The sequence below is a fragment of the Mytilus galloprovincialis genome, chromosome 1 (assembly GCF_965363235.1).
Source record: "Mytilus galloprovincialis chromosome 1, xbMytGall1.hap1.1, whole genome shotgun sequence".
NCBI lineage: Eukaryota > Metazoa > Mollusca > Bivalvia > Mytilida > Mytilidae > Mytilus > Mytilus galloprovincialis.
In genome coordinates, this window is record NC_134838.1 from 115,910,514 (window position 1) to 116,198,871 (window position 288,358).

The 288,358-nt window shown below is 32.5% G+C and overlaps 11 protein-coding genes and 2 long non-coding RNA genes across 26 annotated transcripts; 6 read left to right on the plus strand and 7 right to left on the minus strand.

Annotated features, from left to right (window-relative positions):
- The first annotated feature begins 671 nt into the window (after positions 1-671).
- On the plus strand, positions 672-70,467 carry LOC143052932 (choline transporter-like protein 1). Of its 7 annotated transcripts, XM_076226111.1 has the most exons (19): positions 707-767; positions 10,941-10,984; positions 24,053-24,101; positions 29,773-29,874; positions 30,546-30,694; positions 35,684-35,896; positions 38,649-38,812; positions 40,581-40,670; positions 44,725-44,870; positions 46,034-46,220; positions 47,244-47,412; positions 47,936-48,076; positions 48,696-48,817; positions 49,139-49,176; positions 51,443-51,571; positions 62,829-62,921; positions 63,339-63,434; positions 65,198-65,221; positions 67,335-70,467. In XM_076226111.1, the coding sequence occupies exons 3-19, from the start codon at positions 24,069-24,071 to the stop codon at positions 67,416-67,418; spliced, it is 1,980 nt and encodes a 659-aa protein (XP_076082226.1). In that variant the 5' UTR covers positions 707-767; positions 10,941-10,984; positions 24,053-24,068; the 3' UTR covers positions 67,419-70,467. The 7 variants fall into 7 exon arrangements, with proteins under 7 accessions (XP_076082252.1, XP_076082217.1, XP_076082260.1 ...); XM_076226137.1 differs by lacking the exons at positions 10,941-10,984; positions 38,649-38,812 and adding an exon at positions 37,249-37,412 and having other exon boundaries at positions 672-767; XM_076226102.1 differs by lacking the exon at positions 10,941-10,984 and having other exon boundaries at positions 672-767.
- LOC143053012 (uncharacterized) lies at positions 38,521-80,103 on the minus strand. Its single transcript, XR_012971321.1, has 3 exons — positions 79,912-80,103; positions 45,700-45,785; positions 38,521-38,953 (listed from the first exon to the last, which is right to left on the minus strand). It is a non-coding gene; the product is annotated as an uncharacterized LOC143053012 (long non-coding RNA).
- Positions 78,164-121,180, plus strand: LOC143052913 (uncharacterized). 3 transcript variants are annotated; one of them, XM_076226087.1, is made up of 13 exons: positions 78,164-78,338; positions 93,398-95,158; positions 95,568-95,699; positions 95,912-96,114; positions 96,884-96,996; positions 97,361-97,401; positions 100,594-100,701; positions 101,459-101,634; positions 103,498-103,620; positions 113,628-113,701; positions 114,446-114,565; positions 114,944-115,058; positions 117,350-121,180. In XM_076226087.1, the coding sequence occupies exons 1-13, from the start codon at positions 78,272-78,274 to the stop codon at positions 117,413-117,415; spliced, it is 3,099 nt and encodes a 1,032-aa protein (XP_076082202.1). In that variant the 5' UTR covers positions 78,164-78,271; the 3' UTR covers positions 117,416-121,180. The 3 variants fall into 3 exon arrangements, with proteins under 3 accessions (XP_076082202.1, XP_076082194.1, XP_076082208.1); XM_076226079.1 differs by lacking the exon at positions 97,361-97,401 and having other exon boundaries at positions 96,884-97,037; XM_076226093.1 differs by lacking the exons at positions 78,164-78,338; positions 97,361-97,401 and adding an exon at positions 78,468-78,596 and having other exon boundaries at positions 96,884-97,037.
- Positions 121,181-126,495: 5,315 nt separating this feature from the next.
- Positions 126,496-149,241, plus strand: LOC143052975 (L-threonine 3-dehydrogenase, mitochondrial-like). 2 transcript variants are annotated; one of them, XM_076226154.1, is made up of 9 exons: positions 126,496-126,640; positions 142,325-142,493; positions 143,273-143,315; positions 143,569-143,639; positions 146,057-146,272; positions 146,652-146,758; positions 147,396-147,486; positions 148,111-148,377; positions 148,924-149,241. In XM_076226154.1, the coding sequence occupies exons 2-9, from the start codon at positions 142,346-142,348 to the stop codon at positions 149,103-149,105; spliced, it is 1,125 nt and encodes a 374-aa protein (XP_076082269.1). In that variant the 5' UTR covers positions 126,496-126,640; positions 142,325-142,345; the 3' UTR covers positions 149,106-149,241. The 2 variants fall into 2 exon arrangements, with proteins under 2 accessions (XP_076082269.1, XP_076082268.1); XM_076226153.1 differs by having other exon boundaries at positions 126,590-126,735.
- A 7,749-nt stretch (positions 149,242-156,990) lies between these two features.
- On the minus strand, positions 156,991-161,679 carry LOC143052900 (XK-related protein 6-like). Its single transcript, XM_076226060.1, has 4 exons — positions 161,402-161,679; positions 159,190-159,921; positions 158,723-158,931; positions 156,991-157,644 (listed from the first exon to the last, which is right to left on the minus strand). Exons 2-4 carry the CDS (start codon positions 159,750-159,752, stop codon positions 157,067-157,069), a joined length of 1,350 nt encoding a protein of 449 aa, XP_076082175.1. The 5' UTR covers positions 159,753-159,921; positions 161,402-161,679; the 3' UTR covers positions 156,991-157,066.
- A 764-nt stretch (positions 161,680-162,443) lies between these two features.
- Positions 162,444-180,922, minus strand: LOC143052882 (XK-related protein 6-like). Of its 3 annotated transcripts, none has more exons than XM_076226051.1 (3): positions 179,720-180,698; positions 178,948-179,156; positions 162,444-163,257 (listed from the first exon to the last, which is right to left on the minus strand). In XM_076226051.1, exons 1-3 carry the CDS (start codon positions 180,439-180,441, stop codon positions 162,683-162,685), a joined length of 1,506 nt encoding a protein of 501 aa, XP_076082166.1. In that variant the 5' UTR covers positions 180,442-180,698; the 3' UTR covers positions 162,444-162,682. The 3 variants fall into 3 exon arrangements, with proteins under 3 accessions (XP_076082166.1, XP_076082157.1, XP_076082146.1); XM_076226042.1 differs by lacking the exons at positions 178,948-179,156; positions 179,720-180,698 and adding exons at positions 164,249-164,457; positions 164,979-165,943; XM_076226031.1 differs by lacking the exon at positions 162,444-163,257 and adding an exon at positions 177,860-178,486 and having other exon boundaries at positions 179,720-180,922.
- An 8,842-nt stretch (positions 180,923-189,764) lies between these two features.
- On the minus strand, positions 189,765-192,809 carry LOC143052906 (uncharacterized). The gene is made up of 3 exons (XR_012971290.1): positions 192,000-192,809; positions 190,275-190,439; positions 189,765-189,847 (listed from the first exon to the last, which is right to left on the minus strand). It is a non-coding gene; the product is annotated as an uncharacterized LOC143052906 (long non-coding RNA).
- A 14,702-nt stretch (positions 192,810-207,511) lies between these two features.
- On the minus strand, positions 207,512-220,839 carry LOC143053023 (XK-related protein 6-like). Of its 2 annotated transcripts, none has more exons than XM_076226155.1 (4): positions 220,722-220,839; positions 215,453-216,085; positions 214,814-215,022; positions 207,512-213,917 (listed from the first exon to the last, which is right to left on the minus strand). In XM_076226155.1, exons 2-4 carry the CDS (start codon positions 216,004-216,006, stop codon positions 213,229-213,231), a joined length of 1,452 nt encoding a protein of 483 aa, XP_076082270.1. In that variant the 5' UTR covers positions 216,007-216,085; positions 220,722-220,839; the 3' UTR covers positions 207,512-213,228. The 2 variants fall into 2 exon arrangements, with proteins under 2 accessions (XP_076082270.1, XP_076082271.1); XM_076226156.1 differs by lacking the exon at positions 220,722-220,839 and adding an exon at positions 218,888-218,959.
- Positions 220,840-227,044: 6,205 nt separating this feature from the next.
- Positions 227,045-229,779, minus strand: LOC143053156 (tubulin alpha-1B chain-like). Its single transcript, XM_076226165.1, has 3 exons — positions 229,635-229,779; positions 229,025-229,247; positions 227,045-228,262 (listed from the first exon to the last, which is right to left on the minus strand). Exons 1-3 carry the CDS (start codon positions 229,635-229,637, stop codon positions 227,133-227,135), a joined length of 1,356 nt encoding a protein of 451 aa, XP_076082280.1. The 5' UTR covers positions 229,638-229,779; the 3' UTR covers positions 227,045-227,132.
- A 4,806-nt stretch (positions 229,780-234,585) lies between these two features.
- LOC143053049 (glucosaminyl-phosphatidylinositol-acyltransferase PIGW-like) lies at positions 234,586-252,111 on the plus strand. 2 transcript variants are annotated; one of them, XM_076226157.1, is made up of 9 exons: positions 234,586-234,688; positions 239,400-239,587; positions 243,212-243,631; positions 244,170-244,323; positions 245,247-245,369; positions 247,185-247,315; positions 247,948-248,086; positions 248,521-248,611; positions 251,191-252,111. In XM_076226157.1, the coding sequence occupies exons 2-9, from the start codon at positions 239,406-239,408 to the stop codon at positions 251,415-251,417; spliced, it is 1,467 nt and encodes a 488-aa protein (XP_076082272.1). In that variant the 5' UTR covers positions 234,586-234,688; positions 239,400-239,405; the 3' UTR covers positions 251,418-252,111. The 2 variants fall into 2 exon arrangements, with proteins under 2 accessions (XP_076082272.1, XP_076082273.1); XM_076226158.1 differs by lacking the exon at positions 234,586-234,688 and adding an exon at positions 238,670-239,117.
- A 5,812-nt stretch (positions 252,112-257,923) lies between these two features.
- Positions 257,924-259,653, plus strand: LOC143056062 (cyclic GMP-AMP synthase-like receptor 1). Its single transcript, XM_076229172.1, has 2 exons — positions 257,924-258,008; positions 258,364-259,653. Exon 2 carries the CDS (start codon positions 258,365-258,367, stop codon positions 259,460-259,462), a length of 1,098 nt encoding a protein of 365 aa, XP_076085287.1. The 5' UTR covers positions 257,924-258,008; position 258,364; the 3' UTR covers positions 259,463-259,653.
- Positions 259,654-268,118: 8,465 nt separating this feature from the next.
- On the minus strand, positions 268,119-271,994 carry LOC143053172 (tubulin alpha-1A chain-like). Its single transcript, XM_076226166.1, has 3 exons — positions 271,859-271,994; positions 271,451-271,673; positions 268,119-269,297 (listed from the first exon to the last, which is right to left on the minus strand). The coding sequence occupies exons 1-3, from the start codon at positions 271,859-271,861 to the stop codon at positions 268,168-268,170; spliced, it is 1,356 nt and encodes a 451-aa protein (XP_076082281.1). The 5' UTR covers positions 271,862-271,994; the 3' UTR covers positions 268,119-268,167.
- An 11,478-nt stretch (positions 271,995-283,472) lies between these two features.
- On the plus strand, positions 283,473-286,606 carry LOC143053076 (tubulin alpha-1A chain-like). The gene is made up of 3 exons (XM_076226159.1): positions 283,473-283,612; positions 283,993-284,215; positions 285,337-286,606. The coding sequence occupies exons 1-3, from the start codon at positions 283,610-283,612 to the stop codon at positions 286,464-286,466; spliced, it is 1,356 nt and encodes a 451-aa protein (XP_076082274.1). The 5' UTR covers positions 283,473-283,609; the 3' UTR covers positions 286,467-286,606.
- Positions 286,607-288,358: the final 1,752 nt, after the last annotated feature.

Below are 288,358 nucleotides of genomic sequence, written 5' to 3' on the forward strand. Positions count from 1 at the left end.
TACATTTTTTAGCTATGATCATGAAAACACGAATTTTATATATTTTATTATTTAATTCACCTGTGCACTTTATTGTTGGAGCACGTGTTATCATGAGTGAAAAGTTGTATTGAGCAATGCAACTGCTTACGGAATAACACGTGATGTGCAGTTAGCCAATCAGAATAAAATAATATAATGAAACATACATCTAATGTTATTATATGGAATTGTATTGTATTTTATGGGCGTAATTTTGCAGTAATTTGAGATTGATACATATTTTCATTTTTTACATTTTTTTTACTTTACACCTCATATAATTTGGAAAAAAAATAAACGAACTACTTGATATGAACGGGAAATATAATTGAAAAATGCGAATGACAGTGTTTACTAGTCTCAAAGTCACATTCCATGAGTTTTGATCGGGGTGTAAAATTTACATCTCTAAAATAAGTCAACTATTGTTATATGGTAGTCTCTAAGTCAGACATGAGTTAATTTGAAGTGACACAAATCAATTTACTTGAGACAGAAACTGAGTATTATCTAAGTAATAAACAATCTTGTGATAATTATTTTCAACAATGATTTTTAATAATTATAATATTACAGTAAGACCTAAAATCCCTGTTTAATTTCAGACTTCGATTCCATTTTAACAATATTTTTTTACATTCAAAGGGAGACAACACAGCAGAAAAAGTAGAAATCAAAGGGGAGACTATCATAAACAAACTCAGTTACCAGCAGCAGCACTGAACTGAAAAGGAACTGAATCAGAGGTAAGTTTATGATACTGCATCAAACATCATCCATTTTTACAGTGCTTCGGAATAATAGTGTAATATACAGCAACTGAAAACTGAGTGACATTTATACATCTCAAACAGAAAGTGAAAGTATGGGTTGTGATTCATCAGTTCATTGACTGAAATTTTAATATATGTATTCAAACAACACAGTATTCATGTCTGATCCTAACCACGGATAACACATGCTAATTGGTAAACACTGCACTAGTCCAGATTTGTAACAACCAAAAAATAAATTTTTCTCTAAAATAAACATGATAGACAATGATATTTTTATAAAAGTCATTGACCCCCTAACCTGTTTGCAACCTGGAACTACCAGGCATATTGAACTTTCTTTTTAATCTCTTTCTGTCTGCAAGGAGTTAACCTCATATTTGATAATCTCATTCTCATATTTGAGTGTTTTCAAAAATCATGCAACAAAAGCGGGAAATTGAGAAAATAAAAGGGACAAAACAAAAAAATAAAGATTCAGTGATGGTGTAGATTCTGCCTTTAATATCTAGCTGAAGTTTTAGAACTGTCTCTCTTACCGGACATGGTAGTGAATTTTGTAGCTGAAAGTAAGTTGCTGGTACATTGCCCTAACTTAATGGGGGTTATAGAAATATAGGGAGTCTGTCCATGCATGACCCTTCGTCTGCGATGGCTTGTAAGGGCTCAATTCCAACAATTCTTGCCAGATTTATTTAGATGTACTATTTCAATGTCTTTTTTTATAAGTCAACCAACTTGTCAGGGATGAGTTAAAAAGTAGTGAGAATCAAGTTGTGCTCTTTAGAAAGCTTTATAAACCCTGTATTTTTATCATAATATAAAATATGAAATATATCAAAGGTAATATCATATTGGAAATACAATTGATATGGAAAATTACATTGTAAGCTATCAATTTCTACACTCTGTATTTTTTTTAAACTAAAGGTATTTCAAAGATTAAAAGTACAAATCAAAAATATTTGAGTTATTGCCCTTGAACAATTAAAAGTTTGCAAACCAGAGGAGAAGACCATGAAGACTAGAACTCTGTTCTTTTATCAATATCAAGTTTATTTAACAACCCTTGCAACAACTCTTTGAGTCTTTTCCGAACGTGCGAGGGATGTATATCCAGTCAAGGTCGTTAAACACTTCCATCATCTTTGAGCCTGGACAGTAGGTGACCTCTTGAAAAGCCAAATTTCTGTCCTTATTCTAAATTTTTCCACTATTATCCCAGTGGACTCCTACCTTGCAGAACTTATATATTGTTCTTGTCTGAAATATGCATTAAATGATTGACAATTAATGTAAAGCAAACAATGATAAATCAACTTATCTTTTGTGACAACAAATTTAAAATTACTAATCTATACAAAAGTCATGGTAGAGACGAAATAGTCTTCTTCATACATTGTAGTTTATTTTTTATAGATGATAAAGAGGGTAAACTGAAAACTAGGACCTTGAGAAAACATTATATTAGTTATTTTGTTGCTTGAGAAGTAAATATCCTATTTTTGCCTCTGTCTATGAAAATGATTATATATATATGTATCTTAGTTGATTTGACATGTATGTAGGTGCATTAATTGCAATAACCCTAAAAAATATAAATATACTCCTACAAAATTACCCTGTCATATTGCAAAGGAGTACAGGGCCTTAGTGTCTGAGTAGGTTTAATTGTTGTATCTTTATGACTAGCCCGTCATTACTGAGGTGAATTTGAATCCAGCATGTGGCTGGTTTGCTTGACTCCAGTCTTACTTGACAAGGACTATCAGTTTTCCTACTGAATGTCAGTGGCTCTCTCTAGCATTCCAGCTTCATCCACCAATAAAAACTGACTGCATGAAATAGCACAACTGTGTTGAAAGCTGTGTCAAACACCATTCAAAAAATCATGGTGGATAAAGTAATGACATGGAATTCAACCTCACCATAATGACTATTATATTGTAGTGATATGTAGTTACATTTATATATAATTTTCATGCATTTGTATATCATTCTATTCTACTATATTTATAAAAGTGCAGTGCAAGTGCATGGTGGACACTCTTCTGTAATAATTCGATTTTTCTAATAAAATGGATTTGAGAAGCTTAGGCATTCATATTTTCCTGCAAAAAATGTTTAATCATTTATGAAGAGTTATTGTTCCTTGAAATTGCAAACGTTTTTGAGATATTCTTCCGCATGCGTGTTCATAGATATTAATGATTTTTTAGTGGAAGAAGACGTCAAGTCTTCTGAAGACTTAAGGGGCCGACCATTTGCATTGAGTCTCCGTATGCCGCATTCATTTCGTGTATTACAATTTCAAAACAACTTAGATTCCTGACACCGATTTTTACACATGATTAGGCATCTGAATCATTTAATTTGTAAATTATGATTGTAAAACAATCACTATCGTAAATATGACCCTTTTATTTATGTAAATTATTAGATTTCATCTCATCCACATGAACGTTATTTGTTTACTTGTAACAGGATGTTTTAACTGTAGATATTTGTATTACGCATGCGTGAATTTAAACTGGACCCCTGTTGTGTTCACTTATCGCTACACTGACAACAGGTATGGCCTAAATCCCGTGGTCAGAATTCTGACCACGGGATTTAATAATTCGACGAGACTAGTACATCATGGGCTATGTTTAATTATGTGTAATACTGATAGCAAATCAAAGAAAAATTAGCACATTTATTACCCTACTGAGTTCTTAAGGGAATAAAAGATACCGGCTCAGTTTGTCAAGAACATGTTAACACGCTCGTTGGTCATTTATCTACGCTACTACCATGGGGTGAATTAACAGATACTTGTTTATTTTCCGGCATCGCAGTATTAACATTTGAGGTCAATTTCCTATCACTTTAATTGGCCAATTTTATTAGCGAATCGTTGAATTTGTAAGATTCATCCAATTAATGCCAATGTGACAATAGCTCCAACCCGTTCCTTCGGTGCGAAGCTATAGATAGAACGGCGGACCAGTTTAGCGTGAATTGGGTATCGGGACAACTCGCCCTGTTTAGAAGTTCGCCCTTGAAGTTACGAATTTGCAATCCTGCATACAAGAAGATTTTGTTTTTATATAAATAAAAGGATATATAAAGTGTTGTCTTTATTCATGGTTTTCCTTTGTCATGTGAATTAGATGCCCTTCGTAACATACATGTGAACCTTCCGTTAAGGAGAAAAAACTCCCGTGTATGAAATTTTTCAGACGCCATATTTGATCATTTCTTACTACTGTACGAGTGTAATTGACACCTGTGTTAAATTTTACCTGAACATCAAAGAAGATGTATAATTATATGGCTTCACTTGACAGCTTGGGTGTCAAACATACTGGTAATCAACGATGTTTACCTCCGGCTAACTGCCGTTGTGTTATCAAAACGATGTGTATTGGGAATATTGAAATACTTTTTTGTTACTTCCCTTTGTTTTATCCTGTTTTCAGTTATTTTGCTTTTAAAAATGTAAATTGTAAAAAGACTATAAATGATTAATATTTTAATCAAATAATCATAAAAGGATGTTGATTAAATGAATTTAAATGATTTTGGACAAATAAAAAAATTAAAATTTATAAATTATTTTAGCAATCTAGACCTCCTTTCAAGGATTAAATTGAAGTTTATATCATAAATTTGTTGACAACTGATTAGAAGTTAACATACAATATGTGCAACTAGACTTCCTAGTAAAATATTGAAATTTAAATTTGTAAATGTTAGTACATATTAGATTTTATTGTGTAAGCTAAGAAATAGCAAGACATTTTACACTGTTTTTAAGTCTTTTTTAATAAGCTTTCTACAAATATGACTTTCATAATGCTTAAAATCCATGCAGTACTAGTGTTAGTGTATGCTATTTTTTTAATTAATTTACGATGTTGCAAATATACATGTGGAGCTTATTTCTTTCTTATTTGTCTATACATTTACAAATGATAAGGAGATGGAGACATGAAAAAAAATATATACAGATAAGATATATAAATATAATGATTCATTTGCAAGCAGTGAACAATCATTTGTCAAAAACAAAACAAAACAAAACAAGAAACAGATTCTTCTTATTATTTTATAGAGAGGCAATAAGGGAACTATAAACATTACAATTTGATGGAAATTTGAAGAAAAAACACAATTTCTACATCATTTGGTTACATTTACGACAAAATTTATGTCAATAAAAAAACATGATGTTTTGACCATTCAGTACTTAATAGATGCATAGTTCTTGGGGAAAAGTTTCATCAAATAATATGAATATAAATGACTTTTTTTGTGCTCATTTTTTACAGTGGGTTCACTGGTTGTGATGATCTTCCAGTTAGGTTACCCTCATTTGGAGTGTTGTTCCCAACCTGTTAAAGGTCCATCTGCATAATTCAAAATTGGAAATTTCCACAAGCATCTAATATTCTTAATTTGGAAAATAAACCCTTGTCTGCTAGCTTCATGTATATTTTTTCTACCGATTTAATATATAACTAGAATCATGCAACCAGACTTAAGGAAAAGGCATGTAAGTTCATCATACAAATATGACACTTTTTCTAGACAATCCAGATCTTGCAAAATACGTCGCTAAAAATTGTAACCTTTAAAATTGTTGTTGTGCAGTAAAAATCCATATGGGAACTTTCAAAAGTTGGCAGGTATGTAACAAGTCTTGCTATTTTAATGCTCCATTTATGGGCATTATGTTTTCTAGTCTGTCCGTCCGTCCTGCTTCTGGTTATAAAGTTTATGGTCGAGGTAGTTTTTGATGAAGTTGAAATCCAATCAACTTGAAACTTAGTACACATGTGTTCCTCTTGATATGATCTTCTTAATTACTGCCAAATTAAAGATTTTACCTAATTTTCATAGTCAACTGAACATAATAGAAAATGATTGTACGGATGGGAAATCCATGTACTTATGACCTTTTCTTGTTTGAAGAAAAAAAAATACATTTTAAAGATAATGGAACAAAGCAGCCTGGGTAAGTGGGGCTGCTTTTATGGTAATTCAAGTTACCTTTTATTCACCTTCTTCCACTTCAGAGCTATCAGCTCTTTGATTACTTATATGTATATAATTTATCTTCTTTAAAATGTATTTGATAAGTATTCATTGAGGAAATGAATATATAACAAGCGATAAGGAATGTTAGTTTGCACTTGATGATGTCTTAGTATTCATCATGTTTATAGATCGGTTAAAAGACCAAAACAAATATTCCGTAATAGAAATCTAGGCGATAGCAATATACCAGAATGCCCTGTCGGTCTTCCGCTGTAAAAATCTGCTATTCTTTAAATGTGATATGTTACAAGCCACTTAACCTCACATTTGTGCAATCTATTATTAAGATACAGACCCTGAGTCCAAGCTTTTGCTGAAAACACTCCATTTATCTTTCTGTTTCAAGAGCCTTCTGTATTCTCTGGTTTTGTAAGCTGAAAATTCATTGGCTGATGTAAATATAACCAGAACAGAGAGTAAAACAGCAAAACTTTGACACAGATCTTGATTTTGGGGTAAAAAATGATTCGCTGATTTCTTTCATTTGTGCTTAACCCTTTAACCCCCAATCCCGCCTGTAGGCGTGATGGCGACAACCATTCTTTGATGGCCCGTATGACTCTCCATACCTTTTTTGAACTGCCCAACCTAAACTGTCATTAGAGCAGGGACTTCAACCAAGCAGTTCATGGTCCATACACTCTTCTCAGACGTCTGATTGTGAAATTATGGCACTTTGAAAGCCGTTTAAGAGTTCAAAATCGGAAAAACGTGAAAAGTAGCCAAAATCAGGTGGGGGTGGGCATCTTTTGATGGCCACAACGTAACTGGTAGTCATTGTAGGTATAAACTATTATCGTAAATTCATGCATAGGTGGTATAGGAACACAAAGAGGTATCATATGGCCAATAGGAAACTAGTTTGTAAAATCTAGGTCACCGTTTTGTCAAAAATCCGTAAAAACAGACATTTAGGCAGACCTGACTTAACAATAATAATTCGCCAGCAAGACACTTAAGTCCCATAAACTCCCAGTTAGCATGATTTGACTGCTGTATCTATAGGATCAGATTTGAATGACAAAGAAACACAGTCTGGTCAATGTTCACCTCTCAAGGTCGTTTTAAAATCGGAAAATAGACGGAAAATGACCATTTTTCAGTGGGGGTGGGTTCAAACCCACGAGAAAATCTTCCACCTCGCACCCCACCCCCCACCCATGCCATCCGCCCCCAAATCTCAATATATAGTTGAATAGATGAGCATCAGTTACAGCATCAAGAGTCTGCTAAGGCAGCAACCATTTGATTTTCTGGGGGGGGCTATGGTTTTTTTTTCTGTGCAAACTTTTTTTTTCGCCTTCGGCGAAGAACAAACAATTTTTTTAGCGACAAACCGAAAACAATTTTTTTCTTTCAATTTTAGCATTACATATAGTGGGAGCTGAGGGTGAAACAAACAATTTTTTTTTCTCAGGGTCCAAAACAAATTATTTTTTTCACCAAAACCTGGAAACAAACTTTTTTTTCCAAAAAAAACCATAGCCCCCCCCAGAAAATCAAATGGTTGCTGCCTAATTTGCATATAATTTGCATATGATTGCAAATTTTCGAAAATGCCTGATTTTCCAAAAACCTCTTGGGGGCGAATGAGTTAAATTATTTTTGTATAATGGATTTGACCTGAAGCTCCTAAAATAGTGGGCCTGTATATATGAATTATTTATAAGTCATTTTGATGTTTCCATTTGAGTTTTAAGTAAAGCTATCAATCTTACAGAAACTTAGAAATTTTCAAGAAATAGGCTTTTTATATACAAAGTGGTCACATTATAATAATTTAGGTTTCTATAATTGTTGTCACATTTATTTTTATGCCCCACCTACGATAGTAGAGGGGCATTATGTTTTCTGGTCTGTGCCTCCGTTCGTTCGTCCGTCTGTGCGTCCGTCTGTGCGTCCGTCTGTGCGTCCGTTCGCTTCAGGTTAAAGTTTTTGGTCGAGGTAGTTTTTGATGAAGCTGAAGTCCAATCAACTTGAAACTTGATACACATGTTCCCCATGATATGATCTTTCTAATTTTAATGCCAAATTATAGTTTTGACCCCAATTTCATGGTTCACTGAACATAGAAAATGATAGTGCAAAGTTCAGGTTAAAGTTTTTGGTCAAGGTAGTTTTTGATGAAGTTAAAGTTACATCAACTTGAAACTTAGTACACATGTTCCCTATGATATGATCTTTCTAATTTTAATTCCAAATTAAAGTTTTGACCCCAATTTCATGGTCCACTGAACATAGAAAATGATAGTGCGAGTGGGGCATCCGTGTACTATGGACACATTCTTGTTATCTTTTATTTTATTTAAAATAATGCCTCACTGAAAGGTCCATATGAAATATTTTGATTTCTTTTGTCTTATTACATTATTAATTGCACATTAAAATGAATTAAAATAATAATCGTGGTATAATTTTATGAATTTAATGACAGTTTTATTTCTTATAATTGTCACAAAATGGTCTGTTGAATTACAATGGCTTGTCAGTAGACAGTTATTAAGTGTGAGTGGTAGGATAACATTACATATAGTTATGACTTAAAAGCTAAAATGTTGGCCACGTTTGACAAATAAAATGGCTGAAATAGCAGGAAGCTAGCAATAGAGCTGTTAAAAGGAAACAGGAAACGCCAGACTCCATTAGTATTCATTACAAGGAACATAGAGAACCTCTGTGATTGATGATCTTGAGTTATTTGAAAGGCTTCTATTTAGCTTTAACTTTGTTTGACAGATTCTACAAAAATCTCTTTTCCCAGAGAAATTGATTTTTGTATCTCAATTAGGATAAAGGGAAGCAACTAAATTGGAATGTTGAATTGATGAAATTGATTCTAAAGCTGTAATTAATTCTTTTCTGAAACTTGTCCATTTTCATTAGTTGTTGTATAATAATCTAATTAACTAAAATTTTATTGCTTTCCATTTGGGTTTCATAATCATCTTTAAAGAAAAAAAATGAACAAAAATAGTAATTTGTTTGAGAAGCAATATGTTGGCTTTTATCATTGGAGAGTTCTCTTGAACAGCACTTCCAGTCTATCATGTTGTGCTACAGGGATTTAGTGGGAAACATAATGATCTGATTACATAGAAAACACCTGCTAACAGAAGTGTTAGTAATAACACAATCACTGGGAAAATAGTTCTGCTCATAGTATCAATTAGATTTGTGCAGAAAAGCTTTTTTTTAAAAGATAGAACAGAATATTTGTGATATATGTATGCTTGTGCTGTAAATATTCAAAAGCAGTCCAAGGAAGTGATGCACTTTTGCTTGTGGGAAATTGATTTTTTTTCAAATACTTCATTTTATTTGTTTCAACCAATTTTGTATAGGAGTCAATAGAAAACTGTAACTAATTAATATGCAATTAATTTCTCCTTAAGATACTAACAAAATGCATTGTTTTGACTTATTTGTGAGGGAAAATATTCAGCCCATGCAATTACCAAGAAGTAATTTGTAAGAGAGGTATTTATTGTGTATGCGCCATTGGCAGATCCAGAAATTTTCATAAGTGGGGGCCCACTGACTACCTAAGAGGGGGCCCGCTCCAGTCCCGCTAAGGTTACTCCCTTTATAAGCAACCAATTTTTTCCCAAAAAAAGGGGGGCACGTCCCCCCTGACCCCCCTAAATACCCCTCTGTTCACAATTACTTTCATGTCTAAATGTATAAAATTGTTTCAGATTGTGATATTACATTAAAAGTAATTTTACCATATTAGAACTGCCACTTCCAAGTGTTTTTTCATAAAAATACATCTAATTATTGTCAGTTTTCATATGGGTTTTTGAACTTGCAAATATGGAATAGAATTACCAATAAATGATTAAAGTAATTGAGTGAATACAACGTCTCATGCAAACATCTACTTGGACCTTGCATGAGCTCAATACATCAATATATATATATAGACATCTTTTATTATAGACAGTTCTCATATTATTCCACATTTGACTCTGGAGTGTATAATAAAAGACAAAGAATTAATCTTGCAACTGGTGAAAATTTTTGGGGAATTAACTATTATTGATGAATATTTTTTGTATAGAAAACATATGACAGTTCTTGTTTTCCCAAAGCATGCAAAATAGCACTGATTGTAAGCTTGAATTTATTCTTTTAGTTGCTTTTAACTAACCATGAACCAGCATGTTCGTGACACCAGTATTGTGTTCAGTTCTATAATTATTATTTCACATATGAATTTTTGTCATGTTCTTTCATTTAAAGTTATGCCACTAAATTACTGTTCAATCATAAGTGTTTCATTTTATTATTTCTTGGAGATTTTTTTTTTCACATACTGCCATTAAGGTTAATGACTGTCTGTGACAAAATATGTACCTGTCACATGGTTATTACCTGAAAAAAGTAAAATGTTTAGATTATTTATTATATATAAAAATGTACTAAGAAGTTATTTATTTTTGTGGATTTAGAACCATTTAAATTTTAATAAAACTTGATATCTGGGTTCTGACAAATAATGAAATATGCAGAATTTCGCCTTTAGGATATATCTATTTTGATGAACCAAAATAAACATGATAAAACTTACATCTCAAGAAATCTGCACAAATTAGTTCTTTATAACAATAAATACACAGTAGTTCTTTCGTGCTCATCTGTACAGACTTAAATTGATGAAACTTTTTAATGTCCTCACTCTATGTATTAAATTTAGGGAATCTTTTTACTACATTTATGTATTTAATGGGATTGAAAGCATTATGAAAAAGAGAACAAAATCATGCTATACACATCAAATTAAACAAATTAAATTTCTAGGCAATTTTTTAGTCCTCTGTTTTAGTTATTTGTAAATAGAAAAAAATACAATAATACAAAGCATAACTTCACTGATTGGGTTTTCCCTATAGAAATGTATTGAGCTATATTATTAAAATAAATCAGTGAAGACATCAGTCAGAAAGTCTTCTTCTATATGAGACAATAATTACAATGTTATTATGCATATTGTTGTAACTGTAGTAAGATTCCTGGTGACATTCCTTCATGCATAATTTGTCTTACATTTTCTCCTGACAGAAGAAATTGAATGATATGGATGGATTTTCTTGGTTGACATAAAGGTAAAGTTATAAGTGTGAAGTTATAGCTGTATTGACTACGCCTGTGTACCAGTTCAACCATAACAATATAACAACATCTAGGAGAGAAATTGTAAATATTCATAGTTAATATGTAATGATTCATGCATCATTCACTTTGAAGTTTGTAGTGTAAATTAGGACAAAGATTTGATGATCTGTCATAATATATGTAGGTGTAGATAAGTTTTTTTGGAGAGACCTTGATATTGTTAACAGGTAAGTCTGTGCATTTTTGCTAATTACAATCAAATTGAACATATTTTTTTATTAATTAGTGCATATTGCTGTGTATGCAAAGCACGTTTACATTAAGTTGCATTATTGCACAGTTTTATGGACTTGGTTTTATACTATAAATCAGTACACAAAGTTTTTATAAGAAAACTTCATAACTTTAACTCATCAATCAGGTACTAAAGAATATTCAGCAAAGCAAATAAAGTAAAATTTAGTGATGAATATAAACTTTTACGAAACTAGCTATTAAGTAAAAAATAGCAGCTCTTAGTGAAAACAACAAAAGGTATGCTTTCAATTAAAGTAAACAAGTTTTATGTTGTGCTTTGGGCAGTGTCAAGGTACTAAAACACCTCTGACATGCCAGGTTAGATTTATCAATAAATAAAATACATGTATTTGGCTATGGAAAGTGATTTGAGATATAATCCTTTTAAAAAAACACTTGTATCATGTTGTTGCAAAATATACTACATTTTCTATGCAAAGGATTACAAAAGAGAGAAATTGTTATTGTCTCTTTAAAAATTGAGATTTTTAGTTTTACAAAATAATGATATATATATATATACATATATATAAACGAGTCTAAATTGAAAACTACGTTCAAACCTATGATTGCGTTGGATAAAAACCGCAATTTTTATACGTGTGCATGTAAAACAAATTTTGTTGTAGAAGGGTCTAAAAACAGCACAAAAAACATTTTCCAAAAGACCATAAAAAGTGAAAAAGTATATTTAAACAAAACGCATTTGACTAACAGGTCGAACAACTGATGTTCTTTAACCCTGCTGACTGCCATTGGCGATTGCCAAATAAAATTGATCACAAGATGTAACAAAATGGATCTTAATATAAATTTAATACTAAACAGAAAAAAATTGAACTTGTGGCCACGATGTTATGCCACAAACATACGGTGTCAATATTTTTTTAGTACACCAGATCTGGATTTCGACAATAAATGTCTCTTCAGTGATGTTAGGGATCGAAACGGTATATATATATACATATATATATATAAAATAATTTGTTGGAAAAAAGAAGATACTAGACGTCTTTTGGAAACTTACTTTGATATATTCTTTTGTGCTTTCTTTACATGTGTGTTTAGTATTAATTCACTTTGCACCATTTTTATCATTCTAATTTGAAAACATGGGCCAAAAATTATAAATATAATTTGTCTTTGGAAATTTATGTGGCTCAGTCCTTGTTTCATTTAACAAAAATCTCAGGTGAATTGAAATGTAAGCAGTTCCTGCTTCCCTAGTGGCAGTTTAGGAAGTAAAAATCTGGTAATAAGTTCAATTGATATGTCATAATCAAGGACTGCATAGTTGCATTCTGTACCAGTTTATTGTTTACTCCAACTTCATAAAGTTGTGTAAATGTGGGTGTTTACATTTCAGTAAAAATAATAAAAAAAAAACAAAACAAAAGTTGTATGTTAGTAATTTTTTTCTTTTAAGGATAAATAAGAGATCCTGGTAAATGTAATTCAATGAATTTAGCTAATAATGTACAAAGGGTAACACAATTATATCTAAACTTATCACATACTTATAGTATATGACTTATAATTTTTACAGTATGATATCATAGCATTAAATTTACGTGCATTCCATATTTTCTGAAATGGTATTTAGCATTTCATTTTTCATAGATGTATTTTGAGCCCTCAAGCCTTCAGCTATTGGACTGATAAAACATCTGAAATGAAAAATGTAGTGTAATAATCTGATATTGTACAAAGGGTAACAAAATGATATCTACACTTATAACAATTAATGATGCCTTTAGGGAATTAAACAATATCATGTTTTTTGGTGATATTTGAATGTCACAAAGGTACTAAAGCCCTGTTATAAATGTCAGAATTGTCCAAACTAGTAGTTCTTGTCATATTAAAATATAAAGATAAGGTATCAGTTTTGTTGCATATATATGACATGTTTCTAGAGTTCATTTCATATTAAAAAAAAATGTCTTCCTTACATTGATAGCAAACTGAAAATTAAGATAAATATGGTTCTTATTTTTTCAAATTGTCAAATACATGTACAACTGCATCCAATTTAAAGTGAAATGGCATTTTACAATTATACCATCTCATATACAGATCAATTGCTGTGTTTTAACTTTCATCCTAAATTAATCACCATGCCACACACTTTATTACTTGTTTTCTAAGTTTGCAATTATGAGAGCCCCCACATTTGTAATCAGTAATTTTGATATGACATTCATTACTTCCTTATAGTTTTTACATACTTTGACATGTTTGATAAATATTTTTTAAAGTTCAAAGTCAGGAAGGAAAATATTTTGAAGTATTTCCAACATGTGACATTGACCTGCTAGTACAAGACCTGCTTTGATCCTTTTTATTGTATTTTATCATAGATGTATGGTTTTATACAATGTCATCTATGATTCTACCTATTCCAAAGCTTTCCTCTCAGTATCTGCCGTTGTAACTAAATATAGTATTATGCAGTCATTTTAATGCTTTTATAGACACAGCTTCAGTTATATTCATGCCTCAAGACCTGGGACATTATATCATTTATGGTTTTCCAGTTTTCAACAGTTTCATAACATCAATAATCCCTTTCAAGATAACTGGTAAAATCAACACAGCAAATAAAAGTTTTATAATGGTGTTAAATGATATAAATGATGTCTAGTCAAGTATGATGATGTTGTACAATCAATCTGGCTTCAGTGACAAGGTTAATTAGAAGGAAGAAACATTTCTGATTACAACTAGCATCTGATAGCTTTTCTTTGATGTGGAATTGATCATTTGTTCTGCAGTATAAAATGTATTAATGAAGAAGTTGTGATGTAAACCTCAACTTGTTGAACTCTTTTGTTTGTTCAGAAATAAAGAAAAGTAATGAATTATGCATGTGTAAAGAAATTTTATTTTGCTTGAATCTTTTTGTTTTAAGTGAAATGAGTTGACCTTTATTAATAGGCCACTCTGACGTTTGTTTTATGCTTAATTTTTAAAAAATTTTGGGATCGTATAATGGTATGATGTCGTAGTCTGCGTTGTCGTCGTCCGAAGACACATTGGTTTCCGAATAATAACTTTAGTTTAAGTGAATAGATCTTTATGAAATTTTTTCAGAAGGTTCAATACCACAAAATGAAGGTTGGGATTAATTTTGGGGATGATGGTCCCAACCGTTTAGGAATTAGGGGCCCAAAAGGGGCCCAAAACAAACATTTTTCTAGTTTCAGGATAATAACTTGTGTACAAGTATTTCAATTGCTCTGAAATTATATCACAATGTTTAAAACCCCAAGTAGAAGGTTTGGATTCATTTTCAGGGTTATGGGGCCAAAGTTTAGGAATAAAGGGCCAAAAAGGGGCCAAAACAAGCATTTTTCTAGTTTCCAGACAATACCTTGTGTGTAATTGTATGGATCTTTCTGAAATTGTACCACAACGTACCATATAACAAAGGGGAGGCTGGGATTAAGTTTTGGGTTAATTGCCCAAAATATGTAGGAATTAGGGGCCTAAAAAGGGCCAAAAAGAAGCATGTTTCTAGTTTCCAAACAATCATGACGATAACTTGTGTTTAAGTGTATGGATCTCTCTGAAATTGTACTACAAGGTTCAATACTGCAAAAGAAAGCATGGGATTGAGTTTAAGGGTTATTGCTCCAATGGGGGTTTCAAAAAGTGGGGGGGGGGGGATTTTTTGTTTACCAATTTTAAAGGGATTCCTTTTTTTTCAAAATTTTTCAAATTTCAAATTTTGAAAAGTTTCAAGAAGAAATATTCAGTTGCACAGTATTGTGCAATAGATTAGTTAGATCTTTGACCACATTAATTTTGTGACAGAAACCCATATTATGTAAAAAATTTGATCACAATCCAAATTCAGACAGTATCAAGCTTGAATATTGTGACCAAATTTGCCCCCACTGTTCAGGGTTCGACCACTGGGGTCGTATATAGCTGCGCCCTGAGGAGCACCTGGTTTAAGCATGTTTTATTTAGCACTAATGATTATTAGCAATCATGAAAGACCAGATAATTGTGAATTTCTAATTATATTTTTTTCACCATTTGTCATTTTTTGCAAAAATCCTTTCCATGGCCTCTGTTACTTAAAATAGATATAGAAATAAAAAGCACAGGTTGTAGGTTTTCTTCCATCTAAGTGTATAAATATTCAGAAGACTTTATGTACAGAATGATGTTTTATGATCTTTAGCAGATTAAGCTTAGTTTTGGGACTGTATACCTTAAGTATGGTAAATTTTTTGGCATTTGATTTTTTGGCTGAAAATTTAATTATCTACTTTATAAAGATCACTTTAGAGTTGAAACAACAAAAACATGTGAGTGCCCATTACCGGGGTTCAAATCCAGCCATTTTAAAAAAAGTGGGGTTCCCAACCTAGGATAAAGGGGGGTTTTCCAACTGTATAAATTCCCCATTCAAATACATTGATTGTCCCAAAAAAGGGTGTGTGTTCAAACCCTGAAACCCTCCACCTGAAAATAAGCCATATTTACTGTACATCGAGTAGATATAAGTAAGTTTTAACTTTCATGTACAAGTAGAAAATGCAACGAAAATGAATGTTTCCACTTCCAGTGTCCTTCAGCTGTTCTTGCAGCTATGGAACTTGTATTGCTATATAATTGTCTGATAGGTAGTTTCTGATTCATTTAACTTTTTGCTGAGGTTGATCAACTTTTGATCTTTTAACTATGTTATTTGTGAATTTTATACTAGATTTATAATAATAAATAGATGTTGTATGATCGCTGATGAAACAACTACCCACCAGAGACCGAATGACATAGATGTAAGCAGAACAATAATGAAATGTAAATGAAGACAGCTCTCACACAAGAAAAACACCCTTAATAACTGTAAAGTATAAAGGCATGCATCGTAGGAACAGAGCACATCATAATGTCATTTGAACAAAACTGATGAACAAAATAGATGTGTACTCCTATTCATATAAAGAAAAATGAGAAGACTTAATTTCTTTGATGAGTTTGGTTCTGCCTCTGTATTTATCTATTTGGATTTCTGTATAGAATTACCAGGCAGAACTTCATTAAGTCAGTATAAAGCATTTACTAAGTAGAACTATGTGTAGACATTGATTTTTTTAGAACCTGGAGCCCACTACATGCACAGTATTGGATAATAAAACGTGTAATTTATTTTCTGTTTGCTGGTATCTCTCTTGATGCATATATATAGATAATTGCCTCCTTTGACATACTGTTAAGTGCTTAGTTCATTCTCATTGGTCTTTGAAGTTACCTGACTGACTTACGTTTGTTGTTCTATCACATCTTGCACTGTAATTTGTTTTTCAGTTTTGTACTGACTGGTTTCTGAGCCAAATATACAACACATATTTTGCTAAAGATAAGAAAAGTACAGGAAGTAACTAGGGCTCTGCATCATGGATGAAGTATAAGTAGGAGGCCAATATAATTATGCACAGTTTTTGTACATAATATGTAGTTGTGCATATTTTTATATAGTGTCAGATATTCAGATCATTAATGTTGGTAAAACCTGGTGGTCACATTCTACTCAGCATATTGAGTACTTTTTGATTTTTGGTTAGTTGCACTGAGCAATTTATGTTGGCACATCATCTATGGTAATTTCTGCCACTCTTTTGTCTTACATGCCAGATATATTTGCATCAGAGAAAAACTTCTTGAATTTAGTTCAAAACTTCAAAATAGCCTCATTTAGAATACTTACATATGAGCATAGAATTTACCCAGACAAGACATTTGCTACAATATGTATTTCACAAACATTATTGTAGCAAAATAAGATATGTGCATAAAATATCTTTTAAAGTAAGCTGCTGCCATACTTTCTATATGTTGATTTCAACAATTTTATGACAGCATTGTGACAGCACAAGTATCCTTACCTTTAAGTACCATAGTGTCCATATGATATTAACCTGTTTACATATCAATAAAATTACAAGATTTTTTTGAAAAATTTGAATCATTTGCTTATTTTTGCAATTTCAGGAAAGGGGGTGAATCGGCTCTAGTCATGTCTCCTTCTTTGGTGAAATTTGAAATGGTGAAACTTTAAAAACATTTTTTCAGCTTCTTTACACTACATGCATAAGATAAGTTAGAGTCTGATGAAAAGGATTTATTCTCATTGCTTTTGTTGGTCGTAGTTACTATATAAATAGAAAAGAAAACATAATATTTGATACATGAGAGTGTTTCACCTTCTGGCCATTACCATTTATTCTGGAATCTGGATGAACTTTATGTCAGTAATCATGAATTATGAATGATTCAAAGTAAAATAAGATATATTATATGTTCATACTGCAACTATTCTGTTGAATATTGTGTGCTTTGAAGTTTTCCTCAGCAATAGAAATTAAAGGAAACAAGATAGTCCATTTATAAGTGTTTCCAGTAAACAGATTTTTAAAATAACATCTTTTCAAGTTGTTATTTTGATAATTATGTCATGGTTTGTTATGAAATAGGAAAAAAATATTATAAATTAAAAAAAAGCTGAGGATACTTTTCTGTTTTATTAAAATAATATTGGAATATATTTGATTTTTTCTGTGACTGGTATGGGAATTTAATGACTGTATTGAAGTGACAATAGTGGAATTGTCTTTGCTATTGATTATCAGTATTGATTGGCAAGATTATCATTCACTATGTATATGTACCCAGGTTTATTTTACAGTTATTTTATGATTCATTACAGCCAATTGTAACAAGCAGTGTGCTTACCATGATATTACATAGTGTTATAAATATTTGGTAAAAGCATTAAATCGTGTAACTATTTATATTTCTGCATAGCAATACAAAATGTCTTCCACTCACGGAAAACACAAATTGTTCCCAGAGGAGTTCATTTAGCATTGGAATCATATGCTTGTTAATTTGTCCTCTGCCGACTTGAGTAGAAAAGTAAATTGCAGTTTCTGGTTTGAAGAGCACTTCAGTATTTGATTGCCTTTAGAATGTGAAAAGAAATATTGAGCTAGAGTTGTGCTTTGCAGTATAATGTGCCATTCTTTGAAGATTTTTAAAGCTTGATAATTCTAATGAAATATCAATAATTCAATGAGATTTGTATATCTATGTAGAAAGAAACCAAACTTTTAAAGGTGAGTTAGCTTTTTTATGTTCTTAATGAATTCCAAATAGTTCATCGGAATTGAAGAAAATAATTACATTTTAAAAATAGAATTCTTTCAAAAGCCTTAAGTTCAACTGTCTAGATATGATAGTGCGAATGGGGCATCCGTGTACTGGGGACACATTCTTGTTTTGTCAATTTTAAGGATTTAACAGCCTTGTCCAGAAAATTTAGATTTAATGAATCTAAGCTCATGACTAAGGGAATAAATCTCTTTATTTTCAATCATATTTAATGAAACTCTTGATAGGAATTGCATTTGGTACTTGCCAGCAGTGTAATAATGTGTTCAGTCTTTCAGGTACTTTCCAGTAGTGTAATAACTGATGTGTTCAGTTTTCGGTACTTGTCTGTAGTGTAATACTTGATGTGTTCAGTCTTGGTACTAGCCAGCAGTGTATGAGTTTGTGTGTTCTGTCTTGGTACTTCCTGGTAGTGTATTGATGATACATTCTCTCTTGGTGCTTGTCAGCAGTTTAATAATTTAGGTTTTCATTCTTGGTACTTGTAAAAAAATTATGTATTCAGTCTTTGTACTAGCCAGCAGTGTCATAGTTTGTGTGTTCCATCTTGGTACTTCCCAGTATTGTGATAGATGATGTGGTCTTTTTTTGGTAGTTGCCAGTAGTGTAATTATTGATGTGTTCAAACTTGGTACTTGCCAGCAGTGTATAAGTTGGTGTGTTCTGTTTTTGTACTTCCTCATAGTGTAATAGTTGATACATTCTGACTTGGTACTTGACAGAAGTGTAATAGTTGATGATTTCAGTCTTGTTAGTTGCTAGCAATGTAAAACATTTTGTGTTCAGTCTTGGTACTAGTCAGCAGTGTATGATTTGATTCGTACAGTTTTGGTAGTTGCCAGCAGTGTAGTAGTTGATGTGGTCAGTCTTGGCAGGTTCCAACAGTATAAAATTGATGTGTTCAGTCTTTGTTCTTTCCAGTTGTATATTGTGTGTTCAGTCTTGGTACCTGAGAGTTGATGATTTCAGCCTTTGTATTTGCCAGTAGTGTACTAGTTGATGTGTTCAGTCTTGGTACTTGCCAGTGCTGAACTAATTGATGAGACCAGCGTTGATACTTACAAGTAATTTAATAGTTTAATCCTTTGTACTTGCCAGCATTGTACTGGTTGATGTGTTTAGTCTTGTTACTTATCAGCCGTGTCCTAGTTGATATCCTCAGTATAGGTACTTGTCTTTAGTCTAATAGTTGATGTGTGTAGTCTTGGTACTTACCAGTGGTGAAATATTTGATGTGTTCAGTTTTGATATTACAAGAAATGTAATAGTTGAAGAGTTCATCCTTTTAATTGTTAGCAGTGTAATAATTGATGTGCTCAATCTTGGTAATTTTCAGCAGTGTAATAATTGATGTGTTCAACCTTGGTACTTTCCTATAGTTTAATGTTGATGTGTTCAGTCTTTGTTCTTGCCAGTTGTGTTAAACTTGATGTGATCAGTCTTGGTACCTGAGATCAGTATACTAGTTGATGTGTACAGTTTTGGTACTTGTAAGCAGTGTACCAGTTGATGTGTTGATTCTGGATACCTTGAGCAATTTGAATTAGTTAATGTATTTTTTTTTGTTACATGTCAGTAGTGTAGTCGTTGATGTATTTGGTCTTGGTACTTACAGTCAATGAATTTATTTTACTTTTTACTTTATGCAGGTAAAATAATTGATATGTTCAGTTTTGGTACTTGCCATCAGTAAAAAGATTGATGTGTTTAGTTATGATTCATGCTAGTAGGTTATTAATAAATGTGTTTAGTCTTCGTTAAACTAAACAAATCAAAATTATAACTTGGGTAGTAGCAATATAGCTATTTCATAAAAGTGATCAAAAGGATAAATGGAATAATTTTATATGCCACTGGAGAAATTTGTATTGAATAGTGAATAAAACAAAAATTTTAAAACTATGGTTCAACAAGCTATGTATAAAACCTTCCTAAGAGTTGTGGCAAGATGGACATTTAAATTCGAATAACAGTCTTGGATTGTACAAGTAGATAATATTGCTATGGTTAAATATGAAGAAATCGTAGTTTTCCAGTGCTTCTAACCATGAGCAGTTGTCAGAATGTTGCATTTATGTGCAGTTTTGTTCTTTTAAAATTGAAAATGAGATTAAAATACCGTACATTGAGTAAATTTTAACTGACTATAATTGTTAAATGCAAAGAATTTGAAATAGAGGAAGTGGAAAAGTAAAGTAGCACCTTTTGTTTAATTAAGTAAAAGTTGTGAAGATATCCCCAATGATTAGAATTTTATATTCTGTAGAAGAATTCACTGCCAGAATCAATTACCTAATTGATATTCAAAATGAGAAATACTGAGCAATTTTGGTGACAAATTCAGAATGTTTATAACCTTTCTGGACAAAAATATGGAGAAATTACAGAAGCTAATTGCTTAGTTTCAGGAAATTTATTTGATCTTTGTAGTTTAAATCATAGTTGTAACTTTTTATTGCTTGACTATTTTGATTAGTATTGAACAGTAGGATTATGTACTTACAATATTTTATTTTATCTTCATTATAAGCTAATGGTAGAAAAAAGTTGTATAATGCAGTTGTTTTGGTTTTCTGTTGCACAACTAAAATATTAGAAAACAATACAGAAAAGATAATAAATCTTAGCTTTTTTGTGTTGTTTTGCTGTGCATGTACAGATTTTGTGTCAAAGATGGAGACTTCATATTCTTAATTTTCTTTAAAACTTGGAAGAAGATTAATAGATTGCTTTGGCTTTTACCTATATACAGACACCATTTATGAATGAAATACAAGCATTCAAAATCATACAATTTAAGGATAATGAGGTCATGTTGGACTATGTCCTTAAACAGAATGTATGGTCAGTCTACACATCCATCACTGAGAGCATCAGTACTGGTATGATACTCTGTTTGGCTTATCATCAATACAGAATCTGTCAGACTTTGACATTCTAGATCTGCCATTTGTCTCTGAGTAAGAATGATTTAATATATCATACTGAACACAATAATTGATGCAATTTGCCCTCAGCATTAGATTTCATGAGAAATTATAGTTGAAAATCAATACTGAAATCTTGTGTAAAATGATATAATTTCTTCTATGTTCCTCTTCAAGACAATAATTTATGTTTTATATTTTCTTGCTATTCAGATTTGATTTGTTTGACTTGATCAGTGTAAAAAATTCTGACAATTCCTAATTACTTCATTTGGTGAGAAAAATTATGGTTTTTACAATGGATTACATGCCCCTAAGAATACTGAATCAGTAATGGAATTATGCTGCAATGCAATCAGACAATCAGTATAGCTATCATCAAGAGAAAATTCAATTCTTACTTTGCAGTAGAGATTGAATTTGGAAAGGAGTTCTACGATTTATGAATTGATGGATAGAATAAGTCATGTATCTCAATCAAAGCAATAAATAGGAAATGGTTTTGGCTTTGTGGATGTACAATAGCGACTTGACATGATGTCTATAGTGACTGATTAGAAGTCTAGATCAGCACCAAATATACTTGTCGACAACAATTCCTCATTCCCTTAAAACGGCAAAAGGCTTCAGAACAAAACATTGTTGTTGAGAGTGAATTTCTTTATGCCATTACGGTTGAATGCTTTCAATGGATTCGTAACATTACATTATTGTCCAAAGAAATTCTTTTTGCCATTACAGTTGAATGGCGTTGTAAGATTCTATTGTCGTCCAAAGAAATTCTTCTTTCATTTACAAATTTGAAGGCTTGTTAATTAACTGATGTTTTCAAAGTTCACAAAATTTACATAAATCTTGAAGGTTGTGAAAGATTAAATTTACCAAGTTTTAAGCAGTAAACCCAGTAATTTACATGACAGATTAGTTTTAGAAGCTTCTGTCAAGGGTAGAAAATCATTAAAGCTGTATATATGAATAATTCGAATCTGCTTTAACAAAATAAAGATGAATTATTATGGTATGCAAACAGTTATCCAAGAAATGAGGAAAATTCTAAAGAATAGAAACATTCCTTCATTTTGTTTTAGTACTGCCTGATCATCCAGAGGAATTCTTTTTCTCAACTTTCAAAGATTTATACTTGCTTTAATTTAAACTCACCTGAATCTCTTTTTTCAAATTACTTTTGAACTAATGTTTTTTTTGCTGTAAAGTTTTTTAAAAGGACTTTGGTTTTATATAATGAACTCCCATTAAATCTTGACTATATTATTACTTATAATGAACTTACAGTCTTATTGGACCCGCTTTCATACATTTACACCAAATTATTGTATTGACAGAAACAAACTTAGTTGATTTTCTTGCTCATATAAAGCCATTTACAAATCATCTAGGGCCTTTAATTATCATGTTTACCAAGCTTTATGTAAATTTCAGTCACAATTCATTTGGGATCTGCTGTTATACCAATACCGTACATTGCTTATTTAGAAACCGGTCTGGAGCCTCTTTTTATACTGTTCATTGCTTATTAAACAACCTGTCTGGAGCATCATTTTATACTGTTCATTGAACTTTTGATGTTTGCTTCATTGGCAGCCAAGAACCATTGTACAATAGTAATCTGATGGATAAGACTTTTGCATGAAACCATTCTTCTTTTTATGGCAGTAATACATCCAACTTCCTTCAGATGGAATCCAGTTCTGATGTTGATTGCTTGCTTCACTGACAGTCCAGAACTATTTTGCATGTTTATCAGATGTTTAAGTCTTTGAGACAAGTTAAAAATCAATTGAAAGCAAGCTGAGGATAGGTGATGTAAATCACTTACTCTCAGACAATGAATCGATGGAAATTTATTTTTGTATCTGTTGTTAGACCAGAGCATTATTTTGTATATTCTTTCCTTTAGAGTACAGCTTTTATTGAATTGTTGTACGATTACATCAGTGACTTTCCAGACTGACATATATGGTTTCACACTGTTATTTAGTTACTAATATAAATATATAGGCTTGTCTGTTTCTACTGCTATTTGTTGGGTACAGCTTTTTATTGAAATGTTGTAAGAAGGAAGTACATGTATATTATGTATATTATGAACACTTATATACCCTCAACTACAAGTTATTGCTGCCAAGTATGGGTGGCACTGTAAAATGTTGCCACTATATAGTTGTGTTTCACTTTGTATAAGGGAGAGCATATTAACATATTAAAGAAAATAAACTGAAATAATTAGAAAAGTATTGAAAACTACTGTAATACAGAAAATAATAAATAATGTCTATACCCTCAGCAGCTGTTATTTCACTTACTTGAAAAGGGGGATATTGACAAAGTCATCCAGATATGTTAACTAGTAAATTCTAGACAATCTCATAAAAGTAGGACGCCTTTGAAATACACAGCTTCCCACACTCAAAGTTAAAGAGCACACACTACCACAAGATGATGAGGTTTATGAAAAGACTTGATAAGTCAGACATTGTTTCCCATTAGCAAAAGTAAAAAGATTACCTGAGTTTGAGGGGAAGTATTTCATTAACCTGTGTGCTCAAAGGTAAATAATTTGTTAGCAAATAGGTGATTTGACTGGATTGAAATATATATCAATAGATATTTTTTTTATTTTATTTTCAGATTGTAAGAATTAATCATGTGTGCTGGTGACTGCTGTTGTTGTGATCAGGTAAATATTAAAATCCATGGATAGCATTACATAAATTTGTTAAATCAAAATTGCTTTTCTGTCTGTTTCCCTAAAATTTCACTTGGCAAATTACTATTAAAACAGTCATTTATTAATTGCTTTAGGCTTACCATAGTCTTTAACTGGTGCCAATGAATTTGATAAAACCTTTTTAATCAGAATTTATTAAAATTATCTAGAAATCAAATGTATGATACATTTTTAAAATTTCCTTTGCAAAATTTTAGTGATTCAAAGAATTCTAAAATTAAAAATGATAATAAAATAAGATTGCATGCATGTGACTTCTCACAAGATATCAATAAGAGAGGTCACAAATATATTGTCACATTATTGCTCATATAAGACTACATTTAAGATATAAAAATCAATAACAGTTGTGTTTGTTTTAAAATGTGCACAGCTATCATATAATATGTATTTTCACCAAGATTAGGAAGATACCAGTTATGATATATACCATTCTAACATGATGCTTTGAGTACCCATCCGTGGTAAAATATGAATATATTGCCTGGGCTGTTCCAATCGTACTCCCACATCATATGCTTTTTTATGAATGTGGTACCCAACTTCATAGAACGATGATGTAAGAATATAAGCATTTTATGGGAAAATACAGGCTTGTGAAACCAAAAATCATCAAAACAAGGAAACGTAAACGAACGATGCTAAAATGTGGAATGAGCCATTTTATTTTTTTACATATAAGACATATAAGTAAATTATCATTTAAATTCATCCTAAACTATCTAAATACGTTATCGTTTATGGTTTTAATATGTGTTTGCCCTGTTCTTTTACACCAATTTAATAGTGCTTTACTATATGGGAATGGCAAATATTTGACTCCTCCTAGAGCGCTTTGATCCAAAAGAATTGCTGTATTTGTCCTATTAGAATCGAAATAATTCATGGGGGATTTCCTCACTGTGTTGAAGACCCATTGATGGTCTTCATCTGTTTTCTTGCCCTTTGGTTGTTTCTTTGACACATTCCCCATTTCAATTCGCAATTTTATTTTATATGCTATACTTAAGTTCTAAATTTAAGTTTTGTCTCCAGTAAATTATGTCTTAATGTTATCTATCCCCTATTGATTTGGAAGAAACAAATTACTGAGATTGTATCAGAAGAAAACACATTGAAGATCAAAAAGCTATTTTCTGTGAGCATGAGCATAAGCTAGATAAATGATTCAATTTAACAAGGTTTAAATGTTTCAGATTTCATCATAAATTGCTGTCAGCATGAAATCCCATAATGCAATGTTCTAGATGTCTTACTTCGATTTCTTTATTAAACGAGTTTAGATAACTAAATAATTATGATTGATATTAAGTCAGTGGTAAAATCAATTGGATCTTAGAAGAAACATGCTTTATGCAATTATTTCAAAGAATGAATTTTCCTGATTGAAGATTTTGATTGGTTACATATTGACATTGTGATTTCAGTACAACTTTTTTCTTTAATATTTGCTTGGGTAAATTGTAGGCGATTAAAGCAAGAAGAAACAATTGAATAATTACAGGAAAACAAGCATTTAAATTCTGGAATTAACTGAAATATTAATGCATTATATTGATTATAGAATTACTGTCAATAATAGCATGCCAGGAATAAAAAGTTTTCATTATGTCTCTGTTTGAGGTTGTCATTCTCATAAAGAAGTACGGAAACAGTCCCAGTACAAGTTAAACATTTGTATTTCTCTAAACTTTTGTTTGTACAAGACAGGTACATTGTATATCCTGATTAAGATCGGTGGTTCTTAGGTTTCATGAAAATGATTTATTTGAAAAATATAACAGATATTCTTTTGATTTGAATAAGACTTAGTAAATTCATTACCTTGCTGTTTGATAAAAAGATTTTCAAGCATTTAATCAAATACTAAAAAGCATTGACATTTTTACCATGTATAAAGCAATGTTTGAAAATATCACAACTTTGATGCCATTTTATTCATGCATTTTCATTTGTCCTGCCTTGATTAGAATACTTTTCAACATCAGTAAATAATTACTTAATAAAATTGTTGACTGGATGTTTATTAACACATGCCCAGTGACAAATATTTCATACATAAACAGGACAAGAAAAAATAAGATTAAGTGATGATGAAATTAAAGTGCAAAGAAAAAAGAAAAAGTTTTGTACGCTAACCTCATAATATCCATAGAAAGTCATTGATCATTTTCTGCAACCTGTTTGCTAACATATATATAAGGGGATCAAATGAATAATTGTTTTTGTCTAATAAGGCTACCTGATACACCTATATAGTTTATTAGTATGTCTAATAAGGCTACCTGATACACCTATATAGTTTATTAGTATGTCTAATAAGGCTACCTGATACACCTATATAGTTTATTATTATGTCTAATAAGGCTACCTGATACACCTATATAGTTTATTATTATTGTTTTTGTCTAATAAGGCTACCTGATACACCTTTATAGTTTATTATTATTGTTTTTATGCCCCACCTACGATAGTAGAGGGGCATTATGTTTTCTGGTCTGTGCGTCTGTTCGTCCGTCTGTCTGTCTGTTCGTTCGTTTGTCCGTCTGTCCCGCTTCAGGCTAAAGTTTTTGGTCAAGGTAGTTTTTGATGAAGTTGAAGTCCAATCAACTTGAAATTTAGTATACATGTGCCCTATGATATGATCTTTCTAATTTAAATGCCAAATTATAGTTTTGACCCCAATTTTACGGTTCACTGAACATAGAAAATGATAGTGCAAATTTCAGGTTAAAGTTTTTGGTCAAGGTAGTTTTTGATGAAGTTGAAGTCCAATCAACTTGAAACTTAGTATACATGTGCCCTATGATATGATCTTTCTAATTTAAATGCCAAATTATAGTTTTGACCCCAATTTTATGGTTCACTGAACATAGAAAATGATAGTGCAAATTTCAGGTTAAAGTTTTTGGTCAAGGTAGTTTTTGATAAAGTAGAAGTCCAATCAACTTGAAACTTAGTATACATGTTCCCTTTGATTAGATCATTCTAATTTTAATGCCAAATTAGAGAATTTATTCCAATTTCACGGTCCACTAAACATAGAAAATGATAGTGCGAGTGGGGCATCCGTGTACTGTGGACACATTCTTGTTGTCTAATAAGGCTACCTGATACACCTATATAGTTTATTATTATTGTTTTTGTCTAATAAGGCTACCTGATACACCTATATAGTTTATTATTATTGTTTTTGTCTAATAAGACTACCTGATACACCTATATAGTTTATTATTATTGTTTTTGTCTAATAAGGCTACCTGATACACCTATATAGTTTATTATTATTGTTTTTGTCTAATAAGACTACCTGATACACCTATATAGTTTATTATTATTGTTTTTGTCTAATAAGGCTACCTGATACACCTATATAGTTTATTATTATTGTTTTTGTCTAATAAGACTACCTGATACACCTATATAGTTTATTATTATTGTTTTTGTCTAATAAGACTACCTGATACACCTATATAGTTTATTATTATTGTTTTTGTCTAATAAGGCTACCTGATACACCTATATAGTTTATTATTATTGTTTTTGTCTAATAAGACTACCTGATACACCTATATAGTTTCTTATTATTGTTTTTGTCTAATAAGGCTACCTGATACACCTATATAGTTTATTATTATGTCTAATAAGGCTACCTGATACACCTATATAGTTTATTATTATTGTTTTTGTCTAATAAGGCTACCTGATACACCTATATAGTTTATTATTATTTGTACTTTACATCCTTACTTAAATGAATACTATAGGAGATTGTCATTTTTAGCTCACCTGGCCCAAAGGGCCAAGTGAGCTTTTCCCATCACTTGGCGTCCGTCGTCCGTCGTCTGTCGTCCGTCCGTCGTCTGTCGTCCGTCGTCGTCCGGCGTCGTTAACTTTTACAAAAATCTTCTCCTCTGAAACTACTGGGCCAAATTACACCAAACTTGGCCAAAATCATCATTGGGGTATCTAGTTTAAAAAATGTGTCCGGTGACCCGGCCAACTATCCAAAATGGCCGCCATGGCTAAAAATAGAACATAGGGGTAAAATGCAGTTTTTGGCTTATAACTCAAAAACCAAAGCATTTAGAGCAAATCTGACATGGGGGTAATATTGTTTATCAGGTCAAGATCTATCTGCCCTGAAATTTTCAGATAAATCGGATAACCTGTTGTTGGGTTGCTGCCCCTGAATTAGTAATTTTAAGGAAATTTTGCTGTTTTTGGTTATTATCTTGAATATTATTATAGATAGAGATAAACTGTAAACAGCAATAATGTTCAGCAAAGTAATATTTACAAATAAGTCAAAATGACCGAAATGGTCAGTTGACCCCTTTAGGAGTTATTGCCCTTTATAGTCAATTTTTAACCATTTTTCGTAAATCTTAGTGATCTTTTACAAAAATCTTCTCCTCTGAAACTACTTGGCGAAATCAATCCAAACTTGGCCACAACCATCTTTGGGGTATGTAGTTTGAAAAATGTGTCCAGCGACCCAGCCATCCAATCAAGATGGCCGCCATGGCTAAAAATAGAACCTTGGGTAAAATGCAGTTTTTGGCTTATAACTAAAAAACCAAAGCATTTAGAGTAAATCTGACAGAGGTAAATTTGTTTATCAGGTCAAGATCTACCTGCCCTGAAATTTTCAGATGAATTGGACAACCCGGTTTTGGGTTGCTGCCCCAGAATAAGTAATTTTAATGAAATTTTGCTGTTTTTGGTTATTATCTTGAATATTATTATAGATAGAGATAAACTGTAAACAGCAATAATGTTCAGCAAAAAAAGATTTACAAATAAGTCAAACATGACCGAAATGGTCAGTTGACCCCTTTAGGAGTTATTGCCCTTAATAGTCAATTTTTAACCATTTTTCGTAAATCTTAGTAATCTTTTACATCTTCTCCTCTGAAACTACTTGGCTAAATTACACCAAACTTGGCCAAAATCATCATTGGGGTATCTTGTTTAAAAATGTGTCCGGTGACCCGGCCAACCATCCAAGATGGCCGCCATGGCTAAAAATAGAACATAGGGGTAAAATGCAGTTTTGGGCTTATAACTCAAAAACCAAAGCATTTAGAGCAAATCTGACAAGGGGTAAAATTATGTAACAGGTCACGATCTATCTGCCCTGAAATTTTCAGATAAATCGGATAACCTGTTGTTGGGTTGCTGCCCCTGAATTAGTAATTTTAAGGAAATTTTGCTGTTTTTGGTTATTATCTTGAATATTGTTATAGATAGAGATAACTTGTAAACAGCAATAATGTTCAGCTAAGTAAGATCTAGAAATAAGTCAACATGACCAAAATCGTCAGTTGACCCCTTAAGGAGTTGTTGCCCATTTTATTCAATTTTTAACAATTTTCACTAATTTGGTAAATTTTTGTAAATTTTTACAAAATATTTTTCACTGTATCTAAAGGTCCAAGTTTATTATAGATAGAGAAAATTCTAAGTACCAAGAATGTTCAGTAAAGTAAGATCTACAAACACATCACTATCAGCAAAACACAATTTTGTCATGAATCCATCTGTGTCCTTTGTTTAATATGCACATAGACCAAGGTGAGCGACACAGGCTCTTTAGAGCCTCTAGTTTTGTTTACAGCCTGATTCATCAGAGAAAGCTCGGCTAACGAATTCCTCAGAGAACAGAGGATGTACAGACATACCTGTATTACTTATATTTATCCTGTTCTGGGCCGGAATGGTAAGTTCAAATAGATAAAAAGATGCACTTACTGCAATTGTGACTCCTATGCTTAAAAAGGTTTAAATTGCAGACAATATTTTAATTTCCTTTTTGACATCCATAAGAATAAATATTTTTTTTCAGGACTTTGTTGGTATGATAACTGGCTGTTTGCACTAATAAACTGAATAAATGCTCAAATCATTTTGAATGTTTTTGAGAAAAAATGAATTTTACTGTGCATATTGCTGTGTTTGTTAATTCCACATTGACTAGAGCTATTAGGGAAGGGTTGAGATATCACAAAACATATTTAACCCTGCCCATTTTTTCACTGGTCATATATTGTTGGAAACCTCTAGGCATAGTTAGTCTTGTATGTTTTTTAAACTTCAATAATAAGAAGAGTGGCTGTCAAAATGGTTGCTCCTTTACTAGATGTACCAACTTTTTCATTCATATGAGTTAATACTTGCTAATCTGTTGTCATCTTAAATGTGTTAGATATTTTCCTCTTAACATTAAGGAAAGAACAATCAATCAATTAGTTGAAGTTTAATTCCAGTGTATAATTTTAACACTGACACTACACATTGAAAATATCAATTGTACAACACTTAACAAAACATGAAAGATACTGTAAGAATCATTTCAATTTTTTTGCAATAAGTTAAAATATATGTTTTCAGATATACATAGCTGTATTTTCTGTGTCACATGGAGATGCCTTTAGATTGGTGTATGGTTACGATAGTTTTGGAAACACATGTGATGAAGATAATGCAGATAAGGCCATGGAAAATGTCTCATTGACAGGGCTCAACCATAAAGGAAAACCGTAAGTACCATCAAGTCCTAATGTCTCATTGACTGGGCTCAATCATAAAGGAAAACCGTAAGTACCATCAAATCCTAATGTCTCATTGACTGGACTCAATCATAAAGGAAAACCATAAGTACCATCAAATCCTAACGTCTCATTGACTGGACTCAATCATAAAGGAAAACCATAAGTACCATCAAATCCTAATGTCTCATTGACTGGGCTTAACCATAAAGGAAAACCGTAAGTACCATCTAATCCTAATGTCTCATTGACTGGACTCAATCATAAAGGAAAACCGTAAGTACCATCAAATCCTAATGTCTCATTGACTGGGCTCAATCATAAAGGAAAACTGTAAGTACCAATTAATCCTAATGTCTAATTGACTGGGCTCAACTATAAAGGAAAACCGTAAGTACCATCAAATCCTAATGTCTCATTGACTGGACTCAATCATAAAGGAAAACCGTAAGTATCATCAAATCCTAATGTCTCATTGACAGGACTCAATCATAAAGGAAAACCGTAAGTACCATCAAATCCTAATGTCTCATTGACTGTGCTCAATGATAAAGGAAAACTGTAAGTACCAATTAATCCTAATGTCTCATTGACTGGACTCAATCATAAAGGAAAACCGTAAGTACCATCAAATCCTAATGTCTCATTGACTGTGCTAAATCATAAAGGAAAACTGTAAGTACCAATTAATCCTAATGTCTCATTGACTGGACTCAATCATAAAGGAAAACCGTAAGTACCATCAAATTCTAATGTCTAATTGAATGGGCTCAACCATAAAGGAAAACCGTAAGTACCCTCAAATCCTAATGTCTAATTGACAGGACTCAATCATAAAGGAAAACTGTAAGTACCAATTAATCCTAATGTCTCATTGACACGACTCAATCATAAGGGAAAACCGTAAGTACCAATTAATCCTAACGTCTCATTGAATGGGCTCAATCATAAAGGAAAACTGTAAGTACCAATTAATTCTAATGTCTCATTGATTAAACTCAATCATAAAGGAAAACCATAAGTACCATCAAATCCTAATGTCTCATTGACTGGGCTCAACCCTAAAGGAAAACTGTAAGTACCATCAAATCCTAATGTCTCATTGACAGGACTCAATCATAAAGGAAAACCGTAAGTACCATCAAATCCTAATGTCTCATTGACTGGGCTCAACCCTAAAGGAAAACTGTAAGTACCATCAAATCCTATTGTCTCATTGACTGGACTCAATCATAAAGGAAAACTGTAAGTATCATCAAATCCTAATGTCTAATTGACAGGACTCAATCATAAAGGAAAACCGTAAGTACCAATCAATCCTAACGTCTCATTGACTGGGCTCCATCATAAAGGAAAACTGTAAGTACCAATTAATCCTAATGTCTCATTGACAGGACTCAATCATAAAGGAAAACCGTAAGTACCATCAAATCCTAATGTCTTATTGACAGGGATCAACCATAAAGGAAACTCGTAAATACCATCAAATCCTAATGTCTAATTGACAGGACTCAATCATAAAGGAAAACCGTAAGTACCATCAAATCCTAATGTCTCATTGACTGGACTCAATCATAAAGGAAAACCGTAAGTATCATCAAATCCTAATGTCTAATTGACAGGACTCAATCATAAAGGAAAACCCTAAGTACCAATCAATCCTAACGTCTCATTGACTGGGCTCAATCATATAGGAAAACCGTAAGTACCATCAAATCCTAATGTCTCATTGACTGGATTCAATAATAAAGGAAAACTGTAAGTACCATCAAGTCCTAATGTCTTATTGACTGGACTCAACCCTAAAAGAAAATTGTAAGTACCATCAAATCCTAATGTCTCATTGACAGGACTCAATCATATAGGAAAACCGTAAGTACCATCAAATCCTAATGTCTCATTGACTGGATTCAATAATAAAGGAAAACTGTAAGTACCATCAAGTCCTAATGTCTTATTGACTGGGCTCAACCCTAAAAGAAAATTGTAAGTACCATCAAATCCTAATGTCTCATTGACTGGGCTCAACCATAAAGGAAACCGTAAGTACCATCAAATCCTAATGTCTCATTGACAGGGATCAACCATAAAGGAAAACCGTAAGTACCATCAAATCCTAATATTTCATTGACTGGCCTCAACCATAAAGGAAAACTGTAAGTACCAATTAATCCTAATGTCTCATTGACTGGACTCAATCATAAAGGAAAACCGTAAGTACCATCAAATCCTAATGTCTCATAGACTGGACTCAATCATAAAGGAAAACCGTAAGTACCATCAAATCCTAATATCTCATTGACAGGGATCAACCATAAAGGAAAACCGTAAGTACCATCAAATCCTAATGTCTCATTGACAGGACTCAATCATAAAGGAAAACTGTAAGTACCATCAAGTCCTAATGTCTCATTGACTGGGCTCAACCCTAAAGGAAAACTGTAAGTACCATCAAATCCTAATGTCTCATTGACAGGACTCAATCATAAAGGAAAACCGTAAGTACCATCAAATCCTAATGTCTCATTGGCTGGACTCAATCGTAAAGGAAAACCGTAAGTATCATCAAATCCTAATGTCTAATTGACAGGACTCAATCATAAAGGAAAACCGTAAGTACCAATCAATCCTAACGTCTCATTGACTGGACTCAATCATAAAGAAAAACTGTAAGTACCAATTAATCCTAATGTCTCATTGACAGGACTCAATCATAAAGGAAAACCGTAAGTACCATCAAATCCTCATGTCTCGTTGACAGGGATCAACCATAAAGGAAAACCGTAAATACCATCAAATCCTAATGTCTAATTGACAGGACTCAATCATAAAGGAAAACCGTAAGTACCATCAAATCCTAATGTCTCATTGACTGGACTCAATCATAAAGGAAAACCGTAAGTATCATCAAATCCTAATGTCTAATTGACAGGACTCAATCATAAAGGAAAACCGTAAGTACCAATCAATCCTAACGTCTCATTGACTGGGCTCAATCATAAAGGAAAACTGTAAGTACCAATTAATCCTAATGTCTCATTGATAGGACTCAATCATAAAGGAAAACCATAAGTACCATCAAATCCTAATGTCTCATTGACAGGGATCAACCATAAAGGAAAACCATAAGTACCATCAAATCCTAATGTCTCATTGACTGGATTCAATAATAAAGGAAAACTGTAAGTACCATCAAGTCCTAATGTCTTATTGACTGGGCTCAACCCTAAAGGAAAATTGTAAGTACCATCAAATCCTAATGTCTCATTGACTGGGCTCAACCATAAAGGAAAACCGTAAGTACCATAAAATCCTAATGTCTCATTGACAGGGATCAACCATAAAGGAAAACCGTAAGTACCATCAAATCCTAATATCTCATTGACTGGCCTCAACCATAAAGGAAAACTGTAAGTACCAATTAATCCTAATGTCTCTATGACTGGACTCAATCATAAAGGAAAACTGTAAGTACCATCAAGTCCTAATGTCTCATTGACTGGACTCAATCATAAAGGAAAACCTTAAGTACCATCAAATCCTAATGTCTCATTGACTGGACTCAATCATAAAGGAAAACCGTAAGTACCATCAAATCCTAATATCTCATTGACAGGGATCAACCATAAAGGAAAACCGTAAGTACCATCAAATCCTAATGTCTCATTGACAGGACTCAATCATAAAGGAAAACTGTAAGTACCATCAAATCCAAATGTCTCATTGACTGGGATCAACCATAAAGGAAAACTGTAAGTACCATCAAATCCTAATGTCTCATTGACTAGACTCAATCATAAAGGAAAACCGTAAGTACCATCAAATCCTAATGTCTCATTGACAGGACTCAATCATAAAGGAAAACCGTAAGTACCAGCATTGCAAATGTCTTTTGTCTGATCTCAGCCAAAAAGAAAACTTGAGGTTTTACCATCTAAATAAATTATTGTCAAATAAAACTACAGTAAATTCAGAGATTATTGTGTTCATTTATTATTGCAATTTCAAGTTTTATCCTTGTCCTTCTGTATGTCAATCTGTCTACATCTGAATCTTGTTTCTGTTCTATTACTTGAGTTTGCCTCAACTAAATATTATACATCTTATGCACAATGCTAATGAAAACATAACACAGATCAAATTTGAATTTGGTGACATTATTTTCACCATTCTAGAGTTATGCCCCTTTACAGATGGAAAAATTACTGATTTTTCATTTCCGTACCCTAACTTAAGTTTGCTTCAACCAAATGTTATCAAACTTTAAACACAATCCTTTTTGCCACAAAACTCAGATCAAGTACTAATTTGGGTAGCGTCGCTTGTACAGTTTTGAGTTTATATCCCTTTATAACATTATTTGCAAGCGGGGGCATCATCTGTATCCCATGGACACATTCTGCATTTATTGAAGAATGGACATAAAATCAAGACGAATTATTGCGATTTTCAGGAAAATTGACATACAGATATCTGTATCAGAATGTGAGTTCTTATTATGCCCTTAATAACCAAGTCCCATTATTTAAAACCTCGCAATAATTTCTGAATCTACCAGTACAGTATTAGTTTCAACAAATCTAAATTTTTCATTATCACAACACAACCTTAACCCTTTCCCCCATTAAGACGCCTTGTGACGTCTGTGTGGTACCTCAGTTTAAATGCTTTGACTAGGAAATGTCAGTATCAAACTTAATAAAATTCATATCCAATGTGAAAAGGATATTCGTAAGAATACTTACTTATATTTATTTGATGAAATTTTCTTTTTCACAATGCTTTAATACTTTGAAGCATATTTTAGCATTTTATTGAAAAATCTTATGGAATCAAGTATGCAAATTTTTAAATCAGATTTCATTGATTAAAGGGTTAAAGGAAAACCATAAGTTTCAACAAATTCAAATGTCTCAGTGTCAATTTAGCTTCCTTCTAATAAAACTGTAATCATTCATGAATTCGTTTTTTGTTTTTCAGTTATGTTTTCTTTCTTGATATCAGAAAACCGCTTGAGACAACGATGTTATGTGTAACTAAATGTCCAGATATAGAGATTGATAATATTAATGGAGTACAGGAGTTTGCCATAAAAGAAGGTTCAAATTTATGTCGTTACGATGTACCAATAGACAAAATCACAGATGATGCAAATAAAGATAAATGTCCACAAGTGTTCCCTGTATGGAAAAGGTAATTACATCCACAGAGGAATAATCATTTTTTTACGCTATTTTAAAAATTGGGAAATAATGTGATGTCCATCTTCTAGAGATTGTTAGTTAAAGGGTGTAAGTTAAGGGGATTACTCATAGTTTTAGGAAATTAACTGTTGACTTTAGATCGTAGGCATTCAATATTCAGTTGTTACAAATTTTGTTTATGAAGCCATAGTGACAGAATTTAATAATTGCTGGGAGGAAAAATAGTATAAAACTACCATTTGCTTAATTACAGAAGAAATGTTTTGCCATAAAAAGATAAATATTTTATGTAGGTTTATGTCATTACTCTCTCATAATTTCAATCAAGTGATTTTATAACAAATTATGAATCATCAATTGGATAGCCACATTTTCAATGTTTTATGTGTTAAAATAAGGATCAATTGATGGATTGTGTGTTTCTGGTCTACACCTTATTAAGATAAGAAAGAATTCATATTTTTTTCATGTTTTAATTTTTGAAATGCAAACTGAAAACCATATCTAAGAAAAAATAAAAAAAATGAAAATACCAAAATCCATCAATATGAATCTTAAATTTTAACTTTTGAAATGTATTATGAAATTAAAATCCATTTCCAACAATACTTTTTGAGCCTATAAATATTATTTTACTACCACTCACAAATGTGTGGTATACTTCATACATACATTGTCTTCTCCATCCAATTAGAACTGCATATATGTATGGGGTTAAATTGATGAGTAATCAATTTGATCCTGGAATCCTTTTTATTATCAGAATAAATGACAACATAAAACTCACTTAATAATTAATACAGAAAAAGCACTAGTTCTAATAATGTCACTAACAGAGGGAATCAAAAGATTAAAAAAATGCATACATGTATGTAAGCTATAACTATAGGTCAACTAAAGGCCTACAACAAAGAACAAAAGCCATACCTTAGTAAAGTGAGGTAAATATCAATTAGTACACATCCAATAGATTAAGTGAACACAAATAATCAGTCTGAGAAAAGCATGACCTTGTACAATGCAAAACATAGGTATTGACAGGATGTAAGGCTGAAAATATGCAAAAAATGCTAAAGCAATACATTTTTAGTATTAATTTTTTCGTAGCAAAATATATATTAACTGATAGAACTTATCTAAGTTTACTGCCTCTATAAACAATACACCATAAAAATTCAGTTGACTTCAACCAATGATTATGAAATGGCCTGTCTATAACTAAAAAAAAATGGCTAGCCACAGGTATTTCACCTTGGGCCATATAAATAAAGTCAAACAATTAAGGATGCAGATGTACTATATCTTGGTAACTTTGTGACGTACCTCATTTGAATTTTTCAGCCAACCTTTGATGAGTTATTGTGTACCTGGAAGCCTTGCTAAATTAATTGATAAAGGAAACTCTATCATAGCATATTTTAACAGTTTTGATCTTTTCAACAAACTTACAAGTGACTTAGCTAGAGCATGGAGAGAAATTCTCCAGCTTTGTGTTCTAGCACTAGGTATAATTTGCTGTTATATTTATATATGTGTTATATTTTACAATGGGAGAAAAAGCTATTACAGATGACAAACTTTAAGTATTTAAGAAAATGATTTAAAAAGTTAAAAGGCTTTAAAAGAAAATAATTTTAAATTCTCATTTTATAACTCCCAATTGGATTTGTTTCAGTTTCATGTTGAATTTTATAATTTCAGTATTTCTTTACTGAAAATCAGTACAGAAAAAAGTATAATCAAATTTCTTTAATTCATATACATTTCTGGATAAAGAATGAGATTTTGAAATTAATTGAATGTGTTCCTGCTGTGGACTTTTCATTATTTTTGGAAAACCTTAATATTTCAAAGATAATTTTGGGCTACTGGTACCAACTTATTTTTAAGTTAAACGTTTTTATCAGTTAAGCATGCAAGGAAAAGTCACTTAATCTAACAAATGATCTTATCAAAACTTACTGGTGTTTTAATTTCATTTAATGCTTAGTTTAGTGATTTCCATTACTGGAGAAATTAAAGTAAAAATTATTATTCATTGAATAATATAAATCACTTGTGTTAATGTTCATTGAATTATTATTAATCTCTTGTGTTAATGTTCAAGTGTAATAGCTTTTCTGTATACTGGTGTTCTTTTTAAGCAAGTGGTATTAGGTCAAACCATATTATATTTTCAAGGACAGATGTAGTCCTTGATAATTTTACACACAATTAACAAAATTACTAACCAACTGAACCAAATTAAAAACTAGATTTGAATATTATTTTAAGTAATATTCGAATGCTATTTTCAGAGTATTTTTTTCCAATTTCATAATGTAGTTGCTGTTTATTCAATCAGATGCATTAAATGATAACTTTTGGATTTATTCTTACATATCTTTATGAATTGTGAATTATGGTGTGACCTACATCATGTTTTATATTTTAGCACTCAATGTTTATGTGCCTGAGTTTTGTTTCTTTCCTAGCATTTTTTTCTTTGGTTCAGTTTGGTTTTTAGATACATTTTGTATTATCAGCTGATTTTCTGTTACAGTACTAATACTGTGCTGAGTATTGAAATGTGTTTTTGAAATAACAAACTTTCATGAACAAAAACTAACTAAATACATAAATAAAAATTTATTTATTTAGTGATAAAACAAAATCAGATGATAATATAATTTATTGTATTACATAAAACTAAGTTGGAATGTAATTAATTTTGTAGCAAATTTCTTTTTTCCTATTTGCAGTGACGATTTGTTGTTTAGGTGTGTCCCCAGTAAACTTACTGTTTTGGGGGACAAACTGGCAGTTCTTTTTGAATTTCTGAATAAAAGTGATACGTTCCAGAAAGCTCTGAGTGATCTTTATGCTTCATGGAAAGAAATGATTCTTCTTTGTCTTCTGGCTTTAGGTAGGAATATATTTTTCATTGTGAGATCAATGTCATTCAAACATATTATTTTTGTCACATCCCCATTTCATGTGTGTCCATTAGATATAAACATCCATTCTTGCAGTCATTTGGCAGTTCTTCATGCTTTTTCACTTTTCTCTATAACAATAAATATTTTCATCAATTTCAAACTCAAGCTAAACATAAAATAAAAGCTATATTAAATTAAATAGGTATGCTTTATAACCTTGAAGCTATAAGTTATTAAATTAAATAGGTATGCTTTATAACCTTGAAGCTATAAGTTATATTAAATTAAATAGGTATGCTTTATAACCTTGAAGCTATAAGCTATATTAAATGAAATAGGTATGCTTTATAACCTTGAAGCTATAAGTTATTAAATTAAATAGGTATGTTTTATAACCTTGAAGTTATATTAAATTAAATAGGTATGCCTTATAACCTTGAAGCTATATTAAATTAAATAGGTATGCTTTATAACCTTGAAGCTATAAGCTATATTAAATGAAATAGGTATGCTTTATAACCTTGAAGCTATAAGTTATTAAATTAAATAGGTATGTTTTATAACCTTGAAGCTATAAGCTATATTAAATTAAATAGGTATGCTTTATAACCTTGAAGCTATAAGTTATATTAAATTAAATAGGTATGCTTTATAACCTTGAAGCTATAAGCTATATTAAATGAAATAGGTATGCTTTATAACCTTGAAGCTATAAGTTATTAAATTAAATAGGTATGTTTTATAACCTTGAAGTTATATTAAATTAAATAGGTATGCCTTATAACCTTGAAGCTATATTAAATTAAATAGGTATGCTTTATAACCTTGAAGCTATAAGCTATATTAAATTAAATAGGTATGTTTTATAACCTTGAAGCTATAAGCTATATTAAATTAAATAGGTATGTTTTATAACCTTGAAGCTATAAGCTATATTAAATTAAATAGGTATGTTTTATAACCTTGAAGCTATAAGTTATTAAGAGACTTGACAGGTTCTGTAAATTTTTCTGTTATCTGTACTTCTCTAATTTTTTCATTTCCCATTTCCTGATAGTTTGTATAAATTTGTTCTCCTCACTACGAAATAACTGTTCACAGCAAATCATGATTTTATGAAATAAAATTTTCTTGATTACTTCTGAATTTCCTATTGTGACGTCATGAAAAAAGGCAATCATGACTGATGACATCCCATGAAAAGAACACAACTTTCTACAAACCTTTGAAAGGTAAGGATAAAAGTCATTAGAGAAACAGATTCGACCACTATAACTCATGTATTAAAATATTTCTTCACTCTCAATAGTTTAATTTTGATTGTTTAAAAAACTTTGCAAGTAAATAAATGAAGGATTGCCATGACAATATGAAAGGATTATGTTTTTCTCTTGTTTATTATTAACATCTATGGCAACAATATCGTTACTAATCAAACATATCTTTTGTTTTGTCACCTTTGTTCATGTTTTTTGTTCATGTGGTTTTGTTTTCATTTTTCTATATTTATTGTTTTTTATAACATCAATAATACTTTTATATATTTCACTATTTTGATTTAATGGTATGTGAAATAACATTCTTTAATACAATTATTGATTTTAGACCATATTTCCAATTTTCATTTTTTTGTTGAAAATACATTGTATAAAGAGAATACATGTAGCAGTTACAAATTTCAAGCATATCAAGCCTTGTGATCACAGAATTGCAGTTTGTGACATTTATTGCAACAAATCTTATTTAATTTTACAGTTTTTGCTATAATAATGGTTTTACTGATCAGATTCATGGCTTCCATCATTGTATATGTCATCTTAGGTGTAGCTATAGTAGCCAGTTTAGGTAAGTATATGTCGTTAAGGCATGAATTGGGAGGAGGGGGTAGTATGCAGTTAGGGAAAGCAAATTTGGTTTTCGGACACAGTTATCGTCCTTTGATTGTCTTTGTCTACAAGTAGAGTCCCTAGTTTGGACAGTGTATAACCTGCAAATTTTTAGCTCACCTGTCCCGAAGGGACAAGTGAGCTTATGCCATCACTTGGCGTCCGTCGTCGTCTGTCGTCCGTCGTCTGTCGTCGTCTGTCGTCGTAAACTATTTCAAGAATCTTCTCCTCTGAAACTACTGGGCCAAATACTTTCAAACTTTAACTGAATGTTCCTTAGGGTATCTAATTTATAAATTGTATCCGAAGTTTTGATCTATCAACAAACATGGTCGCCATTGCTAAAAATAGAACATAGGGGTCAAATGCAGTTTTTGGCTTATAAACTCAAAAACCAAAGCATTTAGAGCAAATCTGACATGGGGTAATATTGTTTATCAGGTCAAGATCTATCTGCCCTGAAATTTTCAGATGAATCAGACAACCTGTTGTTGGGTTGCTGCCCCTGAATTGGTAATTTTAAGGAAATTTTGCTGTTTTTGGTTATTATCTTGAATATTATTATAGATAGAGATAAACTGTAAACAGGAATAATGTTCAGCAAAGTAAGATTTACAAATAAGTCAACATGACGGAAATGGTCAGTTGACCCCTTTAGGAGTTATTGCCCTTTATAGTCAATTTTTAACCATTTTTCGTAAATCTTAGTAATCTTTTACAAAAATCTTCTCCTCTGAAACTACTGGGCCAAATACTTCCAAACTTTAATTGAATGTTTCTTAGGGTATCTAGTTTGTAAATTGTATCCGAAGTTATGATCTATCAACAAACATGGTCGCCATTGCTAAAAATAGAACATAGGGGTCAAATGCAGTTTTTGGCTTATAACTCCAAAACCAAAGCATTTAGAGCAAATCTGACATGGGGTAATATTGTTTATCAGGTCAAGATCTATCTGCCCTAAAATTTTCAGATGAATCAGACAACCTGTTGTTGGGTTGCTGCCCCTGAATTGGTAATTTTAAGGAAATTTTGCTGTTTTTATGCCCCACCTACGATAGTAAAGGGGCATTATGTTTTCTGGTCTGTGCGTCCGTCCGTCCGTCCGTCTGTTCGTTCGTCCGTCCGTCTGTCCGTCCGTCTGTCCCGCTTCAGGTTAAAGTTTTTGGTCAAGGTAGTTTTTGATGAAGTTTAAGTCCAATCGACTTCAAACTTAGTACACATGTCCCCTATGATATGATCTTTCTAATTTTAATGCCAAATTAGAGTTTTTACCCCCATTTCACGGTCCACTGAACATGGAAAATGATAGTGCGAGTGGGGCATTCGTGTACTGAGGACACATTCTTGTTGGTTATTATCTTGAATATTATTATAGATAGAGATAAACTGTAAACAGGAATAATGTTCAGCAAAGTAAGATTTACAAATAAGTCAACATAACGGAAATGGTCAGTTGACCCCTTTAGGAGTTATTGCTCTTTATAGTCAATTTTTAACCATTTTTCGTAAATCTTAGTAATCTTTTACAAAAATCTTCTCCTCTGAAACTACTGGGCCAAATACTTCCAAACTTTAACTGAATGTTCCTTAGGGTATCTAGATTGTAAATTGTATCCGAAGTTGTGATCTATCAACAAACATGGTCGCCATTGCTAAAAATAGAACATAGGGGTCAAATGCAGTTTTTGGCTTATAACTCCAAAACCAAAGCATTTAGAGCAAATCTGACAGAGATAATATTGTTTATCAGGTCAAGATCTATCTGCCCTGAAATTTTCAGATGAATCAGACAACCTGTTGTTGGGTTATTGCCCCTGAATTGGTAATTTTAAAGAAATTTTGCTGTTTTTGGTTATTATCTTGAATATTATTATAGATAAAGATAAACTGTAAACAGGAATAATGTTCAGCAAAGTAAGATTTACAAATAAGTCAACATGACGGAAATGGTCAGTTGACCCCTTTAGGAGTTATTGCCCTTTATAGTCAATTTTTAACCATTTTTCGTAAATCTTAGTAATCTTTTACAAAAATCTTCTCCTCTGAAACTACTGGGCCAAATACTTCCAAACTTTAACTGAATGTTCCTTAGGGTATCTAGTTTGTAAATTGTATCCGAAGTTAAGATCTATCAACAAACATGGTCGCCATTGCTAAAACTAGAACATAGGGGTCAAATGCAGTTTTTGGCTTATAACTCAAAAACCAAAGCATTTAGAGCAAATCTGACATGGGGTAATATTGTTTATCAGGTCAAGATCTATCTGCCCTGAAATTTTCAGATGAATCAGACAACCTGTTGTTGGGTTGCTGCCCCTGAATTGATAATTTTAAGGAAATTTTGCTGTTTTTGTTTATTATCTTGAATATAATTATAGATAGAAATAAACTGTAAACAGCAATAATGTTCAGCAAAGTAAGATCTTCAATTAAGTCAAATTGACCAAAATTGTCAATTGACCACTTAAGGAGTTATTGCCCTTTAAAGACTTTTTTTACAATTTGTTCATCATGTTGACTTACTTTAAAAAATCTTCTCCTTTGAAACTGCTGTATCAATTTCAGCCAAACTTAGGCTAAATGAGTTTTAGAGTATCTAGTATAAATTTTATATTTTATTTCCTTGTATGTCAAGAAACATAGCTCCTATGGCTAAAATAGAACATAGGAGAAAATGATTATTTTTTTTGGCTTTTGAAGAAAATAGGACGATCCAAAAAACATTTAAATAAATTGAAAAGCCAAAATAATCATTGATGAGAGATTTAACCAAAAGAATTAAGGTGAGCGATTCAGGCTCTTGAGAGCCTCTTGTTTAATACACCTTCCAAATTGATTTTTTAAATTTGATTTTTTGATGTCTTAAATGTCTATGTGTATTTAAAAAAAACGTGCTCCTACGTTGTTGGATAGTAAGAGCATGTTTTTTTATGCCCCTGCTGTAGCGGAGGGAGCATTATTATTTATCTTGGTGTGATCAGGGGTGTACAGAATTGTACACCGTTGTTGAAAATTCATTCACCCTGAGGCACAGCCGAATGGGTGTATGAATTTTCAACAACGATGTAAATTCCGTACACCCCTGATTACACCGAGATAACAAATTTATTTCTTATGAACAATTCCTTTACTCATTTTGAAACCAGGATGTAAAATTGAAAAAATGGTAATGAAAAATATACACTGTAACATTTTTTCAATGTCCATGTTGCTGCGCATTATAAAATACTTTTTACCTTATTTTTGGAAAAATTGAGAATTTTTGTTCTTTTGAGTATTCTGGAGAGAAAAAAAATTTATTTAATTTTTTTTGAACTTTTTGGTTTTTTTAAAATTTTTTCCCACATTTCAATTTATTATTATTATTTTTTTGTTTTTGTTGTTTTTTTCACTTTATTTTGGCAAAAAAATTTTTTTTTTAAATTTTGGCAAAATTTTATTTATCCCGGGGTGAATGAGGGTGGGGTGTTATTTACACCGGGGTAATTAACCAATCAGATTGCAGTATTTTGGCTGCATAAGAAATAATAAGTTTTACCCTTGTCCGTCTGTAAGTACATATGTTTGTACGTCCTAAAATTGTTTCCGTTCTCTAACTTGAGTGGCTTCACTTTAACCATTCTCGAGTTATGCTCCTTTATAAATGGAAAAATTGCAAAATTTTTAGTTTCGGTTCTCTAACTATGTTGGACTCAATTAAATGTTATAAAACTTAATCACAATGCTTATTACCACTAAACAAAGATCATATTTGAATTTTTGTGTCGTCACTTTAACCATTATCGAATTATGCCCTCTATAAATCTAAAAATTGAAAAAATTTTAGTTTCCCTTCTGTATCTTAAGTTTGCTCCAACAAAACATTATGAAACCTATTCACTTTACTTATTGCCACAAAACTCTGATCAGTACAAATTTGGGTAGCATCACTTTTATTGTTCTTGAGTTATGGCCCTTTATAATGTTGTATGTTGAACAGAAAAATTTTATGAATATTTATTTTTTGACAGCTGGTACTGGGTTTTTATGGTGGACCTATGCAGATATAGTTAGTGACCTGAATGATGATATAATGCACAAGATTCCACTTCTGGACATTGAAGTCAGGGCTAAAACAGCATTTCTTGTTTACTCTATTATAGCCTCAGTCTTAACAGTATGTACTTATATAACACTTATAACTCAATTATAGCCTCAGTCTAAATAGTAATCAGTTGTTAGATATGAAGGTTAACGCTGTAACAACAGACCAACATTGCTACAGCTTCAATGGTCTGAACTGTGGATTAATGCTAACATTTTGTGTTCAAATCTAAACATGATTTTTGTTAGAGTACGACAATCACTGTTTAGTATCTATATCATTAATAAACCACACCTTCATATTGAAATTTGTCATCACTTTGATGTCGATAGTGAGTTTATCAGGGAAAATTTTAAATAATTTTGATAAGGGGTGTATGACTTTTGTGCAGATTTAAAAACATTTCGATCTTTCATTTGCACCCATTTGATTCTTTCAAATAAGCCGATTCTATATTTGGTCCTATTTGTGTTTCTATTTTATGACACAAGTGAGTAAATATATGTACATGTACTATAGAAAGTAAATTGGTAAAATCTGAACATAAACTGTGTTCACTTATGTTTAAGTCAATTTTGTTTCATATTATTTGGGAACTTCGTTGTGATACTAACCGTCTCAATGGTCACGTGGTAGCATGTTTAACTATAGTACAGGAGGTTGCAGGTAGGAACCCCAGCTGATGAAACCAAAGACTTTAAAATTGGTATTTGGTGCTTTTATGCTAAGCACGCATCATTAAGGAGGAAGAGCAAAGACTGGTCGGCTAGGAGTCATAATTGTGTGTTCGATGAAGGTAACATGTCTGCCTGTGGACTCTAACGTTGTGAAATAGCACATAAAAAATCCAGCTCAGTTTGTAGGTCTGGTAAAAAGCAGGGTTATTATTGATTTTACTTACACATGTTCTTGCCCTGAATATATGCATACCAGTTTGCCATTATCATCTTCAATGTTGTCGTTGTGACACGATGAACATATTGTACACTGAAACGAACAGAAGAGGTTTATAATGATAATAAAAAAACTACATTCACCTGTAAATTACCTGTACAAAATTGGCACAAATGAAAGACACAAAAAAAGGTGCAAGGATAGGCGCAAATGGAAAATGTCAATGATAAGCAAAGTCAACTCTGATATTTTATCAATTGATTTTATAACAAAAAGAACTTTATTGTTCCAATCATTTGCTCCCTGAGTTATAAAGTTATTTATATAATCTTATTTTTCAGGTAATCCTTCTCTTGATAATCTTAGTAATGAGGAAGAGAGTTGGCTTGGTTGTAGCATTGTTCTATGAAGCAGGAGATTGTTTGTCCGCTGTACCACTACTGCTAGTACAGCCACTTTGGACATTCTTACTTCTAATGGCATTCTTCTTCTACTGGGTTATTATACTGGCATATCTATCAACATCAGGTAAGTTGGATATTTTAAATAGTATTTATAATATGTTAATACTTTAATTTTTAAAATAGGTATCTTTGAGTGTGATCATATTAAAACATGTAATATAAAAAAGAAGATGTGGTATGATTGCCAATGAGACAACTATCCACAAAAGACCAAAATGACACAGACCTTAACAACTATAGGTCACCGTACGGCCTTCAACAATGAGCAAAGCCCATACCGCATAGTCAGCTATAAAAGGCCCCGATAAGACAATGTAAAACAATTCAAACGAGAAAACTAACGGCCTTATTTATGTAAAAAAATGAACGAAAAACAAATATGTAACACATAAACAAACGACAACCACTGAATATACAGGTTCCTGACTTGGGACAGGCACATACATAAATAATGTGGCGGGGTTAAACATGTTAGCGGAATCCCAACCCTCCCCTAACCTGGGACAGTGGTATAACAGTACAACATAAGAACGAACTATAAAAATCAGTTGAAAAAGGCTTAACTCAATAATGTAAATTATTAACTAAATTTAGAATATACTCATTGAGTTTTCAAGTTTAGCCATTATAGATCTAAGTCAACTTTTAATTCACACTATCATCTTCTCATCATCTGCCAGTTGCTATCATTTAGGAGTAATTTGTTAGTTTCCTAGAAATTATAAACCACTCATTGTCTTTGCAAATTTTTTAGAGAGAGTAAAATAACAACTGCCGTAATTTATTGCATGCCTTTATTATTGCTTTATTTGAAGAATGTGCAAAATGTGAGATCTAATATTTTACGAAAATCTGCTTGCAGATATATGTATAAGATATCATAAGGCAAGTTTTTATTATTGAGATACACACCTAGTGGCATTATTTGCATTATTTAAACCTCACAAGAATTTGTGAATTTACTATATACTGTCAGACATATTACTGATTAAATGCTGATTTGATTTTGAACATTTTATATTATATGTTGATTTATTTACAATTATGTGATTAGAGTGAGACAATATGTATAATTTTTTTATTTCAGAGATAAGAGAATACAATAATGTAACTGGACATATTGATTATACAGAACACGAGACTGTCTCCTATTTCTGGTGGTATCATCTGATTGGTCTGATATGGACCAGTGAATTTATCATTGCGTGTCAACAACTTGTAGTGTCTGGAACTGTGGCCACATGGTATTTTAGCAGGTAGGTGTAAACTGTTGTCACATGTGTATTTCTTATAGTTCTAAGGTCCATGTAGTTGGTCTACAGTGATTACAAGCCTGGTAACACCAAAATGTTGGGTAGTACCACATATGTTGCAAGGTGTGTTCGTTTTTGATCTTATTTGACTAGGATTGCTAATTTCCTGCTGACGGTCAGCTATCGCTCTGGCAAAAAGGATCACGAATATAATGCCTACCCATGTTAAAACTACAATAAAGTATAGCTTGCATCAATTATTATTATAAGTAATTTACCGAACGGATTGCAAGATTCTTGCTTTGTAAGAAATAAAATGATCTGTTGACTGCATAACAAGGGAAACAAACCTATCTAGCTGGATATTAGAAGCTTGGTGTCACTACAAAAAAAATATACTTTATGGTTGAATTTTACATTCTGTTGAAATAGGCTAAGGTTACAATAAGAAAAAAATATTAAGCATGAAATGATGAAAATTAAGCTGTGAAATGTTTGAATGCATTTATTTCGATTTATTTTGTAGAAATAGAAATGATTTAAGCTGCACCATATGTAAATCTATGAAGATGATGATATTTTATCATCTGGGATCAGTAGCTTTTGGAGCCTTTGTCATCACATTGGTCAAACTTCCTCGAATGATACTTATGTATATACACAAAAAGTGAGTATAGTTTAATAAAACAGTTTATTTTTTTTCAAGAACTATTTTTAGTTTCAAATTTGAGCACTTCAGTTTGACTTTCTATCAACAGAATAGAAATAGTGGAACAGTCTGAAGATCCACACTAAGTTGTTACTCACTCACAATACTGCAACTCCAGCACTGCTAAATGACTTGCCCCTTTTGTTGTCTGCTTTTTGTCCAGTGGCAAATCCTTCATCATGTTCAGGACTAAGTTTTTCTTGCTGTTCCAACTAAGTAGATTTTTTTTTTAAACACTTCACATTAAATTCTAAGGTTATTCTTAACAAAATGAATGTTCATTGTGGTATAGAAATGTTCCATTCCATGGATGATTCTACATTTACGGTACAGTCCAGTCTGTTGATATGTATCTGCTGTCTTTTTGACATGGGACTCCAGTATGTACCTCCTTAGGTCACAAGCTCACATTTTAAAAAGCCTCATGTCACCAGGTCACTTAAAAGCCAACTTTACTTTTAAACATTTTCTCAAGTCACATGTGTTTTTAAATGACACATTAGATTGCAATATTTTTGGCTCTTTTTATTTTTTGCCTAGATTGCGTTATTACAGTATTGCTATTTTTATATTCCAGATTAAAGTCGTCAGCGGGGAGTAACAAATGTGCTGAATATTGTCTGAAATGTTGTATTTGTTGTCTTTGTTGTTTGGAGAAGTGTCTTAAATTTCTAAATCAAAATGCCTACACAGTTGTCGGTAAGTATGACTGTAAACTGTTTCAGATTTATAAAGATTCAGTTCATTTCTTTCAAAAGAACTTTTGATTGACTTTTAAATAAAAATAATTATATAACTTTAGGTGTTTATTTTAATGAAATAAATGAAAGATTACAGGTCAAATTCTTGATTAATGCATATTATCTTAGATGGACATGGCATACTGATAACTACTTATTCATTTGTTTGGGGATATATCTGATCATTGGCAATGTTTCTGAATAATTATGAAATGCTGTACAATGTATTTGCCAAATGGTTGTTTTGATTAATTGATAAATTATTTGTATTTAATTTCAGCCATAAATGGAACAAGTTTCTGTACATCTGCAAGGAAGGTAATTTAAAAATGTTCGATTATTTGAGAGAAAAAACAACTGTGAACTGCAGTACATTATTTAAGCAGTTGATTCATAACCCCAATTTTAGTTTATGAAAATAAGGAAATGTGGTATGATTACTATTGAAATACCTATGCATCAAAGACCAAAGGATGGAGATTTTAACAACCTTTACTTGGAACAGTGGTGTTACTGCAGGAAATACCAAACTATAACAATCAGTTGGATAAGGCTTAACTCATCCATTCTGTGCTTATCACACAAAAACACTAACAAAGAGACGAAACCCACATGGAGTATTCAGTTACTTGAAGCTAGTTCAGTACCGTACACATCAAATGGATTTAGTAAAAACAAGCCTAGTTTATTAATCTTTTTTTTATCAAAATGAAGAGGAAAATTTTGATATCACTATTTTTAGCTCACCTGGCCTAAAAGGCCAAGTGAGCTTTTCTCATCACTTGGCGTCCGGCGTCGTCGTTAACTTTTACAAAAATCTTCTCCTCTGAAACTACTGGGCCAAATTAAACCAAACTTGGCCACAATCATCATTGGGGTATCTAGTTTAAAAAATGTGTCCGGTGACCCGGCCCACCATCCAAGATGGCCGCCATGGCTAAAAATAGAACATAGGGGTAAAATGCAGTTTTTGGCTTATAACTCAAAAACCAAAGCATTTAGAGCAAATCTGACATGGGGGTAGAATTGTTAAACAGGTGAAGATCTATCTGCCCTGAAATTTTCAGATGAATCGGATAACCCGTTGTTGGGTTCCTGCCCCTGAATTAGTAATTTTAAGGAAATTTTGCTGTTTTTGGTTATTATCTTGAAAATTATTATAGATAGAGATAAACAGTAAACAGCAATAATGTTCAGCAAAGTAAGATTTACAAATAAGTCAACATGACTGAAATGGTCAGTTGACCCCTTTAGGAGTTATTGCCCTTTATAGTCAATTTTTAACCATTTTTCGTAAATCTTAGTAATATTTTACAAAAATCTTCTCCTCTGAAACTACTGGGCCAAATTAATCCAAACTTGGCCACAATCAACTTTTGGGTTAGTAGTTTGAAAAATGTGTCCGGTGACCCGGCCGTCAAACCAAGATGGCCGCCATGGCTAAAAATAGAACATAGGGGTAAAATGCAGTTTTTGGCTTATAACTCAAAACCCAAAGCATTTAGAGCAAATCTGACATGGGGTAAAATTGTTTATCAGTTCAAGATCTATCTGCCCTGAAATTTTCAGATGAATCCGACAACCCGTTGTTGGGTTGCTGGCCCTGAATTAGTAATTTTAAGGAAATTTTGCTCTTTTTGGTTATTATCTTGAATATTATTATAGATAGAGATAAACTATAAACAGCAATAATGTTCAGCAAAGTAAGATTTACAAATAAGTCAACATGACTAAAATGGTCAGTTGACCCCTTTAGGAGTTATTGCCCTTCATAGTCAATTTTTAACCATTTTTCGTAAATCTTAGTAATCTTTTACAAAAATCTTCTCCTCTGAAACTACTTGGCCAAATTAATCCAAACTTGGCCACAATCATCTTTTGGGTTAGTAGTTTGAAAAATGTGTCCGGTGACCCGGCCATCCAACCAAGATGGCCGCCATGGCTAAAAATAGAACATGGGGTAAAATGCAGTTTTTGGCTTATAACTCAAAACCCAAAGCATTTAGAGCAAATCTGACATGGGGTAAAATTATTTATCAGGTCAACATTTATCTGCTCTGAAATTTTAAGTTGAATCGGACAACCCGTTGTTGGGTTGCTGACCCTGAATTGTTAGTTTTAAGGAAATTTTGCTGTTTTTGGTCATTATCTTGAATATTATTATTGATAGAGATAAACTGTAAACAACAATAATGTTCAGCAAAGTAAGATTTACAAATAAGTCAACATGACCGAAATGGTCAGTTGACCCCCTTAGGAGTTATTGTTCTTTATAGTCAATTTTTAACAATTTTCATAAAATTTGTAAATTTTTACTAACATTTTCCACTGAAACTAATGGGCCAAGTTCATTATAGATAGAGATAATTTTAAGCAGCAAGAATGTTCAGTAAAGTAAGATGTACAAACACATCACCATCACCAAAACACAATTTTGTCATGAATCCATCTGCTTCCTTTAATATTCACATAGACCAAGGTGAGCGACACAGGCTCTTTAGAGCCTCTAGTTACTATTCAAATGATTATAAAAAATGTCCAGAAAATTTTTATGAAAATGATCACTATCATTATTTTGTTTCAGGCATTTTTCACAATAATATCAAATGCTTTGAGAGTTGCAGCTATAAATAGTGTGGGGGATTTCATTTTATTTCTGGGGAAGATAGGTGTGACAGCAGCGACTGGTGCAGTTGGAATAGTCTGGTTTAAGGTTGGTAATTTTTTTAATTTTTTTTTTTTAATTATTTGAATTATTTGATGGTGATGCATTAAAATAAATAAGTTGAAGAATGTGAAATAAATCCTCTCAGAAATATTATAAAAAACTATTTGTACTTAGAAAGGTAGAATATTTGAGAAAAAACAATATTACCTGATATGAATATGAAGTAATTATCTGCCATCTAATTATCATTTGTTTCTTTGATGTTTTTCTTCTTGTCTGATTATCAAATGATTTTAACATTTAATTCTTCAATGTGTTCATATAATTATAGTTTATTTCAAACCAAAAGCAATACAGCTTATAGGTATATCATAAATATGTACATGTATATCATAACAGAACATTTTAAATACAATAGGAGGCAAGACTACATAGTATAAATCATTCAGAAGATTGTCATGAAAATTTTATATCTGTGGCGTATTTCAGATATTTTCCTAAATTAGATAATTCCGAAACATTCTTTGTTGACAATAATTGAACTAATTTAAAAACAGATGCATTTGTATAATAATACCTTTTTATATACATTTTTCTAATACTGTCATATTTTGGACATTTTGAAATAAAATGAAACTCATCCTCGATGTCACCCTGGTTACATAAGATACATAATCTTTCATTTTTAGCTCACCTGGCCCAAAGGGCCACGTGAGCTTTTCTCATCACTTGGCGTCCGGCGTCCGGCGTCCGGCGTCCGGCGTCCGGCGTCGTCGTCCGTCGTTAGCTTTTACAAAAATCTTCTCCTCTGAAACTACTGGGCCAAATTTAATTAAACTTGGCCACAATCATCATTGGAGTATCTTGTTTAAAAAATGTGTCCGGTGACCCGGTCAACCAACCAAGATGGCCACCAGGGCTAAAAATAGAACATAGGGGTAAAATGCGGTTTTTGGCTTTTAACAAATCTGACATGTGGTTAAATCGTTCATCAGGTCAAGATTTATCTGCCCTGAAATTTTCAGATGAATCGGACAACCTGTTGTTGGGTTGCTGCCCCTGAATTGGTAATTTTATGGAAATTTTGCTGTTTTTGGGTATTATCTTGAATATTATTATAGATAGAGATAAACTGTAAACAGCAAAAATGTTCAGCAAAGTAAGATTTACAAATAAGTTAACATGACTGAAATGGTCAGTTGACCCCTTTAGGAGTTATTGCCCTTTATAGTCAATTTTTAACCATTTTTCGTAAATCTTAGTAATCTTTTACAAAAATCTTCTCCTCTGAAACTACTGGGCCAAATTAATCCAAACTTGTCCACAATCATCATTGGGGTATCTAGTTTAAAAAATGTGTGGCGTGACCCTGCCAACCAACCAAGATGGCCGCCATGGCTAAAAATAGAACATAGGGGTAAAATGCAGTTTTTGGTTTATAACTCAAAAACCAAAGCATTTAGAGCAAATCTGACAGGGGTGAAATTGTTTATCAGGTCAAGATCTCTCTGCCCTCAAATTTTCAGATGAATCCGACAACCCGTTGTTGGGTTGCTGCCCCTGAATTGGTAATTTTAGGGATTTTTTCCTGTTTTTAGCTCACCTGACCTGAAAGGTCAAGTGAGCTTTTCTCATCACTTGGCGTCCGTCGTCCGTCGTCCGTCGTCTGTAAACTTTTACAAAAATCTTCTCCTCTGAAACTACTGGGCTAAATTTAACCAAACTTGGCCACAATCATCCTTGGGGTGTCTAGTTTAAAAAATGTGTCCGATGACCTGACCATTCAACCAAGATGGCCGCCATGGCTAAAAATAGAACACAGGGGTAAAATGTATATTTTGGCTTATATCTTTGAAACCAAAGCATTTAGAGCAAATCTGACATGGAGTAAAATTGTTGATCAGGTCAAGATCTATCTGCCCTGAAATTTTCAGACGAATCGGACAACCTGTTGTTGGGTTGCTGCCCCTGAATTGGTTATTTTAAGGAAATTTTGCAGTTTTTATACGACCGCAAAATTTGAAAAATTTTTCGTCGTATATTGCTATCACGTTGGCGTCGTCGTCGTCCGAATACTTTTAGTTTTCGCACTCTAACTTTAGTAAAAGTGAATGGAAATCTATGAAATTTTAACACAAGGTTTATGACCACAAAAGGAAGGTTGGTATTGATTTTGGGAGTTTTGGTCCCAACATTTTAGGAATTAGGGGCCAAAAAGGGCCCAAATAAGCATTTTCATGGTTTTCGCACTATAACTTTAGTTTAAGTTAATAGAAATCTATGAAATTTTGACACAAGGTTTATGACCACAAAAGAACGGTTGGGATTGATTTTGGGAGTTTTGGTTTCAACAGTTTAGGAATTAGGGGCCAAAAAAGGGCCCAAATAAGCATTATTCTTGGTTTTCGCACAATAACTTTAGTTTAAGTAAATAGAAATCAATGAAATTTAAACACAATGTTAATGACTAGAAAAGGAAGGTTGGTATTGATTTTGGGAGTTTATGTCCCAACAGTTTAGGAATTAGGGGCCAAAAAGGGACCCAAATAAGCATTTTTCTTGGTTTTCGCACCATAACGTTAGTATAAGTAAATAGAAATCTATGAAATTTAAACACAAGGTTTATGACCATAAAAGGAAGGTTGGTATTGATTTTGGGAGTTTTGGTCCCAACAGAATAAGGGGCCCAAAGGGTCCAAAATTAAACTTTGTTTGATTTCATCAAAATTGAATAATTGGGGTTCTTTGATATGCCGAATCTAACTGTCATGACTGTGTATGTAGATTCTTAACTTTTGGTCCCGTTTTCAAATTGGTCTACATTAAGGTCCAAAGGGTCCAAAATTAAACTTAGTTTGATTTTGACAAAAAATGAATCCAACCAAGATGGCCGCCACGGCTAAATATAGAACATAGGGGTAAAATGCAGTTTTTGGCTTATAACTCAAAAATCAAAGCATTTAGAGCAAATCTGACAGGGTAAAATTGTTTATCATGTCAAGATCTATCTGCCCTGGAATTTTCAGATGGATCCGACAACCGGTTGTTGGGTTGCTGCCCCTAAATTGGTAATTTTAAGGAAATTTTGCCGTTTTTTGTTATTATCTTGAATATTATTATAGATAGAGATAAACTGTAAACAGCAATAATGTACAGCAAAGTAAGACCTAAAAATAAGTCAACATGACCAAAATGGTCAATTGACCCCCTAAGGAGTTATTGTCCTTTATAGTCAATTTTTAACAATTTTCATAAAATTTGTAAATTTTTACAAACATTTTCCACTGAAACTACTGGGCCAAGATCATTATAGATAGATAATTGTAAGCAGCAAGAATGTTAAGTAAAGTAAGATCTACAAACGCATCACCATCACCAAAACACAATTTTGTCATGAATCCATCTGTGTGTCCTTCGTTTATGATATGCACATAGACCAAGGTGAGCGACACAGGCTCTTTAGAGCCTCTAGTTGGTTATTATCTTGAATATTATTATAGATAGAGATAAACTGTAAACAGCAATAATGTTCAGCAAAGTTAGATTTACAAATAAGTCAACAGGACCAAAATGGTCAGTTGACCCCTTTAGGAGTTATTGCCCTTTATAGTCAGTTTTTAACCATTTTTCATAAATCTTAGAAATCTTTTACAAAAATCTTCTCCTCTGAAACTACTGGGCCAAATTAATCCAACCTTGGCCACAATCATCTTTGGGGTATCTAGTTTAAAAAATGTGTGGCGTGACCCGGCCAACCAACCAAGATGGCCACCATGGCTAAAAATAGAATATAGGGGTAAAATGCAGTTTTTGGCTTATAACTCAAAAACCAAAGCATTTAGAGCAAATCTGACATGGTTAAAAGTGTTTATCAGGTCAAGATCTATCTGTCCTGAAATTTTCAGATGAATCGGACAAACTGTTGTTGGGTTGCTGCCCCTGAATTGGTATTTTTATGGAAATTTTGCTGTTTTTGGTTATTATCTTGAATATTATTATAGATAAAGATAAACTGTAAACAGCAATAATGTTCAGCAAAGTAAGATTTACAAATAAGTCAACACGAATGAAATGGTCAGTTGACCCCTTTAGGAGTTATTGCCCTTTATAGTCAAATTTTAACCATTTTTTAGCTCACCTGGCCCAAAGGACCAAGTGAGCTTTTCCCATCACTTGGCGTCCGTCGTCCGTCGTCGTCCGTCGTCGTTAACTTTTACAAAAATCTTCTCCTCTGAAACTACTGGGCCAAATTAAACCAAACTTGGCCACAATCATCATTGGGGTATCTAGTTTAAAAAATGTGTGGCGTGACCCGACCAACCAACCAAGATGGCCGCCATGGCTAAAAATAGAACATAGGGGTAAAATGCAGTTTTTGGCTTATAACTCAAAAACCAAAGCATTTAGAGCAAATCTGACATGGGGTAAAATTGTTTATCAGGTCAAGATCTATCTGCCCTCAAATTTTCAGATGAATCCGACAACCTGTTATTGGGTTGCTGCCCCTGAACTGGTAATTTTAGGTAATTTTTGCTGTTTTTGGCTATTATCTTGAATATTATTATAGATAGAGATAAACTGTAAACTGCAATAATGTTCAGCAAAGTAAGATTTACAAATAAGTCAACATGACCAAAATGGTCAGTTGACCCCTTTAGGAGTTATTGACCTTTATAGTCAATTTTTAACCATTTTTCCTAAATCTTAGTAATCTTTTACAAAAATCTTCTCCTCTGAAACTACTGGGCCAAATTAATCCAAACTTGGCCACAATCATATTTGGGATATCTAGTTTAAAAAATGTGTGGCGTGACCCGGTCAACCAACCAAGATGGCCGCCATGGCTAAAAATAGAACATAGGGGTAAAATGCAGTTTTTGGCTTATAACTCAAAATCCAAAGCATTTAGAGCAAATCTGACATGTGGTAAAAGTGTTTATCAGGTCAAGATCTATCTGTCCTGAAATTTTCAGATGAATCGGACAACCTGTTGTTGGGTCACTGCCCCTGAATTGGTAATTTTAAGGAAATTTTGCTGTTTTTGGTTATTATCTTGAATATTATTATAGATAGAGATAAACTGTAAACAGCAATAATGTTCAGCAAAGTAAGATTTACAAATAAGTCAGCATGACCAAAATGGTCAGTTGACCCCTGAAGGAGTTATTGCCCTTTACAGTCAATTTTTAACCATATTTTCGTAAATCTTAGTAATCTTTTACAAAAATCTTCTTCTCTGAAACTACTGGGCCAAATTAAACTAAACTTGACCACAGTCATCATTGGGGTAACTTGTTTAAAAAATGTGTGACGTGACCTGGCCAATCAACCAAAATGGCTGCCACGGCTAATAATAGAACATAGGGGTAAAATGCAGTTTTTGGCTTATAACTCAAAAACCGAAGCATTAAGAGAAAATCTGACAGGGTTTAATTGTTTATCAGGTCAAGATCTATCTGCCCTGATGTTTTCACATGGATCGGATAACCCGTTGTTAGGTTACTGTCCTGAATTGGTAATTTTAAGGAAATTTTGCTGTTTTTTGTTATTATCTTGAATATTATTATAGATAGAGATAAACTGTATACAGCAATAACGTTCAGCAAAATAAGATCTACAAATAAGTTTTCATGACCAAAATAGTCAATTGACCCCGTAAGGAGTTATTGCCCTTTATAGTTAATTTTTAACATTTTTCATAAATTTTTGTTAATTTTTAGAAAATATTTTCCACTGTAATTACTGGGCCAAGTTCATTATAGATAGAGATAATTGTAGCAACAAGAATGTTCAGTAAAGTAAGATCTACAAACACATCACTATCACCAAAACACAATTATGTCATGAATTTATCCGTGTCCATTGTTTAATATGCACAAGACCAAGGTGAGCGACACAGGCTCTTTAGAGCCTCTAGTTTCATAAATCTTAGTAATCTTTTACAAAAATCTTCTCCTCTGAAACTATTGGGCCAAATTAAACTAAACTTGGCCACAATCATCATTGGGATATCTAGTTTAAAAAATGTGTGGCGTGATCCGGCCAACCAACCAAGATGGCCGCAATGGCTAAAAATAGAACATAGGGGTAAAATGCAGTTTTTGGCTTATAACTTAAAAAACCAAAGCATTTAGAGCAAATCTGACGTGGGGTAAAATTGTTTATCAGGTTAAGATCTTTCTGCCCTCGATTTTTCAGATGAATCCGACAACCCGTTGTTGGGTTGCTGCCCCTGAATTGGTAATTTTTGCTGTTTTTGGTTATTATCTTGAATATTATTATAGATAGAGATAAACTGTAAACAGCAATAATGTTCAGCAAAGTTAGATTTACAAATAAGTCAACAGGACCAAAATGGTCAGTTGACCCCTTTAGGAGTTATTGACCTTTATAGTTAATTTTTAACCATTTTTCGTAAATCTTAGAAATCTTTTACAAAAATCTTCTCCCTTGAAACTACTGGGCCAAATTAATCCAAACTTGGCCACAATCATCTTTGGGGTACCGGTATCTAATTGAAAAAAAAATGTGTCTGGTGACCCGGCCATCCAACCAAAATGGCTGCCACGGCTAAAAATAGAACATAGGGGTAAAATGCAGTTTTTGGCTTATAACTCAAAAACCGAAGCATTTAGAGAAAATCTGACAGGGTTAAATTGTTTATCAGGTCAAGATCTATCTGCCCTGATATTTTCAGACAAAACAGACACCCTGTTGTTGGGTTGCTGCCCCAGAATTAGTAATTTTAAGGAAATTTTGCAGTTTTTGGTTATTATCTTGAATATTATAATAGATAGAGATAAACTGTAAACAGCAATAATGTTCAGCAAAGTAAGATCTACAAATAAGTCAAATGACCAAAATTGTCAATTGACCCCTTAAGGAGTTATTGCCCTTTATAGTTAATTTTTAGCAATTTTCATAAGTTTTTGTAAATTTTTAGAAAATATTTTCCACTGTAATTACTGGGCCAAGTTCATTATAGATAGAAATAATTTTAAGCAGCAAGAATGTTCAGTAAAGTAAGATCTACAAACACATCACCATCACCAAAACACAATTATGTCATGAATTTATCTGTGTCCATTGTTTAATATGCACATAGACCAAGGTGAGCGACACAGGCTCTTTAGAGCCTCTAGTTCGTAAATCTTAGTAATCTTTTACAAAAATCTTCTCCTCTGAAACTACTGAGTCAAATTAATCCAAACTTTGCCAAAATCATCATTGCAATAACTAGTTAAAAAAATGTGTCCGGTGACCCGGCCAACCAACCAAGATGGCCACCATGGCTAAAAATAGAATGTAGGGGTAAAATGTAGATTTTGGCTTATAACTCTAAAACCAAAGCATTTAAAGCAAATTTCACATGGGGGGTAAAATAATCTATTAGCTAGGTCAAGATCTATCTACCCTGAAATTTTCAGACAAATCTGACAACCGGTTGTTGGGTTGCTGCCCCTGAATTAGTAATTTTAAGGGAATTTTACAGTTTTTGCTTATTTTCTTGATTATTATTATAGATAGAGATAAACTGTAAACAGCAATAATGTTCAGCAAAGTAAGATCTACAAATAAGTCAACATGACCAAAATTGTCAGTTGACCCATTAAGGAGTTATTGCCCTTTATAGTCAATTTTTAACCATTTTTCTAAAATTTTAGTATTCTTTTAAAAAATCTTCTCCTCTGAAACTACTTGGCCAAATTTAACCAAACTTGGCCACAATCATCATTTGGGTATCTAGTTTTAAAAATGTGTGGGGTGATTCTGCCAACCAACCAAGATGGCCGCCATGGCTAAAAATAGTACATAGGGGCGAAATGTAGATTTTGGCTTATATCTCTGAAACCAAAGCATTTAGAGCAAATCTGTCAGGGATAAATTTTTTATCAGGTCAAGATCTATCTGCCCTGAAATTTTCAGATGAATCGGACAACCTGTTGTTGGGTTGCTGCCCCTGAATTGGTAATTTTATGGAAATTTTGCTGTTTTTGGGTATTATCTTGAATATTATAATAGATAGAGATAAACTGTAAAGAGCAATAATGTTCAGCAAAGTAAGATCTACAAATAAGTCAACCTGACCAAAATTGTCAGTTTACCATTTAAGGAGTTATTGTCCTTTATAGTCATTTTTTAACAATTTTCATAAATTTTTGTAAATTTTTGTAAATTTTTAGAATATATTTTCCACTGTGATTACTGGGCCAAGTTCATTATAAATAGAGATAATTGTAGCAACAAGAATATACAGTAAAGTAAGATCTTCAAACAAATCACGATCACCAAAACACAATTTCGTCATGAATTTATCCGTGTCCATTGTTTAATATGCACCAAGGTGAGCGACACAGGCTCTTGAGAGCCTCTAGTTTAATGAATCTACCATATTCAATATTTAATTTGTGTGAACACAGTCTATACTTAGTTAAAAATCTAATACATTGTGGACTTAAATTTTTTGTCAAATAAATCTGCAATTGAACATTATCCACAAGGTGTTTATAGATAGTACATTTTGATGATGAATCGAAAAACATATTTCTTTCTTGAAGAAAATGGTCAATAAGCCTTTGTTTGAATAAAATAATAAATACTTCTTCGCATACAACATTCTGTGCATACCACACATGTCCAAAACCTAGGCTAAGTAACATACATTTAACATTATTAACCCATGATGACTTATTTCCTGATTCACACTCATCATACATATCATTATATATAGCATTAAGAATACAATTTCTCGTCCGTAATAGACGAATCCAATATTTTTAATATTTTTACTTTCCGAACTATCAATAAAGGAAATCTTCCCAACTCAGAAAAAACCATTGCGGTAGCAGTGGATTTTTTAACAGTCAAAATATTCTTACAAAATTTTATATGAAGTTTTTCTATATCAGATGCATTATGAAAACCCAATATTTCACTTCCATATAATAAAACAGGTGATACATAGACATCAAATAAATACAATTTTGTTTGTACATTTAAACACATATGTTTTATTTTACCATACAACATTGATAAACATTTTCTGCCTTTGGCAGTAATATTTAACTGAGTTTGATTAAACTTTGCATTGTAATATAACATAACAACCAGATACAAATAATGATCAGTAACTTCAATAATTTCGCCATTATAAAACCATTTTTCATCGCTTCTTAATTTACCACAGTTTCTGAAAACAACCACCTTAGTTTTGCTTGTGTTTACAATGTTTCCACTTTTTACAATAATTATGTAGTGAATTCAACATATTTTGCAACCCATCAATAGTTTTGGAAAATATAACAGTGTCATCTGCATACATCAATAAAAACAATGAAAGTTCTTTTATGTCTACTGGTAGACATAAGCTATTAATAAACTCATTTTCAAAATCATTTAAAAACATTGAAAATAGTATAGGTGATAATGGTTCCCCTTGCAATACTCTTTTTTCTTCAGAAAATATGTCAGAAAATTCACCTTTAAATTTTACACAGCTCATAGAATTATCATATAAAGATTTAATAATTGAAAAAGTTTACCACTAATACCACATTTTGCAAGCTTATAATATAAAAAATTTCTATTCAAGTTGTCAAAAGCACTTTTATAATCTATAAAACAACAATAAAGTTTTTTCTTCAATCCCAAATATTTAGTAATAATTGATTGTAAGGCAAAAATAGCATCAGTTGTGCCATGACCGGGTCGAAACCCAAACTGAGCATCAGTTAAAATGTCATTTTCGTTAGCCCACAATGTAAGCCTTTCATTAATAATAGTAGTAAAAAGTTTGCAGAAACAACTGCTTAGTGTTATACCTCTATAATTATTAGTAACATTTACATTATTTTTTTTATGCACAGGTTTTATGCACAGGAATAAGTATTCCTTTACACCACGGTTTCGGCATATATCCAGTTTCAAAAATTACATTAAACAATTGCACAATTAAAGGTACGAGAATGTCTTTAAAATGTATAAAATACTCATTTAACAAATTGTCAGCACCTGGCAATTTGTTACATTTTAACTTCAACAAAATTTTACATACTTCTTCTTGAGTAATAGACGCATCAAGTTCGTTATACACACATTCTTGGTTATCAGCTTCAACATCATCAGTTATATTAGAACTGGTTTCAGCAGTTATGTTTTTGAAATGTTTATAAAAATCTGACAATTACAATTAATGTTCTTCTTTTCTTTTTTAAATACATCAAAAAACTGTTTCGGATTATGTTTTCGCCAAAAGTCAATTTGGTTTCCTTCATATCTTAAGTAGTTTCGTTTAACGCGATTTTCATACGCTTTGTAGTTCTTTTTTGACTCGATCAGAATTTGGCGATTCAAATTATTTCTGTTCTTATATATAATACAGTTCTTTGCATCTATTGTCAAACCATGGTTTATTTGGCAGTGAGTTTTTATTGCTTTTAATGTTCGTAGCATTCCTTTTAATACAATAACATTTTTCACAAAATGGTTTGAAGACAGTATTCAATGTTTCAGTAAGTTTTATAACAGTATTCTCAATACTTTGTTCTATACACACCATTTGCTCAACGTTACAGCTCATTGTGTCCATATGACTAATCAAACTAGTTTTCATTTCCGTAATTTTGTCCGGATCCCATCTGTATGTGCTGTGAAAAATATTATCATCACTTGAATTGAATGTTTTTATACCAGAATCGGCTATTTCAAGTGTTAAACGAACCGGTGCATGATCAGACCACATATTAAAGTCCATAACAACAAATTCATTTACAAGATTTAAATAGTTTTTATGTATCAATGCATAATCAATAACACTAGATAGATTTACTGAACTATAGGTTGCACTTTGTAAATACAGCTGTTTCTCAAAACACGCCTCTTTTGGGGAGTAATAGAATATTCATAGAAAATTAATTTTGTTTACATACTGGTTCCCAGTTATGCTCTCTGTGTTCCATATCGCAGAGACAGAACTTGGGAATGTTACCAGTAAATAAACACCTGCATATTGTTTACATTGAAATCTGTGGTAACCTTTCATTCGAGGTAGGGGTAGTTAAGAAAATTAGTGTAAGTTTAAACTCTGAGAAGTTCAGGGCATATAAACGTTGAAAATATGCCGCACAGCCCTATATTTTGACCTTTGAAAAAAATTGTGGTGCATATGAACTTTCAATTCTAGGATAAGGTTTTTTTCAAAACTTCATAGTAAAAGTGGTACAGTTTTAGCCGTAAAAGGAGTTCCTATGGGAAATTGCATTGTCAATATTTACAAAAATGCAACCTATATTTTTATTTTCAGACCAAATCAGAACTACATTTTTATGCTGTTCCAGTGCTGTTAGTGTGTGTATTTGCCTATTTTGTTGCACATTGCTTTTTATCTGTATATGAGGTAGGACATTTTTTTATTTCTATAAAATCTTGTTGAAAAACTGAAAAATGTATTTTTGAAAAAATTACTGATATTGTGATTGTGTCAAATGTTGATATATGTGCTTGCCCTATTGCACAAAATTCATGGGTTTAATACTGGAAGGAAAGATATACAGACAGAACTTGTGTGTAATAAAGAGCAAAGATGAATTAGCTAAGAATTTGGTTTTTTCTCTCAGAGATAATTGATATGTTTTTTTTAGACTTTCAAACTTTATACTTAAAATCAAAAGCATTGTTAGCATGCTACACAAGTAAATTTAGTTCTTATTGTTTGTTAAATTGGTCATGCTATTAGAAACACCTATTTTGAAATGAAACAAATTTTTAATTGTACCATCTTGTATGACATTATAATCCTCTGGTCACATTTCAGATGGTAATTGATGCCTTACTTCTCTGTTTTGTTGCTGATGTTGATGATAATGATGGCACAGATGGTCGTCCATATTATGCCAGCGACAAATTACGAGTAAGTCCAATACATAAAACTTTTACTGTTTCTTATTTATACACAAAAAGTACCGTATTTATTCTATTTAAAGCCCCCCTTCTAATTAACGCCCCCTACCGAAAATCGTGCGTTCAGAACTTTTGACTTCTAATAAACGCCCCCATTTTGTAGTTAAAAAAATAAAATTGAAACTTAACCATTACAATATTGCAAAGACATCGACCCGGACACTCAGAAACATGAAACGAAAAATCAATAATGCCCATGTTTTAATTCACTCCGATAATCCAACACAGTGTGTACAAGTTCCAAAAATAGATCTGTCAGTTACACAGTACACTGTTGAAATTATGTTCCATTGATGTGCACGCTTGTTCATTCGAAAATTTTAACAAATTATTTGATGAGGTCACATTACCGATAAACGCTATTTATAGATTATGGAGACAATAAGAAACACGTGTATGTTACTATAGTCTGTTTCAACAAAATTCAGGTAAAGGTCAATGAAGTGAGGTACGAAATTCGTTTCTCTAATTGACGCCCCCCTTTCGGAAATTGTCTTCGCCCATGGGGCGTTTATTAGAATAAATACGGTATATAAACGTTGTAAAACAATAGATTATAGAACTTACTAAAACACATCTATTAGAATGCTTTACATTTTCAAAATATATTTTCATTAGACATAAAAGGTATTCAAATTAACCATTTGAAAAATGTTAACAAGATGTTAAAATAGTTTATTTGACACTAATGGTGAGAAAATTGCACATTGTAATAAGATGTAGCATGGTACTAACATTAACCATAGAATAAGCAAATTACTAAATTTGAAAACTATTGTAGTGGATCCAGTTTAAGATGGCTCAGGGGTATGAGAACTTTATGTCAGAATATCAGATTTTAGACTTAGTAGTGATAGAGTTATGCCCTTTACAAATTGAAAAATTGCTGATTTTTTTGTTGCCTTTCTCTTTAGTAAATGTACCTCAACCAAATATTATGAAACTTTCAGGCTGGTGTGGGTCCCTCTAGAAGTTCAGGGCTGAAGAGAATAGAGCATCGGGACAACACTTTGAAAAGTCAGACTTTTTCATCGAAAAACTAGTACACTAGGAGCGAGGGCTTACGGCCCAAGGGTTAGGGTTAGGACATGCATCGTAAAGAGGCCGCTTATGAAGGTTTACGATGCCTGCTTTCATTTACGGTGCCATGGTCATTGAGAGACCTGCGGTAGCCCACCCAGGTCTTATGTTCGACTCCCCGATGAAAAAGGTTATTACCACAAAATTCCAATCAGGAACAAATTTGGGTAGAGTCACATTTACTGTTCTTGTTGATTTATGTTCCTTTAGATGTTTTATGCAAACAGGGCATCTTCAGACACATTCCCCATTTATTTCAATTTAGAAAAATATTAAAAAGAGGTATTGACAGATTTATATTAAGTAAATAGCATCAATTCTTAGTAAGGTTCAAATTTCTAAATAAACAAGATAACCTACAGCTTAGAAGAATAACCAAACATTTAGTTTACAAATGAGCTAATAAATATTTGACATTTTTATGACATTTTGGCAAGAAAACTGAGATAATTTGGTTCAATATGAAATTTATAAAAAAAAAGTTAGATAAATATCTGAAGCAACATATAGATATGCATGGCAACAATACTTGTGACACATCATATGCTAATTAGACATAAAAGTATTACTGTTTTAACTTGATATATTTTGTATCTTAACTAAGATGTATTTTTACACTATTTTAATATTCAGTCTTTCATCAATTCATACAATAAGGTAACATGGTCTAATTACAATAATTCTATCATAAAACAGCATGTAATTTAACTGAAAAATAGCAGCTAGCAATATGCAGATACCTTTTTTACAGCAGCATGCTAATGAAGTGAAAAAGCATTCAAATCTTGTTTGTATATGCTAAATCTGTCACTCAGTAGCACTCAATTGCTTGCCACAGTATAATTCTTGCTTATTTGTTTCACTCTGTTATACAGACTCTGTGAGACTGTTTAACTGGTGTCATATTCAGATTCGTATTTGAGTAATTAAATACATTTTGACTACAACTGTCTTGCTTAAAGTTGCTGCATTATCATCTATGTCTTTGATATATTTGAATGAGTGTCATCTTTTCTTCCTTGTACGGAAATTTTGAGCAGCCATAAACAAGTAATGCATGAACTGCAATTCTTTCTTAAAATATGTTTCTTGTATGTTAATTCAAACTATAGAAACATGTTAAATCCTTCTTGCTTCTTAATAGAATAACATAATAAATTTTAAAACTTTAATTGCTGAGATGGAACTTTTGATTCACCTAAGCAATTAGCATTTGGTAATTTTCAAAATTGAACAGACCATTAAAGAAAATTAGTGAATGCTTGTCTGTGTAAAGTGTAAACCTTCACCCAAACCTGTTTTCTATCAATTTTAGACTTTCTCTTTTATCTTAACAAAATGAATCATGTATAACAGATATTCAGTTCTATACAAGTTTCTAGTATTGAAGCAATATTTTATACACAAGCAGTTACAGAAGTTTAAACTTTAAAGAATGAATATATTCTTTTATGTTTTTCTTTTAAATTTTGTGCATGAAATAAATTTGTTTAAACTAAGAATTATATTAAGAATGATATTCATATTATAAGTTTAATGATGTGCTTTACATTTATTATACAAAAAAAGTGAAGGAGAGTATTCTGCAGAAACAAATATTTATAAGTTTTATCAAAACTATATAGTACATACCAAGAAGCATCTGTGTTGAAAATTATTGTAACATTTTATCATTAGAAAAAGGCAACCAATAAGTGCAAGACATATAAAAGAAACTGAGAAATTAAGTCCTTTCAAAAACAACCACTGAAATTCAAATTTTAGCATGATCAAACTTAATTTTGCGGCAAATTAATTTTTACTTGTACTTCAACATCTCTCCAAGGCAAACAACACTAACCAAAAGAAGCAACAGCTAGCTAACAGTTACATTTATATCAATGTCATGGGTTGCAAAAAGAAAAGTATTTTCAAATAACTGTTTGACCCTCTGACTTTTGAATATTATTTTTTATAAGAAATTCACTTGGCTATAGTTAACTTCTACTCCATTTAACATTTTAGAATATCAATATGCCTTTTTAAATTTTATAAACAAGTCTTCACTGGTATATTAACATAATTAATTTTGATTTCAGCTTCCATTTTGAAATACTTGTTGGTTCTTATTAAAAAACTTTGTTCTGGAAGAACGCTTGCTTTAGGACAACTTTACCTTAAATTTTGATTACCTGTGTTCCACCAGAATATATAAAAATAGAGAGAAATTGTATGATTGCCAATGAAATAGCTATCCAACAGGGATGTTAACAACTATATGCCACTCTAGGGCCAACAACATTGAGCAAAACCCATAGCCTATAGTTAGCTATAAAAGGCTCCATCTTTTCACAAAGGGAAAATTTAAAAGAGAACCAAACGCAAAGTTAACCTTATAGATTGGTTTCCTCATTTTAAATTTAAAAACAGCCTTTCTTAAAAAATAAAATACACTTGAAAGAAAATTTGTAAACTCTTGTATAAGTTATAGATGTAACTTGATGTTTTATATACTTACAGAAATACATAGAAGTAACTTTAAATTTTATATACTTACAGAAATACATAGAAGAGACTATAAGTTATAGATGTAACTTTATATTTTATATACTTACAGAAATACATAGAAGAGACTATAATTTATAGATGTAACTTTATATTTTATATACTTACAGAAATACATAGAAGAGACTATAATTTATAGATGTAACTTTATATTTTATATACTTACAGAAATACATAGAAGAGACTATAATTTATAGATGTAACTTTATATTTTATATACTTACAGAAATACATAGAAGAGACCAGTACAGAGTTGAATCTCTTGACAAGAAAAGATAAAACAGAAGAGACTGAACCTGCTCAAATTTAGATGACAATATTGTGGACGTTAATAACTCAGACATTGTAGAAGTTATAACTCAGACATTGTGGAAGTTATAACTCAGACATTGTAGAAGTTAACCTTTGAGACTTGGTTGAAATTATTATGAATGCTGTTTATTTGGTATATCATATTACTGTATAAGAAATGAAGGAAACAAGTATAGAAATTTAAGCTTAAGAAAGGTTTGCGAAAAAAAACTCAGGCACTTTATAACATTTGTAGATGTTGACAGCAAGATAGTTTGAAATGCTTCTGTATATATCCATGTACATGTAATTTTTATATAGGATATATTTCTAAAAGAAAATTTATTGCAATTAAACATGTTATGATGAACAAAACAGAGTCTAATACTAAAGAGCTCTAAAATGAAAATCAACCAAGACCAAGATTAATATTCTCCAACAATTTGTCAAAATCATAATTGGATACCATTTAGATCTGACTCTATCAACTCTTTTTAACATGTTAGTCTGGCATGACTCATCTGACCTTATTTTCATATTTCTTTGGTCCACAGTAACTTTTAGTGATCAGTAAAATTAAGAATGGAAATGGGGAATGTGTCAGAGAGACAACAACCAGACCATAGATCTGTTTCACAGATACAATGTCATACCATGATTGGCATATAGAATAAGTTGTTGGTCACATGCCTGTCTGGCAGGGTTTTTCTGACCTTGACATCATCATCATGAATCAATAATAATGTTAGGTAGATATACCTTCTTTAAGATCATGATCTGGAAGACTTTGACACTAACTTTATATTGATTAGGAAATACAGATATATTTTAAGAGTGTACACACTTGTTTAATAAATGTTTTAAAACTTTTTGAAGAGAACGGAAATAGTCATTATCAGCTGCAACTTTTGACAGAAATTAGACATGAGAAATGTTGGTTGCCTAGCAACATTTAAAAAAAATAAAATTTATTACATTATTAAAGTAGAGAGCACATAAAATATATTTGTATCTTAAGAACATATTACTTGACTTTTTGTACATACACAATGACAGGTTGAATCTATGTGACCCTAATGTATATGTAAATAAAGGTCATAATGACTGTAAGTATATGTATTTCTGATATTTTTCATTGGTCAAAACCAGTTAAAATTATTTAACATGGTTGTTTATTTTTTTTTTTTTTTTTTTTCTCCAAAAATGGATTCATGTCTTGGTTCAGTTGTATATGGTGTAAATGTACATATTATAAATATGTGGATTATAATGAAAATTTTGGTGCATTGTACTAAATTCTGCATAGAATTAGTTAATATTGCTTTGTTACTTTGTATTTTATCATGTTAAGGCTATTGATGCATGCACTTGTTTCTAACAATTATTTGTACTATATTCAATTTACAGGGTACTATATTAATGGCCGCCGTTAAGAACAAATTGAATAAATCTTCTCCTTGTAGAAGAATTCTGTGTAAGATAGATGCAATAAATGAAATATCAACATTTTTTTTTAAACTTCATAAGGTTGTTATGGTTTGTTTTATAGTGGGATTTAAGATCTCCTTCTTGGTATCCATAGGCTAAAGGTTGTTTGATTTGAAAAAATAAATAAATTAGAATATGCATTCAGGAAAGGCATTTAAAAATAGGGCAGTAAGATTTGATTTTTTCTCTATTATTTTAGAACAAGCACATACCATCTGATCCATTGAGAGGAAAACTGCAATGACCTTGCTTAATTGTTAATTATTTTAATGTCTATCAGCTTTTCTTAGCTAGATCTGCCCTTCCAAAATGATTCCAATAGATCTTTCCACCAATGTTGTCCATCAGTAGTGCCTTTTTTATACCAGCTTGAATATTTTTGGCTACTATTTATTGCTAAAAGATGTGCATAGAAAAACTCCCCTTTCTTAATGTATTAGAGGTGGGTCAGTTACTAAAGTAAAAGTTATGCTGGTTTATTTATTACATAACATTTAATTTGTAAAACGAGAAAATGATAAATTTTGAATATTTTTTTAATCATAAAGTATATGACAACCTAGTTTATTTATTTTTAGAATTTACTACCTTTAGTACATTGTCATTTGTGTATTTGCATCTCTGTACATACAAGTTGGGGGGGTTACTTCCTATATTTTTAGTGGTATGAGTGTGCCGCAAAACAGGGTCCATTTTTCATGCCCTGCTGGTTAGAACAGGGTCGCTTTTTTATGCCCGGCTGGTTAGAACAGGGTCGCTTTTTCATGCCCTGCTGATTAGAACAGGGTCTTTTTTTAAAACAAAGTTTTTGTCTAGTACAGGATCGCTTATTTAACTGTTTAAGATACATTCTAGAAAGGCATCTATTTTATACGGTCTTAATCAGGGTAAACATTTTCTAAGTGTGTCTAGAACAGGGTATGTTTTTCAATGTTTACAGGTTAGAACAGGGTATGATTTGGCAAGTACTGTCGGCACATTTATACCCTAAATGATAGTCAGTAACCCCCGGGATACAAGCTGGATCCAATCAGATACAAAGCTCCAATGGTCATGGCTAGGCATTATGTCATTAATAGGTTGAATTCAGAATTGATGCATAGAGAATCATAATAAATTATAACGTACATTCACGTCCTTAAGCATCAACAGCATTTTTTGTCATTTCGATTCTCAATTTTCACTTTGGTAGCAAAGTTTCAATCAACTTTTTAAGGAACTTTTTTCTACCTTATAAAGTTTTGGATTACATGTAATTTGATTATTTGGATAACATTATTTTACAATTTGTATTTGAATAAAGGTGTCTTTTCAATTATTTTAATAGCATCAGTTGCAATATTTTTCTGAAAAAGATTGTATTATTTCTTTTGTTACTGAATTTTTTTTTATTTTTTACTTTCAATATATGTATTACGTTGCATTTGTATGTAAACAAATATTTTTTATACATCATTGAAATAATTATAAATTATTATAACCATATATTGTTATTATTTTCAAAGTATATATATATATAGATAACATTGTAATATCATTATTTTCTTTTTTTTTCTAATAAAGTGAAAGCTTACTTCTAAGATTTGTTGTTAATACTATGCTAAAATGTGTAGTTCTATCAACCCAAACTACACTTTCTGTTTGAATATTTCTTAGAAAATAATAATTAGGTAGATATAAGAAGATGTGGTATTAGTGCCAATGAGACAACTGTCCATTCAAGTCACAATTTGTAAAAGTAAACAGTTATAGGTCAAAGTACGGTCTTCAACATGGAGCCTTGGCCCACAGAAGTCATGAGCTTGACATTGTATAACCATTTGATGACCATTGCCTGTTTTGACCTTTTGATGTCTTTTAGGTAACAGTATGCTGTTGAGAATTTGTTTTATTCACATAGGCCCCTTGTTGCCTTTTAGCTCATCAAAAGGTGCATGTGAGGTATTGCCATCACCTAGTGTGCATTGTTGCCAAAGTTGGCATAAACATTTTTTCAAAATTCTCTCTAAACACAAAATGGATTTTTTCCAAACTTTGTGTGGTGCATCATTATATGATGGATTCTGATTTGTCAATAAACAGGACCACAATTTCAAAAAGTTAGAGCTTAACATACAATCAACAAATCTAAAGTTATCTACCTTCAATTTTTGTTAAGCCTGGAACTACTGTTGCAGTAAGCTCGACATAGGGATAGAAATCCAATAGAAGAGCATCGAAGCCGTAAACAAATTCTTTAAAGTTTAATATTTCAGAAAGTTAAAGACCTGGATCCTTCATACTTTGTATAAAAATCAAGGATCTTCATATTTTTTCCTACAATTAAGGTCATTTTAAGATGATTTAAGAGTTGATGCTCTTTTTTCAAATTGTCGATATCAGTTATCACAGTATCTTCATAGCATCAACGAACTTGTAGTAACTGTTAATCACATTTACCTCTTGAATTTGTTTACCATTGATCTAAAAACATACAAGAACAGTTAGCCATTAAATTCCAGAGGCATTAATATGCTTTTTAGGAGGACCCTCATGATTATCAATCTATACTGGAATGGCAGTTTAATTACAGGAAAGGGATTTTAAAACAAAAACAATTACAAAATGACGATTAAGAACCCGGATCTCAATAAAATGATCGAAATTATTTCTTAAAAAAAAAAAAAAAAATGTCCTAAATCCCAATTTTATGTTTAGGACAAATAGCTGTCAGTTTTAGGTAAGGTCTGGCAAATATAATTGGGAAAGGAAATGGGGAATGTGTCAAAGCGACAACAACCCGACCATAGAGTTTTCTGGATACTTGATATAGATGCCTTATATTAAGAAGTTTCTGTCCTTCATATGTCTATTGTCCTTGACCTCATGTTATTTGTTCAGTGACTACTTTTAAAAAAGTAATAGTTTTTAGTATTCTAAATTTTTCTCTTATTATGAGTAATAGGATAATTATTTTTGGTATATGAGTACCTTGCTAGTTCCTCATGCCTGTCATGACAGTTTTCACATGACCAAGACCCCATTTCTATATCTGTGAACATCGTTTAGTTTCCCTGGTCAATTCCATATCTCAGATACTATAAGCGATAGGTCTACTGTATTTAGTGTATGGAATGATTGCAATGATTGCAAGGTGTACATGTCCAACTGGCATTTGTCATGTCACATATAGTGTTTTTGTGTTTTGGTCTGTTTTTTCTAATACTGTATGCAATAGGTCAGCTTAATTGGTGTATTTAAATATTTTTTTATGTACATGTCAGTCTGGCATGTTTTATTTGACCTTGACCTAATAGGCTTCATTGCTCAATGTTAAGATTTTGTGCTTTGGTCTGGTTTTCTAGTACTATGAGCAATAAGTCAACTATATTTGGTGTTTGGTATGATTGTAAGGTGTACAAGCCTGTCTGCCAGTTATCATTTTCTGACCATGACCTCATTTCCATGGTTCGTTAGTCAATCTTAAGTTTTCCTTGTTTAGTTTGTTTCTAAGATACTATTTGTAATAGGTCAACCATACTTAAAGCATATTTGGTGTATGGAATGATTGTAAGGTGTACATATATTTTCTGTTTGGTTTATCTGACCATGTTCTCATTTTTTGGCTCATGCGAAGTCTATGTGATAGTTGTAGTAAAGCTTTATATTTAGGAGTATTGACATAAAAGTTAATGGTCAGTAAAGATGGCAAGACATTCCAGCATGTGCACTCTTGTTAAAAAAAAATGGACAACCCATTTTGAATTTATTACATGTATCCCTGAAATGTTATTTTTTTAACATTGTCATTATTTTTAGGACTTTGCTTAGAAAACTGGAATGATGTAGAGATTCTTTCAATAGCAAAAAATTTCTGATGACCAGATCTACAAATTAATCAACATGGCTGGGATTTTTTTTTTAAGATGAAAAGATAAATTTAAAGTACCTAAATTAGAAGATTGCCTTTATAGGAGTTACTGACATTTTTTTTTTACCAATTTTAGATTTATTGCAGTTACAAGTATCTCGAAAAAATATAACAGATAGAGGAAAAACTGTCAGCAGAAAAAAAAAACTGTGAGCAAACCAAGATCTTTATATGAAAATAAGGCAATATAAATCAATTATTCCTCCTACTTGAGGCAATAGTCCTTAGATAAAGAAATAAAAATGCCATGTGGATCTGGATCAAAACATCACAATTTCACATTAGTGAATTTTTACAGTGATAATGATGACTGCCACTGTTTTTTTTGTAATTTATTTTTATTTCATCTGAAAATACACCAAGCATTGTGATACATGAATATATATAGATAATTCATAATACATGTATTGATATTAAACTTTTCAATAACAGTCTAAAATTAAAAAGTTAGATATGCTAATTGTTATAAATTTTCTACTCGATCATACACATCATTTATCACTCTGGATTAAAATACCTGAATATGCTGATAAGGTTAATGATGGCATCAGCTTTCTCCTCTAGCCACATGCATCGCACTGCCTATACAATGATGTTGAACATGAGAGGTACCAGGAGAGGCCACCAGAGATCATTAACAGATAAGGGTCAGACATGACATGTTGGACCGAATCACATAATAAATGTCAACCCAAGTCAAGGGGAGATAATTCAAATACAATCAAACAAAAACAAGTATATCAATATATATATATAATAATATAAATAAACATAGAAAGTACTTTTAAGGTGCACACAAATCACTGTCCAGTTGTGATGTGCATCAACAAACATATTATTAATTCTACATGAATTATTATAAAGCCTTAAGTAAGAACAAAATAGAAAGATCTCTCCTCACATGTGAACTAAGTTTTTAATTAATTCCCATTTACTATCAAATTTCTCTCTTGCTTTAGGGGATCTGTAAAAGGAGGTAGATAGTTTTTCTATTCGGTAGGAATTTTTAATCATAGCTATGACATCTGTAAGAGTCGGTAATGAAGTATAAAAGCGACATGTATAAATGTAATATTTAACCAGAATAGTGAATAAGTTAAGGGAAACATCCCAAAACTCTGACCCAAGAACAATATTTTCCATATAAAGTATTAAAGTTAAATTATTTTCAACTAGAAAAAGTGCTGCAATTTCTAACCACAAATTTCTAACTAGGGTACATTCCCAGAAAAGGTGACTTATAGTTTCTTTAGTTTCATTACAGAAACTACATAAGTTAGTTTCTTTTAACCCATATTTCTTCAATAATGCATTTGTAACGAGAGTTCTATGTAAAATCTTAAACTGGAATATACTAAATTTGTTGTTTTTAGTGCAACAAAAGGGTAAACTATAAATGAAATCCCAATTTTCTATATGAGTGCCTAGTTCCTTACACATTTTGTCTTCTTGTTTTGTAGGACGTTCTGTATACATTTACAAGAATTTTATAAAAGAACTGACATGACTTTTTATTGTTTTTAATAAATTCAAATTTATCGTTAGATATGTGCATAATTTTCTCTGAAGTAGTGATTAGATCTTTCCAGTCTTTTGGTATCATATGAAGTAAAGAATGGTATTCCAAGAAATTAATATTAAGATTATATTTTTCGCAGAATTCTTTTAAAATAAAAAAAATACTGTTTTCATCAAGTAAATCACCTACAAAGAAAACTCCTGATTCAACCCACCTCTGGTAAAAGACAGTTTTATTATTAATTTTCAAACTCTTGTTTAGCCATATGGATTGTTTTATGATCCCTCCAGCAGTGCCATTAGTGACAGTGTTTAGGATATTCCAGTTTAGTAAAATATCTTTCCAAAAATTATTAAAATATGAAGAAATCTTTTGTTACCATCTGACAGGGGTCATCAACCATATTCTATCTGCTCCTAATCTGTTATATTGATCTATTAACAATGTTTTCCATGGGGATATATTCAAGGGGTCTAAAAGTTTATTTATCCATGTCATCTTTAATGAACAACAAAAAGATCTTATATCTGGCATTTTCAACCCCCCATTTTCAAATAACCCTATCATAACTTTTCTTTTAATCTTGTCTGGTTTTCCTGACCACAAGAAACTAAAAAAATTATTTTGAATTTCTTTTATTTTATCATCAGGCAGGTTTGGCAAAACTGTCAATGTTTGAATTAGAATAGGTAGAGCTAGTGATTTAATGACAGTGATCTTTCCCATATATGTTAAATCTCTATAAACCTAGGAATTTAGTAAGCTCTGTATTTTTATTTTTTTTTCTACAAAATTTACAAGCGTTTTATTTTCACTGAACAGAATATTTTATTCCTAAAAGTTAAAATTTTCCTGAATAATTCAAGTTCAAATTTCTTGTAGTTGTTAGTTTATCCCTTGAGTGAATCTTTGACCCAATCCATATGGCTTCAGTTTTATCAAAATTAGCCCTAAGTCCCGCACACTCAGAAAAATTTTCTAAAGTATATAAACATTTTTCTAAAGATTGCTCATCCTCATCTAATAAGAGACATGAGTCATCTGCATACTGGCTTAGTAGATACTCAGAATCATTTATTTTCATACCATTTATATCTGGGTTATTTTTAAGTGCAGCGCTCATAATAAGTTCTAAAGATAATATAAAGAGATAAGGAGATAAAGGATCACCTTGTCTAACACCCTGACCAATATTAAAAAATTGAGAACAATGTCCATTATTTATAATTCAGCTCTGAGACTCTGAATATAAGGGGTTGACCCATCTACAAAAAATAGGACCAAATCCTAAAAAAAGACAAAGCCAAGTCTATAAATGACCACTGTTGCTAATGCATATCTTATATTGCATATCAAGGGGCATTAGAAACTGAAAAGCCCATGCATAAAAAAAACCCAAAAAAACAAAGACAGTTTCCATTTCTAAGAGTTTAGATATCTGTCAAAATGCATTGATTGTCCAAAAAAAGAAGGGGGGTTTCAACCCATGGAACCCTCCCCCTAAATCCGCCACTGATACACATAAAACTTACTAACCCCCTTAGACATGCATGCATATATGACCAATCCTTCATAGTCTGGTTAGTTTGAGAAGAAATTTATGACTGAATATTTCAGATTTCAAAACTATTTTATTTTCGAATATTTCCTTGTTGTGTGACTTTTTAGAGCAAAGCATCTCCAAACAGACATGTTAGTGTTGCTTTAACATCAATTCATTGATTTATTGGTGTTTAATGCCACTTCCAGCACTGTTGGGTTGTTCTTGGCAGTCAGTCTTTGAATTGGTGGAGTACACCTGCCACATGCTGGGTTTTAACTGACAACATCAGTGTTGACAGACTTATGATATAGCAGATGAACCACTGCATAAAGAACTCACAACATCAGTGTTGACAGACTAATGGTATAGCAGATGAACCACTGCATAAAGAACTGACAACATCAGTGTTGACAGACTAATGATATAGCAGATGAAACACTGCATAAAGAACTCACAACATCAGTGTTGACAGACTAATGATATAGCAGATGAACCACTGCATAAAGAACTGACAACATCAGTGTTGACAGACTAATGATATAGCAGATGAACCACTGCATAAAGAACTGACAACATCAGTGTTGACAGACTAATGATATAGCAGATGAACCACTGCATAAAGAACTCACAACATCAGTGTTGACAGACTAATGATATAGCAGATGAACCACTGCATAAAGAACTCACAACATCAGTGTTGACAGACTAATGATATAGCAGATGAACCACTGCATAAAGAACTCACAACATCAGTGTTGACAGACTAATGATATGGCAGATGAACCACTGCATAAAGAACTCACAACATCAGTGTTGACAGACTAATGATATGGCAGATGAACCACTGCATAAAGAACTCACAACATCAGTGTTGACAGACTAATGATATAGCAGATGAACCACTGCATAAAGAACTCACAACATCAGTGTTGACAGACTAATGATATAGCAGATGAACCACTGCATAAAGAACTGACAACATCAGTGTTGACAGACTAATGATATAGCAGATGAACCACTGCATAAAGAACTCACAACATCAGTGTTGACAGACTAATGATATAGCAGATGAACCACTGCATAAAGAACTCACAACATCAGTGTTGACAGACTAATGATATAGCAGATGAACCACTGTAGAAAGAACTCACAACATCAGTGTTGACAGACTAATGGTATAGCAGATGAACCACTGCACAAAGAATTCACAACATCAGTGTTGACAGACTAATGATATAGCAGATGAACCACTGCATAAAGAACTGACAACATCAGTGTTGACAGACTAATGATATAGCAGATGAACCACTGCATAAAGAACTCACAACATCAGTGTTGACAGACTAATGATATAGCAGATGAACCACTGCATAAAGAACTCACAACATCAGTGTTGACAGACTAATGATATAGCAGATGAACCACTGCATAAAGAACTCACAACATCAGTGTTGACAGACTAATGATATAGCAGATGAACCACTGCATAAAGAACTCACAACATCAGTGTTGACAGACTAATGGTATAGCAGATGAACCACTGCATAAAGATAACTCAGCCAAGGAGGCCAGCTTAAACATTGAAACAGCTTCTTCTTTTCAACACTGAAATTACACAACAATCCGGCTGGAAGAAATAAATGTAACATTTATTATTATAATTGTCCCTAGTACATATAGTATAAATTACACTTATCATACTCAACTTTCTTTTATTTTTTACCTTCTGTTGTACATCAGTTTGGGAAAGCTAGAATCTTTCTTCCACAAAAAAATCCCTGAACCTTTGTTAACGTCCAGAGACATGCATACACAAGTCTCTTGTTGCAGCTATTTTTTTCACTATCGATATACACAAAAAATGTAAAATATAAAGAGATCAAATATTAAATGAGGGGAGATAACTCAAATCTTTAAATGTGAAAATTCATTTTTGTTAATGAAAACTGAGAACTCATTCTCTTTTGTTATCAGTATGCTTTTGATCTAAGACTACTATTTCAAACATAAATTTGATATACACTTATATATATCAGATACATATATACACATGTATATAAATCTATTATTATATTTTCTCATTATATAATCTTCATTTTCATAGAAATAAAATTTTCCAGGATGATGGCAAGTTCTTATTTATAAATTGAAATTTTTAAAATAGTATTTTATAACCTACATCAAGCCTCGCATCAAGCATTTGATTCATGGCTCACATTTTGTGAAAACATAGATTTTTATAGTTGAATACAAAATCGGATACAAAATTTCCCAGCTCCGATCCGGATATTATACACATCATTTCCTGTATTTTTGACATTTTGCAACAAATGACACTTTGTTTACTAATTCTTCTCTTACGTAATTACTGCCGAAAGAATAGTGAGATGAATCACGAAGAGCAATGAAGAAATGGAGTTATTATTTTGTCGTGTATACTTGCAGATGCTAATTATAAGCATTTTGAAACAAGTTACAGGTAAGGTTCATTAGACATTACCTGTAATCAGGTAATTAGTCATTACTACATGCACAATGTACATGTATTTTGCAAACATACCTTTATACATCCGATTAGATCAAGAAGGTTCCACAATTGCAAACATTAGGAGTCGTTACTGTATTGAAGAAGAAGATAATGGATTGATTGATTGGTGTTAAAACCACCATCAGCACTCTAAGCTTGTGCTACAATGTATTTCCTGGAGGTGTACTGGAAGAGAATCACAGACATTTGGTAGGAAAACTGACAATCCTAGTAAAAACACCATTTTTAAGCTATGTCTTTCATCGGAAAGTTTTGCCAATTATGCCGACTTTTATGACATCATATACCAGATAGAGGGGATTTCCTGTATCGATCCCTAGGCCTGCACACAAAAAGTTCATCAAGCGTCTTCCTAATTGTGATAATGCAGGCTAATCTAGAAATAATTTTTGTTCGGTACAATTCCCTCATGTCAGCAGGGCTGATTATTAAATATATATATTTGTTTTGCTGAATTATTTGTGCAATATAGCATCATTTTTTTTCAACCACTCGCTCAACATGGAAAGGAAGTGACAATGCCACTAAAACGCAGGAATGATGATCACTAAAACTGAAATTTTTCTAACAATGCCCCTAAAATGCAGGAATTATGATGATCACTAAAACTGAAATTTTTCTCAGAAATGCAACATAAACGAAAGTGGTCTTTTAAGGTCAAGGATCAGTAAATGACCAGTTCATAGAATTTTTTAAAATTTAGAACTCAATTAGATATTGAAAATATACATCAGAAAATGTAAAAAAAAAAAGAATATGTCACAACTTCGTTTTCGAGAAAAAGCCATTTTTAAAAAGTTCTGATAGGGTACTAAATTACATTGAATATATAGGGAAAATCAATATTTTTCTTCAACAATTTTCGGTTTCCTGAATAAATCACGTGAACCACTCCATAGCATTTTTTTTTTATAATAACGCTGGGATCCGTTGTACTGATTTATCTATTCGAAAGGTAAGAAAAAAATTATAAGAAGGCTGCTATTTTTTAGAAACCATGTACAATCTTCAGAATTAATGTAAAATATGAGCTGTGTCGGATGGCAATCGTTAAGTAAGAGCACATCAGGGGCGGATCCAGCCATTTTAAAGAGAGGGTTCCTAACCCAGGACAAAAAAAAGGGGGGTTACAACTACATAACTTCATGTCCCCATTCAAATGCATTGATCGTACAAAAAAGGGGGTTCCTATAATAAAATATACCATGGATAAAGTAAAGTTTATATACAGTTTTTGCTGTAACCAGTTGTTGTTAACCATTAAATAAAAATGTAACCAACAGTAGAAATAAAGATATGCTTTTATAGTGTAGGATATTCTTGACGTAACATTCTTATCTTAAAAGAGTCAAATAAATTTGATATTTAATGTTACGACAATTATCAAATCTCTTTAAATGGTCATGTATGACTATAAATATAACATAAATGTTATATAATGTTATATAAGATAATAAAGTATACTTTTCTATATGTTTACATATGAATAAATCTTTAAAATTACCTTAGTAGACTCTAATCCATCCGTTATCCGTAGGGAAATAATTGTTCTGTTCATTTTGATATGGTATTGACAAGTTTACTTAAAATGTTATGTACAGGGTCATGTTCCACTTCGATTTTCTATTGTTATCCTCAAAAATCTATCCCCTGTAATTGGCGAAATAGTATAATTATAAACTCTTACTCTCGCTATGTTTGATTATGATAAGATTTGTTATCTTTCGATTATGAACTACATTTAAATCTATTCACATGGATTACACGATACTTATCCACTGGTTAATATAGACGAATTACATTCTTCATACTTGTATCAATTATTTTACATTAATTCGATTTTTCGTTTATTTACGTAAATGAAATAAGAGACATAAATATATCTACGATGAAATCATCCTCATGTCACCGGGTAAACTGGGTGACTTGTGAAGTTGTGTAATAAGAGCCTGACAGAATGGCCTCTTGTTACGGAAACTGTGTGATGTACCTGATCACAATATGAACGAATGCTCTGAATAGCAATGACTACTCTGAAACTGAAACTCTGATGAAAACTAACTACTGAGACTCTGGAACTAGCGAAGAATAAACCAATAAGTCAGCATGGAATACTAAAACTTTTATTACAGATGGGCTGTGTTCAGTGTAAAGTCATGAGCCCAAATCTTGCTTATCAAAATTATAAACAAGTATATCTACACAATTGAATTGACAAATATATACATAACAAATAACAATTAATTTGAGTAATATTGTTCACTGACAAAGATTAAACTTTTTTTAGAACTTGAAGAATAAAATTAATTTACTTATCTGATTATGATATTTCAAAAGATATAATAATGTCACTAAATAGCTAAAATGATATGTTCTTCCTAATTGTCTAACAAATAAGATGATGATAAAAAAAAAATATGGTCACCGACTTCCTTTTCCCTGTAGAACAAATGTAGAAGCGAAGCAAACTCAACATTTTGGCCAAAAAAATAAAAAATCTTGACGTCGTCATTTTTATTACATAACGTCAAGTTATCATGCTAATGGAATAATTTCCAACATTCTTCGCGTTGATTATGCACGATGGTTATATGTTTTGTATTGATAGATTCATCATTAATTTATATTTTGTATTACCAGTATTTTGTATTCTTTATATTTTAGCACCCCATTATTCTCTTTTCTTTTTTCTTTTTTTTTTGCCTTTTATTCTGCAATTTTTGACCGTTATTCTGTATTCCGTAAGCCCCAATCAGACCCTCTTTTATGGACATGTATTTTAAAGAAAATTAAACGTTGTAAAAAAATAATATGTTCATTATCAATATGTACATTTGTACATGACAAGACAAATTCTAATTTAGACAAAAATACTTTGTAAGTACATGAACGCAAAAATTGTAAAAACATTAAATAGGAATCATCCTATTATGTCTTAATTTAATAAAAGATAAAATTGAAGCAATATTTTGTTTTTAACTGAAAGTTAGGGTTCCCATTGTGTTACCCTGGTCCATCTGTCCGTCCGTCCTTCCGTCCAATTGTGGATATATAGTTTTCCGCATAACTCCTCATACAGTTTGAATCATCTAGAAAGTTTTCACTTTGCTGTCTGTTTGTACAAAAACTAAAGGTGTGCATGTGGTCAGGGTTTTGTTTTTTATTAATATTTGCTCTTATGGGAGATAGTTGTCATTTTTGGGTTACCAATTCGTAAATCTCTTCAACTATCTTGCATGTCATCTGTTTGCATTATTTCTCCGTTCCGATATTATGATTTAGAACATTTTTTGGAAAACCGGTAACTTTAGCAACGGGACATGAAATAGCTTGATTTCAGTACTATATCACGACAGAACGTGTTCTGTCCATATACTGCTGCTTTGGTTCTGGCTCCAAAAGTGTTCACATGTATGCTCGAAGTACATGTATATATAGAACCAGTAAATGATACACAACATGCGACAAAAAAGGGGGTGTAGTAATAACAGGAAACTAAATTAAACTAAGGCTTTGATTGATGTAAACGTCAATAAAAATGGAAGTTAGGGGAACAGGAAAATACGAATTTATTGCATCACTTACAACAACCTTTGAATTGACCAGTGATTTTTATACATCCGCAAAAATTGAAAATTTTTTGGTCGTATGTTGGTATCACGTTGGCGTCATCTTCCGAAGACATTTGGTTTTCGCACTCTAACTTTAGTGAAAGTAAATAGAAATCTATGAAATTTAAACACAAGGTTTATGACCATAAAAGGAAAGTTGGGATTGATTTTCGGAGTTTTAGTCCCAACAGTTTAGGAATTAGGGGCCAAAAACAGGTCCCAAATAAGCATTTTTCTTGGTTTTTGCACAATAACTTTAGACTAAGTATAAGTTAATAGAAATCTATGAAATTTTAACACAAGGTTTATGACCACAAAAGGAAGGTTTGGATTGATTTTGGGAGTTTTGGTCCCAACGAATTAGGGGCCAAAATTAAACTTTATTTGATTTCATCAAAAAATGAATTATTGGGGTTCTTTGATATGCCAAATCTAACCGTGTATTCAGATTCTTAAATTTTGGTCCCGTTTTCGAATTGGTCTACATTAAGGTCCAAAGGGTCCAAAATTAAACTTAGCTTGATTTTAACAAAAATTGAATTCTTGTGGTTCTTTGATATGCTGAATCTAAACATGTACTTAGATTTTTGATTATGGGCCCATTTTTCAAGTTGGTCCAAATCGGGGTCCAAAATTATTATATTAAGTATTGTGCAATAGTAAGAAATTTTCAATTGCACAGTAGTCCGCAATAGCAAGAAATCTTCAATTGCACAGTATTGTGCAATAGCAAGAAATTTTCAATTGCACAGTATTGCGCAATAGCAAGAAATCTTCAATTGCACAGTATTGTGCAATAGCAAGAAATCTTCAATTGCACAGTATTGCACAATAGCACGAAATATCTAATTGCACAATATTGCGCAATAGCAAGAAATTTTCAATTGCACAGTATTGTCCTGTTTTCAAATTGGTCTACATTAAGGTCCAAAGGGTCAAAAATTAAACTTTGTTTGATTTCAACAAAAATTGAATATATGGGGTTCTTCAATATGCTGAATCTAACCATGTATTTAGATTTTTGATATTTGGGCCCGGTTATCAAATTGGTCCACATTGAGGTCTAAAGGGTCTAAAATTGAACATTATTTGATTTCATCAAAAATTGAATTCTTGGGGTTCTATGATATGCTGAATCTAACCATGTATTTAGATTTTGGATATTGGACCATAATAGGTAAATGTCCAATTTAAAGTTTTTAAGTATAAGTTCTTAGACCACATTCATTCTGTGTCAGAAACCTATGTTGTGTCAACTATTTAATCACAATCCAAATTCAGAACTGTATCGAGCTGAAATGTTGTGTCCATACTTGCCCCAACTGTTCAGGGTTTCGACCTCTGCGGTCGTATAAAGCTGCACCCTGTAGAGCATCTGGTTTTTATTATTACAGAACACACTGAGATAATCCAACGATTGTATAAGGGTCTACATGAAGTGTGTAGCTAGCTAACTGTTCTTTCCCTAAATATAACGCTTTATCTGTGAAATCCTCAAAATAAAATATTGTAAAATTTTCTATCATTAAATTATTTCTTTAATCTGTACATTGTTCTTGTCTGTGATCAGTATTATATTTAATTATCATTTTATTTTCCATTGTTATTCTTTATAATTTAGCGAATTTTTATTTCTTTTGTTCAATTTTTACATTCGCCAGTATCCTTTATTCTGCAACTCTTTTTAAATCTTATTATATATGACAATAAATTAATGTGCTTCTGTTTCGAGACATTGTCTTTGTAGTACAGTGTATTTTCCAGGTGATACATCATATAAAACATTTACAAGAAAACTAAACATATGGAGGTTGAGACATGACATAAAAATAGATGTACATATTTATGTTTAATTTGCCTACCAGAATACCCCCTAAAACCAACAAAAACACAGGCTGAGATACGACTGGAAATTGTGTGTTTTGTTATAGTCCATCTGCACAAATGCATATCATCATCAATGTCTTTTCCTTTTGATTTCCTTTTTTATGCAGTTAAGCTGCATTATGCGAGCACCCTAGATTTGTGTTCTATCCAATAAATCCTGAAATACTTGCCATTGTTATTATCTAGCTTGTTACTATGTTATATATAACTAATTGAACACTTTTTTAATACTTTTTATTCTGGATTACAAAAAAAATGACCAGAAAAACCTTAAATGATCGTCGATTTATCCAAAAGTTTTAAAGTTACACATAGGAAGTAGTGCTTATTAAAAATCCTTGTGTAGTTCATTATGACTTGAGCTTTTAGCTAAGATGTCAAAGAACAATTGTATGAAATATTTAATCGCCGAAAATCTCTTAAGACAAGCAGTTTAGATTTCCCAAATGACCAAAGTCGTAGGAATATTGTTTGTCATCAATACGTAGTACAACTACGTCAGTAGTCTATTATATAATTCAACTGTTCATGCTGTTGGCGGCAATTTCAAATTAGAAAAAGAAATTTTCGTAGCTTTTCAATTTGGAGGCAGGTGTGCAAATTAGCGGTGGTCCGCGACCTTCCACTTTTGCAAGCGGAATTTCGACTAGGATAGTTGGTTTCTAGCTACGCCCGACGTAGTCGCCTTATCTTCTTCTTTATTCTTTCCTCCACTATCTGGAGTACCACTACTTTTGTAGTGTAGCACGGATTAGCAACTGATTTACTGTAAGCAACTGTGTGCATGTGCAGGAATATTATACAGTGTATATGATCGGTGCATATAATACCAGTATTATTTCGCCTAAATATATTGTTCTAGATACTGGTGTATTGGATGTCAACACAGCCTGGCGTACCCACCACCAATTTACAACGCAACGGCAGTTGGTCTTATCCAAATTGAGCTAAGGCTGCGATCCCAGCTAGGAGCTCAATTCAAACATAAACTTTAAAATAACTTAATGTCAAATCACTTTTGTAAACGTGCAGGAAACTGTTCCATCACCATACTATATACATTTGAACTCCATATAAATCACATACGTTATATCAATTATACACTAATCAATGTCTATTACTTTAAAAGTTCATGCACTGTGGCATATATATGCTAAAATCTAAAATTACTTCATGTACCACCAAATTATCAATGTTACTGTGGCAATTTGTTACTCAGCATATAACTCAGCTTTTTATTGTTCATTCTGAATTAAACCAATATGCCATCTTTGTTGGTCATTCACTCAAGTTTCCTACATTTGAAAGAAAATAAGAAATTACTTTGCAAACCTTTTCACCATGTTCACCAAAGTCTCCAATTAAACGAGCTAAAAACTTATTTTTATCATTATTCATGACGGTGATGTTCAATTTGTTATACCGCTAGCTTTATACAGAAAATCGCCGACAAATATTGTATAAATTCGAGTAAAATCCCGTAAAATCGTATCTGATTGACAAAAACAACATTGTAAACACATAACAATGGCGGCCGTGAAGACAAAATTTTACAAAATCGGATCCGATTCCGGAAGCGGATAAGGGTAATTCCGGGTTTGACGATCATTTACAAAATAAATCCAAGCTGGTGAAAAAATACATCTATGCATGGTATGAATATAAACACTAGTATTGTAAACCAAAAGATATATGTTAAAGAAAGAAAAAGCAGAAAAATATTTTATTCAGAAACTAAAAATTACTTTTTGATAACTTTTAATTTAAAAATCCAATACAACGTGACAGCTGGGAACAGTATATCTAACGATATACATGTTCATGGTCACAGTCTAAATTTTCTTTATAAATGATAAATGATGATAATGCATGTGAGATGCTTTTAAAGTGTAAACATATTACTGCAATTTCGAGGGGTTATTAGTTTTTTCTCAATTTTGAAGGGTCGATTAAAGTAGCTGAAAGTTTCATTCTTTATTTTCACAAATAATGCAACTATATTATATATACCTTAATGTAAGTAAATCATATGATATATAGGTGGCATTCTTTGGACCACTCTACCCCCTCCTGTTTGATAACTTGGAAACGGTCGAGCTCCCCACCCCTAAACCATATGAGGGGCAGATCCGGGATTTTAGGTTAGGAGGGGCGCAAACTTAAATTTTCGCCGAGCAGAGCGAGGCTAAAAAAAATTGAGGTAGAATTATCGGAATTTTCTTTATTAAGCTGAGAACAACCCATGCTTTTCAAATTTAAGGGGGGTGCAAGCCCGCAACTCTCCCCCGTCTGAATCCGCCCCTGCATATATTCAAGTATAGGACAATATAATAAATAAAAAATGAAATATAGGGGGAGTCACTGGAGTTACCCCACCCCCTCCTGTTTGAGAACTTGGAAACGGTCGAGATCCACACCCCTTAACCATATATATTCATGTTTGTGACAATATGAAAAATCAAATGAAATATAGGAAGAGTCGCTAGGGGTCACCCCACCCCTCCTGTTTTAGAATTTAAAAATGGTCGAGATCCCCATCCCTTAACCATATATATTCATGTATGGGACAATATAACAAATCAGATGAAAGATAGGGGGAGTCCCTGAGGTCACTGTTCACCCTCCTGTTTGAGAACTTGGAAATGGTCAAGATCCTTACCCCTAAACCATATATACTCATGTATGCGACAATATAACAAATCAAATGAAATATAAGGGAAGTCCCTGTGGTCATCCCAACCCTCCTGTTTGAGAACTTGGAAATGGTCGAGATCCCCACACCAAAACAATATATATTCATGTATGGATCAATATAACTAAGTAAATGAAATATAGGGGGAGTCCCTTGGGTCAGCCTACCCTTCCTGTTTGAGAACTTGGAAACCAATGAGATCCCCACCCCTAAACCATATATATTCATGTATGGGACAATATAATAAATAAAATGAAATGTAGGGGAAGTCCCTAGGGTCACCCTACCCCCAGTGGCGGATCCAGAAATTTTCATAAGTTGGGCCCACTGACTGACCTAAGAGGGGCCCGCTCCAGTAACGCTTCAGTGATTCCCTATATAAGCAACCAATTTTTTTCCCAAAAAGGGGGGGCCAGGCCCCCTGCCCCCTAAATCCTCTGCCTACCCCTACCTGTTTGAGAACTTGAAAACCGTTGAGATCCCCACCCCTAAATTATACAGGCGCGTAGCTCCCTATACGCTAACACGCAGTTGCGTGCACATCGATTCGGCATGCAAAAAAAAAAAATGGCAAAATAAAAATTTATAGATTGAATGTTAAAGGAAACACCTATGTTGTCACTTTTTTAATTGATAAAATATCATTAAATAACGACATTTGGTTTCAAAATAAAAGTTTTATTGGAGATTATGACAAAATCAGACAGTAACTTGTATCTTTTACAAGATTTGAATTTGTAATACTCAGTCTTAGACATGTATTTTTCCGGGAGCACATTTTACAGTGTACGGTTCATCAGTTTGGAATGAGATGTACCAATCGGTATTAGAATTATCAGAACCCTTCGATATCGTTGTAAATATGCCGACGCGATGTGGTCGACAGACTACTAGAGCCAATGACAGGTACAAACACGCCAAAACAGTATTGGAAAGTCTCATTATTTTTTGCGCCCATAGACCATATGATTAGGGAACTGGAGAGTGGAGTCGCGTCTAGTATTATCAGAAAATCGTTTCTTTGTGCTGTATCTGCTTCAACGTGTTGTAAGAAATATAACCAACGAACAAATCTCAACATTGTCTGAGCATAGATGTAAAACCCATTACATTACGAAACTGACCTGGCATGTAATTTTGACGAATTCAATTGGGAGGTCGCTTGATGGCGAACACGTACGCTGGTTTATAACATCTCGCAAGTGCTACCATGGAGATCTATCAGTGTACTACTAAGTATGTTGAAAACAAATGTATGATCAACAATGAACAACGACAGTTACAAGCATTACTGCATATTCATCGGGATTTCAGTGTGAATGTTGACAATTAAAGTATTAGAGAAGTGTGTTTTTGCCTAGACCCGAAGAGCAGATTTTGGACAATTTTGAGTAAATTCTGTATCACAAATATGTGTTGTTTATGTATTACTCTATTCAGAAGATTTATTAATAGTTTTACATTCATAATTTTTTTAGAAGTCCTATCTACATATAGCTCCTCTTTTAACCGTCCTTCGACCGAAAACCGAAGAAAAAAACATTTTTCTGCATAAAAGGGTCCCCCAAAAAATTTCGCCTCGATCCGCTCGGCGATAGTTGCTTGCACATCATTTCTTTCTAGCTACGCCCCTGTTATATATATTCATATGTATGGGACAAAATAACAAATCATTTTAATTTTACATTTACTATGGGCAAGTCAGTCAGACCTCATCTTTGATCCCTGTTGTAGTGAACATTTGTCTGATTCGTGTCTCATAACTTTTTTACTATAGAACACAAACTCAGTTTTCTTTCCAGGGAAACCAGTCCATTCATACTATTACATGTTCATACTACGTCAAATTAAACTTCTAGCAGTCAAATAAAAATCAAGGTTAACTACCAAGTAGAACAACTGCAATCATTGGGAACTTGTACCACTGCAGACTCACCATAAAAAATATACATTGATATATGCATTGCTTTTGAAACCTTGATAACATATAAATTATTTGCCTTAATAAATAAATCATTAGATAAACATGAATTTACTATATATGAATGTTTAATGTTGAGGCAACATTGCCACAGTTTTCATAATTACGGTTGCCTTGGTTTTTGGTTAACTGCCTTCAGCGCTTACAGCGCTTTGATTATTTGCCTGGTGTTGTTGTCTTAAGGGAAAGGGGTGGTCGGAGGGGTCTTGATCCCGATATCCCAGACTTAAAAACATGAAATTCCGAGGTCCCGAATTTAAAGAAACTTAAATCCCGACATCCCGAAATTAAAAAAAAGAAAAAAGAATTCCCGGATCCGAAAGAACCAATCCCAAAATTGCAAGCTTAAAAACACCCGGTCCTGACGTCCCGAAAAAGGTCCTGTCCCCCTTTTCTTATTGAAGTACTGACTACTTACGGGATTTTCATTTTACTTTAGGTACAGAAAGTGTGTGTATTTTTTTTTTAGTAGATTTTAGTAGATATATATAGTAGTAGTATGATGTAGACATGATTGATAGAATGTCGCTCTCGACCTTCAAGTTATGAGGGAAATAGAATTGAAAACAGTTCTATTCTATATTCAAGTTGAGATGCTACTTTTAGGGTACATGTCTATTTTTTATTCGGTTAATTTTTTACCCATATAGGCTGTATTACAATTTCATTTCAGGAGACACCCATACGAATCATTACTAAGAAAATTCTTTTAAAGATCCTCTGAATGCAGAGGCGGATTTAGGGGGGGGGCCCAGGGGGCCCGGGCCCCCCTTTTGGGAAAAAATTTGGTTGCTTATATAGGGAATCACTGAAGTGTGACTGGAGCGGGCCCCCTCTTACGTCAGTCAGTGGGCCCCCACTTATGAAAATTTCTGGATCCGCCACTGGAATGTTCCTTTATAAGGAGAATATTCCATGTCTAACTCCTCTAAAAATATACTATTTATACATGTTTCTATTTAAAGATTTGTGTTCTATTTTTAACTTCGAGACTTTCCACAAAATTGCAGAAGTGAAAGAAAACACCATTACAAAAAACAAAAACATGGAATGCAAAATGTAGCGATCGGTTAATAATCATGAAACATCACTTTTGTTAATAATTTATTTGTTAAAGTCTAAAAAGCTTATGAAGTATAAATATTAAATGATTGTTGCAACCGTGAAGAAGGTTAATTAATTTAAATGTAAAATTGTTTTGTGTCATTTGACTGATTGACGCAGCAGAGAATTTATGACCAGACGTATATTTATGTGGTTCATTTCCTTATCTCAAATTTGAAAAGGTTTTTGGGGAAAGACGGCTTTAAGCCGTCAATCCTCTATGTGGTTGACCAGAGTGACATCCCCTCACATCATTCATTTTGTTTTTATAGTGTGGAAAACCCCCAACAAATCTTACTGAGATTGATGAGAAGGAGACACACAAATGAATAGATTGACTTTAAACACTTTTTTACACATTTCCCTTCTGTTTCTCGTGAAATTATCGTATCTTGAGCTCTCTTTTACACTATTTGCGTTTCTTTTACAATCCGATAAAATCAGTATGACGAGATATTCTAGATATATCCAACATATATCATATTTTATAGTGACGTCATTGTTGGAATGCCACACTACGCAGAAGCAGGGAGTTCCTTCATTGGTTATTTAAATCATTCACAAAGATCGTGCACGAATTAAAAATTGGTATTTGTTAAATTTAAACATAATTATGTTTGCTGTAGATGATTCAAACATCAACATGCAATACTTTAATTTGTAGGTCAACAACTTTCAAATTAAACAAAGTCCATGGTGATACATGAGATTGGGGAGAGAAACATTTTTTTTCTTTTTTTTCTGTAAAATTCTGTTTTGAGAATCTTCCTCCAATTCAGGAACACCTCAATTGCTGAGTAATTATCCACTTAAATAAAAGTTAATGTATCTGAACACTTAAAATGTGACATTGAGTATATGAGTAGTAGTCTTCCATTAAAACTAAATTTTGTGTACCAACATAATCATTGTAATGGTAAAAGAATTTAAAAATGTTGCATTTTGTAGTTTTAACCTATTTATTCATGAAATTTACAAATATTTCAAAATGTAGGATTTGGAAACAAATTTCACACAGTTTACATCAATCATATTGTTTTGTATTAGCACCTGTATCCCTGTGATGAGAGTTGTAACTGTGAACTTTATCAATGGAAATTTAAAACTAAATAGATTTTTAAGTCCTAACTTTCTTAAGTAAAAAATTAACAAGAATGTGTATAAAGTACACAGATGCCCCACTTGCACTATCATTTTCCATGTTCAATGGACCTTAAATTGGGTAAAAAATCTAATTTGGCATTAAAATTAGAAAGATCATACTATAGGGAACATGTGTACTAAGTTTCAAGTTGATTGGACTTCAACTTCATCAAAAACTACCTTGACCAAAAACTTTAACCTGAAACTCGCACTTTCATTTTCTATGTTCAGTGGACCGTGAAATTGGAGTCAAAAGTCTAATTTGGCTGCAAAATTAGAAAGATCATATCATAAGGAACATGTGTACCAAGTTTCATGGGGGTCCCATTGGGGGGTTCTGATCCCGAATCCTGCTTACTGTTTTGACAGATTCCAGCATCCCGCTCACACTATGTACGTAAGCAATTCTCATTTTTTTTAATTTCCCGTGTCCCGTATTTCCTGTTTTCATGGCACAATAATTTGACTTTCACGTGTCACGCTTTAAAAAATCGGCAATCCCCCATCACGCTTAGACCCCAATGAGACCCACTTTCATGTTAATTGGACTTCAGCTTCATTAAAAACTATCTTGACCAAAAACTTTATCCTAGAGCAGGACGGACGAACAAACGGACAAACGAACGTACTAACGAACTGACACACAGACCAGAAAACATAATGCCCTCTACTATCGTAGGTGGGGCATAAAAATCTCAGAGTACTGTCACAAAAAATGGAATATGGCCCTAGCCTGCAGTTCAGTGGTACACAATTAAGATTCAAAAAATATTGTAGTTGTTGTTAAATGACAGAATTCAGTTGAATTTTAGATAATTAACTATCAACTTTAATGGAATGTTTAGATTTAGAAGATGCAGATCTCTTCCATTGTTCCAAATTAAATCCTAAACCCTTACTCCTAAGGAAACGAAATTACATTAAACAACAATTGATTTCAATATTGTCAACCTTTCTTTGTTTAGCTGTTCTTTTTTTCATTCTTTATATGAAGACTATCAAAAGATACCCCCCCCCTAAAAAAAAAAATTAAATAGAAACAAGGGCCGTCTTTCCCCTCAGAGCTATTCAGCTCTTTGATTACTTGTTCCGACTGGTGTGATAATTATCAAAATAGGGAATATCTAGTCTAAACGTACAATAATAAGTTTATGATTAATGTCCAAAACCAATGCACCCCCTTCTTCCATAAATTTTCTGCGGAGCGATGTCTTTTCCCAGTGAATATAGGGATTTTGTATGGACAGTTTTGACATACTACATATAAAATAATTCCGAAACCACACTGTTTTTCCCCATCACAAGTTAGTTAGGAAGAAATACACACTGTTTTAACTGCTTAGCGATTTTCATTTTAAAGAACTTCTTCATGACTTTTTTCATATTCATTTTTAAAATCCTGTAGTATTTCTTCATCTTCAATTTTAGCAAACAAGTTCATTCTCCTAGAAGTTGCATACTTTCCTTCATGATTTACCGTTGTCCCGTCAGAAAGTCGCCGGCTGCAACAATGCAAAATCTAGTCAATATTTCGCGGAATCCGGTAGACAGCGTTCATTTAGGCAGCAACCATTTGATTTTCTGGGGGGGGCTATGTTTTTTTTTTCTGGACAAATTTTTTTTTTCGCCTGCCGCGAAAAACAATTAATTTTTTTCGCGACAAGTCGAAAACAATTTTTTTCTTTCAATTTTAGCATTACATATAGTGGCAGCTGAGGGTGAAACAAACAATTTTTTTTTCTCAGAATCAAAAACAAATTTTTTTTTTCTCCAAAAACTGGAAACAAACTTTTTTTTCCAAAAAAAACCATAGCCCCCCCCCCAGAAAATCAAATGGTTGCTGCCTTACTGTTACTTGTTGATTGGATTCAAGCTAACATGCAACAGGCATGACAGGTACATGTAGGATTCAAACTCAACCTCAGTGTTGACAGGCTAGTGATACAGTTGAGTAGTTTTACTACTTTAACCACTCAGCAGAAGAAGCTCCACCCTTAGAATAATAAGAAGAAAGAACAATGATAACATCTTCAAGAGCAATGATGTTGACCCCAGCCTATATAAACAAAAAACTTACTAGTTATGTAACCAAGTCTGATACATGTACCTCAGATCATCATCCCTTCCATGCATAGACCTCTCTAAATCAAAAATATATTGGTAAAAAATGATGTTAGAAAGTATCAAAGTATCAAACAGATAATCAAAACAGAATATATAGCTGGAAGCTAAACAAAAAAATATTGGTGTTAAAGATTTCATAAACTTGCCAAACAAATCAAATCTTACAAACAGAAAATTTATGTAATTTTTAGCACACAAGATACATGTTGCACTTGCATTAAAAGACAACAAGAATTCAAGAAAGCCATATGTACAAAATGTAGGACAAAAGATCATGGCAAACTAAAATCTACAATTCATAGAGAAAACACCAGAACTGAACTATGGACATGAATTGCCAGACAGAGGGACACAAAGTATAGTGAAATTTTGTGAATACTGAGACAAGTGACACTAAAAACATTTTACAGAGTAATCAATTATATTATTATATTATTATTTTTTTCAGATTCCTGTAGTGAAAATTGCCTGATAGGAAAATCACACTGTGACTCGTCTACTGGTTCCTGTTGGTATGGATGCAAACCAGGCTGGAGTGGTGACAAGTGCCAAAATAGTTGTTCCATTCCGGACTGTTTAGACTGTTATCACAATGAAAACAATACAGAAATATGTGATCGTTGTAAGTTAGGATGGTATGGTGACCAATGTGAGAAGACGTGTAATGGTAATTGTTTGTTGGGTCGCTGTAATGCTGTAGGTGATTGTGTGTTTGGTTGTAAATCACACTGGACAGGGAAGAGATGTAACGAGCAATATTGTAACTTTGAGTTTTGTTTACAGTGTGGATTTTCATCTACTTATTACATGCCTATTTGTTCAAAGTGTATTGAGGGAAAGTTTTATAGTTATCAGGCTAATAAATGTGTTAATTGTAGTGACAAATGTATAGGAGGGGATTCTCAATGTAACCAGACCACTGGGATATGTTATAATGGTTGTGAAAAGGGATTTTATGGAACAAACTGTGACAGGGTTTGTAATATTGATCATTGTGATCAGTGTGTTTTAGCTAAAACACATGGGGATACAGCAAAATGTGGACGTTGCTCCCAAGGCTGGTACCCAACTAACTTGATCTGTACAGAGTGTAGCCAGCATTGTAATGGGGGAATCAGTAATTGTAACAGTAGTACAGGACATTGTCTAGATGGTTGTAAGCATGGTTGGTTTGGACCACTTTGTAGTAAGCAATGTCAGATTTCAAACTGTGACAAATGTGTTGATGACCAGTTTGGAAAAACTTATTGTGCAGTTTGTAGCACTGGGATGTACTTTGATTATTCCAGTAGGTCCTGTTTAAATTGTAGTGATCATTGTATAGGGGGTACGTTAGCCTGTGATAAAGACACAGGAAAATGTCCAAATGGATGTAATCCTGGTTATCATGGGGAGAAATGTCAGTATATTTGTGGAAACTGTACCGGACAGTCATGTTTTGTGAATGGGACCTGTCCATCTGGATGTAAAAGTGGTTGGTTTAATGAGTACTGCACCCAAAGGTTCCCTGAACACTGTAGTGATGGTAACCAGTTTCTAAAGAATGGCACATGTGGGGACTGCCAAGCATACTGGTATGGAACAACATGTGACAAGAAATGTAATGCTTACTGTAGACCTAATAACTATAATGGATATGTTTACTGTAACAAACATAATGGGAAATGTGATTCTGGTTGTTTACCAGGTTACTATAGCGATACTTGTAACAATTCATGTAATGAAAATTGTAACTATCGTAACTGTCATCAGACAACAGGTACTTGTTCAAATGGTTGTGAATTCAAATTTTATGGTGATTATTGTAATAAGAGTTGTCCAAAGAACTGTGATTATCCAGGCTGTCATCGTATCAGTGGACAATGTTCACGAGAATGTAATTCTGGTTTCTATGGTGATTATTGTCAAATGCCATGTAGTGATGGATGTAAGGGAAACAAATGTTACAAAGTTCATGGAGGATGTTCTGACCTTGATTGCAATGATGGCTACTATGGAAACAAATGCGATGTAAATTGTAGTGTAAACTGTCTGCAGGGAATTTGTGAACGATTTGATGGAAAATGTTCCAAAGGCTGTATCGAAGGATTCTATGGACAGTATTGTGGGTATCAATGTAAAGGTTGCCAGAATGCCACATGTACACAAGAAGATGGGACGTGTGTATATGGATGTCTAGAAGGAATGGATGGACAAAGTTGTAATCAAGGTGAGTTCTATCGAAATTGTGTATGGAAAAAATTATGTTTTATGAAACTAAAGTGTGAATGTTTAAAAGGGATGAACTGGGGCTATTAGCTGTATAGATTCAGAAATACGATGTATGTGCAATGTTTTCATATGACAATGTTGTGAATTTATTATTGTGAAAAATTAGCACGAAATATTTTGTAAAATAAAAAGTCACCTTTTAAATTTTATTACATGTAGCATATAACTTTAACATATGCAGTATTTCCTAAATTTGTAATAATTAATTTCACATTTTTTTCATTGTTGAACAATTACAATAATAAATGCTCGAAAATAATTCAAATATGCAATTTTCCATACACATATATATACTCTCTCACAGTGTACCCTCTACATTTAAACGTTATCTTTGTTTTATTCTCCAGTTTGTTCCTCTGGTACTTATGGAGTAGGATGTAAGTTGAGATGTACATCATGTCGAGACCAATCATGTGATGCCAAGACAGGAGCATGTCAGTTTGGTTGTGCTGTAGGTTTTACTGGACCTTTATGTCAAGGTTTGTCGTCTCTAAATCATTCACATAAATGTTCATTATATTTTCCTCCTATGGGAAAATTTAGGGGGAAATTTAATTAAACAAATTCTAATTCATTTTGACAATTAATAAACCCTGTATGAACACTGAGTTATATTTTCATAGTACATCTTTTTTTATCACATCTATTTATATGTACATGTTTAATTATTTGATTTATTTATTTTAAATAGATCAAGTTCCGTTATATACCGGTGGTATAATGGCAAACCAGAAAGATAATATAGCAGTTGCCACTAGTGCATCAGTTTCTGTAGTTCTTACTGTAGCTGTTATTGTCGTAGCATGTATCATTGTGCGTAAAAAGAAAAATCTTAGTTTGTGTTCAAAGATGAAAAAGAGAAAACATGATGATAGTCCTGTGGAAGAAATGCAGGTAATTTACAATGGTGTGGATTCCTTATTATTTTCGTTGGATACTAATTTTCATGGATTCATTGATATATGAAACCACAAATTCAAATGTTCAATGAATATCAAATTTTCTGTATGATTAACGTCAGACTTTTGGAAAACCTGAAATCCAATATCCACGAAAATGTCACTTTTTCCCAATCCACATAAATTGGTACCCATGAAAATGAACGAATCCACAGTTTACAAAAATACAAAAACATCACTCATAGATACTAAGATACTCAAGTTTTACATTTTAACATTCATCTGAGATCACCGTCAGTTTTTGGTAAGATTTGTGTTGCACAGACTTTAGTTTTCTAAACTGTGTCTTGTGTACTGTTGTTTGATTTTTGATCTTTTCCTTTTTTCGCCATGGTTTTAACGGTTTATTTTCTGTCATACCATGATTTTATCCACATTTATAATATAAAAAGAGATATGGATATAAACCACAAATAAACAAAAGATATCCATAGATCAGCCTACAGACTTAGATAGTTAGAGTTCCATATGTATTTTTATTTGATACTGCCATTTTAATTGTAAATTACCCTTATAATGAATATAAAGTATGGCATCATTTAAATTTGTTATAGATATCCTTAATTTACATTTACAAATATAATATATAAATAAGAAGACGTGGTGTGATTAACTATGTTTCCTTTGGTGTATATTATGTCATAAAAAATGTATTTTTAAATTGTTTGAACATTTGTGAGCTATTAATACTTACATTTTTTCAGACAATCCAGACACATAGTCAGGAAGAAACAATTGATCCAGCAGATTTACAGTTGTATCCAGTTATAGTGACAGGACAGAGATTTGAAATTAAATTTGGAAAATATTGTAGTAGGTTTAGATCATCACCAGTCATGGTCAGGATATTACCCAATGGTGAGTAGTAGGTTTAGATCATCACCAGTCATGGTCAGGATATTACACAATGGTGAGTAGTAGGTTTAGATCATCACCAGTCATGGTCAGGATATTACCCATTGGTAAGTAGTAGGTTTAGATCATCACCAGTCATGGTCAGGATATTACCCAATGGTGAGTAGTAGGTTTAGATCATCACCTGTCATGGTCAGGATATTACCCAATGGTAAGTAGTAGGTTTAGATCATCACCAGTCATGGTTAGGATATTGCCAATTGGTAAGTAGTAGGTTTAGATCATCACCTGTCATGGTCAGGATATTACCCAATGGTGAGTAGTAGGTTTAGATCATCACCTGTCATGGTCAGGATATTACCCAATGGTAAGTAGTAGGTTTAGATCATCACCAGTCATGGTTAGGATATTGCCAATTGGTAAGTAGTAGGTTTAGATCATCACCTGTCATGGTCAGGATATTACCCAACGGTAAGTAGTAGGTTTAAACCATCACCAGTCATGGTCAGGATATTACCCAACGGTAAGTAGTAGGTTTAGATCATCACCTGTCATGGTCAGGATATTACCCAATGGTAAGTAGTAGGTTTAGATCATCATCAGTGATGGTCAGGATATTACCCAACGGTAAGTAGAAGGTTTAGATCATCACCTGTCATGGTCAGGATTTTACCCAATGGTAAGAAGTAGGTTTAGATCATCACCAGTCATGGTCAGGATATTACCCAATGGTAAGTAGTAGGTTTAGATCATCACCAGTCATGGTCAGGATATTACCCATTGGTAAGTAGTAGGTTTAGATCATCACCAGTCATGGTCAGGATATTACCCATTGGTAAGTAGTAGGTTTAGATCATCACCAGTCATGGTCAGGATATTACCCATTGGTGAGTAGTAGGTTTGGATCATCACCAGTCATGGTCAGGATATTACCCAATGGTAAGTAGTAGGTTTAGATCATCACCAGTCATGGTCAGGATATTACCCAATGGTAAATAGTAGGTTTAGATCATCACCAGTCATGGTCAGGATATTGCCCAATGGTAAGTAGTAGGTTTAGATCATCACCAGTCATAATCAGGATATTACCCAATGGTAAGTAGTAGGTTTAGATCATCACCAGTCATGGTCAGGATATTACCCAATGGTAAGTAGTAGGTTTAGACTATCACCAGTCATGGTCAGGATATTACCCATTGGTGAGTAGTAGGTTTAGATCATCACCAGTCATGGTCAGGATATTACCCATTGGTGAGTAGTAGGTTTAGATCATCACCAGTCATGGTCAGGATATTGGCCAATGGTAAGTATTAAGTTTAGATCATCACCAGTCATGGTCAGGATATTACCCAATGGTGAGTAGTAGGTTTAGATCATCACCAGTCATGGTCAGGATATTACCTATTGGTGAGTAGTAGGTTTAAACCATCACCAGTCATGGTCAGGATATTGCCCAATGGTAAATAGTAGGTTTAGATCATCACCAGTCATGGTCAGGATATTACCCATTGGTGAGTAGTAGGTTTAGATCATCACCAGTCATGGTCAGGATATTACCCAATGGTAAGTAGTAGGTTTAGATCATCACCAGTCATGGTCAGGATATTACCCAATGGTAAGTAGTAGGTTTAGACTATCACCAGTCATGGTCAGGATATTACCCATTGGTGAGTAGTAGGTTTAGATCATTACCAGTCATGGTCAGGATATTACCCATTGGTGAGTAGTAGGTTTAGATCATCACCAGTCATGGTCAGGATATTGGCCAATGGTAAGTATTAAGTTTAGATCATCACCAGTCATGGTCAGGATATTACCCAATGGTGAGTAGTAGGTTTAGATCATCACCAGTCATGGTCAGGATATTACCTATTGGTGAGTAGTAGGTTTAAACCATCACCAGTCATGGTCAGGATATTGCCCAATGGTAAATAGTAGGTTTAGATCATCACCAGTCATGGTCAGGATATTACCCATTGGTGAGTAGTAGGTTTAGATCATCACCAGTCATGGTCAGGATATTGCCCAATGGTAAGTAGTAGGATTAGATCATCACCAGTCATGGTTAGGATATTGCCAATTGGTGAGTAGTAGGTTTGGATCATCACCAGTCATGGTCAGGAAATTGCCCAATGGTAAGTAGTAGGTTTAGATCATCACCAGTCATGGTCAGGATATTACCCATTGGTGAGTAGTAGGTTTAGATCATCACCAGTCATGGTCAGGATATTGCCCAATGGTAAGTAGTAGGTTTAGATCATCACCAGTCATGGTCAGGATATTACCCAATGGTAAGTAGTAGGTTTAGATCATCACCAGTCATGGTCAGGATATTACCCAATGGTAAGTATTAAGTTTAGATCATCACCTGTCATGGTCAGGATATTACCCAATGGTGAGTAGTAGGTTTAGATCATCACCTGTCATGGTTAGGATATTGCCAATTGGTGAGTAGTAGGTTTAGATCATCACCTGTCATGGTCAGGATATTGCCAATTGGTGAGTAGTAGGTTTGGATCATCACCAGTCATGGTCAGGAAATTGCCCAATGGTAAGTAGTAGGTTTAGATCATCACCAGTCATGGTCAGGATATTACCCATTGGTGAGTAGTAGGTTTAGATCATCACCAGTCATGGTCAGGATATTGCCCAATGGTAAGTAGTAGGTTTAGATCATCACCAGTCATGGTCAGGATATTACCCAATGGTAAGTAGTAGGTTTAGATCATCACCAGTCATGGTCAGGATATTACCCAATGGTAAGTAGTAGGTTTAGATCATCACCAGTCATGGTCAGGATATTACCCAATGGTAAGTATTAAGTTTAGATCATCACCTGTCATGGTCAGGATATTACCCAATGGTGAGTAGTAGGTTTAGATCATCACCTGTCATGGTTAGGATATTGCCAATTGGTGAGTAGTAGGTTTAGATCATCACCTGTCATGGTCAGGATATTGTCCAATGGTAAGTAGTAGGTTTAGATCATCACCAGTCATGGTCAGGATATTACCCATTGGTGAGTAGTAGGTTTAGATCATCACCAGTCATGGTCAGGATATTGCCCATTGGTGTCTAATTTGGTGAGTAGTAGGTTTAGATCATCACCAGTCATGGTCAGGATATTACCCATTGGTGAGTAGTAGGTTTAGACCATCACCAGTCATGGTCAGGATATTGCCCAATGGTGAGTAGACTGAGTACTTCAGAAATAATACTAAATTAATCAAAATAGGAGCTTTGTAATTTCATAACAATTTTTTATTTCTCAATGTTGATGCTGATTTACAATTTCTAGAAATTTAGCATTTGGATATTATGGTTTTGGAATTTAAATGTGAACTCTAATGTGATGTATAATTTCTTCTACTTCTGACACTTAGTAACCACCATTATTAAGTTGACTATCCTGTCACTTTTTGGTGTGCCCTTGCATACTTAACAAGTAAAAAAAAAAAAATTTACAGAAATGAAAAAACAATGCAATCCCACTTTACACAATTAAATTATGACTTACAGTTTATACTTTATAATGGTAGTTTATAATTGTTTTTTTCAGGGAGTAACAGCACAGACTGTGAAGATTTCTATAGAGATGCTGCAATGTTGAAAGAATTACCCAAACAAAAAAATGTTGTTTTCTTTTTTGGGATCGGAACTAATTTAGGTATGATAGATTATTTTTTATGATCTATGATATCAACAAAGATATTAACTTTGATATACAAATGATTTATTTTCATATTTAATCATTTCCATTATTTTTTCAGTGGATACTATTATAATTGAAATGTAATTAGTAAACTTTTTGTGCTTGTCAAATGCTGACATATTATTGTATACTGTTCTGTTCAATCATCCATTCCTCCTTGTAGGTCTCTGGTCTCACAATAACTTCATTGAATCCTTACTAAAATCTTACTCAATATGAAAAAAGAAAAGGTGGTATTATTTCGAATGAGGCCACTATTAACCAAAATGGTAAGACAAGGATGTAAATAATTACAGGTTGCCTTATGTCCTTCAATAAAGAGCAAAAGCCATACCCTATATTAGCCTATAGAAATCTATAATAGGCAATTGATCAAAAAGTGTTAACACAACAGTATAACAGAAAAACAATGATGATCAAAAAAATCATTTAGCAAAAAACATTAATAGAAAAACTACTTTAGTGTATGTCAAACACAAAACTGCTGGTTTCTGGTTTTAGACAGGCACATTAAGAATGTGGTGAAGTTAAACATATTTAATTTCAAGGTGCATCCAAATTTCATTTTTCTGACAAAAGCTCAGGTTTACTCTCAAAGAATCACATGAAAATTTGTGATATTGCTACAGCTTATGAAATTAACTCTGTAGTTAACGCAAGTTATTCATTGAGTTTATTACACCTATGTTTACTGAAAGTTTTATTTCTACAGGTTATTCATTCAGTGTATTTGAGCTGTGTAGTAGAGGTGTAATGTTGTCCTACCTAAGAAACCTGACAGAATCGTGTAGAGATCACACATCTACAATACTGAAGAGAAATCAATTAGATATATTGAAATGTTGTATAGGGGTAGTTAGTGGCATGGAGTATTTATTATATAAAAAGGTATGTGTAATTAGTTGTATATTAAGAGATTCTAATGCAATTTTTGTGTAGCACTTTTTTTTCATTGGCTAAAAGTTACCATCAAATCCACAGTTGACCAGTTGTAACTAATGAGGGACCCGCCATTTTGAATTGGTTGGATCAGGAAATGTTCAATTACTGCAATATCATCTGAAATTAACAACACGACCTCAAAACTGCTGTTTTGATGTGATTTTATACAAATTTAAATCGTAGAGGTAATGTTATAATCTTCAGTTTGTTAGTTTTCATTTGTATGACGTCACTATTAGCCATGAGGTCTTTGCGCCAAAATCATGTAGGAAGTTTCATGGAATTTTTATTTTATTTTAAATTTATCCATTTTTTTCAAGCCATTACATATTATTTCTTTGTGTAATGCATTAGAATCAGAATAATAGAACTGTAGTTCCTTAAACATTGTGATTCTTGTCTCCACCCAAATTTTAAAATAAGATTCAATCAAAAATATAGGGCAGAGACAAATCCTCAAAAAAAAGACAAAGACTAGTAGCCAATCAGAAAATCATGATCACATATAAACAACTGTTTGTCATGCCTATGATTACATTTTCCAGTCTATGCATCTTTCCATCCATTCATCCTTCTGTTCTGCATTTGGTTAAAGTTTTGGTTAAAGGTAGGTCATAGTTTAAGTTAAAGTTAAGTCATGAAAGTTTTAAAAAGTGATAAATTGAGGGATAAAGAAAAGTTTTTGTCGAGCCTGCAACTTTTGTTGCAGAAAGCTCGACATAGGGATAGTGATCCGGCGGCGGCTACGGCAGCGGCTGTGTTAGCTAACTTCTTAAAAGCTTTATATTTTAGAAGGTGGAAGACCTGGATGCTTCATACTTTGTATATAGATGCCTCATGTTACGAAGTTTCCGTCAGTCACATGTCCAATGTCCTTGACCTCATTTTCATGGTTCAGTGACCACTTGAAAAAAAAGTTCAAATTTTTTGTAATGTTGAATTCTCTCTTATTATAAGTAATAGGATAACTATATTTGATATGTGCGTACCTTGAAAGGTCCTCATGTCTGTCAGACAGTTTTCACTTGACCTCGACCTCATTTCATGGATCAGTGAACAAGGTTAAGTTTTGGTGGTCAAGTCCATATCTCAGATACTACAAGCAATAGGGCTAGTATATTCGGTGTATGGAAGGACTGTAAGGTGTACATGTCCAACTGGCAGGTGTCATCTGACCTTGACCTCATTTTCATGGTTCAGTGGTTATAGTTAAATTTTTGTGTTTTGGTCTGTTTTTCTCATACTATATGCAATAGGTCTACTATATTTGTTGTATGGAATGATTGTAAGGTGTACATGTCTAGCGGGCAGATGTCATGTGACCTTGACCTCATTTTCATGGTTCAGTGGTCAAAGTTAAGTTTTTGAGTTTTGGTCTTTTTATCTAATACTATATGCCATAGGTCATCTATATTTGGTGTATGGAAATATTTTATGATCTTTATGTCAGTCGCGCAGGTTTTATTTGACCATGACCTCATTTTCACGGTTCATTGCACAGTGTTAAGTTTTTGTGTTTTGGTCTATTTTTCTTAAACTATAAGTAATAGGTCAACTATATATGTTGTATAGAAGCATTGTTAGCTGTACATGTCTGCCTGGCATGGTTCATCTGACCTTGACCTCATTTTCAAGGTTCATTGGTTTTTGTTTAGTTATCTTGGTTAATGTTAAGTTTATGTGACAGTTGTATTAAAGCTTAGCTTTATACTTAGGACTATCAACATAATATCAATGATTAGTATAGAAGGCGAGACATTTCAGCGTGTGCACTCTTATTAATTCATATTAATGTTAATTTCCATTTAGATCCTACACAGATATATATCTGCAAACAACATATTTCTAGATGAGAATAAGAGAAGTAAAATAGGAAACTTGTTTTATGCTGTTAATATAGAATCAGAGACTGAGGAAATGCAGTCCACCAAGGTTTGTATAGAAATACTATACAGGTGTGGTGTGGTAGTGTGATATAACAGGAAACATGAAAAAAAATCACAGATTCCCTCACATCTGCTTTATAGAGGATTGCCTTGAATATAAAAAAGAAGATGTGGTATGATTGCCAATGAGACAACTCTCAATAAGAGACTAAATGACAAATAAATTAACAACTATAGGTCACCGTACGGCTTTCAACAATGAGCAAAGCCCATGAGGTCGTTTAAAAAAAATATACAATTTTCCTAGTCTCTTTAGACAGTTTAATGTACATTTTTCAAAATATTTACATTGACCCTTTGACAAAAATATCAAAATTTCAAAAAACTTGAACCACACACTTTATTGGATAATTTCATTAAAGGGAAACTTCGCAAAAAAATCAAAAATTGATATTATGTCCATTCTGTATAAAAATTCTCAAATTTATAGATATTAAAGTTTTATTCCGCTAGATAAGAGATCACCATCGATTTTAAATTTTGAGTATCAATTCTCTGCGTTCCGCCATTTTGTCATCTTCTACGATTAAAAATCACGATATGTCTATAAACCACAAAGGACCAAAACTACAGTAACCGATGTAGTCGTAATTGCGTGTCGATATCTTGTCAATCGTACGGTTGTTTTATCTGACTAACTAACTTGATACGGAAAATGTTCTTATTTTTTTTTTTAAATAACCATAGTCTGTTATTTTTAAACTGTTAATATTGGAATTAATTAAAAAGTCAAAGTTCAAATCATAAATAAGTGTTCCGTGAAAATTGTTTTTGAAAATGTAATTCGTTCATAATTCTTTAAAGTAATAAACTTTATTCAAATAAATTCGGATCTTCCCTCATCTGATCACCAGCATGGCTTAAGGTATTACTCCCAAAGGTATTGTGAGGGGTGTGAGGTGACACGTCCAGGTATTCAAGCGATTTCCTGTCGGGCTTGCAAGTTCATGCATCGTTTCACTTCTGTAGGTATTGATCGGTGTACACGGCCGATAACTTATAACTTTCCATTTTGAATTATCAGGTGTATAATATACATCTCTGTCTTGCGTGTCCGAAAGTGATATAATATACTAGTCATTACTTAACTCATACGCTTGTTTATAAATAACATTTCTGGTGTAAAGAATATTATTTATAAAAATATAAATAATACATAAAAAAAAGATTTGAAGAAATAAAAATCTATTTACATATTTTTTCCATGGGTTAATTTAGGAAAATGTAATATAAACTCGTTGTCAATAGTAAAGGACAGATTGGAACATACCAGAAATATTGATTTAAAAAAATGTACGCATTTGCCGACGATTCGTTTATACGCCTGGATAGAAAGTTACGGAACTATAGCGCAATTTAAATTATATACATGTATACATTGAACATAAGAAAGACACATACATTTTGTGTACATTGGGGTAAAAGTTTTGTAAATAGACTAGTCCACGTATGCCAACAGTATGTAACCAACGAATTCGATAGACTATTGTATACCAAAAGAAGAAGAAGAAGAAGAGAACCAATTTGATTTAAATACAGGTCGATATATAACTTGCTTTGGTTCATCGAAGTTATGAACATAGTAAAATCACAGATTTATATATCAATTAGATTGTTCTCGAATAAAGGAAGAAATTCGTCATCATCACAATTGTTCCGACATTCATGTAATATATATGCAACTGGACGTACACTAATAATCCCCAAGGGATGCGAATATTTTCTAGGAAAACTATTGAGTGTTAAAGTTTCAAATCAATTTCGGGATTTATTTTCTTTCTTGATATTCAATGACACCAATTTAAAGAATAAACTGCTTGTCCGCTTTAGGGGTATTCTTGCCAGTTGAACAGACTTTTCATTACATTAAAAAATAGGGAAAGATGACATTAAATTCGTTGTCTTTTGTTTTTAAACATCGTTGGTCAAATAGCTAAAGTATTATACGTTGTGAGACGAAGACTATTTTAATAAGGACGTTCCCGATTATGAATAAATTTGATTGACGTTTTTCACACTTGAAAAGAATATCTATTCGTAATTTTTCGATTCCATTCCAAGAAGATCCTTAAATTTCCTGTCAATTTTTTAAAATATCTTTTTTTTCAAATAGCTGAAGTATTCATGCGTTGTGAGATTTAAACTATTTTGAGGAGAACATTAATTCCTAAATAGTTAAATAAAGATCGCTTTGGACGGACTAAATTATATAATTGCACCGTACGACCATCCAATACAAGCAAAGCCCCTACCGCAAAGTCAGCTAATTGACAATGTAAAACAATTCAAACGAAAAAATTAAAAAAAACAGCCTAATTTATTTAAGAGAAAATGGACAAAAAACAAATAGGTAACACATTAACAAACGACAACCACTGAATTACAGACCACTGACTTGGAAAAGGCACATACATAGATAATGTAGCGTGTTAAACATGTTAGTGGGATCCCAACCCTCCCATAACCTTGGACAGTGGTGTCACAGTACAACATATGAACGAACTATACAAATCAGTTGAAAAAGGCTTAACTCATCAGATGGATAAAAATACAAATACTATAAATACAATTGGAAGTTTTCGTTTTTGCAATTTGAGAGTAAATGATGTATCAAACGTTCAAGAATACGCATGTAATATGTGTCACTGGATAAAAAAAAATCATCCTCAACACCTACTTCCGTATGGGACTCCCCCTTTCAGTGACCTGCAAATTTAACAGATGATACACTTTCTAAGATTTATATGTCCAACAACGACCCACTGCTCTACATGTGTTACTAACAGCCTAAGATAGCAATTCTTTTGTTAGGTCAATTCTCTTTCGTACAATACCAGAAAACATGGAAAATAAGTTCTTTAAATTTTGACTCTGGAATTAATACCATTTTTTCGTGCGACAAACTTTATTTCTGGCGATGAGCAGACATGGGCGGAAAACAATAAAAAGATAGGTTTAATATTTGTTAATTCATTTAACATGTATAATATGAATATCATTTAGTACACTTCGGTCTATACAAATGCAGAATATACCATGATGGTTTGATTTCATCAAAAGATATAAGAGATCTGACAAATAGATTATCACTTCGATATTGCAAGACACCCATTTATAACTTTGCACTTTTGCATACCAAACTTTCGCAAAAAGATAAGTCATTTGATTAAATAAGAAGTTGTGCTTTGTTTACTTGGGAGACACTTACCCAAATGAAGTGGACTTAAGCAGCTATATAAGTCACGGTATGGCCTTCAACAGTGAACAAAAGTAAAAGTATATTGTATAATTCAACTAAATGTGAACATGGCTGTGAGTTAGTACGTCTGGAGCTCTCCCTCTATGGCGCTTGTACCTCGGAAAACTTATACAGCTTGTTTCAAGAACAACCGGGTTCAGACAAACTGTTCTGAAATCGATATTGTCACTAATGCATTCACCCAATTCAATATTACCATCAAAGAGAGTAAATTCGTGGCAACAAAGACATTCCGTCAAAAACGGAATAACTATGCCTTTAGTACACGAACACCAATCTGTGTTAAACTGGCGAGGGTTGCTAAGGATATCTTGATTTCGGGAACTTTCTGCAGCTTCCATTTTATGGAGCTTGTCTTCGGTATACTCTGGCTCTAGTGCGTACCCAAATTGACCATACTCGTCAAAATCTGCCTCTCTTGACCGGACTGGAACCACTGTTAGTACTATCAACCTCTTTTTTTTTTTTTTTTTTTTTTACTATCAACCTCCGAACAAGACATTTTTAGTTATGATTTTATGATTAATTTTGGGACCATATATACACTGTCCTATAGAAACAAGCACGCACAAATCATGAGAGAAATATATGTGAGTAAAAGTTAATTGAATTAGCAAAGTTAATATCCTTTGGTCTCGAATGTATGTTACTGTGCTTATCCAATAACCTTTGTGGTAGTGAATTACCAATTGCCTGACCAGTTTAAAAAATTGTCAATACAATTTGTCCTTTTAAATTGTACAATGGGTATTGCGAGAGCTATCATCAACAGGTGGTCATTTAGCTACCTGTAGATTTACATGGTTGTTTTTGACAGAGCTAATTTAAATGACTGATAGTTAGCATGCTTTCCTCATGTCCAATGTCCTGAATGGACTATTCTATTTAGGTATGGGACATTTTACATTTAATACACTATTTGTTCTTTCTAATAAAGATATTTATTGTAAATTAATTTATTTTGCTAACAATCACAAATAAATCATTGCTGGTAAATCCCACTTTCATAATGAAGAATAAAGCACTGAAATTTCTATTCACTAAGCCATTTGTACTTTTTTTTTGATATATTGAAAATAAATTTTTAACAGTAATTCCATTTGAAGCAGATCCTAAATATTAAATGAAACTTAGCATCACTACTATTCCATTTCAGGAATCGTAATATAACATGAAACTATATCCCATTAGAAAACACCAAACCACACATGATTTATCTTGAAGAATTATTCACAATTGGATGGGCTATCCCAAAAAATCCATTTCACAAACACTTTAATTCTATATCAGGAATCAGAAACTTAAAATATATCTCACATAAAAAACACCATGAAGCAAACATATATCTACTTTTTTTATAAACTAAATCCACTGGTTGAAATTTCCATCTTGACTTTAGAGACACAAAAAGAAATGGCTTAAAATGTTCAATATCTAAATAGAATAGTCTATTTCATGATACACGAGGAAAGCAAGCTAACTATCAGTCATTTAAATTTTACCTTTAAGTGAATATTTTTTACTGGGTAGTTAAATGACCACCTGTTGATGAGCTCTCACAATACCTATTGTACAATTTAAATGGACAAATTGTGTTGACAATTTTTTACACTGGTCACGCAATAGGTATTTCAATACCACAAAGGTGATTGGATAATGACAATAACTAATTAATGTGTTTTTATAGGCTAGCTCAAATCCTCATCCAAATAATATAATCTATATGTAATAATCCCTTCCTACCACACCAAGATTTAATGCCGAGCGGTAGACATATTTTAGGTACTACTTAAGTAATTAAATGAACAATAGATAACAATAATTAATCATAAATGTGCAAAGATTTAAAAACAATTTTTTTTCTTTATTCATACAATTATATTCCGCTTCGGTAGAGTTATCTTCAGATAGTTTCAGATATTAATTAATACATGGGTTTCAAAAGTCTAAATGTAAGTGTTCTCGTACATTTTTTTGCCTAATAAAGACAATCAAAATGATTTGGTAAAGCTATTTCTAATTTCTAAGTTCCCCTTTTTTATGAGACTTAAATCAAGGACAAGAGGTGTATATCATTTTATTCTGACACATGAATTAAGTTTCCCGTCTTTAACCGAAAACTGTTTATTTCTTAGTAAATTAATTTATTTGAATTCAAATAAATAATAGCACCAAATATAATTAAATAATTCCACGGCGATCTATTTTTATTTGTCACCTGTATTTTTAATGTGTGTATTAAATGCTCCCTTGTTTTATAATCCACTGATCCGAATAGACAGTCACACCTGGCAAAGTGTGCCCTAGAGACGTGGTTAAATACCGAAGTGCAAATAACAATTTACCTTTAAACAAGCCATCTACGAGTATTGCCACAGAACCGTGAATACACACATCGTATAAACCTAGTCATAGCAGAGATAGTAAAAGGTCAATAAGAGTACACCAACATATTGTCTTTACAGATTATTGTACTTTAATTTGTTCACCTTATCAGTCCGAAAATGCATTAATTAAAAATAATTTTATAACTTTTTGTGTTGTCTAAAAAAATAATTCGAATATATACGTTTAACATAGAAAATTTATCTCATGAATGTGTACAATTGCACGTCTGTGCGTTTTATCTTCTTATTATCGGCTGGTTATTAGATAAAGCATAAGTCATCGGCGCGCTTACGATTACGTTAAAATATGATTAAAAACCAAGACTTTTAATGATTGTATTTTAAATCCCGGCATGCAAAAACCAGGAGAAAACGTCACGACCTACAGGAAGTAGTTAATATTTTTTCATTAATTATTGAATTTCTCCTTTATTACTGCACATTTAGCGATAAAACTTTGTGAATATATATATTATGTCATTATGAACATATTTAAACCATAAGAAAAAAATCGCGAATTTTCCCTTTAATAAACACTAAGTTTGATCATTGAGAAGCTTAAAATTGATCAATATTTCCTTAACAATTGAACATGATTAAAACATTCAACTGAGTTATCTCCCTGTAGTGTTAACCTTAACCATTTTAAAAGCAGTTAACAACCTGGTACAAGAACTATAAAAATTCAATAAACAGCACTTGTGAATACAAAACTTAATCTTGGTATCTATGATGAGTTTATTTACAACCACTGGGTCTATGTCACTGCTGATGGAGTTTTAATTCCCCAAGGATATCACCAGACCAGTAGTCTGCACTTGTGTGCTGACATGAATTATCATTGATATGGTCATATTTATAAATTAACTGTTTACAAAATTTAGAATTTTTGAAATACTAAGGCTTTTCTACCTCAGGAATAGATAACCTTAGCTGTATTTGGCAAAACTTTTAGGAATTTTGGTCCTCAATGCTCTGCAACTTCATACTTTATTTGGCCTTTTTGACTTTTTTGGATTTGAGCGTCACTGATGAGTCTTTTACAGACGAAAATACGTAGATACAAAACTTAATCCTGGTATCTATGATGAGTTTACTTTACCTTCAATTTACAGGAGTTCTTCAGAATTTTTATTTAATTGTTCAAGGGTCATTGCTTTGTAAGAATCTGAAATCCTGAAGGTCTCACATAAGTAACTGTAGACAGGGATGCTACTCAGCCATCAGTTCTTGTCTCGCCTTGACGAAGTCAAAAAGCGATACATAGGTATGCTGTTTCCGGCGTCAGCGTTGGCGACGGCGTCAACAGTGAATTAGTTTGTGATTAGGTCTTGTTTATGGTGAACGGCAAGTGGTAGGTCAATCATATTTGGAATGCAGTTGTATAAGCATTGGCACATCTCATTTCCATGGAGATTTTTTGGCTCTGCCCCCTCAGTCATGGTCTAGAAACTTTTGCTTATTTTTACATGTATTAGTTTGTGATTAGGTCAGTTTATGGGGAACCACAAGCGGTAGGTCAATGATATTTGGTATGCAGTTGTATAAGCATTGGCATGTCTCGTTTCCATGGAGATAATTTGGCTCCTCCCCTTAGTCAATGTCTATTGACTTTGAATTTTTTTTTAAGTTATCATGTATTAGTTTGTGATTAGGTCAGTTCAAGGGGAACCATTAGTGTTAGGCCTTTTTATTGGTATTCAGTTGTATAAGCTTTGGCACATCTCATTTCCATGGAGAATATTTGGCCTTGCCCCTCAGTTACAGTCTAATGACTTTGGAACTTATCTTAGTTTACATGTATTAGTTTGTGATTAGATCAGTTTAAAATGAACTGCTTATGTTAAGTCAATGATATTTGGTATGCAAATTTATTGGCATTTGCAAGTATTAATTCCATGGAGATTATATAGCCCCACCCCTTCATGGTTCATTGACTATGAAACTTTTACATAGTTTACAAGTTAATGTTTGTATTAAGGAACAACTTATAATAAGTCAATGGTATTTGGTATGCAGTTGTATTAGAATTGGCACATCTATACTATTAAACGAGAAGACCTCATTTTGTGTGTCGCTTCTCTTCCTTCCACAATAAAAGAATCATAATGCCTCTGTGTTCTTTAGGTAACATGCATAGTAGCATTTGTCATCCATTCTTATGATTATTCAGATTGAGTTATTTCGGGAGAAAAACGACAAAATAGATGTCCGGATATTGTTTCCATTATCAGACTAACTTTTAGTCATAGATAAGACTTCCGGTTTTAAACACGCACAAGCACAACCAATCGTATGATAGATTACAAAAATGAAAAATAAATAAGCCAATCAGAGTGTTCTCCATATCATGGTTTTTAGATTGCAAAAACCACAACTTTTATACCTCCTTAGAGACAATTATGTTTTCGCGTTTATCCACCTGTAAACTACGATTATACTACTATAATATACAGAGACTCTGTATTCTGTCTACTTTTTTCTGAAATATTTACTATATAAGGGGTCATACCAGTTGCATATATATTGAAGTAAGTAAAAGTTTTTAACATGTGGAAACAAGAATGTGTCCATAGTATACGGATGCCACATCGGCACTATCATTTACTATGTTTTATTAGTGGACCGTGAAATGGAGTAAAATCTCTAATTTGGCATTAAAATTAGAAAAATCATATCATAGGGAACATATTTACTAAGTTTCAAGTTGGTTGGACTACAACTTCATCAAAAACTACCTCGACAAAAACTTTAACCTGAAGCGGGACAGACGGACGGACGAACGAACGGACGAATAGACTTTAAAACATAATTCCCATAAATGGGGCATACAAATTTATTGTTGAAAGTGAAAACTTTAACCTGAAGCCGGACAGAAGGACGGACGAACGAACGAACGGACGGACAGACTAGAAAACATAATTCCCATAAATGGGGCATAAAAGTTTATTGTTGAAAGTGAAAGTAGTGATTTGGCCAAAATGAAAGTAGGGTAGAGATTAGAGGGAGGCAGGACTTATTCGGGACGTCGGGATCGGGTGTTTTTAAGCTTGAGATTTCGGGATTGATCTTTACAGGATGCAGGAATTTTTTTTTTTTAATTTCGGGATATCGATGTCAGGATATGAATTTCGTTAAAATACGCACCTCAGGATTTCATGTTTTTAAGCCCAGGATTTCGGGATCAGGGCCACTCAGACTACCCCTCAAATGAGCCTTAGTCATTTATACGAGATTCAAATCCTACCATTGGCATGTTAATCGGGCTCTCAAAAGGAAAAGCACTGATGGATTGTCCTAGAAGCTTATTTTATTAGAGTAATAATGGTCTATAAGCATTTTCATTTATTTCTTGTTTGAAGTGGTGCAAATTTTTGATTTAATTTGACTTTTACCAAAAAATGCATTGTCACAAAAGGGAAGAATAATTTAAACTGGATCCCTATTGTGTTCACTTATCGCTACACTGACCTTCGGTGCGAAGCTATAGATAGAACGGCGGACCAGTTTAAGAATAATTGTGGTATAAGGCCAGAGAGCCGTGGTGTAGTGGTTAGTGCATCGGACTACTAACACAAAGGTTCCTGGTTCGATTCCCATTTGGGATGAAAATTTCAGGAACACAATTTTCGGCTCTCCCTTGACACCATCTGCGAGTATGGTCTTGAGGAAACGATGATAGTCCGTCGGAAGGGGACGATAAATGGCTGACCCGTGTTAAGAGAGAGCCATATCTCTTGCACGTTAAAGACACCCTTGTAAATTTCGAAAAAGAGTAGGCTAATGCCGCTACAAGGCAGCACTCGCACCCGCAAAGTGGAAAGGGATTAATATAAGTTGCAAAACTTGTTTCCCAATCCACTATAAATAAATATGTTTAAACTAAGGCCAGAAACACGAAAAATAATTGAACCTAACAGAAAAGAAACACATAACGGACTTTGAAAAAAAAGGGAGAGGGTTTTGATACCTTATATGAAATTCTCCAGTCATAATATCTTTTACAAAAATTCATCCTACAACAGTTTACAAGCTGTATATGCCCGTGATTTCGGGGGTGTGTTCTAGTTTCATTTACATGGAGATTGTTTAGCCATATAACTCAGTCATGGTTCATTGACTTTGAATATTTGCATAACTTGTGTAAGATGTTAGAGTATTGCTATTTGGATTTCAACATTTGCATAATCAAAATTACAAAAAGGCGAGACATATATCTGTGATAACAGTTTATTATAGATATTTATGATAATGACAACCTTTTTTTATGTAAATAGGAAAATAAGCTAAGCATATATTACTTTCTGATTTAACTGAGTACTGTTACAACAAAATTTTCTATTCTAGTTACCAGATGAATGTTTACCATGGATGGCGGCAGAATCAATCCAGGATTGTATATTCTCGTCGAAATCAGAAATGTAGGTAACTCTAACAAAGGCTTACTGATACTGGTATAACTTCAGACAAACAAAATTTGATTGAAGAGCCTTTTATTACTACATGTTTGTTATAGTAATGAATTTTTAGATGTAAAATACAATCGTCACTTTGCAGTTATTGTATTCAAGTGCTCTTGGCTTCCTGTCTTAATATGCCAAAATTTTCAAATCATAAAAGTTGAGGATGCAGTTGAAACAGAATAACAAACAGGCCTATTTCATTTTTTACAGTAGGGTGTTTAACATGGTGCAACATATCAATTAAAAGTAATATATCAAAATGTTCATTTTAAGAAGGACCCTTGCTATATGTCTTAAAGTGTTTTGTTTGTTCACAGACATTAATACAAACTTAAAAAAGTACACTTGGTTATGCAATGCTTCATTTTAATACCTAACGGTAGTAAATATGTTTATGATGCAAACTCTAAGAGCATTATTATATTTAGCAGACTGTTTTATTATGTATGTAGTTTATTAAGTATGCTTACTAGTCATTTTATAGTCTTTAAAATAATGAGTTATCCCATCCATGTATACTAATGTAATGTTTTATATTGTCTAATTTTGAATCTAAACAACATTGAGGTAAACCTTTTTTGCATTGATGAATTAATGATTTATCAACCTAATTGAAAGGTGATCAATTGTCTCAGAATTTCTTAGCCATGAGCCATGTCTTATTTATTCAAAACCAAATGATGAATTTTTTTTGTGTTATAGTTATGCTTTTGGTGTGTTCCTGTGGGAAGTGATGAGTTTAGGAGAAGATGCAGGGATTGTTAAATCCAAGTTATCTGAAGGGGAGCTGTTACCAAAACCTGACTGCTGTGAAAGGTCCTTGTAAGTAAAGAAATTATCTGTTGACATTAATAATGGCTATTTTAGTGTAATTCCATTCACTAGGTAATATGAGATCTCATTGTTTTAAGCTCACTTGGTTCAAAGGGTCATGGCTTTTCCAATCACTTGGCACTTATTATTCATTATCTTCTGTTAATTTGACAATAAAACTATAATAGATAAGGTAAAACTTTGACAATAAAACTATAATAGATAAGGTAAAACTTTGACAATAAAACTATAATAGATAAAGTAAACATATAAAGAGCCAAAAAAACAATCATTTTTTAAGAAAAAAAACAATTACATCTGAATTGTATTGTTTTAATTTTAGAGTACCCAGCTTTCTTTAACAAGATCATATGTATTGTTTTACAGATATCGGTTGATGATGAGGTGTTGGAGTGAGGCCCCAACTAACAGACCAACTTTAGATTATATTTATCAACATATATCAGATGCAATAGACAATACAGAAGAATCTCCTGATCAGGTACACTCCATATTTTTAAGATTCAGGCAACAATCTAAGTTACAAGTAACGATGTCCTAATCAATTATTTATCAGAACTAGTACAAAAATTACACTTATTAATCAACTTGGTCGACATGTTCTGCCTGTAAGTTAAAGTAGTTTTAACTTGGTTGAAATAAGTTTGATAAAATTGCAAACTCTTTGAAGTGTTGTTGTCACATATAAGTATTTTAAGTTTTGAAATAGTTTATATAAATTGACAATCCTGCATACAGAGGTATCAATTGGGGAGTCTAAACAAACACAAGTGTGGGCTGGTTTTAATCTGACTGTCAATTCAAGAGACTCTTTTGAATTCTTCACGATTAAAATTGAAAATGGAAATGGTGAATGTGTTAAAGAGACAACAACCCGACCATAGAACAGACATTCATTGCATTATTTAACAGAATTGCATTAATTCACCACATGAGTTATATTTGTGTTTTCCGGTTTTCATGATTGATGATGTACTATGGATTCATTATTTTTCGTTGGATACCAATTTTCGTGGGTTTCGTAGAGTTCAGGTGAACCACAAAATCAAATGTTTAACAAAATGCATATTTTTAAAAGGCTTTGTATACAGAGAAGGTCAAAACCACGAAATCAAATATCCATGAATATGCAAGTTTTTAGCAATCCACGAAAATTGATACCCACGAAAATAAATGAGTCCACAGTAGATGAAAGTAGTTAGTTCACCACATGGAGTTATAATCATGTTAATAATATTCTGTTTTTGTCGAGCCTGCAACTTTTGTTGCAGAAAGCTCGACATAGGGATAGTGATCCGGCGGCGGCGGCGGTGTTAGCTAACTTCTTAAAAGCTTTATATTTTAGAAGGTGGAAGACCTGGATGCTTCATACTTTGTATATAGATGCCTCATGTTACGAAGTTTCTGTCAGTCACATGTCCAATGTCCTTGACCTCATTTTCATGGTTCAGTGACCACTTGAAAAAAAAGTTCAGAATTTTTGTAATGTTGAATCCTCTCTTATTATAAGTAATAGGATAACTATATTTGGTATGTGCGTACCTTGCATAGGTCCTCATGCCTGTCAGACAGTTTTCACTTGACCTCGACCTCATTTCATGGATCAGTGAACAAGGTTAAGTTTTGGTGGTCAAGTCCATATCTCAGATACTATAAGCAATAGGGCTAGTATATTCGGTGTATGGAAGGACTGTTAGGTGTACATGTCCAACTGGCAGGTGTCATCTGACCTTGACCTCATTTTCATGGTTCAGTGGTTATAGTTAAGTTTTTGTGTTTTGGTCTATTTTTCCCATACTTTGTGCAATAAGTCTACTATATTTGTTGTATGGAATGATTGTAAGGTGTACATGTCTAGCGGGCAGATGTCATCTGACCTTGACCTCATTTTCATGGTTCAGTGGTCAAAGTTAAGTTTTTGAGTTTTGGTCTTTTTATCTAATATTATATGCCAAAGGTCAACTATATTTGGTGTATGGAATTATTTTATGATCTATATGTAAGTCCCGCAGGTTTTATTTGACCATGACCTCAATTTCACGGTTCATTGCACAGTGTTAAGTTTTTGTGTTTTGGTCTGTTTTTCTTAAACTATAAGTAATAGGTCAACTATATTTATTGTATGGAAGCATTGTTAGCTGTACATGTCTGCCTGGCATGGTTCATCTGACCTTGACCTCATTTTCATGGTTCAGTGGTTATAGTTAAGTTTTTGTGTTTTGGTCTTTTTTTCCCATACTTTGTGCAGTAAGTTTACTATATTTGTTGTATGGAATGATTGTAAGGTGTACATGTCTAGCGGGCAGATGTCATCTGACCTTGACCTCATTTTCATGGTTCAGTGGTCAAAGTTAAGTTTTTGAGTTTTGGTCTTTTTATCTAATATTATATGCCAAAGGTCAACTATATTTGGTGTATGGAAATATTTTATGATCTATATGTAAGTCCCGCAGGTTTTATTTGACCATGACCTCAATTTCACAGTTCATTGCACAGTGTTAAGTTTTTGTGTTTTGGTCTGTTTTTCGTAAACTATAAGTAATAGGTCAACTATATTTATTGTATGGAAGCATTGTTAGCTGTACATGTCTGCCTGGCATGGTTCATCTGACCTTGACCTCATTTTCATGGTTCATTTGTCTTTGTTTAGCTATCTTGGTTTATGTAAAGTTTATGTGGCAGTTGTTAAAGCTTTATACTTAGGACTATCAACATAATATCAATGATTAGTAAAGAAGGCGAGACATTTCAGTGTGTGCACTCTTGTTATAGATTGATGTAGTGGATGTTGTAGATGTTGTGGATGAAGATTACGCCATGAGATCAACATCAGTATAGACATCATGATTAAATAATATGCTAAAATCAGCATGACAAGTATGGAATTCAAAAGATTAACAGTAATTAAGTTTAGTATGGCTGTTTGGCCAGAATTATAAACTTTCCCATATAGACAAGCTGTACTTCCTGTCATACAGGACTTGCCATATGGACCAGCTGTATATATTTCCTGTCATACGTACTGGCTGTGTGAATCAGCTGTAGCTAATTCTTGTCATAGGGACTGGCCATACAGACCAGTCATATGAACTGTTTTGATTATTTGATAAAAGTGATATAAATTTGCTGATCCTGTATTGTCCTGTTATTGATTCTCGGTCAGCTTTATTGGTCCTAGGCCCTACATCCCTAGGGATCAATACAGCATACCTTGTATCAATACATGGACCAATATAGAATGAACAAGCTATTAACACTATAGTATATTTCATCTTGAATAGTAATTTATCTTTATTTCCCAGCTTTAGATTGTAAATAGTTATTCATTCCTATTTCTCAACTTTTGATTGTAAATAATAATTCATCTGTATTTCTCTGCTTTTTATTGTAAACAGTTAATCATATTTTGTCCTATTCCAGAGTTAAGTATTATTTTGTTATTAAGTTTTCCCAATTTTGTATCATTTAAAAAATAAGTTTGTATTGTTATTGAGATTATAAAGTTGTTTTTGTATATATTTATATTGCCACAATTATTTTCACAGAATTTTATGTTTTTTTATGACAGGGTTTTGATAGTTATTTAACCAAACATTCCTTACTGTCATCATATTATTGTGATGGCTTTCTAACATTCCTTTAACTTGATCATGTGATCACGGTATATATAATATGTAAATTTCATATGATGCTGACATTCTGATTAGATAATTACTTTTAAGGCTGTTATCCTCTTTTTGTTATATCAACAAATAAGGGGAGATAATTAAGGGTATATACCCTTTAAATCTAATGACATTCAAAGAAAACTGTTTAAAATTACTAAACATATCAAACTAGAATGTTTATTTAAACCACATCTGTTTGTAACATCATATTGTGAGAATTGACTGATGATTCAGGTTCTGATTTTATATTCTATAAAAATATAATTTTGTCCAAAATGAGGACTTTTCAGCATTATTTTCTGTTTACTACTTTTCTGTGATTTTGTAAAAATGACATAATGCAATCATTCATGGTCCCTTGTAAAATATATTTTTTATCACTAGCAATAAATGCTTCTATTTTTTTAAATAATGAAAAGTTCTATTTTTAGATGTTAAGGTATAGACTTTTATATTTATTTCATTTCATTCACAATTTTTTAGTGCAGAAACATATTAAGATTATTTTTATAAATAATTTATCATGGCAATAATTGTATAATTTGACCATATATATATATACATATGTTTTGGCTTTCTTTGATTCAAGTATTGTTTTTCTTAAGTTGTATACATTGTAGTTCATAACATATTTATTCAAGACAGATATTTTTTAAGTTCATTTGTAAATTTGTGCAAAGATGTTGTCAATTTCTCAATAGTGATAGTATGTTTATTAGTTTGTATCTTCATAATTGTTAAATTGTACAGATGTTGCTCAATACTAGTAGCCCTTAAAAGTCTTCTTTACAGACTTTTTTAGGAAATGTATATGGCAAGTTCAAATTTTCTAACGTTTTTCTAACTTGAAAAAAAGTATGACATTTGTATGAAGATTAAGTGGTGTTGTATTATGCTTGAATCTTGACTGGTATTCAACAAGTTGTAAGAATTATCCAGAAAATCATATTGGTTGATTTGTTGACATGATGACACATTTGTTGTGTAGATAAAATTGTTTTGTGAAGAAAAAGTATCTTTGGATGGTGAAATAGTGAAAAATAATCTATAATTGTCACTGATATTCCATTTTTTTCCATATATGTTGTATATCCCCATCTATGGATTACTATTTAAAGAAGGTTTCACCTGCGACTGATAAGTCTAAAAACAAGGCTGACAATGAACCTTTTAAAAATGTTTACATTGAAGTACAATAAATTAAAATTAATTGGGAAAGTTGACTTGATGTAAAAAATATGACAGCTAGCAGGGTCCCAATGATGAAAACTTGCATTTTGTTGTTGTTGTTATCTTTCTTCACACAATGTTTACTATCCCAGTTTTATACCAATAATCAAGTGATTTGCAATAATAAATGTACACATTTATTTCTGAAATCACAATAAATAAAAAAATATTATTTTTTTTCTAAATTCATAATTTATCCTGTGAAAGAAGTCATTGATGTCTGTAAGGATAAATTAAAATAATATTTTTTTATTTCTAAACTATATTTAGTGCTTTTGGTAAACATTTTCTTTTAGTGGCCTATACCTTTTATGTCTTGTTTATATGTGATAGTGCTATTACCTCCCTTTAAACATTAACCTTTTAATACATTATTTGTTGTATACATATGCTTATTTCACTGTATGTAGAAGCATGTTATATCATTATTTTTGTACTTAGAAAATGGATCATATTATTTTGAATTAATGAAATGTATTATAAACATAAAATAAGATGAAGTTGATATTTACACAAGATAAATAAATGTATTATGAGTGGACACTTTTGAATTAAATTTTACATATCAATTCTGGTCTGCAAGGTGTTATTATCTGTCAAAGGAGTTGTGATAGATTATTTATTTTATGCAAAATTGTAGTCAATTTATGAATTATAACTTATTCATTTTAATATTAAGAAAATGTAAAAATTATTTAGTTTGTGAGCCAAGGGAAACTTAAGGCCCTTAATAGCTTGCTGTTCAGGGAACCAAGGCTCTGATTTAAAGACAGAACTTTGATCTATAATGGTTTACTTTTACAAATTGTGACTTGAATGGAGAGATGTCTCATTGTCACTCATACCACATCTTCTTATATCTGTATAGTATACACTTTTTCACTGTTGAAGTCTGTGATAAATGTTGTCAAACATGACTACATTACTATTTTTCTGGCAACAAAATTTTCAGCAGTATCATAAACACCTAATTCAAGTAATTTGATCAAGTTTATTTTAGAATGAATACTTACCTAGATTTCTTACTATTTAATGAATAGTTGCATTTGTTTCTAGGTATCTCAATAGTGTACAGAGCATAGGATTAAACCCTTGATCTTAGCTTACGTGACTTCAGATTTTCAAAATGAAGTGTTCTTACTACATATGTTTGGAAATATTTATGATATACCATTCATATATAGTATACTGTTGCTTTTATATCTTGCTATGGGAGTACATGAGGCTCTGCACCATTTGTTATGCTTCAGATACTTTATAATTTTCTTAATTTATCGAAGATTTTTCTAATTACTTGCATTTGTGAAAATAAATGTGAATATACCATTGATATCTTGCTTTCCATTGCATTTGTAGATCAACAGAATTCTAAGTCAACATTTGTACAATGTCAAAATCACAAAGCAGGACTTAGAACTAAATAAAAAATTAGCAGAATCCAACCTTTACCTCTGAAACAGCAGGTTATTTAATATAGGCAACTTTTATCCACACTAGTTTTCAGAAATGTTGTGTCTTTTCAAACCTTTGAATGTTTGTTGTAAGTAGTAAGGATAAAATGTTATAGTTAGTTTAGTGTATACATGTTAAAATAACAAAACAATTCAAAACCATTGAAAACTAAGATATGAACATTCTGTTTGGTTTACACAAATGATGCAGTGTACTTCTTGCTAGATAGAAAATAAATCATATTTTACTATCAGACTTGTCATTATTTTCAACCTTTTTGTTTTTTATTTGGTGAATGAAATAATCGTAAGGTGTACACGTTTAGCTGGCAGGTGTCATCTGATCTTGACCTCCTTTTCATGGTTCAGTGGTCAAAGTTAAGTTTTTGAGTTTTGGTATTTTTTTCTCTTATTTTATGCAAAAGGTCAACTAAATTTGGTGTATGAACATATTTTATGATGCTCATGTCAGTCTTGCAGGTTTTATTTTACCTTGACCAAGTTTTCAAGATTCTTTGCTCAGTGTTAATTTTTTTTTGTTTTGATCTGATTTACTTAAACTATAAGCAATAGGTCAACTATATTTGTTTTATGGAAGGATTGTAAGCTGTACATATCTGCCTGGCATGGTTCATTTGACCTTGACATCATTTATATTTAGTGTATTGAATGATTGTATGGTGCACATGTATTTCCAGTTGTTTATATGATCTTGACCTCATTTTCTTGGATCAGATTGATAGTTGTAGTAAAGTCTTACATTATGGATTATCAACATGAAATCAATGGTAAGTAACAAAGGCGACACATTTCAGCGTGTGCACATTTGTCTTCATTAGTGGAACTGTCTAAACAATTAAGGATTGGTTCATTATGGGACCCTGTTCCTTCTCAAACCACATTAGGATTTTTTTGGATTATGTTTAGGCTGATCTGTTCCAGTTTTTCTTCAGCAAGTCATGATCTATTGACCTAACTGGTCTTACTATCATTAGTGTTGTTAAAGTTTTTAACATTTTCATTCCCATTTTTGTGGGCCTCAGGGAAATTGCTGAGGCCAGACTTAGATGTGCCGGTTGAGGTGTATGCATCAACAATGTGTTGAAGTTTGTGATTAGGTCAATTTAAGAACCACCAATGGCAAATAAATGATATTTGGTTTGCAGTTGTATTGGCATTGGTGTTTTAAACCCCTCTTTTTATACGACTGCAAAAATTGATAATTTTTTGGTTGTATATTGGTATGACGTTGGCGTCATTGTCTTCATCGTCGTCCAAAGACAATTGGTTTTCGCATTCTAACTTTAGTATAAGTAAATAGAAATCTATGAAATTTAAACACAAGGTTTACGTCCATAAAAGGAAGGATTGATTTTGGGAGTTTTGGTCCCAACAGTTTAGGAATTAGGGGCCAAAAAGGGTCCAAATAAGCATTTTCTTGGTTTTCGCACAATAACTTTATTATAAATTAACAGAAATCTATGAAATTTTAAAATAAGGTTTATGACCACAAAAGGAAGGTTGGGATTGATTTTTGGGAGTTTTGGTCCCAACATCTTAGGAATTTGGGGCCAAAAGGGTCCAAAATTAAACTTTGTTTGATTTCATTAAAAAATTATTAATTGGGGTTCTTTGATATGCCAAATCTAACCATGTATTTAGATTCTTAATTTTTGGTCCTGTGTTCAAATTGGTCTACATGAAGGTCCAAAGGGTCCAAAATTAAACTTAGTTAGATTTTAACAAAAATTGAATTCTTTGGGTTCTTTGATATGCTGAATCTAACCATATATTTAGATTTTGGATATTGGAATACCACAGAGGGATGGTAAGAATTGTCTTTGGGAGTTATGGCTCAAACTGTTAAGGAATAAGGTGCAAAAAAGGGGGGGAGTGTTTCCAGGTTAATGGGCAATACTTAAATACAAAACATAATTTAAAAGCAGTGTAAGGTTAGTAATTGAAACTCATTTGAATATCTCACCTAAACTGCTTTTAAATTATGTATATTGGAAATTTGCCAAAAACTTTATTATTAATAAATTCCATTGGAAATTTGCCAATAACTTTAGTTTAATGAACTTCATTGGAAATTTGCCAATATAAAATGTTGCTGATGAAGCTACTTTGTTTATTTTTAGCCATGATTATTGTAGTTTCAAGACAATAAATTGGAGTTATCTTTCTTTATCCAGAATGGTTGTTGAATCACCTTAAATCAATGCTTTATGAAGTATTATTTGAAAATTGGAGTTATCTTTCTTTGTCCAGAATAGTAGTTGAATCAACTCAAATCAATGCTATATACAATATACAATGCAATATTTACTTTTACTACTAACTAATAAATTAAAATAATCTTTACCATTCGTTGATTACAAGCACTTTTTAAAATTTTGATATTTTATGATGTAATTAAATGAGTAGTTATTGTTGCAAACTCCATTAGAAATTTGAATTGAGATCAGTTTTTGCCCTGACCGTTCAGGGTTCAACCTCTGCAGTCGTATAAAGCTGAGCCCTGCGGAGCATCTGGGTTTTTTTTTTTTATGTTGGACAACATTCCTATAATACACCTACATGGCCAAATATTATGAAATTTCTGATTACTAGTAGTTGGAATACTCATCTGATGTCTTTTGGTATGAAAAATCTGCAAGTTTTTAAATAGAAGTATGAACATACTTTGTTATATACATAAAACGGACAACATGATTCACCAAAATATTCGACAGTATAACAAACAATCGCTATCCCACTCTTCCGAAATAAAAGACCAACAGCAACGAAGGACACATGGTCCAGATTGCTTCACTTGGTCACATATACAAACAACGACAAACATCAATGAACAACACATGGTCCAGATAGCTTGACTTGGTATAGGAACAAACAAAGAACAAACCGTGGTACAGTAACAAACACATACAAACATCAATGAACAACACATGGTCCAGATAGCTTGACTTGGTATAGGAACAAACCGTGGTACAGTAACAAACACATACAAACATCAATGAACAACACATGGTCCAGATAGCTTGACTTGGTATAGGAATAAACTTAGAACAAACCGTGGTTCAGGTACAAACACATACAAACATCAATGAACAACACATGGTCCAGATAGCTTGACTTGGTATAGAAACAAACAAAAAACAAACCGTGGTACAGTTACAAACAAATACAAACATCAATGAACAACACATGGTCCAGATAGCTTGACTTGGTATAGAAACAAACAAAGAACAAACCGTGGTACAGTTACAAACACATACAAACATCAATGAACAACACATGGTCCAGATAGCTTGACTTGGTATAGGAACAAACAAAGAACAAACCGTGGTACAGTAACAAACACATACAACATCAATGAACAACACATGGTCCAGATAGCTTGACTTGGTATAGGAACAAACAAAGAACAAACCGTGGTACAGTAACAAACAAATACAAACATCAATGAACAACACATGGTCCAGATAGCTTGACTTGGTATAGGAACAAACAAAGAACAAACCGTGGTTCAGTTACAAACAAATACAAACATCAATGAACAACACATGGTCCAGATAGCTTGACTTGGTATAGGAATAAACTTAGAACAAACCGTGGTTCAGGTACAAACAAATACAAACATCAATGAACAACACATGGTCCAGATAGTTTGACTTGGTATAGAAACAAACAAAGAACAAACCGTGGTACAGTTACAAACACATACAAACATCAATGAACAACACATGGTCCAGATAGCTTGACTTGGTATAGGAACAAACAAAGAACAAACCGTGGTACAGTAACAAACACATACAAACATCAATGAACAACACATGGTCCAGATAGCTTGACTTGGTATAGGAATAAACTTAGAACAAACCGTGGTACAGTTACAAACACATACAAACATCAATGAACAACACATGGTCCAGATAGCTTGACTTGGTACAGGAACAAACAAAGAACAAACCGTGGTACAGTTACAAACACTTAAAAACATCAATGAACAACACATGGTCCAGATAGCTTGACTTGGTATAGAAACAAACAACGAACAAACCGTGGTACAGTAACAAACACATACAAGCAGTAATGAACAACACATGGTCCAGATAGCTTGACTTGGTATAGGAACAAACCGTGGTACAGTAACAAACAAATACAAACATCAATGAACAACACATGGTCCAGATAGCTTGACTTGGTATAGGAATAAACTTAGAACAAACCGTGGTACAGTTACAAACAAATACAAACATCGATGAACAACACATGGTCCAGATAGCTTGACTTGGTATAGGAACAAACAAAGAACAAACCGTGGTTCGGTTACAAACAAATACAAACATCAATGAACAACACATGGTCCAGATAGCTTGACTTGGTATAGGAACAAACAAAGAACAAACCGTGGTACAGTAACAAACGCATACAAACATCAATGAACAACACATGGTCCAGATAGCTTGACTTGGTATAGAAACAAACAAAGAACAAACCGTGGTACAGTAACAAACACATACAAACATCAATGAACAACACATGGTCCAGATAGTTTGACTTGGTATAGGAACAAACAAAGAACAAACCGTGGTTCAGGTACAAACACATACAATCATCAATGAACAACATATGGTCCAATTAGCTTGACTTGGTGCAGGTGCACCCCTTCACCTTTTTGCATATCTATACCATATAAAAGAAACACGCATTCAAAACCTTCACATTACAGCTACATTTTTACCAACAGGAAAACAATTAACTTGAGAAAGTCGGCAAGTGATTTGGAAAGCAGCGTCGAAATGTGTTCCATACTACAGGAAACTAACTGGCGTACAGACGTGAAGATATCTTCATAGCTGTTTGTAAAATACTGAATATCAGATATAACACTCACAACAGATTTTCTGGATTCTCTACAAAAGGAAAGTGGTAGTGTTTATAAGGGGGCTTTAGATAGCAAGACCATCCGAACAAAGAACCATTCAAAACAGAATTAGTTTGTATGTCACGCCTGTAGCCCTTGCTGTTGGCTTTCAGAGGGTTTTTTTTAAGGATTTAGTTAAACATTTTTGTTTCAAATTAATCATTTTCATATATTCTGGTAGCTATTCATGTGTATACGACTATTGAAATAGAAATCAAATGCGTATATACAAAGAATTGTAATTTCAAACCTTGTATATTCAAATTCATTTCAGTACATTTCTCTTTCAAAAGGTTTTGAAATATCATTGAACATTTTCAATATTTAAATATTATAATTACATAAATCAAACTTGAAATGTAAAGAAATTTAAAACGAAGTTAATTTGGCCCTGCTTTTCCCTTTCTTATAAGTCGTTCAGCCGTGGTAAGTTTCACTAGGTCATATAGGTTTACGTGTGACATATGTTTTATTGCAAATGTATATATTTGTTTCAGTTGAACGACTTTCTCTACATTGGTTTATGTTCAACTTTAATAGGAACTCTATATGGAAATTATAATAACCAATTAAAACTTCTGAAAGTGACACACACCACTCTAGTACAACTTCTATTGGTCGACAGAGCCGAGCCCACAGAACACATGCTTCACTTAGGGGATTTTGCTTAATCTAGATTTAGCTTATTTAACATTGTTCAATATATACAAAGTACGGGGATTAATCATTCAATGGTTGATTGTTTTCGTATTATTGAAAAGTAATATTTTTATAACTTCTTACGGTAAGTTAATAAATTGTTTGTCCTCGTTATTTCAAATCTGACTGGACAAGTATGCTTTGGATACATGTATGGTAATTATAAAGTTGTAACATAAGGTAAGCTAATTCTCGACTTATTTCTCATTAATATAACAGAGAATACTACTTACAATTGAAATTTAATAATTTAGAATAGAACAGTTATTTATGAATAAAAGGAGTTGCTGGAATTAATAGGAACTATACAAATCATTGTTTAATTCAATAAGACAGCAAACCAACCACAGAAAAAAATCGACACATAGAGGTCAACATAGGTCTTCAACAATAGATAGTTCCCGATACATCATTTTTATAGATAATTTATTCCGCGCTGGTTTTAAGAATAATACTCTTTCATATTAGTTTTGAGATGTAGACCTACATCCTGTTTTGTCTCAGATCAGGGTCAAATAGTTCATTAATCGTTTTTCATTGTTTGTTTTTATTTACTCATTTTAGCGCATTTTTTTCTTGACTAGATAAGGGGACTTGACTTTTGCTTTCAGGTCCCGTTTTTTAAACTTATCATAATACCAGCGTAATGCTGGTTTTCTAGGAATTGAATTAATCTTTTACTAAATCTTAAATGCAGGTTTCATTTTAGGCCTGAAACGAACCATTTCTCTTCTGAAGTGTTCAACACGAATACATACATTATACCTATTCACTTGAACGGACCTATTAACTATACATAGCTGTAATTAAAGTCATTGTAGCGGAACATGTTCGTTAAAGAAGTTACTTTTTTGTACTTATCTACCATGAATCATTCAGAGCGGACATTATTTTGTGGTTTTCATTGACAAATGACTGATGCAATATCCCTGCTGATTCATATAACCCCTATTTAGGAAAATCAAGCATAATCACTATAGTACAGCTACAGGAAGTAAAGATAAAATAAATACACGACACTGAATCAAGTTTTCTTTTGTTTATGTTGTAAGTTCAAACGTGTTTCTCGTTTCTCGTTTTTATATAGATTAAACCGTTGGTTTTCCCGTCTGAATGGTTTTACATTACTAATTTTTGGGGCTCTTTAAAGCTTGCTGTTCGATGTGAGCCTAGGCTCCGTGTTGAAGGCCGTACCTTGACATATAATGGTTTACTTTAATAAATGTGTTATTTGGATGGAGAGTTGTCTCATTAGCACTCATACCACATCTTCCTGTGTCTATTCATAATGATTTCGGCTGAACCACCGCAGAGGCGGATTTAGTGGGGGCAGGCCCCCCCCCCCCCCCTTTTGGGAAAAAAATTGGTTGCTTATATAGGGAATCACTGAAGCGTGATTGAAGCGGGCCCCCTCTTAGGTCAGTCAGTGGGCCCCCACTTATGAAAATTTCTGGATCCGCCACTGCACCGAGAAACTAAATTATATATATATGACTTAACATTTTCATGCTAGAATACCAAAATAAAGGGATGTGATGTAATTTGCCATTGAGACAACTATCAATCTCAGTCCTCAGACCAAATGAAAAAGATGTAAACAACTGCCTGTATATGAACACTACGACCTTCACCAATGAACACAAACCATACCCTAGAAGTTCCCAAACGTTTTTGCTTTGAATAAAAGTCTTTGAAGTATCTGACACAATTTGATTGGCATTGATTATAGGTGTTTAACACCACTTTTAAGTTGACTCTTGTGAAAATCATAGCGGTAGTTTTATATGCTTAAGGAAGTAAGAGAATCCAGAGAGAATCGTCGACGTTCAAAAGTTTAACTGGCAATCCTAGTCAAATTAAATCTAAGTCGAACACTTTGCCGCGAGCGAGATTCCAAGTGACGATGGTGATCACTGTAGATGACCTAATTAGAACACTCGGCCACCATAGCCTCTTGAAATCTGATTGTAGTTTTAAAAAACTAAAATTTATTAAAACCTTTAGAATTACAAATGAAGGGACAATGTTCCAAAAGTAGGACGATGTGAAACAGCAGACATTCGCGTTTCTCTGCATAATAACTTCTAAGTTTTATAAGTGGTTGAATCAGACCAACGCCAACGCCAACGCCAAAGTAGTCACCTTTTTCTTAATTCATTTTAAGAATTGAATGCTTATTTTTGTAACTTCATTGGGGTGTAAAAGCATTGACCGAAGTGCATTAAACATGAAATTTATAATTGCTTTATTTAATTCACGTGTGCACTTTATTGTGGGATCGCGTGTTATCACGAATGAAACGTTGTATGAGTGATGCAATTCAGGTGCGGATCCAGCCATTTTAAAAAGGGGGGTCCCAACCCAGAGAAAAGTGGGGGTTAACTATATGCTCCCATTCAAATGCATTGATCGTCCAAAAAAGGAGGGGTTCAAAACCCCGGACCCCCATGGATCCGCCAATGCAATTGCTTAAGGAATAACACGTGATGTGCAGTTAGCCAATCAGAATAAAGTATTATAATACAAGTATGGACACAGACGCAAATTGTCAGTGGGGTTAAAGGTCGTTACAAATGTATTGAAAGCTAGACTGGAAATGTGTATTAACAAATTGAGTTGATGTGTACATGTCTTCATTCAAATGCATTGACTGATAAAAAAAGGAGGCTTCAACTTCCACCCTCTCTATGAATTAGTTGTTTGAGTGTTTGAATATGGAGTTTGTCAATAAATAGCTGCACTGTAAGCGCATGATATGTCTTGATTCCTTTTAAGCTTGCTTAAAGGTTGAACTATTTTGTTTTGTACAATTATTAGTCTATTTTTTTTCTCATTTCATTTGTTTTATATTTGTCACTTTAAGGTCTTTTTATAGCTGACTGTGCTGTATGAGCTTTTGTCATTGTTGAAGGCTATTTGGGGACCTGTAGTTGTTAATCTTGTTTAAAAATTTGGAATGCAGCTGAAGTCAACAAACAGACATAGACAATTCACCCAAGTTTTATAAAATGATGTGGAAGTGTTTATGTGAATAATTGAGATGGGAAATGAGGAAAGTGTCAAAGTGACAACAACCCAACCATAGAGTAGACAACAGCTGAAGGCCTCCAATGGGTTTTCAATGTAGCAAGAAACTCTTGCAATTATAGGTGTCCAAAAACTATAAAATCCCTTCTTTTTTTTAGCATATATAAAAATTCATAACACAGAAATGTATAATCTGAAATTTATTACAATCAAAAGGGACCTTAGGTCAATAGTGTAAACAATTCACCAAAGTTTAATTAAAGGTGATGGATGCATTTTTGTGTTATTGTTCAAAATTGGAAAATTCTCTCTTTTTTAAGGATAAAATCTCTCTTCATAATATGGAAATGAAAATTCTAAAATTTATAAAATGGATGTGGAGCTAATGTCAATAGATATAAACATTTCAACAAAGTTTCTTGAAAGTAGGGGGAAGTGTTTTCTAGTTATTGTCTGAAGTGTGGATGATGGACTGATAGACAACAGTATACTATAATATGTTGTGTGTGAGACATTGGTATAATAAAATGGTTTTGAATGAATAATGATTAGAAACTGTTTAATGCAGTTATTGAGGGAACGACAGTGAAGAAATTGCTGAGATCAATGCGTTTGAATCCTAAGAATTCAATTTTTGTTGAAATGAAACAAAGTTCAATTTTTGACCCTTTGGATCTTAATGTAGACCAATTTGAAAACGGGACAATCCTGTGCAATTGAATATTTCTGGCTATTGGCAATACTGTGCAATTGAAAATTTCTTGCTATTGCGCAATATTGTGCAATTAGATATTTCTTGCTATTGTGCAATACTGTGCAATTAAATATCTTGCTATTGCACAATACTGTGCAATTGGAGATTTCTTGCTAGTGTGCAATACTGTGCAATTGAACATTTCTTGCTATTGAACAATACTGTGCATTGCAGAATACTGCGCAATTGAAAATTTCTTGCTATTGCACAATACTTAGTATAATAATTTTTGACCCCCATTTGGACCAACTTGAAAACTGGGCCCATAATCAAAAATCTAAGTACATGTTAAGACTCACCATATCAAAGAACCCCAAGAATTCAATTTTTATTAAAATCAAGCTTATTTTAATTTTGGACCCTTTGGACTTTAATGTAGACCAATTAGAAAACAGGACCTAAAATTAAGAATTTGGACATGGTTAGATTTGGCACATCAAAGAAGCACAATACCGTAATTCATTTTTTTGATGAAATCAAACAAAGTTTAATTTTGGCCCCTTATTCCTTGGGACCAAAACTCCAAAATTAATCCAAACCTTCCTTTTGTGGTCATAAACCTTTATAGATTTCTATTAACTTATACTAAAGTTATTGTTCAAAAACCAAGAAAAATGCTTAATTGGGGCCTGTTTTTGACCCCTAAATCCTACACTGTTGGAACTAAAATTACTAAAATCTATCCCAACCCTCCCTATGTGGCCATAGACCTTATGTTAAAATATCATAGATTTCTGTTTACTAATACTTACGTTATCTTGTGTCTAAATTTCATATATTTCTATTTTACTTTTACTGAAGTTAGAGTGCGAAAACCGAATGTCTTTGGATGAAGACGATGATGACAACCTGATACCAATGTACAACCAAAAAGTTTTCAATTTTTGCGGTTGTATAAAAATGATCTCAAATCAAATTTTTAATGGAGTTTGCAACAGTAATTATTCAACTACTCATTTCAATACATCATAAAGTATTAAAGTGTAAATGTCATACAGTCATGGTGATGATGCCTCCGCTAGCATATAACATTATAAAGGTACATAAATCAAGAACTGTAAAAGTGAAGCTGCTAAAAATTGAACTTAAACCGAGTTTAGAGGTACCGGTAATACATGTAAGCATTGTATACGCATTTCACTAAATTTTGTTGAGACAAACTTGAGAAATTTTTCCATTTGTGAAAGGGGATAACCCTAGAATGATAATCAAAGTGCTTGTAATCACTGAATGGCTATTAAAGACGGCTTAAATTTATCAGTTGGTAGTAAAGTGAATTTTGCATTGTATATTGTATATATAGCATTATTTTAAGTCGATTCAACTACTATTCTGGACAGAGAAAGATAACTCCAATTTTCAAAGAAGATTTCATAAAGCAATGGTTTTAGGTAATATTAATTCAACAACCATTCTGGACAAAGAGAGATAACTCCAATTTATTGTCTTGAATCTACAAAAATGTTTGTTTTTGGCCCTAAATTCCTCGACTGTTTGCCCCATAACCCACAAAATTATATAAAAATTTCAAATATGTACAATGAAATATAGTTTTAGAAATTGATAAGCCTAGATAGGCCTTATATTTTTTCCCCCACATAGTTGAAGGACCATATACACTCAGGACAGAGTCATAAGTAGGCAGTAGTCTACAGATGTATTAAAACAACCTAGCATCATATTGCTAGTACAAATATAGTGGGAGTAGCATTCTTGGGTAAATTTGTTCTTTTTTTTAATAATATGTTTGGTTCAAATCAAAATGGAATGCTTTTATCTCCCTAATACTTACATTGTAAATAGAGGTGGTACTACTTTGACAAATCCTTGTACATGAGAGTTTTCTGTCAAATCTTTATTTCACAAAGAATGAATTGCATAACAATGAACTGAGCTCAAAGCAAAGTACTTTAATAATACACTTAGACAAAGAGCTAAATCCAGTGATATACTTTGTACTACATGTCCTTCATTAACATCCATTGACCAAAACCATATCTCAACAACATTCCATACTACATGGTTGGATTCGGAAGTCCTGAAAAAGACATGATTTTTTTTAACATATTTTAAGTATATATACACAGGTTAAAACTTTCTTGTTGTATAATCATTCCGTATCTAGCAACTATCAATTTGCTTAATGCACATATTGATATATGTTGAGTGTACCTCTGTTGGAAATAAGAACACACAAACATCCACCTAGTTTTAGTCAATGGACAAAACATTCAAAACTATAAAATATTATAGATCTAAGACTTGTCAGTGTCTATTTACCTTTGCCACTGAATCAGTGATATATGTATTGTACACATAATTATATACATGCAAGACTAAAATTATAAAGTACATACATGTTTGTATATAAGACTAAAACTGACATTCAGTCTTTACAACATCTTCATTCCCAGAGTCATTTTAAAATCTGACTTCATGGTAAAATAAGATTCCATATCTACAACCAATTAAAAGGAAAAATTCTTCTGATAGACTAGCATTTAAATCCAATTTCTAAAATGGAAGCTATGTCACCTTGGAACTTAGAACTAAAAAAAATCGAACAATATATCTGATATATTTCAAATGCATGTACATGAAATAATATAAATCTCTAAAATTCACCATATTGTTCCCTTTTTCATCTTCTGTTAGATACTGTAGTGTATATCCAGTGGTCGATCCAGAAATTTTCTCAAGTGGGGGCCCACTGACTGACCTAAGAGGGGGCTCGTCATGATTCAGTGATTCCCTATATAAGCAACTGAATTTTTTCTCAAAAAGCAGGACCCCCCCCCCCCCCTAAATCTGCCTCTGATATCAACCTCTAGATGTCTTTCAATAACATTCAGTTAAGTGTGGGTTGATCTTTGATTGTTGTACATGTTACAACCAGATTCCCGGCAGGGGGCAACTTTGTAAGACCGCAGAGGTTCAAGCTTAGATTTTAAAATAAGGGGGAAAATGTAACCTTTTCAATTTATAAAACAGGCTCAACATCATTTCTATACATATCTAAACATATTCTAAATTGTGGACACACCTTCATTAAATATTCTACTTCAATTAGTGGAGGAGATCAAATTAAAAAGTTGCAATGGTTAAATACTCCAATCACAGTCTTTCCTGCTAAAATCTTATGTGTAGAATGTGATAGACAGGTTTTGGGTCTATATATTGTCCTTGATATTGAGGTTATTTTGACACAGCAAAATATAAAGAAAATGTAAACTATGATCTGGAAATTGACTTCGTTTTCACAAAATAAGCCCACTTAAACTGAACTTTAAATGCAAAAGACCTCTAAATGGCTAACAGATATTGCTATATAAAAGAATAGTCCATGATTATACATGTACATGATATTAAAGAATTCATGAAATTTACACTGATTCTGTCAGTTGAATGGACTAGAATGAGATAAGTTATATACATGATAGACATAAAGGTTTTTTCCAACAGTTGTGGTGTAAATCAAATTAGTTGTATTTTATGGTTGATATATTTATGTACATGTATGTTAATCTGATGTACAGTAGTTGTCGTTTGTTTATGTAATATATACGTGTTTCTCGTTTCTCGTTTTGTTTATATAGATTAGACCGTTGGTTTTCCCGTTTGAATGGTTTTACACTAGTAATTTTGGGGCCCTTTATAGCTTGTTGTTCGGTGTGAGCCAAGGCTCCGTGTTGAAGGCCGTACTTTAACCTATAATGGTTTAATTTTTAAATTGTTATTTGGATGGAGAGTTGTCTCATTGGCACTCACACCACATCTTCCTATATCTATGTAAATCATTGGCTCTTCAACCAATGATATTTTACAATATCGATTATTTGTTTATTTTTCTATTGTTGGTATTTTTCAGCATACTAAAAATGTTTTAACACAACACGAGCGCAAGCTTGATAGGGTGTCCTCACACAGGGTTTCTGCTGGCGGTTGCCATTTTCCCAATTTGCAAAAAAATAATACTTGTGGCGGTAAAAATTCGTCATTTGCTAAAGAATTTGGCGAAAGAAATATATAGAAAGATGTATTTTCCTCCTTGTTTATTTACTTTTTTCGAGTTTCTCGGACTTAAACTTATCAGACAATACTCGGAATTCACCTTGATCTCATTAAGATTTTGACAGAAAATCAATTATCAGCTATCGAATGGGGGGGGGGGGGGGGGGGGGGGGGGGAATGCTTTCTGACGTCACAATTTCAAATGACATAGGATAACATATGATCTGTCCATATACATGTATGAGGGTAGAAATGGGGGTATCTTATTGAAGTATTCTTGCCAAATGAAGATTAAACAGTAATTCTTAGACATGACCATAAAAGAGGGGGGAATAGGACCTTTATCGGGACTCCGGGATCGGGTGTTTTTAAGCTCGGGATTATCCCCCCTCATAAAATGTACGCTTTTTTCCAGACGATTAAAAAATCAGCTGAATTTGACAAATCACACTATTTGTTTTCCAAAAATAACCATAATTGGATGGGGGTTCTGTGTATTCACATTATATATAATAGACTACTGACATATAGATACGTAGTTGACTACGTATTGACGACAAACAATATTCCTACGACTTTTGCAATTTGGGAAATCTCAACTACTTGTCTTTAGAGATTTTCGGCGATTAAATTTTTCATACATTTGTTCTTTGACATCTTAGCCAAAAGCTCAGGGGAGAATAAACTACTTAAGGATTTCTAATGTGCTCTACTTCCTATGTGCAACTTCAAAACTTTTGGGAAAATCGACGATCAGAGTTTCTCTGACTTTAACTTATCAGACAATACTCGGAATTCAACTTGATCTCATTAAGATTTTGACAGAAAATCAATTATCAGCTATAGAATGGGGTGGGGGGGGGGGGGGGGGGATGCTTTCTGACGTCACAATTTCAAATGACATAGGATAACATATGATCTGTCCATATACATGTATGAGGGTAGAAATGGGGGTATCTTATTGAAGTATTCTTGCCAAATGAAGATTAAACAGTAATTCTTAGACATGACCATAAAAGAGGGGGGATAGGACCTTTATCGGGACTCCGGGATCGGGTGTTTTTAAGCTCGGGATTATCCCCCCTCATAAAATGTACACTTTTTTCCAGACGATTAAAAAATCAGCTGAATTTGACAAATCACACTATTTGTTTTCCAAAAATAACCATAATTGGATGGGGGTTCTGTGTATTCACATTATATATAATAGACTACTGACATATAGATACGTAGTTGACTACGTATTGACGACAAACAATATTCCTACGACTTTTGCAATTTGGGAAATCTCAACTACTTGTCTTTAGAGATTTTCAGCGATTAAATTTTTCATACATTTGTTCTTTGACATCTTAGCCAAAAGCTCAGGGGAGAATAAACTACTTAAGGATTTCTAATGTGCTCTACTTCCTATGTGCAACTTCAAAACTTTTGGGAAAATCGACGATCAGAGTTTCTCTGACTTTAACTTATCAGACAATACTCGAAATTCACCTTGATCTCATTAAGATTTTGACAGAAAATCAATTATCAGCTATCGAATGGGGGGGGGGGGGGGAGGGGGGGGGAATGCTTTCTGACGTCACAATTTCAAATGACATAGGATAACATATGATCTGTCCATATACATGTATGAGGGTAGAAATGGGGGTATCTTATTGAAGTATTCTTGCCAAATGAAGATTAAACAGTAATTCTTAGACATGACCATAAAAGAGGGGGGATAGGACCTTTATCGGGACTCCGGGATCGGGTGTTTTTAAGCTCGGGATTATCCCCCCTCATAAAATGTACACTTTTTTCCAGACGATTAAAAAATCAGCTGAATTTGACAAATCACACTATTTGTTTTCCAAAAATAACCATAATTGGATGGGGGTTCTGTGTATTCACATTATATATAATAGACTACTGACATATAGATACGTAGTTGACTACGTATTGACGACAAACAATATTCCTACGACTTTTGCAATTTGGGAAATCTCAACTACTTGTCTTTAGAGATTTTCAGCGATTAAATTTTTCATACATTTGTTCTTTGACATCTTAGCCAAAAGCTCAGGGGAGAATAAACTACTTTAAAAGGATTTCTAATGTGCTCTACTTCCTATGTGCAACTTCAAAACTTTTGGGAAAATCGACGATCAGAGTTTCTCTGACTTTAACTTATCAGACAATACTCGGAATTCACCTTGATCTCATTAAGATTTTGACAGAAAATCAATTATCAGCTATCGAATGGGGGGGGGGGGGGGGAATGCTTTCTGGCGTCACAATTTCAAATGACATAGGATAACATATGATCTGTCCATATACATGCATGAGGGTAGAAATGGGGGTATCTTATTGAAGTATTCTTGCCAAATGAAGATTAAACAGTAATTCTTAGACATGACCATAAAAGAGGGGGGATAGGACCTTTATCGGGACTCCGGGATCGGGTGTTTTTAAGCTCGGGATTATCCCCCCTCATAAAATGTACACTTTTTTCCAGACGATTAAAAAATCAGCTGAATTTGACAAATCACACTATTTGTTTTCCAAAAATAACCATAATTGGATGGGGGTTCTGTGTATTCACATTATATATAATAGACTACTGACATATAGATACGTAGTTGACTACGTATTGACGACAAACAATATTCCTACGACTTTTACAATTTGGGAAATCTCAACTACTTGTCTTTAGAGATTTTCAGCGATTAAATATTTCATACATTTGTTCTTTGACATCTTAGCCAAAAGCTCAGGGGAGAATAAACTACATAAGGATTTCTAATGTGCTCTACTTCCTATGTGCAACTTCAAATTTTTGGGAAAATCGACGATCATTTAAGGTTTTTCTGGTCATATTTTTTGTAATCCAGAATGAAAAGTATGAAAAAACTGTCCAATAAGTTATAAATAATATAGTAGCCAGCTAGATGATAACAATGGCATATATTTCAGCATTTATTGGGTAGCACACAAATCCAGGGTGCTCGCATAAGGCAGCTTAACTGCCTAAAAAAATTATCAACCGACCCTGTTTTTGACACAGGCTTCTGATAAATGACATAATATTTTTTCTCTCTCGCTTCCTCTTGCATAGGAAGCCAGTAAAACATTTTATTAATGTCAAAGGGTATTCCAAATAGGTTAAAATCCAAGAAATTTGCACAGCAGGTGCTTCAAAAACATTGCAAATGGCCCAAGACCACAATTAATGACGAATGTAGTTCCTTTTAATTAGAGTGTATTTTTCCTTAATTTTTTTTCTTTCCCTTCCCCACTCATTTCTTAGATTTTGTTGGTTGGAAATGAAAGATGAGAGGTGAAATAATTTTTTGGATGTTGTATTTAAACTGATTTTGATATGGAATGAGTGATTAGGCCAAGTGCAAGAAGGTCATATTTACAGTTTTCGGAACATCTCTTGACTTGTCCATAGGGGTATGGATGTATATTGGCTAAATTTGTAAAAGTGATTGCTTCAATCTTTCTGAATTTTGGATATATTTTGGGACTAGTGCTATACATAAACACACAAAAAATTTGACAAAAGTGCATGGTGCCATTTTTTTTTATGATACAAAATGTTCTAAAGAAATGATAGAGAAATTAATTGTGGTCTGAGGCCAAATGGCACACTTCCGGTTTTTGAAACTAATTATGGATCCGGACTTGGAAAAAACATGATAAATACTCAATAACTCAAATATGAAATTTTGAATCATCACCAAAAAGTATACAGATATTAAGATTAATGTAACTAAGAAGTGTTTAAAGTTTTAAGCCATAATCAAGAATTGTTTTTGAGATACGGTGTGACATGTGAAAAAAACACACCCCTGTTTAAGTTACAATGTGCCGTAACTCAAAAAATTTAATCTTATTTTCACCAAAAGATCATGTGACCATCATAAGAAACAACTATATAAGTTTCATGAAATTTGGATAAGTCGTTCTCAAGTTACGGTGCCACATGTTTATGCTGGACAGACAGACGGACAACGGACATTTGTATACCATAATATGTCCCGTCTTTGACAGACGTATAAAAAGCAGTACTAAGAGTGCATGTTACGCTAGAAACATATTCAAAGAATAAAGTTTTATAACTTCTTAATGTCATATCCAATATTTATCATAACCTAAAGGGGAGTTACATGTATCTTTACTTCCTATATTTTTACGTCGATGTCAATACACCTAATCGCTATTTATTCCATACCGGATAAATTCTGAAATTACACAACTTTTTCATCCAGTTGAAGCTATCTGGAGGCCGTTGAAACAATTCACCATGCACAATACTTTTTAATGAGACCCGTTTTAACTTTATTAATTTTGGAAATACTTTAAACAAAATAATTTTTTACTTCAATTTTAATTTTGAAAAAAAGTGGGTCATACTCTATTGATCGCTTTCTTAAGTTTTTCCTCCCTCAGCTCTCTACTAAAAAACCTTTATTTTCGGCCGCATGACCCAAACAGGAAGTTGTACATACAGTGTATGACTGTTTTTCCCAGATTGGACTAAATAGTGATAATTAAATAAGGTGTAATTTCTGGGATTGTTCAATATGAAAATTTCAGTTAAGATGGTAAAATCACAAATCAGCCATTAATATGACTTTTGAGCAAATTTAAAGGGAAATGACGGGGAAGGGGCAAATTAGCGTTCAAGGGGAGCAAATGCTGTTTAAATTGGTAAGCGGGTTTTAAAATATAGAGGGAAAGTGGAGTCATCTTTTTAGACTTTAGTTACTAACTCGAATAATTCAAGCCCTTTCCGTGTCCGATTTTCTCCCACACGAGGGCTTGAACTCCTTATGATCATTGGCCGCGTCGCCTGCTCTCTGTGAGAGAGAGCCAATCGGCGGCGATTAGGATAATGAGTCTGCGCAACTGTCTTACCAAACACGTGTGTTCAATTAACACAAATCCGATAATAATTAATTAACATCAGTTAACATCAGTTAACATAAATTAACATCTGGAGCTCCTCCTTCCCTAGCTGCCTATTTAAATCAAAATTCCCACAGTGCATAGCGGTATGAATTTTCCTGTTGACGGTCTTGATCGAGGAAGACGTTCAGGCGTTAATGTAGCCTTCGTAGATCAGCGGAGTATAACGACTGAATTATTCGGGTTATTTAGTTACATGTAAATATAACTTATGTAGACTTACCTTCTTATTCTATAGGCTATCAAAAAAAAAACCACCACAACTCAGAACTATTTCTATAATTCACTTGGGCTACTGATATGCAAACCTAAAAACAAAAAGAAAAATATCATAAAATAGTGATTGAAAGATTCAAAACACTTTGAAAGGATAATTCAGACACGTGTTACACGGGGAGCATGTTTGTTTACAAATAATAATGTCACGTGATCGCGCACTGACCTCGCATGCTGCATCGCCCTTACAATTCACTAATACATGTACATAACCATTTTCATGCAAACATGCAACGTGAATGTGATTGGTTATCAAATAATACAAAAATAATGCATGAACCGTTGAAGAAGAAATTATTTCATCAAATAGATTGGATTTTTCATTTCGACACGAATAGGTCGAGTTGACATTCCTGTCATCGGAGATAGTATTGAGATAAATGGGATAAAACGGACCGTCAAAAAGGTCTAGAGAAGCACATCAGTAGAACCTTAACATAAATAAGTAATACTTACCAAAATTTCTCTAATTGATAACCTATCGAACTTAAATTTCTCAAAAATACCGTTAAATAATTTTGTTGATTGTGCATGCAGATGCTGGTTAAATTGGCTCTAAATAAATATTCTTACTCCTATTGCTTCATGTAAAAAAAATGTATAGAATTGAATTCGACTACAGTTCAGCATAAAAAAAACGTGAATATGTAAAAGCCAGGTAATATGTTAATTATAAAGTGTGTATAAATTTCCGTAAACGAAGTTACCCGTATACTTCACCAAGAATTACGTTTGAGCGCAAAGTTCTGTATATGTGTGATTTGGTTGGTTTATGTAACATTAATTTAGACTGGGATCCTGGCTAATCTTGACCTGACGACGCGCAGCTAGATTGGGCCGGATCCCAGGCTAATGTAACATCGTAGAACTCAGGGTAACAGTAACGGAATTTTTTGCGTTGCTAGATCATTGAGGCCATCTATTTTTATTGCGGGTTCCACATTTTTAAATCGGAATTATAGAAAAAATGGAATGTTGTGAGCAGAATCAAAACAAAAATGATGAAAACTGCAACATTTCCAGCAAAATATAAATAGGATGGAGGATCTGTGTATTCACATTATTTGTAAAACTCTCCTTATTCATGTGAAGCGTGTGCTTTACATCGAGGCTTATTCTTTACATCGAGGCTTATTATGCTAATCATCGACGCCACAGTACTTCAACCAATCAGACAATGTTTATTTGGGGCATTCGATCGATTTTAACTCAGATTTTGGAATATTTCAATCGAAATTATAGAAAAATGGAATGTTGTTAGTACATATAAAATAGAAAATGATGAATACTTTTAGCTAAAGATAATTTGGATGGGGGTTCTGTGTATTCTCATTATTTGCACAACTCTCCTTACTGATGCCATATTTTGGAATTTCCGTGACCTAAATGGTTCGCGAAAATTAATATTTTTATATATAGTATAGTAAAAACATATACATCTAATGTAATTATAAACTTAAACTATTCAGGATGTACTTTCATATATATAAATGATTATAATGCAGTTTTTCTAAGGGTAACACCTGTCTCGTAGGAATCAAGAAATCAATGAAACTTATCCGATTAGGTTTGTAATATTTTGTTAACAACGTGGTTTATTACAAGCTAAGCTGTTTTCAGACACTCGCCTTTCTTTGCCTTTAGTACACTGTGTGTACTAGGACTAGGCAGGTTGTTCTGTTATAAAAGGATTTATGACGTTTTTAGAAATAATTAGAAATTTAATTATGGTGACCCCACAGTTTAAATGTCTATCGTAGGTACGTCGTGAACAGTGGTCGTTACAGACAAACGTTCACGTAAATTGTCCCAGTCAATGGATGAATTTAATGTGTCAATCAATGGCCACAGCCACACTGTTTTGAATTTCATTCTATATAACTTCTAACCTTAGTGACTCAGTTTTGTATTAGAAATGAGTATGAACTCTTTCAATTATTAAGGGGGAATACTCATTGTAGAAACAAATCTTATTCGCGATAGAGCATTTACCTGTAAAATGGAGCAAATGCAGTTTTTTTTATTTTTTGGCGCAAATAAAATATAACCTTGTGGCGCAAATGAAAGATTGGATTTTTTAAAAATTGGCACAAATGCAATGCGCCCAGTGTACTAGGTTCCTATTAGGGACATCCTGCCTCATCATACCTTTCTTTGACTGTAGCTACTATGGTTTTCCACTTTTCACATCTTATTACTGCAAGAAATTCTATAGATGATATGACCGTCACGTTTTGTATTTACACGTAATAGAAAAGTTATAGAACTAAAATAAAAAAAATAAAAAGCTTTCCTTTAAATGTATACACATAAGGATATGTCGAGACATAATAACGACAATTATACCCTTATATAATTATTTTTAAATGTCTATTGACATAAGGAATGGAAAAATATTAGCGCACTGTTTGGTTTATTTCGTGTTTTAAAAACACTCTCAAAACTGGAATGCAAAGGTTATGTAATATTGTTTCTCTTTAATAAATGAGGAATAATAACATGTTAATCCTGAAAAGTTTGTTCAATATTATGATCTTTACGGGATACCAATTAAAATACAATACCCTCTGAACAACTTTTGTCTATAAAAAGAAAAAAAGCAACGAATATTGCTGGTTCCGTAAAAGAATTGTATTGGAGACATACAATTTTTGCTTTAATAGTTTTGTCTCCTAATTTGATCAATCACTATGATTCGGTCAAGCGTGAAGGATTTTTCATTTTTAGTTTTGTTTTTAAATACAGGTTTTTGTAATATATCGTATTATGAAGACAGTCATCCAGAAAACCGCCCAGAAATCATTGTCTTCATTGCTCGGGAGATGCCAAAGTTGTTCTGTCATCGTGTCTTCTAGACAGTACAATGATGATCACACCAAATACGAAGGCAACAAACCAAGAGTACTGATAACAGGTACCAATGTATGATTTATCAGGCTTATACATTTTCAAGTGAGACCTCCTGGTTATTAACCACTCGTCTTCACTACCGTTTATTTTTTTATTTTATTTTCATCCCATCTTGTCATATGTGTTTATGCTATGTTTACTTTTGATGAACTTTTTTGGACCATTGTTTCTATATGATGTTTAAGAAATTCTTGAATTTTGGTGTAATACTTGTAAAATCAAAACTCAACTATATGATATTGATGTGTCCTACACGGGGACGATCTGTCATGATATGATATTGATATGTCCTACACGGGGACGATCTGTCAGGATATGATATTGATGTGTCCTACACGGGGACGATCTGTCATGATATGATATTGATGTGTCCGACACGGGGAAGATCTGTCATGATATGATATTGATGTGTCCGACACGGGGACGATCTGTCATGATTTGATATATTTGGATTTTTATTGCATTGAATTGAGAATTGAGAATTGAGAATTGAGAATTGAAATAGGGAATGTGTCAAAGAAACAAAAACTTGACAAAAAGAGAATAAAACAAGCATTCTAAGCTACTTATAATATCAAATAAATAAATCATTACTACAAATTTATCATGACCAATAAACCACTATACTTTTGAGCTAGAAAGTTTATATACATCTTGTAAGAGAATAGAATAACATAATCCATACACTTAAACAATGATATATGTGTGTAAAAATTCCAAACTACATGCTAACATATAATTGAACATAAACATGTTTGTAATTCTTTAATTGTTTTATTTTAGGAAGTCTGGGTCAACTTGGAACAGGGTTAGCAAGTTTGATGAGGTATGTTATTATACAGGACAACAGCTGTCATTCGTACAAATTTAGAAACAATTTAACTTCATGTAAAATAAATGCTGAAAGAGCGCTTTCTTTAAAGCAGTTAGAATAATTGTGGTTTTCTATTTGATTGGGGCAACAGTTTTGAGTAAACATTCAGCGCTTGAAAGTTGCTACTTTATATCATACAAATAGAATGAAAAACTATGTTCATGTTTCAGTTGTAAGTCATTCGAATTTTTGGTTTCTTTTCCAGAAAGCGCTATGGAGTTCAGAATGTTTTTATGTCAGATATCATAAAAGCACCACCAAATGTTGCTGCAAGTGGTAAGTAGAATGAAATTCAAAACAGTGTGGCTGTGGCCATTGATTGACACATTAAATTCATCCATTGACTGGGACAATTTAGGTGAACGTTTGTATGTAACGACCACTGCTCACTATGTACTTTTTAAAGACACTTAAACTATGGGGTCACCAAAGGTTCTCAACACCTTAATAAAGTAATTCGAAAAATTAATCAGAAATAACACGATGTTTTGATTTATATCAATTATATAAATCAAAACATAAAGGTTATTCCTGATTAATTTTTCGAATTATTTTATAATTAAAGGCGTTAAGAAACCTTTGGTGACCCCATAGTTTAAATGTCTATCGTAGGTACGTCGTGAACAGTGGTCGTTACAGACAAACGTTCACGTAAATTGTCCCAGTCAATGGATGAATTTAATGTGTCAATCAATGGCCACAGCAACACTGTTTTGAATTTCATTCTAAATTAAAAAAAACCTCAAATATAACATAGTTACTATTCTTAATTTTTAAAACAGATTACTTCTGTTATTCGGTATTACAAGTTATTTTAAATGTATCAATGATTGCAGCATTACCTATTTGACTTATGCAAACATCAACAACATGTTATCTGTGCTTGCAAGCACCAAGAACATGCTATCTGTGCTTGCAAACATCAAGAACATGTTATCTGTGCTTGCAAACACCAAGAACATGTTATTGTGCTTGCAAACATCAAGAACATGTTATCTGTGCTTGCAAACATCAAGAACATGTTATCTGTGCTTGCAAACACCAAGAACATGTTATCTGTGCTTCTACTTTCATAACAGACTTTTAATCATATAACAAGAAACACTACAACTGTGTTAGTCAGTGAATTAAGAGTTCACCTTTGATAGTACTTACTAATATTACATAATACATTATTATCATTATATAATCTATCTGTACTCTAAGTGTAAGTGTAAGAGTCAATATATTAATATAAACGATGTAAAATGGACAAGAAACCAACAGATCTGGTATACAGAATTTTATATAAAAAAAAAATAATGTGGGACCTGTTTCTTGTAATAAAGTATTAATAAAATTGAGAATGGAAATGGGGAATGTGTCAAAGAATCAACAACCCGACCATGGAACAGACAACAGCAGAAGGTCACCAACAGGTCTTCAATGTAGCGAAAAATTCCCGCACCCGGAGGTTGTACACTTATCCTTAGCAATGTACGAATACACCAAGTTCCAACGCGTAGTCATAAAACTTTGGCAGTTGCTATTTGTCCGACTAGCCGGACGAATAGTACCAGGACTATTTGTCTGGCCAATACAATGCGCATGTCACTATTTGTGTGTGCGTGTAATATTATCTTCAGCAGCACCAGGGGGTAGCACATCGATGTTTGTAATCTTTATTGTTAGGGCCTAATCTTGTTACTAGTAATTGAAATTGTTTTCTTCATACTATAGTCCAATGTGGATGACGAATAATTATAAAAAAAAATCATGTATATTCCATATTTTTTAAATAAGTAGAGAGAATAAATTATTAGTATTGTTTGACTCAGTAGTGCATTTTAAGTTAACGTAAAGGATTTTGTGTAGCTGAAGTTACAAAATTATAATGTCTGTAGCTGTCAAATAGAATTATAGACCCCTTGACATAAAGTTATCCATATTTTGAGTGAGAGATGGGAGATTTTTTTTATAATCCCCCCCCCCCCCAAATAAAAAGTGAACAACACTGTTAAAATCTTGTTCAGAAATTCTAGGTTGGATTTTATTTTTTTACGTGAGGGGTCGGGGTGACACGGTGTGCTCCTTTTCCAAAATTACTCTTTTCTTTTTTTCTCCTAATCCCATCTTTGTTGTCACCTGTATTTCATTATCCCACTTTTTATAATCCTATATCCAACATCCCCACTTCAAGGTTGTAACCCATCCTTTCTTTAGTCCCTTTCATAAGATTATATCATTTTTTGAAGTTCATACTATCGTTTTTCATTGTCAAATTCCGAAAACTGCAAGATTTATCACAAATATTGATATCGCCGTTTTCAGCCATGATCTTAAAATTGAAAATAAGTGATCGGATTACACGCGCCCCCTCGGTACTACTGAAGATAATACTACACACACTTCCGAAAGTACATTTATATGACATGCGCATTGTAATGGCCGGACAAATAGCCCTGGCACTATTCGTCCGGCTAGCCGGACAAATAGCCACTCCCACAAACTTTTGATTACGATTATCGTACTCAGATTCAGAAGCCAACCAATCAGATCACTGGATTTGGTGGTTCAGCCAATCAGATCGCTGGATTTGGTGGTTCAGCTCAAATTACTTCTCGGTTTACTGAGAGAATAGCTGAAAAGCCTGATAATGAATGCGAGTTAGATGTACAAATATCTGAAGTGAATTTACATTTATTTTTTTCCAGGTCCATACGTGTTCGCTGACATCTTAGATTTTAAGCGGCTTCAAGAACTCATAGTTACTCACAATATAGATTGGATAGTACATTTCAGTGCTTTACTGAGTGCTGTAGGAGAAAACAATGTCCCTCTGGCAATGCGTGTTAATATTGAGGGTCTACACAATGTATTGGAATTATCAAAACAATACAAGTTAAAGTTGTTTGTTCCTAGTACGATCGGTAGGTATCTATCATTCCGTCACAAAAAGTAAACCACAAGTGTCACGTCGAGAAAAAAATTGTGTTGAATCTTCACTTCATAACATTTGGTAGATAACTTATGCTAGATATGATAAGGTTACATAGTGTAAGAAATATCAACTATAATTTGTTGAATACGAAAACGAAAATATCATTTACCTAAAAGAATTAAATTAAAAAAAAACGGTTGTAAACTAAAAGCTTATTTTTATAATAAATTTTCGATTGATTATGCGTTAAATGAATAGTTAATACAACCTACCAATTATTGTTGCTAAATAAATCACGTTTGTCCCTGTAATGCCAACAACTATCTTTCCAAAGGTACATACAAATTATTTAATTGTTATATTTAAAGGTGCATTTGGACCAGATTCTCCAAGGAACCCTACCCCCGATTTGACTATACAAAGACCAAGAACAATCTACGGTGTATCCAAGGTACACGCTGAACTGATGGGAGAGGTATGTCGTTTACACCCCTGTTCTTAGCGTATTGGTGGTTAGTTTACTGATGGGAGAGGTATGTCGTTTACACCCCTGTTCTTAGCGTATTGGTGGTTAGTTTACTGATGGGAGAGGTATGTCGTTTACACCCTGTTCTTAACTGATGGGAGAGGTATGTCGTTTACACCCCTGTTCTTAGCGTATTGGTGGTTAGTTTACTGATGGGAGAGGTATGTCGTTTACACCCCTGTTCTTAGCGTATTGGTGGTTAGTTTACTGATGGGAGAGGTATGTCGTTTACACCCCTGTTCTTAGCGTATTACTGGTTAGTTTACTGATGGGAGAGGTATGTCGTTTACACCCCTGTTCTTAGCGTATTGGTGGTTAGTTTACTCAACTTCATTTCCATATTTTCATTGTAGTTAAAAAAAAAATTTGTTTACCTGTTTTGTTGGCAAAACCTTCCGGCAAACAGTTCACCTTAAGTTACAAGAATTGAGCAGTTCATCAATTTTCATTTCAGAAACAACTTTTTTTAGCAGAATCTTTACAAAAAAGGAATGGTTTTCGTTTTGATTTAGACAATAAAGATTAAAATATTTATCAATACAGGTTGGCCATTTAAATATTACATCGAAATTGATTTAATTTATAGTACTATTACCACCGATTTGGTATGGACTTCAGAAGTCTTAGATTTCCCGGTGTTATATCTGCAGATACCAACCCAGGTGGCGGAACTACAGGTAAATATTCCTTCAAAGCTCTAAGTACTATGTAATTACTACATTTTATTGTATATGAGAATATTAATTTTTTCATACAAAAAGTAGAAAGTCGAATACAGACTCAAGAAAGATTTATGGATCGATGGAAGATTGAATTCTTGACATTTTATAAATTTATAAACAGTTTATATCAAAGATTTTCAAAATGAGAAAGACCAATAAAGAGGCATTAGCTGTCAAATTCCTCTACACCGATTTGACGCAAATTCTCGTATTTGAGTTATAACATACTAAAACTTATATTCAAATTACAAAAAAGTGTATTTAATAAATAAGTAACAATGTATTAACGACATGAACTCGGTAACATGTATGGATAAAGAGTTGTCTTATTGACACTCTTTCCGCTTATTTTAATCAACATGTCGTGTGTATTTTTGTCTAGATGTCATTTAATTAAACATCGAGATGACCTTCAAAGAATGCCGACGGTCATGTAACCTGATATAAACATGCATTTAATTATAAATAGATAGCGACCATGTGCAATTGAATTTTTCTAGGTCTGTTTGATTTCATATCATTCAATTTGGTTTATAATATATGTTCATCATTGTTTCACCTGTATAAGATTTCTTTCAGATTATGCAGTACATATATTCCATGATGCTTTACAAACTGGAAATTTCACCAGTTTCTTGAGACGTGACACCCGTCTTCCTATGATGTATATTGACGATTGCCTTCGTTCAGTCGTTCAGTTTATGGAATTACCTGGTAATCAACTCAAACAACGAACTTACAACGTAACAGCGATGAGCTTTACTCCAGAAGAATTGGTAGCCGAGGTTAGAAAACATGTTCCTCACCTCAAGGCTAAATATGAAGCAGATAGCAGACAAAAAATAGGTGAGTTATCCCCCTTCGATCTAATTTACTACAACGTCGTTAGTAAAATTGATCGATTGATTGATTTTAATTGATGCCTGTGGGTGGGTTCGACACAATAAGGTCGGGAAAATTTTGCTAGACTGGAAAGTAAGGGTGTGTTTGATAAGAGCAGCCATTTTGCAATACGACAGGCCACTTTTCGGTCAATTAAAAACAAGTTGCAAGGGTTTTCAAACGTGAAGATAGCATTCATTATACACAACATACATATTCGGAGTTGACGTGGCTGTGTATTTGTATATCACGCAGACCATTGAAACGAACTCTTCTCTTCGCCTGAATGAGTGTTTTGCTGCCAGAATAGGGAAATAAAAGAAATGAAAATTATAACTGTGTTTAAAATATTAATTCATTATCAATGTTTTTACGTTCTCATTATAACAGCACGAGAAAAATTGTACATATAGCAGCAATAGAATCGCAACAGTTAATGCAACTTACCTTTGAACAATTATCTCATCACTTTTCCCCAAAATGAAAATGGCTGAATATTTATATTTTCAGCCGATACATGGCCAGAAGTGTTTGACGACTCAAATGCACGTGCTGACTGGGGATGGAAGCATGACTATGATATCAAAGGTCTCTGTGATATAATGTTTGAAAAATTACGACCAGTCTACGACACGGACAGCCATCTGGACGCTTGTAGTAAAGACGGAAAACAAAAGCTTTCAGCAGCATAATATCGGAAAGATTTAGCTACATTTTAGACTGTGAAATGTGCAATTTACCGGTAAATAGACCCTAGAACTCATGAACATGAGAAATGGTCGTTCTACAATGAACATAAATTGTACTGCTAAATGGTCCGAGTACACAGTTAATTCGTAGTGCATTTCTTTTAGACAATAAATGAAAATTAAAAAAAACCCACCTGCGCTTTCTCAATAATATTTTTACAGTGTGTTGTACTACTTTTGGGACAAATTATATCAAAATTATAGAAAACTTCATCAGCTCTAACTCAAAATATGGACAATCTTATGTTAAGGGGGTCTTGAAATCTTTTGACAGCTTCCGAAGTGCTAATTTTTGACCTTTTTCAGCTGGACCTAATCACTACTTTACATTAATATTTATGACCCAACTTTTTTTACAGTGTCATTTCACCCCCCAACTTGCTATATGAGGCATAAAACATGGAGAAATAAATTTGGAAGGGGTATAACAAAAATTGGCAAGTAACACACTGTCCACACTAAGGATAACTGTGTACTCGGACCAAATTGCATTACATTTCTGTACATTATTGATTGTTATTTGTATATTTAAGGATTTGTTATTTATTATAAAATGTGAGACCAAACGTAAACGGTCCATATTTTGGTAATGATTTTAGTCCACAATCGTTTATAATGTATGTCATGTATGTTACAGGTCTGATAGTACGAGAACAAGTACTAGTAATAGAATGTATAATATATTCATGTGATATTGTAAACATATTGTAAACGAGAGAAAACTTGTTGGTAGTATCTGATACTTTTTAAATCAATGATTAACTAACTTATTATTAACCAAATATATCAATAATTTTTTTATGAATATCTAATTTTGATATAAATATTGGAAACATTTTGCAGTACATGTACAATTTGCAAGTGTTTAAATATTTTTCCTTCTAAAGGACTTTTGATGTTATATAAGTTGTTATTTATTTATGTGGTTTTATCTTCCGTATTTCATGTCATTACAAAAATATAAACATGTACAGTGTTACAGTTCTATATAGCTCTTAACATTAAAATTTAAAACAGAAAAAAAAAAACATTCATTGATAGTTTGCAACACAGTTTTAACCGTTATAGGTCAGTCAAAATTGAAACCTTTGATGAGGATATGAAAAATTGAAGACTAATTATTGAGACAATCGCAAATTATTTCCATTCCTTACAGACTATACTATAGGTGGAAATTATGGAAAAGACTGAATGCTTTCCCTTTTTGTTGGAGTAAGTATTGTCCAAAGTATATGGTTTAGTCTTGTCTATGATGTGGTTAATTGGATATTTATCTTTCAGTTGGTTATCATTTGTGTACTGAAAAAACTTGTTTTATGCCGCTACATTTTAACGCGTCTATCCAAAATCAGAGACCCCGTCAGTTTTTGTCTTCATATTTTAAGGAATAATTAGAACCTCTTATTTGTTATATTTACAAGAAATCTACCCGGAAATTTGTGTTTAATTATAGTCAACTGTGTAAAGATGTTAATATCAGTGAAAATACACCTACTTCATGTAATTGTAGTACCTCCGAATATATGTATGGACCCATTTCCCATGTTATAACAGGAGATCTTAACATCGTTCAAGACCGAGAGTTAAAATCATTCCTCAGTAAAGGACCTAAATATCGTCCCCCGTCAATTATTAATTGGAATGAGTGTCGTAATATCATCCACGACTCACTCCATACTTACAGTATGAAATGGATAAAACGGGAAAAAGCTGACAAAAAATCTTTGGACTCTTTTTTTAATTCAGTAATGAAGATAGTTGATATACGTATTCAACATTTTAAAGAACATTTTACTATTAACAACAAGTGTGGATAGTATGTTTGGATGTTTGACAGTGTTTTATGATAAATGTAGTTCTATGATTTTCCTATATGTGTTATTAACTGTGTTGCACGATGACAACCAACCTGACCATTAGGAGTGTTGTTTATTTTATATTTAGTTTAGTTTTTATGTTCAAGACGGGCATGGAAGAGACACTAATTGCATTAGTCACCAAATGATTATGATAGAATATGTTCCACATCTTTGATTTTGGATACATTTTATAGCTAGGAGAGCAACACATAATAGGTTCAATTTTTTCGTGATTTTTTTAAATTGAGAGATGATATCTGAGAACATGATATAAGTAGACTGTAATTCAGTGGTTGTCGTTTGTTTATGTGTTACATATTCGTTTTTTCTTCATTTTTTGTACATAAATAAGCGTTATTTTTCTCCTTTGAATTGTTTTACATTGTCATTTCGAGACCTTTTATAGTTGACTATGCTGTGTTAGCTTTGCTCATTGTTGAAGGTTGTGCGGTGACCTGTAATTGTTAATTTCTATGTCATTTTGGTCTGTTGTGGAGAATTGTCTCATTGGCAATCATATCACATCTTTTTTTATATGTATTTGCTAACTATTTGTATGGTTCTATTTATATATCTTTGTGGTGGCTTGTCAGTATCATTAGTAAAACACTTTAAAATGTTGAATTGATCCTCAGATTAGAAGACATTTATTGGTTTTTAGTAATGACAATGCCTAACATGATGCTTGGGCCTGATGAGCTAGAAAGTAAGCTTCTGTGTTGTTTTCTATCAATTCTTTGATAACATCTCCTTCAAAGCTGGTGAAAAGCGAAACAAAGTTTTGACCAATATGAAAATGATATCACCGAAAGAACCTTTGTGAGCATGCTTCAAAGACTCATAACTGCTCCAAAAGTTATCTGAAAGAATTTCAAGCATGTCAAGTGGATATTATAAACATTTACTTAATATGTCCAAATATCTAAAAAGTTATAGTATTCAATATGAAAATGGTATTGCAAAATTATTTACTATTAACAATAACCACAAAAAACCTATTTCTCGTATCAAACATAAACTAAAAGAACTAGCCATGAAATTTGTTTTTGTCCCGGCCGATAAAGCTGCTAATAACATTATCATTGTTTGACGTAAATTTTACATTGAGGTTCTGAAAAAAGAAATCACCAATTCACCAACATTCCAACTGACTCCATTTTCAGAAAACGACATCTGTAACAAACATAAACTTTTAGCTACCGCTTTACAAGCAGAGCCAAATACAATGAAAGTCCCAACTATGTACTGGCTTCCGAAGCTACACAAAACACCTTACAAATATAGATTTATTTCGTCTTCAAGCCATTGTTCCACTACTAAATTGTCTATTCTTCTTACCAGCACACTTGGTACAATTAAAAATCTGATAATAAATTGTTCAAATAAGGCCTTCGAAAATAGTGGAATTAATTACTTTTGGAGTGTCAAGAACTCGTTGGAAGTACTTGATAAATTGCATGCTTATATTGGTGATTTTGAATCTGTTCAAAGTTTTGATTTTTCTACCCTGTATACCACATTGCCTCACATTCTCATTAAGAACAAATTCACACACCTAATTAAATGGGCATTTAAAAAGTCAGAATGTGAATATATATGTTCAAACTCTTTTAGGTCATTTTTTAGTAGCAATAAACAAAAAAACTATGTTAATTGGACATGCTTTGATACTATATATGCCCTTGACTTTTTACTAGATAACATTTTTGTTCGCTTTGGGAATTACGTATATCGTCAGATTATCGGAATTCCAATGGGGACTAACTGTGCACCACTTATTGCGGACCTGTTTTTGTATTGCTATGAGTTACAATTTATGAAAAAAATAAGCAAAGACCCATCGAAACAACATCTGATAAACAAATTTAATAATACTTTTAGATATTTGGATGATATTTTGGCTCTCAATAATGACGACTTCAGTATGTATATTAAAGAAATTTATCCTGCTGAACTTACTTTAAATAAAGCTAATACTAACAATGACCATTGTCCTTTCCTCGATCTTGATATCTATATCACTAACGGAAAGCTGAATACTAAAATTTATGATAAAAGAGATGATTTTTCATTTCCTATCGTTAATTATCCATTTTTAGATGGTGACGTTACGATACTGTTGTCAGGTCATTAAAGATTGCATATTTTGGCGTTAATATTGATTCACTTATAGTGTGTTTGCATCGGAACTAAACACATTTATTCAAAAACCAGTTGTTGGCATGACACGGATTATGTTCTTCTCATATATGTTATGATGGTATGATACTAAACCCCTAACGGGAAGGATTGTGCCTGATGTTCATATGATGAAATCATAATCTTTCTGTCAGTTTAATTGAAGTCTGGAGCTGGCATGTCAGTTAACTGCTAGTAGTATGTTGTTATTTATGTATTATTGTCATTTTGTTTATTTTCTTTGGTTACATCTTCTGACATCAGACTCGGACTTCTCTTGGACTGAATTTTCATGTGCGTATTGTTATGCGTTTACTTTTCTACATTGGCTAGAGGTATAGGGGGAGGGTTGAGATCTCACAAACATGTTTAACCCCGCCGCATTTTTTGCGCCTGTCCCAAGTCAGGAGCCTCTGGCCTTTGTTAGTCTTGTATTATTTTAATTTTAGTTTCTTGTGTACAATTTGGAAATTAGTATGGCGTTCATTATCACTGAACTAGTATATATTTGTTTAGGGGCCAGCTGAAGGACGCCTCCGGGTGCGGGAATTTCTCGCTACATTGAAGACCTGTTGGTGACCTTCTGCTATTGTTTTTTTTTCAATGGTCGGGTTGTTGTCTCTTTGGCACATTCCCCATTTCCATTCTCAATTTTATTACATAATCCCAATTTCACGTTCCTCTCTCTCTCTCTCTCTCTCTCTCTCTCTCTCTCTCTCTCTCTCTATATATATATATATATGATGTCCTCTCACTAAATATTTTAAAGTTTTGTGACAATGTTGAACATAAAATAATAGATTCATCAGATACAGTCAAGTCTGCCTCATATCTTGACTTTCATCAAGAAATTGAAATTGAGGAACGGTTGAAAACAAAACTTAACGACAAAATTGATAATTTCAACTTGCCAATTGTTAACTTTTCATTTCTATGAACTAACATTCCAGCAGCAGTTGTACACGGAATATACATATCTCAGTTGATACGATATTCCAGGGCTTGTATTTCCGATGAATCGATGATTCTTTATAGAGGGTTGCAATGAAACCACGAATAACGAGTGGTTAAATTGATTCATCCTTTCGTTTACGACGTCATCATGAGTTGGTCGACCGTAATGGATTATTTTTTCCACAGATGATGACTTTTATTGTCCAATTGTCATACCTTAATCTTGTCTTCTATTCCCAGAATGTGACTTACCGAATTGTTATAACCGGGGTGTACAAACATGAGCAACAGGTCTGGTGCCACATATACAGCAGGATCTGCTTACCCGTACAGAGCACATGGAATCATCGCAGGATTTTGGCGGGGTTCGTGTTGCTCGTGTTTTGTATTCTGTTGTGTCTTTTGGTCTCCTACTTTTTTGCAATGGCTTTTTAGTTTATTTTTTACTGATCAGATGAGCTTGAATATCCCTTGTTATCTTTCGCCTCTCTTTCACTTCTACATTTCTGATGTAGAACCTGTAGACCCAAACAATCTCCATTCTTGATAAGTTAATTCAAAACCTTCAGTTTTGATATTACTAATATTTGTATGATTGTCGTTTTCTGCCTCAGTAAGCTACAATTGCCTCTAATATATACCTTGACGTTTTGGGATAACTTACTTAACACAATTACTTTACCTGTATATAAAAACCCAAATTACAAAGCATGCTTGAGAGCTTCTCTAAAGTTAAATGTGAAACTTATTTCCCAACTTTCATGAAATTGTTTCTAAACCTAATGGTACAGAAACACATGGCAGCTCTAAGACCTGATCAGCAAATATTCAAAGCATCATTGTTTGTTGTTACTCTCCAACTCCTAAAATATTGGAAACAACCTTTGATGATAGAAATAAAACTATAAATCCTCTGAAAAAATATTATTTCTAGGCAATTCTGTATGTATGTGCCTGTCCGAAGTCTGGAGCCTGCAATTCAGTGGTTGCCGTTTGTTGATGTGTTACATATTTGTTTTTCGTTCATTTTTGGTACATCAATTAGGCCGTTAGTTTTCTAGTTTGAATGTTTTACATTTTGTGGCCTTTTATAGCTGACTATGCGGTACGATCTTTGATTATTTTTGAAGGCCGTATGGTGACGTATAGCTGTTAATTTCTGTGTCATTTGGTCTCTTGTGGAAAGTTGTCTCTTTGGCAATCATATCACATCTTCTTTTTTTTAAGTTTTCAAAAGTTTCTTCAAACTCTACTCCTTATACATCGAAATAGACATAGGCAGTAACCTTTGTACCAGGATCTATGACAAACGAAACGATCTTAATTTTGAAATTATCAATTACCCACACCTTAGTAGCACTATACATATATCATATGGGATATACATTTCGCAGCTCATTTGGTATTCAAGAGCTTGCAGATGCTACTCAGACTTTATAAAATGTCACCAGTGTTCGAGTAAAAAGTTGATGAACCAGAGTTTTGTCAAAGAACGTCTCGTCCTTTTAAAAAAAATATCATTGGAAGATACCAAGACTTTGTTGATAAATGTTCTGTATCAACTTCACAAATACCCGTAATACACGATCGTCTTGCAGTATTTATTCTAGGTACTGACGTTGTTTATCATCTTAATTACGTGTTATGGTGTTCCTTTAATTGTTTTTGTAAATTATTACGTTTACTCTTTAATATATGCTTAGTTACATTCATGAGATATACTTATACATCCCATCAATGCGTTTTTGTGATATGGTACATTTTGGTATTTTGGTATTCTTGTCTTTCGTTTTTGCTAAGATTTTTTGTTTATATGCCTTTTTGCTTTTCTTTGTTGACATATTTGTAATTAAGATTATAACATAACGTTAAATGCTGTCCCCCAATTATTGACATTTTTACCTATTACGTCTGTTTGTTTTGTTGTCACATTGTGGTCAATATAATGGAATTTTATGCGACTGTCATACAAATGAGAGATTTCGCTAGCTTTAAAACCAGGTTCAAATCCATCATTTTCTACATCAGAAAATGCCTATATATGACAGTTGTCACCCATTCGTTTGATATTTTTGAGCTTTCAATATTGCCATGTGATAAGGGACCTGTTTTGAATTTTTCTCGGAAATCGGTATTTTTATGATTTCACTTTTCACTGCAATTTACAGGATCAGAGATTCATTTAAACTCATCATAGACATTTGCACTTAGCGATCCTGATGCAGGTAAGTCTAGAAAAGCGCCTTGGACACACGGATATTATAAAATCTTATTTCAGTTGGTAACACCGAGTCGATACTACTGCTGCTCGGCTGTTTTTCTAAAATATCTCTTAACAGATGTAGATATCCAGAAAAAAAAAAAAAAAAAAACTAGATTCTAGTTTCTTTATGTAAAGTTGACCTTAGCTGAGCTTGACTTTACGTTTGATGCCCTTTTGATTCTTAATATTTTAACGTTTCTTCGTTTTTATACATCACTGGTTTTTGTTAATTTTTCTTTTTGTGTAATAGGGGGTTTGTTAACTACAATAAAATTTACATCATAATTTTTCTGCAATATTTGCAAATTGCGGCAATTAATGTCTCTTCGGTGATGCACGAGACAAGCATATCAAATTTATACAAATGCTTAATAGCTGATAAAACCAAACATTGTCAAAAGTTAATCCAAACCCTTATAAGAAAATAACATCCTTTACCACTTACCTTCTCATATTAATGACCATTGTTAAAGAGTTAGTTTTGATGCAACAATTGGCAAAACCAACGTAACACATTTACTTGATGCTACATAATTTTGGTTGAAAACACTTGAAAAATATGAAATAACGAATATTTATTTCAGATATTTATTTAATAAATTTAAATACAATACTGGTATAAAATTAAAAACGGAAACAGGGAGAATGTATTAACAAAGCCAAATATTTTTATGTTCAGGATGACTACATTTATAATACAATAACTGAACAATAATCTGAATTACCATGCATGAAGGTACTGAGACGATTACGACGAGGTAAATACATTCTCTTTCATCATGTGTAAAGTATGCCCATAGTATTAACATGATGATGTTTTCTACAAATGTTACAAAATAATAAAACATGACTCGGTATCGAGTTTTACCCTTCTGTACATTTTGGAAACAAAATATCAATACATATCCAATGACAATATAATGTACAATTTTATCTCTCATTTTATCATACATTTCCTGATTCTGACGCCCAACCCAAATTGACATTAAGACCCAATGAATACCTGTGGCTACAAGCATATGGTAGCCAAACTGAGCTGCAGAAAGTGATAATAGGATTATTCTTGGTGCAACTTCACAAGATTTCCAGACATAGTAGAAAATCACTGCCAACAGGGATAGTTTCCTTTCTTTTCTATTATATGATAATCTGAGTGCCTTTTGATAGGATACCAACGACCAGGATACCCCAATACCAGATCCAATCATTGCTGCAGGTCGGACGATTTCTACAAGATAAAACAAATTAATGCTTAATATTTTTTCTAGAATTGGAAAGTCCAGTTTTATACAGAAATGTTAATGCAAATATTTACGACGAGGGAGACATGTTCCCTTTCAATATTGTTTATTTTCTTGACAGTTCTTTTCTGTTGGCCAATTCGTATGGTGTGTATTTCCCCTAACTAGTTTGCTATGGCCATATATGTAGTCAGACATTTTACATGAACGAAATGTTTATTCAGTTCAACTATTCAGCTATTGATTTCGATAGGAATAACATTAAACTTTTACTGAATTCTTTTTTAGATACGAACAAAATGGTTTTGAAGTTTGGCCGTTAACTACTAATTTAGATACGATCATTGTCAACGCGTTTATCGTTGAAATTAACTTATTGTTAAAGGTATCATGTTAACACAGTTGTGCTGTGATTAAGAGGGTATAGATATAGAATCCAACACATGTTTTACCACTTTACATTCCGTATGAACCTGTCCCAAATTAGGATCCTGTAGTTCAGTTGTTGAGATGTTTGCTGTCTGTCAGATTTGTTTTTTCAATTGGGTTTTGACCATTGCTGAAGAACGTCCGGTGACCTTTTATTGCATAAGCCACATTATATGAACTTTGGTGGATAATTGTCTAATTGGCAATCACGTCTCCTTTTCAATTTCTGGTAAAAGTCTTAAAAACCAACTCATTTGGTCTGTCTGCAAAGGGTTGTCAATTACCCTATACCAAAGAAAATGTTATCTCGTCTTCTTTCATTTTGGTTTATCGCAAATCATATGAGTATTTAACAGAACGACCCTTTTAAAATTTGTTTTTCCATACATCCCTTCTTGTTACAGGCCCTTTTTATTCATACATATTTGTAATTTAAAATATACAGGAAAAACTATGTATTTTCCTTTTTACCTCATGTGCTGGTCAATATTATACTAAGGCATAAAGATATAAATTTTTTTTCAAAGGCGTGCCTGTGATATTTTTCATCAAGAAGTGTTTTTGTCGTTCATATTTACGAATATAGTAATAAGGAACAACAAATCTATTATGAATCACACATATATTTAATCTTACCCATCAAAGGTCCATCATTATTAGCTTCTGTCATTATTATATATATCTGTAAAACTAGCTGTGGAGCAGATTCTAGGAAAGCTTCAATCATCCTTAACATGGCAGCATCTGCATTTTCACATAAAACCATTTTATAGAAATAACGTCTTTCACTTTCAGACAATGATCTTGATTTGCTTTTAAATCCGTAATGAATATATTCCACATTTCTATAATGAGAAAAAAATGCTTCATGATATCTTAAACACATGTGATAACAATATGTTTTTGGTAAATTATAATTAGAGTAAACAAAAAAAAAAGGGGCAGTACAAACGATAAGACTGAAAATCATTATAATATTGACATGGTACAATAATTCTTCATAAAGGGTATTAGGGCTTTAGACTTAACTTTTGCCACCAGTCAACACAAAGAAAGCGAAAAGAGCAAATTATAAAAAAGCATACAAATATAAAATAACTTACCTTACCACAGGTCCAAGCATAAAAGGTATAGAAAACAAAACTCTTATAAACCACACTAGTGTCTTTGTTGGCTTTTCGCTTTTCTTTTCTTCGGAATAGTCATTACAGTACCAGGAGATATTGATGGCATTCAATACAACATGAGGAAAGATGATGAACGATATAGTAAATACAAACGGAATCCGTCTTTGAAACCGATAATATTCTTCAGCAAGAACCACGTCTGAAATCACATCAAATAGGAAAAATACTATTGACAAAACTGCTGCAAGTAAGTCTATGACACGGAACTGAAAGGGATATTTCTCAGAACTGGAGTATTCAAGCGTGCAATCATTCCTACAGCAGCTTTTGGAATTGTCTTCATTGATATTTTTATCTATCGTTGGACCACTTCCATCGATGCCGTCAACAATAAGTGGACTGTTTGTATCAATGATGTTAGGTTTAGGCTGCCTACAATGTGGTCCATCAACATCGTCTTGTCCCTCAGCAATATCTCCAATCTTATCACCGACTTCATATTTCACCCTTCTGTCGTATGGAAACTTTCTGCTTATCATTTTTCATTATAACTATTTTCTTACTCTTTTGTCTAAGATTATCTTCAAATTGACCAGCATCTTATCGTCCAAAAAAGCAATATTTATGCAATTCTGATTGGCAGAATGAAGGTCACAAAACTTATGTTGACTTGCGTGGAGTCATCGCCTTCTTTTGTTTCATTCATATCTAAAAATAACAAGATGTGTACTATGATAGCTGTTCTTTTAAACATCCTGCTAAACCTCGAGTGCTAAACATATCAATAGACTTGTGTATTGTCTTTGGTACTAGTATTTGAAAAACAGTTTTGATTAAAAGTAAACAGTTTTGATGTCTTAATTGCGAATTATGTTGCGTAATCATAATATTTAGAAATCGATTATCATTTAATTTTATAGTTAAAAAACACATTAAAAGCAGTGATTTTTGTGTGATTTAATTACCGGAAACGATTACGCTAGTATGGCCCAATTGTGAATATCCTTTCCGGTCAGTCATATCAAAAAATGTAAGATGTCATAAAAAGTACTTAGTTTAAACATATTTTATTTGAAAAATAAGCAAAAGGGATTAAACACAAGATATAAAAACGTACATTAGTGACGTCCTCTTTCTATTAAAATTACTACATAATAATACTATAAATATGTACATATATGTATATGCTCGGACACGGGACCTTTAAAGGGATTTAATAAATATTCTTATTTTGATTATTTTTATTCAAAATTGGCATGCGTCTCTTATCACGAAAAATTCAATAGCATGAACAGTGCCAATTTTACCCCACCAAATATGTTACCGAGGTAAATTCAAAGAATAGTACTCGTTCAAAATGACATCATGCCTTTTTATACACACAATTTATACAAGATAATTTAGGGAATCCTAATTGTAAATCCTCCTAATATCTACCACGTGCACAACGTTGCATTAATGGCAATTCTTTAAAAGTTCAGAAAGTGATTAGTTTTTATATACGTAAGTATCTCGATTACAGAAATGAGATTTTATCTTCTTAATTAATTTCATGATTATGTTGTATTCATTGTAATAATGTACTGAAATATGGGCCGAAGCCAATTACTAATATTGTAATTGTGGTTGTACCAATAAAATATTTGTATTTGTATTTGTAAAAATGCAATTCAAGCCTTTCATACTTACTTTAAAAAAAATAATTGGAAAGTGTGTTCTAAATGTAATCTACCTAACAATTATCGCTGATCACTTGATACCATCTCGTTATTTGGTTAAATTCTGTTGGTGCTGCTCCGTTTTTTGTATGCTGTATAATGTTTGATGTACATGGTTTCGCCTTTTCGTCTTTTCGTTGTCTTTTGTCTTTTGCCATGATTTTGTCTGTTTTAATCGACTAATGTTTTTTATTGACTACTTGGTATTTTTCTCCCTCTGAGCTAACTCTTAACAAATCAATCTAAATTGAGCCAGTCCATGAATACTAATAATCTGTCCTTTGTTAAATTTTCCCTTCACAAATGAAAAATTATAAACCCTTTAAAAATGTCTGCTTTTGAAGCGCCTTTCTGTGTTTACTTTCATCCGAAAGGCTCAAAAAGCGCATTTGAAAGCCACGTATGATTAAATACGATGTAATGTAAGCAGTTACATGACAAAAAAAAAATAAATCAGTAAATGAACATACCTTAAGTGATGTTGTTGTTCATTGTGAAAAGTCTATGTACTATTAATTGTAAAAATATCAAAACTGATATCAGATCTGTAATTATCCGTCATGAAACTTATATTGTCATTTTTATCAGGTTTATTAAATAGGACAACAGTCATTAAGTGCTTAGCTATCTGTAATGCAGTATACACATACGCAATTGCTGAGTTCATTGATCCCCTATGTCCTAAAGTTTGCAATTGATCATATTGTCTAACTAATAATATACATCAATAGCCCTAACTAAAAATAAAATAATGAAACTAAGATAACGAAATCTGTGATCATCCTGCATAGTCAAGAAACATGGTTTGTATTAGATAAGATTGATTATAATCTAAAACTAGATTTTTTTTTATATTAATTGATAGGAAACGAATTGTTTTTCATTTTGAAATCCACCCAATGACTTTAAAATTTAACTTGTCTTTATATCAGTTTCAATGAGAGGAAGACTGATACTACATTCGTTTGGTGTGTTTGATATTTTGATTTTGCCATTTGATTAGGGACTTTCCATTTTGAATTTCCCTCAGAGTTCAGTATTTTTGTGATTCTACTTTATACTATCACCAGTTTTTCAGTTTTTATTATGCATTGGTTGATAATCGCAGCGTCACTGCCCCTTAATTCAATAGCGGCCCTTTTATTACTGTCATACATCACACATGTTTTTTTTATCTCACAGTTTATTTGATAAAGGCATCATAAAAAGGTATTCAAATGTATCATTAAAACATATTCTAAAATATACCCGTGCAAAAAGAAAGGTACATGTCTTATAAACATACAATTAAGATCTTAACATTTAAACATATGATAAGTAACCAATAAAGGTAAGAAGCAGAAAAAAAGGACAACCATATAAATCACAAGTGGTAGAAAATCAGACCATGTCAAAATATAGAAAAACGAATTTAAAACATTCTACAAAACATTACTTAGAAGACAATAGAACGACAAATATCAACCCAACCAAAACAGGGGTGATCTCAGGTGATCTTGAATACATATAAAACAGACTTTACAAATTTATTCATTCATGCTTTGATTAGAAAATATGAGGTGCATTCATTGAAATATCTAGTCTAACAATGACAATGCTAATTAGGAAACTAATGTTTATGTTTGTGATTACTGTATAAAGTCATTAAATTTTTATATCATATTCTTAGCAGAAATGAAATAATTGCATAACCAATACACATGTTTTAATCATTCGTTTAATGATCGTTAGGAGGGTCTATTGTTTTAACGTTATACAATTTCTTTATGGCTGGGATGAATTAATCTATAATACAATAACTGGATAATAATCTGAATGACCATGAGCGAAGTGACAGTACCGATAGCAGCAAGATAAAACCATTCACTTTTATGTTGTGTAAAATATGCCCACAGTATCAACATGATAATGTTTTCAGAAAAGGTTACAAAGTAATAAAACATGGCTCTGTATCTTGTTTGTCCCTCTTGCACATTTTGGAAACAAAATATCAAAACGTATCCGAAAACAATGTTAAATATCCATTTATCTCTAGAATTTTTATTCATCATTTCCTGCTTTTGACATCCTAACCAAATTGTCATAGTAATCCAATGAATACCTATAGCTATTAGCATTTGAATACGGAACTGAGCTGCAAATAATGCTAACACTATCGTTCTAGGTGCAACTTCACAAGCTCTCCATATATAGTAGAAAATCACACCACAGAAAGATAGGCCCTGTTCCTTGATATTATGCGAGGCTCTGAGGGCTTTATGATAGGATACCAACGTCCAGGAGACTCCGACCCAAGATCCAAACATGGCTGCTACTCGAACAATTTCTACAAAATATCATGAAACAGTACATACATATTATTTCATCTAGAACTATATTACATTTTTAGCTTATTTTACATTGACAGTTTTTTTGTCGGTTATCAGGAAAGTTTTTCACATCCTGTATTAACAACACAGAACGGACGTATGCTTCCATTATTAAAGGTTTTGTATGAAAATGAGTAGATTTAAGATTATCAGGAAAGTTTTTCACATCCTGTATTAACAACACAGAACGGACGTATGCTTTCATTATTAAAGGTTTTGTGATGAGTCTTATGTAGACGAAACGCGCGTCTGGCGTATAAAATTATAATCCTGGTACTTTTGATAACTATTTACACCACTGGGTCGATGCCACTGCTGGTGGACGTTTCGTCCCCGAGGGTATCACCAGCCCAGTAGTCAGCACTTCGGTGTTGACATGAATATCAATTATATGGTCCTTTTTACAAATTTTCTGTTTACAAAACTTTCAATTTTTCGAAAAACTAAGGTTTTTCTTACCCCAGGAGTAGATAACCTTAGCCGTAGTTGGCACAACTTTTTGGAATTTTGGATCCTCAATGCTCTTCAACTTTGTATTTATTTGGCTTTTTAACTATTTTGATCTGAGCGTCACTGATGAGTCTTATGTAGACGAAACGCGTGTCTGGCGTATAAAATTATAATCCTGGTACTTTTGATAACTATTTGTATGAAAATGAGTAGATTTAAGATTTACATCTTAATTTTTAAATTGTCTTTAAAATATAAGTATTTTGCTTGTTTGACATTTTGTTTGAACATAATTTTCGTACAATTAATTGGGAAAAGCAGCGACATAGCACATGTGCGAATATTTTCTACATTGCTTCGTACAATCATATATATTACGTCATATGTCAATTTACTATACAGATAAAATTTGTCAAAATCATGATATTTGCAATGAAAAAATCGTGCAATCGCTTAAAATCTTACTGAATTAAAAAGATCAAAATAATATTTTCTTACGCATCAGTAGATTGTCATTTTGTGTTTCTGTCAGAATTATGTATATTTGTAAAACTAGTTGTGGAGCAGATTCTAGGAAAGCTTCAAACATCCTTAACATGGCAGCGTCTACATCTTCGTATAAAACATTCTTATAAAAATAATTTCTTCTACCGTCCGACAATGATGCAGATCTACTTTTACAGCCATAATAGATGTATTCAACATTTCTACAATGAAAACAAAATTTCTTTACGAAGATTTAAAAAGCAACAAAAGAAAACGCCAAATAACTGAAAGAAGTGATATGAACAGTAATGTATTCTAACTGAAAAAAAATTAGAACAAACTAAAGAATGTGGTTTGTCGATATCTTTAAGTTCAGTTGTGTAAGGCAATAGGAGAATATAGATATTTGAGCGAAAAAGCCTTACCTATGTCACAAACTAATTCAAAGAAAACAATAGAAATAAAATGACTACTTTATCTTATGTTGTTTTCTTAACGTCTAGAGGAAAAGATTTTGGAAAATGAATAAAAACATAAAAGCAAATAGATAGGTTATATAAAAATGGTTGGCAAAAATAAAGACGGGAAAAGATAGGTTATTTGAACAGGGGAAAACTATTTTGACTTTCAACATACCATCCATGGACCCTTAAAATTTGTTATTTATTTATTTTAACGTGGGAGCGTGGTGGTTATAAAACAAAATCAAAAAACAATAAGCGTTTACATTATAAATGCTTACCTTACAATAGGACCAAGCATGAATGGTAAGGAAAGCACTACTCGTACAAACCATTTCCAACCTTTTGTTGTATTTCCATTATTCTTTTCTGCCATATAGTCGCGATAGTACCAGGATATATTGATCATATTCATGATAAGATGAGGAAAGAAGATGAGTGATGCTGTAAATCCGAATGAAATCCATCTTTGTAGACGGTAATATTCTTCAGCCAGAATAACATCTGATACCACATCATATAGGTAGAAGACCGTTGATAAAACTGTTGCAATTAAATCTATTCCACGAAACAGAAAAGGATATTCTTCAGTGTTAAAATATACATTAGTTTTCCAACAATTATTTCCACAGCAGCATGTCAACGCAACACTTGTCGCTTTATCAAATCCTGACACATTTTTCTTAGTGTCTGCATTTGTATCGTCATCTAATATTGAATATCTTCCATCAAGTTCATCATTATTGTGAGTTATGTTTATATCAAGAAATTCATCCTCAGCAAGTCTGGAAGGTGCCATCTTAAAGTTTTGCTTCTTATTAATATGGCGAGCATAAACTTCATCCTGACCACTTTCTGTTTGGTATTCTTCTTTAGAGGTTACCGCTTTACCATCATGTGTAAATTTAAGTTCTTTAACCATAATTTTACCGTCAACTTCGTCAAAGGTCTCATCTTCGTCATATTTCACTCTTCTGGTGTAAGGAAACTTTTTGGTTCCCATTTTTGGATTTGCCTTTGCCATTCCTATTATCTGCTCTACACCTTTTCTGTTCTACACCTTTTCTTAACTTCTTTCTCTTTAGATAACCGTCTTATTTCTTACGGAGACAAATATATAGCCATGCAATCCTATTTTTTTTATATCAATCCAGTGTAGTCATTCTTTTAAATCATTCTTATAATTCAAAGCAGTGTTCGTCATACTACAAGAAATTAAATGTTCACCACAACGCAAATAGGTGGGATATCTATATAGGTCATGTTTGACAAGTAATACATGTATGATTAAACATCCTGTTTAAAATATTGTAAATATAATTAGAACGGGTATACATAGTCGTTGTTTTTTTTTTAATTAATTTGAAATTGTGTGTTAGGTTGAGCGTTTTAATTACCGACGTTTTAGAGACTATAAAGAAATGTTGAAGTGGACTAAAATAATGTCTTCCCTTTAGGTCATCTGCAGAGGTCATTGAAGCTTAAAAAGGTCCACGACACACATTAAAGAGGTGATAATGTATTATCTTAGGCAATTAATAATTTTCTTTGGAGAACAATATATATTTTTCCCACTTTATGTAAGTATTGATAGCAATACAAATACTTAATCGATAAAAACTAACCCATTTGATATTGAACAAAACTATCTCGTTCGACGTGACATGCGGTTAATGCAAATATATTTTTTTTAACTAACAGTAGTACAAGCATTATCGAGTTTGAAATAATTTCAGACGAAAAAAAGTCATAGAAAAAACAATTTTATTTTGTTCTGTACTGTTAATGTTGTCTGAAGTTCGCAAGCGTATGTTTGGTAATTAATATTTTTTAGGAAGTTTTAACATAGTGTAGGGTTTGGATTAAATATTTATTTCGTTTGGATAAAGGTAAAATAATATTTTTTTTTTCATTCTCGAAATGTCATATTTTTTGACGTTTAGAAGTTTAAAACAACCAAATAATCCCTCCAATTTAGAACGTATTTAAATAAAGGAAACAGTAGTGTACCGCTATTCGAAAGTCATAAATCGATTGAGAGAAACAAATCCGGCTTTCACACTAAAACCAAGATAACACAGCAACTATAAGAGTAAAACAACGAAACAACAGAAACACTGAAGTGCAACAAAAGAACAAAACGACAGTGCAACACACACAGAAACGAACTATAAGACTTCGGACAGGCGCAAATATGCGGCGGGGTTAAACATGTTTTGTGAGGTCTCAACAGTCTCCAATACCTCTAGCCAATGTAGAATAAAGAAACACATATCAATACGCACAGTAACACTCACAGTTTAAGAGAAGCCCGAGTCCCATGTAAGAATAGGTAACAAGAAACTACCGGTAAGCAAAATGACAATGATACACAAATTAACAAAGGACTACTAGCAGTTACTGACATGCTAGCTCGATATCTAAATTAAACTTGATTGAACAATTTTGTCTTCATCACATAAAAGTCAAGTACAATCCCTCCCATTATCATACCATCATAAAATATATGAGAAGAACATAGCTCATATCATGCAAACACCTGGTTTTAGAATAAATGTTGTTATTTTTGATGCAAAGACCCTATGATTGAATCAATATTAATACCAAAATGTGCAGTCCTTAATGACCTGACAACAGTATTGTAACTATATTTTTTTCAGAATAAGTCTGTTGAAAGGTTTGGTTAGCTTTTCAGGTGAATGCAGACATTTTTGTGTTTTGTAAAGAATATTACCATAAAATATTGGATGTGAAATACCTGAAAGTAGTTTTTAGGGCGTTCGTGTTGTTTATTCTTTATTTTTCTATGTTGTGTCATGTGTGCTGTTTTTTGTTTGTCTTTTTCATTTATAGCCATGGCGTTGTCAGTTTGTTTTAGATTTATAAGTTTGACTGTCCTTTGGTATCTTTCGTCCCTCTTTTTTAAGATGTATGCATGTTGATTTATATTTACGAATGATATCCTTGTACCGATGATAAAATTTAGTAAATGTTTTGACTGATTTGTGATATCGAAAACCCTGGTGTAATTATTTTGAAGTAATACGTACTGAGATTTTCTCGTTGAAATCAAATACATCGTTACATACACGAGCGAATAGAACAAGTTGAGATATATAAACACCATAAGATGATGACAAGGGAACAATTCAGAATAACAATATGCAATTATTATTTGGACGATTTCAGTTTTATGTAATTCATTAACAGACAAAGAACAGAGCTGGATTAAAAGATAATGTCTACCTTTTTTTAAATAGAAATTAGGTCCAAAATATTTGTATTGTTATTACAAAATTTTAATTGATTGCGATTTATTCTACGCCCATGAGACCGCTTTTTACAAACTGTTTCAGAAACTATATCCATAATGTTAACATTATCTGTTCTAGATATATTACCAATTCCCACGATATTGTCGTTAAGATCGAGAGGATAGACTGTCTGAAATTTTTTAATCCAATCAAATTCAATTAATTTTCGTGATCGTATAAATTTTGACTGATTCCCAGGCTACTTATTAACTACATATAAACATTGAACTGTTAAATATTCAAAAGGGTGATTGTGCTTCTTAAGATGTTGATAAATGATATTTTTTTATTTATGGGGTCTTTTAAAACGATACAGGCGTTCAGATAAATACCGTCCAGTTTCACCAGTACTGAAGACCGCATCCCGGTTTGTTTCATGTGAGTAAATATATCATACTGTTAGTTTTTCAAGTGATATCAGTTTCATAACTTAAGGAAAATGTGCGACCATTTACCGTGGACCTAATCATATTGTTGGTGTAAAGACGGGGACATGTAATTCATGTTTTTGCATGACACTTATATATAGAAGGGCAAACACTATTTTTGTTATATAAACTGTTAGCGATTGTAGTATTTTTAGATAATCGATTATGAATATTGAGACGTGTAGATATTTTGTATGGGTATTTTTTTTATATTTTGTAACCCGACAGTTGTAAGGCTCTGTGGCACGATCTTGGTGGAGATTCACGGTGAAGGCCGGAAACAACAAAAGGAAAAAACACTAGAATATCAAGAAAATCGCTATCCATTTTAATAAACAAAACATCAAAGTCATTACTATATAATTTCAAAGAACAATGTTAAAGTTAGAATTAATTTAAACCAATAATAAAATACTACAAAAAAATAAAATTAAATATCAAATGATAGTTACAATAATAATAACTGTTAAATTAAACCTTTGAATTAAAATATTAGTAAATTATAAACTTTATCTATTTTTGTTCAAAATAAAATTAAAAGAAAAGTAATTTTAAATCTAAATCAAAACCTATAGACTCGCCTAGAGTTTCAAGGAACTCGCATTAATTTTATAACGGCTTGATCAGTTTTTCGAAAAAATAAGGATTTTCTGATCCCAAGAATAGATTAAATTAGCCTTATTTGGCACAACTTTTTGGAATATTGGGTCCTCGATGCTCTTCAACTTTGTACTTGTTTGGCTTTACAACTATTTTGATTTGAGCGTCACTGATGAGTCTTGTGTAGACGAAACGCGCGTCTGGTACCTTTGATAACTATTTACAGCACTGGGTCGATGTCACTGCTGGTGGACGTTTCGTCCCCGAAGGTATCACCAGCTCAGTAGTCAGCACTTCGGTATTGACACGAATATCAATTATATAGTCATTTTTATAAATTTCCGATTACAAAACTTGGAATTTTTCGCACAACTTTTGGGAATTATGGCTCCTCTGTTCAATCAAACCTTTGAACTAAAATATTAGTAAATAAACTCATCATAGATATCAGGACTAAATTTTGCATATACACCAAACGCGCGTTTCGTCTACAAAAGACTCATAAGTGACGCTCGAATCCAAAAACGTTAAAAAGGCCAAATAAAGTACGAAGTTGAAGAGCATTGAGGAATAAAATTCCTAAAAGTATTGTCAAATCCAGCTAAGGTAATCTATTAGTACGGTGACCAGACCCAATATTTTTTAGATTTAATCGTCAAACATACTATATGTCTATATTATATATCATTGGATTCGGAAAAATGAGTACTTTTGAAATATCGATGTCGTCAAAAAGAAATGTGGTGACAGTTTTGCATAAAATAAGGTCAAAGATCAAATTCTGTTTTTCTTTTTTCTTCTTCCATACTTTTAAAATTTGAAGATATATACAACAATTAAGTTAAAATTTCAGATACAGACATCTTTTTTTTTTCAAATCAATTAACAATTAATTACCTCGCAAATGTAAAAAGTAAAAAAAAAGAATTAGGAAATCGATTTATTCTGGAAATTGGCGTTTTTCAAACACTTGATCTATTATACACATAAGTTACAGAAGTTATCTTGCTTTTTGACATTCAACGTCAGCAATAAAGGATAACTATAGTATTATTATTTTAACTGAAGCCTACTATCATGAAGACGTATTTTGCCTAAGCTCATTCATGTAATTCATTAAAAACTAAAAAGCACTCAATACCTCGAAAACAGTTGCAATCAAAAATCCTATCAAAGAGATCCACACAACAGAATTATGCCAGCAGTATCTTTTGGTTCATCTGTCAAGGAATATGATTTGAATAACATTAACGGTACCAATTTTTTTGCACCAGATGCGCATTTCAACAACACATGTCTCTTCAGTGATGCTCGTGGCCAAAATATGTAAAATCCAAAGCTTAAATAAAAGATGAAGAGCTATAATCCAAAATTTCCAAAAAGTATAACCAAATTGAAATGTCTACACAACTCTGAACTTTCCAGGAGCAAAGCTCCGGACATGTAGGGTGTTGTTGTAAACAAACACATGACTATTTTACATTGAGATTTTCCTTTCAACGAAAACACAAGATCCTGTAAGAATTCTGCTGACATATGCCCTTTACAATACACGGGGTGTAGTGAATCCTTTAACTATCGCCAGTCGTATTGTAAAATTGACGTAATAGGGGGTTTAGCAATGTGCAATGCGGTCCAAAGTTTTAGTTTGAAACAAAGTACGTAAAACATGCTGTTCCAGTGCCGCCTCACAGAGAGGTAATCTGACTTAATTTACATCTTTACTAACAACAAGCTTGACGCGCATTTGATAATAATTATAATGGAATGGTTTTAAAGAGATTTTTCTGATCATAGAGCTTTGAAATTAACTTTCATGAACAAGCAAGGGCTTTATCTTTGGCAATGTTATCGAAACTCTAAAAACCACTGAAAAAGTCGTGCGTGTCCTTCAAAGTCTGGTAGATAGTTTGTTTACCTACTCCAAACAGAGACAAAGTTGTGTCTCATCCGGTAGGGCATGTACAGCAGTTAGTAGTTTACAAATTGTTGGGGAAAACAGACACATAGTTAGTGAATTGGTGAAAATCTCCGTCCATCCTTTACACTGTTAATGCTCCCCATCTGCACCCACAACTCGCTTGAATGTGTCATACATTTATAGTAGTGAACACGAACACACAGAACAAACACATTTGTATTAGAGGTCTGTATGCTTGTTCTTCCGCTCTTTCCCATTTCTCTAAACTTCGTGTTAAAGTTTAAGGAATTCAGTATCAGCTTAGGTCTCCTCTTGAGTGCTAAGCAAGTTACTACAGCCCTTAACAGTGCTGGTATAAATAACTTTGACAATTTCGGAATTTACAAACGTTCTGGCTATGTAAAGCTCACATCACAATGCCTATTTTTATCTTCACTTTTTAAAATTAAAAGTGCACTTAAAAAAGAAAGAATGCACAAACCACCTATGATAAGAATCAAAATAATAAACAACTTTGAAATTTTAATGAATGGTACTAAAAGTAACCCAACAGTTTTAAACAACTTTACCACCAGGCTGTCACGTGTTACACCTTTAGAATTTATCAACAAAGAAAGTAGTTACGAGTCAGTCAAGCGTACTTTAAATAAAATAAATAACAAATTTAAAATCAATCAATATGATAAAAGACATCCATATATGTACGCTAAATGTTAAAGGACTCAGAGATAAAGAGAAAAGAACAAGATTTTATCAATGGATAAAAAATAAAAAAAGTCTTATAACTTTTATACAAGAGAGTCACTTTGATGAAAATCTTGAAAAAAAATTATATACTGAAACTAGTAACGTTATCTATTTTAGTCATGGTACAACCCAAAGTAGAGGGGTAGCCATTATAATTGATAATAAGTTAGAATGTAAAGTAATTAATGAAAACAAAGACAAAGATGGTAGAATACTAATGTTAAATATAGAAATAGAAAACATAATTTATTCGCTCATTAACATATATGCACCAAACATAGAAACGGAAAGAAACAAGTTCTTTAAAAATCTCTCTGATTTCATAAGTAATTATGCAATTGGAACAGTAATACTAGGCGGCGACATGAACGATGCATTGTCAAACTTAGATAGAAAACTTACTAATGGAAAACGAAAAAATATAAAACCAGTAAACAGTTTAAAATCTTTAATTAAAACACACAATCTAATCGATATATGGAGATATTTAAATCCGAAAAAAGTACAGTTTACCTGGAAAAGACAAAACTTCAGTCAAGCAAGTCGAATTGATTACTTTTTAATTAATAAAGATTTTGTGCTCAATACAAAATCAAGCGATATAAGACCCGCATTAATAAAAAGCACAGACCACCAAGGCGTTTCTCTTAAATTACAAAGCGTAACGGCCGAAAGTAAAGGTCCAGGATACTGGAAATTAAATAATTCTATTTTAGAAGAAAATGAATATTGTAAAGAAATAGAAACAATAATTGCAAAATATAAAACTATCATGCAAGACACAACTACGGATGTGCATCTTCTTTGGGACGCGATTAAACTTGATATTAAACTATTTACAATAAATTATTGCAAAAGTAGAGCTTACAATAAAAATAACGAAATAAAGCAAATGGAAAAAAAATTAACACTCTTAACTGAAAAATACCAAAAAAATGAAAATAATGATATTTTGCAAAAAATAAATCAAATTGAAAATCAGCTAGAAACACATTATGAATATAAAGCTAAGGGCGCCCAATTAAGGTCTAAACAAGATTGGGTAGAAAAAGGCGAAAAAAATACAGCTTACTTTTTAGGCCTAGAAAAAAATAAACAAACAAAAAAAACAATAATAAAACTAAAAGATGACCAAGGAAATATTGTTACAGATCAAAGTGAAATACTTCAAATTGAAAAGAAATTTTACGAAAAACTATATTCAAAAGAAAACGAAAACATAGCCCAATCATGGGAATATATTAACAGTACTGAAGTAAAAAATAAATTATCAAAAAATGAAAGTCAGACGTGCGATGGATATGTTACAATAGATGAACTAACACTAGCAGTAAACAATTTAAAACCCAATAAAAGCCCAGGTAAAGATGGTATCTCAACAAATTTCTATAAAAAGTTTTGGCAATCATTAGGTCCAATCCTTGTTAACATCTTTAATACAAGCTACGACAGGCAAAAGCTACCATTTTCTCAAAGACAAAGTATTCTTAATCTTATATACAAAAAGAATGATCCACTAGATCTTTCAAATTATAGGCCAATCTCCTTATTAAACTCGGACTATAAAATACTATCTTACACATTAGCTCAAAGAATAAAAAATGTACTAAATTTAATAATAAATGCAGACAAAACAGGATATATAAAAAAAACGATATATTGGCTTCAATCTCAGACAAATACATAGATTACGCCGACAAATTTAATGTTGAAGGTGCAATTTTGTTTCTAGACTTTTCAAAAGCATTTGATACCTTAAAATGGACCTTTATGTACCAAACTCTCGAACATTTCGGCTTTAATAGTTCATTTATTAACTGGATTAAGACGTTATATTCTGATATAAATAGCTCAGTGTTCAATAATGGATGGATTTCTGCACCAATTAGTCTAAAAAGGGGGGTGCGTCAAGGATGCCCCTGCTCTTCCATGATCTTCGTGATCGCAGTTGAAATTATGGCATGTAAATTAAGGAATGATTATAACATTAAAGGTTTTGAAATCAAACTTGACCATTCAAAACATAATTTGAAAATTTCCCAGTTAGCAGATGATACCACTCTTTTTCTTAAATCAAAAAATGAAATTATAGCAGCATTAAACGTTATTGAAATATTTGGCACATTTTCTGGTCTTAAATTAAATAAAAACAAAACGGAAGGCATTTGGATAGGAAAACTAAAAAATTGTAAAGATAAGGTAGATAATATAAAATTCACAGATAAACCCGTTAAAGTGTTGGGATTGTATTTCGGCACAAATAAAGCAGAATGCGCAAAACTAAATTGGGAAAATAAGTTTGAAAAAGCAAAAAAACTCATGAAATCTTGGGAAAAAAGACATCTTACGATCATCGGTAAAATTCTTATTATCAAATCACTTATCATCCCACAATTTACATACTTAGCAAGTATGACAGTCATAAATAAAATGTATACGACAACTTAGAAAAAGAAATTTTTAATTTCATCTGGAACGGTAAACAAGATAAATTAAAAAGGTCAACTCTCATAGCAGATTACAGTACGGGAGGACTTAATATGATAGATATCGACAGCTACTTCAACACACTTAAAATTAAATGGGTATCAAGACTAATGGAGTCAAAACATGAAAATTGGTCAATTATTCCGAGATTCTTTTTTGATAAATACGGGAAAAACTTCCTTATCTTCAAAATGAATTTAGAACTTAAAAATTTAAAACCACTTAAAATAACAACTGAACTACCAGAATTTTATCTGGATATTGTAAAATGTTGGATACGGAAAGGTGGAGGTCAAACTAAATCACCCACTAACTTTAGAGAAATACGCAAAGAAATTATATGGGGTAATAAAAACATAAAAATAAAAAATAAACCATTATTGATGCTCAATTGGATCGGAAGCAATATAATCTATATAAATGAAATAATTGACGAAAACGGTCAAATCAACGAAAAGACAATACTGCGTAAGTTAGAAATAAAACACAACTGGATAGCCGAACTATCAATATTAAAAAAAGCTATTCCAAAATGTTGGATAGATATCCTGAAAACAAATAAATCTGTTAAAACCCGCGTTAATATTAACGAAAAAATAATCAGAATGAATGAAACAGAAATAAATTTAGCAGATCTAGATAACAAAACCGTATATCAATATTTTTTAAAAAACAAAATAACTCCAAACATTGGATTAATAAAATGGCAAAAATTATTAGGCGTAAAACCATTACAAATTAAACACTCCTTATCATTTACAAACAAAGAAATATACACAAACAAACTTAAAGTATATAAATGGAAACTATTTAGCTATATATTGCCGAACACAGAAAATCTTTTTAAATGGAAAATATATAATACGTCAGAGTGTACTTTATGCAAATGCACAGACAATTATCAACATTTTTTTATCGACTGTAAATTTTTAAAAGATTTGTGGAATAAAATAACAGAAAAAATGAATATCATAAACTTCTGTAAGAAAATAAACTTAAAAGATATAGTCTTTGGATATAAAATAGGAGACCGACATTATAATGACATAAATCTTATTATAACGTTGATAGGTTTCTCAATTTACAAATCATTTTACACGTCAGAGCAAAGAACAAAATCCGCCGACATATACAATATCTTTAAAAAAGAATTTGAATTATATTTTGAAGTTAACAGATGTGTAAAAAAAAGGAAAAGTAATTTAATTCGCAAATTTCAAAAAAATCTTTAAACTGTTAGATTATAAAATATAAAAATCGACACCTCAGCGGCCGTAAAGAAAAACCCTTAAATTACACCTATTCTAAAACTTAAATCAAAACACAATAAGGTACAGATTATGTACAAAGATAATAAATTCATATTTCTAAAATAATAAACATAAAATATCTCACCTTTTGATAATAATCCAAAAGCTAAAAGATTAACACGTGAAGTATATTATCCCTCAATCACGTCAAGTTACGATTATCTGATCACATTAAGACATCTGCACGATTTTTCTAAACGAGCAATATGTGTCAGGTAGATTGATTCAATAATGAGGATGTTAAAGTAAGGGTCAAATACGGTACAAAATTACGTAATTATAAATGTGAATGATTTGCAATTATATATGCTTATATTGTATTTTTTTTTCTATTTGTAATTGACTAACAATCAGTCAGATTATATTATAATTAAAAATGTATGTTTCAAACACAAATTAAACTAACAAATACTAACAAAATTTATTATATACTGCTAACGGTTAACGAGGCCGGGATAAGGTACCGGTATTTGATGTATCAACTAACAAATGTGAAAAACTATCAATAAAACATGAATATTTAAAAAAAAAAGCTCACATCAGGTGGAATCATAAGGGATTTGTCAAAGTTTTGCAGTCAGGAATACTTCTCCCCTCAATAATCTTATACACTTTGGTGGAAGCTGTAGTCTTTGTACAGCGTTCCCTTTCGGCAGACGTTATAGAGTTGTTCATGTCGTAGCGGTCAAAAACATCTGTTACTGTGTGCGCTATAGAAATTCATCAGAACATATGTTTTAATAGTCAGCTGTAAGGTCGCCGAATGTTTTACCCTTCTTAATCTCAATACACTGAACCAATCTCATATCATCTCTGATGTAAGTTGAAAGTGATGGTATAAAGAAGGGTATGGGTATAGAAAGTGCACAAGAGACTCAGATTCTAATTGCTTCGCCAAATCAGACTTGCATGATTTTCTCATCTTGAAAAAAGGAATTTGGAATGGGACCTACAGGGTTCGACAGCACATGTTCTATGGTAACATCATCTCTACATTTTGCCAAAATTAGTGCACGTCTAAATACAAGTTATGGATTTATTTGAGCTAAAAGTATTTCCTCCGATTATATATCTAATGTTTGCTTTTGTGGTCAGGTTGTAAAACCTTTTTAGTTTTGACTTTGATATTGGACTATATAAACTCCTGGCCTGGATCTAAAGAAAGAGTACTAGTGATAAAACTTTTAGACACTTTCAAGCCTTCTTATACAGCTGTAAGCAAAGAATCTCGAATATCTCGTGTAGCATTCATTCTAGAAGAGATGTTACTAAGACACGGAGGATGGGATTCCACATCAAAAGGATCAGTCATGGATCATTCAGATGGTCCACAATGGCAATAACATGTTCATCCCTTTTCATTGCTTTTAGCTTTATTTCCCCTTGTGATAATGCATTATTTGCAGCAATTCCAGCCCTTTTCAGCGTAACACGACTGAGATTCTTAGAAATATCTAGAAAGGGTCCATCTAGCAAGCGCAGACTTTTGATTTGTTATGCCTACAGTGCCACCTGATCCCCTTGATGCTTCTAGAACGGTCTTTCTGTTGCCATGTCTTTCCATGAACCGTTGAAATGTCCAGGAGTCTGTCTGAAAGCAAAGTAGCCATCTATTAAATTCTCAGAAAGTTGACGCATATCGAGTATGTAAACTTGCATACACCATCAGTTATTGGTACGGTTGGTTACAAAAACATGAGGTTATATTTCAGATGACGATCTCAAGGAAGTGACAAATTTCCCTCTCGTTCTACTCTAACATTTGACAGCAAATGTCTACTGCTTCAAGGAACACATCTTAGTATTTGAATGTAGTTGATACAACACATTCCCTTTGCTTATAGGTATCTATAATAGGCTGTATATGATCTTCGACTAGCTCCGTCGTATGAGCGTTAAAACTTATATCTGGCTTGAATTGCTGAAATAATGCTTCTGATATAAATGAATTTGATATTATGGATTAATAAAGGTATTAAATATTATATAAATGTGAAATTGTTTTAACTTTATTTGAAATAGTTAAAATAAGGTGTAACAACAATGTATATAATAACAGAAATCATATCACGGATGTTATTTTACAACTTAGACCTCAAAACGTTTCTACGTTGATTTTGTGTTCAAGTTAACTAACGTATTTCAAAGCCCATTTTACAAAAATTGCACCTAACAATTTTTTGACGACAAGGTCAGAATGTATGTTTGTCGTATATCAATTGAAAGTATGTAAAGAGTACATTACAAAAATACCACTTATACAGGAAAGACCTTTCAATTGTTTTACAAACAATTGAGACACTAGTTTTTTTATCCTATTCTTAGCCTGAATGAAATAATTAAATAACCACTAAATTTGTTTTAATCAATCATTTAATGATCGTTATGATGGTCTATTGTTTTGACATAATACAATTCTTTCATGACTTGGATGAATTAATTTATAATACAATAACTGGATAATAATCTGAATGACCATGAACGAAGTGACAGTACAGATTACAGAAAGATAAAACCATTCACTATTATGTTGTGTAAAATATGCCCACAGTATTAACATAATGATGTTTTCAGAAAATGTTACAAAGTAATAAAACATGGCTCTGTATCGAGTTTTACCTTCCTGTACATTTTGGAAACAAAATATCAAAACGTATCCGAAAACAATATTAAATATCCATTTATCTCTAAGCGTTTTATTCATCATTTCCTGCTTTTGACATCCTAACCAAATTGACATAGCAAGCCAATGAATACCTATAGCTACAAGCATTTGAAAACCGAACTGAGCTGCAAATAATGCTAACACTATCGTTCTAGGTGCAACTTCACAAGCTCTCCATATATAGTAGAAAATCACACCACAGGAAGATAGTCCCTGTTCTTTTATATTATGCGAGGCTCTGAGGGCTTTATGATAGGACACCAACGTCCAGGAGACTCCGACCCAAGACCCAAACATGGCTGCTACTCGAACAATTTCTACAAAATATTATGAAATAACAGTAAAGACATAATGTTTCATCTATGGCTACATTGCATGTTTATTTTACGTTGACAGTTTTTGTTTGTCGGTTATCAGAAAAAGTTTTTCACATCCTGTATTAATCACACAGAACGGACGTATGCTTCCACTTATAAGGTTTCGTATGAAAAATGAGTAGATTTAAGATTTACATTTCAATTTTGAAAGGGTCTTGTTTTACTTGTTTTATATTTTGTTTGAACATATTTTTCGCACAAATGATTTTAAAACGCATCGACATCGCACATGTGCAAATATTTGCTAAATTGCTTCGTACAATCACAAATATTAACGTCATATGTAAATTTCCTATACAGATAAAATTTGTCTAATTCGCGATATTTGCAATGAAAAAATTCAGTGCAATCGTTAAAAAAATCTTACTGAACTAAAAAGATCAAAATGATATTTTTCTTACGCATCAGTAGGTTGTCATTTTGTGTTTCTGTCATAATTATGTATATTTGTAGAACTAGCTGTGGAGAAGATTCTAGGAAAGCTTCAAACATCCTTAACATCGCAGCATCTGCATCTTCGTATAAAACATTTCTATAGAAATAACTTCTTCTACCGTCCGACAATGATGCAGATCTACTTTTACATCCATAATAAATGTATTCAACATTTCTAAAATAAAAACAAAAGTTCCCACTTCTATTAACAATTCACGATGCAAGCAAAACTTATTTTTGGAAGATTTTAATAGCAACTCAAGAAAACTCAAATTACTTCAAAGAAATGATAAGACAAAATAATGGAACAAACCAAAAAAATGTGGTGTGTCGATATCGTTTAGTTTAGTTGTGTAAGGCAATAGAAGAAGATAGATATTTTGAGCGAAAAGGCTTTACAGTGTCACAAACTAATTCAAAGAAAACAATAAGAATAAAATGACTACTTTATCTTATGTTGTTTTCGTAATGTCTAGAGGCAAATATTTGGAACATGAATAAGAATAAAATGAAATAGATGGATTATATGATGAGCGTCGGCAAAAATGAAAACGGGAAATTTAGAATGCTAATAAAAAGAAGGTATTTTGAACAGGGAATACCCTTTTGACTTCCAACATACCATCCATGGACCCTTAATTATATTTTTTTTAGTTTTTTTTTAATGTGCAGAGAGCTTGGTGCTCTCCATACAAAATAAACAAAATTTTAGAAACGTATACAGTATGAGAAGCTTACCTTACAATAGGACCAAGCATGCAGGGTAAGGAAAGTACTACTCGTAAAAACCATTTCCAACTTTGTGTTGTCTTTCCATAATTCTTTTCTGCCATATAGTCGCGATAATACCAGGATATATTGATCGCATTCATGACCAGATGAGGAAAGAAGATGAGTGATGCTGTTAATCCGAATGAAATCCATCTTTGTAGACGGTAATATTCTTCAGCCAGAATTACATCTGATATCACATCATATAGGAAGAAGACCGTTGATAAAACTGTTGCAATTAAATCTATTCCACGAAACAGAAAAGGATATTCTTCAGTGTTAAAATATACATTAGTTTTCCAACACTTATTTCCACAGCAGCATGTCAACGCAACACTTGTTGCTTTATCAAATCCTGACACATTTTTCTTATTTTCTACGTTTGTATCGTCGTCTAATATTGAATATCTTCCATCAAGTTCATCGTCATCGTGAGATCTGTTAATGTCAAGAAATTCATCCCCAGTACGTCTGGAAGGGGCCATCTTAAATTTTGTATTCTTATTAATATGGCCAGCATCAACTTCATTATGACAACCTTCTGCATGGCATTTGTATTTCGTCTGATTAGTGGTTAACGTTTTATCAGCATATGTAAGTTTAATGTCTCTACCGTCAACTTCGTCATATTTGACTCTTCTGGTGTAAGGAAACTTTTTGGTTCCAATTTTTGGATATGCCTTTGCCATTCCTAGTATCAACTCTACAACTTTTCTTAACTTTTCTGTTCAGACAACCGTCCTTTTTCTTATAAATATAGCCATGCAATCCTATTTTTTATATTTATCCAGTGAAGTCATTCTTTTAAATCATTCCGAGAATTCAAATCAGTGTTTGTCATACTACAAGAAATTAAATGTACAGTACACCACAAGTTGGTAGAATATCTATCTAGGTCATGTCTGGCTAGTAATACATGTATTATTAAACATCCTGTTAAAAAAATGTAAATATAATCAAAGTCGTTGGTTTTTAAATTAATTTGAAATTATATGTTAGGTTAAGCGATTTAATTACGAAGTTTTAGAGACTACAAAGAATTGTTGAAGTGGGCTAAACATAATGTTTTTTCTTCAGGTCATCTGTAATACGTGTATCCAAACGAAAGGCACAAAAATAGACACATTGAAGAGGTAAAACAGTATTATCTTAGGCAATTAAGAACTTTCTTTGGAAAACAATTCTTCATATCTTCCTAACACAAGTATAATAATACACATATATTTGTCTACTTTATGTTAATGTTGATAGCAATATCAATGCTTAGTTGGTAAAGACTAACCCATGTGATATTGAACAAAACTATCTCGTTCGACGTTATATGCTGTTAATGCAAATAACTTATTTTAAAAGCAGTAGTATAGTCATTATCAAGTTACAAATAATTACAGTTGAAAAAAAGTAGTCATAGAACAAATAATTTAACTTTGTTCGATACTGTTAATGTCGTCGATACAATAACAGGGGAGGTAATTACGTTGCTAACGTAAATTGTTATTTTGACGACTTCAAACTATTACTCATCGGGAAAAGATTCAGTTTTCGACGGATTTTTATCATTCAAACTAATTTAACTTGAAAACGAGTTCATGGACCTTTTTTTTAAAAGCCATTTGGTTTGATTACGTCAGAAAATTGTGTGTGCCAATTTTCACGAAAACGTCAATAGAGCTTTTTTTTTTAATTTGATAAATATACTCAAAAAACTTCTACATTCGTGAACATTTGATTAAAATGAGTTTTTTTGAAAAAAACAAATTGCACAAATTTGAAGGACATGTATATAAAACAGAATTTACAAATGATTTAACTGCATGTGTTTATCTTTTAAAATAAGAAAGTTATGTATTTCTGTCGAAAAGAAAAATGCGTCCACAAATCCTAATTTTAAATTTTACGGACGCCATCACGAGTTGGTTGACCGTTATGGAATAACTGTTTCACAAATGATATCGGATATGTTGCTTACGTCGCAACTACAATCCCCTTCCCTTTCATGAATGTGACCTACCGAATTAGACTATTTACCGGATTTGTTATCACATAAGCAACGGGTGCCACATGTGGAGTAAGATCTGCTTACCCTTCCGGAGCACCTGAGATCACCCCTAGTTTTTGGTGGGGTTAGTGTTGTTTATTCTTTAGTTTTCTATGTTGTGTCATGTGTACTATTGTTTGTCTGTTTGTCTTTTTCATTTTTAGCCATGGCGTTGTCAGTTTATTTTAAATTTCTGAGTTTGACTTTCCCTTTGGTATCTTTCGTCCCTCTTTTAAGCAAACATATAAAATTTTAAAAAATTACTCAAAAAGTAGTACATGAAGGTATATTTTTATTATATATTTGATTGAAGCAGGCAATAAATAGCCTTTATGAAAATTGTCAGCAAAATTTCAATATTGGATCAAAGTAAGCCCTTAAGTAAGCAAGTGTATGTTTGGTAATTAATATTTTTTTAGGAATTGGAAAATGGTAAAGGATGTGGATTAAATATTCGTTTCGTTTGGATAAGGGATAAATATGATTTTTCATTCTCGAAATGTCCTAATTTCGTCCGGCAATGCCATTTAGAGGTTCCAAACCACCAAATGATCCCTCCAATTTAGTAGCCCTACTCTGACCAAAAAATAGTGCCTTTGGTGTCATAGTCTGGCGGCTACAAGCATATTTCAGACGAATTGTGCACAATCTGCTACAAGCATGAAATTTGGCATAAACCTTCCTCAACTATTACTCTTTAATTTCAGATAGGGAGGCATTTGAAAAAAATGTCTCACTTCCGGTTAAATTCAAAATGGCGGACATCATACTTAAATCAGCCCAATATTGAAGGCTAGCATGTGAATATGTGTTATTATCATCCTACTATCATAATATTGGTACAAACCTTTGTTTTGTACTATCATTAGATATATTATAGAGATTAGTGGTCTTAAAAATCCCTACTTCCGGTAAAATCCAACATGGCGGACATTGTACTAAAATAAGCTTACTTTTAGGGAGGGTAACTGAAATGTGTTTTAACGTATTGCTACTATCATTACATTGTACAGGAACCTTTCTTTGGTGCTTCTCTTTGATGCAATGTATAAGACCTATGTCTTTAAAATATATACTTCCGGTAATATCCAAAATGGAGGACATAGAAATATCAATTTATTATTTAAATATTCAACTTTTTTCATTTTTTTTTGTGCCTTGTCATTCAACTTATGGCTTTAAGTTATCCCCCAAACCACTAATTCTATTATTTTGTAAATGTTTAAATACAAATTTGACATTTCCGGTAAAAAATATGGTGTAAATTTGAAAGATGAGTCCTGAATCCATTTCTGCGATATATAGTTTTAGATAGATTGATTAAAACAAAATAAAATCACTATAGTACTAAAACCTTTATAAAATTACTACTATTTAGCCAAAAAAACATGTTTATTCACGGTCACCCAAACATGCACACATAGCAGTGCACGAGAGACCCGATTTTCTACATTAACATCGACCACGGCATCCTTTCTTACATCCACAATGTACAAGCGTCTGTCAAAATTATTAGAACACGTTTTTTTAAAAGGAATCCTCTTTGTCCCTTCATCATCCATTAGCGCCTGGGCTGGGTAGCATAAGAGCCAATCCCAAGCTCGTTCCCCTAAACACCCGCCTTAGTTTATTGCACGTTTACATGCTGGAAAAGACTATACCAAGTTGAGGGAATAGCCTCAACTAGCCCTCCACATTGTGCAAATAGTTATTGTCTTGCTTTGATAACCATGTTAGCTCCATCTGATAAGTTTGTGCGATCTTACAGTAAAACCCCGGTGCATCATGATTCTTGTGTCAGCTTCTTAATGTGAACATGATGCTAAACTTGAAATACATCACGTTGTGGATAACATTGAACATAAATAAAAATTAATAAAATACCTTGAAACTGAGAGCGGATGAAGACTTGGATGAGTATGCTAGTTATAGCAACAAATACTCAGGATGTTCAGTGTTATCCACCACACGATGATGTTTCAAGTTTATCACCATGTTTACATGAAGGGATTGACACTAGAATCAAGATTGATGTCTCTGATGCAGGGAAACCCAGACTTAACTGAGTCATGACTCGAACAGTCTATGCTGATGTCATTACTGTTTCAATATACTGTGACATAGGGGCTGACGAACTTTGGTTTGCATTTGCAAGTGGGAAAAGCTTTAGATATATATATCTATCAAATGCACTAGGCATTGAGAGATTACACGTTTGCCGGAAAAGGAACTGCGTTGGTCACATGGATGGCGTTTGAAGATGTGACTTTAGCATTTAGAATGATGATTGATCAACCAACATGCAACGCCAGCTATGAATTTGATAATGTCATTGATAAAACGATACGTGGTTTTGTTGTAAGATCGAAAAACAATATCAGATGGGGTTAACAAAGCAAGAAAACATGTGTTTTTGGAAGAGAAGACTTATTGAGACTATTCCCACGACTCGGTCTAGTCCAGACGCTTATGAATGGCGAAAGAAAAAAATATGATCCATGGTAACCCTTTTGGACAACTCTTTGTGAGACCTCTTCATTTTATTAGGAGCTTGTACATTATGGATGTTAGAAACAATATCACAGTCTTTGTAAATGAGGAAAATCGGCTCTCCGATTGTGAATAAACAAGTATTTGAGGTCCAACGAGTATGCTGATTGGGTATTTTGACCGTACCTTAATAAAATACCTTGAAACTGTAACACGAGTGGATGAAGTCTTGGATGCGTATGGTAGTTGTAGCAACAAATGCTCAGGATATTCTATCTTATCCACCACATGATGTGTTTCAAGTTTAGCACTAAGTTCACATTAAGAGGCAGACACTAGAATCATGGTGCATGTGTCTGATGCAGTAAAACACGAACTTAAACGAGTCATGATTCGAACAGTCGTTACTGATGATGCTGTCATTACTTTTTCACTATTCCGTGACATAGGGGTAGACGAACTATGGATTTTGTTTGAGAGGGCAAAACAATTTGGATTAATATCTATCAATGGCCTTTCAAATGCACAAGGCAATGAATGATCACACACACTAATTGTGATTCATGCCTTTACCAGTTGTGATGCGGTTCTCTCTTCGCTTGTAAAAGGGCAAAAGGGAAGGCTAATTGAGGCTATTCCCTCAACTTGGTCTAGTCATTCCAGCATGTAAAACGTACAACATACTAAGGCAGGTACTTAGGAGGACGAGTCTGGAATTGGCTCTTATGGTACCAATTCGAAGCGCTAATAGGTGGCAAAGAGACAAAGAGGTTCCTTTTGAAAACTCTGAGGCCTGATCATTTTGTCAGAAGCTTGTACATTGTGGATGAAAGAAAGGATGCCGCGGTCGTTGTTAATGGGGGAAATCGGGTCTCCTGTGCACTGCCTTGTGTGCATGTGGGGTGACCGTGAATAAACATGTATTTTGGCCAAATAGTAGTAATTTTAAAAATGTTTTAGTATTTAAGTGATTTTATATTGTTTTAATCGGTCTATCCAAAACTCAATATGTAAGATATGAATTGAAGACTCATCTTTGAAATTTTCGCCATATTGGTTTTTTTTACCGGAAGTGTTAAGTTTGTATTTGAACCTTTACAACATAATAGAATTAGTGGTTTTTGGGTTAACCTAAAGCCAAAAATATAATGACCAGCAAAAAAAACCATTTTCTTTACATGTAGAAAAAAATTGAATATTAAAATAAGAAACTGATATTTCTATGTCCGCCATTTTGGATATTACCGGAAGTAAGGGTTTTAAAGATATATGTCTTATACATTGTATCCATGAGAAGCACCAAAGAAAGGTTCCTGCACAATTTTATGATAGTAGCAATATGTTAAAACACATTTCAATTACCCTCCCTAAAAAATAAACTTATTTTAGTACACTGTACGCCATGTTGGATTTTACCGGAAGTAGGATTTTTAAAGACCACTAATCTATATGATATATCCAAAAGTAGTAAAAATCAAAGATTTGTACTAAATATTATGATAGTAGCATTATAATAACACCTATTCACATGCTAGCCTTCGATATTGGGCTGATTTAAGTATGATGTCCGCCATTTTGAATTTAACCGGAAATGACATTTTTTTCAAATGCCTCCCTATCTGAAATACAAGAGTAATAGTTGAGGAAGGTCTATGCCAAATTTCATGCTTGTAGCAGGATGTGCACAATTTTTCACCAAGCCGCCGTACTATCATTGTTTACTTAAACTTAAACAAAAATAAAACTTTGGATGAAAGAAAATAAATATTTAGACCATTTAGAGCCAAAATTTACTAGTCTGAGTTTGAATTAAAAATTCAGGATTAATGCGCTCTATAGCATACTAATTTAAAATTTCAAGAAAACAGGAATCATTTTTGGTAGACCTGTGTTTCGAAGGTCAGATTTTTTTAATAAGACTTTAAAGGTAGGTTGTAAATTGGCATGCAGAAGGTGATACATGTAAGATTCCTGATATACCAGGTTTCTATGAAGTTAAACTTAAAATATGGTATTTAGAAAGCTGTGAAAATTGCAAAATTTCGTTAAACAGATTGGCATGTTAAATAGGTGGTCTGACAACTAGAATGAACAAATTTCTTTCCCCACGCACTGGAACTCTGTTAACGGATACATATAAATTTATTCCCCTACAATTCTCTTTGTATTTTGTATTTCCTGTCGATTTTTATTTAATTATTGACTTTGTTACCAAGATTTGCATAGAGAATAATACATAGCAAAATCCGTATCATATGTCGTATCATCCACAGACACCAATATCAACCCAAGGGCCTTTAGGCCCGAGGGATGATATTGGTCGAGGGTGATACGGCATGTGATACAGATTTTGCCATGTTTTATACGCTTTATCATATATTCCAACAGGAGAAATTCTCTGATCCATAGCACTTGGTTACCTTCAGGGGTTGAAGTCATAAAACTTTGCTCAGTGCTCGGAGCACAAAAATCATGCTCGAAACATGAAATCCAGCATTTTGATTGGTTAATATTCGAGTACGAGTACAAAAAACAGACTAAAAAGTTTTATGACCGCAAGGCCTGTTCTACTTTTGTCTTGTTTTAAAAGCCCTAAAAGAACTGCTCAATTACTTATCCGAAGCACCTGGGTTACCTTACACTTTGCGTGCTGTTGTTTTAAAAATATTTTGTTCATTATTGTATTTTTTTGTGTGTTTTGTATTTTTTATAGTTGCATCATTTAGTGTGCCAAAAATATGAAAACTTGACGTTCGTGACGTCACATACCAAACAATGACTCATTCAATAACTTGCGTCATGCTCAAATGAACGTTCTATTGGCCCTATTTTGAGGGGGGAAAAATCTCAAGCTTACATAGATAAAAACTGACTTTATGTAACAAAAAAAAAAAAGAAAGGTAGGGGTGTGATAAAGGATATGCGATAAAGGGTGCGCATCAAAGTTGCGCAATATGGATTAAACAGCAGGCTATTTATCAAATATCCAAAACTACTGTATTTACTACTAAACATATAATAAATGTTAATATCAATTTGTATGTTTTACTTCTCGTATCCGTATACTGAAAATTATAATACGCATTTTCGTCGCCATTTTGAATTCCCCACCGTTTTTCAAATAAATACAAAATAGGAATGGAGAATTATTCTGGTATTTTCAATGTTTTTTTAACCCGTCAATTGTAAGGCTCTGTGGCACAATCTAGGAAAAGGCTCACGGTAAAAGGCCGGTAACAACAAAAGAAAAAAAATTAATTAGAATATCAAGAAACTCGCTATTCATTTTATTAAACAAAACAATTCCAATATAATTTCAAAGAACAATTTTAAAGTCAAAATAAATTTAAAACATTAATTTGAATCATATAACATTTACAATAAATTGATAATAGCTTTTAAATTAAACCTTCGAATTAAGATATAAATAACTTTGTCTATTTTTATTTTCAAAATAAAATTAAAAGAAAAATAATTTTAAATCAAAATCAGAGACTTGCCTAGAATATCAAAAAACTCGCTATTAATTTTATAGCGGGTTGATCAGTTTATACACTAATACCTTAATGTCCTAGTAACCTTTAATTGACTGCAGCAAACAGGATTTAAAAAAAATAACCAAGATAACGTAAAAAAAATCAAAACAGGATAACGAAACAATTTATGAATTATTAACAGAAATTAGAATGTCCAAATATAGTTATGGTTCAAACCAGGCCAAAACTACAAGTTACATGAAAAAAATTCTTCTTTAATTTCTTATTTTGAAATTGCCAAATTATGTTTCAAATATGTTTATTCATTTCTAAAGGTAACTTAAACATAAAACAATATAAAACTTATAATACATATAACAATGTATATAAATAACATTATATATATATTAATTTAGATCTTGATTAAAAGTAACTATGGTACTAGTTTGTGCCTAAAAGCTTGGCACAAATTGTCTACACTTTATGACATTTTGCTGAACTTTGCTTTAAATATTACCGGAGGTAAATTTAAAATATATTGCTTTTAAAATTGAAGGAGAAAAGTTTTAAAGTAAAGAACAGTTTAAGAATAATTGCATATAAAATATTATTAACAGTAGATCCTAAATACATTAAATAAATGAATAAACTATCAAATAAAATAAAACTGAGGATTTTCTTATTCCAAGATAAGGTTACCTTAGCCGTATTTGGAGCACATTTTTGGAATTTTGGGTCCTCAATGCTCTTCAACTTTGTACTTTTTTGGCTTTACAATACTATTTACACCACTGAGTCGATGCCACTGCTGGTGGACGTTTCGTCCCCTAGGGTATCACCAGCCCAGTAGTCAGCACTTCGGTGTTGACATGAATATCAATTATATGATCATTTTTTTATAAATTTCCTGTTACAAAACCTTGAATATGCACTTGCATACAGAAATATAATATAGTAAATATGATTAAACTGTTCGGTCAAAGACTGAAGATACTTTGATTTTGGTTTTGAAGACAAAATTGTTCTTGATCTATTTATTGTAACTGGTCATATGTCATTATACTTTTAACCACTGTTTTGTGTAATATGTAATATATCTATGAATGTAAATGTTGAATATTTAAATAAAGATAAACAAAAATGTTCATTGGTCCTGGAAAATTCAGAATTAAAACGTTTGCAGCTTTTATATTATTGAAAATTCCGAAAAACACGAGTAACAATGGGGATTCAACATGACGAACATGATGGACTAGTTCAACTTTCAAAATATATCTTCATCGTTTACCATTTGAAAGCATTTGGAATATTCCTAGAAACAACAATGGAATAAATGACAAAAATAAACAGATGGTAAATTTATTTTTTACTGATAACTGCTTATTTATTGACACTTGCAACCGGTCACATTAGGAGTATTGACAAACATTTTGCATTTCAAGTACAATTGTTTTTATTGGGTATTTGTAACAAAGAAGAGTTATATGTTTTCAGCGTCTTTCCTATGGTTAAGACAAGAAATAATATAATGGTTTCTAGGACGGTACATCTTATAATATAATAACAGGGCTATAATGTGTAACACCATACTAAATATAACAAACCCTATTATAGGAAAGTAATACCAGTCTTCTTTGTGATAGGTAAAATAAGCCCAAGCAGCTATCATTGCTAAGTTTTCCATATATGTAATGAAATAATATAATAATAACTTATAACGTGTACGGCCTTGTTGTACATTCTGATATGAAAGTATTAAAATATATCCTAAGACAATATTAAATATAATTTTTTCGAATCTTTTTGTGTAAACGTTAGGCCTCTGAAACCCTACCCATACAGACATTATTATCCAGTGAGGTATGAGAACAGCCAATAACATATAATATTTGAATTGTGCTGCAAATACTGCGAAGACTATCATTCTTGGTCCAACTTCACATGTTCGCCAAAGGTAATATAAAATGATGCCACGTGCTGAAACATCACTGTCTCTACTACTATGGGAGGCTCGTAGAGCATTCTGGTATGATACCAATGAACCTGACACACTTATCCAGGATCCAAAAATAGCAATTCCTTGAACAATATCTACAATACAAGACAATAAAAAAAAGATTTGTTGATAAAATTCAAGCAACATTTTATACAAAACTGAAGCAAGATTGTCATTTTATTTGTTTGTAAAACATTTTGAAAAAAAGACATAAACTGATACTAGTTTTACATATATATACCTTGCCAATGTGTAGAGATCTGTCAAAATTTACTAATGGTATCAACTCTGCAGTATGGGCTACTACTATTATCACATTAATTTTCTTTTTCGCTGTTTTCGAATGATAAATTGCCTAATTTCTATCAAGAATATGTTTAAAAAAATGTAGCACATAGAAAAAAGTAAGCAGCAAAGAAAAATACCATAAACTAGTTAATTGTCTTCAAATAAAACAGAAAGTTTGAAATTAATTTACGCAAGAGTATTGAGTCATCATGTGTATCTGTCAGTATTATATACATCTGTAGTATGAGTTGTGGAGCAGATTCTAGAAAAGCTTCAAACATTGTTAACATGGCAGCATCTGTATCTTCATATATCATTTGTCTGTAATGGTATCTAATGTCAAGTTCGCTGGCTTTCACAGATCTGCTTTTCATGCCATGATACATGTACTCGATGTTTCTAGAATTACACATAAGATTAACAGATTTAGAATTAATGTTTTATCAGATAAACGAAAGATATTCTTTGTAAGAATTTCAATCAGTTGTATATCAGCAATGGTCAGATTGTATCCCAAAGAAAAACTGTTATACATCATCGTTAACATCATAATTGGCGTGATAATTACATGAATTCAACCCAAGCGACTAAATAAAAAACTTTGTAAAATTTGCATTTTATATACTTATTCTTTACCATTTTCGTCCTTAACATGCATGAAATATTTTCCACTGGACGTTAAGCAACCAACAATTAATCAATCCTGCCATTTGCATTTAAAATGATATTTTGTACATTGAAACACATATAATTCAATCGTTAAAGGGGCACTAGCTGTCGAATTCACGGTAACCGATTTGACTCAAATTCTCATATTTGGTTTATAACAATGTAAAACATTTATCCAAACTATCAAAAGTCTAAAATAAACAGATTACAGAGCATGGGGTAGATAATATAAAGGTTCGTTTCGTGTGTATTTTAGTCTAGAAACCATCTAATTAACTATCGATTTGACTCAGATGACCATATAAGCGATGCAAACAAAAATAAAGTTACGAATAGATAAACCAACACGTGCAATTGGATTTTTATAGGTATGTTTGATTTTATTTTATAGATTAAAAATAGATGTTTCTCATTGTTTTTAACCGTATAAGAATGATTTTATGTGCATCGAATTAGTAATCAAATGAGTTACCGTAGTTTCACTTTCATTGTTGACCTTCTTTGTCTTTAAATAACCAGTACACGTACAATGCATGCGTTGTCAATCTCTAACTAGGGGTTAACTTGAAGTTCACATGAATACGGATTTAAAGAGGTCGACTCATTCACTTGCAAGTGAATTACTAATTATCAATGTTTCTTAGTGTAATTTGACAAAATTGAACCTTTTTGGCTGCAAAAAGTTAATTATTATTTCACTATTTCACTTGCATTATTGATTGAACAGAAAAAAATCAAACTTTAGATGTTTTATATATCTCGTAGCTAGTGCCCATTTAATTTTATATAGGAAAAATCTGTGTACAAACACTTTAGAAGAAAATAATGTACTTTTTTCATCTGCTTTAAGTGTGTATGTAAATTGACAAGCGATATGTCAATGTCTGTTCGTTTGTCGCTGTTGTAACTCTTGCATTCAATATGTACCCATAAGAACACCGAGAAAGCTGTTTGCATAGTTATGTGCTGATGTATATTGTGTTCTCAAGTTGTTTTACCTAGATACGTAATTGATAAAGCAAATGTATTCTTTGTGTGTACAGACATAACACTTTATTGACAGTGTTTTGTTTAATATGTTAACATACTTTATAGAAATTGTCATTACTTGCCGTACAGAACGGTCAAACAATTTGATAGAGTGCTAGTCCATTTAATAATGATGCCTGGCAAGGCTATTTTAATTTCTATTCTTGGACGCTTTCCTCTGGCAAGGCTATTTTTTCTGGGAGACGTCATAATTATTTTGACTAATAAACAGTGCATGCATACTATCTATAGTTTGCTTACCTTGCAACAGGTCCAGAAAGCAAAGGCATAGAACAGAAAATTCGCAAAAACCAAACTGAAAACTTCGTGACTTCAGATTTTTTTCTCCTTTCTGCAATGAAGTCGCGAATGTACCAACTAATGTTTATCGAATTCATTATCAAAAGTGGGAACAAAATAAATGACGCCGTAAAGCCAAATGCTTCCCATCTTTTTAATCGAAAGTATTCTTCAGCAAGATAAATATCCGATATTATATCGTAATAATAAAGAATGATTCCTATGATGGTTCCTATAAGATGTTTCCCACGGAAAAGTAATGGATATTCTGTTTTATCAAATGCATTAGCATACTTCCAGCGTCTACCACCACAACAACAATCTAACAATTTATTTGACAATGAATCCTCCAAAATATTTCCGTTTAAGGTATCGCTATCAGGTGAGTCGTTATCTAAAGAATAGGAACGTGAAGAAAAAATCATTTTTTCTGTGTCGGCATTAAATTGTATGTCCCATTTGTTGTGTAAATCAGTAGGATCTTCGTCATGTTCTTTGTCTCTACATGTTTGGTGTGTACGGAAAGACTTAGTTGATTCATCGTCTTCGTCATTGACAGACCACTCCATTTCTTTTGACAATTTATATAAAATATCCGTGCTAACAGCAACTATTTTGTATATGTTGTTTTATGTAAATATTTTCTTATATAAAAATCCACGCAAGAATGACAATTTTTTTCTAACGACAAATATTTATTGCCTCTTTTGAAATCCATGTATTAAAAAATCCTTTCATTATGAAACATTTCAGACCTTATTTACTATGTGTATTCGTTTGGAACGAATAAATTATGAATTTTTTAAACATTAAAAATGATTATTAAAATTAAAAAAAATATCATGTAATGATGTATGTTAAAGGAAATAAGCCTAATAAGTGATTACTAATAATCAGGGATTATATGTATAAATAAACTCATCATCCATACCAGGATTTAAATTTTAAATTTTGTATTTACGCCAGACACGTGTTCCGCCAAAAAAAGACTCATCAGTGACGCTCGAATCCAAAAAAGTTTAAAAGGCAAAATGAAGTACGAAGTTGAAGAACATTGAGGTCCAAAATTCCTTTAAGTTTTGCCAAATACAGCGAAGATAATATATTTCTGAGGCAGAAAAGCCTAAGTATTTAAAAAATTCAAAGTTTTTTCAACAGTTCATTTATAAACCTGACCATCTCAATGATACATTGTGTAATTCATGTCAACACAGAAGAGCTGAGTTCTTGACTGGTAATACTTTCGATGTATAAAAACACCACCAGCAGTAATTCCTAGCCATTTGGGGATTTCATATTATCCCTAACATTTCAGTAATATCACGTTAATCCTGAAAAAATGTATACATGTATCCCACATATTCCTTGACCTTTAAAAATAGAGTGTTTGATCGTAGTTTACCTTATTTTCAATGATAGCCACATTTATAGCCATCATAAAGAGGCAAAATTTTAGGGCAACTTAAGTTTTTACGTTTCGGAAACGACTATTTGGGAGGAAGAATTTGAAAATAAATGATCTGGTTTAGCAATAACTGAAAATATTTTTTCCATTGTAGGTTGTAAAAGAGATTGAAAACAAATGATCACGCGACAAAGCCGCATAAATAAAAATAAAACAGAATTGTTTATTGAACAAAAATTATATTCTATAAAAAAATTTAATATATCTCTACATCTGGCCATCAACATCTAATGAAATAAAAATCTTCAGAAAATGAACGTTTAAATGATATTTCATTTCTCAACATAAAAGTTCTGACAACTAGGCTGGTGATATTCTCGCCGACGAAACGTCAATTAGGTGCAAGAAAATTGGTACCGTTAATTTTATTAGTAGTGGCATAAAAACTGTGGTTGTATAACTCATCAACGGTAACAGGTTTATAATTAGAGAACGCTAGACACTTCAATGGAACACAGACAGTTGAGAGGCCAAATCCAATACGAAGTTCGAAACATCAAAAATTATGTCAAAATAAAAATGAGGCTATGGGTGCCTTGGGTAACAATAACCACGAAAGATTTCACCAGATTTAACTTTTTAAGAAAGTAAATTTTCAGAAAATGAAACTATCAAATATGTTTTATGTCAACACAATAATTCTAATTACTGAGCTTGTAATATCGAAGCAGACGAAACGTCCACCAGACATGACAGACTGTCACGGTGCTTTTAAAAACTCATCAGTTAGTCAGATTTACAGGCAATTTCATCTTGACATATCTTAATTTAAGATAACTTGCAGCATTGGGGCAGAACAAAAAAAAAAGAATCATTCTGAGGTGCTAAGTTTCAATGTTTTGGATTAGTTGTATTTCCAAAACTTGTATTGCATCAAGTAGCTACTCATCCAGCAGGGGATATGAACCTTAATCAAGTGGAAAGATTTTAAAAGATATTTTTAAATCGTATGTGGATTTATAAAAAAAATCCGTTAATCTGTAAGATTAAATACAATTGAATTCAGTTTCCTTCTGTAATAGTAAATGCTAGAGTTTTTAAAAGATTTTTGATTATTTTTGTTGACAACTGTTTCGCTACGTTTGTATGGCGGGTTTTATCAATAAAACGAAATTCTGTCTTATTTTTAACGTTAAAACAAACTAAATTGCAATTCTGCTGTTTGAAAAATTTACTTAATAACAGCGAAAATATGAGTATCCCGATTATTAAGCACTAAGTTTTTAGTGAGATTTTTTAATTCAAACAAATTATTAATTGCTCATTTTGTAAGTCTTTTCTTTTTATATAAACGAATGGCATGAATCTTATGTTAGATAGAGGGTTGCTGCTCACAAGGAAGCTATTAAACCAAGAGTTCTAAATAGTGAAGTTGAAATCATCCCTTCGTAAATTTTACGGACGCCATCACGAGTTGGTTGACCGTTATGGAATAACCGTTTCTCAAATGATATCGGATATGTTCCTTACGTCGTAACTACACTCCCCTTATCTTTAATGAAATGTGATCTACCGAATTAAGACTATTTACCGGATTTTTTATCACATAAGCAATACGACGGGTGTCACATGTGGAGCAGGATTTGCTTACCCGTCCGGAGCACCTGAGATCACCCCTAGTTTTTTGGTGAATTCCGTGTTGTTTATTCTTTAGTTTTCTATGTTGTGTCGTGTGTGCGGTTGTTTGTTTGTCTTTTTCATTTTTAGCCATGGCGTTGTCAGTTTGTTTTAGATTTATGAGTTTCACTGTCCCTTTGGTATCTTTCGTCCCTCTTTTTTAACATTATGTTTCTTCCGCCAAAAAAAATAAAATCACAAAAATACTGAACTCCGAGGAAAATTCAAAATGGAAAGTCCCTAATCAAATGGAAAAGTCAAAGATAAAACAGATCAAACGAATGGACAACAACTTTATTTCTAATGCTAAATTTATTTGTGTTCCTGTATTCCTATGATAACCCATTCCGATTCTCTTCTTGTCGACTTGCTTCTGTATTCACATGATGCTAAATTAATACCAAATAGTAAAATTTAGCCTAAACTTCTCGTATTTATTGTTTCTTATTCATTCAAATATGTTTTGAAAATTAGAAAAAAAACCATGGAGCGATGTTGATTGCATTCAAAAATAAGCAACCAAAAACAGTAAAAAGAATAACCGCTAGTGTCCAATATAATATATATGGTGCTTTAACATAACATAATGTTGAACGACACAAATAAATAAACTCATTATAGATACCAGTACTCAATTTTGTATATACACCAGACGCGCGTTTCGTCTACAAAAGACTCATCAGTGACGTTCGAATCCAAAAAAGTAAAAAAAAAGCAAAATTAAGTACACAGATGAAGAGCATTGAGGACCAAAATTCCCAAAAGATTTGCCAAATACAGCTAAGGTAATCTATGCTTGAGGTAGAAAAGCCTTAAAGATATTTCAAAAATTCAAAATTTTGTAAACAGTTAACTTATAGATATAACCATAGCAATGATAATTTATGTCAGCACAAAAAAAGTGCTTACTACTGGGCTGGTGATACCCTCGGGGAAATAAATCTCCACCAGCAGTGGCATCGACCCAGTGGTTGTAAATAAACTCATCATAGATACCAGGACTCAATTTTGTATATACGCCAGGCGCGTGTTTCGTCTACAAAAGACTCATCAGTGACGCTCGAATCCAAAAAAAAAAAAAAAAAAAGCAAAATTAAGTACAAAGTTGAAGAGCATGGAGGACCAAAATTCCTTAAAGCTTTGCCAAATACAGCTAAGGTAATCTATGCCTGAGGTAGAAAAGCCTTAATATTTCAAAAATTCAAAATTGTAAACAGTTAATTAATAGATATAACCATATCAATGATCATTCATGTCAGCACAAAAAAAGGGCTGACTATTGGGCTGGTGATTCCCTCGGGGAAATAAATCTCCACCAGCAGTGGCATAAATGCATGATAAAACAAAAATGCATCATTTACAATATTCAACCGTTTCGGTTCGTATACCTCCTTAGCTTTCAAACACTCGCTTTTTGGTGTTCCTGATAAAGGTTTATCCATCTCGGACATAGCTTTATATGTTAATTGTTAGAATGCATGCAAATATAATACAATATCTGGACAATCATTTGTATGAACATGAATGAAGTTACAGTTCCCACAACAGCAAAGAAAAAATTTGTAAGGGTTCCGCGGAACCCAGTGTCTCGCCTACTTTTGCTGTTAATCGCAGACTCAAAAAATGAGGAAAAACATCAATAAAAATTTCCCTCTCGATACTGTCTTTTGATTGAAAGAAGTTTGGTAAAAAATCCAGGATAGTTTATGAATCTAATAAATGTTGTATAAACTTTAACTGCAGACTGTATGTAATGTTAACTGGAAGAAAAACTAAGTCCATTGATAAGTAAAATACGGAAAAAGTGAATTTTTTTTTTACAAAATTTACTTCTGAATAATATCTTATGATCAGAAACAAGCTTCTGTCTAAGTTTGGTAGAAATCCAGGATAGTTTAAGAACATTATAAAAATTTTAAAAACTTAAACCACAGAGTGAATGTTTTGTTTCTGGCAAAAAAACTAAATCCATTTATAAGTAAAATACGGAAAAGTGGAAATTTATTTTTACAAAATTTTCTTCTTGATACTATCTTATGATTATAAACAAGCTTCTGTCCAAGTTTGGTACAAATCAAGGATAGTTTATGAAAGTTATTAAAATTTTAAAAACTTTAACCACAGAGTGAATGTAATGTTTCCTCGCAGAAAAACTAAGTCCATTTATAAGTAAAATACGGAAAAGTGGAAATTTATTTTTACAAAATTTTCTTCTTGATACTATCTTATGATTATAAACAAGCTTCTGTCCAAGTTTGGTACAAATCAAGGATAGTTTATGAAAGTTATTAAAATTTTAAAAACTTTAACCACAGAGTGAATGTAATGTTTCCTTGCAGAAAAACAAAGTCCATTTATAAGTAAAATTACGGAAAAAATGGAATTTTATTTTTACAAAATTTACTTCTAGATACTTTCTTATGATCATAAACAAGCTTCTGTCCAAGTTTGGTAGAAATTCAGTATAGTTTAAGAAAGTTATTAAAATTTCAAAAACTTTAACCACAGAGTGAATATTTGTGGACGCCGCCGACGACGACGACGCCGACGCCGACGGAATGTAGGATCGCTTAGTCTCGCTTTTTCGACTAAAGTCGAAGGCTCGACAAAAACATTCAGTTTGTTTTGTTTTGTGTGCAAAATATGATAATAAGGATAACTTGAAGATGTTTTTAGAAAATGTAACCAGGTTCAAACCACCATTTTTTTCTTAAAATGTCCTGTACCAAGACAGGAATGTGGCAGTTGTTATCTAATAGTTTGTTTCAATGTATGTTAAGTTGTTGTTTGAATTTGTTGCACTTCAGTGTTCTGTTGTTTATTTATTGATGTGTTTCCCTCGGTTGTAGTTTGTAACCCGTTTTTTTTTTTGTTTTTCAATCCATTTGTGACTTTGAACAGCAGTACACTACTGTTGCCTTTATTTACAGCGTAATCAACAAGGTTCTGTATTGTGTCGTGCCGTCTTGTATTTTTAGTAACAAAATGTCAACACATATCCGATTATAATATCAAATACAATTTTATCGCATAGATTACCTTAGCCGTATTTGGCACAACTTTTTGGAATTTTGGATCCTCAATGCTCTTCAACTTTGTACTTTTTTGGCTTTATAGATATTTTGATATGAACGTCACTGATGAGTCTTATGAAGACGAAATGCGCGTCTGGCGTACTAAATTGTAATCCTGGTACCTTTGATAACTAATTATCTCTGCTTACTTTTTAATGCTGACTCCCTGCCCGAAATGACATGGCAATGCAATTATAATACCTCTTGCTAAATGTATAAACATTCGATGGTCAATTTGAGCTACAACTTATGCTAATAGTGGAATTCTAGGTCCAACTTCACAAGCTCTCTAAACCTAGTAGACAATCACTCTACAGAAGGACAGACCATCTTCCTTTTTATTACTTGAGACTGAGAGCCGTATGATAGGACACAACGACCAAGAGACTTCTATCCATAATCTCAACTTTACTCCAAGTCAGATCCGGTATTTAATAAATCATTATTTTACATTATTTGACCTTATTGACATGTCTCATCAAGAACTGATTAAGACATCAGTCACATATTGGCTATATATGATAAAAATCACTATTAAGGTATGGTATTGAATAAATTATATGTCCGAATGTATTTGCTAAGGGACCCATTAACAAAACACAAAAGACAAGAATGGTCTCGTATACTGCATTTTTCTTCAATAACTTAACAGAAATTCTAATATTTCCTTGGGGTTTGTGTTGCTCTATCTTTAGTTTTCTTTAATGTTTTTTGTATACTGTTTTTCTTTTAGTCGTTTTTCCTTTTTATTATAAACGCATTTATTTTAACAGTTTGTTTTCGACCTAACTTAATTCCTATTTGTTTGCTATTTACAACATTCCGTTTTGTAAATTTATAAAACTTCTTAATTACACAAACATGTTTGACTACTGTTTTTTTTTTTATGGAAAATGTAAAATGAAACTGTTCTAGACGTGTATGATTTTGAAATATTTATTGTTTTAAGAAAGAAAAAAATGTGCAGTTTGAAAATTGTCTTGAATGATTTTCTTATCTGGCTCAATCGAACTTTAACATAATAACAAACGCACTAATGGTTTTTTAACCAGATCCACAGAAAATTGTGTCTCCACCAGAAAAAAAACAATAGCACAGCACCCTTAGGAAACATTTTCCCATCGTCTCCAATACATCTTACAGTTACAGAAATTAACCTATTATACCAATTTCTGTAAAGAAAGTTCTGTAGGAGCATTGTTTGAGCATATACAACTCGTCTAAACATCAACCCAACAATGTTAGATCTGTAAATTTGCTACTGTGATATCGTGACACCAAATCGCCTGCACTGCAGCCGTCCCGCTAGACCACACGACCACCTGGGCTCTCAAAAAAAGAGCTTTCGCTGGCCGTGTGTTACCTTTCCTCGTCAGTTTTAATCTAGCGGCGTACTACAGTACATGATATATAAGGCATGAAGATGTTATTGTTACAGATCAGGTAAATTATCTATAGTAAAGGATCCTACAAATTAATGTAATATACAGTCACAGAAAATAATTATATTTATAAGTACGTCTGAGTCAGTGACAACTCTACAACAGATGTATCCATCGGATCGCCATCAATGATGGTGATACATGGCTGTGTACATAATGTATATACAACTCGTCTAAACATCAACCCAACAATGTTAGATCTGTAAATTTGCTTTCGCAAATTTTTGGTTCTTCCATATATATATATATATATATAAAACAGTAGTCTTTTTCCATCGGTATCAATTTAAATGAACTTGTAATATGAACAAAATATAGACTTACGTATCAGTGGTCCATCGTTAGTTATTTGATTCTGTATTTATTATATATAGAGATCTGCAGAATGTAATGAGTTGTGGATCAGATTCAAATATCCGTAACATAGTACCATCTACATCTTCGTATAAGAACTGTACAGAAATTACGTCTTTTATATTCAGACAATGATGCTGATCTGCATTTTAATCCTCAAAAGATGTACTCTACGTTTATTCATTTAAAAGAATAAAGACATTGTATCAACATCGTTGATGTTCAAGCAAGTCTTAACAGGTTACAAGGGTGTTAGAATGGACAGTGCAGTTTGTGTTCACTTTTGTGTAAGGATTCTTTTGCAGTGAACTATCCTAATAGTTATCAAAGGAACCAGGATTATATGTGACCAACTTTCTTTCCATCTGTCTTGTTTCTACTTTATAATCAGTTGATTGTTAGAGGGTTTTCAGTAGGTATAATCTCATGAAGACATATCTCAGGAACAGGTTGAAGGTCTCATCTGTCAACACTCTTCTCAAGATCTGTCACAATCCTTCGGATTTGCGGTCTTTTATGTTTAGGAAGGCTTTTGGGTTGTGATGAAAGGCTAAGGTGAGGAGGATTTTGTTTTACTAGTGGATTCTTGTGTGAATTTTAAAATAGTTATCCCTAGGTCATAGAATGTTTAGCAACTCTTTTTATGCTAAAAGTAGCTTTTATGTAGATAAAATAATAACTTTTTGATAAGATTTTGTGATAGTAGCTTTTATATATATAAAATAGTAACTTTTTGATTAGATTATGTAAAAGTAGCTTTTATGTAGATAAAATAGTAGCTTTTTATGAGATTGTGTTATAGTAGCTTTTATGTAGTTCAAATAGTAACTGTATTGCGTAATAGTACCTTTTGGTGTATTAAATTTCAAATCTGGTGCCTTTTGTTAGCTATTATTCGTGTGTTTCTCTGTCCTACATGTTCTCCTGTTTATTTGTATGTAGTCCTGTAATGTTATGTTGTCATTTTAGAGTTATATTTAACATTGCCATTAAAGCGGGATGTTAGGCATGCCACAAAACCTGGTTCAACCTACCATTTTTTCTTTTAAAAAAATGTCTTGTACCAAGTCCGGAAAATGGCCATTGTCATATTATAGTTAGTTTCTGTGTGTGTTACATTTTAACGTTGTGTCGTGTGTCTCCTCTTATATTAGAGTGTGAATTCGCATTGCTTTAAGACGTGCCACGGTACTTTTCTATCCTAAATTCATGTATTTAGTTGTGAAGTTATATTTGTTATTCTCATCGGATTTTGTCTAATGCTTACTTCGTTTCTGTGTGTGTTACATTTTAATGTTGTGTTTCTGTTGTGTCGTTGTTCTCTTATATTTGATGCTTTTCCCTCAGTTTTAGTTTATATACCAGAATTTGTTTTTTTTCTATCGATTTATGAGTTATACTACTGTTGTCTTTATTTATGTAGATCAAATAACTACCATGTGTATGTCAAAAAAATCCAGCATCTTTTTGAGGATTCGAACTCAAGACCATTAGCATCTAGACCCACATTTCACACCCCTACCCTATACAAACTTAAGTTAATTTAACATATTGAAATATTATTTTCGGGGCTCATAAAGCGTATATACTAAAAATGAATAATAAATACTATAAATGAAAACAGTAATAGATGTAGTATATTATAATGATTATGTCGCATTTTAACCTTGACTTTTATAAAGCATAAATGATTTTTTTATCTTATCTAAAACAGCTTGGATGTAAAATAGTTACCCTATTCAGACTTAGTGTGTAAGTGTAAGGTCGCCCTCTGGTCTCCTGCCATCGGGGTGATCTTACACTAATATATTGCGTCCTCATGGGTAAACGATAACAGAACTGATTACTAAGATCTACTAAGGGTTGCACGAGACTGTTTAAAATTGAAACAACATTGTTTATAGTTTTGATGTTATTCCGCCGGTTAAAAACGGACTGTGTCAATAGTAATAAACATGCAGAGCGTGCTTTTGCTGTTGTGACGATTATTATTTACTAAGACGGCAGGTGGTACGAAGCTTCATGACGAGCAATATGTGTTTATAATGTCAAATTAAATGTGTATTCTTTCACAGATTGAAGAAATGCCACTGCTGCAAAAAAAAATTTCAACACCAAAAAATAATTAATTAAATAACGTAAGGTGAATGAAGACTTAACAAAATTTCAGGTGCAAGTTATAGTGATGACAATTGACATTGAGAGAAAATGAAAGGACAGACACATAAATATCTGTCGAAAAAAAAGAAGGTGAACCACAATAACGGAAGAAGTAAGCAGGACAGAGAAGCAGAACCAGGTGCGAAACCAATGGACGATAAATTAGATATTTTATGATTGATATCTAATGACAAACATATTTATAAATACAAAACCAGCAAGTGCAATCTTATAATATTGCACATGCATTATCCATCTCAAGCTAATGGTTGAGTAAAAGGTCGCAAATGAATACGGATTCAAACGAAGTTGAAATTTTGGACTTGCAAGCTAATGAAATATCAGTGATGTTTTTGTACTTCATGTGGCAAAACATGATAAAAACAGACTACTTTTAACACATTTATATATTCTAATTTTGTTTTCATGAATAATTCAAGCAGACAAAAAACCTTTTTCAGTTTGTACTAATCAAAGCTTATAATGTCTTTTAAGGGCAATAACCCATAATGAAATAGAAGTTATGTATGGTAGCCTAATAATTCTTATAAGAATAAAGCCACCATAAGATAGCCAATATCTATATTATAAAAAAATCAAAGTGCTGGATAGCACATCTGGAAAGTTTGCAACTGTAGCTGTGTATTATTCCAAAAAGGTTATAGACGTGTATTATTTCAAAAATGTATTTCATCACAGCTTGGATGTTTTAAACTAAACCATTGTCTTGTCAGTAATTATCAAAAATCACTTTTTTCATGTTTGTCATAAAAAGTTTTGATATTTTCTATTGCAACCTAAAACTGTAGATCTAAAATATTGAAATATACAGAAAGCTCTGATAATTTCTTTTTAAGTACCCATGCCATGTCAACATCAAGGGCCTGTGAATTAGTATTTTTCTATTGGTTTAGATCCTTCATATCTGTTTTTAGTAAATTAACACGTAAGTTTTTTTGTTTGAATTGCTCTACATGTTTCCTATCGGGGCCTTTTATAGCTTTCTGCATGTATATGGTACAGATATTTCTCATTATTGACGACCATATGGTGGCCTATAGTTATTAATACATTTTCCTCCTTTGAACTCTTTTGGATAGCATTGGTTCTTTGCAAAAAATACCACATCCTTTTTTTATAAATAAGACAGTTAAAGTAACTTAAATCAATACAAATGTAATGAAAGTGAATTTATATTAAGGATGTACTTAGGTGAGGTTAGGTGAAAATTAATAAATCAAGAATTTAAAATTGATACTTTAAGCTGGTAGAGCATTCTTTAAGGATAAAAATAAGCTAAAAATATTGATAGGTCATGGAGCTCCTTTTCGAGATATCTGAGGTTTAAAATACGGCGGGAAAAGGCTGACTCGGACTTTTACCTTATATTTGCATTGGTATTATTTGGGTCCCAAAACAAAAGAAAGAAAATCAAGAATCTTCCAAAATTTTGGTAAATGACCTTTCATGAGCCATTAAGTCTTATATGAAAAAATAAATGGGTGTTATGGGGCAAAATATTTTACCTAGTATTGTATGGAAAAACACCAAGGAGTCCGAACATTTGACATGAATTCCAAAACCTCACCCAAGTACATCCTTAAAGGCTTTTATCTAAAATAGGGAACGTGTCCATGGGACACAAATGATGCCCCCGCTAGCATTAATGTTATAAAGGGTCACAACTCAAGAACTGTAAATGTGCATGACGCTACCAAAATGTGTACTTGATCTGAGTTATGGGGTAATAAGCATTGTGTATACATTCTAATTACACAGTATTGCGCAATAGATTTGTTAGATCTTGACATTTGTTTTGTGTCAGAAACCTATATATTATGTCAAAAATTTGATCGCAATCCAAATTCAGAGCTATATCAAGCTTGAATGTTGTGTCCATACTTGCCCCAACTGTTCAGGGTTTCGACCTCTGTGGTCGTATAAAGATGTGCCCAGCGGAGCATCTGGTTCCATTTGTAACGAGGCACAACCCTAGAGCAGTAAAAATTACTCCACCAAAATTCAAGATTGATCTTTGCTTTATTGTTAAAAGTATTAACACTGTATAAATTTCATAACATTTGGTTGAGCGAACTTAAGTTAGATAACTGAAACGAAAATAGTCAGCAATTTTTTACATATGTAAAGGGGCATAACTCTAAAATGGTATAACTATCGCCACCAAAATTCAAACTTGATCAGTGTTTGTGGTAATGAGCATTGTGTATAAGATTCATAGCATTTGGTTAAGACAAACTAAAGTTAGAGAACAGAAACTAAAATTTCAAGCAACTTTCCTTTTTGTAAAGTAGCATAAAATGCTAGAAGTGACGCAACTAAAATTCAAACTTGACTTGTGAATTGTGGTTATAAGCATTGCGTATAAGTTTCATACAATTTGGTTCAGGCAAACTAAAGTAAGAGAACAGAAACGAATTTTGGGATGTACGTAGGTACATGTACGTACAAGTAAGGGAAGGACATACATACTTACAGCAGAATAAGGATAAAACTCAATACGGTGGGAGCATAACAACAGCAGTATGACCACAGGAATAAAAAGTTTATATACACTAGATTCATAGAGGTGCTTATAACCTGTAACACATTTAGTTGCTGTTGGAAATTAAGCATTGTCTTATGAGTTAAGAACATTTGAGAATTTTTGTTTTAAGCCATTCATTTGATATATTACGGTAATCATTGCCTCTGTGTTTGGGTGACAAAGCAATTGAAATATATTAATATAGGGCATGGTATGCCTTAAAACTTTTCCAGATGCACAGGCCGCTGTTTGTCTGTAATCTATATAAATTTTGAGGTGAAAATGCAGCCATTTTAGCCAAAGGGTACACACCATGAACCTTATAATCATTTCTATAGAACTTGTCTTGATACCCTGAGCTATAATATTCGAAGAAGTAGATGCTGACTCGGTTGCTTTTAATACGGATGCTATATGATACGAATTTACAATAACACACCAGAAGTGGTATGATGTAAATTATTGGAAGAAGACTGAAGAAGAACTGACGTTGGGTCAATGTTTTTCTGCAGTCAGTTTGATCCACTTGAGCATGCTGAACGAGTAAAGTTCCTTATATCCACATTGGAATGTGAAACAATTAGTATTTAAATAACGGAATTAAGTTTTCAAATGATTTTTGGCATCAAAATCTTCCGATCGATGTTTAGACAAAAACAATGCATTTTTTTTTTTTTTTTATTAAAGCCGGTCATTTTTACCTTTACTCGTCCTTGGCGTGAGACGTTAGACATATAATATAATTATCGAGTATGTTATATTCTTTCACCTGTGTTTTGTTTAAACAAACCATTATCACTTTTCAATTATCCGACGGCTTGGTCAAAATGTCAACTTGTTCTCGCATTTTAATCAGTCATTCCCGATTCTTTCGATACACTCGGGATTTTACCACGTTTACGTACGTACATATAGTAAACAGGTAAAAGTAGAGCGGGGAAATGTTCATTCAAGAAATATTCATGAATGAATGAAAACGCAATCTCGCGTAGATTTCTTGTGATTTTCTCTACAGCGCATGGCAGATCCGCGAAGTAGTGTTTGTAATACTCATTTTTAAAATGAAGTGAAATTCATCTGAATCGTCGGTGAATATTCATTTCTTTTTATTCAAGCTGTAATCTTTTCAGTCAAAACAGTAGTTACTCAAAATTTTAAAAGAATCTTCCAAGAATCAGAACTCAAACACTAGTACTACACTATCTCGGAGCAGAATATATTGCGATAATCTGTCAACCGGAAGTTTGAGGCCGACGCCTAAGGAAAGTAGCAATAGCAAGCTATAGCAAACTTTCCAAAAATCAGTATATTATGTTAGGAGAAATTTTTTTCTGTGCAGGATGTGATCAGAAAAATATATCTTATACATGATATTGAAAATTATCTAGTGAATTCTAGATATTCTTTTTTATGAAATGAATATACATTAATACTTCATAAATTCTCTATAGGAATAACTTGATATCAGAATTTTTCTCATTTTTCGTTCAACATGGGAGAATTTGCATAAAAATTAGCCATACCATTTCATGACAAAATTAAGTTAACCATGAACCGCAATTCAATGTTTTTTTTCATTTAACCCTAATGAACCTGCTTTCAACAGTAGAAGATCATCATGTTTAGAAGTCAGTGCTTCTGACCACCACATATCAGTTTAACATGTTCACATCAAATGTTCATAATACTGAGAACAGTTCAAGACATGCATGCATGTCAAATTTGGGGATGACATCGTTTCAACAGTTCTCTTTCAATAGAAATGTGATAATACATGCAGGACAAGATGTCATATAAACATATATTCTTGTTGAGTTAACAACAAATTTTAACTACTTGCAAAAAGCTAGTTTAAAAAAATTTATTCTAAAGTTGACAATGCTATTTACTAGCAAATAATAACAGCTCTAAAGAGCTCTGACTTCACTCAAAAACATAATAGAACACACTTCATAAGACAATACACAATTCTACAATATGCAAGGAGGGTATAATACAATGTACATACTCTTTTTTTCAGTTTTCATTGCTTCTTTTTCTAATCTAATAACTATTCTAGATATATTATATGCTTAACTTTTTACCTGATCCCAAATTTATGTCATTTAGTTCAAAATGTATTATAATGTTATGTAAAGTACACAAGACATAGGTCTACCAGATATCAATATAAAATTGTATCTAATATATTTGATGAAATACATAGATTCAGCATTTACCAGTTATACTAGTTATGCAGTCTTCACGCTGAGTGGCAGCCCAGACAGCCCAGGCTAGTAAAATTGCTCTCGGGCCTGTAAAAAATCATATCTACAGGCCAACAGAATCTAACTAAAAATTTTCAAAAATTGAGCTCCGGGCCTGTAGTTTTTAAAGTTCATCGTGAAGACTGGTTATGCTGCTACATAAATTATATTTATTACATCATTTTTCAAGACTGATTTCACTTCTCCTTTACTCAATTATCAATTTTTTTAAAAATATTTTAGAACCAGATGCTCCGCAGGGGTGCAGCTTTATACAACCGCAGAGGTTGAACCCTAAACGGTTGGGGCAAGTATGGGCACAACATTCAAGCTGGATTCAGCTCTAAATTTGGATTGTGATTAAATAGTTGACACAGCATAGGTTTCTGACACAGAATGAATGTGGTCTAATGAACTTAAAATATTTTTTTTGCCTTTGAGCAATTCACTATGTTGTTAAATATTAATCCTCTCAAAAAAATGTTTGAAGAAATTTTCTTTTTATTTATGAAATCTGAAATGAGAAAAATTTACCCCCCCCCCCCCCCCATTTTTTTTTACATCCTTTCCCTTTTTCCAAAAATGATCTCAATTCAAATTTCTAATGGAGTTTGCAACAATAACTAATCATTTAAATACATCACAAAATATTAAAATGTAAAATAAAGTGCTTGTTATCACTGAATGGTAAAGATTGTTTTAATTTATCAGTTGGTAGTAAAAGTGAATATACATTGTATATTGTATAAAACAATGATTTAAGTTGATTCAACTACTATTCTGGACAAAGAAAGATAACTCCAATTGAAAATTTCTTGCTATTGCGCAATATTGTGCAATTGAAGATTTCTTGCTATTGTGCAATACTGTGCAATTGAAAATTTCTTGATATTGCACAATACTGTGCAACTGAAAATTTCTTGCTTTTGCACAATACTGTGCAATTGAAGATTTCTTGCTATTGCTGAATACTGTGCAATTGAAGATTTCTTGCTATTGCTGAATACTGTGCAATTGAAAATTTCTTGCTATTGCACAATACTTAATATAATAATTTTGGATCCTGATTTGAACCAACTTGAAAACTGGGCCCATAATCAAAAATCTAAGTACATGTTTAGATTCAGCATATCAAAAAAGCCCAAGAATTCAATTTTTGTTAAAATCAAACTTAGTTTAATTTTGGACCCTTTGGACTTTAATGTAGACCAATTTGAAAACGGGACTAAAAATTAAGAATCTACATACACAGTTAGATTGGGCATATCAAAGAACCCCAATTATTCAATTTTTGATGAAATCAAACAAAGTTTAATTTTGGACCCCGATTTGGACCAACTTGAAAACTGGGCCCATAATCAAAAATCTAAGTACATGTTTAGATTCAGCATATCAAAAAAGCCCAAGAATTCAATTTTTGTTAAAATCAAACTTAGTTTAATTTTGGACCCTTTGGACTTTAATGTAGACCAATTTGAAAACGGGACTAAAAATTAAGAATCTACATACACAGTTAGATTTGGCATATCAAATAACCCCAATTATTCAATTTTTGATGAAATCAAACAAAGTTTAATTTTGGACCCCGATTTGGACCAACTTGAAAACTGGGCCAATAATCAAAAATCTAAGTACATTTTTAGATTCAGCATATCAAAGAACCCCAAGGATTCATTTTTTGTTAAAATCAAACTAAGTTTAATTTTGGACCCTTTGGACCTTAATGTAGACCAATTTGAAAACGGGACCAAAAATTAAGAATCTACATACACAGTTAGATTTGGCATATCAAATAACCCCAATTATTCAATTTTTGATGAAATCAAACAAAGTTTAATTTTGGACCCTTTGGGCCCCTTATTTCTAAACTGTTGGGACCGAAACTCCCAAAATCAAACCCAACCTTCCTTTTATGGTCATAAACCTTGAGTTTAAATTTCATAGATATTTATTTACTTATACTACAGTTATGGTGCGAAAACCAAGAATAATGCTTATTTGGGCCCCTTTTTGGCCCCTAATTCCTAAACTGTTGGGACCTCAACTCCCAAAATCAATCCCAACCTTCCTTTTGTGGTCATAAACCTTGTGTCAAAATTTCATAGATTTCTAGCAACTTAAACTAAAGTTATAGTGCGAAAACCAAGAAAATGCTTATTTGGGTCCTTTTTGGCCCCTAATTCCTAAAATGTTGGGACCAAAACTCCCAAAATCAATCCCAACCTTCCTTTTATGGTCATAAACCTTGTGTTAAAATTTTATAGATTTCTATTCACTTTTACTAAAGTTAGAGTGCGAAAACTAAAAGTATTCGAACGACGACGACGACGCAGACGACGAAGCCAACGTGATACCAATATACGACCAAAAAATTTTCAATTTTTGCGGTCGTATAAAAATCCAGGGAAAATAATAGCTCTTATTGTTGCACATCCTTTACTTGTATAGAATACAATATCTTATTACTGAGGTCATTTAATTATAAAATAATTTGTTCAAAGATTTTTGTTAATTGCTTAACAAATTGCGCCATTTTTTTCAGTAACATGCAAACATTAGATATTATGTATTTCCCTATATACTTTACTTAATTTGCATACATTTAAAACTTTAGGTTATCTCCTTTGCATTTGACTTTTTTAACACAGAGCACAACAATATAAAGCCTCAAAAAAATGTAAAAAAATATAATGTAAGCAATGTTCATTTTTCTTACAGCAAAGAAAATAAGAAATATCATGCTCAAACCATATTTTTTACTTGGGACTACACTAAAAAACATTTCCAAAAGCAACAATCTTTAATATAAAAACTATTTTCTAAACTTTAAAAACAACACATGTACAAAAAAAAAACAAAAAACAATACATAACTGATCAAAAAGTTCACTTGTGAAACTCTGGACTCCCAATTAACTTTTTGAATTTTTATAAAAATGATGATCACATCATCGTCATTCTTTATTTTTATGAAAACAGATTATCATTTCACAATTTGTTCATCCATTAAAACATCACAATAAATTAATTTACAATAAATCCCTAAAAATGGTAAAATGTTCAACCATGATTGAAGATTGGTAAAGAATACACTTTCTACATGAGGTGGCTCTCATTTTGAAAGGAGGCAACAGAGTCCTTAATTTGTCCAAAATATAACACTTTGTAATAGCCTATCTAAATGCAATATCCATGATCTTAAATGTTGCAATTCAAATAGATTTGATTTTTTTAGTAAACTATTTCTTTTGACAATCTCTGCAACTTCTTAACTATAAAACATCACCAGTTTTTAGCTGTTTTCCAATTAAACAGTAATCTGAACTGTAGGTATTTTCAGTTTAAAAGTTTAGCAATACCCTTTAATAAAAATAAGTTTGATCTATAAAGAATTTAATACTATAATGCAATGAATGTGTGATAAAAAGTACATTCACACTAGTTAATCATGCCTGTTCACCCTAAAAGAATTATTTTGTACTTAACAAATTTTTATATGAATCGAAGCATAATCAAATGCTCCATTTTTACATAGTATATTTAATCATTTTTATAAACTAAAAGGGACAACATCTCTCTGAGATTACATTTGTATTATGAGCAAATAAAAATCAAATATAAAGAATAAAAGTAATTTTGGCACCATTAATATCATAATTTCTGAAGATGTATTTGCAGCAATAGTTTCAAACTTTCAATTCAAAATTATTAACATATTACAACAACAAAATATTTAAAAATATTAGTGTGCTTTCCACTACACACATATACATTATATATACAATGTAAAATGACTGGAATAATCATACAAAAATAACAGCTTAGCACCTTGACAAACCTCAATTATTAAGTTATGATTAATAATTGTAGTTTTTAAAATGTAATAAAATATGTCAACTAATAATACAGATATCGATACAACTCTTACATTATCTACCTTGGCTACAGTGAATACATATGTGTCTTATAAGATAATAAGGAAAAAATACAGTAATTTTAAAATAATTCTAACAGCTGCAGCTCATGGAAGATTGCCAAAGCCACATGAAAACCTCATATCTTATTGAAAGTGAAAGACATGGAAAGATTTGACCAGAGTTCTTTGGCATACAATAATTGCAACCTATAGATATAAGAAGATGTGGTACTTGTACCAATGTAATGAGACAACTCTCCATCCAAGTCACAATTTGTAAAAAGTAAACCATTATAGGTCAAAGTAAGGCCTTCAACATGGAGTTTTGGCTCACAGCGAAGACAAGCTATAAAGGGCCCCAAAATAACTAAAACAATTCAAACAGGAAAATCAACAGTCTAATCTATATAAAAAACAAGTAAACGAGAAACACTTATGAACCATATCAACAAATGACAACCACTGAACAGCAAGTTACCGACTTACGACAGGTGCAAACAAATGCAGCTGGTTTATACGTTTTAACCGGCTGCAACCTTCACTCTAACCTGAAACAGTAGTATAACATTACAACATAGAAAAAAACAAAATATCAATTGAAATGGCTAAACTGAAGAATTTTGTTCATTTTTTTTAATCTCTCACTCTTGTTCTTCAAGAGTGATTCCATTATATGACATTTCTGTTTACATGTTCTCATCAGTTAACATTAACTTAAAAAAGATATGGGTTTGTGTTCAACATTTGAACTACAAATCCATAACAAAAAATACTCCATTGGTCTAGATTTCTATTGTATTTTGGGTCCTCGCTTTATTGTCTAACTGACATAGACTACAATACCTGTTCAAACATTCATGAAATCTTATCAATTGTAACATAAAAACAAAAACAGATTAAAAGGTTACCCGTATCCTAAATAAAATAACAACTATAAAATAGTGAACTCAAACAAAAACTATTTGGCGAAAGTAAAATACATTAGATATAAAATGAAAGGTTGAAATAAAAAAAAAATATTGAAAGTTGGTCCCAATTTATTAGCCTATCTTAACATAAACCTAGTAAAATTTCCATGAGTGAATGATTAACTGAAACATAACCCAGCACCAATTCAAGTATGACACAGGAGATGACCCTCTTTTTTTCATGCAACACTATACATTATTATTTATTCAGTAAACATTTTATTATTTAATGATCATCATTAATTATCCAGGAACTCATTAATCAGTTTATATAACTGCTATTGCTTTTAAAATCATATGGAACTACAAATTTTAAACCAAATATTATGTTTTATATACTTGAACATATAAAACAATTTGGTCACCCAACACTTCAAGTGCAAAGGAAAAACAGTGATGAAAGAAATAAACAAACCTGCATTGGAAGGTAAATAGTAGTAATTGATTCTAAAGAACAAATTTAAAACAAAAAATCATTTAACAACTATTGAGGAAAAGATTAATAAAAAAAGTGGTAACACATGGAAAATATATTAAAAAAAAACATCATTAATTTATTTGTCACAAACTCCACCTGCTCTGTGTTGATTGTTTATCAATGACATGCTCTGTAATTCTAAAGTTAGCTAGCATACGATCACTTTAACGTACACACAAGACTTAGTTCAACATTTCTCTAATTCTATGGAAATATATCCCTTTCCAAACTCATTGTCTAAAAAAAATTAATCAACGTGTGGTTGCCGGTGATCTCAGAAGAAGATTTGCTGAGTCAAAGGGTCATTACCTTTCTCAGCTCCCTGAAACGATCAAAATGTTCTAACAGGTGTTAATGTAATTGACAACTTCGTGGAAAATGGAAGGCACTCGAAGGGGATTTTGGTTTAGGAAAAAAGGAAATTTTCTTTTAATCATTAGAGAAACAGATTATTACATAGTAACGCGTGGATTATCCGATTTATCCAATCTCGATAGTTAAATTATAAATTTTAAAGTCCTCAACAAGGCTCAGACTTTAAAATTGATAATTTAACTATCTCGATTGGATAAATCCGATAATCTACTTGTATCAATGTAATAATCTATATATATATATATATATATATATACACTCATTTGTTCAATAATGTCATTAACTAAAATTACATGAAACACATATGACTTAGTGCAAGTAAAATATAAACCCGACAATATAAACACTAACAAATACATGAAGTATGACTATAACACTCTTTTAATAGCAGGGACATACAAATTACCCTTTTATGACCTATTGAGGTTTCCCGGGAGTTTGATACTGTTATAACATCTACTAGTGCTACCATTATCCCCATACATTTTTATATTCCTACATGAACATCATGTATAAAAACACTAATGATTTCTAAAATATAACTGCCTTCATTAAACTTCGAATGTGTGTCCATTATTAACACCAGTGTCAGCTTTAGACTCCTCATTTGACTTTATTTCATGACAAACTGATTGGTAACAGTTATAATTCTGTACAGGATTTATACAACATACAATGTCCATACTTCTAGGGTGGCAGCATTTATAATATAACAATTGTACAACTATATGAATGACAATACCTCCGGGTATTATTCCCAATGCAGCAAAATAATACCAGGCACTCTTTTGGGTTGTAATATATTGCCATGCTACTAACATAACCAAGTTTTCAGCATAAATTACAAAGTAATACAACATAGCTCTGTAACGTGTATGGCCACTTTGTACATTCTGAAAACAGAATATAAGAATGTATCCTATAACTACGTCAAATACAATTTTATCAATTGTCTTTCTATAAAATTCTGGCTTTTGCAATGCTACCCATATAGACATGGTTGCCCAATGAACAGCAACTGCTATTAACATGTAATATTGAAATTGTGATGCAAACAAAGCTAAAACAACAACTCTGGGGCCTACTTCGCATGCTCTCCATATATAGTAGAAAATTGTTCCACATAATGATAGTCCAATCTCTTCTTCATTATGTGATGCCCTTAGGGCCTTGTGGTATGACACCAATGACCATGAGACACCAATCCAGGATCCAACCATAGAAACAGGACGAATTATACCTGTAAAATAGAGGAATATATTTGTTTTTTTGTTATTATTATAAACTATTGTGTGCATTATTATTGACATTGGCCATGGTGATCAATGGAGATTGAAAGAATGTTTTTTTGATTTTCAGGATTTCACAAAAAATTTGATCAGAATGTCAAATCCAATTAACTCAATACTAACCTCACATTCATTACTTTTATACAACCATTGCAAACAATTTAGAATTGACAGTTTTAAATTTAGTATCTGTGACAAGAAAATCTATAAAAAAAAACTTTAGGAAAATAGCCTTGTATCTGACTTGCATGTTAAGTTTTTTGAAACCAGCCTTCTATGTTATGAAAGCCTTAATGTGTTTAGTGGAACATTCACCAAAATCTCTACTTTTGGTCTAAAAGGAAAAGAATGTCAACTTTGAAAGAAAAACAAGGATAAACCATTTGGTTGACTGATTCAATACACAACAAATCATTCTTTTACAGGTAAAAGGGATGATTAACACATTTTTAAACGATAATATGAAATCAAACAAAGAAAAATTGCACTAGTTCATTATCTATTTAAATGTAACTATATTATTGTAACAATAAACCAATTTTTGAGACGTTTCGGCCATTGGCCTTCTTCCGTAACTATATTGGTTAATATGACCATCAGTAGTCTTCGGAGGTCTTCTCAACGTTTAATTAGATAGTGTCAGAGAGACTTAAATACACATGAAATGCTGATACAAATTATCAAGTTCATACAATGTTTATAGTTTATTTTAGACTTTTAAAAACTTGAATATGTTATAAATATAATGAGAATTTGAGTCAAATCAATGAACAAGAATATGACAACTAATGTCCCTTTAAGGTTGGATAAATGATGACTCACACATATTTTTATAATCTATACTTACTCATAAGTAATCCATCGTCTGGAGTTTCTGTTAGTATGATATACATCTGTAGAACTAATTGTGGAGCTGATTCTAGGAATGCCTCTAACATCCTCATCATTCCAGCATCGGTATCCTCATGTAACATCTGTTTATAATGATTTTTCCTATCTTTTTCTGACAGGGTAGCAGATCTACTCTTACAACCATGGTATAAGTACTCTATATGTCTGTAAAAAATATTCTTATTTAGAAATTATTGAAATAAACACTTATTTTGATATAAATATATATGAGTATGTCTCCTACTAAACACACCTAAAAGTGGTTTCAATCCCGAAAATGATTACACAGACATAAAAATATATTGGCACAAACGATTGAATAGAGCTGTAAAGAGATCTAAAACATCAATTATATTGGGAAAAAACACAACTACATAATTGTGTTATCGAGAATTCTGAGACATTGAACACAAATTGTTTCATCTTAACTCCTTAAAATTCATTGAAAAAAACCAAGACAATGATAAAAGGTCTTTATTTAAAACTTAAATATTACAAATGTAGGACTGCAGAAAATGTTATCCTCTATGCCCATAACAATATATTCCTGAGTTAGTCCCTGTTCAAAGAATTATAAAAGTTCAAAATATTTTACCTGACAACTGGTCCAATCATTAATGGAAAAGTGAAAATAGCTCGAAGGAACCATACTATACAACTAGTGTATCCCCTCCCTTTTTCTCTGTTATAATCTAGGTGATACCATCTAAGACTTTTTAGGTTAATAACCAGCATAGGGAAAACAATAAATGCTGTTGTAAATCCAAATTCTGTCCATCTCTTCAAACTGTAATAATTATGAGCTAGAAAAACATCTGTCACAACATCGTAAAAGAAAAATAAAATAGAACCAATTGTGGCAATAAGATCAAAGAATCGGAAAGGATGAGGAAATTTTGATTTGTCATAAGATTCTGTATTTTTCCAGCATCTATCTCCACAGCAACATTTCAACAGTTTACTGGTTAATGATAGTGATAAATCATCATTTCCATCTTTAATGACATCAAAACTATTTGGTTTTGGACATGGTGGTTTTGCCCTATCTGGTACTGAAATAGTTATATCATTGGCATCCAGTTCATCCTGCTCATCTTCTTCCTCATACTCTATTCGTCTGGTATACGGAATCTTCCTGTTACGAGACATTGTACTAGCAACAACCAAATTAACTTCAAATTGGTAGAGTTAATACTTTGGTCTTTATCACTGTAGTCACACTTGTCAACTGAAATAAAACATTAAAGAGATTTATGTCCAAATTTCTTTCTTTGTCTAAGTTACATGTTTATTTGTATAGATTTATTTACAGAAGAAAACAAACATGCAGATGTTCTCCACAATCTTCAAAATATCCTTTTAATTCATGCTTTGATGTAGAAGTTTTAGCAGGGTTCTCGCTAAGGATTTTTGAAGGCGAGTCCAGGGACTCGTCATTGTTGGCCATGATGAGTCCAACAGCTAGAAGAAAATAATTTATTGCAATATAATGTAATATTATAGTCTCCATATCCTAATAGAGCAATGAAATGACATTAAATTCAGATCACTTTTAAACTTTTGCTATAAAATGATGATATTTGTGTTTAACTGTGTTCAGTTTATATACAATATTTCAATCTTGATGCATCTGTGGACTCATCAGTTTTGAAAATGGTGAGTCCAGACAGATTTTGATGAGTCCAGGACTCATGGACTCGCCTTAGTGAGAACCCTGGTTTTAGTGTGCATTTACCAGTAGGCCAAATGATCCTACATGTACATTTGGTACATTATGTACATTTACATTTTTTGTACCTACAAAAATTTGTAAGGGTTCCGCGGAACCCAGTGTCTCGCCTACTTTTGCTGTTAATCGCAGACTCAACAAAATGAGGAAAAACATCAATAAAAATTTCCCTCTCGATACTGTCTTTTGATTGAAAGAAGCTTCCAAGTTTGGTAAAAAATCCAGGATAGTTTATGAATCTAATAAATGTTGTATAAACTTTAACTGCAGACTGTATGTAATGTTAACTGGAAGAAAAACTAAGTCCATTGATAAGTAAAATATGGAAAAAGTGAATTTTTTTTTTACAAAATTTACTTCTGAATAATATCTTATGATCAGAAACAAGCTTCTGTCTAAGTTTGGTAGAAATCCAGGATAGTTTAAGAACATTATAAAAATTTTAAAAACTTAAACCACAGAGTGAATGTTTTGTTTCTGGCAAAAAAAACTAAGTCCATTTATAAGTAAAATACGGAAAAGTGGAAATTTATTTTTACAAAATTTTCTTCTTGATACTATCTTATGATTATAAACAAGCTTCTGTCCAAGTTTGGTACAAATCAAGGATAGTTTATGAAAGTTATTAAAATTTTTAAAACTTTAACCACAGAGTGAATGTAATGTTTCCTCGCAGAAAAACAAAGTCCATTTATAAGTAAAATACGGAAAAAATGGAATTTTATTTTTACAAAATTTACTTCTAGATACTTTCTTATGATCATAAACAAGCTTCTGTCCAAGTTTGGTAGAAATTCAGTATAGTTTAAGAAAGTTATTAAAATTTCAAAAACTTTAACCACAGAGTGAATATTTGTGGACGCCGCCGACGACGACGACGCCGACGCCGACGGAATGTAGGATCGCTTAGTCTCGCTTTTTCGACTAAAGTCGAAGGCTCGACAAAAAGGGTGGAAATTGATCATTGACACTGTGTACATATGTATTTATCAAATATATAATTGTAAAAAAATCCAAATATTTATACTAGTGAATATGTGAAAAGATCTTTTAGGGTATACAATGTACAAAATAAATTAGACTGTCAAGGGTTCAATTAATCTCAATCGTATCCCAAAAATTAAATGTATCTCCATTTCTAATTTTAAAATGAAATTTCAGTTCCCCAAATGGAACAATTCATTAGACATATCATACCTGTAATTTTAGAAAAACGAAAGCTCCAAATAGAAATATGGACAATTTTATCTTGAATTAGGTTTGACAGCTTTGGACATCTTGACATTCTCATTTTTAGTTTTACCTTTTTCAAATTGACCTAATCACTACTTTGCCTCAAAATTCATATCTCAATTTTTTTAACAGTGAGATTGCATCCACTACTTTTTTATTTTATGCATAAAACATGAAGAAAATAATTTTAGGAGGTTAATGAAAAAAAATTTAAAACACTCAATAGCCATGTTACGTATACGTCTTATTTTCAGTGTCAGATGGAACCTTTGCTCGTAAAAGTAGTTCATCATATGAACTAACATAGTCTTCATATATAAATCGTAAAGCCCTTTCCTGATTTTTTTCCAATTTGGTGGTGTTTTTTTTGTTGCAAAAATGCCATGCCAAAGGACAAAAATTAAAATTAGATAAAATAAATGTGTGAAAAATGGTCATTTTATTCAATTTAGTAGGGTTGCAGCCAATGCGCTTTAAAACATTCAGTTGTTGGGATGCTTTACGACAAATATTTTTAATGTGGTGATTAAAATTAAGTTGATAGTCAATATCAATACCTAAAAGTTTGACAAACTCATCACAGGATATTTTTGCTGACTGTATATTAGAAACAGGCTTTTTTGCAAATGTTTTATTTCCAACTGTAATGGCTTGGAATTTGTCAGGATTTGCCTGCATACAATTAAATCTAAACCAGTCAATTAAAACAGGACTATCTCTTTCAAGTGTACATAATGAATTTTCAAAACTGTTGTCTGCATATCACAGAGTATTATCATCTGCATAATTATACAGGGTACCATGTTCAATCAAATAGAATATGTCATTTATAAAAATATTAAATAATAGGGGCCCAAGGATTGAGCCTTGGGGTACCCCTTTCTGGATGTCAGCCCAACTGCTGAGTACTCGCTGAAGTTTGATTTGTTGCCTACGATCTGTAAGATAATTTTGAAGTTATTTCACTGCTTTAGAAGAAAGACCGTAGGCAGATAATTTACTTAAAAGAATATCATGTGGTAAACAGTCAAAAGCTTTCAAAGATCAATAAGAATAGCTGCCACATACATATTATTATCCAAAGCTGTTTTCCAATCTTCAAGGAATCTCAGCAAAGTTGTCTGACATCCATGACCTTTCCTCAATGCACATAAAAAAGCATGAAATACATTCTCAAAAAATTCAGTCAACTGGTCAGACATAACCATTTCATATACTTTTGAAATTCTTGGTAAAATGCTCACAGGTCTATAGTTCTTTTGAGCATTTTAGGCCACACCAATTTAATTCCTTGTTCCACGGATCCGCCCGCACATATTTTTTTCAAAACAGAATTTTTTTATTTTTTTTATATTCCCGCTTCCCGCATCCGGAAATGTAATCATGTCCATTTCCAGCACTGTTTTTTTGTAAATGATATAAAAGATATCAACATTTGTTTTTAAAATCACAGTCTAAACCTGTATATAACGATTTTAAACCTATCAGCACCACACTGTGTAAATATCTGTGAGAATATTTGTTTCAGCATGAAACCCGAGTGCTCCGATATAAATATATAACAGCGGAAATACCTGTAAAGAACAAAACATTGGTTTCTTTCCCCCCTTACACATATTCCCTATCAAAAAATGTTCGTTGTTAGAATAAAGTACAAAGAACTTCTGAAGGATTTGCCTTCAACTGCAATTACATTGTATGCTGTATGGGAAACAAAACTATCCATAGCCGCTGCATGTTTATGCACCTGTCCTGATTGATTCAGGAGCCTGTCGTTCAGCAGTTGTCGTTTGTTGATGTGGTTCATTGGTATTTTCCCGTTTGCCGGTTTGGATATATAAATTAGATCGTTGGTTTTCCTGTTCGAATTATGTATACTAATAATTTTAGGGTCCTTTATAGCTTGCTGTTTGATGATGGTTTGGATCAAAGCCCTGTGTAAAAGGCCGTACTTTGACCTGTGTTTGTCATTATCAGGTTGGGAGCAACTCTCCCTCAGACAAGGGGTCATTTTACTGATGTAAAAATGAAATAGAAATACCAAGAATTTGTATAGTGCTACTAAAAAAACTTTCAAAACTTAGAATTTTTTACTCAAAAAAGAGAAGAAATACATCATATTTTAAACCACTTTTTCTAAAAGAGGGTTCCACTTATTTTGAATACTATTGAAGATCATTGAACTGTTAAAGTAAATATGTTAACATGGTTAAAGTCCAGGAATATTAAAAAATTCTTGGACATGTTTTGACCATTTAATACCAGATAGATATATAGTTCTTTGGGAAAATATGAGCCCTTTTGTACTAAAAAGTGGTTTTTTTTTACAAGAAAAGATATTATATTAAACTTATATCAGGGACTTTCTATACTTACTTACTTAGTATAGAAAGTCCCTGCTTATACTGACCCCTCATAAAAGGGATATTTATAAAGGGTTGTTCCCAAACTGATTATGACTTGGATGGAGAATTGTCTCATTGTCAGTCACACATACATAGACCAGATTTAATTATTCAGTTATTTCTTGGTGAACAGGGAAAAATTACTTCATAAGTCAACAAGTAAAAGTGATAATCAAGTTTTAATAAATGTCAAAACCTACTATTTTATGTTTACGAAAAAAAAAATTAATTGCTCGCCTTAACTTTTCAAGCTTCGCCTCAAAATTTGCAAATTAAAATATTTTTTCATTGATATTTTCAAATCGCTCGCTCGTCTCAAATTTTGGAGTCCAAAAATCCGTAGAACAAGAAATTAATTTGTTGTGGCCTTACCAACAATTAAACTTTGTGCTATCTAAAAATCGAAATTGAACTGTTTTTTTCAGACATGACTTTTATTTACATGTCAGTGCCAGTAATATTTTATAAAACTATATTTAAATGCTCTATAAACCTACATTATTTTCATTTCACATTCTTTTTACATTCTGTCAGACAGGTCTGCTTTTACAAAAGACATCACAGTCATCACGAAAATCAGGGGAAATATATTCCAGTGTCTACTGATACTGATTCTACTGAGTAAACTACCAAAACCAAACAAATAGAACGAAAACCAGTTTAAATTGGGTTACACTAAAACCCTCGACGTGGATCTGAAATTGACTCGTATACTTTTATGGCAGTTGCTTTTTTGCATTTTTCTTGAGCCTTCGACTTTTGTTGAAAAAGCGAGACATAGCGATCCTACATTCCGTCGTCGGAACAAAGGTTCACTCTGTAGTTAAAATTTTCTTTAACAATTCTTGACATAGTTTCTACCAAACTTTAAAACTGACGGAAGCTTGCGGTTTATGATCATCAGATAGTATCCAGCCAGAAATAAATTTTGTAAATAAAAAATGCTGTTTCTCCGTAATTTACTTATAAATAGACCTAGTTTTTTTTCTTCCAGTTACGATACATTCACTCTCACGGAAGTTAAATATAAAAAAGAAGATGTGGTATTATTGCCAATGAGACAACTATCCACAAAAGACCAAAATGACACAGACATTACTGAACAACTATAGGTCACCGTACGGCCCTCAACAATGAGCAAAGCCCATACCGCATAGTCAGCAATAAAAGGCCCCGATAACAATGTAGAACAATTCAAACGAGAAAACAAACGGCCTTATTTATGTAAAAAAGAACGAAAAACAAATATGTAACACATAAACAAACGACAACCACTGAATTACAGGCTCCTGACTTGGGACAGGCACATACATAAATAATGTGGCGGGGTTAAACATGTTAGCGGGATTCCAACCCTCCCCCTAACCTGGGACAGTGGTATAACAGTACAACATAAGAACGAACTATAAAAATCAATTGAAAATGGCTTAACTCATCAGATGGAAGCCTTTTAAAAATTTTAATTACTTTCTTAAACTATCCTGGATTTCTACCAAACTAGGACAAAAAGCTTGTTTATGATTAGAAGATGGCATCCAGAAGTTAATTTTGTACAATAAATTCCTTTTTTCCTATTTTACTTATAAATGAACTTTGTTTCTCCGCCAGTTAACATAACTTTCACTCTGTAGTTAAAGTTTTTAAAATTTTAATAACTTTCTTAAATTATCCTGAATTTCTTCCAAACTAGGACAAAAAGCTTGTTTATCATCAGAAGATGTTATCCAAAAGTTAAACTTTGTAAAAAAAAAAGTCCTTTTTTCCCTTTTTTAATGTTATACGTTGTAAATGAACTTGCTTTTTCTGCCAGTTAACATAACATTCACTCCGTGGTTAAAGTATTTAAAATTTTAATAACTTTCTTAAACTATCCTGGATTTCTACCAAACTTGGACAGAGGCTTGTTTATGATCAAACTGGGCTAGTATCTAGAAGGAAGTTTTGTAAAAATGTTCCGCGGAACCCTCATAAAATTTTATATTCAAAAGAAACCAAAGTTTCACGGTCTTCATTCATATATAAATGCTTGAAAAAATACAAAAACTGTATTTATACATATTTTTGCATCTTTATCCATAGATGTTGAATTACTATCTTTTATTCCAAAGTATAGGGCATGTAGAGGAAATTTCAATTAATAACAATCGCAAAAACGACAACATGGAGAGTTGTCTTATTGGCACTCATACCACAATTTAGAAAGACTCTTGAATTGTAAGAGTCAATATAGGATGAACGGATCATATAAACCGGAGGGAAAATATGATACAAGCCCAAACGAAAAAGATATATATGTATACAACTCGTCTAAACATCAACCCAACAATGTTAGATCTGTAAATTTGCTTTCGCAATTTTTTGTTCTTCCCTCGCCGGGATTCGAACCCATGCTACTGAGATATTGTGACACCAAATCGCCTGCACTGTAGCCGTCCCGCTAGACCACACGACCACCTGGGCTTCATAAAACAAAATAAGCTTTCGGTGGCCGGGTGTTACCTTTCCACGTCAGTTTTAATCTAGCGTCTTACTACAGTACATGATATATAAGGCATGGAGATGTAATTATATATGATTTTAAAATACCTTTTTAACCAGAGACATATACACATATTTATGTCTCTGCTTTCACTAAAAAGAAACCAAATCAAATATTAGACTATTATACTTAGTCAATATATCATAATCATGATCTAGATGTGTGGAAGAGGACTGCCGGATAATTCTACATGATTCAGAGATTAGCATATCTGAAAAGTATGATATTTATGACATGAACTACCTAGAATAATTGATAAGCGTAATATATTCAAAGATATTTAATACAATTGAATTATAATTCTCTGATATATTTTATTAGATTGTTTGATTTGCATAAGCATATCAATTCTCAATTTTATAGCTCATGTTTAGTTTTAGTTGTCCTGAACTGACCTGCATACTGAAATATTTGCCACTGGACATTAAACAACCAACAATTCTAATCAATCGTATCAGTTTATGTAATAAACCAAAGTACAAAAAGTACACAGTAAAAAAGTTATATTAAAAAAATGTAAGGCAAAATAATAATTATTTGATAATATATTTATATAAGTAATTTAATATAATAAGACAAAAAAGAAGTATAAAAGAAGACAGAAAATCACACACATCAGTAATACGAATAGAATATACAGGTTAATTATTTTTGTAAATTAAACTATGCATAAATGTAAAAAGGCAATCTGCATTTCGCATCACCCACAAGAGTAGTCGGTGCCCTTAAACTCTATTTAATATTAATTTTATGTAATGGATTGTTTTAAAAAGTTATTAGTTACCAGGACCCGTTGGTCAGCCTTCCATCAAAACCATTAACCGTAATCGTTACTGCATTTTAGTAAGAAATAAAGTATTCAACAAAGAGCTTACAAGTCATGTTTCTCCATAATGCGTATATCAGAATGTCTGATGTTCTTATCGCCGGTCATATCAGGAACATATATATTTTTGATACAGTGATCCCAGGTCATTGTAAGGTCAAGTCTTTTCACAAATACTTAGACCAAAGATCTAACATTGAAACCTTATCATAATTCTCAATGTTAATCATGTTGAGGAGATGTTCAGGCCTATTCAGATCCATCTAGGACCTCTTTTTATTATTCAAGTACGAGTTTTTACATTAAAATATATTTGTTTCGGCATTTTTCTTCTCTGTTAATAAGATATTAATTCATTCCTTTAATAAATTCCAAAGTTAAAGGAAATTGAATAAAAATGAAAAAAAAAAAGTAATCCGAATTTGATCACTAAATTTTTATTCGTCATTACAGGGTTTAAAAAAATCTGAAACTCAACACAGGTTAAATTTGAAGGAAAGTTCTTTTATTAGCAATGCGATCAAAGCCGGGTCGTGGTCGGATATGATATTCCATGGTACACGACCGTAGCGTCCAAACCGAAGTAAGTGCTGCTGTCATGTGTCAAATTCAAAAATGCAGTGTCGTCGTTGTCGTCATCATAAGCATCAGCAGTAGCAACTCCATAATAGAAAATTATCCCTTTGTGATTGCTCTGACACCTTTTAAAATGAAACAGTTCTGCGAGGTTTGGTCACTGATAATGAGATTCAGGGGTTTTTCATCGATACACTAATTTCATAGTTTGAAACCGCCGGGTAAAATGTCTTATTTTTATGGCATTGAAATTAGGTACAAATTTCTTCCAGGCAAGTGGGCGTTTTTCACCATATTGCGACTGCAGCTGTCAATGTGAAATTCAAATTATGATTGGAAAATAACTAATTCTTTATTTCATTAAATATAGAAAAAAAATTTGGTCAAGGTGCTATCTCTTGATTACAAAGAATTTTCTGTCTATAAATCTTTGAAAATACCAGGTTAAAGTAAACTTAAACTCTGACTGTATTAATATGTTACCTAAAAAAAGTCCATTTAGCATCATCAGAACGCTGTATCTATGTCATGAAGAAGCTTCTGTTCCTATGACAACTCAAAACCTTTACAACGGATTTTTTTATCAGTTTGTTCTCATGTTGTCCTGTTAGATGACTGTGCAAATTAGTACTAATTTAGCGCTCTCAAACTGGTTTAACACCACCACATTCTGTATGTAGATGTTCCAAGTCAGGAACCTGCAATTCGGAGGGGGGATGTAAATGGTTGCTGTATGCCATATTTGTTTTTCGTTTATTGTTTTATCATAAATTAACCTAATATAGGAGAGGGCACTATGGCAACGTTATGCCGATAGGACAAAATTTTCTATGAATTAAAATCATCTACTACAAAACATTTGTGTTACTAAAGATTTGCGTAAGTTACGACAACACAGTTTATCGACAGGTTGCAGGTATTCCGATGGGCCGCACCAATTGTGCCCCTTTATAATTGCAAACTTATTCACGTATTGTTACGAATTACAGTTTATGGTAAATCTCAGTAAAGATTCCATTTAATTGATAAATTCAATAACACGTTACCTTGATGAAACATTTTTTGTTTGTTTGTTTGTTTTTTGCACAAATTTACCCAAGGGAACTTACTTTAGATCAATCTAATATCACAGCATTCATTGTTCTTCAATTTCACACATATAAACCAAAACAAATGTTTACGACAAAAGAGGTGTTTTTTTTAGTTACATATTGATTTTTTCTTCTTTTTTTGGACGACGTTATTAAATTAAGAATGGAAATGGGGAATGTGTCAAAGAGACAACAACCCGACCACAGAGCAGACAACTTATATAAAAAAAAAGATGTGGTATGATTGCCAATGAGACAACTCTCCACAAAAGACCAAAATGACACAGAAATTAACAACTATAGGTCACCGTACGGCCCTCAACAATGAACAAAGCCCATATCGAATAGTCAGCTATTAAAGACATAGAAATGACAATGTAAAACAATTCAAACGAGAAAACTAACGGCCATATTTATATATAAAAAAAGAACGAAAAACAAATATGTAACATATAAACAAACGACAACCACTGAATTACAGGCTCCTAACTTAGAACAGGCACACACATACATGTTAATCGCTTTGCTCGGGTTTGAAGTGACGTTTTATACTTCAATGATCGTCATCTATGTATAACTTGTTAATATTAAGGCTTGATTTTCTAACCATAAATTATTATTTGAAACTATTCCTAAACTGTTTCATAGATACAAAGATTTGATTATGAAGTTTAGATGTACCTGCAGAATTGATATAAAAAAAATGGTATATCACAACCTAATTTTTTTAACAATTATGAAAACTTTTGCTATACAATATATGAAAACTATAAATTGTAATGAATTGTGGTCCAAGTATCTATAATCTACCTGTATGTTGCAGTACTAAGCATTAGACTTTTGTATTTATGTTAGTTGTTGTTTGTTTGTTTGTTTGTTGTTGATGTTGTTGTATTGTTTTTTGTGCTTTGTATCGATCTGACGAGTCGAGTGTTTTCGCTCTGAGTTTTTATTTAGTGTTATTTTGTTGTGCTGTAACACTACCTTAAGTAAGGGAGATGGTTGACACTGCGATATTCTACAAGTACCTGTCCTGAATCATTAGCATTTAATTGAGCGTGTTTCGTTGGTATCTGTCGCTTTTTTGGTTATTGTTTAGTCCTAAATCAGGCCGTTGAATTTTACGTTTGAATTGTTTCAGATTTCATGAAGTCGGAGATTTTCTTCGCTGTTTATACGGGATAGTTTTTGCTCATTGCTTTCAAGAAAGTACAGTGACATATGGTTACGTATATCCACTTCATTTGGACTCTGTCATTATCGATGATACCCATCTTCGCTAGCCAAGGGTTACGATCCACTCTCCTCCCCTCTAGAGCTAGAAAAAATGATGATAAAACTTCTCCGTATTTTATATTAACTATTCATGTAGCTTCATAAAAGGGGGAGGGGACTAAATCTGCCTCTGACATTAAGTTATTTATATCCATATTATTTGGATTAAGTGAAGTCAGTGAATAACTGATGGTCTCATTACCACTCATAACACATACCACATCTCTTTATTTTGATAAAGTATCAATTATTTTTCTCATCTATTCAGACTAAACCAGGTCAACAACAAAAATTGAAAATACTTTAAAAACTGTCATTCACACAAAACCCTGAAAACATGAAGCATATATCAAAACATATACAGCTTACATAAAAGATCGCCGCTATGATTTGTGTTTTGCAAATCTCTCTTAGTTGTTTTTCGTATTAGCTGTGTGATAGAATCGACAAAACTTAAAGGGGAACACCATATAAATTGATGTTGGTCGTGTTTTAAAAATAATTCTATTGATATAACATATTTAATTGCTTTATTTCGTCTACTTTGTATACATTAGAATATTGTTCTATTGATCATTGCATAATAATCTGGTTATAGCACTTAATATTCTTCTCCTTCTTCCTCTCCTTCACCTTCTACTGAATCTACACCAACTTCTTCGTAGTCCTTCTCCAGAGCAGCCAAATCTTCACGGGCCTCTGAGAATTCTCCTTCTTCCATACCTTCTCCGACGTACCAATGGACGAAAGCACGTTTGGCGTACATCAAGTCGAATTTGTGATCAAGACGGGCCCATGCCTCAGCAATGGCAGTTGTGTTGCTCAACATGCACAATGCTCTTTGTACTTTAGCCAAGTCACCTCCTGGTACAACAGTTGGTGGTTGGTAGTTGATTCCGACCTTGAAACCAGTTGGACACCAATCGACGAACTGGATGGTTCTCTTTGTCTTGATTGTAGCAATAGCGGCGTTCACATCCTTAGGAACAACATCTCCTCTGTACAACATACAGCAAGCCATATATTTTCCGTGTCTTGGATCGCATTTGACCATCTGATTTGCTGGCTCGAAAACAGCATTTGTAATTTCAGCTACAGATAATTGTTCGTGATAAGCTTTTTCAGCAGAGATAACTGGTGCATATGTAGCAAGAGGGAAATGGATTCGTGGGTATGGTACCAAGTTGGTCTGGAACTCTGTCAAGTCAACGTTCAAAGCACCGTCGAATCTGAGGGAAGCAGTAATTGAACTGACGATCTGGCTAATAAGACGGTTAAGGTTTGTATAGGTTGGTCTCTCAATGTCCAAGTTACGTCTGCAGATATCGTAGATGGCTTCGTTGTCTACCATAAATGCACAGTCTGAGTGCTCAAGAGTTGTGTGAGTGGTCAAGATGGAGTTGTATGGTTCTACGACGGCAGTGGAGATTTGGGGTGCTGGGTAGATGGCGAATTCCAGTTTTGATTTCTTTCCATAATCAACACTAAGACGTTCCATGAGGAGTGATGTAAATCCTGATCCGGTTCCACCACCAAAGCTGTGGAAGATGAGGAATCCCTGGAGACCGGTACATTGGTCAGCCAATTTACGGGTTCTGTCCAAAACCAGATCAACAATTTCCTTTCCAATTGTGTAGTGACCCCTGGCATAATTGTTGGCAGCATCCTCTTTTCCTGTGATAAGTTGTTCTGGATGGAACAGTTGACGGTATGTACCAGTTCTGACCTCATCTAAAAGGCAAAGATATATAATGTATATATTCTTATTAAATTATATGACAATCCTGCCATATCAGCCATAATAAAATTCTGGAATTTAAACAAATAAGGGAAGTTTTGCATGACCAAAAAGTTGAAATTGCAACATTTGACTGAAACCGTGATTTATACTTAAACAAATTCGAATTATGTTCTTGTAAACAAATCCGTTGCTGTTATATTTTTTTTTAGCCGAACAGTGCGCTTGAAGCAACCAACTGTTTAACTTCGGATGTACTAGTATGTGGTTTTTTTGGGGGTTTTTTGGGGGTTTTTTTTTGGGGTTTTTTTTTTAATTTTTATTTTAGGAAGCTTTTGTAATTATCTAGATATTCAAATGGTACTTTTACGGGGAATTTTTAGTCAGAAGACTATAGTCGATCTATCGTCTTTTTCAAGTGGCAGATTTCAATCCCGAACTGTCCTTATCCCGTGAAAATTAAATGATTGCTCCCTAGGTCAATACAGTTAGAAGCTTAGGCAACATGGAAAAGAAACAAACAAATATTTAGATAGAACAGTATTCTACATCGAATGCTGCATATTTAAATAAATAGGTGAACATTCTAGCTACACTGCGCAATTACATTAGTAAGCCAACGACCATTTTTTCCTAATTGCTTACTGTTTTCTCTTACGTTTTATATATTCTGCTAGTTACTATCTACGAATAATGAAATTATCGTTTACTAGTATAAATTAAACGGAATACGCAAAGAATTGCTATCAACTAACCGACTACAGTTGGTTCCAAATCAATAAAGACAGCCCTGGGTACGTGTTTGCCAGCTCCGGTCTCACTGAAGAAGGTGTTGAAAGAGTCATCACCGCCTCCAATGGTCTTGTCTGAGGGCATCTGACCATCAGGTTGGATACCGTGCTCCAAACAGTATAGTTCCCAGCAGGCATTTCCGACCTGAACTCCGGCCTGTCCGACGTGGATAGAAATGCATTCCCTCTGAAAAAGTACCATACAATATGTTCAAAGATCAAAAAGAAGAATGTAATGAATGCATTTATCATTTTAAACTACAATTTTTCAAATAATTAAGTACGTTTTTTTTTAACTGATTTATGATTTTTCCAAATGTGAAATGGTAACGCAAATTGCGATTTTTCCTACGCAGATAAAAAAAAGAAGCTTGATTTAACTTTTCAAATCTGAAAGAATAATCCCGAAAAAAAGTCAAAATATCTATGTATAACATATCGTATCCCATAATGCAGTTAAAAACTGAGAAACATTTTAAATTATTCGAAATATCAGCACACCAATTAATAAATAGATTAATAATTATAAAGTGATATAAGTTGGGTTTTTTTTATAAAAATTCATAAGACTTACCATGTTGATTAGCGAAGATAAATGTCAATGTCAATTTGCAATAAAATCTCCCAGTGAACTCACGAAGACGTTAAAGTGTCGTTGTGAGTCTGTGTGTGTTTGTGAGACAGTTTGTAAGCACTTGAATATATACACCCATATAATCCCTAGGTTACAAAACAACAATGCAATTTAAGTCAAAACATAATAATCAACAAATTAATGACGGCAATACTTTTAATTATGTATGGTTTATTACAGTTTAACAGATTATAAGTTCACTGCCTATTGTTAGGTATGTATCTGAATGGTTTTGAAATATTATTAAAAGTCCCGTAACAGATTTATTAATGATTTATTTAGTGTTATAACTTGCATTGTTACAAACTTTACCTAGTGTACAGTAAACATGCAAATTACAATTAAAGAGTTAAATACTGCGTGGCTTTTTAATTAATCAAATCAAACTCTTAAAATTATTTTGTTTATTATTTTCAATTATAAAGTACTTATCATCGTGGCCATTCCATTCCTTGCTTGATTTGACAGACGTGTCTTTTCTGTTACTTCATTAACGTACTGGCTCTATCCGGAAATGACGCTTTCGAATTCGTGAAACTGTTTATTTGTGAAAATATGATATGTTTTAGACTTCAGTTTGATTGTGGAAAATATCTTAGAATATAATGTACATGTACCAATTTGCACTTTGAAATACAAATATCTATCTCATTCTATCAACACATATATAATGTATCTTACTTAGTGAAGACAAAGAAATATATGTCTTTAATTTCATATAAGGACTTAATAATGTATGCATGCATGTTAATATATTGTATGTCAATTCATCAATTCAAAATTTTTAGTTGATTCATTTCTAGAGGAAATATAACGATGGTTATGCCCTCTTTACACATGTAATTATTTTACGGCATGTGCTACTACGAGTCGTCAGAGACATATACCAATCTAATTAAAATATAGATCTCTGATTTCGTTATACTACATATGTAGCATTACGAAATCAGATATCTATATTTTATTAGATTGAGACATATATACTAGTAATACAAGGGTAGTATATGTCTCTGATGTCATCCATTTAACGAAGAAAGAACTGATTGGTGTCCAGCGATGTATAGTTAGATGCATACATAAGCGATTGTTGTTTATTCACCATACCCTATTTCTTTTTTCTGTTTTTTTCCCTTGCTACTCGACACTTGACAAGCCCATCTATGTTTGTTTTTGAAGTTGATCTATTTTACTGATTTCCAAGCCGAGGATTATGCATCTGGCTTCTTATGCTATTTACTGACGTTCATGCAGTTACTATTGACTCTTTATTCCACATTTTTACTGCTTTTATTCAACAAACATTATTGTTCTCTTTTTTCGGTCTTTGCTTCAGTTTTTCGTTTAAGGAATTTACTGTTTCGCTCGGCATTTTAAAAAATTGTAATAACATTTTTTCGATAAATTTCTTCTTTATTAATTACCATAATCTAGTGGATCTGGCCATTGTCTTGTCTTGTCCTATAGTAGATCCGTCCTAAATAGGTATCAGGTGACCACCTCCAATAGTGATAATTGTTCTTTTGTTAAGAAACAATATTTTACAGAGGAGTGACTGTCCTTAATCTATTTCTATTGTTACTAGGCAAATAAAAGCGTCGATACCTGAATGGTATTTCTGTCAACGTGCAAAAAAACCCACAATATACGACAAAGGTTATCTAGCAAGTTAAACTTGTGAGAAGAGTTACATTTACACACCACAAGGGCATAGATTACCATAGGTATTCGGGGACATGACAATTTTTTTTTGCTCCCCCCTCAAGTTTTTTCCAAAATCCGTTATTTTTTCGTCTTCTATTAATTCAAATAATTTTCGAGCTTTTTCTGTATTATTAGAAAAAATATAAATTACTTATAACTGAGACTACTATAACACATAGTAGTCTCAGATTACAAATTACATTGTATTTGTTATTTACTATCCACAGCGGAAACTGATATCATGTACAACTTTGTACCCCTTTTTTTGACTTTCGAACTTTTATACCTGGGCGTCACTGGTAAGTCTTGTTTGGACGAGGCGCGTTTTTGACGTAATGAATTTTAAACCTGATGCCTTTTGTTATCTATTATTCATGTGTTTCTTTGCCTAATACGTTCTCCTATTTATTTGTATTGTAGTCCTGTATTATTATGTTGTCATTTTAATGTTATATTTGTAGGACTCGGAGGTGCGATGGGGACGCTGAAGTGCGATGGGGACGCTGAAGTGCGATGGTCACGCTGAAGTGCGATGATCCACGCCGAAGTACGATGGTCCTTTAGCTGAAGTGCGATGGTTTGGCTTGACGTTCGAATATTGTGACGTTTTATAATATAACCTTTTTAAAAATACAACATTGATTTGCAAGCAGGATGATATGATTTTGTAGATGAAGGTTTCATGCTCACAAAGGAAATGAAAGGAAAAAGAAAAAAACGAACGATTTAAGTCCCAAACTGATTTGAGCATAACATGTCGATGTTACAAAAATATTTTTAACCATGCCAGGCAGCAAAATAAGGGGAGCAACGGGGCTGAAAGATGAATTTGGTCAGCGAATTGGTTATCCTATGTTCGGAATAATGTCGCACGATAATGATTCAACTGAAATAAAGTATACTGATATAATTTTAAATATTGATGTTAAATTATCATTAAGTAACAAAGCTTCACGTGATTTTATGTGGACAATTTAATAAAAAAATAAATAATTGAGAGTATTAGCAATGTTTTTGTTAATGTTGTTTAATCTCGAGATAAATCCTGATTTGTAAAAACACCGTCGCTCTAGTATTTTTTTATTACCGTTACAGTGATTATTGCCTGAAACAAAGTAGGCCGAAATTACCCTGACTGCTCCCTACGTGTACTTCCTAAAATAAAAAATAGGAATAATTGTTATCAATTTCTAAGTTTTGTCATAACATAAACCCTGCTTAGTGTTACCGTATAGACATACACGCTCATTTTTTTTGTTTTTTTTTTGTTCAGTTCACCCTTGAGCATCTTAGATCTGACTCTATATTCCTGCGTGCTAATCGGAAAATTGGCAAATTTAAAATTACATTAACAAAAATCAAAATTAAAATCTTTCGTTTGACTTGAACGGAAATTAAAAGATCTTCCAAACGCGAGGCTACATTGTAGCAGCTATTTTTGTAAAATCTAATTAATTTGATTTCATTTTACATGTTCGTAATTAAACTTTTATTTTTTACTCAATGTGACAGGTAGACCATCGCACTACAGCGTAACCATCACCGCACTTCAGCGTAGATATCAACAAGTTAACGTCATAATGTCACCATCGCACTTCAGCGTGTTAACCATCGCACTTCAGCGTATACCATCGCACTTCAGCGTGACCATCGCAGTTCGGAGTACCATCGCGGTTCCGAGTCCTACATATTTAACAATGCCATCAAAGTGCGAGGTTTGGCATGCCACAAAACCAGGCCAGTTCAACCCACCATTTTTTTCTTTAAAAATGTCCTGTACCAAGTCAGGAAAATGGCCATTGTTATATGATAGTTCGTTTCTGTGTGTGTAATAATTTTACGTTGTGTTTCCGTTGTGTCGCTTGTTTTCTCCTATATTTGAGTGTGAATTCGCATTACTATAAGACGTGTCACGATCGATACTTTTCTATCATGGTCCAAATTCATGTATTTGGTTTTGATGTTATATTGGTTATTCTCATCGGATTTTGTCTAATGCTTAGTCCGTTGCTGTGTGTGTCAGTGGCGGATCCAGAAATTTTCATAAGTTGGGCCCACTGACTGACCTAAGAGGGGGCCCGTTCCAGTCACGCTTCAGTGATTCCCTATAAGCAACCAAATTTTCTCCCCAAAAGGGGGGGGGGGCGGGCCCCCACCCAACCCTAAATCCGCCTCTGTGTGTTACATTTTAATGTTGTATCGTTGTTCTCCTCTTGATATTTAATGCGTTTCCCTCAGTTTTAGTTTGTTACCCCGATTTTGTTTTTTGTCCATAGATTTATGAGTTTTGAACAGCGGTATACTACTGTTGCCTTTATTTATATAGAGTATATCATTGTGTTGGGTCTACTTGACTTGATTCTGGTTGAATTCTTTGTTTTCAAGTATAAAGTCGAACAGCTGTGTCCGCATTAGTTAAGCAACGATGTCATTATGAGACTTACTCTATCATACAAGTCACGGAGAGGTTTAGGCATATAGCGGCTAGCCTTAAAAGCAGGTCAATCATGGATCAATAATCCACAATTCCAACGTGACTGGGCACGAAAATGCCTGCACCAAAGACGTATATTCGTTATACGTCCTTGGCTGTACCACGTTTGTTGCCGGTGAGTTCGTGGTCTAGTGGTTAAGACCGATGGCTACAGTGCTGAAGGTCCCGAGTTCGATTCTCACTCGGGATGCTAAAAATATCAGTACATCAGAAGGGTAATTTTCACCCTCTCACACACATCTCTGGTACCCACACCGGAGTTGAAACTAGAATGGGTACTTTGGGGGCCTCGGTTGGTCAAAGTTGTCCCCTACTTTGACCAGGAGATCAATCTTCTGATATCTCTCTGGTTTGTCTGTTTCCACCGAGTGGCCCGGTGGTTCTCTCCGAGTACTTCGGCTTCCTCCACCATAATAACAGACTTCCCGGTGTCCTACACGCTCCCTTGGGCGGTGTTGGGTGGGGATTGTTCTGGTGGTGGGATAATATTGTAAAGGACACATCTCCATTAATCCTTAGGGAGTGTACATGGATCCGCTGTACCCTTGCAGTCAATCAAGGGGTGCGTCTACATTGGCGGAATCTCGAGTACATACAATACTATCGTTATCCCAAAGCAGATTTATTTTTAATATTTCTACTGGTATGAAAAAATTAACGGAAAAAAGAAGCATCAAAACAGGGAACTAGTAAAAAAAAAAATGCTCATAGTCAAAAGTATGCTTACTTTCAAGAACCTTCGCTATTTTTGATAAAGACTTAGTTTGACATCAAATTATTTTGGGGATTAGATTTTCTGGTAAATACATTTTCTGAAAACAGGCTTTTACAGATCAATTTCACAAACCCTGTCTGTTTTTCATGCGTTAGGGTTCTGATCATCCAAAAAATATAGAACGGAAGCACTAAAAATTTACTTAAGAAACGACCATTTAACGGGTCTCTAAAAACACCGCAAAGGACCTCCTTTGTACATAAAGGAGCACAAAGGTGCACTAAGGAACCCAAGTAAGTTTGAGAAGAGCACAAAGGACCTGAAATTCCATTTAAATCATAAAAATAATATAAAAATCCGAAGAAAAATGTTCAAAAATTTATATAATTTCAATAATAATTGTAATTTTAATAATGTATCCCCGAGGAACCAGTAATGACGCACCTAACGTTGTGTTTGTCTCTGCATTTAATCTACCATTTAAAAGAAAAAGAAATACGGAATAGAATGAAAGGTTGATCACTTGTTAATGTATTTCAATCATTATAAACAGTTGATTTTTGAAACAGTAAAAGCAATAAAAATCATGTTTGCTAACATTACAAACGGACTGTCAACTTATGATGGGTACCAGTAATGACGCACTATAAACAAACCAGTAAAAACCACTTGCAGTGTACCTGGTGTTCGAAAAATTGCTTCAATCCGGATAATTTAAAGTTAACACTATTCAACAAATTTAATTTTAATAACAAATGTTGACATTTACAGTCACTTTTATGATCATGTTGATAGCAACACAATTTCTTTCATTAATTTAATTGTAACCTATATTTTATTTCAAATTTTATATAAAATTGTTCAAAATTTATCAAAGTGACATATATATTCCATATACTTGAAAATAAGAAGTAATTGCATTCATAAAACAACATTGACATTAAAACATTTATCAATGTATACTTCGTACAATGAATGAAAAAAATCGATAAACAATAGAAAATTATATAAGCGACGATCATTTGTTCTACAGTGATTCCCGCTTAAATGTAAAACTATGTCACATGACAGTCATATGATTTGAAAAACACAAACTGGGGCAGCATGTGCTTACATACTTTTGCCGGCCAAAGTGGATTTAGGACTGATATCATAAAATAAGAACAAGTTTTCAATTTCCTAAGCAATGCTGATGAAAATAAAATATGTAATTTCAGATAAATAAAATGCTTTGACAGTAAAAATAATTTGAAAGAAAATTTGCCTGTTGAAGTCTAGATAGACTTGAAACGTAGTTGTATTGAGAGCGATTCATATTGAATTTGTATAGCTTTGAATGTTTCGATGAAGAACTCTTTGATCTTTAATTTTTATACGACCTCAAAAATTGAAGTCGTATATTGGTATCACATTGGTGTCTTCGTCTGCGTCGTCGTCATTGTCCGAAGACATTTGGTTTTCGCACTATAACTTTAGTATTAGTAAATAGAAATCTATGAAATTTACACACAAGGTTTATGACTGCAAAAGGAAGGTTGGGATTGATTTTGGGAGTTTTAGTCCTAACAGTTTAGGAATTAGGGGCCAAAAAGGGCCCAAATAAACATTTTCTTGGTTTTCTCACCATAACTTTAGTATAAGTAAATAGAAATCTATGAAATTTAAACACAAGGTTTTTGACCATAAAAGGAAGATTGGAATTGATTTTTGGAGTTTTGGTCCCAGCAGTTTAGGAATAAGGGGCCCAAAGGGTCCAAAATTAAACTTTGTTTGATTTCATCAAAAATTGAATAATTGGGGTTCTTTGATATGCCGAATCTAACTGTGTATGTAGATTCTTAATTGGTTCCTTTTCAAATTGGTCTACATTAAGGTTCAAAGGGTCCAAAATTAAACTTACTTTGATTTTAACAAAAATAGAATCCTTGGGGTTCTTTGATATGCTGAATCTAAACATGTACTTTGATTTTTTATTATGGGCCCAGTTTTCAAGTTGGTCCAAATCGGGGTCCAAAATTAAACTTTGTTTGATTTTCAACAAAAATTGAATCCTTGGGGTTCTTTGATATGCTGAATCTAAACATGTACATTTGTACTTAGATTTTTTATTATGGGCCCAGTTTTCAAGTTGGTCCAAATCATGGTCCTAAATTAAACTTTGTTTGATTTCAACAAAAATTGAATCCTTGGGGTTCTTTGATATGCTGAATCTAAACATGAACTTAGATTTTTTATTATGGGCCCAGTTTTCAAGTTGGTCCAAATCAGGATCCAAAATTATTATATTAAGTATTGTGCAATAGCAAGAAATTTTCAATTGCACAGTATTCAACAATAGCAAGAAATCTTCAATTGCACAGTATTGTGCAATAGCAAGAAATTTTCAATTGCACAGTATTGTGCAATAGCAAGAAATCTTCAATTGCACAGTATTGTGCAATAGCAAGTATTTTCAATTGCACAGTATCGTGCAATAGCAAGAAATATCTTATTGCACAATATTGAGCAGTAGCAAGAAATTTTCAATTGGAGTTATCTTTCTTTGTCCAGAATTGTAGTTGAATCAACTTAAATCATTGTTTTATACAATATACAATGTATATTCACTTTTACTACCAACTGATAAATTAAAACAATCTTTACCATTCAGTGATAACAAGCACTTTTTGTACATTTTAATATTTTATGATGTATTTAAATGAGTAGTTATTGTTGCAATCTCCATAAGTAATTTGAATTGAGATCAGTTTTGGAATAAGGGAAAGGGGGATGTGAAAAAAAAAATTGGGGGGGGGGGGGGGGTTCAATTTTTCTCATTTCAGATTTTATAAATAAAAAGAAAATTTCTTCAAACATTTTTTGAGAGGATTAATATTCAACAGCATAGTGAATTACTCAAAGGCAAAAAAAGATTTTAAGTTCATTAGACCTCATTCATTCTGAAACCTATGCTGTGTCAAATATTTAATCACAATCAAAATTTAGAGCTGAATCCAGCTTGAATGTTGTGTCCATACTTGCCCCAACCATTCAGGGTTCAACCTCTGTGGTCGTATAAAGCTGCACCCTGCATAGCATCTGGTTTTATTTCTTATAATTTTTTTTATATATTAATATCTTTTTTTTTATATAAAATTTTGAGTAAAATGGTTTATATTCACTTTTTTTTTTTAACCTCAATAGACTTTGTCTCTGATCGCCACTTGTGAAACTTGTATATTGTTATTTTGCATATGTCTGAATTTTAAAAAAAAATGTTCGTATACTTATTAAAAACATATCATTATGTTATTATTTTTATGTCTTTTAACACTTTAACTGTTAAGAATTTACTTATTAATTGTTGAGTTGAAATCTTGATTAACAAGTTTTGCTTTGTTTTTGTCGGTTTAATAGCCAGTCTGTATATACATGTTTGTGTTTTCTAAATATTTTTCAATACATATAACCAGCAGTGCATTACGTTTGCGCGCATTACCATTACATTTGAACACAAAAATCATTATACGTTTGTGCGCAGCTTTTGATTACAATTGTGCGCAATTTTTTGACAGGTAAACTCAGGTAAAATACAGGTAATAATACTTTTTTAATTATAATTTGTTCAATTATTTACAAGTATAAGTGGGATTTCAAGCAAGATAAGTCCATTTTATAATGCACAAGCACTAAATCCTAGAAGTATATACAGATGAAAATGTTAAAAATGTTAAAACATAGCTAATTTTTTAAAGGTAAAAGTATTAATAAATTCATTACTTTACATGTTGGTACGTGCCGAAACTCCTTGTGTATACCTTGGTGTACCTTTACAAACTAACTGAAATTATTTACTAATTTTAAAAACGATCACTATTAGTTGAAACACTTTTCATCCTGAAATATTCACAATGAAGTTACATATATGCCTTAAGCTATACTATGGAGTTTATAATGATCACTTTATAATTAGTTTTAGAATTCAACTGGAACAATATAATTAGAATTAAGAAATATTTTCACAATTAATAATTGATAGTCATATTTATTATGAAAATAAAAAAAATATATAGTCTATTACAATTTGATTTAATTTTTACCTGAGTTTACCTGTAAGATGAATGTGTGCAAATGTAATCAAAAGCTGCGCGCAAACGTAAAACATTTTGATTCCCAAATGCACGCAAACGTAGTGCGCCCATAACCAGAAGTCCATTACTTGTCTAGTAATGGAGTTCTGAGATAACTTAGTAAAATCTTACAGAAAGGGCCGTAATCTTATGCACATCTGTACCGATTACAGAACAGGGTTTTGTAAATGGTCAACTTTAAAACCAATTTAATTTAAGTATTTTAATAAAAATCAATATTTTTTTTCTAGAGAAATCATTTTCCCCCCATTTTATTAACAATTTCAGATCCTTTGTGCACTTATAAAACTCTTTTTGCTCCTTTGTGCACAAAGGAGGTCCTTTGCAGTGTTTTTAGAGACGGCCATTTAACTTCATCTTTCTGATTCAAAGGGGGTGGTGAGGTATGATGTCATTTTTAATGTAAACAAAGAAATGCTTTTACTGATCAGCGTTTTATCTTTCTCTTGTTTTAAAGTATATTTTGATTAAAATCATAACAATTTATGCATAAAACAAGACAAGAGTTGAATGGAAATTTGTTCAGATATATATCAAAATTTAAGATGGCAATTTTAAATCTTTTTTGAAAGAGACAATGTACCAAAAATCAAACTAGATCTTGCAAAGTGCGGCTTTCATTGAATAGTGTTCTATGAAATAATGCTGTTTATTAAATTTTGTAGAGGATCATGACAACTATGGAGGATTATAGAGACCTTCAGGAACAGTTTGTAGCCAACCACACAGGAACCAGTGTATTAGAAGTTTCAGTAGTTTTATCTGTATCAGTTGTGTCTGTATTTCTGAGAAGAGCTTTACTGTTCGCCTTTCATTTTCATGCACAGACTTCATTTGGACAGTCAAGTGTCTGGTATAGTATTTTTCTGTAAATTTTTTCCATGATTAAAAAACATTTTGTACAAGAATGAAATAAAAATAAAAGCACCTTTTAATAACAGAATCTAAGTTTTTTTTTAAATACACATATATGTAACAAAAAATAAAGAAAAACAAATGACAAAATTTGAATTGCTTCTACTTAAACAGGTCAGGAACACTACCTTATATGGAAATGCATAAATTAGCATACTTATGTCCTCGCACATGTAATTGTTTATTTACGTGTGAGTTGTGACGCAATTTATTTTTACCTGGGTTTTTGACCAATCCACTAAATGAGTAACAATGCATGATGGACAACTACGTGTTTACAATCAACCAAAACGCGTGTTATTTACTGAAGTACAACATATTTTTTCGTGCAATGCGGGATTAACAATTTCACTTAGTTTTTCATTTTTTCTATCCATAATTATAGTTTATGATATAAAGCATTCCTTCCATGCTCAGATTAACAAATAAATGTTTCTATGCGAAGAAACAAGCATTTGAATTACCCGATATACAGCCATTTTTATTTATTATGTTTGACGATGACAAAGAGATTTCAGGTATTCGTCTACCAGACAGCAGCGAAACAACAGTGAAAAACGCAATTCCCATCAGACAAACTTACTTTTGTAAAGTTAGCTGTCGATGATAGCCGGGGCTAATATTCATGAAGGCAGCAACTTGTGTATACAAGTACAAAAATGTATGATCCTTGAGTTTTGTTTTCGTAAAAAGGCGAAGACTTAGAGTTTATCAAATATATGATGAGGTCACTAAACTTTCTAAATTTTCACCTTCTTTAATGATTAAAAAGTAACTAAAATCGAGGAAAAGAATGTGTTTATTCTTCTGTCTTTAAGAAACAACAACGAATATTCATCAATCGGGGCCATTTATAGCCGATTATCCGGTATATAAGGGTGTTTCTCATTGTAGACAGCATTACAGATGCCAGTCACTACTTTCATCCACTTCATTTGAGCTTAACTGGATAGTTGTCCCATTGACAATCATACCACATCTCCTTATTTTTTGTATACAAACATCTTTCAGAAAGCACGGTTTTCCATTATGAAATATTTACTGACGTCTGTAGAACACTAAGTAACATTTTCGTATTGAGAATTTAAAAAGTACAAAACGTGCACAAAACCTATATCATCCATCATATTTCATCAAAACTGCACAAAACAGTTTTAGATACTCAGATAGTTTTATTCTCATTAAACCATGCAAATACAAAGGTTACAGAGAATACATAAAACAATAATGCATTAAAAATACATAAAATTCAAAATTTTGGATGAGATAACATATTAAAGAATATATATATACTTAGATACAGTCAAATGTAAACGATGAAATTGTATAAATAAATACTTTCTAAAAGTATAAGTACGTTAAATTATTGTCTGACAGTGTAAACAAAATTTATAGGTATAATTGATTTTTGCCATATTTCAGTATTTGGGACTTTCAAACTATTCCATTTTTTCTAAAGGTATTGAAGCAGCAACTATAGTTTCATTTTTTTTCGATTTTGCAAAGTCAGATTTTTTTTAATGGAGATATTGATGGTTTCTTTTTAATGGACCCGGACATTTGGATTGTTTTACACAAGTAATTTTTGGTCCCTTTATAAAATTGAGAATGTAAATGGGGAATGTGTCAAAGAGACAACAACCTGACCATATAACAGACAACAGAAGATGTCATCAATAGGTTTGCAATAGCTTACTTTTCAGCACGTTTTAGAAAAAAAAAATTGAATAGGTAATATTGAGGTATATTTTGAGAAAAAAAAATAGCAACATATGGGCTTTATCGATGGATGAATTTATACAAAGTATGCTTACCTTTTTACTGTCCCCGCTTTTACAACGCTTATTTTTAGAATACATGTACTTCAAATATTATAGTGTATTACCTTTAGTACAGATCCTGAAAAAAAGTTTACCTATCCAGTAAAGATACATGTAGAAGTGTTTCAGAGCCAGTTTTCATTTTTTTTGAGGCAGAAATGTTTTTGGAATGACATTATTCAGGTCTACAGAGTTAAACAAAATTACAGTGGTCAATTCATCTAAAATTTCATTGTTTCACACCATGAAATTACTGCACAGGTACAATTATACAATGGAAAAAACCTGTTCAACTACTTTTACAAGGCAATAAAGAAAGTTGAATCGTGAAGCCCGTAAGCAATACTTTTTTAATCTGAGCATGCAAATTGAAGATTGTGATATATATTTTACAATAAACATATTCGCAGATCAAAAACATTTATTTTGAGAGTCCCAGACACTTTATTAGTTGACAGTTTTCCACTTATTCCACGTGTTTTCAAATGATAGTTAATTCGTAGTAGCCCACAATGCATTGTAGTTCACTGAGTCCATTGGTCAGTTTTTCAAGGTCGTATTGGTCTTGTGTTTTGGAAATTACTATGCAAATATATTCTGACATCAGGAAATCTAGAGTTCTCGACCTGTTAAACTGATGGAGAACCTATCCACTAACATGGCATATGATACATATACTATGTAGCTTATACAAATAAATAAAAGATATGCATAATTTAGTAAAGCATAGTTTAACATCTACGTTTATCATAAAATTGAGAATGGAAATAGGGAATGTGTCAGAGAGACAACAACCCAACCAAAGATCAGAAATACTGCTGAAGGCCACTAATGGGTCTTCAACACAGAAAATCTCCCACCTTGAGGCTTGCTTCAGCTGGCCCCTAAACAAAAGTGTGTACTAGTTCATTGATAATAGACGTAATAATAAACTAAAAAATATATAAATAAACTTAAATAAAAAATCATTCAAGACTAACAAAGGCCAGAGGATTATGACTTGGAACAGGCCCAAAAGTGGGTGGGGTTAAACATGTTTTGTGAGATCTCAACCCTCTCCTATACCACTGGCTACTGTAGTTTGATTATTTGTTTTTTTCTTCTTCAATATAAAAAAGAAGATGTTGTATGATTGCCAATGAGACAACTCTCCACAAGAGACTGAAATGACATAGAAATTAACAACTATAGGTCACCGTACTGCCTTCAACAATGAGCAAAGTCCATACTGCATAGCCAGCTACAAAAAGGCCCCAAAATGACAATGTAAAACAATTCAAACGAGGAAAACTAATGGCCTTATTTATTTAAACAAAATAATTAACAAAAAACAAATATGTAACACATAAACAAACGACAACCATTGAATTACAGGCTCCTGACTTTGGACAGGCACATACATACATAATGTGTCAAGTCTTTTTGTATTTGTCTTGTGTGAATATGAAATAAAACCAAAAGATAATTCAATTTAAACTTTGTTTTAAGTTTCTTGATGTTAATTTGTTAATGATAAATGCTTTGATAAGTTCCATTTCATACAAGAAACTTCTAACAGAAAAATTGGTCTGTTAAGGTGTCTTTTAAATTGTTCATTTTATTTTTATGATCTGGAAAAAATAACAGTTAAGGGTTTATAGTTATAATCAGTGGAGGATAAAAATAGAGAAAAGTTTGGTAACCCAAAACATGATTATATTCCTGTTCATCTTTAATATATATGAAAACTTCATTTATTGCAGGAAGATTTTTATGATTGACTTCCCATGTTTGGTGCTTCCAACACTCTTGTCAGCTACCACTCATTCAGAAAGTCTTTATTTCCTTTTCTTCTCTGTGTTGATGGTAGCAATTGGTTCCATTGTTTGGAAGTGTTACAGAATTCCAAATTTAACATGGAAATATGCAAAGACAAGAGTGAAAGACTTCCCAACAATTGAATTAGATGACAAATTTCAGTTCATATCCAATTGCAAAGCCTATACTTTGATTGGGACAGCGATATCCATATTAGCAGTAGATTTCACAGTTTTCCCTAGGAGATTCTGTAAGACTGAAACTTATGGTACAGGATTAATGGATGCTGGTGTGGGGTTGTTTGTTGTTTCAAATGCACTTGTCTCCCCTGAGGCACGAAACAAAATGATACAAGGTCAGAATAGGTAGAGTATTTTTAAAGCTAACACATTTAGATATCATTACAATTACAAATCACATTTTTGCTCTAACCAATGCTCTTTTTCATTCAATATCACCTGTGAAATGTTTTATTTAATTTGAAAAACAATTTTGACTCAAGACTTATTGATACCTCAACCAAACATGAAAGTTTGAAGTCTAATCAGATTTTAAAAAAAATAATACATGTATCTGCAATACAAAAATTCATTAAGATCAAAGTCGTATAACTAACATACATGTAAAACTAATATAAGTCATGTATTAAGACATAATTAAGAGAGTAAATTTATGCTTTCTTATTGTGTTTTTAATTTTCTCTTCATGCAATGAAACAGTTATTGCATGAATATTGGTGAACAATATATCTCCCATAGTATATTAAGTGTACTCACTATCTCTTGCCACCAACCTTAGTCATTTAATGTAATAACTGTGTTTTCAGGGTTTTATTCTATGAATTAAATTGAAATAATATGGAAAATATATATGAAATTGTAAAACTTATATTTTATTTTAAAGGTTTTACCAAGTCTATAAGTCTATCCTATCTAGTCTTCCATTATTGGTATTAGGATTAGCTAGAGTTATAACAACCAAAGGAGTGAACTACCAGGAGCATGTAACAGAATATGGTACACATTGGAATTTCTTCTTTACTTTAGCAACTGTCAAGGTAATATTTTAGATTGACATTAAAAAAAAACAACTGAAAAAAAAGTTGAATCAGCTTGTTATTGTTTAGTTTATTTTGTATGAAATAACATTCTTTTCTCAAAAGTTAAACAGGTATTCTTTATTTTGTTCTTGAGGAATTAAAAGACTTTTGGCTATCTGTCTTACAAAAATTGTGTCTGTTGTATGAGAAATACTGCTTGAAATTCATTGTTTCATTAACCCCAAGTCAATGATTGTTGAAACCTTGTGATCTGTATCACATGTACTTTTGCAAGATGTTTTGTAGGATTGTTCACCACCTTTATAATGTGTGTTGTAAATAAACTTGGAATAGGTAGTTTGAAAATGAAGATTGAAAACTTACGGTATGCATTCAAAACCTTTGTTTTCAAACATGAAAAAAATAAGTTTTTTAGTAAACATATAACAAAATCAGTACACTCTTGAGGTCACAACCTGACATGCACCAGAGTCCTTGTCAGAATCATTTAGAATGTAACCGTTAATGTCAATTTAGTATGTCTGCTAGAGTTGTTTCCCTTATACCAGTAGGCAATATAGATCTTTTTGTCATCCCAACAACAATAGTTCTGAAAGTTAAAACTCCCTAAAAACCTTAATGAGGAAATCAAAGACAAAAATGATTCTTTAAGCAAATACTTTTTTGAGGGGTTTATATTTGTAAAGATATTTTTTTTTTTTTTACACATTGAAAAAAATATGACTATAAAGTAGCTTATCAGTCTTAAAACTGTTCATATTCTATTATGAAACTAAAATATGATTTAGAATTGTATAGTTCACAATGATTGAGTTGATATGAACTGGCGCATGAATTTTTTACTGCTTTTCTTGTTGTCATATACTCAGTTAATGTTTTTGATTGACAATGTATTTGTTTAATTATTTGTTTTTCTTCAGATATTAGCCAGTATTTTAAGTTTTCTACTACCGATAGTGTATTGGAAATTTGTTGTGGTTTTATTGTGTATTTTGCATCAGTATCTCCTGACATACAGAGGCCTGAGCCAGTACATTATACAGGTAGTTGTTATATCCATTGTCTATAATATTTATAGTTGCCACTGACTGTAAAGCAAACAACAATCAATCAGTGTCAGCTCAAAAGTCACATGGAATTAGTTTATTTATTTTTGACCAATATTTTTGATATTTCAAAGATATGATAAAACAAGTTTATTAGATTGATTTTCATGAAATTAAACAAAATGCAAAGATTGATTGATAACAGTACATGTTTGGTTGAAAAGCGTGTCTTAATTGTCATTTTGTATACTATAAAAGGATAAGATAGCTATATATGTATATCTGAATACAAAAATCTATTAAATGTGGAAAACAATAAAATACACATCAAAAAAGTAATATCAACTTGACCAATATCTGTTTAGAGGTTTCTGCAGTAATACAAATTTTAGATAACTTAAAGAGAGATGACTGAAAATAAGAATTGAGTCAATGAAAAATAAACAGTATAATCAGTTTATCTATAAATACCAGATGAGCAATGCAGGCTCCATGAAATTATCACTTCTATTCATCATCTTTAAAAATAGTAAAATCTATACTATTAAACGAGAAGACCTCATTTTGTGTGTCGTTTCTCTTCCTTCACAAACTAATTAATCATCATGCCTCTGTGTCCTATAGGTACCATGCATAGTCACATTTGTCATCTATTCTTATGATTATTCAGATTGAGTAATTTTGGGAGAAAAACGACAAAAAAAGCATCCTGATATTGTTTCTGTCATCAGACCGACTTTTAGTCATTGATAAGTACTGGTTTTAAACGCATGCACAAGTACATTGAGAACCAATTGTATGATAGATACAAAAATGAAAAATAAATAAACCAATAAGAGCGTTCTCCATATCATGGTTTTTAGATAGCAAGAACCACAACTTTTATACCTTTTTAGAGAGGACAATTATTTTTCATGTTTATCTACATGTAAACTACCATTATACTACTATTATATATAGAGACTCTCTGTACTCTGTCTACTGTTTTCTTTGAAATGCTTACTATTTAAAGGGTCATATCAGTTACATATTGGAATAAGTAATGAAAACATGTGGAAACAAGAAGTTGTCCATAGTACACGGATGCCACATAGGCACTATCATTTTCTATGTTCAGTGGACCAAGAAAATGGGGTAAAATGTCTAATTTGGCATTAAGATTAGAAGGTCACATCATAGGGAACATATTTACTAAGTTTCAAGATGATTGGACTTCAACTTCATCAAAAACTACCTTCACCAAAAACTTAAACCTAAAGCGGATCAGATGGACGGATGAACAAACGAACACACAGACTAGAAAACATAAAAATTTATTATGAAAGTGAAAGTAGTGATTTGGCCAAAATGAAAGTAGGGTAGAAATTAGAGGGGGCATGACTTCTTTTGGGACCTCAGGATCGAGTGTTTTTAAGCTCGGGGTTTCAGGATTGGTCCTTACCGGATCCGGGAATTCTTTATTCCAATTTCGGGATGTCAGGATATAAATTTCTTTAAATTTGGGACCTTGGGATTTCATATTTTTAAGCCCAGGATTTCTGGTATCAGGACCAAAGGGGAAGAATAATTGTGGTCTGAGGTCATAAACACGAAATTAATTTAATTTAAAAAAAAAGCGGATTTTGGGAAAAACATGAAAAAGGGAGAGGGCTTTTGCTTCCTTTTATGAAATTCTCCAGACATAATTTTTTTTTATAAAGATTCATCCTACAACAGTTTACAAGCTGTAAATGCCCGTGATTTCGCCGTTGTCTTCTAGTACTAATAAAAAAGTAAAGAAATTGCTACCATTGTACATTTGACTGTTTCAAGGGCATTGACGGCCAAGGTGGAAGACATGGTATATTTGACAGTAACAGAGAAGGGATTATATCAAATGTGGGTTATTTTATCATGTACTTGTTTGGGGTGGAGATCGGAAGATTAGTTTTTAACAAGGAAAGGTATGTATAAGGTGTTACATACTACTACAGGGAGATAACTCTAAAAATCAGCTGGATTAGACCTTAGCTTACTAGCTGTTGCAAAAAGTTTTTAATCACGTTCTATTGTAAATATTTTGTGAAAATGTTTTGTAAATTAAATGAGCCAAATTAATTTTAGTCAAGATGTTTGGTTCCACCATACAATATTTTGTGAAAATGTTATGAAAATTAAATGAGCCAAATTAATTTTGAAGCTTAAACTTCTGGTAAGTCTTGAGTAAAATGAGAACTATATTACACAAAAATACCAAATAAACACACAAACTTATTTCTGAATATACACACAACTTACAGTATTACAAAGGATAGAATATTAGTAAGAATACTTATTCACTTTTAATCATGTCAATAGAATTATGTGCTGAACCAGCATAGCGCAATATTGACTAACAAACAAGTTTGAAATCTGTATGCACACATGATGATCACCATAAAATATGATTCGACAGTATATAAAGTAGTAAATTTACATGAACATAACTAGCATGAGAAAAATATCCAACATCATATTTTGAATCATATAATTTGTATCTCATCAGTGACAATGCACTTTTTCACATGTTAATATATATATTTATAAATTATTACAGGAAAACAGTATCAGATTATATGAATCTGTTAGCAGTATTATTTTTATCAGCAGCATCTTTATTTACTGTATTACCATACCTCACACAGATAGAACCTATATCAAGAAGATTTACTAATGTACCATATGTTATATGGATGGTATGTTTGTATTTAGTGCAAAAACCAATTTAAAAGTAATAACAGCTCTCCTTCTTCAAAACTATTTGTGTAACCTTTTACTCATCCAATATAATGAATTCTTTATTTCCCAATAATGACATCTACTTCTATTTTGTATTTTCATTTAAAAGTATTGCAACTTTCAAAATATAAATTTGTATAAGCAATTTTTAGGGATAAGTTATGCAACATGTTTTATTTTAACACCAGATGCTTAGTCGCTTACTCAGTTGTTAAAATTTGGAAGCCACTCAAATGGTGAACAATAAAAATGGTAAAGAGAAGGCATGTAGAAATGATGAACTATTTACCAGTTCTAGTGTGTTCTCAATGTTCTTTGTTTTGATAATAATTCAGTCACTATGTTTCTGTTTGCACTAGCAACTTATAAAATGAATTTTATTTTGTTTCAGATTGGAATATGTTTACAGCTGATGACTTCTTATTTATTAATAGATTTGATCTTCCTCTTTCTCAAAAGTTTACAAAACAAAAAAGAAAAAGGTGAGTCCATTAACTCCATTTCGTGCTTTTCATTGTGAAAAACTAGCATAAAAAATTGTAATGCCATCAAGTTTGGACAATTATCTGTTTTGTAATACCACAATAGAAAATAGTTGTATTGTAAACTGGATAAGTCAAGGTGATTTGTCCCTCTTGATTCTTGTTTGTTCAATCCATTCTTAATTTTGATGAGTCAGCTTAGTTGTAATGCCCCACCTACGATAGTAGAGGGGAATTATGTTTTCTGGTCTGTGCCTCTGTCCGTCCATTTGTCCGTCCGTGCGTCCGTTCGCTTCAGGTTAAAGTTTTTGGTCAAGGTAGTTTTTAAAGAAGTTTAAGTCCATTCAACTTGAAACTTAGTACACATGTTCCCCATGATATGATCTTTCTAATTTTAATGGCAAATTATAGTTTTGACCCCCAATTTCATGGTCCACCGAACATAGAAAATGATAGTGCGAAGTAAGGGGGAACGCATGTGTCAAAGTTTGAAATGCAAGAAAAGTTGGAAAGAAAAGAAAGATATATAAAATAGTCAAATATTTAAATTTTATTTTTATATTGTGGTCAAAATTAAATGACATGTCAATTTGTAATAACTTGTTGCACAATCAACTATAATTAGGGTCCCGCCAAAGGCGGTCCCCTATAGTGATCAGTCTGTCCGTCCGTCCGTAACACTCTGTGTCCGCTCCATATCTAGAGAACCATTATGATTTCATACTTTATACTTTACATGTTTATTAACCACCACCAGAGGGCGTGTCATGATGTATGTACAACTTCCTAGGTCAAAGGTCAAGGTCAAAAAACTTTGGTTTCAGTTGACAACCCTGTGTCCTGTGGTGAAGATCGTGTCCGCTCTATATCTTGAGAACAGTTATGATTTCAAAGTTTATACTTGACATGTATATGAACCAACACCAGAGGGTGTGTCATAATTTATGAACGACTGCCTAGGGCATAGTTCAAGGTCAAAAACTTTGGTTTCAGTTGACAACCCCATGTCCTATGGTAAAGATTGTGTCCGCTCTATATCTTGAGAACCGTTATCATTTCAAAGTTTATACTTGACATGTATATAAACCAACACCAAAGGGTGTGTCATAATTTATGTGCAACTTCCTAGGTCAAAGGTCAAGGTCAAAAACTTTGGTTTCAGTTGACAACCCCATGTCCTACGGTAAAGATCGTGTCTGCTCTATATCTTGAGAACCTTTATCATTTCAAAGTTTATACTTGACATGTTTATAAACCAACACCAAAGGATGTGTCATAATTTATTTACAACTTCATAGGTCAAAGGTCAAGGTCAAAAACTTTGATTTCAGTTGACAACCCCATGTCCTATGGTAAAGATACAATTTTTTAATGCACATTATTCACAGCGGGGCCCACAGAGATGGCTCCCATCTCCATGATATCTAGTTAAGAATTGAATGATTTTTGTAACTTCATTGGGGTGTAAAAGCATTGACTGAAGTACATTTTGTAGGAAGCGTGGAAGCGCTTCATTGTAAAAATATGCTCACGGTCAACGCTTTTACAAACCTATGTAGTTACAAAAAGAAGCATTCAATACTTATAATTACATTTTTTCAATACTTATAATTACATTTTTTTTTTTTTTTTTATTAATTTATCATATTTTATTGAAATCTGTACATTTGTTAGTTTAAAAACATCAAGTACCGGTACCTTATCCCGGCCTCGTTAACATTAGTAAATAGCATATTTATACAGCTGTTAGTTTTTGTTAGTATTAACATACAATTTTCCATACTTGAAAAAATTATATACAATATCAGTAATATAAAAAATTGAAGTTTACCATTAAGAATTTCAAACATAATTATCTAATATAACAAATGCACAGGTTATGAAAAATATATAATGTGGGTAGTTAAAGTAGTAAAATTTAAAGATATATATTTTAAGTATGTCTGTAGATTATTTTGAATTCAAAATTATGAAAAGAAGAAAAAATAACCAAAAAACAAAAAGAAAGAAAGAAAGAAAAAAAACCAACAAAAACAACAAAAGAAAGAATCAAAATTGTAGATAATTGAAAGATAAATATTAAATTTAAAGGAAGTTAAAAGTTTTTTGTTTGTTTTTGGTTCTTTATTTGCAGAGATGAATTATGTAGTTCTTTCTCATGTAATAGACAATATATCATAATATGACAATTTTCTTTCTACTAATTTATGAAGCGCTTCATTGTAAAAATATGCTCACGGTCAACGCTTTTACAAACCTATGTAGTTACAAAAAGAAGCATTCAATACTTATAATTACATTTTTTCAATACTTATAATTACATTTTTTAGCTAGGATCATTAAAACACGATTTTTATCAAGTTTTTATTAATTATACCTGTGCAATTTATTGTGGGACCTTGTGTCATCATGAATGATAAATTTTATTGTGTAATGAAGTTGATTCAGGAATAACGCGAGATTTCAGTGTAGCCAATCAGAATAATGTATTATAATGAAACATACATTTAATGTAATTATATAAATATGTTTAAACTAATTGTTTCCTTTACACACTTTAAAACACTTGATTATTGCAGGTAAAAAAGAAGATAAAGTTTTGTACAGTTTAATAGATGCTGTGAACTACAATGGCTTGTTATACTTTCTGATAGCCAATTTATTGACAGGGTTAATCAACCTGAGTATGAAAACAATTCTGGTGCCACCATTTTACAGTGTTATTATTATTGTTAGTTATATGATAATATTATCAGCGGTATCATTTATTTTATATGTAAACAATGTTAAAATTAAATTTTGGTGACACAGTTGTATGTGTCACAACTTCAAAGTGATACGACGTACAGACTAAATATAATTTCATTATTGATTTGAAATATTAGTAATACCTTAAAATTAAATTCTGGTAACAGTATATGCAGTTCACAGACATGATAAGAAATTGATTTGCAAATTAAGTACAAGATAATTATTCACTTTTTATATTAGAACGCTATAAATACTGGTGACAAACTATGGACAACTTTTTTGTGTAGTACAAAGTCTCTTTATGCAAAAATAGTATGTTTGATATTAGTTTTCTATTTTGAGAACATCCATTAAAAACAATATTAGTGAATGTTTTATAGAAAGAAAACTAGCATTGAATTGTTAACAGAGTTTTTTTTATTATCAAAATTACATCGTTAGAAATTTAAATAAAAGTTTAAATAGAATCATGAAACATTGTCTCAAAGTATTGATTTTGAAAAAGCCTCACAGTCTACCTGTTTCAAGGTATTGTATGTTTTAATTTTATATTGCGATACAATGTATAGGTATTCAATATGCATAATGCATAATGCATGAGCTCAGCTAAATGTAGATCTTTTAATAAAATCAAACATTATCACTTATTTATGGTTAAAAATATATTAAACTGGATTGATTTTTGTGCAATGTTTTAAGGCTGTGATCATTTATTTTGTAATTTTATAATAAAAGTGAATAGTAACAGATATTTTGTTTTAGTGTATTGTTAAGTTCTTACATGTTTAGTCACTGTGTTTGGTTAGACTTCAGAATACTGTATGACAGAAAGTGTTTATCATGTTGACATTGTTACTATGCTTTATCCAAGACTCTTAGCTTTATTAAGATAGAAATGTAGTTAATATGGAACAAGTGCAATGTAATAAAAATATTCCTAACATACAATTCCAATTGAAGATTAATCTGTTTCATGAGGAGTTTAAAACTAATTTTGGCTATTAAACCATTGTTATATGTTCTAAAAGACAGCTGAAAAAATAAATTGTCAGACAAGTAAATATTATGCAAAATGTGAAATACATGATATGAAAGGGAGATAACCTTGGTCAGGTTTAACATAATGGTTTGATAGTTAAATTATCTCCCTTCCATTTACTAATTTCACTGAAAGAAGACATCTTGTATATCAACATCAAAAACTATAAAGATATTTTCTTGTTTGAAATGGCAAGACCTTCTTAGTTCACATAATGGAAATTCCATGGAGATAAAGCCTCACCCCTTTCCTATATGAAATTGTAAAACATCTAATGTAATTTAGTCACCAACTGTCTATTTACATTTTTAATTGTAACAATAAAACATTATAGTACTCCAGATGTTTTGCCTCCCTATGGTTCACCTCTTTTATGTCAACTATTGTCAAAAATCCTGAAAACGTTTAAGAGCCCCATCACTAGATCATAAACATTCTAAATTATCATGACAAGACATGTATCTTTGCATAGTGAATTGAATCTTTGTAAAGTGTTGATATGAAAAAAAAAGAATATTAAGGGTACAGGCAAAATACATGCAGTTTTCTGCTGACAATTGACAGATGCTCATACAATATATCAAGCTCTAAATTGTCCTGAGTCTGAAAGGGTTGGAAATATATTTAAAACAAATACTATCAAGGATCTGCTATTTACAATAAATGCCCATTTATACATGATAAAAAATAGACAACCTATGGTGCGGTTCCTTACTTAGGACAGACACATGAACATAAAGGTTGCACTTTATAAATACAGCCATGCCTCTCCAAATATTATTCATAGATATTTTGATTTGTTTACATACTGGTTTCCATATATGATCTCTATGTTTCATCTCACAGAGAAATAACTTAGGTATGTTACCAGTATGAAAACATATGACAGCTGTGAAAAATTAATTTTGAGGAAGACCCAAAATGAAGGTAGGGGTAGCACAGATTTTTTGTATAAGTTTAAACTCTTAAAAAAGTTTTGGGCAAATAAATGTTTTGGACTTTGAATAAAAGAGTAGTGCATTTCAACTTTCCATTCTAGGGTATAATTTTTTAACGCAACTTCATAGTTAAAGGTGGCACAGCTTTAGCTATAAAGTTAGTTTCTATGGTAAATTGCAGTGTCTATATTCACAGAAGTGCAACCTTAAGCTTGGTTACAATTCTCTGAACAAATGCTTTACCAGACCTTATTTTCTGGCTACGTTTAGAGCTCACCTTACCAAGGTGAGCTTATGTCGTCACTTTTCATGCGCAGACCAGAAAACATAATGCCCCTCTACTATCGTAGGTGGGTCATACAAAATACGATTGAGCCAAAGTTGAGAACAGCAAATACCCCGAGCGGTTAAGCAGTTCCTATCACACTATTGACACCTTCGTGTTTATAATAACTACCGGTATCATTGAAGTAAACAACAGGGATAATTTTACATATGGTGATTTTTTTCAAAGAGTAAAGGAAAACCAGAGTGTGGCACAGACAAGTAGAAACATATTCAAGGTCATTCAGTATACAGATATTACGATAACGGCCAATCTTGAATATGGTGTCCTTAAAACTTTTCAAAGGAACAGCTACAACTTTGCTTTTGTTTTATTAAAGAAGTAGTTTGTTGTGATGATAGAGCAAACACGAAAAACTTGCAATATCAAATCAACTGGAAGATACAACAACCCAATACTTCTCAGAATAATAAATTAAATTGGAAAGTTCACAATGCGAAAACTGAAGTCATCCGAGTCTCCACAATTTTTAGACTGTCAACCCAACTTTCTATACTGACGGACTATAGAAAAGCAACAGTAGATTTTTCCTTTTAATTCCCATTATTGTTTTAAAAAAAATGCAGTTCGAAATTTGAATTTTTAAAGTTCAAATCATTTGGTATATATACACTGAAACCCTGATTTTCCCCATACCGATGGATGTGTCATCGTCGAAAGCAATGACTGCCTGTAACCAACGCCAAAATGATTGTCAGAAAGTTCCACCAATTCTGTACGGATTTTTTTTGGTTATGTTTTGCACCTTTTATTTTGTCTTTGTTCCACCCAAAACATTGTGTTTTGGCAATAATGTGGGTAAAACTTTAAGGCTTTACACGTAAATGTTTTTCTGCAGTCATTTTTTATACGACTGCAAAAATTGAAAATTTTTTGGTCGTATATTGGTATGACATTGGCGTCGTCCGAATACTTTTAGTTTTCGCACTCTAACTTTAGTAAAAGTGAATAGAAATCTATGAAATTTTAACACAAGGTTTATGACCACAAAAAGGAGGTTGGGATTGATTTTGGGAGTTTTGGTCCCAACATTTTAGGAATTAGGGGCCAAAAAGGGCCCAAATAAGCATTTTCTTGGTTTTCGCACTATAACTTTAGTTTAAATAAATAGAAATCTATGAAATTTTGACACAAGGTTTATGACCACAAAAGGAAGGTTTGGATTGATTTTGGAAGTTTTGGTCCCAACAGTTTAGGAATTAGGGGCCAAAAAGGGCCCAAATAAGCATTTTCTTGGTTTTCGCACTATAACTTTAGTTTAAGTAAATAGAAATCTATGAAATTTTGACACAAGGTTTATGACCACAAAAGGAAGGTTGGGATTGATTTCGGGAGTTTTGGTTCCAACAGTTTAGGAATTAGGGGCCAAAAAAGGGCCCAAATAAGCATTATTCTTGGTTTTCGCACAATAACTTTAGAATAAGTAAATAGAAATCTATGAAATTTAAACACAAGGTTTATAACCATGAAAAGAAGGTTGGCTTTGATTTTGGGAGTTTTGGTCTCAACAGTTTAGGAATAAGGGGTCCAAAGGGTCCAAAATTGAACTTTGTTTGATTTCATCAAAAATTGAATAATTGGGGTTCTTTGATATGCCGAATCTAACTGTGTATGTAGATTCTTAATTTTTGGTCCCGTTTTCATATTGGTCTACATTAAGGTCCAAAGGGTCCAAAATAAAACTTAGTTTGATTTTAACAAAAATTGAATCCTTGGGGTTCTTTGATATGCTGAATCTAAAAATGTACTTAGATTTTTGATTATTGGCCCAGTTTTCAAGTTGGTCCAAATCGGGGTCCAAAATTAAACTTTGTTTGATTTCATTAAAAATTGAATAATTGGGGTTCTTTGATATGCCAAATCTAACTGTGTATGTAGATTCTTAATTTTTGGTCCCTTTTTCAAATTGGTCTACATTAAAGTCCAAAGGATCTAATATTAAACTAAGTTTGATTTTAACAAAAATTGAATTCTTGGGCTTTTTTGATATGCTGAATCTAAACATGTACTTAGATTTTTGATTATGGGCCCAGTTTTCAAGTTGGTTCAAATCAGGATCCAAAATTATTATATAAAATATTGTGCAATAGCAAGAAATTTTCAATTGCACAGTATTCAGCAATAGCAAGAAATCTTCAATTGTACAGTATTGTGCAATAGCAAGAAATTTTCAATTGCCACTATTGCGCAATAGCAAGAAATCTTCAATTGCACAGTATTGCACAATAGCATGAAATATCTAATTGCACAATATTGTGCAATAGCAAGAAATTTTCAATTGGAGTTATCTTTCTTTGTCCAGAATAGTAGTTGAATCAACTTAAATCATTGTTTTATACAATATACAATGTATATTCACTTTTACTACCAACTGATAAATTAAAACAATCTTTACCATTCAGTGATAACAAGCACTTTATTTTACATTTTAATATTTTATGATGTATTTAAATGAGTAGTTATTGTTGCAAACTCCATTAGAAATTTGAATTGAGATCAGTTTTAGAAAAAGGAAAAGGGGGATGTGAAAAAAAATGGGGGGGGGGGGGTAAATTTTTCTTATTTCAGATTTCATAAATAAAAAGAAAATTTCTTCAAACATTTTTTTCAACAGCATAGTGAATTGCTCAAAGGCAAAAAAGTTATTTTAAGTTCATTAGACCACATTCATTCTGTGTCAGAAACCTATGCTGTGTCAACTATTTAATCACAATCAAAATTTAGATCTGAATCCAGCTTGAATGTTGTGTCCATACTTGCCCCAACCGTTCTGCGGTCGTATAAAGCTGCGCCCTGCGGAGCATCTGGTTTTCATTTCTGTTTATATAAAGCATGTATGGCTCGAATCTGTGTGTTATGGCATTTGGCAATTTTATTTAACAGTTGACGTTGCGTAACCAAATTATATTCTAATGCAATTATTTTGTATCAATGATTTTAAGTGTGGCCATGGATTGAAAGAACTTTTTCATAGAGAAAAAAAAAACCTGAAAAATTCACTTATGGGCTCCAAATTTTGCTTTAAGAAATTCGTGCAACCTGAATAATCCGGTATGATCATAAAGCACACAGGGGTGTGGAAATGCTATGCCCGACTCGCCCGACTCGTACATTTGAACAACCGGACAAGTAATTATGTTTGTCTTGGTTGCCCGTGGACAAGTAAAAAAATATAAAACATGTACAAGACAAAGTTCAAATCTAACAAAAACATGAAATTAATTTCAAAACGTATAAGATGTTTAATTTATGTAAAAGAAACAAATCTTCAGTAAGTAAAAACATCAATGTTCATGACGATAAATATTACATGATACTGGAAATAGATCGATTAATTTACCAAAATAAATAAAAATAAGTATGCGAACCAGAGTCGCGTAACATTGCATTGGCTTTGTCCATTGACCCTGGATCGTCGATTAAGTTTTATCCATCATTTACCGTTTAAATTTTGTATCGAGATTCAGATTGACAAATACTTAATAAAAAGCTGGGCAAGCAAGACAAAAAGAATTATGAGTCGAGTAGAAAACCTTAAGTGCAAACGGAGGACACAGAGTATTTAAAAAAAAAAGAAACGGAAGATAGAATCACTGTCCTCAAATTTAGTATATTATGTACCTACTGGCTACTATTTTTATTCCAAAACTGCTGCAAAATTGTCCTTTACATGTCTTTTCATTGGTTGGTTTCCTGTTAGGTTTCTGTCCCACTGATGTTAACCCATTTCCTACTTTCCTAATTGTTTACACATATAAACAAATCGATTTCATTCGTTTGTGATGCACAATAGTGCCAAGTAAGAATCATATATTAGCTAACAAGAAATACTTCAATATTTATTGGGATCATCAGGGCAAGTAAATTTTTTTCCGGACAAGTAAAATTTTTAGTTTTACTTGCCCAGGGACAAGTGCTCACAACAAATATTTCCACACCCCTGGCACAGATAAGTCAGATGAGGAAAGAGAAGTATGGTAAGCATGAATAGTTGCTGTACAAGGATCAAACAAGATTTGGTAAAAAAAAATCAACAAAATGAGTGTTGTGTTTCTAAAGTCAGTCAGTATATTTAGCATTAGTTGTGCATTTAAAAATGTCTTACAAATTCAATCTCAATGTTGTTTCCCCAAAAAAATAATATAGAAGTTTTACAGTTATCGAGATACACCAAGCTTTTAAAGATTTCATACACAAAAACAATTATTTGTAAAATATAATTGTAAGGTTGGTTTTTAAATATTTTTGAAACTTGGTTCACCGAGTTCAACTTTATGAAGCTTTGTATAAAGAGTACTAGTCATCGTTTGATTGTTGAAAAAGGTATGTATTTTTTTAAATCTATTGTTGATTCCATATCTTACCTATCACAAAGACAAGAAACGGATACTGAAACAAAAGTTTTGATTGAAAAGAAACATAAACTTCGGCATGTTGAAACTTGCTAAACTATAAAATTAGTTTCAGTTTAAATTCTTCCTATAGGTGTATATTATTGAGCTATGATCTGTTTATTTCATTAAATGCAAAACATGTATAATATTGAGGGATTGCTGCCCAAGTTCAAAATTGAATTCAAGATGCTAATGATATCCTTTCTGCGTAAAATAGAAGTATAAGATATACTCGGTGGTATCCCTTTCTCTTTGAATAAAATATGTCTTTTGTATACTTTCAGAATGGCTGAAGGTTTTACTTCTGTTCCAGAGATGGAATTACAGAAAAGTTTGAATGTGTTTTATACTTCATACGGACATCTCACCAGATCAAAAGTTTTGCCTGAAGTTGTAGAAACTGCTTATGCTGTTTTACAAAAAATACAAGAAACAAGTGAAATGTTTAAAGGCGAAGTGGTAAAAGTTGGAAGTTCAGCTTCTAAGGTGTCAGCAATGTTTGATGACGAAAGTGACGTGTTATTTCCTATCTCTTTTGAAGGACTAATTGAAGCGACTAAAGATCCGGAATTTGTAAAGTTTAAATTAATGAAACGCTGTGTGAAAAAATGGGAAATCTGTTCTGATAATGAATACTTAAGCCCAAGTAAATTTTCTGATAAATTTTATGATTTGATAAAAGATTGTTTAGAAAAAATGAATCCAGACGGTAAGATCAAATTAGAAGGAAAGGGCACAGTTGCAGCAACTCTAAACTGTTGCCATGAAAAGTTCGATTTTTCTGTTGATTTAGTTCCTGCAGTTAGATGCAAACCATGGAGTACAAATCCATATTGGATTCAAGACAAAACAAGGCACTGGCCTCCGAGGGAATTACTGGATACTATAATTGAAAGGGGTACAGAGCTAGTTTCAAAGTCATCAAGAGATGGTGAAAATAATTGGCGTTTGTCGTTTTCCCATACTGAAACAGAGCTAGTTACAAGTGCAACTTCTGTATTCCCAATATTTGGAAAGCTCTTGGTTATTTGGAAAACGTTAAGAAAGCTTTATTTTTCACCACAAAGCAGACATTGTACAGTAATATTCAAATCGTATCATCTGAAAATCTTATTATTGCACGAGGCAATAGACAACCCGAACAAAGAAGCCTGGGAAAACCAGAACCTTGGTCTTAGATTTAAGTTGTCATTGGAACGTCTACGAAAACATATAGAGACAGGATTTCTACCACATCTGTTTATCCCCACTGTCAATCTGTTTTCCAATGGCATACCTCATTTCGTTTTAAACCATGGACTCTTTACAACTAACAATTTGGCTGACTTCGTGAGAAATATTCAAAAAACACACAGAACGGACTTTTTCCCCGGAGGATTTTGAAATGTTGTTGTTACTGATTTGCTGTCTGCATTATTGTACTCATCAGAACCTAGTTAATTTTATTTGAGTTTTTGTTTATTTAACCGGTATTTGTTTATTAATATATTATATTAATGTTGCAAACACTTAATTTACTAAGGCTTTCACAAAACGCCTACTCATATAAGAATTAAAAAAAAGAGTTAAAGGTGATACTTGAACTTGAGCTAATCCCAGTGTTATCGCACGTATAAGTATTACTTGCATTTTTCAGACAAGGATACACGATCATTCAAAATATTATTTTTATGGCTTTATCATTTGTAAATATGTAGTTAAATTTTCAACTATGCATGGATTCGCTCAATATGCTGTGAACTGATAATATTTTATACATTTTTATATTGAAATGGTCTTTTCGTTGAATTATTGTTATAGAAAAACATCGCTTTTGCATAGAACATTTTGTTCTAAGATTGCAATGTCCATTCTTTCAAAAAACCAATCAAAATATATCAAAAGCCTTTACTATAGTAAATAAAATTGAGAATGGAAATGGGGAATTTGTCAAAGAGACAACAACCCGACCATATAGAAGGCAACAGCCGAAGTCCACCAATGGGTCTTCAATGCAGTGAGAAACTTCCGCACCCGGAGGCGTCCTTCAGCTGACCCCTAAACGAAACTCCGAATTAAACACAAGAAACTAAAATTAAAAATCATACACAAGACTAACAAAGGCCAGATGCTCCTGACTTGGGACAGGCGAAAAAATGGGCGGGGTTAAACATGTTTTTGAGATTTCAAACCTCCCCCTTTACCTCTAGCCAATGTAGAAAAAACAAACGCACGACAACACGCACAGTAAAACTCAATTTAGGAGAAGTCCTAGTCCGATGTCATATTGAGGTAACAAAATAAAATAAAAAAATGACAATAAAATATAAATAACAATAAACTCATCATAGATACCAGGACTAAATTCGGTATATAAGCCAGACGCGCGTTTCGTCTACAAACAGACTACTGCAGTTATTGACATGCCAGCTCTAGACCTCAATTAAACTGATTGAAAGATTATGTCTTCATCATATGAATGTCAGGCACAATGCCTCCCGTTAGGGGTTTAGTATTATACCATCATAAAATATATGAGAAGAACATAACCCGTGTCATGCCAACAACTGGTTTTAAAATAAATGTGTTTAATTCCGATGCAAAGACCCTATAAGTGTATCAATATTAAAGCCAAAATATGCAATCTTTATTGACCTGACAACAGTATCGTAACTATATCCCTTCTTAAATAGTCTGTTTAAAGATTTTGTTAGCTTTTGAGAAGAATACTGACATTTTTGTGGTTTGTAAAGAATATTACCATAAAAGTTCGGATGTGAAATACTTTGAACGTATAAGATGTCGGCATGTTGAGTTATATTTACGAATAATGCCCTTGTACAGATGATAAAATAGCATGTACACATTATAATTCAAACGAGGTTCATTCAATGAAATACTGGGAAATTCTCTATCAGGCAGTTTATTTGTATCGGTTGTGTTTGCTCTTGAATTATATCTTGCTATTTCTTGCAAATAATTATTTATAAATAAGCATACTCACATCTGCTTTAAATATAAGTAGTAGTTTAATGGGTTAAACCATTATTATTCTTGCTATGGGAAGTTGACCGTGATGATGATACATATTTAAGCACGTCCTAAATCAATTTGATTTTTAAGTTATTTGTGTGCATATGTTTATATAATTGATTTATTGTTTCTTGTTTTTTTTCATAGCAACAACAATACTATGTATGCAAATGGCCATGTACAGAATATTAAGATTGTTCTTTTTATTGACAGGTACTTGTTAAATATTCGAATGATTTGTCCTATGTAGCTATGATACCAACTATAACTTGGTTGCAATCTAAATATTACAGGAGATGTCTTTGTCTCCCTTTAATATGGTTTATAGTGATGTGTCTGTTTATATGCCAATATATCCTATCTTTCCACATATGAACTATATAACCAATAAAAGGCAAGTGTACTGCATAATAAAATTAAGATTGGAAACGGGGAATATATATGTCAGAGAAACAACAACCCGACCAAAGAGCAGAAAATAGCCAAAGTGCTCCAATAGGTCTTCTATACAGCGAGAAAATCCCACACCCAGAGGTGGACTTCAGCTGGATCCTAATCAATAAATACGTTTGATTACAATTCAGTTACGATAAGAAGTCGTAATATGTAGAAATATTTAATAAAAGCAGGAGTTGGTTAACACGGCAATGAAACAACTATACAATACAACGCAATCTAGAATGAACAAATACAAAAGTGGTTGTACATTAAGACAAGCTCTGATTGTTCCAAGTCAGGGAATTTTTAAACATATATAATGATTTACTTTTATAAATTGTGACTTGGTTTTAGAGTTGTCTCATTGGCACTCATACCACATCTTCCTATATCTATATAACAGACTATAATCAAGATCTTCACGGGTACAGGTCAAAACTGTGTGTGCACGGTCATGTCATACTGTATTAACCAAGAAATCATACTAATGAACACTAGGTTTGCAAAAAGATAAACAAAAACAAAAAAAACACTACAATACAGTTACCAACGGAATAACAATGACATCCCTAGTACGCATACCTCACGAAGTCACTCAACACAACATTATAAGATCACTGACACTCTTTGAAACGGTTAAGGGTTTAAGAGAAAGGTTTTTGCAATACCAAATGACAATAAGGTAGTTGTTAAGTGTCGTTTTATATCTATTAAATTTGAAAGAAATCTATATATTCAATGATTTTTCACACGGCTATACAAAGTTGAAAACCGCGGTGTATGATGGGCTGGCCGGTCGATGAGATAAAAGCTATTTTATGTTTTTAAATGCAGAGCTATCAACATTAATAGACATATGATATATATGCAAAAAAGATATCCACCTCACTTTAAGTAAAAAAAGAATTAATTACTTTTGGAGTGTCAACAATCAAGTACTTGATAAATTGCATGCTTATGTTGGTGATTTTTAATAGGTTCCAAGTTTCGATTTTTCTACCCTTATACCACTTTGCCTTATAGTCTTATTAATAAAAAAAATCACACACCTAATGGCCATTTAAAAAGTCAGAATGCGAATATATATGTTCAATCTCTTTTAGGTCATTTTTAAGTAACAACAAACAAAAGAACTATGTCAATTCATTATTGGACATGCTTTGATACAATATATGCCCTTGAATTTTTACCACATAACATTCTGTTCGCTTTGGAGATTCGGTATACCGTCAAATTATCGGATTTCCAATGGGGTCTTACTGTGCATCACTTATTGCGGACGTGTTTCTGTACTGTTATGAGTCATAACATGTTCCCTTGTCATCATCGTATGGTGTTTATATATCTCAACTTGTATGATTCGCTTGTGTATGTAAGAACGTATTAGATTTTAATGAAAGAAATCTATGTAACTTTGAAAAGTTATTACACCAGGGTTTTAGATATTACAAACTAGTCACACCATTTACTAAATTTTATCATCGGTATAAGGACATCATTCTTAAATATAAATCAACATGCAGACATCTTATACGTTCAGGTATTTCATATCCAATATGTTATGGCAATACTCTAAACAAAGCACAACAATGTCGGCATTCACCTTAAAACCTAACAAAACCTTTAAACAAACCTATAAAGAATGGATATAGTTACGATACTGTTGTCAGGTCATTAAAGATGGCATATTTTGGCTTTAATATTGATCCACTTATAGGGTCTTTGCAAAGGAAGGAAATAACACATTTATTTTAAGACCAGTTGTTGGCATGATACGGGTTATGTTAATTCTTATCATATAAGTTATGATGGTATGATACTAAACCCCTAACGGGAGGGATTGTGCTTGATATTCATGTAATGAAGACATACTGTTTCAATCAGTTTAATTGAGGTCTGGAGCTGGCATGTCAGTAACTGCTGTCTGCATTATTGTACTCATCAGAACCTAGTTAATTTTATTTGTGTTTTTGTTTATTTAACCGGTATTTGTTTATTAATATATTATATTAATGTTGCAAACACTTAATTTACTAAGGCTTTCACAAAACGCCTACTCATATAAGAATAAAAGGTGATACTTGAACTTGAGCTAATCCCAGTGTTATCGCACGTATAAGTATTACTTCAAACGTAAAGTTGCATTTTTCAGACAAGGATACACGATCATTCAAAATATTATTTTTATGGCTTTATCATTTGTAAATATGCAGCTAAATTTTCAACTATGCATGGATTCGCTCAATATGCTGTGAACTGATAATATTTTTACATTTTCATATTGAAATGGTCTTTTCGTTGAATTATTGTTATAGAAAAACATCGCTTTTGCATAGAACATTTTGTTCTAAGATTGCAATGTCCATTCTTTCAAAAAACCAATCAAAATATATCGAAAGCCTTTACTTTAGTAAATAAAATTGAGAATGGAAATGGGGAATTTGTCAAAGAGACAAAAACCCGACCATATAGCAGACAACAGCCGAAGTCCACCAATGGGTCTTCAATGCAGTGAGAAACTTCCGCACCCGGAGGCGTCCTTCAGCTGACCCCTAAACTAAACTCCGAATTATACACAAGAAACTAAAATTAAAAATCATACAAGACTAACAAAGGCCAGATGCTCCTGACTTGGGACAGGCGTAAAAATGGCGGGGTTTAACATGTTTTTGAGATTTCAACCCCCCCCCCCTAATACCTCTAGCCAATGTAGAAAAAAACAAATGCACGACAACACGCACAGTAAAACTCAGTCCGAGTCCGATGTCATAGAGGTAACAAAATAAAATTAAAAAATGACAATAAAATATAAATAACAACAGACTACTGCAGTTATTGACATGCCAGCTCTAGACCTCAATTAAACTGATTGAAAGATTATGTCTTCATCATATGAATGTCAGGCACAATGTCTCCCGTTAGGGGTTTAGTATTATACCATCATAAAATATATGAGAAGAACATAACCCGTGTCATGCCAACAACTGGTTTTAAAATAAATGTGTTTAATTCCGATGCAAAGACCCTATAAGTGTATCAATATAAAAGCCAAAATATGCAATCTTTATTGACCTGACAACAGTATCGTAACTATATCCCTTCTTAAATAGTCTGTTTAAAGATTTTGTTAGCTTTTGAGATGAATACTGACATTTTTGTGGTTTGTAAAGAATATTACCATAAAAGTTTGGATGTGAAATACTTGAACGTATAAGATGTCGGCATGTTGAGTTTTATTTACGAATGATGCCCTTGTACCGATGATAAAATAGCATGTACACATTATAATTCAAACGAGGTTCATTCAATGAAATAATGGGAAATTTTCTATCAGGCAGTTTATTTGTATCGGTTGTGTTTGCTCTTGAATTATATCTTGCTATTTCTTGCAAATAATTATTTATAAATAAGCACAATTCACATCTGCTTTTAATATAAGCAGTAGTTTAATGGGTTAAAATTGCAAAACCATTGAGCTTACACCATTATTATTCTTGCTATGGGAAGTTGACCGTGATGATTACATTCTACATGATACATAATATCTAAGCACGTCCTAAATCTATTTGATAAAACAAGTTATTTGTGTGCATGCATATGTTTATATAATTGATTTATTGTTTCTTGATTTTTTTCATAGCAACAACAATGCCATATATGCAAATGGCCATGTACAGAATATTAAGATTGTTCTTATTATTGGCAGGTACTTGTTATATATTCGAATGATTTGTCCCATGCATGTAGCTATGATACCAACTATAACTTGGCTGCAATCTAAATATTTCACCCTTTAAAATGGTTTATAGTGTGTCTGTTCATATAACAATACATCTTTTCACACATGAACTATATAACCACTAAAAGGCAAGTGAACTGGATAATAAAATTAAGATTGGAAACGGGGAATATGTCAGAGAGACAACAACCCGACCAAAGAGCAGGAAATAGCCAAAGTGTTCCAATAGGTCTACTACACAGCGAGAAAATCCCGAACCCAGAGGTGGACTTCAGCTGGCTCCTAATCAATAAATACGTTTGATTACATACAGTTACGATAAGAAGTCGTAATACGTAGAAAAATTGAATAAAATCAGGAGTTGGTTAACACGGCAATGAAACAACTACACAATACAACGCAATCTAGAGGTCAACAAAAACAAAAGTGGTTAGACATTAAGACAAGCTCTGATTGTTCCAAGTCAGGGAATATTTAAACATATATAATGATTTACTTTTATAAATTGTGACTTGGTTTGAGAGTTGTCTCATTGGCACTCATACCACATCTTCCTATATCTATATAACAGTCAATAATCAAGATCTTCACGGGTACAGGTCAAAACTGTGTGTACACGGTCATGTCATACTGTATTAACCAAGAAATCATACTAATGTTCACTAGGTTTGCAAAAAGATAAAAGAATACTACAATACAGTTACCAACGGAATAACAAGGACAACCCTAGTACGCATACCTCACGAAGTCACTCAACACAACATTATAAGATCACTGACACTCTTTGAAACGGTTAAGGGTTTAAGAGAAAGGTTTTCCAATAACAAATGACAATAAGGTAGTCATTCAGTTTCGTTTTGTATCTTTTAAATTTGAATGAAATCCATAATTTTTCACACGACTATACAAAGTTGAAAACCGCGGTGTATGATGGGCTGGCCGTTCGATGAGATAAAAGCTATTTTATGTTTTTAAATGCAGAGCTATCAACATTGATAGACAGATGGTATATATGCAAAAAAGATATACACCTCACTTTAAGTAAAAGAGAATTAATTACTTTTGGAGTGTCAAAACTCAAGTACTGGATAAATTGCATGCTTATGTTGGTGATTTTGAATAGGTTCCAAGATTTTTCTACCCTTATACCACTTTGCCTTATAGTTTTATTAATAAAAAAAAATCACACACCTAATTAAATGGGCATTTAAAAAGTCAGAATGCGAATATATATGTTCAATCTCTTTTAGGTCATTTTTTTTTAAGTAGCAACAAACAAAAGAACTATGTCAATTCATTATTGGACATGCTTTGATACTATATATGCCCTTGAATTTTTACTAGATAACATTTTGTCCGCTTAAGAGATTCTGTATACCGTATACCGTCAAATTATCGGATTTCCAATGGGGTCTTACTGTGCATCACTTATTGCGGATTAGTGGACCTGTTTCTGTACTGTTAAGACTTATAACATGTTCCCTTGTTACCATCGTATGGTGTTTATATATCTCAACTTGTACGATTCGCTCGTGTATGTAAGAACGTATTAGATTTTAATGAAAGAAATCTATGTATTTTTGAAAAGTTATTACACCAGGGTTTTCAATATTACAAACTAGTCTCACCATTTACTAAATTTTATCATCGGTACAAGGACATCGTTCGTAAATATAAATCAACATGCAGACATCTTATACGTTCAGGTATTTCATATCCAATATGTTATGGCAATACTCTTAACAAAGCACAACAATGTCGGCGTTCACCTTAAAACCTAACAAAATCTTTAAACAAACCTATAAAGAAGGGATATAGTTACGATACTGTTGTCAGGTCATTAAAGATGGCATATTTTGGCTTTAATATTGATCCACTTATAGGGTCTTTGCAAAGGAAGGAAATAACACATGCATTTATTTTAAAACCAGTTGTTGGCATGATACGGGTAATGTTAATTCTTATCATATATGTTATAATATGATACTAAACCCCTAACGAGAGGGATTGTGCTTGATATTCATGTAATGAAGACTTACTGTTTCAATCAGTTTAATTGAGGTCTGGAGCTGGCATGTCAATAACTGCTAGTGGTCCTTTGTTAATTTATATATAATTGTCAATTTGATAAGTTTCTTTTGTTACCTTTTCTGACATTGGACTCGTATCTCTTTTAAACTGATTTTTACTGTGTGAATTGATATTTATTTTTTTCTACATTGGCTAAAGATATAGGAGAAGGGTTGAGTTCTCAAAAATCATGTTTAACCCCGCCGCATGTTTGCGCCTGTCACAAGGCGTTTGTTAATCTTGTATGCTTTTTAATTTTAGTTTCTTTTATATATTTCGTAGTTTAGCAAGACGTCCATTGGTGGCATTCAGCTGTTTCGCTGATCTTTGGTCGGATTGATGTCACTTTGACACATTCCCTATTTCCATTCTCAATTCTATTGATTACCAGATGATGAAACTTGTTCCAGTTTTTGACAATTTTATCGGGTTTAACCTATATCTACTGGCCGGGAGACTGTGGTTTCTCTTTATTTCTTTTCAGAAGAATCGGCTTACACCCCTCGTCCTTCATAGGGACCAAAAGCACACCAAAAACTGTTGAAGTAGTTTCATTACAATTTATAGCCTCTTAAAACCAAAAACCACATGGAGACTTTAACTAACAAGTGTGTATGCGGAGATTGGGAGTCATTTGAATCCAAAGTAAATCGCAAATTTAAATTGGGAAATATTTTAGTTGAAAATTTAAATACTAGTGTTAAAAAATGCAATTGTCAATATTCGTTGTCAAAGTTGGAATATTATGATTGGTATTTTCAACTAAGTGAAAAGTAGTAATTTGTTTAACGTTTTTAATAGTTACTTTTTGGTAAAGAATGTTCATTGTTTAATACTCTTCTCCTTCTTCCTCTCCTTCACCTTCTACTGAATCTACACCAACTTCTTCGTAATCCTTCTCTAGAGCAGCCAAATCTTCACGGGCTTCTGAGAATTCTCCTTCTTCCATACCTTCTCCGACGTACCAATGGACGAAAGCACGTTTGGCGTACATCAAGTCGAATTTGTGGTCAAGACGAGCCCATGCCTCAGCAATGGCAGTTGTGTTGCTCAACATGCACAATGCTCTTTGTACTTTAGCCAAGTCACCTCCTGGTACAACAGTTGGTGGTTGGTAGTTGATTCCGACCTTGAAACCAGTTGGACACCAATCGACGAACTGGATGGTTCTCTTGGTCTTGATGGTAGCAATGGCGGCGTTGACATCCTTAGGGACAACATCTCCTCTGTACAACATACAGCAAGCCATATATTTTCCGTGACGTGGGTCACATTTTACCATCTGATTTGCTGGCTCGAACACTGCGTTTGTAATTTCAGCTACAGACAATTGTTCGTGATAAGCTTTTTCAGCAGAGATAACTGGTGCGTATGTAGCCAATGGGAAATGGATACGTGGGTATGGTACCAAGTTGGTCTGGAACTCAGTCAAATCGACGTTCAAAGCACCATCGAATCTGAGGGAAGCAGTAATTGAACTGACGATCTGTGCAATCAAACGGTTAAGATTTGTGTATGTTGGTCTTTCAATGTCCAAGTTACGTCTGCAGATATCGTAGATGGCTTCGTTGTCTACCATGAATGCACAGTCGGAGTGCTCAAGAGTTGTGTGAGTGGTCAAGATGGAGTTGTATGGTTCAACGACGGCAGTGGAGACTTGTGGGGCTGGGTAGATGGCGAATTCCAGTTTTGATTTCTTTCCGTAATCAACACTGAGACGTTCCATGAGGAGTGATGTGAATCCTGATCCGGTACCACCTCCAAAGCTGTGGAAGATGAGGAATCCCTGGAGACCAGTACATTGATCAGCCAATTTACGGATTCTGTCCAAGACCAGATCGACGATTTCTTTTCCAATTGTGTAGTGACCTCTTGCGTAGTTATTTGCAGCATCCTCTTTTCCAGTTACCAGTTGCTCTGGATGGAACAATTGACGATATGTACCAGTTCTTACCTCATCTGCAATAAAAAAAATTATATAATCATGTAGTGAAACCTAAACCCATCAATATGAAATCCCGACACGAAATAAGAATTAAAAAAGGGTTTCATGATTGATTTGAATGCAAACTCAACTGAATTAAATAACTAAGTTACCAATTTTGAAACTGTTTGACCAAAATACCATTCGCTTAACTGTTTAATGGGTAAACATATAAATTGATGTACACGGGACACCAATCTAAATAAACACTTGAATGTAACAGTATATCAAAGGAATGTTGCTATTTAGTGTTTCTTGAAGGGTTACAATTTACGAGCTGGTGTGATGAACAAGACCATGGAAGATACAATACTTCCATGACAAGACCTACAGCCAGCACTAGTCATTTGTTTATTAGGGACTATTTGATGCTCGCACTTGTTTAACAATTTGTGTTTAATCCTGATATTTGATTCATGCTCTCCTGAACGGTCTTGTTCTTTAACTCATTTATTTTTTTATTTTATGTTTCCATTTTTCGGTATTCTGGTTATGTAATGGTTATTTAGCCTATTTGTTATGTTTCAGTTGTTTTTAATTATTATTTTTATTGTGAAGCAGAATTAAATTCTTTCATCTTTCTGTATAAATGTTAATTGTTAATCCTCTTACATTTTCAAAGGATAATAATCGGAAGAACAATTCGTTACACGTTTTGAAACAATATTTGTAAACGTTTAAAATTTAGTTGAATACTTGAACTCGTGAACTTTATGATACATTCAATTGTTAATAATAGATAATAATAGAAAACATCAACTTTATCTGCCTTTGGTCACTCATTAAAGTTTTTGATTTTTATTCTATAAGATAAGATAAGAATAGATCAGATCAGATATTTATTCCAATCAAAGGGCCTATGGAGAGCAAAGTAGTTTATTACAATGATTAAGAAACACGAATAATTTTGACAATCATGTATAAACATGAATATAATCAACTTAATTTTAAGATATTAAGCCACTTATTCTATATAATGATATAAATGTGAAATAGATTTATAACCACTATTAAGGATTATGTACCCTTTTATTGTTTCAATGCTATACATGTCAGAATTATCATAGACAATCCTCAGCCTTTCCCCTCGTATATACCGTCATATTTGACAATTGTGTACTTAAAAAGATAGGAGATAACAACATATTATGTTAGCAAACGTTTTCCATCAAACAAGTGTTTAAATACAGATATTAGTTGAAATCAGTACAAATATATCGTACAAATTCTAGAGTGCGCTCCACTTTAGTGACTCAGCACGAGTTTTTTTTTTTTTTTTTGGGGGGGGGGGGGGGCGGGGGGTTGTAAAAGTTGTTCCTGACTTTTTCTAAACCATCAACGCTAGCATAGCGCGGATAAACAAGTGAGACATATATGTTAAAATGTTATAGCGGGAATCACTATTATAAAGTCTGTAAATTTTAGGCCCATGAAAATATTTGCTTTAATTAAACAAAATTCCCATTTTCTATAGGTGGATTAGCAAGTGAGAAATTTATGTTAAAATGTTATAGCGGGAATCACTATTATAAAGTCTGTAAATTTTAGGCCCATGAAAATATTTGCTTTAAAATTAAACAAAATTCCCATTTTCTATAGGTGCAATGAAACAACAAAATTCTTACTGTGAGCGACGTTATATAGCGTTTGATATATGTACAAACTGGTAACTCTCTTTTATTTAGTTTTTTTTTTTTTTATCATTGCCGACTTTCAAAATTTCGTAATGCACAGGCCTTAAGAAGGATCATAAACCTTAAATGTGCTATAATATCCGACTCACGGTTCCATTTAATTAAATTTGAAATTAAGGAAATGTGGTACAGATTTTACCTGTGTGTATAGGTGTGCATTTTAAAGTATATAAATAAAGCAGAAAAACGTGAATGGGTGATAATTATCAAAACCTTCAAGATCAACGAAAACAATTGTCCCAATTGCCCAACTGTATTCGTGTGTAGAAGAAATCTAATCGATTTAAAGTACAATGTATTACAAATCTACCTTATTATTGTAGAGTTCAATCTTAACATTTATCAAAGTCAAGCATACGCTCAAGTCAAAGTGGAGAGCAATAAAAAAAAAAGTAGACTGAACATTAATATACTCCATTGCTAAGAACACATACCGACAACAGTTGGTTCCAGATCAACAAAGACAGCCCGGGGTACGTGTTTGCCAGCTCCTGTCTCACTGAAGAAGGTGTTGAAGGAGTCATCACCGCCTCCGATGGTCTTGTCTGAGGGCATCTGACCATCAGGCTGGATACCGTGCTCCAAACAGTACAGTTCCCAGCATGCATTACCAATCTGGACTCCGGCCTGTCCGACGTGGATAGAAATACATTCCCTCTGAAAGTTAAAACATAGGTTGTTAATTCCACTGAAAGTACGGGAAAAGTCTCCAACAATATATACAATTGATTCTTCCGGTGAACGCATGTGTCTTTAAATTAGTCATTTCCATAAACATTGTATTCAGAATATATCTTTAACACTTTTGAATATTTGAATTTAAATATTAAATGAAAACTTACCATTTTTCCAGAGTATATATGTTACCAAGTAAATAAAAACAAAGATACAGCTCAGGGTGAGTATGATGCGTCACGTTGAGCAATAACTGACATCTGACTGAATGATGGATACAGTTCCTTATATATGTCACATATGTATCAGGGGGTCGTTATGGTAGCATAGATTTAAAGGTCTATCGATCAGTTAATTTTTCCTTTCGGGAAGGCCAAACGAAGTTAATATATTTATGTTTATGAATAACAGGGTTGTGTTCAATATCGTAGCGGCTACGTAATGCTACGTAGATTTTGACTATTGAACGTGTAGCTATAGACTAGTTGTTACATAGATATTGATAGCAGCTACGTAGCTGCTACGATATTGAACTCAACCCAGCTGTTTAATGAAATTAAATCTACATTTTTTCAGCTTTAAATATTATTTGGTAAATCTTTTTGTTTTGACATGTTTTCGTATTATTATTATTTCAACAAAGGAAGATTTTATTTCAACAAAGTAAGATTTAAATTTAAAAAAAACGACAAATACAAATGTAGATATATTTTATTAAATGTATGTAAATAAAACTAGGTGTGGTGTTTACGTCAACGAAACTGCGACGCAATAATATGAAAATAACAGAGTCCAACATATATAGTCTTCATAAGAAGATATATGTGTTTGTAATATGTAAAGCTCTAAATCACCTCAACTGTAGAAAAGTAAGGAGAGAAAACCATATATCTGCATAGGCGGATCCAGGGGGGTCCTGGGGGCCCGCCCCCCCCCCCCCCCTTTCGTGGGAAAAATGTGGTTGATTATATAGGGAATCATTGAAGCATGACTGGAGCGCCCCCCCCTTTTAGGTCAGTCAGCGGGCCCTCCCTTAGGAAAAGTTCTGGATCCGCCACTGATCTGACATTAAACTCGAGTTCTCTAACAGGACCAAAAAATCACATCCTATAATAGGACAAAATATAATGAGTTTGGAACAAGTTCTTTACAAATCTTGTGCAATCATGATTCGGTCATACAACTTGCAGCAAACAATGTATATTATACATCAAAATTGATATAAAAAGCTGTGATTGCATTTTTCTACAGTTACATTAAAAATGCTTGCCTGGCCTATTTATTTTTTTCTCTAAATTACAAAATATATTTAAAATGTGTCCGCCTTTGTTATTGCAAAATATTTGCCTCACGTTTAACAATGCAAACAATTTCTGTAAAAATCCATAAGACCTATAGATTGTTTATTGACTTGTCGACGTTAAATTGTCAGATTACATACAAATTTTATATCAATACGATTCAAAGCTGGAGGTTTACATTTTAAATGTAGCATTGATACTATTCAAAGCTTTACAGTTGATTATATCCTTCCAAACTTTAAAATTAGACAATCCCAAATATTACATATTGTTTAACTTAAAATATTTGTAAACAAAACAATACTTAATATTTATCAACTATACATTTTTGTCGTGTAACTATATGTGTTTGTCCGAAATTGGCGAATAAACAAATACATTTTGTTGTGTAACTATGTGCGTGCGTGTGAATTCCTCCGCCTGACTAGCGTATATGTATATATTGTTTCATTTGAACTCCTATTGACAAATTGTCAAACTCCGCTAACTAGCAACCAAGAAATAGTAACGTTCCTCATCGTTGATATCTGAATTGTACAATTCTGTTGGTCGTTAATTACTAAAACATAATTATTTTAATGGAAGGTTATTTGTCATTAAAGTCACTACCAATTACACAGAAAAAGTATTAAAAATACGTATTTTCCTGTTATATTATATATGGTCATATATACCATGAGTCAGGTTTTTTTTCTAATTTAATACTAACTAAGTCAATACACAATATAGTGGGTCAATGTCAGAAAAATGTCAACTATTTTGTATGAGGTTAAGAAAATGGGGATCTAGACGAGATTGACACCGACCTAATATTGTTTTATACTGCAGCTGAAAAATTGCTCCTATTATATTTATGGAAATGCTGACACAAAAATATAAATTTATTTTCCAACCCTGAACGAACCCCAGATTATGAAGAAAAGTGAAGAGACATTGCACGAACTATCCCTTTGCTACTATATTTGGTAAATAACAACAGGAAGTGTCTCAGTTCCACTATATAAGGTTTTCCCACTTATTATACTTTTCACATGCTTTTTTTTTTTGCCTTTCCAATCTTTGAGAGAACCTGGATATTTGTTTTCAGAAACACGTGGCATGTACAGGGAAACTGGTATCTAAAGTCTTACTGTTACAATGTAATGTATGAAAAATATATAGGCCAGAAACATTTTAAATGAAAACGTTATACATGTATTGTGGTCTTACGGCGCACTGGTGAGGTTTCAGGTCAAGATAGATGTGTCCTCCATTTATGATAACAGACCATCCTTATCAAGTAAATTAATATAAACATGCATATAGGGCTTGATTGTGATAAAAGGGAAAATTCCTTACAAAATTTAATCTTTCTTTGGTCCTTTGACGTAATTTCTGAAGATCCAAAATAAACAGACGTGCAGATGAAGATATTGTCTACAGTTAACATGAACATCTTAATACCTTAGATTCTACAGTTAACACGAACACACCTTAATGCTTTAGATTCAACAGTTAACACGAACACACCTTAATGCTTTAGATTCTACAGTTAACACGCACAACACCTTACTGCTTTATATTCTACAGTTAACATGCACACACCTAAATGCTTTAGATTCTACAGTTAACATTAACACCTTAATGCTTTATATTATATATTCCACAGTTAACATGAACACCTTAATGCTTTAGATTCTACAGTTAACATGAACACCTTAATGCTTTAGATTCTACAGTTAACATGAGTACACCTTAATGCTTTAGATTCTACAGTTAACACGCACACACCTTAATGTTTTATATTCTACAGTTAACATGAACACCTTAATGTTTTATATTCTACAGTTAACATGAACACCTAAATGCTTTAGATTCTACAGTTAACATGCACACACCTAAATTCTTTAGATTCAACAGTTAACATGAACACCTTAATGCTTTAGATTCTACAGTTAACATGAACACCTTAATGCTTTAGATTCTACAGTTAACATGAACACCTTAATGCTTTAGATGCTGCAGTCAACACGAACACCTTAATGTTTTAGATGCTGCAGTTAACATGAACACCTTAATGCTTTATATTCTACAGTTAACATGCACACACCTAAATGCTTTAGATTCTACAGTTAACATGAACACCTTAATGCTATATATTCTACAGTTAACATGAACACCTTAATCCTTTAGATGCTGCAGTCAACACGAACACCTTAATGTTTTAGATGCTGCAGTTAACATGAACACCTTAATGCTTTAGATTCTACAGTTAACATGAACACCTTAATGCTTAAGATTCTACAGTTAACATGAACACCTTAATCCTTTAGATGCTGCAGTTAACATGAACACCTTAATGCTTTAGATGCTGCAGTTAACATGAACACCTTAATGCTTTATATTCTACAGTTAACATGAACACCTTAATGCTTTAGATTCTACAGTTAACATGAACACCTTAATCCTTTAGATGCTGCAGTTAACACGAACACCTTAATGCTTTAGATGCTGCAGTTAACACGAACACCTTAATGCTTTAGATTCTACAGTTAACATGAACACCTTAATGCTTTACTGAGATTCTACAGTTAACATGAACACCTTAATGGTTTAGATTCCACAGTTAACATGAACACCTTAATGCTATGATTTTTTTTTATCACAGTTAGTAATTTCATCTTTTTTTTCATCTTTTATTTGTTTTTCAATTGTCAGGATTTTTCATACCCCCATACACTACCACCTGACAGGGGTATCAAGGGGTTAAATATAGAAAGTAATGCAGTATACAACATGTATCTCTGACTAATTGATTTTTAACAATAAGACTATTTTAGGTTACATATAAACTGTATTTGATAAATCTCTCTCTCTCTCTCTTTTACTTTCTCACATACAACACTAATACTTTCATCTCTTTGTGTAATGCTATTTATCACTTTTTAATGCAAAATTAAATCATATTAATAAATAAAAACAGTGTTGTTATTTGGACTTCCCTATGGTGCCTCAACGAAGACATTCGTATGTATGTAGATAGCATAAATCAGTCTCTAACAAATTTTAAAACAACCTAAAATGGTCCCAAGGTATTTAAGATAAAAGTGAGGACAACTGTAAGAACACATTCGTTAAACAGATTTATGGATAAGAGGTCAATTGAAAAGGAGTGACCAATTTTACATTATATATTGGTTACTTTGGTTTTTAAAACATTTATTGATTGTGAATAATTTGTCTAATTATGCTAAGTTTTGTTCAATTAAAAGACATGAATAGCTATTTTCTGTCTGTTATAAAGAAAATACAATTCAAGAAGATTATAACGTATTTATTCCCCCGTAAAATTCAGTTGGTCACACATACATACTGTCGATGTATATTTACCTGTATATTTGCATAGTTTAGGACTTCAAATACTAAACTGCCTTGTAAATATATAAAATATTATGGCAGTAAATCTTTAAAATGAGGTACAGATTCTTTACAGCTATTTATTGAATGTATATAACAAAGAAGTTTAATTCAGCAACGCCCATAACTATGAACTAGCCTTGTAAATCCTGGCGGCGTAACTAAACCATATTCATCTGATGTAATATGCTTTGCCTTTTCTTCCTTCACACTAGCAATTATCTATAGTATTAGTATTGATTATTAATCTTACCAGTATTGATTAAATAATATAGACATGACTGTGCAGCCTTTACTTGGGTCTTTCTTACAAACAAATACATTCAAGTAGTTTAAATAAATCTTGTGCATTGACAAGGATCAAGTGAAATCTTTTGGTGTCGATTTTTACATATTACGCAACGATTCTATTGAAGGATACTATTTTGGCACATGTTTGTACTCAACTTTGTTTGTAATGTTTGTCTTCCCTACAAAGAATGCAAATTAATAAAGTTCGCAGATATTCAAAATCGCAAATCCATTTGGAATAGCCTCAGTGTCTACATACCACCCAAGAAAGAATAAAAAAAACCACTTGAACTGAAAACGAAGCTATACAAGGAAGTGGCGACAGGGTAATTGTTTCATATTTCTCATGTCTGGGCCTTTTATAGCCGAATATACGATATAGATTTTTCTCATTGTTGAAGGCCGTACGGTTGCCAATAATTGCTTACATCCATTTCATTTGAACTTCGGTGGATAGTTCCTTCAATGGCAATCACACCACATATCTTTATTTTTATGAGCATCTCCTGATATGCATGCAACACTCACCGTGTCAAACCAAACTCTGCAGAGAATGTCAAACAAAGGAAGAGCACACCATGGGCTCCTGATATGCATGCAACACCCGCCGTGCCAAACCAAACTCGTCAAAGAATGCATGCAACACCCGCCGTGCCAAACCATGCTCGGCAGAGAATGTCAAACAAAGGAAGAGCACACCATGGGCTCCTGATATGCATGCAACACCCGCCGTGCCAAACCAAACTCGGCAAAGAATGCATGCAACACCCGCCGTGCCAAACCAAATTCGGAAGAGAATGTCAAACAAAAGAAGAGCACACCATGGGCTCCTGATATGCATGCAACACCCGCCGGGCTAAACCAAACTCGGCAGAGAATGTCAAACAAAGGAAGAGCACACCATGGACTCCTGATATGCCTGCAACACCCGCCGTGCCAAACCAAACTCGGCAGAGAATGTCAAAGGAAGAGCACACCATGGGCTCCTGGTATGCATGCAACACCCGCAGTGCCAAACCAAACGCGGCAAAGAATGCATGCAACACCCGCCGTGATAAACAAAACTCGACAGAAAATTTCAAAGAAAGGAAGAGCACACCATGGGCTCCTGATATGCACGCAACACCCGCCGTGCCAAACCAAAATCGGCAAAGAATGCATGCAACACCCGCCGTGCCAAAACAAACTCGGCAGAGAATGTCAAACAAAGGTAGAGGTCACCATGGGCTCCTGATATGCATGCAACACCCGCCGTGCCAAACCAAACTTGGCAGGGAATGTCAAACAAAGGAAGAGCACACCATGGGCTCCTGATATGCATGCAACACCCGCCGTGCCAAACCAAACTCGGCAGAGAATGTCAAACAAAGGAAGAGCACACCATGGGCCCCTGATATCCATGCAACACCCGCCGTGCCAAACGAAACTCGGCTAAGAATGTCAAACAAAGGAACAGCACATCATGGGCTCCTGATATCCATGCAACACCCGCCGTGCCAAACCAAACTTGGCAGAGAATGTCAAACAAAGGAAGAGCACATCATGGGCTCCTGATATGCATGAAACACCCGCCGTGCCAAACCAAACTCGGCAGAGAATGTCAAACAAAGGAAGAGCACACCATGGGCTCCTGATATGCATGCAATACCCGCCGTGCCAAATCAAACTCGGCAGAGAATGTCAAACAAAAGAGCACATCATGGGCTCCTGATATGCATGAAACACCCGCCGTGCCAAACCAAACTCGGCAGAGAATGTCAAACAAAGGAAGAGCACACCATGGGCTCCTGATATGCATGCTTCAAATGTGATATACACTACCAATATAATACAACCCATACATGTCCAAACATTTCAGCCGACAAATCTTTAGAAGTTGACCAGTCGTTCAAAGATTTTGAAGAATCCTTATGATATTTACTACAGTACATTATCGACAATGTTCCAACTTTTTTCATTTTCAGAATTTAACATTCAAAAGTTCTACATTTTTAGCAATTTCAACATAAGGCGATACAAGATGATGCAATGGTCCACTGCTTAAATAACATATAGTTAAATGATAGAGAAAGTATTAAATGGAACTTGTGTCTTGTTATTTAAACAGGACCCAAGTTTACACACTATTTCCTTTTGGAAAACACTGAGTTTATCATCACCTGCGTGTGGAGTATTTATATCCAATATGATACACCTCTTTGCTTACATTTCCTATCAGGATTTCCTGTATATAGTGTTGCAATGCTTAACATAAGTTCCAAGTGATAAAGTTTAAGTCGCTCCTTCCAAATTTTAAGGACGCCATCACGAGTGTGTTGGTCGTTATGAAATATCTGTTTCATAGAAGACGATGGATATGTTCTAATTGTCGTAACCAAATCCCGTCCTCTTTTTTGTCGAATGTGACATACCGAAAAAGATTTATCAATGGATTTGTACTTACATGATCAACAAGATAGATGCCTCATGTGGACTAGAATATTTTTAACCAGGCTTTGCATTAGCTTGAGAAAAAAAAAACGATTACTCTTAGATAGGGCTTTTTTGTGGTTTTTTTTTTCTTCATTTTGTTGTGTGATTTTTACGCTTTACTTCAATATTATAAGTGCAGTGCTTTTTAACTGACTAGAACAGTTTGTTTCAATTTTGCACTGTTGCACTGTTGCACTGTTACTAGTACACTGCACAAGGATAGGAAGAGGGCTGAGCATAGACACGTTTTGAACTCGTAGTACAGTGGTTGTCGTTGATTGCCATCTGTTATAGTTGCTTAGGGCTAAATGGTATAAGTTTAAATCAGAGGGCTGATTTTGCGTTTTGTTTTTTGTTGAAGGTCGTATTTCAAAAAAGTTATTTCTCGTATCAGCACATCATTTGCTATCTACATGCGATTGTTCTCGTAGATTCGTTGCAATTCGTCCTAAGGAATCGTTGGCAAAATCAATCTTAATATCTTTTTTTCAACTACAGTTCAAATTTTCAGATCCTCGCTTTTATTGGTGAGCTTCGCAGAGCATATATATGATTTAATTTTATTTCAACTGTTCTCGTCCTTTATGCGATTGAAATATTTCCACTTTACATCAAACAACTTCAGAATCAGATTTTGAATTTTACTTATTTTAATACCCTATGTCGCAAAATCATTAAATTATTCAGTTGTTTGTTAAGTTGAAATAATAAAGATTAAATTTTGTTTGCTCTTTACTTAAGAGGATAAAGGAACATTTCAATTGTTTCACATGAGGGAAAGTTGTATCGATTTTAGTCAATGTGAATGGCCGTTTTGAAACATTGTGTTATTACAGTACAGCCGCGGATGATAAAGGGATGGTGTTTATACCTGGAAAAAATGTGTGTATTCCAGCCGAAGTTTCGTAGATTTTTAGATTTAATAAAATTATCAAACATAGGGGATTTAAACCCTTATATACCCCCTTCCACATGGACCAACAGATTGAAATAAAACTTCTCTCATTACTTATATATAGGTTCATATAAGTGTTTACACGACGTGAAACGTATATATATTCTGTAACAGTGAAACTCGTTTTGATATTCGAAAGCCCTTTAGGATAATAAAATTTTCATATTATTCCTAGTAAAGCTATTATAATGATACTTTATGTCAAGAAATCACGTTAACAATCTGTATTTGTAAACATAATTTTATTTGCAAGCTATATAATTCACAAAGTAAACAGAAATAGAAATTTTAGGTATTCTCTTTTAGATTTATAACCACCACTTTATAAATTCATTATAAAAAACATTCGAGCTCCAACTTTTTTCAAAATTTATTTTAAATACCATTGCAATATGTCAAATGAAATGATAAAATAATATTAGTGACCATGTTTTTTTTAGTAATCATCATGAGATTACACAATGTTATGTTTTTACTCTGAGCGTTATTTTCTAATGTTATTTCTTATTGATTGGCTCAGATATAAGCCTGAGGACAACAACCCAACAGGAAAGTAATTACTGGTATCGTTACAATACTCTAAAATCGATGATTTTATTTATGAACTAAATGGTCAATATCGGGTTCTACCCTAAATTTGACATTGTTATGTAAAATCTTTTTCGCGTATTAGTTGTATAAATATTGTTGTGCAAGTGCATTATTTTCATGACATTTTGTCCCCATGTACGCAAAATACTTAGAGAAGGACATAATAACAAATGCAATTTTGTCTATATTGGACAACATTTCATAGATGGGAATAGTGAAATTATGTCTTGTTAAAGGGAGGTTATCCAAAGTTATATTTATGTATTCATGGAAAGAGTTTCATGAAGTTCTGTCTCATAAAAAGGAGTTTATAAAAATATTTTGGACAATGATTTCATTTAAGTTTTTTAAAATTTTATTGATAAAATCGAGTAGATCTGTTGTTAGTGGTTACTAATACTTTAATTATATTCAAACATTATGACTTGGTCTAATTAACATGTGTGATTATTTATAAAAGCAAATTTAATAATAAAATTTAAAATATGTTTGTTTGGAATAATATTTGCCTGACAAAATATTTTCAGTTATAAATAGAAAAATGTGCATGCTTCATGATTTTGTACTGTATTTAAGAATGATTTGATCCAGCATTGCATGGTTATGCACATACTTTTCAAGAATAATATTTCAGTCAAAGATTCCAGACAAATTCCCACAATTTCAAGTCAAAGGATTCTGCAGGGAAGACAAATTACGGTTTAATGTTTTTGACCCGTCCGTCCGTCAGTGATGTTCTTGTCATCGCATCTTTTGTTAAACCACACAACAGAATTTAGTGAAACTTTTTGTAAATAATAAGGACAAACTATGTCGATTTGCATATCGACTGGAACTTCGGATATATTTTTTTTTTCTTAGAGTTATGTCCCTTTGACCTTATATTTTTTTGCCTACATATACTACTGTGACAGTGACAGTTTGTCCATGCAACTCTTCTGAAACCTCACTTCATGATTTGATGAAACTTTGTCGATTAGAAGGACATACTATGTAGATGTGCATATCTACAGAAAATTTTGATTTAGTAGGTTGATGGAGTGATGACTTATAAAAAAAGAAAGATGACCAAAGACCTCTAAATGTTTGTTTTTTTATGGTTTCGTGTTATTGAATAAATGTCATACTAATATGACTGAAAAATTAATAAATAATTCAGTCCTGACTAAACTTCCAAAAACCGAATCACGAAGAGCACGTATATAAAAAATATTTTACAAAGTTTGATAGTTTATTATTTCTCCACCTCCCTTGCCTACGGATCTGGAAATCTCGAATTATATATATTTGGTGTTTGATGAACTTTGTATCAAATCGTTAAATAAAGGACTTTATAAGTTAGTAAATAAAATTAAAAAATATAGTAATTTTGGTGTCTTTGGTTAACTATAATTATAGAAAACTTAAAATGAAGATACGGAATAAATATTGGGAAAGATTTTACTCAACACATTTAAACTTGGAATTTCGTAAACTTATGACAAAATATGTGATCATAATCCGTTAAACTTGAATTGATCAACCTCGGAATTTTACACCATGTAATTTTTGCTCTATTGAAGATAGCCTTTCGTTTCTTCTTTCATTGCGAAAGAAAAAAATGTAAGAAACAGTTACTGCACTAATATTGTTTCTCAAAATATAAAATTTATATTTATATTTATATTCAGGTTTATATAACCTTCGGAATTCTTCTCCGTGGTAAATTAAAAATGTAGATAGTGGCTTGTCTAAAATATGCACGAAATATTGATACATAATAGTGACATAATAACGAGTTCATGCTTTTTAGATTTTTTATTTGGGAATTTTTGTAATTTGGATAGAAGTTTTAGTACAGATATGATAAATAAAATATGAGATTTTGATGATCGAATTTATGAAAATAAATGTGATACCTTTAGAGATGTGATTTCGAGGCTTTCAAATGAAATAGAATAGTTAATCACAAATGTGCTCAGTGGTGGATTCAAAGGGGGCATCCCTCCCCTTTGATCGACTAAATAATATCCTTTATATGTTTCATAGAATCGTTTAAAAATCGCCTCGCTACGCTTGCCAATTTCCCCCCGTCTTAAGCGATTATGCGCACCATTTTCTCGGATCCCGGATCCGCGGCTGGTAAAAATAATTCATCGTCATTTTCGAAATACAGTACATAAATATATATTACCTTCAACGATCCTTCTACTTATTGTTTTATTTCTATGTGATCTCGATGTCGCCTATATGACTCCTACTGAATTGCATATGCAATTTCTAGATAGAGATTACTTGATGTTCATTCTAATGACGAGTACTGACTCAAAACCTCAATATAAGGCAAAATTATTTTTTTTAATTTTTTATCATTTTTTATTTTTTATTTTTTATTTCTACATTTAAAAACTCGTAAAAATGACACATAAAACACCTGTTATCGACAGTAATTATTTCCAGTAGTTTCCTATAAGTTTTGTCCTTTATAATCGATGTATTAATCTTTCAGCTCCATTTGACCTATTTGTTGCTAGAACAACTTTAAAACAGTTACAATGGTTAGTTAGATGTTGGCTTACGATAGACGTCTACGCGACGTCCAAAATCTTTTAATTTATCTTATTAACAATGATTAATTTAACTTCAGTAGACTTTGATCAATAGAAGGGTCAAAACGATTTAAAACCAATGCAGAATTTGTCACCCGTCCATTACGATATGTTTGATAAGAGTATGATTAATACAGAGACGAGTTTTGGTTCTTTTGGTACTATGGAGATGTCAAACACGACTGAACAAGAGTTTTCCGGAATATAAAACCGACTGGCGGTCCGATTTTGGCATTTCACAAGGTACCTCTCACAAGTGACGCATTGCTGTCTAAAGTGAGTTTTCTTGGTTGATCTTGGATACTAGTCTATTTAATTTTAAACATGGTAAGTAACTTTTGTACACTTTAATCGATTTTATTATTTTTTATAGATTGTAAAATATGCTTATTCAAATATAACTGTCAAATATAAAGATAGTTATTAAAAGTCTTTTGTAGATATCTGTCTTCTTATTTTTTGTTAAAGTTGATCGATTTGATGTATAACAATTGCTGAACTGATATTTCGTTTGTTTTCTTCTCTCATATTTTTGCTAACTTAAAAACATCACACTGATAACTGCATTACTGGAAGACTGCATTTTCGGAAACAAAAACGACCAACCAACTGGGTCTATTCTTTGTCCTTTAATGACCTTCAATACACATTTGAATTTCATCCGTTATTGGAGATTCATTATCTTATATTGCATTTGTATTTTTCAGAGGGAATGTATTTCTATCCACGTCGGACAGGCCGGAGTCCAGTGCGGTAATGCCTGCTGGGAACTGTACTGTTTGGAGCACGGAATCCAGCCTGATGGTCAGATGCCCTCAGACAAGACCATTGGAGGCGGTGATGACTCCTTCAACACCTTCTTCAGTGAGACCGGAGCTGGCAAACACGTACCCAGGGCTGTCTTTGTTGATCTGGAACCAACTGTAGTCGGTAAGTTTAAAATAAGAGTATATTGTTTTATTACAAAAAAACAAAAACAAAAAACTAATGATTTTAAGTAATGTGAAATATGTCTGTTCATGAAATTAGTAAGTGTAAACTATTCATATCTGATAGAATGGGTGTCCTGAACTTGCAGTGAAGTGTTTTAAAAGATTTTGATTGGAAGCCTCGCCTTGCAATGACAAAGAGTTGACGGACAGCAGTAAAAAACGCTGTTCCTTTGCTTTTTGGATTTTTTTTAGTTTTTGTCGAGACGGAGTGCATGTAGGAAGTTTAAGTCGAAAAGTAATGCACATTGTCCCTTCGTTTTGTTTAGCAGAACACACTCGCATAAAGAAAAGATAAAAGTGGTCTTAAAAATTAAACATACAGAAATGAAGACCCCCCTGGCCCCTACCTAAACCACGTGACCTAAACCCTCTTTTATGACAAGAAAGAAATTTAATAAATATGGATAATAGATCTCTTTACGAAATCATAAATCTTGGATTGAAAACCCTTCTGTTATAAACGATAACCATTTATATCTTTTTATTGGATACACGATTACATAATGTAAATCAATAGAACGTTTACATACCTGTTTTCAATGACAAAAAAAGTAAACTTTACTCTTTTAAATGTTTCGACCTACTTTCCCGTTTTTGAAATACTTTTGAATAGACAAACTTTAGTCCTATTGACATAGGTTTGCGTTTATTTACACATGTCTGTCCTCAAATACTGTATTGAGTAGGCATTATGAGCTATCTAAATAAAATGTTTACATTGCAATTTTTACATGTTTATTCACAAAGATATGCATTTAACTAAGGACAATTTGTTTAAGATTGATAAATAATTTTCTTTTGAATATATACGTTAATGACATATATGCTGAGACCCGAGTATGTTTTTTTATCTAAATTATTCAACTTTTTTTTTATTATACATATTTATCGTACCATTTCGAAATAAGTCGAGATGAAATCTTTTGTTTATAATACCAACACATTTTCAATTCATTATTTCGAACCCTCGTTTTTATAGAATTCTGATAAATATTTGGGTTTTTCATGTAAAACTTTTTCAACACATTTAATTAATCGACAGTTAAATTTGCATTTCAGATGAGGTCAGAACTGGTACATACCGTCAACTCTTCCATCCAGAACAACTTATCACCGGAAAGGAGGATGCTGCTAATAATTACGCAAGAGGTCACTACACAATTGGAAAAGAAATCGTCGATCTGGTCTTGGACAGAATCCGTAAATTGGCTGATCAATGTACTGGTCTCCAGGGATTCCTCATCTTCCACAGCTTTGGTGGTGGTACCGGATCAGGATTCACATCACTCCTCATGGAACGTCTCAGTGTTGATTACGGAAAGAAATCAAAACTGGAATTCGCCATCTACCCAGCCCCACAAGTCTCCACTGCCGTCGTAGAACCATACAACTCCATCTTGACCACTCACACAACTCTTGAGCACTCCGACTGCGCATTCATGGTAGACAACGAAGCCATCTACGATATCTGCAGACGTAACTTGGACATTGAAAGACCAACATACACAAATCTTAACCGTTTGATTGCACAGATCGTCAGCTCAATTACTGCCTCCCTGAGATTTGATGGTGCTTTGAACGTCGATTTGACTGAGTTCCAGACCAACTTGGTACCTTACCCACGTATCCATTTCCCATTGGCTACATATGCACCAGTCATCTCTGCCGAGAAAGCCTACCACGAACAGCTCTCTGTTGCTGAGATCACTAACGCAACATTTGAGCCAGCAAATCAATTGGTAAAATGCGACCCACGTCATGGTAAATATATGGCTTGCTGTATGTTGTACAGAGGAGATGTTGTTCCTAAAGATGTCAACGCCGCCATTGCTACCATCAAGACAAAGAGAACCATCCAGTTCGTCGATTGGTGTCCAACTGGTTTCAAAGTCGGAATCAATTACCAACCACCAACTGTTGTACCAGGAGGTGACTTGGCTAAAGTACAGAGAGCCGTCTGCATGTTGAGCAACACAACCGCCATTGCTGAGGCATGGGCCCGTCTTGACCACAAATTCGACTTGATGTACGCCAAACGTGCTTTCGTCCATTGGTACGTCGGAGAAGGTATGGAAGAAGGAGAATTCTCAGAAGCCCGTGAAGATTTGGCTGCTCTGGAGAAGGATTACGAAGAAGTCGGTGTAGATTCAGTAGAAGGTGAAGGAGAGGAAGAAGGAGAAGAATATTAAACTGACTGAACGATAATTAAAAAAGACAGTTGTTCCAAAAAATAAATAAATTTAAGCAACGAGTTATTACAGTGTGAGTCTTGTGATTTATAACTTGACTTATAACTGACATAACTGTGTTTGCCCTAATATTTATATTACTTCTATTTCTGATTAGCTAATTAACTTTCATAATCTTTATAATTATTTGTCGTTCTCTTCCATACAAATATCTATGTACAAACAAAAACAAACCAAAAACCAAAAAAACTTGCAAATCAGAACCACCAAAAACAAGAAAGGATAGCATGAAAATTCAACACTCACGTAAAACTCAAAGTAAAATCAGTGATCCTGTATGGTAAGCATATGACAAACATTAAAATACGCAGAAGAACATGATTTAATTAGATATTCAAGGAATATTCGACATATTTGAAGCTTGACACTGCATTTCAGATATGTAATGCTACATTTGTGTTAAATATGAAGATGTGGTATGCCTCCCAATGAAACAACTTTCCATCAGAGACCAAATGACGTAGAAGTACAGCCTTCAACAATGAGCAAAAAAAATACCACATTGGAAGCTACAATAGGCCTCGCCATTACAAATGAGACAATTCAAACGAGGAAACACGATGATTATATAAAGTTCGTGTTCGACTGATGGGTATGACGTTCCTTCGGAATCTTTCACCTGTCTTTAACAAACTCTTGACTTTGGATTGGCACATACATATTGCAATGTATCATTTGAAATGCAATATCTGAAGAATCTACTATTATTATATGCTGATCAGACTTTTCCATGACCATACAACTTTGGTTTTGGTATTATCATTTGCTGCATTAGTCCACTGTTTATATAACCACATCAGGTTCTTGTAACTCAAGCTTAAAAAGTAAAAGCTTAGCAAAATCTTGCAATGATAATAACAAAACCACCGTTGTAAACGGAATTCAAATAACATTCGTTCACATTGAGTCTGATGGAAAGTGGAAAATTCGACGCCAATAGTTTTGTCACGTCTTTAAAGTATCGTGTTGCGAAGCTATTAGTTTCATACAATATTCATGCCATTATTACATTACAAATATCGTTTTTGAATGTGATAAAGATCATTTTGGATAGAATGAGTTGTAGAATTTTTAACATGTCCTTGACAGGAGAAGATATTGAATACGAAAAAAAGTATGAATATTCAAGATTCGATTCGCGATTTTAGATAATTTTGCTTTTATTGAATACCGTACTATATGATGTCTGGTCACATTCACATTGATAAGTGCCGGGACAAATATGAACAAGTTTCTGAGACTTCATCTGACTATGTATGCACATACTTGAAATACATATTACTGCTAATGATCCTAAATCCAAATAATATACAAAAACCAGCCATGCCAAGGGCACATCACATACTACCCTGCATTACAATTGTTAGAACTGTCACGGATATTAAAAAGAATCATCTTATAACAAGTTAGTATTAAATGTCTGTACAGGAAGGGCATGAATGGATATTCATATGCAAAGGAATATTGTGTAAACAATGAATGTTAAAAGTCCAATAAGTCTCACAACAAACCGTAAAGTTTCAAAATTCAAATAGAGTCTTGATTCACCACAACCAACATTAAATGTAAATGTGGTAGTAAAATGACGCAAGCACATACTTGGTTTATATACAACCTGACTGTCAAAGTTCCATAACCGTGGTATATCTAACCATAATTCATATATAAATGAATTGTGAATCTATTAATCCATTTGAAAGAAATTGATAAAGCAGGGTATTTATTTCTCAACCTAAGTGCTTTTTGGCTCACCTTTCTTAATGAAATAGAAATATGAGCTTTTACTTGGCGTCCCTTGTCGTCCGTCATCCGTCCGGTGTCAACTATTTCAA

Coding starts and splice junctions, on each gene's coding strand:
- LOC143052882 (XM_076226031.1), bottom strand. CDS start 180,441: ATGGCAAAGGCATATCCAAAAATTGGAACCAAAAAGTTTCCTTACACC. Junction 179,157..179,719: donor ATGCTTGGTCCTATTGTAAG/GTAAGCTTCTCA, acceptor TTTTTATTTTAG/AAATGTTGAATACATTTATT. Junction 178,487..178,947: donor AAATGACAACCTACTGATGC/GTAAGAAAAATA, acceptor AATATTTTGTAG/AAATTGTTCGAGTAGCAGCC.
- LOC143053076 (XM_076226159.1), top strand. Junction 284,216..285,336: donor TCTGGAACCAACTGTAGTCG/GTAAGTTTAAAA, acceptor TTTGCATTTCAG/ATGAGGTCAGAACTGGTACA.
- LOC143053049 (XM_076226157.1), top strand. CDS start 239,406: ATGACAACTATGGAGGATTATAGAGACCTTCAGGAACAGTTTGTAGCC. Junction 243,632..244,169: donor ATGATACAAGGTCAGAATAG/GTAGAGTATTTT, acceptor TTTATTTTAAAG/GTTTTACCAAGTCTATAAGT. Junction 247,316..247,947: donor TTAGTTTTTAACAAGGAAAG/GTATGTATAAGG, acceptor AAATTATTACAG/GAAAACAGTATCAGATTATA.
- LOC143052913 (XM_076226079.1), top strand. CDS start 78,272: ATGGAGTTATTATTTTGTCGTGTATACTTGCAGATGCTAATTATAAGC. Junction 78,339..93,397: donor CATTTTGAAACAAGTTACAG/GTAAGGTTCATT, acceptor TATTTTTTTCAG/ATTCCTGTAGTGAAAATTGC. Junction 100,702..101,458: donor TGGGATCGGAACTAATTTAG/GTATGATAGATT, acceptor TTATTTCTACAG/GTTATTCATTCAGTGTATTT.
- LOC143053172 (XM_076226166.1), bottom strand. Junction 269,298..271,450: donor TCTGGAACCAACTGTTGTCG/GTATGTGTTCTT, acceptor TTTTTATTGCAG/ATGAGGTAAGAACTGGTACA.
- LOC143056062 (XM_076229172.1), top strand. CDS start 258,365: ATGGCTGAAGGTTTTACTTCTGTTCCAGAGATGGAATTACAGAAAAGT.
- LOC143053156 (XM_076226165.1), bottom strand. Junction 228,263..229,024: donor TTTGGAACCAACTGTAGTCG/GTTAGTTGATAG, acceptor TTTGCCTTTTAG/ATGAGGTCAGAACTGGTACA.
- LOC143052975 (XM_076226154.1), top strand. CDS start 142,346: ATGAAGACAGTCATCCAGAAAACCGCCCAGAAATCATTGTCTTCATTG. Junction 146,759..147,395: donor ACGCTGAACTGATGGGAGAG/GTATGTCGTTTA, acceptor TTTAATTTATAG/TACTATTACCACCGATTTGG. Junction 147,487..148,110: donor CCCAGGTGGCGGAACTACAG/GTAAATATTCCT, acceptor GATTTCTTTCAG/ATTATGCAGTACATATATTC.
- LOC143053023 (XM_076226155.1), bottom strand. CDS start 216,006: ATGTCTCGTAACAGGAAGATTCCGTATACCAGACGAATAGAGTATGAG. Junction 215,023..215,452: donor ATGATTGGACCAGTTGTCAG/GTAAAATATTTT, acceptor TATTTTTTACAG/ACATATAGAGTACTTATACC. Junction 213,918..214,813: donor AGACGATGGATTACTTATGA/GTAAGTATAGAT, acceptor TCTATTTTACAG/GTATAATTCGTCCTGTTTCT.
- LOC143052932 (XM_076226137.1), top strand. CDS start 24,069: ATGTGTGCTGGTGACTGCTGTTGTTGTGATCAG. Junction 44,871..46,033: donor TTATAGCCTCAGTCTTAACA/GTATGTACTTAT, acceptor CTTATTTTTCAG/GTAATCCTTCTCTTGATAAT. Junction 65,222..67,334: donor TCATCAATTCATACAATAAG/GTAACATGGTCT, acceptor ATATACTTACAG/AAATACATAGAAGAGACCAG.
- LOC143052900 (XM_076226060.1), bottom strand. CDS start 159,752: ATGATAAGCAGAAAGTTTCCATACGACAGAAGGGTGAAATATGAAGTC. Junction 158,932..159,189: donor ATGCTTGGACCTGTGGTAAG/GTAAGTTATTTT, acceptor TTCTCATTATAG/AAATGTGGAATATATTCATT. Junction 157,645..158,722: donor TAATGATGGACCTTTGATGG/GTAAGATTAAAT, acceptor TTTATCTTGTAG/AAATCGTCCGACCTGCAGCA.